Source organism: Triticum urartu, chromosome 1, assembly GCF_003073215.2.
Source record: "Triticum urartu cultivar G1812 chromosome 1, Tu2.1, whole genome shotgun sequence".
Taxonomy (NCBI): domain Eukaryota; kingdom Viridiplantae; phylum Streptophyta; class Magnoliopsida; order Poales; family Poaceae; genus Triticum; species Triticum urartu.
The window spans coordinates 336,495,190-336,783,547 of NC_053022.1; the positions used below are offsets into that span (position 1 = coordinate 336,495,190).

At 47.0% G+C, this 288,358-nt stretch overlaps 2 protein-coding genes across 2 annotated transcripts; both read left to right on the forward strand.

The window, feature by feature from the left end:
• Positions 1–5,013: 5,013 nt before the first annotated feature.
• On the forward strand, positions 5,014–6,306 carry LOC125533130 (heavy metal-associated isoprenylated plant protein 39-like). Its single transcript, XM_048696894.1, has 3 exons — positions 5,014–5,310; positions 5,486–5,561; positions 5,654–6,306. Exons 1-3 carry the CDS (start codon positions 5,302–5,304, stop codon positions 6,046–6,048), a joined length of 480 nt encoding a protein of 159 aa, XP_048552851.1. The 5' UTR covers positions 5,014–5,301; the 3' UTR covers positions 6,049–6,306.
• A 121,624-nt stretch (positions 6,307–127,930) lies between these two features.
• LOC125510690 (probable lysophospholipase BODYGUARD 3) lies at positions 127,931–131,551 on the forward strand. Its single transcript, XM_048675944.1, has 4 exons — positions 127,931–128,735; positions 128,871–129,205; positions 129,290–129,489; positions 130,901–131,551. Exons 1-4 carry the CDS (start codon positions 128,189–128,191, stop codon positions 131,220–131,222), a joined length of 1,404 nt encoding a protein of 467 aa, XP_048531901.1. The 5' UTR covers positions 127,931–128,188; the 3' UTR covers positions 131,223–131,551.
• The last annotated feature ends 156,807 nt before the right edge of the window (positions 131,552–288,358 follow it).

A 288,358-nucleotide genomic window follows, 5' to 3' on the forward strand; every position in this document is an offset into this window, starting at 1 on the left:
GGCGAGTAATCTGGTGTGAAAGGCTTCAGTTGTGACACATGGAAGACAGGATGGATACGACTGCCTTCTGGTAGCTGGAGCTTATAAGCCATGGTGCCAATGCGTTGCAGAATTGTGAAGGGGCCGAAAAACTTGTAGGCGAGCTTGGGGCAGGGGCGATTGGCCACCGTCGACTGCACGTAGGGTTGTAGCTTGAGAAGGACTTGATCCCCCTCGCTGAAGGAGCGCTCGGTCCGGTTCTTGTCTGCTTTCTGCTTGAACCTGTTCTGGGCGCGCGCTAGCTGCACGCGTAGTGCCTCGGTGTGTTGAGCCCAGTCCAGCTCCTCACCAGCTTCTGTTGGTAGGTTGGCAGTGAACGTCGGCAGACCTCCAAGGTTGGGCTCCTTCCCATACAATGCTTGGAAAGGGGAAGTGTTTAGCGAGGAGTGATACGTAGTGTTGTACCAGAATTCCACCGTCGGCAGCCACTTGCGCCATTTGGAGGGTGTGTCGTGGACGGCGCAGCGCAGGTACATCTCGAGGCACTGGTTCACGCGCTCGCTTTGCCCGTCCGTCTGCGGATGGTACGCCGTGGAGTAGCTCAGCTTGGTGCCAGCAGCTGCGAGGATGGCATGCTACATGTTACTGGTGAAGATGCTATCCCGGTCGGAGACGATGGAATGGGGAACTCCGTGCAGCTTGATGATGTTGTCCCAGAAAGCACGGACCACCGTTGCCGCCGTGAAGGGATGACGAAGGGGCACGAAGTGTGCGTACTTGGTGAATCGGTCGACGACGACCATGATGACTTCGTAGCCTTCGGACGTAGGTAAGCCTTCAATGAAATCCATGGTGAGGTCCTGCCAGGGCTCCGTGGGCACAGGAAGTGGTTGCAGGAGACCCGGCGTCTTGATGTGTTCATGCTTGGCGTGCTGGCAGATGGCGCACTGGTGCACGAACTCCTCGACCGCCTGTTTAAGGCCACGCTAGGCGAAATCTTTCTTGAGGCGCTGGTAAGTGGCGGTCACGCCGGAGTGGCCCCCCACTGCGCTTGCGTGGAAGGCGTGGATCAGCTTGGTTTGGAGGGCGGAGTTGGCCCCAATCCAAAGCCTGTCATGGAGGCGAATGACACCTTACCGGAGCTCGTAGCCTTGATCGTCAGGGCTGGAGATGGCTAGGCGTTGGAGAAGATCTTGGGCATCGGCATCTGTCTCGTAAGAGTTGGCCACCTCTTGTAGCCACTGAGGTTGGCATGTGGACAGGGCATTGATGGCGAAGTGGTGGCCGACACGCGAGAGGGCATCGGCAGCGCCGTTCTCGACGCCGCGCCTGTACTTGAAGGAGAACTGGAGACCAACTAGCTTGGACATAGCCTTGCGCTGGAGCTCCGTATCCAGCTGCTGCTCGCCCTGAGTACACAAGCTCTTGTGGTCGGTGACGATGACAAACGGAGCACGCTGGAGGTAGGAACGCCACTTGTCGACGGCCATGATCACGGCGAGGAACTCCTTCTCGTAGATGGAGAGACGCTGGTTCTGTACCCCCAAGGCCTTGCTAAGATAAGCCACGGGGTGGCCATCCTGTACCAGCACTGCTTCGACACCGGTATCGCACGCATCTGTCTCGATGGAGAAGAGGCGTGTGAAATCCGGCAATGCGAGGACTGGGGTGTTGACCATTGCGTCCTTGAGAGCATCGAATGCCATTTGAGCCGGCTCGGTCCAGGCAAATCCTTTCTTGGTGAGGAGCTGGTCAGTGGCTTGGCGATGATCCCGTAATGGGGCACGAACTTGCGATAATACCCTGTAAGTCCGAGGAAGCCGTGCAATTCTGTTGTATTTGTTGGTGTAGGCCAATCACGCATTGCGCTTGTCTTGCTTGGATCCGTGGCCACTCCTTGTTTGGAAATCACATGGCCCAGGTACTCGATTCAGGGCTGGGCGAACGAGCACTTTGACAGCTTTGCATATAGTCGGTGTTGCCAGAGAATGCCGAGGACTGTCTGAAGATGCTCCACATGCTCTTGTACAGAGCAACTAAAGACCAGGATGTCATCAAGAAATGAAATGACAAACTTACGGTTTGGCCCGGAGAGTACTGAGTTCATCACGCATTGAAACGTTGGTGGCCCGTTGGTAACGCCGAACGGCATGACTCGAAACTGAAAGTGCCCATGATGTGTTTTAAAGGCTGTTTTCTCTTCATCGCCTTCCCTCATGCGTATTTGGTGGTATCCAGCTCTCAGGTCAATCTTGGAAAAGAATGCCGCCCCCGCGAGTTCATCCAATATTTCATCGATGACCGGCAATGGAAACTTGTTTTTAATTGTGACTGTGTTGAGGCGGCAGTAATCGACGCAAAACCGCCATGTCCCATCTTTCTTCTTCACCAAGAGCACGGGAGCCGCGAATGGACTCATACTGTGAGTGATCAGCCCAGTGCGCAACATTTCAGCTACTTGCCGTTTGATCTCATCTTTTTGCAAGGGAGAGTAACGGTAAGGTCGACAGTTAACGGGAGCGGCTCCTGGTTCGAGGTTGATGGCATGATCATACTATCTGTGAGGAGGAAGTGTTGTTGGTTCCTCGAATACGTCACTGAAATCTGTCAGGATTTGCTTGATAACATGAGGAAGATGAGCTTCTGGATTGTGTGAGGGCAAGGTCTGTAAGTCCACAAGAGCAGCTCCCCAAATCTCATTTGCTTCCTGCACCTGCCACAACTGTGATGCATCCAAGGCTGTGATGGCTGGTGTCTCATCCGATCGGACGCCGGTGAGATGAACGGCTGCACCTTCGCTGACAAACTGCATTGTTTTCAGTTTCCAATCGCACTGCATCGGACTATGCTGGGCAAGCCAATCCACTCCCAAAACTGCGTCGTAGACCCCGAGTTGCAGGACTCTCATGTCTGTAGCGAACTTGTGACCTTGAACTGTCCAGTTCAGCTTCGGAACAAGTTTAGTGCATTGTAAGTTTTGCCCATTGGCTACTCTGACAGCAATTGTGGGTATCACCGTTGTCGTTGCAGCAATGCGTTGAGCAAAGGAGACATTAACAAAACTGTGTGTACTGCCAGAATCGACCAACAACAACATAGTTTGGTTCCCAACCGTGGCACGCAGGCGGATAGTTTCTGCAGCATCGGTGCCATCGACTGCATTTGCTGACAGTAAACAACACGACAGATTTGCTGCCGCCGGCTCGTCCAACAGCTCCAGAGCACGCACAACCTCATCAGATAGGACTTCACCGTGCTCTCCAACCTCGATGGTCAACAATTGGGCGGAGCGCTTGCACTGGTGCTCTCTGGAAAATTTCTCTCCACAGCGAAAACAGAGGCCATGTTGTCTTCTGTAATCCCGTAACTGTCACTCTCTGCCGAAGTCGTCTGCAGCTGGTTTGGCGGCTGCGATCAGTTTCGGTGGGTTCCCCGCTGGCAACACGGTTGTTGCTGGCGCTGGGCGTCCCTGTGTTGGTGCAGTGTAAGGCAGTGGAGGCGGTCGACCTGCCGGCAGTGGTCGAGACTTGGGGTGCAGATTCGCGAGCTCTTCTTGGATTTTTGCAAAAACGGTTGCCCGGGTGATGCTGTTTGGTGCTTGAAGGCGTACAGCCGCGCGAAGCTCATCCTTGAGCCCCAGAAGAAATTGTGTAACAAAGAATTTTGGACTCAAGGTTGCATCCAGGGCCAGTAAGTTGTACATGAGAACCTCAAACTGCTGTCTGTACTCTGTCACTCCCCCAGTCTGTCGCAATTGCAAGAGATTGTGCATCAGGGACTCAAATTCGTCCGGTCCAAACTCCTCCTCAATTGCTTGCCGGAACATATCCCAGCGAAGAATCGGATTCTGCTGTCGAAATGCCCGCAACCAGAGGGCGGTGTGCCCCTCCACATAGAGCGCTGCGGTGGTCACCCAATTGTGTTCCGGCACATGGTAGAGCTCAAAATACACCAGGCATCGATCCAGCCAGACGCGCGGGTATTCCCCTTCGAAGCGAGGGAAATTGTGCTTCGGTGGCTTGGAGAAATAATCCTCGCGTGATTGTTGGTGATAAGCATGCTCCGGTGGTGGCGGCTGTTCAGGTACTGGAAGCAGCAGCGGACCGTCGTTGGCCAGGCGTGCGCGCGGCTGACCGCCGGCTAGCGCCTGCGGATGTGGCAACGTGTTCGGAGGCGGAGCCACGCACGGCTCGATTGGCGGTGGCGGTGCCTGATGCTGCGGTCGCTCCTTGGGCAGCAGCGTCTGAAGCACGGCCGCAGCTGGATCGTCGACGTCGGATCTGGCGGAGAGGGCCGACGAGTGCGAAGAGGACGCCCCCTTATGAACGTCGTCGACCTCGGCTTGGGTGAGCCCGATCTGTTTCGAGAGACTCTTGAGCTCGTGGGAGACCTGGCTATTGAAGGCGGCCTGCACCTCGGCGCGCTTCCCCGCCTCCACCTTCTCCTCGTTGAAGCGCTCGAGCAGCTTCTCCATGAGGGCCGCGAGGTTGGAGGTCTGATTCTCCATCACGGCCATGAGTTGCCGCGTCTGCGCAGAAGGCTTGGACGGCGTCGTGGCTCCCGCTCCGAGTAAATCGAACCCTGCACAGGATTTTGCGCGAATTCACCGAAGCGAATCCGCACCTGATGCAGTGGATGTTACCGATCTACCAAGAGGATGTGGAGCGACGGTGCGGATCAGCAGCAGAGGGAAAAAAAATTGTGGCCTCTGATACCAATTGTGACGACCGATGAACCCTAGAAAAGGGATCGATCGCACGGGAAGAATAGAGGTAGGTGAGGAGAGCAGGGAGGGAGGTAGACGAAGGGGAACGAGAGAGAGACTTCCAGTGTTATCTCATTTCATACCCGATCCAGAATTACAGACTGGTTTATGTAGCACACCACACACTGGCCACATGCGGCCCAATAGCCCACCCAGGCCTCGGCCCAGCACTTGCACTTAGGCTGCTCTCCTCACCTTTTATGTGTCCACCGATACACTTGTAGAAGAGAGGCCAGAATCGTCACCCAAGTGGGAGGAGGAAGAGAACTATTTGGCCTTCACCAACTTCACTTTCCCCCGCCAATTCTCTGCCCCTTGCTGATACCGTGATACGTGACGCTCGCTCTCCCCAGCCGTCGCTACAACCTTTATTTACAGCCTCGCCTCGAGGCATCTCTCCACCATTGCTTTTTCTGCCATTTTAACCCCGCCCGCCTCCTCTTCACTCGTATCGTTATTCCCTCCTGTCCGTACCGTTCCGGCTGTACGCGTCCTCCCTGCCTGTGTGTACTGCGCCGCCGCCGGCCGGTCTGGCCCTCAGCTCGCATCTCGGGGACATGTCGAAGGTTCGTGCCAGGATTCTGGGCTGAATCCCCTTGGATCTTGCTTTAGAATCCAACACCTATTGCTTTTATCTGCACTGCCTTCCGATCTTTGCTCGACATCTGTACTCCCCTGCTTCAGCTCTGCTCAGCAGAACGCCATCTTGATGATCACGCTAGCTGTTTGGTTTTGCTGCAGAAAATTGTGGTGAAGCTGGAGGTGAACAGCGGCAAGGATAAGCAGAAGGCCATGAAGGCCGTCTCGGCGCTCGTCGGTACGAGCAGCAATATTTTGTTTTCTCGCATGGCATAAGAGCTAGCTGAAGCAAGCAAGGAACCGACGTTGTGATCTGTCTCGTGTGTGCAGGCATAGACGCGCTGTCCGTGGACATGGCCACCCGCAAGATGACGGTGGTCGGCATGGTGGACCCGGTGGACGTGGTGAGCAAGCTGCGCAAGGGGTGGTCGGCGTCCATCGACTCGGTCGGCCCGGCCAAGGAGCCCGAGAAGGAGGGCGAGAAGAAGGACGGCGCCGACGCCAAGAAGGAAGGGGAGGGGGAGAAGAAGGACGGCGACGGCAAGGACGGGGCCAAGAAGGGCGACGGCGAGGCGAAGCCGCCGCAGCCGACGGAGGAGCAGCTCATGGCCGAGTTCATGAACCAGTACAGGTCGGCTTATTCGGCCTACCACAACCCCTACATGAACAGCCACTACGTGGTGCAGAGCATGGAGGAGAACCCCAACTCCTGCACCATCTGCTAAGAACGCGACCGCTGCGTGATGTGATTGTGCCAGAGTACGTGTGGTACAAAGACGCTGCTTGCTCTCTTCTCGCGTGTATGCCGTTTCTGTGCAGAATGCAGTTATGGGCAGGGAGGCCATTCACGTGGAAAACTTTGCTGTATGGGACAATTATGACTGTAATGACCTGTGACGGCAATTTTCTTTAAATATGTACTCCCACCGTAAAAAAATATAAGAGCGTTTAGAATACATATTATGAAAATATGCGCCACCCATGTTTGAAGATCCACTGATTTGCGGTTTGCGGCTTCAAACTACAAAATGGATTAGTCTCACATTCTCTTTGCGAGGGATTAGTATCATGTTAACGATTATACTCCAACGGTGCATAAGTTGGACTCTCTCCATTCTAAACTATTTGAAGTTTATTTGCAAAAATAAATAAATTATTTGAAGTTTTAGTCTTTCCTTAAGTCAAATTTCTTTAAGTTCTTTTCTTCTTCTTTTCAAAAAGGAGGAATACCCCAGCCTCTTCATCAAGCAAAAAAAGAAGACTTCTTTAAGTTCATTCAAATTTAAAGGGAATTATATTAACATCTACGCACACTATCAAATTAGTTTCATTAGATTTGCCATAAGATGTTTTTTTTCATATTATATACTCCCTCCGTCCCAAAACAAGTCACTGATTTAGAACTAAATCAGTGACACTTATTTTGGAACGGACAGAGTATATTTGATGTTGTAAATATTAGCTTCTATAGATTTGGTCAAAACTAAAGAAGTTTGTCTTGGGAAAATTTTGGGACTTCGAGTAATTTGGAATGGTGGGACCAGTGGCGTAGTTTTGATGCCTCTTTTTTCTAATGCAAATCTGGCTAAGCCAGTCATGTTAGATTTTACAGTTTGATATTCAAGTCTTAATATAGCACATAATGCCAACCAAGAAAGAGTTCTAGCTGACCTCTCCATCTATGACATAAGAGCAAGAATGTATGTTGGTAATCAAGACAAAGAAACAAAACGAAGATATGTTAAGAAGAAGCGACTAGGAACAAACTACCAAGCCGACACTGTTGACACATCTCAGTCGTGGATAAGCATACCTAGCATTCTAGGTTTAATTAATGTTCAAAAACTACATCATTGCACAGGAGATGCTGATCAAATTGGACAGCATATGAGCAGCCAATACCTTTCGCCCAGGATTGGTCCAATAGAATTAACCACGTCCAAGTAGCACTAGACTACTATCAGTGACCGAATGTACCATTTGGCACACTCATTTGGACCCAAATTCACAGTGGTTAGTTACACACATGTACGCAATGACCTAACTTAAAATTACCCTTCGTAAGAGTACTACAAACCATAATACAAACAGCAAAAACCAGGGACCGCCAGCAATAAGCCAAGCCAGACTCAACTGCTGCTTTCCAATGGAAGCGACATAAACCCATGAGATCACCTATTCTGGAAGCATCGGGTCAGATACATTTTCTTTTTGAGCTAAGAACCGTGGAACAGTTGTTCTACGGAACTTTTCCTATGCATAAACCAGGTAAATGTTTACAAGTACAAAGCGTCGGAAAAGAAAACGTTTAGCCAATTCCAGCCCGAGGAAACATGGAGAAACAAGATGAGATGCTTAAATCAGGCCAGCAACATCACAGAATTGAAGGGGTTGTTCTTGAAACAGTCTGCATTCTTCTTTGCATCCAGACGTTCCAGCAGCCTGAAACAGAAACACCCGTCTCAATCTTGGGAGGTCACTTGTTGCATGCAAATGGAACTTCATCAAACACTGAGAGCCCCCTGGAATAAAAGCCATTTCTGCAGGGAACTAGGCATGGCATTCAGAAGTTGCAGGCCATAGGGAATAGCAAAAGCGATTTGTCCTACCGGAATAAAATGTTATGTGCTCCGTCGAGTCGGACGATCACGACGTTTGAGGCATGTGAGAGCTGGGAGCTCTGTACAATGGAGTGCAGTGCGCAGATAAACACTGATCAGCGAAATCCTCTGAAGAAAAATTCAGGAAGGATACTACAAATGCGCGACTGTTGTTGTTTACTAGGAGTAGATCCTAAGACTAGGAATAACAGGGTTCAGAATCCGGACACTAACCAACCTACCTGCGAATGATTAGCGCGCGCGACTGCTTGAGTGCCACTCAGATATGGTATCTTCTGTTGGGGCCGGTGTCTCATAATTTTATTTTATTTTTTTCGAAAAAACTTCTAATCTATATTCATCTTCAATCGTGCTAATACAATAAAAACCAGAAATAATAAAAATTATATCAGATTCATAGATAATCAGGAAATCGTAATGCTAAAACCTCATAGGACCAACAGATCAGAACATCAACCACCTCCGATAAAAAGTAACCTAGATTAGAAGGATCCAATTTAAAAACACATGAACATAGAGGAACAATTACCATATCCGAGTAGACCCACAAAAGACAAATTCACTGGTGACACGTCTCCACACACCCACAGACAATGCTAGACGCACCACCAGAATGGGGCTAGACGGGAAGAATCTTATTTCATCTTTAAGGAAACGTCGTCGTCTCTTCTTTCTGAGCAGGATACAAAATGTTAGAGTTGTGTCGAACATTGTGTACAAGTTAGGTTACAGTTGGACTCTGAGTTGTATTGTGTTTAGATAGGATATGGAGTCGTGTCCTAGTAGGACACTTGTATCCTAGGCCTCTCATATATAGCGGGGCTAGACACACGATGTAACCTATGCCAACATAATAGCACCGGAACGCAGGGGAAGCCGGCGGCATGTGCCGATGTCCAGGGCGACCGGGTGCGGTATTGTAGCGGTGTTATGGGGAGGAGCGCCCATAGTCAAGCCCCGGAATGTAGCCATATCGGTGAATCTCGTTAACAAATCTCGGTGTCGTTCTCGTGTGATTGCTTGGTCCTTGGATGATCGACGGTGTGCCTCGGATTTATTCTAACAAGTGGTATCATGAGCAAGGTTCGAGAAGGCCACAGATCATTGATCTAAAGAAAGAAATAGATGGATTCCTGGAATCAGTCGACCTCGGTCGCGGACAGCGACCGAACGGAAAAAACTGATGGCGCGGCGAGATGTTCTGTTCTGGTAAGCAATCGGAATCAGCCTGTGCTTGGAAACAGATCGGATCGATCTCGATTGATGGATAGCGTGGAGTGTCTGCGGCAGCAAGGAGCAGCGAAGGTACCGACCCAACGTGCAGAATCCGGCTGGTGGCGCGTGACCTAGGCGGGGCTGTAGCCGTGGCCCAGAGGCTAGCGGGAGCCGCGTCCCCAGGCAGTTTGGTCATCGGGGAGCACGAAGACGACATGTTCGCGTGGGAGCTCCGTCCATGACGTGTGCTATTGTGCGTTGCTGCTGCCTAGAGTAGAAGCCAAGAGGCAGGCACGTGGAATCATCATGCTAGTATTTGGGCTGTTGTAGACATCGTAAGGATTTGTTTGAGAAAAAGAATCGGCACAAAGACCAGTCAAGACCGGGATGCTATCAAGAAAGAAAAAGAGATAAGTCCAGTAGCTATATACGTGTGGTGTACATACGGGAAGGCTGTGAGGGATTTTGATTTGGTTTTCTTTGCTGGTACACTTCTGTGTATGGATGGCGTTGGTTACGGTGAAGGCTTGAGGAGTCTGGAGCATGTCGTTGCAGCCGGACAAGGGCGGCCGGGTCAGACTTGTCAGTCTGATGGATCGACGCAAGTCGATTGGTACAGAAGACGATGTGGGATCGGCGACGACGACATAAGAGCGTGGTGCTGATGGTGACCGTTTTCTGGGCATGGAAAACACGCGGCACGGGCCTGAGTGCTTGTGTGACTTCGACAAGACTATGGCGCGGGGTTGATTCAAGATGACGTACGCATGTGAGCTTGAAGTCAACGGGGCGCGAGGGTGGATTGATCATCTACCATGGAGTCATGTTGAAGGTGGAGCTGGATTGAGGGGCTACGATGTAAGTATCCAGAGAATCGAAGCCTATTCAGCAGGGGGGAAAGCGAGTGACATGCAGTTCGGACTGGAGCTCAGTGGTCTGATGGAAGCGTGAAACTTGTCACCGGTCAGCGATGATGGGTGGTACTCTGCAGTGGGGGTTGAGTGGTGTGGGTTCGCGACCCTTGAGACTCGACCGGGACAGCGGAGGCTCGACGCGGTAATAGCGGCGAGGCGTGCGGTATGCACGGGACATGGAGACGGGCCAGGGTTCTGGTGGTTATACATGTGATGAGACAACTGCAAATTTGACTCAGAATGACTACAAGCAACGGTGAAATTCCTTCAAGTTTCAGATAGGCGGTCAAGAAAGGAGCGGTGATGTTGAGTTCAGGTAATTCTTATGTGTGACGCCCAATATGTAAGTTGTTCACTTTCACGCAGATTAGTGATCAGTGTGTGATGGCGTTGGACGGATACTCTGGAAATTGAGAACACAAACTAGAGTAACAAGGAACTTAATTTTACTCGAGTGTTGACTGTTGTCAAAAAAGAAAGGACTACAAGTTGCAGGTGGAGTCATATGAAGTCTTTGGAATAGCAGCGGTGCTCATGGGATAAGCTCAAGTCCAATGTACATGGAAGTTTGACGCATTGACAAATTCAGAATGGTGGAGAATATTCGCCAAGGTGGAGTTTGTTAGAGTTGTGTCGAATATTGTGTACAAGTTAGGTTACAGTTGGATTCTGAGTTGTATTGTGTTTAGATAGGATATGGAGTCGTGTCCTAGTAGGACACTTGTATCCTAGGCCTCTCATATATAGCGGGGCTAGACACACGATGTAACCTATGCCAACATAATAGCACCGGAACGCAGGGGAAGCCGGCGGCATGTGCCGGTGTCCAGAGCGACCGAGTACGGTATTGTAGCGGTGTCATGGGTATTCTAACACAAAACCAATAAACCTCAAAGAAACATCTAAAACCGAAGTCCTCCCGTCGACAAGGGTCGGGATCCATCGCGCCCCTATGGCCTTAAGGCCACCAGAGACGAGACAGACTAACGGCGACGCCGGTGAAAGGTAGAGGAACACTAATTTTTTTTTATGGGATAGGAGACAACAGCTGCATGGCCCGTAATGCAAAGAGATATGGTGACGTCGGTGTGTCACAAAATTGACAGTGCCCTTGTAACAGTCACACTTATCTCACGCTTTATTGTAGGGTGTCATACATATGATATATACATAGCATATATTTTTAAAGAAAAAGATCTCCCGTCAGTGTCGAGCCCAATGGCACGGGCATTAGAGTCAAAATAATATAATCGATCTATATCATTATATTTTTTGGCAAATGGTAGATTTTGTTGTTTTAAAATGAAGCATCGAGAAGATACAGACCCGATGAGTTCACACCTAGCCTCTATATAGCTAAGATACACACATCCAACACTAACACATGCACATAGAAAACAAGCCGTCAAATAGCAAAGCTATATAAAAACAAAGTTATGCGTGGAGAAGTATAGAGAAAGTAGAAAAAAAACAAGCGATCAGATATGTACTCCCTCCGTTCCTAAGTATTTGTCTTTTTAAAGATTTCAAATAGACTACCATATACGGATGTATATAGATATATTTTAGAGTGTAGATTCACTCATTTTGCTCCGTATGTAGTCACTTGTTGAAATCTCTAGAAAGACAAATATTTAAGAACGGAGGGAGTAATCGGCAAACAACAACAATGACCATATCTGCACCAATCATATCATGACACCATATGGGTGACGAGATTCTTCAACATCAATGCCTTCACAAAGGAAGCGAGGCTCAAACTACGCTATCAAGATTAAACCACCTAAGCCCAAAATCAAAGTTTTCACCCAAAAGAAAAGGAATCCAAACATATCCGAGCAATGACTTCAACAAGGTAACGACATAAATACATCGTCGTTGCCAAGTATAATCAACTCGGATCAAACCTAGTCTTTCACTCCAAAGCTCGAGACCGGGTGCACGAGTGGCACCACCATCAACCTCATTTAGGTGTTGTGCCATCACTTTTCCGCTATCCTAGTAGCTACATGGGATGTGCGACTACCACCAGTGTAAAACCATTCGTTGAGGTCAAGTTGTCATCCATAGTTTGCATCTCACCATTGAAGTCAACCACCGGCCCTAGAGAGAGAACCCTCAAGAAGATGACAACAAAGATCTCATGGTAGATCACTTGTACTTTGTACTCCATCCCAAATCAATATAACACAAGCATGACGTAGGGTTTCATTTCTTAGGAGAGCCCAAACCTGGGTAAAACCTTTGTCCATGTTACCATCGTGTCAAGATTACTAGCTCTGGACCCCCTACCCAAAATCTGGTGGATTCAACTCCATCACATGTGAGAACCCACAATAAGAAGTTCCATAAGAACTTTGATGATTTGCAAGCTGAAAATTCCAACCCGAAGGAGCGGTATGAGATTTCATTGGTGGATCTCACCGGAAATGTTGTGGAGCTTGAGAAGGATCTCATGCAGTAGTTTAAGTCCGCCTCCAGCCGGTTTCTTGGTAAATTTTCCTAGCGACCTACATCCTTCTGGTCGTTGAACATTGTCTTGGAATAATTCTTGTTCTGTTTGTTGCTCAGATTAGGTGGAATCATCTCGCATGGTATCCAAACTATAGTCTGTGTCAACAGCCGACACAACTGCCGCCAATTCCTTCTGATCAATGGAAAGTGTTGCAGTTTTTATGTGGGGAAACCTTATGCTGATGTACTATCCGTATTTAGACTCATACAGACTTATGATAAAAACCTCAACAAGCATCCACAAATACTAAGATCTATTAACGTAAACCCAACCATATCATTAAGATCTATGGGTCCACTTTATCCCATATGCATCAACAACTATACGCAGTTACGGTAACATCTGCTGGCCACCCTATGCATAGTTATCTTCAACATATTACTAACCCTAAATTGTGATCCACATATGTGCACACTCTTATATTGGACACAAAAGGACATTACTATATCACAATAGATCACCAATGCCATATGAAAAACTTAAACTACCTAAACATAATAGAAGTGCAACAAATCATTGGATAATAATTCATCACATAAAACACCATGTTCAAGTAGGGGATTACGGAGGTTTATGGGTGTATGGACCACTGTATATATGGTGTATATAGGGTGGAAGTGGTGACGCAGATGGTGGTGAAGTCGATGGAGACGGTGGGGGTGATTTCGCACTACTACAGGATACTGCTAACGCGACACTATGATAAGAGACCCTTTGCCGAAACTGTGTGTGATGCAATAATCGCAAACGGTGGTGTAAAAAACTCGTTAAAAAAGGTTCAAAACGTTTGCGATGGAGGATGCATCAAACACGGTTCAGATTTTATTTGTGTGTGCGATGCAGGACACACGGTTAATCCATTCAAACTGTCTGCGATGAGGTAGAACAACAGAAACGGGCATCCATAACAATGTGTGTGCGATGCATGACACACGGTTAATCCGTTCGAACTGTTTGCGATGAGGTAGAACAACAGAAACGGGCAGCCATATCAATGTGTGTGCGATATACGGCATACGGTTAACTCGGACGAACTGTTTTCGATTAGGGAACACAATAGAAACAGTTCAACTTAATAAGATGTGTGTGATATGCGGCATATAGTTCACATGGATGAACTGTTTGTGATGAGCCAAAAGAACACAAACGGGTCGTGTAAACAAGATGTGTGTGATACGTGGCAAACAGCCGACTCGGATGAACTGTTTTTGCGATGAGAAATTACAACACACACGATCAATGCAGTTACTTCATGTGCGATTCTGTGTGTACAAAAAACTTTGAAAAATGCAAACTAGTTGCTTGCGATGGCGGAGTATCGCACACGATGCGTCTGCGAGTACTCGTGTACGATGATTAGTATGTTACACATACGTTTTCTTATGTTAACATGTGTGTGAATTTGCAATATGGGCAGGTAATCAGCAAATGCCTTCTGGTCATCGGGCACACGCTTAAACTAAATGAACTGTGTACGATACTAATACTTTCCATGAAAATTTATGAACTTGTGTAACAGCATTTGAGTAACATATATATAGTGGTTACACTATTCGACAAAAGGAGGATCTTCGTAACACGGTTTTGACAATCATATGGTCCATATCTACATACTTAACATAGTAACGACTATCACATTTTAAGAGGCTATGGGCCAACAACCATATGGTCCATCTCTACATACTTAACATATATAGTAACAGCTAGCACATTTTAAGAGGCTGAGGGCCAACAACCACAACTATCCACTGGAAACAGCTTGATCACGGCGACTCGACATCTCGTCAATGAAAAGGAAGAGCCCTCATGCACCTTGGTAGATCATGAGTAGAACAGTGTCTCCAATTTCCCAATATGGATGCATTACCACGAGAAGCGAGAACTTGTTAATTTGAATGGTTCCATTTTTGCGTGAAATGCAGTACCTTGCAATCACTTTGGCGTTATTAGCAGGCACAAGTGTAATTCGACCACGCCGGGAAATCGATCCAGGAACTGCTACAGGGGGCAATTTCTGTTGACATGTAGAATAAAAAACAATTGTAACATATCGTTGAAGATATATATATATAGTTTATGAGCATCAACATTAAAATAAGACTTTTTACCAGCGTTTTGTGCACACAATTGGTCTTGTTCAGTGTGTGCACCATAGGTCTAATTAATCCTATCCAAAATCCAGCGTTCATACGATGTGCCATCTCTGTCAGATTATCAAAAAAGTTTATGACATGCTTCAAGTCCTTCCGGTGAAATTTGGTACGCTTAGTAACATACAGATCGTTCACTATGCATCCAACATATCCTGCTTAATGGTGGAAAGGTATTATTTATTCAGAACATGGTAGAAGAATATATAGTGCGCATAAATTGGTAAATAGAATTTGTTACTGCCTAGGAACGGAGTCAGAATATGATATCACAATTGGTTGCTTAAATAGTGATCAATTGGTTGCTTAAATAGCAATATGACAGCAAGGAGAAAGTTTGAAGGACACTAACCTCGATCAGACTTTGATCGGCTGATGACGTTGGGGAAGTAAACATCCATGTTAATTAGATCAAGCTGTGGTGCACGCACTAGAATTTATTGCCGGCTTTCAGTTCATAACATTTAGACATTTTTCTCCAAAGATCCGCATTAAAATAGGAGTGACCATCTTTATCAAGTTTTACGCTAACTGTCATTGTAAATCCATGTTGCGTTGTCAATATGACATCCTGGGAGTCATCAGCAAAGTAAAGCCCAAGATTTCTTTCTACTCCTGTTCTTGCAAAGCAATGGATGTACTGCTTGAAATGAAAATTAAGATCGTAAATTAAATATATTGAAATAACAGAGCAGCATGCAAATATAGGAGTAACTGATTAAATAGATCCATATACAGAGGGAGAGATGAAAGCAAAGTACAAAAATATAGAATTAAAAATAGATAATGTAACAAAGATTTGATACAAATATATAGATAATGTAGCAACAGACGGTATATGTTCACAAATTTAGGCCATGCCGACCGTGGTAGGTTGAGATTGAACATACCGAGTGCTCCCTGAAGTCATCCAGAATGGTGAGATAGAACTTCATTTCCGACTGGCCATGACCACAGTTGTCCGATTTGTGCTCTCATTGTGGACACATGAATGAACACCCACAAATCAGTTAGAACAAAAATGATTCCACGGTGATTTCCGTCGGTTGATTAACAACGGCGAACGGACTGCGATAAGAGATGAGTGAATATTTTGCTAATTAAGTTGATTACCTTCTCCATGAGAAAAGTGCCCGGCCCAATCCCATAGAAAACCCTAGTCGACCAGAGTCTAGAATGTCAGTGCAGATAGGCGGCGGAAAGCGGTGGAGGCGAAATCCGGTGCCGTTTGGAGCGCGACCTACGCCCGCCGCCAACAACCATCGAGCTTAGGGTGCAGAGTTGCGGAGGAGTCCGCGGCGAGTGAGTGGGGACGAAGTGGGCGAGGGTTTTCTTTTCCTTTTTCATGTGTGAGTGAACACACACGGTTCGCAGAGGCGACGGAGATGAATCATGTGCGATAGTAAATCACCAAGATTGAATGGGAATCCAAATTTCCTTTGTCCTTCATCCATGAGTTTTTTTCTACGATGAACATAAACCCTGCTAATCACCGTGTTCAAATTTGACACTTTCCCGGGTTCATTTACAATATTTAGGGGATTATGTGCATTTTGTTGGCATTAATGCACGTAATTCAAATTCAAACAATCGGTGCATGAAAGGGTGCACAAGAACAGCCTGGAAAACCATGCTCGTGCTATTTAGTACATTCTCATGTCTTTTACAAGGAATGGGCAGATATTTTCAAGGAAATATGTGGCAATAGTCAACCATAAACGCGTCGTTTAGTGGGTTAACAACTATACAAAAATGAAATACATGCTTGAAAAACACATGACGCCTGGTGTGGTGCCATGGTATGACCTCACCGTGCCCTGGTAAAAATGTCATCATGCACGTCTTTTATAAAACGAACCATCACCGAGGAAGTTTCATGGTTTTGAGGGGGAAATCACCAAGATTGAAGGGTGATCCAAATTTCCTCTGTCCTTTGTCCATGAGTTTTTTTCCTATGATGAACATACAACCTGCAAATCACTGTGTTCAAATTTGGCACTTTTCCGGGTTCATTTGCCATATTTAGGGCATTATGTGAATTTCCTAGGCATTAATGCACATAATTCAAGTTCAAACAATCGGTGCATGAAAGGGTCCACAAGAACGGCCTGGAAAACCATGCTTGTGCCATTTAGTAAATTCGCATGCCTTTTAAAAGGAATAATGGATAGATATTTCGTTGAAATGTGTGGCAATAGTCAACCACAAATGTTTGTTTGTTGGGTTTTGAACTATAGAAAAAATGAAATAAATATTTAAAAACATGACGCCTAGCATGGTGCCACGGTACGACCTCACCATGCCCTGCTAAAAATTTGAGAAGGTTTGGCTTATGTCGTCATGCACACCCTTCATAAATCGAACAATCACCGAGGAAGTTCCATACTTTCGAGAGGGAAAATACCCAAGATTGAAGGGAATCCAAATTTCCGTCCTAGTTTGTCATTCAGTTTTTTTCCAACGATCAACATACCGCCTCAAATGCAACGTGTTCAAATTTGACATTTTCCCGAGCTCATTTACCATATTTTATTTAGGGGATTATGTGCATTTTCTAGGCATTATGGACATAATTCAAATTCGAACAATCGGTGCATGAAAAGATGCACAAGAATGGTCTGGAAAACCATGCTCGTGTTATTTCTTACATTCTCATGCCTTTTACAAGGAATGGACAGATGTTTCAAGGAAATGTGTGGCAATAGTCAACCATAAACGCGTTGTTTACTCGGTTAACAACTATACAAAAAATGAAACACATGGATGGAAAACATGACGCCTGCCGTGGTGCCATGGTATGGCCTCACCATGCCCTGGTAAAAAATGGAGAATGTTTCCCTTATGTCGTGATGCGCGCTTTTCATAAATCGAACCATCACCGAGGAAGTTTCATGGTTTCAAGGGGGAAATCACCAAGATTGAAGGGGGGATCCAAATTTCCTTTATCCTTTGTCCTTTGTCCACGAGTTTTTTTCTACGATGAACATACAACCTGCAAATCACCGTGTTCAAATTTGGCATTTTTTCGGGTTCATTTGCCATATTTAGGGGATTATGTGCATTTCCTAGGCATTAATGCGCATAATTCAAGTTCAAACAACCGATGCATGAAAGGGTCCACAAGAACAGCCTAGAAAACCATGCTCGTGCCATTTAGTAAATTCTCATGCCTTTTACAAGGAATGGACAGATTTTTCAATGAAATGTGTGGCAATAGTCAACCATAAATGTTTGTTTGTTGGGTTTTCAACTATAGAAAAAATGAAAAAAAAAATACTTAAAAACATGACACCTGGCATGGTGCCATGGTATGACGTCACCATGCCCTGGTAAAAATTTGAGAAGGTTTGGCTTATGTCGTCATGCACGCCCTTCATAAATCGAACCATCACCGAGGAAGTTCCATGCTTTCGAGAGGGAAATCCTCAAGATTGAAAGGGGATCCAAATTTTCTTCGTTCTTTGCCTTGGAGTTTTTTTCTATGATGAACATACACCCTGCAGATCACCGTGTTCAAATTTGGCATTTTTCCAGGCTCATTAACCATATTTAGGGATTATGTGCATTTTCTAGGCATTTAGCGCTTATAAATCCAATCCAACTACAGGTGCACGGGTGTGATGTGAGGGACGTGGATTGCCGTTCGATTGCGGCGCATCCAACGGTGCACACGCGCGATCCGCGTGTGTCGTGGAAGTTTCATGGCATATGTCCTCATGGAAGGACTTAGTTGTGGAGCCATTGCGACGAGGTTAGCTTAAAGGGGTTAAACGGGACAAGGGACACAGAGAATTTATACTGATTCGGCCCCTTGCGGTGAAGGTAAAGGCCTACTCCAGTTGAGGTGGTATTGCTAGGGTTTCGATTACCATGGAGCAAACACGCTTTGCCTGGCTCTCGATTTGATGTTTCCTGCCCTAAGCCGCTACCGGGTCGTCCCCTTATATACACGGGTTAATGCCCTGCGGCCTACAGAGTCCCGACCGGCTCATACAACGTGTCCGGTTCGGTGACGTATCTTACATGCCTTATATTACAAGTCTACTCATACATGGCGGTTTACACTTACGGGCCTTAAGCCGTCTCTGGGTTTGGGCCTCTTACCAGCCTATCTATGAACTGCCGTCTAGATACTCTCTTGGGCTTCTAGGATGAACCATCATTGTGGTTGACTCGGCCCCTCCTGGGCGGGTCATACCTGATAGTCATATCCCCAACATTAGGCCCAGGATGATTTGAACTTGTTCAGGTTAATCTTCAACACTTAGAAAAAATACCTCTTCCTCTGTTGTGAAGCATTGTAACCCGCCATGACGTCATCTCTGGAAATTTTGGAGACCCGCCACGACGTCATCTTTAACGGATCTTTTATCCTTAATGACCTTCCGAGAATCGTGGCATTCAATTAACTAGATTATCATCATTTGGCATCCTCGTTTTTCGCGCCTATCTGTTACTCTTTTCCTTATAAATGGGGCAAACCACCCTTTTCTCATTCTCCTCTCTTCTCCTTCTCGTCTTCTTCTTCCTCACGACGCACCAGCCCTCACGAGCTCCGCCACCGTCGACCTCCGTCCCCTTCATCAACTGCGACCGTTGCATCGCCCTGAACGGTCCAGAAACGCCACGGCACTCCTCCGCTGTCAAGTAGCATCAGTAAGTCTCCCCTTTTCCTTTTCATGGATCTGTTCTTTAGGGTTTCAGTGTTCGTCAGTGTTCATCACTGATAACCCACACGTATAGGGGATCGCAACAGTTTTCGAGGGTACAATATTCAACCCAAATTTATTGATTCAACACAAGGGGAGCCAAAGAATATTCTCAAGTATTAGTAGCTGAGTTGTCAATTCAATCGCACCTGGAAACTTAATATCTGCAAAAAGGTATTTAGTAGCAAAGTAATATGATAGTAGCGGTAACGGTAGCAAAAGTAATAATTTTGGTTTTATTGTGATTGTAACAGTAGCAACAGAAAAGTAAATAAGCGAAGATCAATATGTGCAAAGCTCGTAGGCATTGGATCAGTGATGGGTAATTATGTCGGATATGATCCCTCATGCAATAGTTATAACATAGGGTGACACAGAACTAGCTTCAGTTCATCAATGTAATGTAGGCATGTATTCTGAATATAGTCATACATGCTTATGGAAAAGAACTTGCATGACATCTTTTGTCCTACCCTCAGCGGGATCCTATTGGAAACTAAGGGATATTAAGGCCTCCTTTTATTAGAGTACCGAACCAAAGCATTAACACTTAGTGAATACATGAACTCCTCAAACTACGGTCATCACCGGTAAGTGTCCGGATTATTGTCACTTCGGGGTTAACGGATCATAACACATAATAGGTGACTATAGACTTGTAAGATAGGATCGAGAACTCACATATATTTATGAAAACATAATAGGTTTAGATCTGAAATCATGGCACTCGGGCCCTAGTGACAAGCATTAAGCATAGCAAAGTCATAGCAACATCAATCTCAGAACATAATGGATACTAGGGATCAAACCCTAACAAAACTAACTCGATTACATGATAAATCTCATCCAACCCATCACCGTCCAGCAATCCTATGATGGAATTACTCACGCACGGCGGTGAGCATCATGAAATTGGTGATGGAGGAAGGTTGATGATGACGATGGCGATGGATTCCCCTCTTCGAAGCCCCGAACGGACTCCAGATCAGCCCTCCCGGGAGAGATTAGGGCTTGGTGATGGCTCCGTATCGTAAAACGCGATGAATCCTTCTCCCTGATTTTTTTTCTCCCTGAACGTGAATATATGGAGTTGGAGTTGAGGTCGGTGGAGTGTCAGGGGGCCCACGAGGCAGGGGGCGCGCCCAGGGGGTAGGCGTGCCCCCACCCTTGTGGACAGGGTGTGGGCCCCCTAGCCTTGATTCTTTCGCCAGTATTTTTTATATATTCCAAAAATATTCTCTGTGAAGTTTTAGGTCATTCCAAGAACTTTTATTTCTGCACAAAAATAACACCATGGCAATTCTGCTGAAAACAGTGCCAGTCCGGGTTAGTTCCATTCAAATCATGCAAGTTAGAGTTCAAAACAAGGGCAAAAGTGTTTGGAAAAGTAGATACGTTGGAGACGTATCAATCACTGCTCCTCCTTCTTCTTGCTAGATCACGTAGTTTTGATCCGAAAATAATGTAGGTCATGTGCGGTATCAGTCTTAGCACCCGCCTTTTAGAACATATCCCCATTGCGATAGATCTCTTCTGGGGCACCTCCACTTTTCTGCTGCCACCTTGTAGATTTAGAATTTATTTCCCTTTTCTGAATAGCTGTAGATACGAATTTATAGCTTTAACCTGTAGAACATGTTCGTCCCCATACTTAGCAAATTTCGCTCTTGGTAGATCTTGAATATCTTTAGTCATGGCAGTTTACTTTGCCGGCTTATCGTTACTTCATATATCATTAGCCCTCGCTTAAACTGCCATTCTGATCATACACTGCAACTGTTAACTTGGGATTTCATCAACTAATTTGAGCCGGCAAATTATTCCCTTTCTTTAGGTTGTCCTTTCACCATGCTGCCAAAGACAGTTACTACATGTAACTGGGTCCCCTTTGATAACCCACAAGTATAGGGGATCGCAACAGCTTTCGAGGGTAGAGTATTCAACACAAATTTATTGATTCGACACAAGGGGAGCCAAAGAATATTCTCAAGTATTAGCAGCTGAGTTGTCAATTCAACCACACCTGGAAACTTAGTATCTGCAGCAAAGTGTTTAGTAGTAAAGTAATATGATAGTGATGGTAACGGTAACAAAAGAGTAATGAAAGCAAAGTAATGTTTTTGGTATTTTGTAGTGATTGTAACAATAGCAACGGGAAAGTAAATAAGCATAAACCAGTATATGGAAAGCTCATAGGCATTGGATCAATGATTGATAATTATGCCGGATGCGGTTCATCATGTAACAGTCATAACATAGGGTGACACAGAACTAGCTCCAATTCGTCAATGTAATGTAGGCATGTATTCCGAATATAGTCATACATGCTTATGGAAAAGAACTTGCATGACATCTTTTGTCCTACCCTCCCGTGGCAGCGGGGTCCTAATGGAAACTAAGGGATATTAAGGCCTCCTTTTAATAGAGAACCGGAACAAAGCATTAGCACATAGTGAATACATGAACTCCTCAAACTACGGTCATCACCGGTAAGTATCCCGATTATTGTCACTTCGGGGTTAACGGATCATAACACATAATAGGTGACTATAGACTTGCAAGATAGGATCAAGAACTCTCATATATTGATGAAAACATAATAGGTTCAGATCTGAAATCATGGCACTCGGGCCCTAGTGACAAGCATTAAGCATAGCAAAGTCATAGCAACATCAATCTCAGAACATAGTGGATACTAGGGATCAAACCCTAACAAAACTAACTCGATTACATGGTGAATCTTATCCAACCCATCACTGTCCAGCAAGCCTACGATGGAGTTACTCACGCACGGCAGTGAGCATCATGAAATTGGTGGTGGAGGATGGTTGATGATGACGACGGCGACGAATCCCCCTCTCCGGAGCCCCGAACGGACTCCAGATCAGCCCTCCCGAGAGGTTTTAGGGCTTGGCGGCGGCTCCGTATCGTAAAATGCGATGATTTTTCTCTCCTATTTTTTTCTCCCCGAAAGCAGTTATATAGAGTTGGAGTTGGAGTCGGGGGGTCTCCAGGGGGCCCACGAGGTAGGGGCGCACCCCCACCCTCGTGAGAAGGGTGTGGCCCCCCTGGTCTTCATCTTTGGCGAGGATTTTTTATTATTTATTGTAAGATATCCCGTGGAATTTCAGGTCATTCCGAGAACTTTTGTTTTCTGCACATAAAACAACATCATGGCAATTCTGCTGAAAACAGCGTCAGTCCGGGTTAGTTCCATTCAAATCATACAAGTTAGAGTCCAAAACAAGGGCAAAAGTGTTTGGAAAAGTAGATACATTGGAGACGTATAACCCTCCATCGTCACTGAGGGTACTTTAAAAGATTTTGTCACGGTTGGATATTTGCCAGAAAGTGTACCGTATGCTCATTACCATTAACATGAAAAGTGACATTGCCTTTAGTGCAATCAATAACAGCCCATGCAGTATTAATAAAGGGTCTTCCAAGAATAATAGACATTCTATTGTCCTCGGGAATATCAAGAATAACAAAGTCTGTTAAAATAGTAACGTTTGCAACTACAACAGGCACATCCTCACAAATACCGACAGGTATAGCAGTTGATTTATCAGCCATTTGCAAAGATATTTCAATAGGTGTCAACTTATTCAAATCAAGTCTGCGATATAAAGAAAGAGGCATAACACTAACACCGGCTCTAAGATCACATACAGCAGTTTTAACATAGTTTCTTTTAATGGAGCATGGTATAGTGGGTACTCCTGGATCTCCAAGTTTCTTTGGTATTCCACCCTTAAAAGTATAATTAGCAAGCATGGTGGAAATTTCAGCTTCCGGTATCTTTCTCTTATTTGTAATAATATCTTTCATATACTTAGCATAAGGATTGGTTTTGAGCATATCAGTTAATCGCATACGTAAAAAGATAGGTCTAATCATTTCAGCAAAGCGCTCAAAATCCTCATCATCCTTTTTCTTGGATGGTTTGGGAGGAAAATGCATGGGTTTCTGAACCCAAGGCTCTCTTTCTTTACCATGTTTCCTAGCAACAAAGTATTTCTTATCATAACGTTGATTCTTTGATTGTGGGTTATCAAGATCAACAGCAGGTTCAATTTCTACATCATTATCATTACTAGGTTGAGCATTATTATGAACATCATCATTAACATTTTCATTAGGTTCATGTTCATTACCATATTGTGTTTCAACATCAGACATAGAGATATCATTTGGTTTATCAGGTGGTTCAGCAATAGGTTCACTAGAAGTTTGCACAGTTCTATCATTTTTCTTTTTCTTCTTTTTAGAAGAACTAGGTGCATCAATTTTATTTCTCTGAGAATCTTGCTCAATTCTCTTAGGCTGGCCTTCAGGATACAAAGGTTCCTGAGTCATTCTACCAGTTCTAGTAGCCCCTTTAACAGCATAATCATTTTTCATACTATTCATCTAATTGAGCAATTCTTTTTGAGCGTTAAGTACTTGTTCTACTTGAGTGGTAACCATAGAAGCATGTTTGCTAACAAGTTTAAGTTCACCTCTAATATTAGCCATATAATCACCTAAATATTTAATCATATCAGCATCTTGTTTTAATTGTCTACCAAAATAAGCATTGAAGTCTTCTTGCTTAAACATAAAATTATCAAACTCATCCAAGCATTGACTAGCAATTTTAGTAGGAGGGATTTCAGCTTTATCATATCTATAGAGAGAATTTACGTTTACTACCTATGTCGGGTTATCGAGGTCTGGAGGTTCTTCAATAAATAAAGGATTAAGATCATATATTTCTTCATCAGGCGGTAAATTGAGACCATGTATTTCTTCAATAGGAGGTAAATTCTTAACATCTTCAGCTTTAATACCTTTTTCTTTCATAGATTTCTTTGCCTCTTGCATATCTTCAGGACAGAGAAATAGAACATCTCTCTTCTTCGGAGTTGGTTTAGGAATAGGATCATTAATTGGAGCAGGAGCTGGCTCAAGAGGTTTCCAATTATTTTCATTTGTCAACATATTATTCAATAAGATTTCAACTTCATCCGGTGTTCTTTCCCTGAAAAGAGAACCAACACAACTATCCAGGTAATCTCTGGAAGCATCGGTTAGTCCATTATAAAAGATATCAAGTATTTCATTTTTCTTAAGAGGATGATCAGGCAAAGCATTAAGTAACTTGAGAAGCCTCCCCCAAACTTGTGGGAGACTCTCTTCTTTAATTTGCACAAAGTTGTATATTTCCTTGAAAGCAGCTTGTTTCTTATGAGCAGGGAAATATTTAGCAGAGAAGTAGTAAATCATATCCTGGGGACTACGCACACAACCAGGATCAAGAGAATTAAACCATATCTTAGCATCACCCTTTAATGAGAACAGAAATATTTTAAGGATATAAAAGTAGCGAGATCTCTCATCATTAGTGAACAGGGTGGCTATATCATTTAATTTAGTAAGATGTGCTACAACAGTTTCAGATTCATAACCATGAAAAGGATCAGATTCAACCAAAGTAATTATATCAGGATCAACAGAGAATTCATAATCCTTATCAGCAACACATATAGGTGAAGTAGCAAAAGCAGGGTCAGGTCTCATCCTAGCATTTGGAGATTGCTTATTCCATTTAGCTAATAACCTTCTGAGTTTATATCTATCTTTGCAGGCTAAAATAGCTAAAGAGGCATCTTGATCAAATAAATAACCCTCAGGAATAACAAGTGATTCTTCATCATCACTTTCATCTTCATAATCAGATTCAATATTTTTGATCTCTCTAGCCCTAGCAAGTCGTTCCTCTAGAAAATCACTAAGTGGCATAGTAATATCAGGCATAGAGGTAGTTTCATCATAAGTATCATGCATAGCAGAAGTAGAATCATCAATAACATGCGACATATCAGAACGAATAGCAGAAGAAGGTTTAGGTGTCGCAAGCTTACTCATAACAGAAGGTGAATCAAGTGCAGAGCTAGATGGCAGTTCCTTACCTCCCCTCGTAGTTGAGGGATAGATCTTAGTTTTTGGATCTCTCAAGTTCTTCATAGTGTCCAGCAGATATAAATCCCAAGTGACTCAAAAAATAGAGCTATGCTCCCCGGCAACGGGGCAAGAAATTAGTCTTGATAACCCACAAGTATAGGGGATCGCAACAACTTTTGAGGGTAGAGTATTCAACCCAAATTTATTGATTCGACAAAAGGGGAGCCAAAGAATATTCTCAAGTATTAGCAGCTGAGTTGTCAATTCAACCACACCTGGAAACTTAGTATCTGCAGCAAAGTGTTTAGTAGCAAAGTAATATGATAGTGATGGTAACGGTAACAAAAGAGTAATGAAAGAAAAGTAATGTTTTTGGTATTTTGTAGTGATTGTAACAATAGCAATGGGAAAGTAAATAAGCGTAAACCAGTATATGGAAAGCTCGTAGGCATTGGATCAATGATGGATAATTATGCCGGATGTGGTTCATCATGTAACAGTCATAACATAGGGTGACACAGAACTAGCTCCAATTCGTCAATGTAATGTAGGCATGTATTCCGAATATAGTCATACGTGCTTATGGAAAAGAACTTGCATGACATCTTTTGTCCTACCCTCCCGTGGCAGCGGGGTCCTAATGGAAACTAAGGGATATTAAGGCCTCCTTTTGATAGAGTACCGGAACAAAGCATTAGCACATAGTGAATACATGAACTCCTCAAACTATGGTCATCACCGGTAAGTATCCCGATTATTGTCACTTCGGGGTTAACGGATCATAACACATAATAGGTGACTATAGACTTGCAAGATAGGATCAAGAACTCTCATATATTGATGAAAACATAATAGGTTCAGATCTGAAATCATGGCACTCGGGCCCTAGTAACAAGCATTAAGCATAGCAAAGTCATAGCAACATCAATCTCAGAACATAGTGGATACTAGGGATCAAACTCTAACAAAACTAACTCGATTACATGATAAATCTCATCCAACCCATCATCGTCCAGCAAGCCTACGATGGAATTACTCACGCACGGCGGTGAGCATCATGAAATTGGTGATGGAGGATGGTTGATGATGACGATGGCGACGGATTCCCCTCTCCGGAGCCCCAAACGGACTCCAGATCAGCCCTCCCGAGAGGTTTTAGGGCTTGGTGGCGGCTCCGTATCGTAAAACGCAAAGAATCCTTCTCTCTGATTTTTTTCTCCCCGAAAGCAAATATATAGAGTTGGAGTTGAGGTCGGAGGAGCTCCAGGGGGCCCACGAGGTAGGGGCGCGCCCCCACCCTCATGAGAAGGGTGTGGGCCCCCTGGTCTTCATCTTTGGTGAGGATTTTTTATTATTTATTGTAAGATATCCCGTGGAGTTTCAGGTCATTCCGAGAACTTTTGTTTTCTGCACATAAAACAACATCATGGCAATTCTGCTGAAAACAGCGTCAGTTCGGGTTAGTTCCATTCAAATCATACAAGTTAGAGTCCAAAACAAGGGCAAAAGTGTTTGGAAAATTAGATACGTTGGAGACGTATCACCCTCCATCGTCACAGAGGGTACTTTAAAAGATTTTTTTCGTGGTTGGATATTTGCCAGAGAAAAGCGTCATGCATTACCGCGCTCCTGACCCGGGCGAAGAGAGACCTCAACCAAAGGACGGTGAAGTCAGTGTATTCACTGATCATATGAACCGGGGCTTCTCGCTGCCCGGCTCTAAGTTCTTTAGGGATGTTCTGCACTTCTTCAAACTCCATCCGCAAGACATTGGACCCAAGTACGTGTCAAACATCTGTAACTTTCAAGTTTTTTGTGAAGTATACCTTCAAGAAGAGCCTAATGTTGAGCTTTTCAGGGAATACCTCTATCTGAACCGGCAAAATGAGTTCACAAACGGGCCCAGCTTGGAACTTGGTGGAATTTCAATTCAACGCAAAAGATACGCCATCTTCCCTTAAGCAGCTCTACCGAGTCACCCCAAAGACTGGAATCAAACATGGTTCTACTGCAAAGATATCTCGCCGTCTGATGAAAATCCATTGCCGGGTTATCGTGCTGAACGTCTTGACTCAAGTTATCAACTCCCTGAGAAACTTACCGCCGCCAAACGCAATAAACTCGTCCCTACAATCAGAAAAGTCCAAGCCTTGCTAGGAAACTATTTAACCGGAGTCGATCTAATCCACTGCTGGGTCGCATGGCGGATCATACCCTTAAGCTGCCAATCTGGCTTGATGTGTACTTATACCGGAGGAACAGACGATCCATTACACCATAGTTCTGGGTGTCTGACTGAAGAGGGCATTATTGAAATGGCAACAACATAGCAAATTCGAAGACTGCAGCAAAGTGGGTCTGAATCCTTTCTGCAAGCTTAACCCGCCGCCAGACGTAAGGCTCTTGATTTCCCTTACTTTAGTGCATCACCCAAACGTTACGTGAACTCAAATATGTTACTCTTCCGCAAGCTAAATCTGACTTCTGGAGGGCAAAATACGACCATGAGGCTGCCAAAAAGGCTAGGGCTGCCTCAAAAGCCGCCAAAAAGACCAGCAAGAGACCTGGGAAAAAATCAAGCGCCTCTGATCTGCTTAAGCTGGATGATACCTCTGAGTCGGAGGTAACCCTTGACTCTCTTGGCTTGTTTTTCAACCACCTTATTGGCACTGACTATTGCCAGGATGACACAGGAGCCAGCCAAGCAGTTGAAGAAGAGGTAACTATTATTTCCTCCGACTCAGAACATTTACCAAGGCAGAAACCTCGGCGAGTAACCCGGAAAGTAAGGTTTTCACACCCCTTGGCTTATTTAGATCCTCACTTTCTTTTGAAACAATAGCAACACGAGAGCCGCCGCCAGACTCGGGCCAGTGGAGGTGAAGATTTATCCTCCGGATTACCAAACACTCCTCGGAAACGCCAAAATGAGGTTCTTTTTGGCCTTAACTTTTTTTATTTACTGACGGGTTTCTTTTGTTAACTACTCAATTCCTTTGATTCAATTTTGCAGGAGATTTCCCGTTCTTCCTCTGGCAGACTCAGCTGTCGGCTTTCAAGACTGCCCCTGGGTCAGAATTAATTATCTTTCTTCTGTACCTTTATATCTTCACCATTATGTTGACTTGTCCAAATTCTTTTCAGCGGCCAAGCAAAACCCAACAAGAAGGCAAAGATGACAAAAATGGCTGAAGATCCTAAAGTTGTTGAACCGGATCAGCGAGCCTCTGCACCAGAAGATCCTGCTTCTAATACTCAAACTGAGATGCCTGAGTTGTCTGTTGATGAAACCAACATTGACCCGTCAACTACTGAACCGTCAAGCTCACTTAACCCGCCAGAGACTCATGGTGATGACATTCAGATCACTGGCATTGGCTTTACTGAACCAGGGAATCCAACTGTATTAGCTAGACATTCTGCCAAACAAGAGGTCATGGAGAGACGGAAAGTGAGGTTTGATGTCTCCCACAATACTCAATTGAGTAATCGTGAAGTATTATCTGGTTATCTCAATCAAGTACACTCCAGCCGTGACTTGGAAATTGAAATGGTTAAACAGATGCACCAGAAGTATGAGGTACGTCATCCGGCTTACATAAGTTATATATCCTTCCAGCCCCCAAGTCTTCTGATTATGATAAGATTGAATAATATGTAGACTTTAAAAACTTACAAGCTTCTGTCCTAGACTCCCTCCAAGTCCGGTTTAAAACTAAACCGGATGCTGATAATAGCATAATTTTGCATTTGTAGTCCCCAAGGGCCGGTTTAATCAGTATGAATGAGCCGGTCCTATTGATCACTGTGTAACAGAGCAGAACTTAACTGCATAGCCCCCATGAGTCAGTTGAGACTGTTGACAGCACACCCGGTTCATCCTTAGGAAGAGACAAGCAATATGCATTAGCCCCCAAGTGCCAAGTGTTGTTGCTTGCAAAGCGCTTGGGACTTTTAGTTATAAAAGTCGTTTCTATTGAAAAATTGCGTTGGTAGACATTAGCCCCCAAGTGCCAAGTGTAGTTGCTTGCAAAGGACTTGGCACTTATATTGTTGTAATCCGTCATGAAATATGTTTGACAAATTTGTGCTATATGCAAGCTACTACTGCTGAACAAGAGTCTCAACTGAACGATGCCAAGACCTGGCTGGCAGCTCAAGAAACTGAGACCCGGAAAGCTAAGTCAAAATTCCAGTTTAGTGTGTCTGAGTCGGAAAAATTGAAGACCAGTTTTACTGAGGATAAAAAGGCTTGGGCTGAAGAAAAGACTGCCTTGATACAGCGTGCTGAGAAGGCAGAAGCCGCTCTTCAGGAGCTGACCACTGAGCTCTCCGGTTTAAAACACCGTGTGTCTCAGATGATTTCTGCTATCTTCAGTGAGTCGCCATGTTACTTATCCAAAGTGAGTATTTGTCATCATAATGTAAACCGCCATTTAACCAATTTGTAACTTACTCAGGTCTCAGGAGCAGCAACCTTAGCCAAGACACACTGGTGAAGCTCAAGGTGGTTTATACTCTCATGGAGCAATAATATACTGGAGCTCAGCGGACTCTCGCTACTATCGCCCCATTGAATCAAGGACCAAACCTGTTAAGTGATGTTTTGAAGAAATTGTCCATCTAGCCCACCAGACTTCAAGAAATCAAACGGTCTTGTTCTAGAGCCGGAGCTGTAACAGCCTTGAGCCGTGCCAAAGCATGGGTACCAGAATTAGACCCGGCAGATGTAGCTAGTGGGTATCCTAGCTTAAAGGAAGATGGAACCTCCTTTGATCAGTAAGACTTTGTCGCCTGTGTCAAAGAGATTCGTCCTCATGCAACCGTCATCGCTGAAGAAACCAATCTTTCCAAATATCAGCCGGCTTACGATGAGGATAATCAGAAGATGCAGACGCCTGCATATAAAGTGATGGACTTAATTCCGCCGATTAGTAAGCACACTTTCGCCCCTGATATTGACCCGTCCAATCTGATTAATGATGAGGCTGAATTCTTCGCCTTGCGTGGCTTTGACTGGTCCAAACCAAACTTCCAAACAGTGGAGGAGGAGGAAGAACCGGCAAGGGATGAACCGGTGGCCTCTCGTCAGCAAGATCAAGAAGAGTGAACCGCTAGGTGGTTGAAAGACTTTAAGTTGTGACAAAACACTTGACCTTATGTTGGCTCATGGAGCTATGTAATAGAGTAGTTAAAACTTGAATCGGTCGTGCCATCGTGCATGTTTTCTATTTTCCGTAACATTGATGATCCACCGGTTTAAAGGACCACTCTCTGTATGATAATCTTTGACTTATGCAGATGTAAATTACTATGATCCTGCACACAAAGAAAAAACACAAAGGCCCTGGCGGCTTACCGCTGGGCGGGTCATGATACCCAATGAAAGCCGCTGGGGACAAATAGTCCATAACCAGGGTCGGTTTGATAACTGTGAAGAAAACAACATACCTGTGATATATATACTTAAACTGCCGGATTATCAACTTCGTGCAATTTAGAGGTGTTAGAGCTATAACTTCAACCATGGTATTCATTACACCTTGGCGATTTAGAGGTTGTCCTCCTGACAGGTTGTATAAACCCAAAGCTTGCTTCCAATGTGAGTCATAAACAGGGCAGCAGGGCCCGACTTAAAAAACCAGGAAGCAGCAAAAAAACTCAAACGTGAATAAGAAATCAAAAGAAATTCAGGGCTTTAGTAGACTGTCAAAGTAAAGTGTCATCTTCAATGAAACTAGCCGGAGCCACTGGATTGTTCGTGCTGCCGTGATCCTGAGTCACAGTGTGCCCAATCGACATTTGAACCCTAGATAAGTTTGTTCTTGCTCAAAGACTTATGAGGAGTACGCGGGGCCGGAGCAACAGTATCATGGATGATTTATCCAAGTTTCAAGGAAGGCGGCTTAAGAAGCCTGGATCCATCTGACTCTATAAACCATACTCTCGCATGACAAGCCGCCGTTTGAACCTTAATCGAGCTCAGATCTTGGTCGAATACGTTGTAAAGACTGATCATTAAGAGTTCGGTGGGTCAATCAGGATGACCTGATGGACTTAAAGTGTTGGTGTTACAGGTAGGACGACCCGGTCAGAGTTTGTTCTCTTCGGTCGAATACACCTATGTTTGAAAAAACCTAGTCAAGAGTGTAGTAACGCTATGTTCTCTTCGGTCAAAAATGCCTATGTTTGAATAGGAAGCCCCCAAGTGACATACTTACAAACGTGGCGTTGAGCCGATCAAGAGGGTACCGGCAGCTATGTTCTCTTTGGTGAATACACCTATGTTTGAACAGGAAGCCCCCAAGTGACCATATAACCTTTTGGCCTTGCGCCGATCACGTGGGTACTGACAACTATGCTCGATGAGCAGGAAGCCCCCAAGTGATCATATAAGTTTTGGCATTGCACCGGATCCAGAGGGTACTGACAGCTATGCTCGATGAGCAGGAAGCCCCCAAGTGATCATATAAGTTTTGGCATTGTGCCGGATCAAGACGGTACTGACAGCTATGCTCAATGAGTAGGAAGCCCTCAAGTGATCATCAGGGACCTATGTTTGAGCTGTGCTATGCATCCAACTCTCTTTGGTCCTGGAAGTTGTGGGCGTCATGCCTCTTAAATAATGATAAAGACTTAGCTTTGAATAAGTAAAATGATAGAGGCCCTGAATTGTCAGGGGTGCCGGCTTTATTATACTGCTTATAATATATACATCAGATAACTATGTACATCATGAGAGCCGGAGGCTCAAGTATAGTAGGGCCGAAGATGAGCAATGTTCCACGGCCGACGTGTCTCCTCCTCCGATGTGCGTGAGTCCTTGTTGTCTCAAACGCCGATAAGGTAGTATGACCCATTATGTAGATTCTTGCTGACCACAAAAGGTCCTTCCCAAGGTGGTGATAACTTGTGCATATCTGTCTGATCTTGGATGAGCCGGAGCACTAAGTTGCCTTCTTGAAAGTTTCTGGTTTTGACCTGGCGGCTGTTCTAACGCCGTAGGTCTTGCTGGTAAATCGCCGAACGAGCCGCCGCGAGGTCACGCTCCTCATCCAATAAGTCAAGTGCGTCTTGACGTGCCTTTTCATTGTCAGCCTCAACATAAGCCGCCACCCAGGGTGAATCGTGACGGATGTCACTAGGGAGAACCGCCTCTGCCCCATAAACCATGAAGAAGGGTGTGTAGCCCGTAGACCTGTTGGGGGTTGTGTTGATGCTCCATAACACTGAAGGTAACTCCTCCACCCAACAACCCGGCGTTCTCTGTAAAGGAACCATAAGCCGGGGCTTGATACCTCGCAGAATCTCCTGATTCGCTCGTTCTGCCTGCCCATTGGATTGAGGGTGAGCTACAGAGGAGAGATCAAGTCGGATATGCTCCCATTGACAAAATTCTTCCATAGCACCTTTAGAAAGATTAGTGCCATTATCCGTTATGATGTTGTGCGAAAAGCCAAAACGGAAGATCACCTTCTTCATGAATTGAACGGTCATTGCCGCATCACATTTACTAACCGGCTCTGCTTCAATCCACTTAGTAAACTTATCAACCGCCACCAAGAGGTGGGTCTTCTTATCCTTGGACCTTTTGAAAGGCCCAACCATATCAAGCCCCCAAGTTGCAAACGGCCAAGTAATTGGAATAATCCTCAATTCTTGAGCCGACACATGAGCTCGTCGTGCAAATTTCTGACAGATGTCACATCTACTTACCAAATCCTTAGCATCAGCATGAGCCGTTAGCCAATAAAACCCATGACGAGAAGCCTTGGCTACCAGAGATTTAGAGCCAGCGTGATGACCACAATCTCCTTTGTGGATTTCTCGTAAAATCTCACAACCTTCTTCAGGAGAGACGCAATGTTGAAACGCTCCTGAAACGCTGCGATGGTGCAACTCTCCATGAACAATCGTCATTGACTTAGACCGCCGGGTTATCTGTCTGGCCAAGACCTCATCCTCTGGCAACTCACCCCGGGTCATGTAAGCCAAATATGGAACCGTCCAATCAGGAATAGCATAGAGATCCGCCACAAACTGCGCTTCCGGGTCAGGAACTGCAAGGTCCTCCTCGGTAGGTACTTCCACAGATGGTTTAAGCAGAATATCCAAAAACGTATCGGGCGGGACCGGCTTACGCTGAGATCCTAGCCAGCTTAAGGTATCAGCCGCCTCGTTCTTCCGGCGATCAATATGTTCAACTTGTTAACCCTTGAAATGACCTGCAATGGCATCAACCTCTCGACGGTAAGCCCCATAAGAGGATCCTTGGAATCCCAAGTGCCAGAAACTTGCTGAGCCACCAGATCTGAATCACCAAAACACCTAACCCGGCTTAAGCTCATCTCCTTAGCCATCCGAAGACCATGGAGTAAGGCCTCATATTCTGCTGCATTGTTAGTACAAGGGAACATTAACCGGAGAACATAGGAAAACTTGTCACCTCATGGGGAAGTTAAAACGACTCCAGCCCCTGAGCCCTCCAGCTGTGTGGATCCATCAAAGTGGATAGTCCAATATGTGTTATCTGGCTTTTCCTCGGGCGCCTACAACTCTGTCCAATCATTGATGAAATCCACCAGTGCTTGGGACTTGATGGCCGTGCGTGGCACATACTTTAAACCATGAGGACCGAGCTCAATAGCCCATTTAGCAACCCGGCCTGTGGCTTCCCTGTTTTGAATGATATCTCCTAAAGGAGCAGAACTTACCATAGTGATAGGATGGCCTTGAAAATATTGCTTGAGCTTCCGGCTTGCCATAAAAACCCCATAAACAAGCTTCTGCCAGTGTGGGTACCTCTGTTTAAACTCAATAAGCACCTCACTGATATAATAAACCGGCCGTTGAACCGGATATTCCTTGCATGTCTCCTTCCTTTCCACCACAATGGCTACACTGACGGCCCGGCTATTAGCAGCCACATATAACAACAAAGGCTCTTTATCAACAGGGGCAGCAAGCACGGGTGGCTCAGCCAACTGTTTCTTCAGATCCTCAAACGCCTGATCAACAGCATCACTCCAAACAAAATGATCCGTCTTTTTCATCATCTGGTAAAGGGGGGTGGCCTTCTCACCCAGCCGGCTTATGACCCAACTCAAAGCTACAATTCGACCCGCTAGTCACTGAACATCATTGATACATGCCAGTTTAGCCAAAGATGTAATGGCTTTGATCTTCTCCGGGTTAGCTTCAATGCCTCTGTTAGAAACCAAAAATCCCAATAGCTTGCCTGCTGGCACACCAATGACACATTTGGCCGGGTTAAGCATCATCTTGTAGAACTGGAGCTTGTCAAATGTCTCTTTCAAATCGTCAATCAAGGTCTCTTTCTCTCTTGACTTCACCACAGTGTCATCTACATAAGCATGAACATTGCGCCCAATCTGATTATGAAGGCACTTTTGTACACACCGCTGATAAGTCGCTTGGGCGCTCTTGAGCCCAAAAGGCATGGACACGTAACAGAAGGCTCCGAGCGGAGTAATGAAAGCTGTCTTCTCCTGGTCCTTAACTGCCATTTTGATCTAATGATAACCAGAATAAGCATCCAAAAAACTCAAACGCTCACAACCCGGCGTAGCATTGATGATTTGATCAATATGAGGGAGAGCAAACAGATCAGCCGGACAAGCCTTGTTTAAGTCCGTGTAATCCACACACATTCGCCAAGTGCCGTTCTTTTTGAGTACCAACACCGGATTAGCCAACCACTCAGGATGAAAGACTTCAATGATAAACCTGGCTGCCAAAAGCCGGGCCACTTCCTCACCAATGGCCTTGCGCCTCTCCTCATTAAACCGGCGAAGAAATTGCTTGACCGGTTTAAACTTCGGATCAATATTAAGAGTGTGCTCGGCGAGTTCCCTCGGTACACCTGCCATGTCAGAAGGCTTCCATGCAAAGATGTCCCGGTTCTCACGGATGAACTCAATGAGCGCGCTTTCCTATTTTGGATCCAAATTAGCGCTGATGTTGAACTGTTTAGATGAGTCGCCAGGGACAAAATAAATCATCTTGGTATCGTCCGCCGATTTAAATTTTAACGAAGGATCATGCTTAGTGGTTGGTTTCTTCAAAGATGTCATGTCTGCCGGGTCAGCATTGTCTTTGTAAAATTTTAGCTCCTCCGTTGCACAAACTGATTTAGCATAAGCTGCATCTCCTTCCTCACATTCCAAGGCCACCTTGCGACTCCCATGCACTGTGATGGTTGTTGGTGTTCTGGGAACGGGGGTCCCCAGACTTGCCTGCCTGCGGCCTGCGGCGTGGCTCAAAGGGGGCCCAGCACGGCCCGGCTTCATCGACGCAGACCCGAGACCCTCGCGAGGGGCCAAGCCTCGCGGGGCGGATGACACGGAGCTTCCTCAGGCATGGCCACATCAGGCTGGCTCGCGAGGAGGCGGAGAGATCAAGGCGGGGTACCTCACGAGGTGCCCGTGACGCAAGCCATGACGACCAAGGGCACCAGGCGGGCGCCAGCCCGCGCAGTGTCCTCCTTTCCTTTTTGGTGCAAAGGGAGCAAGCGCAGGCGAGAGCATCAAGCAAAGGCACCCGTTTCGGTGCAACGAAACCAAGACCAGTCCAACGGCAGGGAGGAAGTCATTGTGGAGCCCAAGCCAGCGTCACCACCAGAGTCTTTGGCAGACAAGGACTAACTTTAGTCAGGATAAGTGTACCAGATGTTCCCCTTCAAAATGGCCAATTGTTGGCGCCCTTCCCGCTCAATATTTGGGAAGAGGCCCAGGGCCTTTGCCTATAAATAGGACTAGCCACCCCCGGGGTAGGGGGGATCCAGAATCGGCCAACCCTGAAACTAGCAAGGGAAAATCGGATCGAGTAGCATCACACAGAGAGAGAGAGAGAGAGAAGGGTGACCGAACTCCTCCTAGCAGTTCATCCCCACACCCAAGAGCAGACCCTCGCGAGGCTGTTCTTCCTTGTATTGCTCATCATCATCAGCCCAAGAGGCAATCCACCACACCACACACTGGAGTAGGGTGTTACACCACAACGGTGGCCCGAACCAGTATAAACCATGTGTCTCTTGTGCTGTTCTTTCCATAGCTTAGATCTCAGCGAGGCGGAGGGGTGCAGGTAGGTAGAAGGCGAAATCTCCGCGTGCACCCCAGTGTTCGAACCTCAAGGGTCTGCCGGAACCCGAAATCCAACATTTGGCGCGCTAGGTAGGGGTGCGCCGGAATCCACCTTCTACCACTTCGTGCCCCGCCGCGTTGTCATCACCATGTCCGGCGACCAGGCAGGCAACCCAGATCCATGGGCGGCGTGGCCCGCCCGCGCAGAGCCGCTCGCCTCGGGCGACCCCGTGCCCCAGGCAGCTCCCGGTCCGCAGGGTGCTGCGGGCCGCGGGCGACGCGGACAGGCTTCGACAGCTCTCACACCGCGGCAAGCGCGGTCGGCAGCAAGGGCCTCCAATCACGCTGCGACCACGACACTGTACACCCGCCGGGAGCAGGCGAACTCGAGGGCCGCGCTCACGGTGGCCCGAGAGCTACTGCAGTGCAGGCTGCTGGAGGGCGGCCGCGACGTGCTGCTGGAGCGGGTGGCAGAGCTCCTGGGCTTCGCCGCCTCGGGGCTCACCCCTTCTGCACCCAGCTCCCATCTCAAGCCCAGGGCGGCCCGTGCGGGGGCTCCGCGCGCGCCCGTGAGCTCCAAGGCTACTCCAACGCCAGCGAAGCTATCGGCACCGGACCGGCGGCGGTGCTACCCCCGCTCCCGGTCCGCGAAGAAGGACTCGACACGACCCACGGCCCCAGTGGACAGCCGCGCTACCACCCTACGGTGGGCGCGTCAAGCAGAGCTGCGTGGCACGCGGAGCACTGCGGCATGGCCTTCGGGATGACAGCGCCAGAAGAATACATGCCCCTCATGATGGACCAAGGACACCCTCACCAGGGCGAACAAGGCTTGCTCCTCAGCCCGAGCTGGGGGGACGAGGCGCCAGAAGCTGAGCCCTTCCAGGAGCCCCGGGACGGTCCCACTGGCCACGCTTGAGGCAACGATTATCGGGTACCGCTAATTCCTCAGGAGCAAGCATACACTAATCATGGATCACAGGAGGTGCAGGTCGCCACAGCGAGCTGCAGCCCCGCTCCCACAGTCGCCTGCCCCTCGGGAGGAGGGCGCAGGGGGCTGTAGGAGAGGGGCCGAGATCCGACATCACCACCGCGGCGTTCGGAGCAAGGTGTTCTCAGGAGGTAGGCCCTCTTCTGGGGAGGTGCCTTAGGGCCTGGCCCTGGCGGAGGACCCGTGGTCGTCGGGGGAACCGCTGGCGACCGCTCTACCCCATCGGCGGTGTCCTGGTTTCCGGTCGTCGTTGATGGCACTAGAGTGTGGCGCAAGGCGGGGCCCTCGTCTGGCGATATGAAGCAAGGCCGGTTCCTGTGAAGAAGGCCCAGTGCCTGTGAAGCTCGCCGCCCCGTGACACTCTCACGTAATAATGAGTGGGGCTGTACACACCCCGGAGTCTCAGGGGTGCCGGCCTCAGGCCCTGGGGCTCCCTCCCACGCCCAGTGGCAGCACTTAGCTCCGCGCTGGTGAGAAGACGTCCAAGGCTAGATTAGGTGCCGGACGCGGCCTTTTGTCTGCTCTCGTTGCTTTTCCCTTTGGTTGTCGCTTTCCCCCGCTGGATTTAAGTTGGATTCGAATTTGAGATTTGCGTGTGTTCGGGGAAGGGGTGCTTAGTCTTGTTTGAGCAATTTCTCGCATTTTGGTTACCACTTCGCCTCAGCTGCCTCCCCTCGTGAGCCCCTCGCGAGCCGGGTTAGGCCTAGCTTGCGTGCAACCCAGACTGCCGCCGCCGCGTCCTCTCAGGAGGGTTTTTTACTGCAGATCCTACGGATTCGATTAGAGAACACTCGGGACACCACAGCCTCCCACAGGCTACCTCAGGGCCCGCACGGGACAAAGGTAGACTAGCCGACCAACGCGTCGCTTAAGCCAACCACTTGGCGCGGGCGCATGGGCAATGTAACGTCTACTAATACGATGAACACAAGTTTTACATGAGGGGCTCCCCCTCCAAAATGCTCTCACAGCCATCAGGCCAAAACCTGAGTTCTATTCATGCAGGGTAAGGAAACAGGAACGATGCATGATCAGTCGGATAAATCCTCCAATGCGTCCTCAGGAGCACCACCCGAACCATTGCTGGCGTCGCTGAACTCGCCATCACTGTCTGCGTCGCCGCCAGCGGCGTCAGGGCCGTTCACCACACCGACCTCGTCAGCAGCCACGATCACGCCGTCGTTGTCTGAAGCGAAGGCCCTGACAAGAGCATCCACATTGTCTTCCACCCAGTGCGCCAGGTCGTCTCGGACGGCCTGGGGGACTGGGGCGATGGCAGCGTCGAAGTCGAAGTGGGGATCCATGTTCCGGAGATGGCTGAAGATGCGAGAAAAGGCACGCCCGAGCAGGGCGCGGCTCCTCTCCTCCACCAACCTGTCGGCCCTGACCGACCGCGGCTCTAGCTACGTCACCACGTCGGTGAAGAACTGAAGGTTGCCGGCGTAGTTGACTGTGTGCGGCTCGCCAACAGCCGCCTCGCAAAGGTTGCCCAAGGCTGTGTTGGCTCTCTCCCGGAGCGTGGTGAGCATGGGGCCGTGCTCATGCTCCAGCATCCGCTGCTGACGTATCTCATCCGCATTCTGGCGCGCGACGACCTCGGCCTCCTCCACCCGCTGGCGAAGAAGGAGCACCTCGGCCTGGGAGGTGGTTGACTCCCCTTGCGCTACCTCAAGGGCGGCCCGAAAAGCATTGGCCCGCCGCATCGCTTCCTCCAGCTTGGCCCTCAAGGAAGCAGTCCTACCTTCAGCCTCGGCCCGGATCAACTCCAGCCTCTCCTCGAACTCGTGCTCGAGGCTCAAGCGCGCCATTGCCACCCGACGTCCGACCTCCTCCAGGACGCAGGCTTCCCGTGCAGTGACATCATCCTCCGCCTGCGTCACCAAGTGCTCCCTCGTCTCCAGGCGCTCGTACTCGCGGGTACATTCGGCGGCTTCCAGCATCAGCGCCTCCTCGCGCTTCTGGAGCTCTGCTGAGTCGCCAGAGGCCATCGACGCGAGGGCTGCCTCGCGCAGCTCCACTTGCTCCTCCAGTGAGCGGCACCAGGCCAGGAGCTCCCGAGCCCGCTCCTCCGCCGCCTCTCGCCACCGATCGGCTTCCCGGGCCTCCTCAGCGGGCCGAGATCGGGCCTCCCGAGAGGCCACCAGCGACGCCTTGGCCTCTGCGTCGTCAAGATCGCGCTGACGGCGCGCAAGGGCGATGGCACCCTCCAGCTCGCACCTCTCTGTAGCCAGGCGCAGGCCCTCGGCCTCAAGGCGCGCGTCTTCATCAGCAAGCTCCTCACCAAGCAGGCTCACCGCGTCAGCCGCCCTTCGAAGGAATCCTTGGCGAAGAGCGCGACGCTCCCGGGCGCGCTCGAGCACGTCTTCCACACCATCATCTGCCCCGAGCAAGCGCCGGGGGCCACGAACCAACACTCCCCCTCCGGGCAGGGGGCTGGGGGCTGGCACCCTCGCGATGGCCGGGCACGTCACGCCAGAAGCCCGGCCTGGAGCCAGCCCGTCCCCAGATGAAGAGCGCAGGGAGCGCCTTAGCCAATCGCAGTCCACGATCAGGCGAGAAGCCCACGGCAGGCTGGCTATGCCACGAGAAGGCCCGCGAAGGAGGATCGTGAGGTGCACAGGGCCACGATGCGCCTCGGGACGGTTCGCCTCTCCGATCGCCCTCACCACAAGGGCTCTGCTGCTCGGAGCGCTTGAGGACGGTGGAGGGGGCGGAGCCAAGGGGGACGGCACCTCAGCCGTCTCCACGAGCTCGGCTGGAAGGGGCCTGTGGAGCAAGGATCAGTAAAAGCAACAGAAGGATCGAGAGCTAGGAAAGGAGAAGGCTTACTCATCAGTGGCGAAATACTTCCTACACTTCAGCAGGCGACAAGGGTAATCGTCACCCAGGGCCTCCCTTCTCTTCCGGAGGGCCTCAAAGTCCACGCGGAAGCGGCCCAAGAGTTGAGCGTAGGGATCAACCTGCGACGAAGATGGAGCGTCAAGGCAATCCACCTCAGGGGCGCCTGCCTGATGCGCGCAGCCGATCGCCTCGCCAAGAGAAGCGGTTGGAGCCTTAGGGGCCTCAGTCACAGGCACTGAGGGCAGCTGCTTGCCACCCTCAGCCTCAGCGGCACGGGCCCCAAGAGCTGCTCCCTCATGAGCATCGCCCAGCGCTGTCACCCCGCCGGGAGCCCCCTCGGCCTCTGGCGCCTCATGCCTCCCTGCTCCGCCACTTGAGGAAGAGCCGCCTTGGCCGACTGGAAGGGCAGTCACCATCACCGGGTTCTTGCGAGGCCCCTGGAGGCCGGCGGGGCGCGGCCCCCACTCATCAAAGATAGGCATCTAGTTCACAAAATCGCCCCTGTTCTAGCGGAGGTACAGCAAGGCCCCTCCCTGCTGGATGTTGCCGGGGTTGGGGTCTCCAGTCAGGATCAAGAGCACTGTCCTCAGCACTTCAGGCGTCAGGTCCCCTTCCTGGAGCCTCATACAATCATCACGCCCGCTGAAGGCCCACATCCGGCGGGAGTGGCGTTGGAGAGGAGCAATGCGGCGAAGCAGGAACTCCTTCACCACCTTGGGCGCTGTCACGCCAAGCGACCTCAAGAACGCGAAGCGGTGCCTGACGAAGACGAGCCGGGGGCTCTCGAGCGTCTCTTGGCCCCAGCCCGAATTGGGGACAGTAGGCAAAGTTGGCTCCGATAGCAGGGGGCTGGGTACCCCTGCATCCACATACAGCCACCACTCGCGGAACCCAGCCGCGGGCAGAGGGAGCCTGAAGTCAATCCCTGAGGCCGCTGTCTCAGATGCGGCAACGAAGCTCACGCATGCCCAGCATTGGGTAGGGTCGACAAGGCGCAGAGAGAAGAAGTGGCGCGGCAAGGCAAACGAAGGAAGGATGCCCATCATTGCCTCGCAAACAAAGGCGAAGACCGAAAGGAGGGTGATGGATTCAGGACCCAGATGCATCATGTGGATCTGATAGTGGGAAAGCACGACCTTTAAGAAATCGGAAAAGGGGGGAACCAGACCCGCCCACAGGGCGTTGGCAAAATACGGGACCTCGGTGGCTATCCTGTCGATTGAGAAGTGGGACGCGGGCTAGGCCATCGTCCTCCCGCATTCATTGAAGATAGTAGCCAGAACCAAGCTGACCTTGCCCAAGCCCTCGGCGGGGGCCACCAGCGGCGGCGAGCAAGGAGGAGGCATGGGTTTCTTCCCTCTTCCCTTCTTTGTCGGAGCCATGGCGAAAGGAGGGGGGAAGGTTCGAGATTGGGTTGAAGACGGAAGCTAGAGTTTGAGCGGAGGAAGAACAGAGGGCGCTCGAGCAACAGAAAGGGGAGCGGCTGTGTACGACTACGAGTCCGCCTAGCAAGGCGCAAAATAAGGGGGGCGTGGGGGAACAGTGTCGCCCACGCCCAATCAACCGCCACGCGGCGCCCAAGGCCGCAGGCTGTTAGGGCCCGCGGCGCATCGCCCTTGTCCTTTCACCTCCCTGCACGGCCAAGTCCGGGAACGCCTTGGGCCCGGGGGCTACTGTCGGCGTTCTGGGAACGGGGGTCCCCAGACTTGCCTGCCTGCGGCCTGCGGCGTGGCTCAAAGGGGGCCCAGCACAGCCCGGCTTCATCGACGCAGACCCAAGACCCTCGCGAGGGGCCAAGCCTCACGGGGCGGACGACACGAAGCTTCCTCAGGCACGGCCACATCAGGCTGGCTCGCGAGGAGGCGGAGAGATCAAGGCGGGGTACCTCACAAGGTGCCCGTGACGCAAGCCATGACGACCAAGGGCGCCAGGCGGGCGCCAGCCCGCGCAGTGTCCTCCTTTCCTCTTTGGTGCAAAGGGAGCAAGCGCAGGCGAGAGCATCAAGCAAAGGCACCCGTTTCGGTGCAAAGAGACCAAGACCAGTCCAACGGCAGGGAGGAAGTCATTGTGGAGCCCAAGCCAGCGTCACCACCAGAGTCTTTGGCAGGCGAGGACTAACTTTAGTCAGGATAAGTGTACCAGATGTTCCCCTTCAAAATGGCCAATTGTTGGCGCCCTTCCCGCTCAATATTTGGGAAGAGGCCCAGGGCCTTTGCCTATAAATAGGACTAGCCACCCCCGGGGTAGGGTTGATCCAGAATCGGCCAACCCTGAAACTAGCAAGGGAAAATCGGATCGAGTAGCATCACACACAGAGAGAGAGAAGGGTGACCGAACTCCTCCTAGCAGTTCATCCCCACAGCCAAGAGCAGATCCTCGCGAGGCTGTTCTTCCTTGTATTGCTCATCATCATCAGCCCAAGAGGCAATCCACCACACCACACACTGGAGTAGGGTGTTACACCACAACGGTGGCCCGAACCAGTATAAACCCTGTGTCTCTTGTGCCGTTCTTTCCATAGCTTAGATCTCAGCGAGGCGGAGGGGTGCAGGTAGGTAGAAGGCGAAATCTCCGTGCGCACCCCAGTGTTCGAACCTCAAGGTTCTGCTGGAACCAAAAATCCAACAATGGTGCCCTTATAACCCGGCATTTTAAGCTGCAAGTAGACATAACAGGGCCTCGCCATGAATTTAGCATAAGCCGGCCGCCCGAACAGAGCATGGTAAGGGCTTTTGATCTTGACCACTTCAAAGGTTAACGTCTCAGACCTAGAATCATGCTCATCTCCAAAGGAAACTTCCAACGATATCTTACCCACTGGGTAGGCTGATTTACCTGGCACGACACCGTGGAAGACAGTATTTGCCGGCTTAAGGTTCTTATCTGTCAGTCCCATGCGTCGGAAGATCTCATAATATAGGATGTTAATGCTGCTACCCCCATCCATGAGCACCTTAGTAAACTTATAACCCCCAACTTGAGGCGCCACCACCAAAGCCAGATGACCCGGATTGTCAACCCGGGGCGTTTGATCCTCTCGGCTCCATACGATAGGCTGCTTCGACCATCGTAGATAATGTGGGACCGCTGGCTCAACTGCGTTCACAGCTCTCTTGTGAAGCTTCTGATCCCGTTTACACAAACTGGTGGTGAAGACGTGGTACTGCCCACTATTTAATTATTTCGGATTGCTCTGATAACTAAACTGCTGCTGCTGTTGATTCCCCTGATTACTCTGTTGATTGTAACCACCCTGGTTACCGTGACCTTGAAAACCGGAACTTGAACCGCCGCCTCCATGACCCAGACCATGAGAACCGGACCCTGACCCGCCATTTGGGCCATGGTGGCGCTGGATGGATTCCCGAAAGCTTCTCATTATGCTGCAATCCTTCCATTAATGAGTAGCTGGCTTACGTTCCATTCCGTGTTTTGGACATGGTTGGTTTAACATTGCTTCAAGGTCGAATCCTGCCCTTGAAACCGGCGGCTCCTGCGGTCCCCTACGGCGCCGATTATCATTGTGTGCACCTGTGTTAGCCACGAATTCATCAGCCATGCGCTTACCGTTGCCACCCTGACCGGTGGAGTTGTACTGTTGTCCCTTCATGCCATTACTCTTCTTTCCCTTTCCCGATCTTTCATCCTCTGAGTCGGGGTCCTTGGTACCATCAGAGTCGGCATACTTAACTAGAGCCGCCATCAGCTCACCCATGTCGTTACAATGACGCTTGAGCCACCCAAGCTTCTGCTTGAGTGGAATGAACCGGCATTTTTTCTCCAAAATTAGAACCGCTGAGCCGACATTGATGTTATCTGAAGAATGTATGATGGTTGAGACCCGGCGCACCCAGCTGGTCGTAGACTCACCCTCGGCCTGAACGCAAGAAACCGGATCTACAATCGACATAGGATGCTTGCATGTGTCTTTGAAATTCTGGATAAACCGGGCCTTTAACTCCGCCCATGACCCGATGGAATTAGCCGGCAATCCCTTCAACCAGGTACGAGCTGTCCCCTCTAACATCATGGTGAAGTACTTGGCGTAAGCAGCTTCACTAACATCCAGCATCTCCATGGCCATCTCATAACTCTCCACCCACGCCTCAGGAGGTTGATCGGCTGTGTAATTTGGCACCTTACGAGGGCCTTTGAAGTCCTTAGGCAGACGCTCGTTTCATATAGCTGTCGTTAGACACGGCACACCGAAAGCCTTGGAAGTCACTCCTGCCTCAATTGAAGCTGTCGGGTAAACTGGCGCATGCTAACGAACCGCCAGTTGAGCCGCCAGCTCAGCCTCCCGACGTGCTCTGGCTTGGTCCACCAAATCTTGTGCGTTAGCTCCATTGCGTGCTGGTTCATGAGGTTGGTTATGACACCTTTCAATACTTGAGACCGCCAGCGAGTCAATGTGCCTGTTGTAGCTCCGGCTCGAACAAGGGGTCTCATGAATCTGATCGTGGCTATAAGAGTAAGCCTGCTGCTGCACCAGAACTGTTTGAAGAAGCTCCCTGGCCCTTCGGGTTTCAACCTCCGCTGGAGTTTCACCCTCATCGGGCAGAGCCGCCAATCGTGTAGCTTCCGCAATCATGTTGTCCAGAGGGGTGGAGTAATGACCCGGCGATGTCGTCACATGCTGAGGCGCAGTGTTGTTTATACATGGCTAGCCTGGCGGTTCAACTATCTGGTTCACCATCGACGTGTTACTGGCCCAGCTCCAGGGGTGTTGAAGAGGTTCCTTGACTCATAAACCAAGGGCAAACGACTCCGTTGCTTCCTCCTCAAGACTTCATGTGAAGTGTTATGATCCATCCTAAGCTGGTATGATTCTGCTTGAATCCGCTGTGCTTGGGCGTCCAAGACAGCTTGTTCTGCGGCCATCCTGGCATTCTCTGCCGCTAAGTCTGCCTTAGCTTGCGCTATTTCATCACGAATTTAGCCACTTCTGCCTTTTGTTGCTCCTGGTTTTCTGGGGTTACCTCAACCTCTATCAGAGTCGCCAGAGCATCCAACAGATCTGCTAAGACTTGAACGGGCGGGCGAGCTGAACCGCCAGCCCCAGCTACCGTGACCGCAGCTGCTCTAGAAGTTATAGCCGTAACAGCTGTCGAGCCAAGAACCGGCTGTGTGCCATCCATGAAGATCGCCACCCTGTTTGGCGGCTCACGGGGGTCCAGAATACTGTCGCCGTTGTAACAGCCCCCAAGCCTTCTGCCTTGTAGATGATACATTGAATCGGTCTCGCCCGTGGACTCATCATCTGAGCAGATCTCCGTCTCACCGCCAGAGACAGAGCCTTCCAATTCAGCCCCATGGGTAAACCCAACGAAGACGTGCCTTACGACTGGCTGAGCTGGGGCGGGTCGTGCATGCTGAGCCGTCTCGATGATGTCGGTGCAGATGTCCGGCTAAGGGCCCGGCTCGCCGATCTTGCCGATGAAGACATGGATTCCGCCGAAGGGGACCTGGTACCCGTACTCAATTGAGCCAGCCTCGGGTCCCTAACTTGCATCGTCGATGTAGAGCTTGCCGTGACAACTCTTGGTCATCCGGCCCACAGCGTATCCCTTGAGCCCCTCGAAGCTGCACTTTAAGAACTTGAAACCACCGTGTGCTCCCACGGCGGGCGCCAACTGTCGTGGAAGTGTCACGGCAGATGTCCTCATGGAAGGACTTAGTTGTGGAGCCATTGCGTCGAGGTTAGCTTAAAGGGGTTAAACGGGACAAGGGACATGGAGAGTTTATACTGGTTCGGCCCCTTGCGGTGAAGGTAAAGGCCTACTCTAGTTGTGGTGGTATTGCTAGGGTTTTGATTACCAGGGAGCAAACACGCTTTGCCTGGCTCTCAATTTGATGTTTCCTTCCCTAAGCCACTGTCGAGTCGTTCCCTTATATACACGGGTTGACGCCCTGCGGCCTACAGAGTCCCGGCCGGTTCATACAACGTGTCTGGCTCGGTGACGTATCTTACATGCCTTATATTACAAGTCTACTCATACATGGCGGTTTACACTTAAGGGCCTTAAGCCGTCTCTGGGTTTGGGCCTCTTATCGGCCTATCTATGAACCGTCGTCTGGTATACTCTTTTGGGCTTCTAGGATGAACCGTCATTGTGGTTGACCCGGCCCTGATACGTCTCCAACGTATCTATAATTTTTGATTGCTCCATGCTATATTATCTACTGTTTTGGACTATATTGGGCTTTATTTTCCACTTTTATATTATTTTTGGGACTAACCTATTAACCGGAGGCCCAGCCCAGAATTGCTGTTTTTTTGCCTATTTCAGTGTTTCGGAGAAACAGAATATCAAACGGAGTCCAAACGGAATAAAATATCCGGGAACGTGATTTTCTCACCGAACATGATCCAGGAGACTTGGACCCTACTCCAAGGAGTCAAAGAGGAGGTCACGAGGGTGGGGGGCGCCCCCTCCCTAGGGCGCGCCCCCTGCCTCGTGGGCCCCTCGGTGCTCCACCGACGTACTCCTTCCTCCTATATATACCTACATACCCCCAAACGATCAGAACAGGAGCCAAAAACCTAATTCCACCGCCGCAACTTTCTGTATCCACGAGATCCCATCTTGAGGCCTGTTCCGGAGCTCCCCCGGAAGAGGGCCGTCATCATAGAGGGCTTCTACATCATCCTAGCCCCTCCAATGAAGTGTGAGTAGTTTACCTCAGACCTTCGGGTCCATAGTTAGTAGCTAGATGGCTTCTTCTCTCTCTTTGAATCTCAATACAAAGTTCTCCCCCTCTCTTGTGGAGATCTATTCTATGTAATCTTCTTTTTGCGGTGTGTTTGTTGAGACCGATGAATTGTGGGTTTATGATCAAGTCTATCTATGAATAATATTTGAATCTTCTCTGAATTCTTTTATGTATGATTGGTTATCTTTGCAAGTCTCTTCGAATTATCCGTTTGGTTTGGCCAACTAGATTGGTAGTTCTTGCCATGGGAGAAGTGCTTAGCTTTGGGTTCGATCTTGCGGTGTCCTTACCCAGTGACAGAAGGGGCAGCAAGGCACGTATTGTATCGTTGCCATCAAGGATAACAAGATGGGGTTTATTTCATATTGCATGAACTTATCTCTCTACATCATGTCATCTTGCTTAAGGCGTTACTCTGTTTTTACCTTAATACTCTAGATGCATGCTGGATAGCGGTCGATGAGTGGAGTAATAGCAGTAGATGCAGAATCGTTTCGGTCTACTTGTCACGGATGTGATGCCTATATACATGATCATGCCTAGATATTCTCATAACTATGCTCAATTCTGTCAATTGCTCAACAGTAATTTGTTCACCCACCGTAGAATACTTATGCTCTTGAGAGAAGCCACTAGTGAAACCTATGGCCCCCAGGTCTATTCTCATCATATCAATCTCCATCACTTTAATCTTGCTTTGCTTTTTTACATTGCCTTTACTTATTACTTTGCATATTTATACCAAAAATACCAAAAATATTATATCTATCAGATCTCACTCTCGTAAGTGACCATGAAGGGATTGACAACCCCTAATCGCGTTGGTTGCGAGTAGCTATCGTTTTGTGTAGGTACGAGGGACTTGAGCATGGCCTCCTACTGGATTGATACCTTGGTTCTCAAAAACTGAGGGAAATACTTACGCTACTCTACTGCATCATCCCTTCCTCTTCGGGGAAAACCAACGCAAGCTCAAGACGTAGCAAGAAGGATTTCTGGCGCCATTGTCGGGGAGTCTACGCAAAAAGTCAACATACCAAGTACCCATCGCAATCCCTATCTCTCGCATTACATTATTTGCCATTTGCCTCTCGTTTTCCTCTCCCCCACTTCACCCTTGCCGTTTTATTCGCTCTCTCTCTCTCTATCCTCCCTCTCTATTTGCCTCTTTTGCCCGTTTGCTCTTGTTTGCTCGTGTGTTAGATTGCTTGTTTGTCGCGATGGCTCAACCGAGATTTGGTGATCTTCACCTTAAAAGGTTAGAGGAGATCGAAACCAACGTTAGGAAGTTTATGGTTTTGCAATTTGAGCATAATAATTTCTTTAGAAATGAGCTTAAGGAACAAAAAAGTTTTATGAGTTATATGAATAAAGAGCTTGATGATATGTCTAAAGAATTTGAGGGTATAAAATCCCAAACTGCTCGTCTAGAAAAGATGACTGCTGAAATTTCGGATATGCAAGCCACCTTAGTCAATAAGATGGCCGCTAAACCGAATTCCTATGAAAATCAAGATGAAGATCTAAAAGTTATTGATGTGTCCCCTATTAAATCTTTGTTTTGCAATATGAATCTTGATGAAACTGAATATGATCTTCCTTTACCTAGAAGGCGTTCTAAAAATTCGGAGTATTTAGATCTTAAGTGGGATTGAAAGAAATAAAAATCTAGATGTTGCTAAACCCACTATATTGGATTTCAAGGAAATTAATTATGAAAGTTGCTCTTTAATTGATTGTATTTCCTTGCTGCAATCCGTGCTAAATTCTCCACATGCTTATAGTCAAAATAAAGCCTTCACCGAACATATTGTTGATGCCTTGATGCAATCTTATGAAGAAAAACTTGAGTTGAAAGTTTCTATCCCTAGAAAACTCTATGATGAGTGGGAACCAACTATTAAAATTAAAATTAAAGATCATGAGTTTTATGCTTTGTGTGATTTGGGTGCTAGTGTCTCTACTATTCCCAAGACTTTGTGTGATTTACTAGATTTTCGTAATTTTGATGATTGCTCTCTAAACTTGCATCTTGCGGACTCCACTATTAAGAAACCTATGGGAAGAATTAATGATGTTCTTATTGTTGCAAATAGGAATTATGTTCCCGTAGATTTCATTGTTCTTGATATAGATTGCAACCCTTCTTGCCCTATTATTCTTGGTAGACCTTTCGTTAGAACGGTTGGTGCGATTATTGATATGAAGGAAGGGAATATTAGATTTCAATTTCCATTAAAAAATGGCATGGAACACTTTCCTAGAAAGAAAATAAAATTTCCATATGAAACTATCATGAGAGCCACTTATGGATTGCCTACCAAAGATGGCAATACTTAGATCTATCCTCGCTTTTATGCCTAGCTAGGGGCGTTAAACGATAGCGCTTGTTGGGAGGCAACCCAATTTTATTTTTATTCCTTGATTTTTTTCTCCTGTTTAGTACTAAATAAATTATCTATCCTTTGTTTTGGTTGTGTTTTTTGTGTTTAATTAGTGTTTGTGCCAAGTAGAACCGTTGGGAAGACTTGGGGAAAGTCTTGTTGAACTTGCTGTAAAAAACAGAAACTTTAGCGCTCACGAGAAATGCTGTCATTTTTATTTGGAGAGTGCTATTTAGTTAATTCTTTTTGCATATGATTAATAGATAAATTCCTCACGTCCATCAATTTATTTTAGAATTTTTGGGGTTACATATCTTGCGCTAGCTACAGATTACTACAGACTGTTCTGTTTTTGACAGATTCTGTTTTTCGTGTGTTGTTTGCTTATTTTGATGAATCTATGGTTAGTAAAATAGTTTATAATCCATAGAGAAGTTGGAATACAGTAGTTTTAACACCAATATAAATAAAGAATGAGTTCATTGCAGTACCTTGAAGTGGTATTTTATTTTCTTTCGCTAACGGAGCTCACGAGTTTTCTTCTTTAAGTTTTGTGTTGTGAAGTTTTCAAATTTTGGGTGAATTCTTGTGATGGATTATGGAACAAGGAGTGGCAAGAGCCTAATCTTTGGGATGCCCATGGCACTCCCAAGATAATCCAAGGACACCAAAAAGTCAAAGCTTGGGGATGCCCCGGAAGGCATCCCCTCTTTCGTCCACTTCTATTGGTAATTTACTTGGAGCTATATTTCTATTCACCAACATGATATGTGTTTTGCTTGGAGCGTCTTGTATTATTTGTGTCTTTGTGTCTTAGTATGCCACAATCATCCTTGCTGTACACACCTTTTGAGAGAGCCATTCATGAATTAAAATTTGATAGAATACTCTATGTGCTTCACTTATATCTTTTGAGCTAAGTAGTTTTGCTCTATGTGCTTCACTTATATCTTTTGAGCTAAGTAGTTTTCCTCTATGTGCTTCACTTATATCTTTTGAGCTAAGTAGTTTTGCTCTATGTGCTTCACTTATCTCTTTTGAGCGTTATAATTTTGCTCTATGTGCATCACTTAGATCTTTTAGAGCACGGTGGTGGATTTGTTTTAAAGAAACTATTGATCTCTCATGCTTCACTTAAATTATTTTGAGAGTCTCTTAATAGCATGGTAATTTGCTTAATAATAATATGCTTGGCATTCAAGATTTGTGAAACTTTCTTTTGAGTGTGTTGAATACTAAGAAAAGATTGAAGCATGATAATTGTTTTGAGATATGGAGGTGATAATATTAAAGTCATGCAAGTTGAGTAGTTGTGAATTTAAAGAATACTTGTGTTAAAGTTTGTGATTCCCGTAGCATGCACGTATGGTGAACCGTTATGTGATGAAGTCGGAGCATGATTTATTTATTGATTGTCTTCCTTATGAGTGGCGGTCGGGGACGAGTGATGGTCTTTTCCTACCAATCTATCCCCCTAGGAGAATGCACGTAATACTTTGCTTTGATAACTTCTAGATTTTTGCAATAAGTATATGAGTTCTTTATGACTAATGTTGAGTCCATGGATTATAAGCACTCTCACCCTTCCACCTTTGCTAGCCTCTCTAATACCGCGCACCTTTCGCCGGTATCATACACCTACCATATACCTTCCTCAAAACAGCCACCATACCTACCTATTATGGCATTTTCATAGCCATTCCGAGATATATTGCCATGCAACTTTCCACCATCTAGTTCATCATGACACATTCATCATTTTCATATTGCTTAGCGTGATCATGTAGTTGACATAGTATTTGTGGCAAAGCCACCGTTCATAATTTTTTCATACTTGTCACTCTTGATTCATTGCATATCCCGGTACACTGCCGGAGGCATTCATATAGAGTCATACTTTGTTCTAGTAATCGATTTGTAATCATTGAGTTGTAAATAAATAAAAGTGTGATGATCATCATTAATAGAGCATTGTCCCAAATATAAAAAAAGAAAGGCCAAAAAAAAAAAAAAGGCCAAATAAAAAAAGGGAGAAAGGCCAAAGAAAAAAAGAAGGCCCCAAAAAAGAAAATAAATAAAAAGGGGCAATGCTACTATCTTTTTTCCACACTTGTGCTTCAAAGTAGCACCATGTTCTTCATATAGAGAGTCTCATATGTTGTCACTTTCATATACTAGTGGGAATTTTACATTATAGAACTTGGCTTGTATATTCCAATGATGGGCTTCCTCAAAATTCCCCTAGGTCTTCGTGAGCAAGCAAGTTGGATGCACACCCACTTAGTTTCTTTTTGAGCTTTCATAAATTTATAGCTCTAGTGCATTCGTTGCATGGTAATCCCTACTCACTCACATTGATATCTATTGATGGGCATCTCCATAGCCCGTTGATACGCCTAGTTGATGTGAGACTATCTTCTCCTTTTTGTCTTCTCCACAACCACCATTCTATTCCACCTATAGTGCTATATCCATGGCTCACGCTCATGTATTGCATGAAGATTGAAAAAGTTTTGAAAAAGTTAGAGTACGAAACAATTGCTTGGCTTGTCATCAGGGTTGTGCATGATTTAAATACTTTGTGTGGTGAAGATAGAGCATAGTCAGACTATATGATTTTGTAGGGATAACTTTCTTTGGCCATGTTATTTTGAGAAGACATAATTGCTTTGTTAGTATGCTTGAAGTATTATTATTTTTATGTCAATATAAACTTTTGTCTTGAATCTTTCGAATCTGAATATTCATACCACAATTAAGAAGATTTGCATTGAAATTATTCCAAGTAGCACTCCGCATCAAAAATTCTCTTTTTATCATTTACCTACTCGAGGACGAGCATGAATTAAGCATCGGGATGCCTGATACGTCTCCAACGTATCTATAATTTTTGATTGCTCCATGCTATATTATCTACTATTTTGGACTATATTGGGCTTTATTTTCCACTTTTATATTATTTTTGGGACTAAACCGGAGGCCCAGCCCAGAATTGCTGTTTTTGCCTATTTCAGTGTTCCATAGAAACAGAATATCAAACGGAGTCCAAACGGAATAAAATCTTCGGGAACGTGACTTTCTCACCGAACGTGATCCAGGAGACTTGGACCCTACTCCAGGGAGTCAAAGAGGAGGTCACGAGGGTGGGGGCGCCTCCCCCCCTAGGGCGCGCCCCCTGCCTCATGGGCCCCTCGGTGCTCCACCGACGTACTCATTCCTCCTATATATACCTACGTACCCCAAACGATCAGAACAGGAGCCAAAAACCTAATTCCACCGCCGCAACTTTCTGTATCCACGAGATCCCATCTTGGGGCCTGTTCCGGAGCTCCCCCGGAAGAGGGCCGTCATCACGGAGGGCTTCTACATCATCCTAGCCCCTCCAATGAAGTGTGAGTAGTTTACCTCAGACATTCGGGTCCATAGTTAGTAGCTAGATGGCTTCTTCTCTCTCTTTGAATCTCAATACAAAGTTCTCCCCCTCTCTTATGGAGATCTATTCTATGTAATCTTCTTTTTGCGGTGTGTTTGTTTAGATCGATGAATTGTGGGTGTATGATCAAGTCTATCTATGAATAATATTTGAATCTTCTCTGAATTCTTTTATGTATGATTGGTTATCTTTGCAAGTCTCTTCGAATTATCCGTTTGGTTTGGTCAACTAGATTGGTAGTTCTTGCCATGGGAGAAGTGCTTAGCTTTGGGTTCGATCTTGTGGTGTCCTTACCCAGTGACAGAAGGGGCAGCAAGGCACGTATTGTATCGTTGCCATCGAGGATAACAAGATGGGATTTATTTCATATTGCATTAATTTATCTCTCTACATCATGTCATCTTGCTTAAGGCGTTACTCTATTTTTACTTTAATACTCTAGATGCATGCCGGATAGCGGTCGATGAGTGGAGTAATAGTAGTAGATGCAGAATCGTTTCGGTCTACTTGTCACGGACGTGATGCCTATATACATGATCATGCCTAGATATTCTCATAACTATGCTCAATTCTGTCAATTGCTCAATAGTAATTTGTTCACCCACCGTAGAATACTTATGCTCTTGAGAGAAGCCACTAGTGAAACCTATGGCCCCCGGGTCTATTCTCATCATATCAATCTCCATCACTTTAATCTTGCTTTGTTTTTTACTTTGACTTTACTTTTTACTTTGCATCTTTATACCAAAAATACCAAAAATATTATATCTATCAGATTTCACTCTCGTAAGTGACCATGAAGGGATTGACAACCCCTAATCGCGTTGGTTGCGAGTAGCTATCTTTTTGTGCAGGTACGAGGGACTTGAGCGTGGCCTCCTACTGGATTGATACCTTGGTTCTCAAAAACTGAGGAAAATACTTACGCTACTCTGCTGCATCATCCCTTCCTCTTCGGGGAAAACCAACGCAAGCTCAAGACGTAGCAGGCCCCTCCTGGGCGGGTCATACCTGATAGTCATATCCCCAACAGTGTGGCTGGGGTTCCGCCCAATCATAACACAACACACAATAGGCTCAGCGCACATTGTTTCCGGAAGCGACGGAGATGAACCGTGTGCGATAATGAACGAGCAAAATTGTAAGGGAAGTCAAATTTTCGTTGTCGTTGAGCTCTTGAATACCACTGCAATGTACGGCTGCTCGGCCCTCCGTCCTAGAGCTCTCTCCAGGCATCGCCCATGGCACCGCGGCACACAGTAACTGGTAAGGAAACGATGGCATCCCGTCGCGCCGCGTTCCTCGCCGCACGTGATCGTACACATGGTAAGGAAGCGATGGCATCTCGCCGCGCCGAGTTCATCGCCGCCGCCGGCCAGACAGTTACATGGGCAGACTTTGAGGCTGCCATGGCCAAATGGGTGGTGGATCTAGAGGCGGCCAAAGCCGCACAGAAGGAGCGGAAAAGGCAGAAAGCAGTCAAGAAAAGAGAGTCCCGCCGCAACAAGAAATAGAGGCCGCACGCCGTGGTGAGGAGAGCTTGAAGGAGATCGAAGCACGGTGGGCTGCCGCCAACAAGGCCGGGAAGGAGAACGCCGGCGTCTGGCCAGCATGCCCTGATGGCAGCATGTGAGAAGTAGTTTAAGTTTGTAGTATTAGAGCAAATTACCACTAGCACTTTAAGTTTGTAGTATTAACATACAATGTCGGTAAGAACATCCTTTGAGGGCTTTGAGCATTGATTAGCATGTGTTCCCGTGTGCGTTTTTTTGCTTTAATCATTAGAAGATCACAAAACACACGGTTTTTATGCCGTACCCGTCTGTATTTTTTTTTGCATTAACGACCCATAAGTCAGTTACCTGTGCGATATTTCCTAATAAACCAGGTGTACCATTGACCAAAAAAATCAAGTACACGTGTACATTTTTTTGGAGACGGGATCTGCCAACTTTATTTTTTCTCGCACACGAGTATTTTACGCGCTTCGTCTGCGTTGTGTGTTTCCCCCGACCAAGTTTCAAGTTTCACACCGAAATTTTCATTAGGCGTGCGATTTCAGAATTTATTCCTCCAACCACATCCCCTTCCCATCAATATCCCTCCTCCCTCGCCCCTTCCCCTACCGGCATCTCAAACCGCCGCCGCCACAACCACATCTACGTTCTGCTTGGATTCAGTCAGGTAACCCACCCGATCTCTATCACGTCCCTGGCCTGATTGCTTAAATGGCGCCTGCGAAACATCCTCATGCCTCCAAATCCCCCTCGCCAGGAGCTGATGGCGGTCCATGGCGCGGTGGCCGCTGTGCGTGTTGACTCGGAGGAACACCTCGCCTCTGCTGCCGCCACCGACATGGTGCAGGCTCTGGCCCAAATGAAGTCCCCCAGTGACTACCCCCCAGGACTTAATAGGTAAAATCTGACCAGCTAAATATTACCAATACCACTTGCAACGGCTATGATTTGTACGGTTGATGTATTAAGCATGTTCGTGCCTTGTTTATTCAAGTACTGCACATTGTGTGATGTTCAAATATTACCGTGTCCAGCTCAATTTCACCAATACCAGCAGCAAACTTACAATACATGACTCGGGATATTGCTAGAGATGCTGCCCATTTGCTATTTTTAGTGGATGCTAACCCTGTTGTACTTAACATGTCTGTCCATGTACTTACGCAGGGTCATAACGGTCGATGCTTTTGTTTGCCTTCGAGGTGAGTTGCATCCCATGTCTTACAGTATTTCACATAATTTATGCAATTTCAGTTTAAATTCTACCATTTACTGGTTGCCTGTAGGTACACATGTCAGTCGCACTGATCCACGCTTCGACCCGGAGGAACAGCTTGCCTCCGCCGTCGCTGACTTTGGGCAAGCTCTGGCCAAGATGAATTGCCCCAGCAACTACCTCTCAGGACTTACCAAGTATGTACTCACCAGTTCAATCTTACCAATACCAGTTGCAATTAATGGCTATGTTATGTACGGTCGATGTATTAAGCATGTTCTAGTAAACATGCCTAACACATTTTTGCTACTTTCCCTACCTTTTTATAGACATCTAGGCCATTCTCTACTCTGTTAGAACTTGCCTTGTGATGTTTAACTATGTCAATTGCATTTTTATCAGTACTGGTTTCAACGTCTATTAAGCCTATTGCAATTAGCAGTTGAATCCATTTTTAAACAGTTGTATTTCAATGGCTACAAACTTACAAAACATGACTTAGGATGTTGTTAAGCCTGTCGCAATTAACAGTTGTATCCATTTTTTAATTTGTTCATTTGCTACCATGCTACTCTCCGCAATGAAGATATACTAGAGATGCTGCCCCATTTGCTATTTTTGGTGGATGCTAACCCTGTTTTACTTAACATGCTTGTCCATGTACTTAGCAGGGTCATAATGGCCGATGCTGTTGTTTGCCGTCAAGGTTAGCTGCATCCCATGTCTTACAGTATTTCATATAATTTGTGCAATTGTAGTTTAACTTCTACCATTTACTGGTTACCTGTAGGTACATATGTCAGTGGCACTGATCCACGCTTCGACCCAGAGGAACAGCTCTCCTCCGCCGCCACTGACTTTGGGCGGGCTCTGGCCAAGATGAAGTGCCCCAGCAACTACCTCTCAGAACTTACCAAGTATGTACTCACCAGTTCAATCTTACCAATACCAGTTGCAATTAATGGCTATGTTTTGTACTGTCGGTGTATTAAGCATGTTGTAGTAAACATGCCTAACACGTTTGAGCTATTTTCGCTTCCTTTTTATAGACAATTGGGCCATTATCTGCTCTGGCAGCACCTGCCCTGTGATGTTTAACTCTGTCAATTGCATTTTTATCAGTACCGGTTTCAATGGCCATTAAGCCTGTTGCAATTAACAGTTGTATCCATTTTTAAAGAGTTGTATTTCAATGGCTACAAACTTACAAAACATGAATTAGGATGTTGTTAAGCCTATTGCAATTAACAGTTGTATCCATTTTTTAATCTGTCCCTTTGCTACCGTGCTACTCTTTCGAAATGAAGATATCACTACAGATGCTGCCGTTTTATTACCATTTGCTATTTTTGGTGGATGTTAACTCTGTTGTAGTTAACATTGGTTTTCATGTACTTACACAGGGCTACAATGGGCGATGTTGTTGTTTGCCGTTGAGGTTAGCTGCATCCTATGTCTTATACACCATCTATTCCTAAATAAAATTATTTTTAGAGATTCCAATATAGACTACATAAGGAGCAAAATGAGTGAATCTAGATTCTAATCTAAACTATATCTATAATTCTATATACATCCGTATGTAGTTCATATTGAAATCTAAAAAAAATACTTGTACTTAGGAACATAGGTAGTTGTATTTTACATCATTTATGCAATCTCAGTTTAGCTTCTAACATTTACTGGTTGCTTGTAGGTACATATTTGAGCGGTACTGATCCATGCTTCGATCCCTTTTACGTATGGGGCAATGAGATATTCATGAACAAGCGTCAAGTGAGGAAACTAAGAAAGATTGTTAGGCGAAAGAAACGGGTGATTGGAATTAAGCTCTTTATTTACACTTTGTCAAAGACAACAGTGAACTTTAGGATGGTAAGTAATGTGTTGCCTTTTCCCCCTGCCCACAATAAGTTACTCTATTAGACCTCAACATCTGATATTTTTCTCTTTTCAGTGGTTTGCGAAGCTATTTACTGATGATTACCTTGCAAACTACATGACCGGAGTGGAGGCAACTAAGGTTAAAGTATATAATCCATGCTACCATGATAATGCTCTAGAAGTCTTCCTGAAGGCGGTGAAGGATGGGCGGGCGATCATCACAAGGGGTTGGACAAAAGTGGTTTGTGCCTATGGCATGCAGGAAGGCACATTATGGGCATTCCGCTTCTTCAACACCGTCGGCAGTCAAAATGATTTACACTTGTCTCTTCACCTTTACCGCCTTCAAATACTATGGTTCATCATAGTTAATTGCTGCATAATCCTGTAATTACTGAACATATTGTACTGGCAACTTTATTTATGGATTCGTTGTTGAACCATTGTGCTGAGAATTTGAATTGCACATTCCGTATTTCAAAATTTTCAATTAGAATAATAAATTATAGGAAAAAATAAAAAGAGAACAGACGGTCATGTAACTTTGCAAACGGTTCTGGCAGTAAAAGCGCTTGTGATGGATAGTCCAATGCCACACAGCTTTCTACATCAAATCATGTGTGATGTAGTTAATGAAAGCAAACAGTTAACCAAGGCAGACCGCGTGTGATAGTTACACCTTTCACGCATGAGCGTATACATAAAACCGTGTGGGATGCACATCCAAACGGAAACATTTTCCCTGGATTGACTGTGTGGGATGTACGTAAGAACGGAAACGTATTCCTTGGATTGACTGTGTGTGATATACATACGAACGGAAATGATTTTCTGGGATTCACCGTGTGTGATATACATATGAATGGAAATGATTTTCTGGGATTCACCGTGTGGGATGTACATACCTACGGAAATGATTTTCTCGGATTACCGTGTGGGATGTACATACCTACGGAAATGATTGGGTTTCGATGCCTCTCCCGATCGCACACGGCCCCAGCCTGGGTCCCAAGAGGGCCTATCCCTGACGATTTCTGGGTAGTGTGGGAAAGGACACCCTATCGCACACACTCACTTGGCGATGGTTCCAAATGTCGTCGCGGAAAGGGGTTAAAACCGTTTGTTTAGGACCGACGCGCACCAGTGTCGGTACCGCCCGGCGACACTCTCTGGCGTCCGCGGAAGAGAGAGGGGAGAGGCTTCCGTCCTCCTCCTTCTTCCTTGATCTTCTCCTAGGTGGGAGAAGGTCCCCCTTGTTCCTTGGTGTTTATGGGCCCCGAAGGGCGAGAACCCCCTTCGAGATTGGATGTCTCCTCCACAGTATTTTTGTATGTTGAAATCAGAGTCATGTCACCATTTTATTCGCTATGGGAGTTACCTAAGTCCAAAATATATGAGAAATAGGGTGGTTCCAAAACTTTCTTACCAAGCATGAGGCAAAATACACAAAAACTAACGACCGAGTTGTCCACTTGGTGGCAACTACCGATGAAGGTAGGGGCCGTGAGAGGACGTTGGATGGTGATGAAACTTGTCGACATGATTTTATTTTTATTTTTTGGTTCCGAAAATATCATTTCTCTGCAATATACAAAAGCACTACAAAACAACAATTGGCCTTGTCACTTGATTAATACGTTACTCAATAAAAACAATGTAATGGTGCCAAAACCATTTATAAATGATTTGAATATAGTATGGGTAATTTATAAATTATAGTTAAATTAGAGACGTATCATTCCCCGAACGGCGTTCCGGCATCGTCAAAAGAGAGGAGGGGAGAGATCCCTGCTTATTCCTTGGCCTTCGCCCTAGGTTGGAGAAGAGTTTTCCTTTTGGTTTGTGGTGGCCATGGCTGTGCAGGATGAGCGCCTCCTCGTAGATTGGATTTGACTCTTAAGGGGCATGTTTCTAGATGCTGAAATATGAGTCCCGTTAGCGTTTTATCTTTTTTGGGTATCAGTAACTTAGAAAAATCTCAAAAAAATAAGGCGGTTGCAAAACTTTGGGGGCAAGTTTGCTGCCAAATTAAGAAAGGCTTCTGAAGGTTCCCAAAGTCTGTAGTTTCCCTCCTTAGGTGCCCCTGGGCTATGGGCACCTACAGGGAGTGGCTAGGCACCTTGCGGGCCCTCCTAGCCCAAGTTCAAGTCCCCTGGATGCTCCTTGATGCATAAATCATCATCTTATTTTTTTCACATTTTTTACATAGGTTTAAAATGCCTATTTTCACGAAAAAATGAACAATAGAAAACATAAGCTGGCACATGACACTTTATTAATAGGTTACTCCAAACAAACTTCAAAACTTTGTTGAAATGATGAAAATATGACATGAACAATGCAAAAAATTATAGATACATTGGTGACGTATTAGGCCAGAGTACCTATCTATGAAGAGTGAACCTTTTTGTGTGGGGTTTCTCTATTTCTAAATTTTAACACTGTCCTAGGGAGGCAAAAAAGCTGCACTTACTTTAGATTGTAACCTTAGCGAGGAAGGGACCAATACGCGCAAGAGCTATATCTCTCTTATTGCGAGATGGTAGGAGCTCTTGCTTGTGGGTATGTACAGTAACGGGCCAAACCATTTGTATTTAAAAGAAAATTGTGTAGAGAAAAGGAGAGCGAGGAGCAGGGATTAATCCTAGGACCTCCTGGTTGCAGCGTAGTTGGCTAGCCACTAAGCCAACGGCGCATTCATGTTAAGTATGTAGCGCGTGACCAAGTTAAAGGAAAAGAGGTTGTATTCCACTGGTTTTTGGGGTGTTTTTTTTTTCTTGTTTTTCACCGGTTTTTCTTCAGTTCTTTCAATGTTTTTATTCGGTATTTCTTTTATTTGCTTTTTCTTTGTTTTTTTTTGGTTTCATGTGCTTCTTTCTCATTTTTCACTGGCTTTTTTTCTCCTATTACCTTTCTCTACATTTTTCTAAGGTTTTGTTTGTTTCTTTTCTTGTTGTTTAGCTGTTTGTCATTTGTTTTCTCTCGGGTATTCACTGTTTTTATACACGTTTTTGGTACATATCTAATACATCTTTGTAATACATGTTTAATATTATTCAAATAGAAGATTAACATTTATTGAATACATTGTCAACATGTTTTTGATACACATTTAACATTTTTCAAATGCCTGATTATAATTTATCTGATACCAGATTAACATTTTTCGAATACATGGTCAACATTTTATCTATGCACATAAAATACATTTTCTAAATGCTTAATTTAAAATTTTGAGATACAAGATTTTTTAATACATGGTCATTTTTTTGTACACATTTAAGATTTTTCAAATGCTTGATTGAAAATTTTCTAATACTATTTTTTGAATCCATGGTCAACATTTTTCTATACCCATTTAACATTTTTTTGAAATGGCTAATTAACATTTTTCGAATACAAGATTAAAAAAATTGCGTCATGGTGAACATTTTTCTATACACATTTAATACTTTTTAAATGCTTGATTATCATTTTTATATAATTGCGTAATATTTAAAAAAAAGTTTGTATAAACATTTTTAAATACATGATAAACTTGGTTCATGCACATTGTTTATTTTTGGTATATATTTTTCGTATACATGAGAAACATTTTTTTCTATGCACATTTAACATTTTTATATGCTTGCCTTACATTTTCCTGAAATGTTTTTTGTACGAAATATATTTATTTATTTTATTTGGAAGTATAAACGAAAGTAAAAAAATAAGTAAAAATGTAAATAATAACAGTAAAAAAATTAAGCACAATACTAAAACAGAAAATGTGAAAAAAAACAGAAACAAATCAGGCCCTGGCCTCACGCGAGCTGGGCCGGCCCAGTATGGCGCTCTTCAGGCGAAGCTGGCATCCAACTCACATGAATTTTTCTCTCCCCTAAAAAAAACATGATTTTTTCTCAAACTAAAAATTTCAACTCACATGAATCCCCTCGAAAAAAAACTAACTCGCTTGTTTTAGGGAGCAAAATCCAACTCGCATGAAGCTACCATGAAGGCTTTCCCTCAAACCAAAAATACTGCAGACAGGAAATCGTACACCAAAGACTGTTGTATTAAATTTGCGGGATCTGTTGTACCAGCGATTTTTTGGGCCGATTTCTTTTAAAAATACTTTTGAATTTAAAAAATCATGAATTTAGAAAATGATTGTGAATTAAAAAAAAGAATTTGAGAAATGTTCGTAAAATTTTAAAACTATTCACCAAATAAAGAAATATTGACGAATTCAAAAATTCTTATCGCATTTCAAAACGTGTTCCCCAGCTTAAAAACTATTCACAAATCTGAAAAGTGTTCACAAATTTGAAAAATGTTCTCGAATTTTAAAAACCTTCCTGAATATCAGAAATTGGTTTTGGAGTTAACAAATGTTTATGAATTCAAAATTTACATGAACTTTGAAAAATAACTATGGAAAACGGGTCTAACGGCTAAAAGAAACACAGAAAACCAAAAAAATAACTCATTCAGAGAGGGTTCTAGAATCTTTCCAAATCCAGTGAGAACCAAAATACAGTAAGAGGATAATTGGTTCGATGCCAACATTTGGTATTGCCAATACTTAGCAAGCCAATAATTGACAATATCAAAAGTTGCCAACAATTGATAACTTTTTGTGAGGTTGGCAAATAATATGGTAGCCAACCAAGCACTAGCCAACATTTAGCATTTGCCGAATGTTGGCATGTTAATTTTTGGCATCAAACAAATTATGCTCTAAATGCCCGTAGATAGGTTGCCCCATATAAGTGGCCCGAGCGCTCGGGGGTGCGAGATTGGCCGCTCCCTATGCGTTACACATTGAGTGACCATAAGTATTGGCAAAAATTCTTGGCGAATACAAATTAAATGTTATTTGATGACTTGTAGTGAAAAAAGAGGTGTTGCGCTATTCTTCTATATATAAGAAGAAAAATGAGAGGACATGCATGAAAAAAAGTAAAAATGAGGCATGCATGACAAAAATAAAATAAGACAAGTTTGATAAGATATAAATAAATAGTTATGAAACAGAGACCAATACATATGACATGTATGGCAAGAAATAGTTATGAAATAGGGGTGCAAGTACTTGCGTCCACAGGAGACCATAGAAAAATGTTCTTTTCCAAACAAAAAAACTCTTTTTATGATTAAAAATCATGTATCTTTTTAACAACATTTTTAACAACTCTTCGTGTATTTAAGAAATAAGCATGTGAAAAAAAGTGTTCAAGAGTTACCCTAAGTTGGTGATTCTGAAACTGAAAACTGACATTGATGCACACATATCTCCGTAGTGTGCTAATGTGACATCATTTGTTTTTGTCGTATTTTTTACTCGCCCATGACATCATCCCATTCCAGACATTACTTGATAAATGCATGATTACGCCGAGCCTTAAACCTCCCACAAATCGTTCGGACTGCGTTGTCCAAACCGCGGAATCCATCCAATGCGGTCCTATATCAATCTGCGACGCAGTTCGGATGCGTTTTCTCCCACAAACCCAAGACAAACGTGGGGAAGATTTGCGATAGTCCGGACTGATCCCAAGCCCGCTTTTGACCGTCCTAGCCCACCCAAAGCTCTCCTCTTCCCGCGTGTTTTCGGTCTGTGCCGCTCCAGAGCGTCAGCGCTCGCTTCATGCCCGGCCAGACCGGACGCGACCACTCACTGGCGTCGGTTGAGAGTGCGCTGCCCGTGCTGCTTCCCGGTGCAGGCGACTGTTGCGCGTCCAAACAACACAGCGACTGCCCGTCCGTCTGTATGCCGCCCGCATTGATGGCACACGGTTGCCGAGGCATCTCCTCGGCGCCACCCGTCTATCCCTCTGCCGCCCACTAGTGCTATATAAACCGCTGCCCCGATACCCCGGCCATAGGCACAGTCATGCCTCTCTGCACCACTCCCGGCCATGGATCCCTCCGCCGCCAAAGCTTTCTAGGACGGGCTGATGTCGGAGCAGTAGAAGGCCATGGCCGCCATTGCTGCTGACCGGCAGGCGGAGGACGCCTCCAACGACGACGTGCAAATGGAGGACGCCTCTGACGACCAGCCAGCGCCACCCTCCTCTTCCTCCACGACAACCCTCCTCCTCCACTCCACCCTCGTCGGTGCATTGCATCATGACCATCGGCGAGGCCACATGGTGCGAGAGGAGCAGTTCCGGAAGGCGCAGGCCGACGCCAACTACAACCACAACCTCCTTCAGGAGGATCTGCAGGCGATGGAGCAGGTCACCGCCGGCAGGGCGGTCATGGACCTGGCGGAGCAGGGGGCGCTGCCCGAGTCCTACCACTCTGCCCGCGAGATCCGCCTCGCCCGCTGGCAGTACCCGGCAACGGGTGGTGGAGGTGGCGGTCGCCAGCTAGAAGTGTGACGACAACTTTGGCGAGGCAGTGTTCGGTGAGACCAGCGAGGAGGAGGGGGAGAATGCCGAGGCCACTGCCCACTGCCACCGCGAAGAAGCCGACGCGTCCGCGGGAGCTGCCGGCAGCGAGGAACAGTAGTGCATGATAGGTTGCCGTTGCGCTAGTCCCAGGAAGGCCACCGCTCCTCCCCTCTAGGCACCCCAGGCTTTACACTTTATGCTTCCGGCTCGTATGTTGTGTGGAATTGTGAGCGGATAACAATTTCACACAGGAAACAGCTATGACCATGATTACGCCAAGCTATTTAGGTGAGACTATAGAATACTCAAGCTTCAGTTCTCTTGGTTCATGGCCGAACACAGGGAACGGGCGCCGGCGACCATTTAGACCTAGCCGGATGAGCTCCACTTAGTTGATGTAAATGTAATGAAATATATCATTTTTAGATGAAATCCGTCTTGTTTAAATGAAATTCGACATGTTTGTTTATATGAAATTCGGTCATGTTTGATCGAATTTCATCCGGTTAGTTTGAGTTGTTATGAAGATGTATGCGGCTAGTGTTAGATGGCATCCTCCCACATCCGTGTCCGCAGACTGGTCCCCCCCTCCCTGTGCGCGAACGGATGCGGAAGAAAATTTGCGGGTTGTCATTGGAGATGCCCTTAGTAAGCCAATAAATGTTTCCCAAATAAAATTATTTATATTTATAGAATCACCTTAATATGGACAAGTAAATCATGGAGTAAGGCGAACCAACCTGTGGTTGGATGGTTAGAGCATCTCCAACATGCGCGCAACGCGCGACGCGCTAAAAATGATATACAACGCCGGGTGAGCTAGCTTTTGCGTGCGGCGGTGCACTGGCTCCATTGGCCGCCGCAAAATAAAGCGCGCCTAAGCCGCTCCAGCAGACGCGCTATATTTCTTCTTTTTTGTACTACGATTCGATACACATTTGGCTCCAATAGTACAAATAGACCTCCTCTTACGATACATAGATAGTGCATAGATAGTTCATAGCCTCCTCCTACGATAGATACATAAAACGAAAAGGTACTACTACTCGTCATCCTCCGACTCGTACTCTGCCTCGGTGATGTCCTCCTCCAACGTCTGAATGTAGGCGTCAAGGAACCGCTCGTCGTTGGAGTCCCAGGACGACGCATCTCTGATGAAGGGTGGAACCCTAGATGGCCGATATTTCACGAAAGGAGCGGATCCCGTGAAGAACACGAGGGGAAATCACAAAGGGGAACACAAGAGAAACACTCAAACCAACAAGTATGATCACACATGTGCTAGATCCATGAACACAAAGGGAGATACATGATCCACGATCAACAAGGGAGGATACACGGTAACCGGTTCTTCTCCAAAGGAGGTCTTGATGGGGCCACCCAAAAGAGGGTCTTGAATCCAAGGGGATCTTCTCCGAAGAGGGGTCGCAGTCTCTCTCGTGGAGTAGATCTGTAATGGATGAGCAAAGCTCTATCTCTAATGAGCTACTACTTTGCTAACCCTAACTAGGAGGAGGAGGGGGTCTATATATAGTGTTAGCCCACAAAGGGGTAACTGAGAGGGGGGATACATGGGCCCTTGGCCCGTTCACTGTGCACAGACAGGCACCGGATGTCCGGGGCTTCGCGACGGGCCGGATGTCCGGGCTGGCCTGGGTCTTCCAGTTGCATTCGATGATGAAGGGGCCGGATTTCCGGGGCAGGGGCTGGATGTCCGGGACTTCAGGAGGAGCCGGATGTCCGGGGTGATGTCTAGGCTGCACTGGCCCTTTCCGGTGTTCTCTGGATAGCCGATGCCAGATTTTCGGGGCAAGGGGCGGATGTCCGGGCTGGGGCCGGATGTCCGGCCGCTGTAGCGGCTGGCTCTTCTTCCTTCTCCTTCCTTTGCTTCCACGCACGCTTGGCCTTGGTCCTTGGGCTCTCCATGGTCTCCTCGGGTGTACCTGAGTATGCACAAGGTCCGCGCTTGAAGTAGCATCCATGTCTTACATGCGGAAAGGGAAGATTCGTAAAGGAGTGAGTTCACCTTAGGTCCAATGGTGTATGCTCGAGTGTACATGGGGATGATCATAGGATGCTCCGCATCATCTCGCCTCCCTTGGGGAAGATCCGACCTCGGATCGTGATCCTCATCACCATGGAAACGGTTGTTGTGGACGGACTTGTAGTTGGACAAAGTTGAATACATTGCGCAATCCAAGTACTCCAAGGTGTCGCCGGAGTGGTATACATGCAAGAAAAGCAAACACAAACAACACTTGAAAATACAATGGTTAGCGCACACAAAGTGTCCATCAACGAAGTATGAGTCCGTGCGGCAAGAATGTTCGTGACAAAACACATGAAGCTTAACAAGATGATATGGAATGAGATGTAAAGCATTCATGGGAGCAAAAGCATTCATTGTGCACACAAATGTATTGTGAATGTGATCAATGCAACCACGTGGTGCAAAATGATGTCATAGAGGGACGATTTATCAATAACATGAATATGGCAATGGATGCTCAATACGAGTATGTGATCATGCAATTGATGATGGGAAATATGATCATGATGTATAAATATGCTGTCAAGAAATATCACAACAAATTTGCTAAGAAAGTGCACAAGCTCATATATCATGGATGACATGGAAATACAAGATGCAACAAGGTAATCATGATGTGAGTCAATCCATGCATAAGATGCAAATTTGTCATGTGTATGATATGTTCATCGAGCATGACATGTGTGAGCACAATCAAAAAATATGGAGGTGTTGGAGTATCAATGCTCGATGTCGTGGCATGAGTGGAGGTTCGAAGGTGCATCCAATAAGTATGAGTGCTCCTCAATTTGAAGGTCCATAGATCCAATCTCCAATGTTGCTCCTCCATTCGCGAGATGTATCTTGTAGACAACAAGAAGGAGACAACAATGAAATGACCCATCCAATATGCGTATTTGAGGATGGCTCAAAGGGAAGGAGTTCACCTTTACGAGGATGTCGAGAATGTTGGTGTTGCACATCATATATGCCTTCACATAACCAATGTGTCTCGTGATGGAAATGCCTTGAGAATCCTTCAAAATGAAAGAACATGACAAACACTCGGAAAAACAAATGAGGTTAGCGGAAATGCAAAACCTATCATTCATGTGGTAAGATACCCAACAAGTGTATGCATCATGCTCATCATAAGAAAGGACAAAGGAGCATTTCATAGTATGGAGGCATATGATGTGAGAACAACCAAATACAATAGGCTCAATCAAACAAGTATGAATCACATGGAATATGTCCAAGTCTCCATGATCAATAAGCATAGCAAGTTGGCACTCAATACAAGGTGATATGAGGGATGCAACTAATGGAGAGAAGAGACAATGATCAAGACAAATCATGTGAGAGGCAAGAGCATATATGTCATCAACCCAAGAAAGCGAGTAATAGTGGAACATGGGTGATGCGACAAAGAAAGCAATCATAGTGATTAAGTCAAGCAAGCTAGTAGTGCGAAGACGCAACGTACTAGAAGGGATCATGGCAAGCATGTCATGGGTGCAAATAGTGTGCATGGATAATTCACATGACATATCACAAGCATGAAAGCAAGATATGAGCAAAATATCATCAATGTATTGGTGAGAGCCATATGTAAATAGCAATGGGACATCATGAATCTCCCAACACAACAAGCAACAATAGCATGAGGCACATGGTAAACATGGCAATAGCAACAAGGATCTCCAACAAGCATGCAAATACACATATGAGTAGTAAAATGGTGAATCATGGGTAGATGCAAGCAAGGGTCGCAATTGCATGGCAAAATCATGTAAAGAGGCATAACATGCAAAGTGAACACGATAGAATGGGCATAAGATGACAAGTGGTAAATAGCCCATAGCCATGTGAGAGCCAAGTAGAAAAGATGTGTGTAGTCCTTGCGCGAAGGGATTGGTGGTAAGGATAGTCCACATGATCCCAAATCGTCGTTGCTCTTAAGAGATCGTTTCGTCAACTCTTGGGATTGAGAGGTTGACGAGTATACGTGAGTACCTACACAAAACAAAGGCAAAGGGAAAATTGAGTGTGTGTGTGTGGTATATGTACACATCATCCATTATGATGCATATGTGCATGTGTTGATTAGCACAAAATAGCCAATGCTCAAAGAAATGAGATGCATGATATAGAAACATGTCATCCATCATGATAGGTTTGTTGTTATGTATAGCATAATGGATACTCAAGTTGTGTAATGCATCATGGGAAATATCTAGAGCATTGTTATGTGTGGAATGAATATGGTGCAAGCAATTATGAGAATCATGCAAGGTATGGAATGCGTCAAAATCTGCTAATATGTATGAGGAAACTATGGGGGTCTCCTCATGAGCATTAATGGAAACATCACATGGAGGATATTGACAACATCCAAAACAAAGCATAGTTGGTTCTATGTGATCATGGTATGGTATAGTAGATGAATTGCACAAATCATGTAAAGGAAGCATGGCAATATCATCACATGAAAAACAAAAGCCAATGACCATCATCTCGTCATCTATGCCATAAGTGCAAATATGATTTATTTTAATGGGGCATGCATAGTTACTATGTTGAGATTGAAATGATGCAATATGGGAGATCTCACTCATAGCATATGACAAGTTTAAAGGATTTTCAAACATGACTTGACCGATAGAATTTTCACAAGATATCCTGTGGAGCATACCATCACAACTAGGCAAATCAACATGCTCATCATCATATTCATCATAAATGGGTAAGTCATGACATGAGTAATTCGCACTAGCATGAAGCATGGGAATAGGTGGACCAACATCATGCAAACAATCATTGATGAGATAGTCCACTAGTGGGACAAGAGAAACACCATCACCTATGTTACCTTTGGAGCATCGCTCATGTGTTGTAGGTGAGGTGTCGAAGACCAAGTCGCGGTCATCTTAATCTTGATGGAACCATGTGGGGGTGCATCATCGTCCACCATGGCCATCATCGTCGTTGGAGGTATGGACTCGTCGAGGGTAGGCATGTCGTCTTGTAGGAGACCTAGCACCAAAGAAGAAAATACACTCGGAATAGAGGGTAAGTCGTTAGAAATCATAATGGCCTCACATGTCGTGTCAACCACCTCACTCACTAAGTGTTGTGGCTCACTCACTCCCTCTTCGATGCTCTCACTCGTATGGTGGGTGGAGTCACTCAAATGGCTCTCAACCTCACATAGGGTGTGTGGCATGCTCTCATGTGTGGGGCTAGTGGTGGTCACACTCATCCTCTCATAGGAAATGCACTCAATATCACATATGGTGGAGTCACTCATATCACTCATGGGGTGGTGGCTCTCCTTACATGGCAATTGGGACATCTCATCATATGTGGGTGTCGGAGAGATGTAGGTGCAAATGTCTCCATGCTCAATCATGTCATAGTCATAGCTGTGGATGAAGGCCGAAAATGACACATCGTCACTTTCCTCTAAGACCAAAGATAAGGTCTCATTTGTGGTCTCGTAGCATGACTCGGAGAATGAGTCCTTTTGGGCGCCGTCTTCATGTAGTTGAAGAGGTTCATGCTTGTCGCCGTGGTCGAAGGGGATGGCCCTTGCGCGACCTTCTTGTCATCGTCTTGTTGTTGGAGGCCCATATGATGTGGCACCTCGTAGCTCGTCTCCATGACCGATGGGAATTTCCCATGCTCGGCCATCTTCCTTGAGGGGCTTCCGAAGATGGAAGTGCCGCCCTCACTTGTAGGTGGTCGCCTCGTTGGTGAAGATGTCGATGTAGGCGAACTCATGGGAAGTAGGAGAATATGTCGTACATCCGAAGGCGAAGATGCCTTGAGAACACTTGGCGAAGATGCCGAAGTGGTTGGTGCAGCCGTAGCTCCATCTTGGTGGTGCTCGTCTCGCGATCTTCTCTTATGCTCATGAAGGTTGACCTTGGCGTGAAGTAGGGCTTGTTGGGACTTGTGCATTTGCGCTTGGCGAGCATCTTCATGATGATGGTGTCGTTGTCATGCTTGAGCTCGATGGCGTTCGTCGTCGTCGTGCACATGATGCTTGGAAGTGACTTTCCCTTCATGACGATGTGGATCACGAACGTGATGGTGGTCGCCATGGAGATGTTGACGTGGACGACTTGGGCTTGCATCATTTTTGCACTCCGAAGACTTGTGACTTGAACGTCGCCGCCTTGAGGATGATGAAGGGGAAGAACGGTTGATCAACAAGGTGCGAATCTCCTCCATCCTTGCATCTTGCTCCTCCTTTTGTGCGGAAAGCTTGTTGTAGATGTAGTCCCTTTTCCTTGCTTTGGAGTGACAAATGTCGATGGAGAGGTTCTCGATGCGCTCTCTCAATCTTGATTGTGCACCTTGCATTTGTCGTTGTAGATCGAAGATTGACGCTTTGCTGATGTAGTTGTTCACGTCATCGTTGTTGTGGAAGACCGGAGATGAAATGCCTTGCCTATCCATCACAATACTCGAGCAAATATGAGTGGAGAAAGGAGGAGAACTATACCAAATGTACCTTGACCGATGTTGAAGATGGATCAATGATCACTCAATGATGTAACAAGGAAATAGCACAATTGGTACCAATTCATGTCGGTTTCTCACACCTACACAAATAAGGCTTATGGTGGAGCTCGGTGAGAATAGTGGCACAAAAATTTGATGCAAAGTGTTAGCAAGAGTCAATAATGTTGAAAGAGATTCACAAATTCGCAAGTGAAACAAGTAGACCAAGAGCAATATGGGTGGCACACGGAAACTCACACACGGATAGATAAATGGGGTCATGCAACCAAGGATAAGCACAAAATGTGGAATCCACGGAAAACGCTCGTGTTGCACAACTCAAGAGAGACGCTAGCACGATTGCTCAATAGGCGGATACGACACTTGTGCACAACCTATAAGATGCAAAATGGATAAACTTCTATCCCAAGTATGATATGTATGTATGGTCCGGTGGTATGATCCAAGATGACCAGATATGACAATCTTATATGCAATGTGGTATGATGCTATGGCACTTGCTTACAAGCTTCTTTGCTCTTTCTCTTTTTCTTAAAAGCTTATTCTTTTTTTTATATATGGCCACAATGCGAAATGCACAAATCAAGATAGCAATTGTGTATATGCGAGAACAAACTTGAGGCACACGACATGATATGATACCAAAATGATATGGTATGTATGCAATGGGAGGTGTAGATCACTAATGTGCACAAGTAACGTTGCCGGCAATACTCAAATGGCTAGTCTCAATAGGCAAGTGACGCAAAATGGGCTATGGGTTGTCAATGCAATGGCAAGGGGATATACAATGGAGGGATGCCACGATACCAAGATGATATGGAGGTTACCATCCGCGGTGATGATGAGTGGCGGTGTTCTTGATGTAGATACCAAGGTGATGGAGACTCGTCCCTAAGTAGCCGAAACACCTTAGGAAACGGAAAAACCACGAACTCAAAATCTCAAATGTCGAATGTCAAATGGTGGTAGCGGGATGTGGTGGTGGTTTTATGGAAGCTGAATGGAATTGCGGAATGGCAATGATGGGTTGTGGAGTACGCAATGCGGAAATGGAGGGTAATGTGGTGGACTATACACAGTGTCAGAGTAGCCGAAACACCTTAGGAGGCACAACTCACAACACTAACAAAACTGGGTTAAATTGGGTTGGCGGAAGTGTATGGTGGGTAAGCCTATGCGGAAGTGGTGGTGGTGGTTGATGCAGAAGCAATCGTCCCTAAGTAGCTGAAACACCTTAGGATACTCAAATCGCAACTCAAACAACCTCAAATGCTATGGGGATCAATATCAGTTAGGTTGCGGAAGGCTATGGTGGTTTTGCGGAAGTTATGGTGGAAGCCCTAGGTAAAGATGCCAAAGTGCCAACATTTTGATGGAGTCAAATGGTGTTGGAAATATTTTGTGGGAAGGAGGATGTCAAGAGCTTCTCAACGAGCTAAAGTACGTCAAAATCGGACTCCGGATGAATTAGTTATGGTCAAAACGGTGAAACGGGACAGACTGGGTTGCCAGGGGCCGGACATCTGGGGTTGGGGGCCGGATATCCGGGGGCTGATGTCTAGAACCGTGCGGATTTTATGCTCCAGGAGCCGGATGTCCGTCTTGGGGCCCGGATGTCCGGCCCGACGATTCCAGATCTCATTTGGGGCGGAAATTGATGATTTTGGGGGCAAAATTTGACAGATTTTGTGGATGGAAGGTGGAGAAAAGTGGGGAGAAGCTAGATCTACTCAAGACCCAATGAATCCATGGATCAAAATCAACAAAACATCATCAAACAAACAAATCACAAAAAATTGGGGGGCTATTTTTGGTGGGGATTTTCGAATTTAGGACGAAATCAACAAAATTAGGCTAGAAAACAAAGAGGGAAGGCTGCAAAATCGTGATCAACGTGGCTCATGATACCAAGATGATGTAGGGTGGAACCCTAGATGGCCAATCTTTCACGAAAGAGGCGGATCCCGCGAAGAACACGAAGAACATGAGGGGAAACACGAGGGGAAATCACAAAGGGGAACACAAGACAAACATTCAAACCAACAAGTATGATCACACATGTGCTAGATCCATGAACACAAAGGGAAATACATGATCCACGATCAACAAGGAACGATACACGGTAACCGGTTCTTCTCCAAAGAAGGTCTTGATGGGGCCACCCAAAAGGGGGTCTTGAATCCAAGGGGATCTTCTCCGAAGAGGGGCCGCGGTCTCCCTCGTGGAGTAGATCCGTAATGGATGAGCAAAGCTCTATCTCTAATGAGCTACTACTTTGCTAACCCTAACTAGGAGGAGGAGGGGGTCTATATATAGTGTTAGCCCACGAAGGGGTAAGTGAGACGGGGGATACATGGGCCCTTGGCCCGTTCACTGTGCGCAGACAGGCGCCAGATGTCCGGGCTGAGGGGCGGATGTCCGGGGCTTCGCGATGGGCCGGATGTCCGGGCTGGCCTGGGTCTTCCAGTTGCATTCGGTGATGGAGGGGCCGGATTTCCGGGGCAGGGGCTGGATGCCCGAGACTTCGGGAGGAGCCGGATGTCCGGGGTGATGTCCAGATGTCCGGGCTGCGCTGGTCATTTCCGGTGTTCTCTGGATAGCCGATGCCGGATTTTCGGGGCAAGGGTCGGATGTCCGGCCGCTGTGGCAGCTGGCTCTTCTTCCTTCTTCTTCCTTCTCCTTCCTTCGCTTCCGCGCACGCATGGCCTTGGTCCTTGGGCTCTCCATGGTCTCCTCGGGTGTACCTGAGTATGCACAAGGTCCGCGCTTGAAGTAGCATCCATGTCTTACATGCGGAAAGGGAAGATTCGTAAAGGAGCGAGTTCACCTTAGGTCCAATGGCGTATGCTCGAGTGTACATGTGGATGATCGTAGGATGCTCCGCATCAATCTCCTAGTGCGATGTTGAATTTAGCGCCCGCCTTCCGCGTTCGCCTGTCCTCGCGATAGGCGGCTCGCTCCGCCCTCCTCTCCTCCCTATCTGCCCTCCTCTCGGCGAAAAACTGTTACTCGTTGATGACGTCTTGAGGGAAGCGTTGGCGCCACAGCGCCATGGCTTCCTCGTCCATCTCGGCCAGGCTGAGACGGCGCTCCCGCCTACGGTTCTCGCGACGATCCTCGTCGATGATAAGCCGTGGGGGAGACGCTAGCTCCTGCGCCCGCTCCCGCGTCGCCACGTCCGGGAAGTTTATGTCCCAACGGGACCGCCAGAGGCGCCACGCCGCAGCGTCGTACGCGCGGGCGCCCTCTTGGGCAGTGTCGAAGGTTCCGAGACAGAGGCGCACGTCGCCGGACCGAATCTCGGCGGAGTAGGTGCCGGACGAACACACGCGGACGCCGCGGTAGCCCGAAGCTCCCTGGCGGCGCGGCAACATGGTGGCGCGGTGGTGGCGTGTCGGCGGCGAGGAGAGAAAGAGGTAGAGGGAGCAAGGAGAGAGCAGCAGAAGGCGCTGCATTTTGTAGGCGCGCCGGACACGGTGTGCCAAATCTAGCACGCGCAATCGTTTCCCGCACGCACGAGTTTGCCGCCTCTGCTGGAGCACGCGAAACTGCCCCGCGCGAGCTAAAATCTCATTTTACCATGCGCGCGTTTTTTGCAACCACTGTTGAAGATGCTCTTAGTGAGATTGTGGTATCCCAACCCATCAGGGTTCAAGTCCTAGTGCTCGCATTTCTTCCTGAATTTATTTCAGGATTTCCGGCGATGCGCATTTAGTGGGAGGAGACGTTCACCTCGACGACGAGGTGCCTAGGGTGACTTCGTAAATTTTAAGATGATATACCGGCTCAGTTTTTCGGAGGTGCTCATAGAGGTAATGTGTGCGTGTGTGCGTTCATAGGATGAGTGTATGCGCGTGTATATGAACGCTTGCCTCTGTACGGTGTTCAAAAAAAAATCACGGAGTACCACATTAGAATATTTAGCACCCTCGCAAAGCATGGATAATTATGTAGTGACTCGGAAGAAACAGAAATGACGAATATGTGTGCACTGATCAGGCGATCAGCAGGAAAACAGCCATGATCGTCACTGTATGGCGTAGCATTGGCCAACGGCTTTCTTCAATTTCCTGTTTCTTCTTCTAGGGTCTCTTCACTGCGAGTATCACATTTTCCCTTGGGTGCTTTTCGTGTGTTGACTCAAACACCACTGCCCTGCGCGCAATGTCAACTGCCTAAACAACTACCACCATCGCATCTGCTTCCTTGCACGCAACACGTACACATGCTCCTCCACGCATGGATCACGTGCACAGTCTCCACTTTGATCCATCATCCATTCATTCTCCAAATCCTGCAACTTATCGGCCTACCACACCACCAAGCCTTGCCCACATATGGCAATTTAATTATCGTTGATCTCCTTGCACGGTCAGCTCACCGTCTCTTTCCACCGGGGACTAAAAAGTCCGGCGACAACTTCCGCATGCCGAAGAGGTTACGCTGCCACCTAAATCCAGGAAGAATTTGACTCCGGCTGGAGCTTTACACTGACGCTGTGACGCATATTCAGGTACACTCACAGGTGCAGGGTATACGACAACACAGGGGGCTCCGGATTCCGGCGCCTGCTCACCTACGCAATCTGCCCGTCTCAGCTTTCCTCCCGGGGCAGCTCACCTACACGACCAGATCCCGGGAGGGCTCGGGATCCGGTGCCGTACTAGCCGGTACTCTGCCCTCGATTCAGTTTACTTGTGAATTCGAGCAATCTTTATTTTCAGTAGTAGTTTCAGTCCCAAGACTTTTTATCCTTTGGTGAGCTAAATAATGTAGTGCTCCAACGGTGGCTAAGACGATCTCCGACCAGCTAATGGCTCTCTGAAGAGGAGTTTGTATTGTACGAGTTGCTGGATAATGCAGGGGCGTTGACTAGTGCTACGCTGCTACGAAGAATATGTCGGCTACGCGGCGTGCGGTTGTCTGTGGTCCTTTCCCAGCTCCAGTACATATAGACCCTATACATATGTAAACGATGCAAACGCAAATGCTGCTTTAATTGAACGAGCGTACAGTACTCCTATGTCTCATCATGTGCCTGTGCTGCATGTTAGAGCCTCTCCAATACATGATGCAATTTTTCTCTCGATATCATTTAAAGGTATAAAACTACGTGTTATATAATTTAGGTATAAAACTACATGTTATATAATTTAAAAATATAAAACTACGTGTTATGTAATTTACATCATCAAAAAGTGCATTTTACATCTTAAAAAAAAAGGCAACTCCACCAACAGATGATATATATTGATGATGTAAAAGTCTAACTCGAACAAATGATGTATTTGAAGATGTAAAACTAGTCTGCAAGAGAGCTAGTGGCCGAGCGATGAGAGCCGGTAGGAGCGCCGGCGGACCAAGCGGTGGCTGCAGGAGCACCAGCGGCCGAGCAACAAGAGCCGGGAGGTTGTATGCGGCGGCGGGAGCTCGAATGGCCGACGATGCGGCTGTGAATCGAGCGTCGGATTGGTGGTGGTGGGTCGGCGGCCGTGCGACACGAGAAGGTTGAGTCTGGCGGTAGAAAAGCGGCGATGACGTGGTGGTGGGTGTGCGGCTCTAATCCGGTAGCAACAGGAGCTCAAATCGGGCGGCGACGCGGCTGTGAATTGAGCGTCAGATTGGTGGCTGCGGGGCGGCAGCTTGGGGCACGAGAAGGTCGAGTCAGACGGCGGAAAAGCGGTGGCGGCGTGGTGGTGGGTTTGCAGCTCGAATCCGACGACAGCTATTCGGCGGCGAAAAAGTGGTTGTCGATCGATTTGGAGGCGGGCGGCGGCGGAGCAGCGGCAGAATCGACGGCGGGGGTGGTGGAGCGGCGGATTTGGCGGCAAGGCGACGGCGGAGTCACGTGGTGGGCCGATCAGAGAGGAGGCGGCACACGGCCGGGCGGGTGGAAACAAAATGAAGTAGCGTGTGGGCGGTTGGCGCGCTGCGCGGTTTTACATCACAAGATGCAAATTTGCATCTCCAAGTGTTGTTTTTTTACATCACTTGGAGGAGGTGATGCAATCTTCTTTGCTTCTATATTATCTGTTGGAGCAATGTTTTTGGGCCTTCATGATATAAAGGTTAGTTATTTTACATCTACATCTTCTATTGAAAATGCTCTTAATAGGGTGATTTGTTGACCGTGGTTCTGGATTTTTTTTGCAATTTATTTCAATGAGATCTGATCATACACAAAAAAATATTTTGATTAATAAAGAACTAAAACTGAAAATACATATGATCATTATTGTATGATTATAAAATACCTATTGAACATAATATAATAGCATTTTTTTGAAAAAGGGACACCCCGGCCTCTGCATCAGAACGATGCATACAACCACATATATAAATAAAAATGAGGTTCAACAAGGTCTTAATGTCTCAAAGCAAAAAAGAAAACGGCAAGCTCACACAGAGCCACAACGCCAAGAACAAAACTCCCAAGAGCCACAACCGGCTGGCATAACAAAAGATAGGAAAACTAATTGCCTATCCTATTACATAACCGTCATCCAAACCGGTTGAAGATATCCCGCGCTACCATCTCCCACCAGACAGATCCAGTAACCAAACGCTCTCTGGCCTCCGTCGGAGTGAGTAAGGACCACATATGGATCAGCGCAGTAGCTCGGAATAAAACCTGCAAAAAATGAATAGTTGTTGTTCTGTTAAAAGCCAAATCATTTCTACAGTTCCAAATTGCCCATAACAACGCGCATATTCCTACACGAATGTGTCTAGCTGTTTCGGACTCTATCCCAACAAGCCACGTTCCAAATAACGTACCGACCGAATTCGGAGGAGTAATGTTAAAGGCAATTTGCACGGTGCGCCATAAGACTCTCGCCAACGAGCAATCAAAAAAGAGGTGCTTGATATTCTCATCCCGATGACAGAAACTACACCTAGTAGATCCTGTCCAGTTGCGCTTAATGAAATTATTCTTTGTTAAAATTACTTGTTTATGCACAAACCACATAAACACTTTAATCTTCAAAGGGACTTCACTACAAAAAAAATACACTTCCGTGATGATACGTGTTTGTCACAGTAGGCCGCGTTTTTTATCATGCATGTACATTCATGACAAATTTATGACAGACTCAAGATAGTCATACCTGTGCTATCGTAGAAGTATTCCATGACATTACCAAAATTATCATCACGGAAGTGTCCACTTCCATGACGATAAATCGCGCGTCACAGAAGTGCTTTCGTCAAGGGTGACCGACACGTGGCATCCATCGTAACGGAACACCGTTAAGCTATCGGGTCGGGTTTTGGATCCGATAACCCGTTAACAGCCCCGACCAATGGAAATTTCCACATGTAAAATTCTTATTGGCTGGACGAAACACGTGTCAGCTCGTCAGTGGGTCAGATAGGCGCCTATGATATGTCGACACGTGCCACGACCCACCACTGGCCCATTTAGCTTACAAAGCTGGCCTGTTTGACTTGGTCAAAAGTTAACGGGCTGGCCCATGAAAAGCCTGTTAACGGTCTCTTCGCAAATAGCCCATTTTATGGCCCGTTAACTCACGGCCCGTTAGGCCCTAAAGGAAATCGGCCCAACAACGTCATGTGGGCCGCCGAATATAACACCAACCCATTTCACTTTCGGCCCATGTATGGCCCACGACGTCTTTCGGCCCATATGAGGCCTTCGTATATTTCGGCTCTTTACAGGCCCACAATGACTCTATCCCATAATGAACAGTAATTTTCTTTATACCCATTAACGGCCCGTGATTTACATGGGCCGTTTCTAGACCGTGTTAGCTTTCGGCCTATTGACGGCCCATACGTTCTTGGGCTCCTTTTCGGCTCTCGATTACTTCTGGCCCGTTACTGGCATGTTCCCCTAATGGGCCAAATTTGGCCCATGGCAAGAGTCGGCCCGTTACTGGCCTGTTCCCCTAATGGGCCAAATTCGGCCCATGGCAAGAGTCGGCCCGTTACTGGCCTGTTACCCTAATGGGCCAAATTCGGCCCATGGCAAGAGTCGGCCCGTTTTTGGCCTATTAACCCGTTGTGCCGTTTCCAGCCCGTCCTATATTCTGGCCCATTAACGACCTGTTATGCCTATGACAGAATTAAGCCTTTGCTGTCCTACGGCCTGTTAACAGCCTGTTACCGTGCTGGGCCGATACCAATTACGCCCGATTACGGCCCATGTAGACCCATTTATCCGATGGCCCGAGGCCACCGATTACAGGCCCATTTATCGACGGCCCGTAGGAGACCCATGGATCCTACGGACCGTATATGGCCCATGGTAGTTGCGGCCACTAGCAAACCAGGGAAAAAGAAGACTAGGAAATAAATAAGGCCGAAACTAACGCTAGGCTATTAAGGCGATTGCACAGATTACATCCACTCGGCATCAAAGATCGCCACCAGTGCAAATATAGGGAACACCCTACACTATACAAAAATGGCTTGCTGTTTTCTTCAGCCGGTGGCTGCACGTTAAGAATAAATTTTGTATCACACCAAAACAAATTACAACTATATAACAAAAGGAAGGTTGGCATAAAACTTAACAGTCTAGCAGATAAATGCACCACTAGAAGTTCAGAAGCTTAGTTCATTTGACCTGGCTGTTACGTTTTCATGCTGTATTGTCCGATGGAGCACCATAACCCTCGCCTTCATTTCCCCTAGGCTCCTGAACAACATAGCAAATGTCTGATAGTCTGGTTTCAAAACCATGCATATCTTGACGACATTGAGCAATGTTTCTCCTTGTTTTACAAAGGGTCTCTGTTAGGGAATGGACTTGTGTCTGGAGCGCAGATACAACATTGCTTTGAGCTTGCATATCTTGATCATGAGGCAGTTTGGACGATATTGCCTTAACAACCAACCCAGTATTACGCAGGAACGTTCTTTTAGCACTGTTAGTGGACAGGTACTGACCCACTGCAGCAAGAGCTGACATTGCGGTTATAGTTGCCTCGCCACCTTCAGAAGGTGGTGGTTCCACCATTTTTCCATAGCTCGCTAAAAAGTTGAGGTTTTACATTAGTAGTACTAGAACGGAAGATATTAAGGAGGCAGCAAAACCAAACAAAATAGTTTTGGTCTATATACAGAACTTATTCTGGTGAACCCATGTAAAATATTAGTTGTATTTCATTGAAAAGTACATAATAAAACCAGGTTTCAAACATATGACCATGTACCATCGCTAATGTATTGTCTATTTCTTCACATTGTATTGAGGGCTAAGGATAAAGAGACGAAGTTTATAATACGGTAAGCATAGTATGACATCATTCATATCACAAAACAACTGAGAACAGACAAACAGACAATTGTAACATTGTGTGGGCAAGTCCAGCACGGAACTAGATTACGGGTCAAGATCGAAGGAACATCACTCCTCTCTTATAAACCTTGTAAGGTGCAATGATACGCTAAGACAATTGTGTATAAAATTGAAAAGAGTAATAGACATTGGCTGCAAACCATGCAGTTCAAGGCACAAGTCAGAGTAAGTAGTAGTGAAAAGGCATGAGGATTAAGGACTTACAACAGCGGCTTTGACTGGTGTAGTCATGCCCTTCTTCTTGCTGGTGTGACAGTCCTTGAAGATTTCCACAGCATTTGGTTCAGGTACTTTTTGGTCCTTGCGGGCTTTCCTCTGCATTTCGAACAAGTCAATATAGATCTGATAATATGGTACATCGAAAAGAGTGAAACAACAGCTAATTACAAGAGCCTCGCAGTGTGCAGTATAGCTATGAGATCCTGTCGTATGTTGGAATTTCACTTTCGTACGGTTGGCCTTGTTCTTTGAACAGTTCACCTACAAGAAGATAGATTTGTGTGGCACATGCGTAAATAGGACTTCAACATGTGATCTGATCACATATATATATATATATATATATATATATATATATATAATGTACCTGATACTTCGGATCAAACCAGTGTTTAACAAGGCCCCTCTAGTCTTCATCCGATATATTTTCCACTGGAGATGTTTGGGAAAGTTCACTGTTAGCCTTGCCTTCAAAGTGAGTTTTCCTCAAGTTATACCGATACTGTCACAGATCTGACTTGAAAACATGGGTGCAAACTTGTCTGGTTGCATCATCTTGGCTATCTAACTTGAACCTCATCTGTTGAAAATTATGGGAGTCTCATTATCAGCAACCTAGAAAGTATGGGACAGAGCAAGATGATATTACTAGTTTCCATACATAACCATACTTACAGATAAATGGTCGAGGAAGGTGTTGAACTAGGTTTCGTCTTTGTCATTCCTGTATTGAATCCATGTTGGGAGGATACGTACATGACACCTAACGGCAACCACTGCCTCTGGTACTAACTTGGCTGACTCTGTAGCATCACGTGGCCTTTTTAAACCTGCCTCAAAACGGATCTCCATTCTTCCTCCTCTAGATTTAGTTAACCTATCGACCATTATCCCTGATGTTTGTTTCCTCTTGCACCTAGGTGCTAGTCCGACAACGAACATAGGAAGTGTTAGTGTACATCAAACTATGAGACTACATATAAAGAAGCATGCAATTGTAACTTGACTCCAGCAACTACCTTCTTGCTGTTGAAGCTCACAAGGTTCATATGATATTGCCAACTCGTCTTGTGTCAAGAGTGCTTGGGAAGTAGTGTCAGGTGGCAAGGGAGTTTGGGAATGTGCTGCTAGCTCAGTTGACGCACGAGTAAGTCGTGCAGCTGGTAGTACTGTGGTAGGTGTTGCAAGAACTAGGGTTGTCTCTGCTTGTTTGGTGGCAGCTATTTGTTTCTATTTGGCTTTTTTTGCAACTCGTGTAGCATGGGATGCCGTGTTTGTAGAATTTTCCGCTAGACTTTGACCTTCTGTTGCACCATCAGTACCAGCAGAATCTGCAGGATTCATCCGCTTCTCATTCCCTGCCATTCTGTGTTTCTTCCTCTTTCTCTGTGCCATGTTAAGTCAAGCCGACAAGAAAAACGAATAACAATTTAGTTCTTTAGAACAAATTGATGCGTGATGCAGACAAACTGAAATTTGATGTTAGACAACCACATGATAGGAGGATGTAATATGTATGAAAAGCAGGACGGAAGAGATAACCAGAACTATGATGTATAAACTAAGAAGAAGACATTTCACCAAATTAGAAGCAATGCAATGGAAGGTAGACACCATATGAAAGATGCTACAAATATCGCTCTGCCAAGTTAACAGTGTCTCATCATAAATGACGTTTAAACAAATGTGAAGCAGTACAAGAAGTAAATCATATGCAAGATGCAAACAACATCACACTACCATGTTAGAGGTCTCTCGTCATTAGTGTCATTGCATATTCACAACATTGCATATTCACGGCTTATGATGTGTAAACTAAGGAGAAGACATTTCAACAAATTAGAAGCAATGAAAGCTAGACACCATATAAAAGATGCAACGAATATCACTCTACCAAGTTAAAACTGTCTCGTCATAAGTGCCATTTCAACAAATTAGTAGTACAAGCTAGAAAAGAATGTGAGATGTAACCTATATCACACTCCAAAGTCAAACATGTCTTATGATAAGTGATTGTTGCATGTTACACAACAGTAGTAATTTGATGTAAGAACATGGTGTGATAACAGATATTGTATGTTCTAGAAACAGGAACACGTGTCTTATTCAAGTATAATGTGTAAAGTAAGCAGATGGAATTCAACAAAATTAGAAGCAATACAAGCTAGACATCACACATAACATGCAACCACATATAACAGTGCCAAGTTAGAGGGAGCACCAGTGATGCTGCACTAGGGGAGATGTGCTCATCATAAACACAGCTTTGTTGAGTGTCTATGCATGTGTTGTCTTGGAAATCATCTTGGGGGTGTGGAGGAGTAGAAACTATAGAGGCCCTCCGTTCGGAAGGAGCACCTTTATCCGCTGCCTTACTAACTTCCTTCCGCTTTATTGATTTTAATTTGTCAAGTAAAACCGACAAGAAAAAGCAATAAAATTCTCTCCAGAACTCATTCATGCATGATATTGACAATCACTACTTTGATGTAAGGCAAACACATGATAGCAGGATGGAATATGTACGAAAAACAGGACGGCATGGCATGTTCACAACTGTTTGTGTAAACTAAGCAGAAACCATTCCAGCAAATAAGAAGCAATGCAAGCTAGACACCACATGAAAGATGCAACCAATATGACTCTGCCAAGTTAAAAGTGTCCCATCATAAATGGAATTTCAACAAATTAGAAGCAGCGCATGCTATAAATCATATGAAAGATGCAACTAATATCGCACTGCATATACTAAAGGTGTCTCGTCATGTTGATTGATGCGGGATGCAAAAAAACAATAGTTTTATGTAAGGACATGCTTAATAGACAGATGTACTATGTACTAAATACAGGAAGACATGTCACATTAACAGGTATAATGTATAAGCTAAGCAGACTAGCACATGCAGTTTAACCAGATTGGAAGAATTACAATCTAGACACCATATGCAACATGCAACCACATATCACGCTGCCAAGTTAGAGCAAGCACCTGTGATGCTAGTGTAGGGGAAATGCTGTAATAAACTACAGAGCTACGTTCACTATCTTCATCTAGCATTTCTGTTTCTTGAGAATCATGTTGGGAGGCTGAGACTGCATTCTTTAAATGAGGAGTAGTCCCCTTGCCTGCCTGCCTCGTCATAAGTGATTGGTGAGGGATACACAAGAACATTAGTTTGATATAAGAACATGGTTAATACACAGATGTACTAGTATGTACCAAAAACAGAAAGTCATGTCATATTCAAAGGTATAATGTGTAAGCTAAGCAGATGCAATTTAACCAAATTGGAAGCAATACAAGCTAGACATCCGGCTGGAGTGGTGAGCATGATCATCTAGGACCTGAGAGCCTGGTGGGAGGCGGGCTGCTTCGCCACCATGGCAACTTTTTAGTTGGCTTCCAGGTGATGCCTATCTTTGCTGGGCTTGTCACTAGCTCGGCCAGTGCCCTGACTAGCTATTTGTCTTCTAGTGCTCACGGGATGGTGGTTCATGTAAAAAAATATCTTTCCTTATCTTACCGACTTCGGCCTTTCGAATACAAGCTAGACACCATATGGAACATGCAACCACATATGATACCGCGAAGTTAAAGCAAGTACCTGGGATGGTGGTTCATTGCGAGCGAGGTCATCAACTCCAGAGCTACGTTTACCATCTCCATCTGCTGACACTGCACCCTTTATAGCGCTGTAACGTGTCTTGCCTACCCGCATACGAAGCTGGAGCGACTTATCCCTTTTCTTTTTGGCTTCTCTCATGGCAGCAGAGTCTGAAATACCCTTGCATAAAAACACAATAGTGAGAGTAAGGGTGAAGTGTGTGCAGAACTAGTGCACTTTAAAAGTAGCAGATAGCAGGTGGCTAAAAAATAAATGACAGGAGACATATGATAGCTCTACAACATTGCATGGCAAACAAAATTAGATTCTACTCCGTATGATTTTGTAATATATGAGCACAGAAAATGCAGGTACTCCTCCAGCACACCACCACATGTGGTCATATCTAAGATAACAGTCGACTGAAAATAAATAGATCAGTCGAATTTTTTAATGAACCGTCCGATCTATAAGGAACATGCAGATGGCCTTCGTCTACCTCCCGCCAGTCACTGTTGATGATCTTCTCGAACCGCCAGCGACCACCAACCCAAACCCCTGCCTCCGCCGCCCCGCCCTCCCATCGACCTCACACCACCGCCGTGCTTGGCAGCGCCCCCAGGCCATCCCTTTAATCCCGGCCGACCTCCAGATCGGGCGCCAGTAGCTTTAGGCCGCACACGCCCCTAAGATAAACACCAAGGCGCTGCTTCCCCGGCGTAATAGGCGTACTAGCGCCTGTTACGCCGGGGAATGCTTTCGTTAATTGGGAATCAACTGGCCAGAAATTGAAATTCAGGGGGGCGACGGACCTCTAGCTAAGGTGAAATAGTATATGAGGAGAAACCTTGTGCATCGCGAGTTACTAGGAACATCTAGTATCAAGAAGAAGTGGTCAACTAGTGTCTTCTGTGGGATGAATACCGTGCAAGCAGAGACGTAAGATTTGCACGAATAAGGGAAGAGGAGTACCTTTTTCGGTTGCCGGTGTGGTCACCTCCACATGTCGCACCAATCTTCTTCTTTTTACTGGGGAAATTGATGTTCTGGAGGGTGCAGGCTTGGACGAACCCATGGCCAAATTGTTGACTGCGTTGCCGTGGCCGTATGTCAGCGGAGGGGAAGCCGATCCGAGGCGGCGAAGGACGGCGTAGTAGGAACAGCTCCGGTGCGGTGGAGGGTGGCGAAGTTGGAGTGGCAGCGGTGAGGCGCAGGACGGCGTGGTTGAACTGGCTCGGGTACGGACGGCACGGCCTCGGCTTCAACTACTAGCCATGGAGGGCGTTGCGGTTGAGGTTGCGGTGGACGACGGCGTCGGGGTATCGGCTCCAGCATGATGGAGGAGGGCGGCGGTTGATGGGTGGGATGGGGTGGCAGACGGAGGACGCCGGGGTTTCGCGGCTGGTGGAGAGGTAGTTTTGGCGCCCACGGAGTATGAATGGGGAATCGGACGGGTGGGGGGGACCATGTTTCGGTCTGGGACGCGCTTGTTTTTGGCTTTTTTGAACAGAAGATGGGACGTGCTTGTTTGAAATTTGGGGAAAGTACAAACTTTGCCCCCCTCTTAAATTTCGGACCTACTGCAGGTCGGGGGTAGGATGGTAATCCCAGGGGTCCCAAATAGTGGGCGGGAGCGATTTCGGCCGCGCGCATGTGTGCTTAGGCGGCCATTGTGTATGAATGTTTTTCGGATGCAGTTGCGTGGCGTCTAGATGAAGCTACAAACCTACCCCAGTTTAGACCTTTGGACGTCGGGCCGGTAGGTTTCACGGGTCGGAGTTATTAGAAAAGTAATTTCCTTGTACTACCAAACATTGGTCTCACGCGGTTTCGGGCGAGTAGAGGCTCTTTTGGCGCTTCGTTCGAAATTTTGAAATACAAGCATTCACGTTTAGAGTACTCTTGAACTATTAGGATTGATCTAAATAGACAACGTTATATTTAACCTTGTATGTTTGAAAACCTCATTAAATTATCCGCTTCTTATTGAAATTTTGACACTTGAAAATCCTATAACTATGATTATTTTGGAATGGAGGAGCTAAATTTGAATCTATTTTGTACACGACTACATATGCTATTATGTACAAAATCAGAGCAAAGATTGGTGCCCCCATAATTTACAAATGCCATGGTATCAAATTTAAATAATTGAATGGACTTCATGTTGAATTTGATTTTTTAAACCATCTTAAGTTGAATTCAAATGTATGCTAGTTCATAGGTAGCTATTTATAATGTCCATTGTGTAACTTTCGTATGTATAATGTGCTTTACACACACAACATGAACTATACTCACATTTATATTCGATTGCTAAAGCGATGCATTGTCTGGACTTCAAAATACTAACTATGTGGATCAATTGTGTCGAATAATAACATCGACATACTCGAATTCGATAGAATCTAGATGTCTGATGGATCAATGACCGCTCCTTACGCGAATTGCAAATATCATGATCCCATCCTAATATTTGGATACAATTTATATATTTAATCAATGTGTAGAGCAGTCTTTTACGTGTAGTTTCACTCTCCATCGGTGGTCTCTCACACATGCTCACACACTCTCTCCCGAGGTGTCTTTCTCGCACACATGCTCTAGATATAACCCTCCCTCCCTCTTGTAACCATTACAACTGTTTCCACTAACCTTTATCACAAGCACTCTTCCTCTCGCAAACATACACACGCACAATCCTCATCGACCTTTTCTATATACATGGACCTGCCTACGTGTCTTATGTACGCACATTATCTTTACGCCTGTCACTCACGCATTGTCTTACACCTCTCTTCCTAATCGATGAGTATGATTGTAGCAGAGAATTTTGTAGGATGCCCCTTAAAGTTAGGTTGGATGAATAGTAATATCAGAGATAAAGGGGTTACCTTAGTTCGAGAACCTAGGGTTACAAATCCTAGCTGACTTTGTCAGTGGATACATAGTCCTTCACAATTCTGCTATCTTTGTCTTGTATGACTAGTCATCCATGGGTCTTTCTAAATGCGTCACGGGCCGACCAATGTGGCGTAGGACGGAACCGAACGAAGGGCCTCACCTCGACCCACCGGACCTCACGCGGTGACACACCCTCTACCCCCACGTCTCATTATCTTCTCACACCCCCACATACCAACACAAACACCACACACAGAGAAAATTTCTCCTGGTGCCTCTATTCCCTCCCCCCTTGCATATACACACTCAAGGGAATGGAATCCTTGTCGTGACGTCATATTCGTCTCTCTAGACCACTCTCATTTCTCATGCTATCTCTCCCACGCCCCCCCGTCGGCCCCTCTATCCATGCCTCTCTCGAATACGTAATACACACACATACCTCTCTAGGCCCCGCCAAATGCATCAACTACACATTCACACATGTTACATCACGTACCCCATTGATCTAAAAAGCCCTCTCTTCACATTTATTTCGCATACAACATTCATTTTGAATAAAGTGTGGCCAAAAAATTATTTTAGAGTTTCTACATATATACAGCATTACAAAGTTATATGGAGGAGTACGGATGCTAATTTGCATTGCATGGTGCCCACAATGATATTTATTTCGCACTGTGAATTTGTATATTTTTATACTATATACAAAGTTAGTCATAGTAAAGAGAAACGAAGAGCATCTCTCTCTCCATCGCATACCCCCCCTGTACACCCCTTTCACGTATGTACACAAAACTATCTCCAGGTCCTCTAAAAGTAAGCCCCCAGAAAATTCACGCATGTTTCATCTTTCTCTCGCGATATATGCAATGATGATCATTATATTTGAAGCGAAAGCATGATACGTACATTGGACTTCAGAATCCACTCATTACGGTCACCATTTACGTTTAGTGGTTATTATACAGTCACAGGCTCACCATACAACTCTGTATTTGCTCATCACATGACTAGTTGACCAGTTAAACGCTTGGCATCTCTAGTGTTGCATCACATTATCTCACTACCATCGTGCCCTCATGTCGACTTGTATCTACTCTATATCTACAGTCTTATAAAATACATAAAATACACTCTTATAAAAACAAAGTTGGTGATGATGGTGTGCCTGCCATCCTGCAATATAGGCCGTCCGATTTATATCTGACGGATAGGAAAGAAACTATGGCAATTTTCCAAAAAGGTACCCACACACCTCTCCACATTTGCAAATAAGGCCTTCTCTCGTTCATCCTTTTCTCTCACAAGATAAACAAGTCGTACAAATTCATCTTGATGTTACGTGCAATGCACGGGCATCTTGCTAGTAAGAATGAAAACAAACGACAAAAAAATATTTGGACAGTGGTTCGAAGTCATGACCGCGGGCACAGCGAACAAGGTGGCCTTGTATTGGTATGTTGAGCCGTCTGTTTTAACACACAGGGGCTGGTGTGGTGATTATACACACACGCACGCATGCACACGAACTGCATCCACGCAACACATGCACCCACGCACGCACGCAACACTCACACGTACACACACAGCCACGCACGCACGCACGCATGCATGCACACACCAGTACACCACACGACCAACACACACTCTCACGCTCAAGTGCTCAACCTACACGTGCATGCGCACACATCATGCCCTAACAGACACATACACAACCAGGTGATTCCCGCGCACGGGTTGGAGCCTTGTCGCGCCTGTGTAATTTTGTGTTTATCTGACCTTTTGCCTATGCGAACTGATAGGTGGGACCCACAAGGAACATGGTCAATTTAACTAGTCAACATGGCGCCACACAGACTATTTGGCCGGTCAACAGAGTGCAATCCGATGCTGAACTGTGAGCAAGTGACCATATAATCACCGCAAAACGTATATAGTGACCGTAATCAGCTTATTCTGAAGTTCGGTGACCGTATTACGCTTTTCTCTCTGTAGGCCCTCCAAAACTACATCTCTACACGTTCTCGCATGTTACATCTAACAACTATGCAATACAGCACTATTACTACACTCTAACACAATAAATCATGTGTTTTTAGTTTTACTAGATATCATATTGTTACTTATAATTATTTAGTTTGCATACATTAAAATTGCCTTTGAAATGTATGTCCAGTATCATCTACCGCGCGGGGAAGATCCCGCCCTTTCCTGTTTAATCGGTTTTGTATCGATGGATCGTGCGAAACACCAAAACTATAGTACTATATAGTACAAGTGACAGTTCACTGGGCCGTCGTGTCGTCTACTCCTCCGTCGTAAGAGTGGAGCGCTCGCTTTCATAAATCTTCTAGTCCCTTTCGCCGACATGTGGGACATCAAGCTACCGGGTCCACGTGCCATACTGAAATACAGTGCAGAGCAGCCGGGGTGAAGCACCCCAGTCATGGCGCCGGCGTAGTAATGAGCAATGAGGCGTCAAATCACAAAGCTGCACCTTTCCCGCAGTTAAGTTGGAGGGACGAAGCAACCATCATTTCACTCGTTGCTGAATCCGCTTCTCCCTCATCTTCTTCAACTTAACCACGTGTTGCTTCTGCCGTTGTTCTGCCTCATGTGGGAAGCAGATCGGCTTGGTAAAGCACTGACATGTGGGACCGCATGTTAGCAAACCGCGAGGACAACGTCCTCCGAAAATAAGAAGAAGCCTAATCCTAGACTTACAAAGGGCTACGTAGCTGCCACGTATACTTTCCATCTAATCTATATATGCCCCCCCTGATTTTCAGGTGGGTGGGCCTAATCCTCTCCTTTAATCCAATCAAATAGTCCCACATCACATCAGTTTGTAACTTTACGTAAACCATTAAGTGGATGTAGCATTGCTCAAATAAGAAACCTCCCCCGCCATCCGCGCGGCAAAATCACCTCCTTTTTACTAATCTTGATTCTATAATTTTTTAGATCAATACAATTGAGATTTGTATAGATAGCACACAGGAGAAAAACCAAGTGGTACGGTTAAGGGCATCCACAATGTGTAGCCAAATGTGAAAATAACTTTTGGCATCGTGGGAACCATTGTGGACGGTGTTGCCAAAGCCAAAAAGATGGAACCGAAGCTCCTTGATTGATTGATTGAAGGAATAGAAAAATGCGACGTCTCTCCTCTTTCTCCCATGCTTGGACGCATGTAGTACAGTATAGAGCACAGAGTCTACTCCCCTGTCCCTTCTATCACAAATCACAAAGCAGTGAGGCGTCAAATCACAAAAGCACGGACGAAGCAACCATCATTTCACTCTTCGCTGACTCCGCTTCTCCATCGTCTTCTTTAAGAAACCATCTCATCGCACTAGTACTCCTAGTAGTACTCCCTCCGGCTTTTTTTGTCTGCGTCTAAGAATATTTCGTTTTCCCCGCAATGCTCTGCGCATTGGCATTTTTTCCCTGCTCTTTCCAACCGGGCCCTCCATCCCTTTCCATTGCATGCGTGCCTGCAGTAATCCCATCTCTCTTTCCCATGTGCTTCGCATCTTCCCAAGGCAGCGAGAGCTGCTTGCATGCAGAAACAGGAGAGAGAGAGAGAGCGAGAGGCGCATGCGTGCAGAGAGATGGACATGGGAGAGAGAGACGACATGCATGCATGCGGAAGTGAGAAGGTTGGTTTGCATGGCACTACATTAATCAAGCGATGAGGAGTGAGATGGTTAGCTCTTTGGTCTTTGGAGAAAAAAATACACATTAATTGACATGTGAAACGAGGATTTGTATCGATTAAATCCCGCGAAGGAAAACCCCGCCTTTCTTTTTTAACACTAGTACTCTTAGTACGTACGTACTTATCCTGTTTGGGTCTAGGCCTTGCATTGCCAAACTTCGCAACACATTTTTGCCAAGCTTGCCTAAAGTTTTCAAAATTAGAAGGAGGTACACTTGCGCACGGCTGTCACGGTCGCACCGCACCCTCATACGGTTGCTCCTGCACACCGCGGTCGCACCGCACCCTCACACAGTCGCTCCTGCACGCCGCAAACCCAACCAAGGGAACGCACCCTCACTAACACGTGTTGTCGCATGTGAACAAACCAAACTCATCCATCCTATCGCTGACACATAATTTTCGTTCATAGAGTATGTTTATCCAACCGCATGTTGGGGAGTATCCGTACAGCCCGTGCGGTGGTCTGTTGGGGAAGAAGAAGAGGTGAGGAAGAAGGAAAGAAGGGTTAGGAGACGTAGGATATTCATCCAACCGCCTGAAATGGTAGACTGACCCAAGTCAGGCAACTTGCATAACAAATATATGTTTTTACACAGCAAAAGATCCATAAAAACAACAACATAAAGAAAAACTATCACTGCTCGCGGAAAGAGACGGCCTCATCGTCTTTGGTTGCCGGCGCGAACTAGCCGTCGCTGCCGACATGTGTCTCCGCACCGTGGTTTTCCTCGGCCTCCAGCTACTCGTTCAAGCGGAGCGTGCGGGCGCTCTGCATGGACGAGAGTACAGCCCGGTTCAAGTCGACGACGTCCGGTTCCGCCTGCAGGAGGGCCTCGATGGCAGCGGCATCCGCGCGCTCCGCGTTGAGTCGAGCCTCCGCCGCCCGTTTCAAGTCCAGGACGTCCAGTTCCGCCTGCAGGAGGGCGTCGATGAGAGCGGCATTCGCGCGCTTTGCGTCGAGTCGAGCCTCTGCCGCCTGGTTCAAGTCCAGGACATCCGGTTCCTCCTGCAGGAGGGCCTCGATGGTAGTGGCATCCGCGCGCTCCGCCTCAAGTTGAGCCTTTGCCGCCCGGTTCACATCCACAACATCCGGTCCCGCCTGCAGGAGAGCCTCGATGGTAGTGGCATGCGCGCGCTCCGCGTGGAGTTGAGCCTCTGCCTCCCGGTCCTCCTCCAGGTCTGTGGCGCCGACCGCTGCCGTGATTTCTGCGCGGCGCTCTGGCGTCAGCATCTTGTAGTAAGTGATCTTGCGGTGCACCATGGCTTTCCGGCGAACTAGGGGACGCTTGATGCGGGCTAGGAGATCGAAAGGTGGGGGAATGGGCTGGAGATTTGGTGTGGTTTTAGGGCAGTGGCTGGCGTAGGCCGAGCAGCGAAGGTTCTGGTGTGAATAGTGGTTCCGGTGACGACCGGTCAATCGGGTTTGACTTTACATAGCTCTTGTCGCGTTCGCATTGAAGCCTGGCACGCTGGACCCTCCACGCCGCTCACCGAATGGAACGCGCTTCGTCTTGCATTTTCGCTCGCTTGTGGGACCGCAGTTGAGAGAAAACCGACGTCCCTCCCCCTCACCCGCCCGCGTCATTTATTATACCACCACTCCCTCCGTTTTATGCGGAGTAAATAAAAACAGAGGGAGTATACTACGGATGAGGATCCCCTGACGTGGCCGAACCCATTGAGTAACTGACATGCGGGGCCTAGCAAGCATGGGGTCTGCCAGTAAGTGACCGAAAGGGAGGGTAAGGCAGGGATACCTACGTCAGAGGATCCACTTCCACTATACTACTTTGACCAAATGTTAGAGTAATAATATATGACATGCAACTTACACAAATGTTAGAGTAATAATATATGACATGCAACTTACACAAAGCATACAGGGTCTAATGCGTTTTTCGAGGCTAACTTTGACCAAATGTTAGAGTAATAATATATGACATGCAAAGCATACGGTCAAATTCGTATGTGAAAGCAGTTTCCAATGATATAATTTTCACATTATACATCTCATGTACTATTAATCTTGTCAATAGTCAAATTGGAAACCATCTCAAGTACAAAATCTAGGAGTACGTACGAATCTAACAATATTGATTGGGCGTTGTTGAATGTTGATACCTTTTTGATCAAAGTAGAGATACTTTGACTACACATAAAACTTATATGTAAACTAGAAAGGATAGGAGGGAGTATATTGTACGTTCAAAAATGAAACGAACATTGAATACCCTTTATATATGATTTGCGGATGCTATGATCACCGGTTCAAAATTTTGAATCCTCCTTAGGTATCACGTCCCCCCACTTGTTCCCTCTCGATTTCATCTTGGGGTCCGGAGATCTATTGAAAGAGGACTAGGGAGGGTACATGCGAATGATACTCGGCGGAATGTTCAAATGAGGCATGCGGGAGGATGGACTCGACTGGAGAGCGACATGATCGATGAAGAAGAGGGTTGGAGAGGAATGAGAAATAAGCAAACACCACATGATTATACTTGAACGTGTTAGGACCCCGATTCCAAGTCACATCGATCTAGCCGGTAACAGCTCATATCACATTGCGGCCTCACGCACGGTATCCCCATGGGTGTCGCCTTACCGTGGCCCGGGACCGTTTGCGCCTTTTGGCTCACGTATATGATAGTGTCGCTAGCATCCATATGACAGAGAACCCGGGCCGACATGGCTAGTCGTGAACCCAAAGCGCCACAGACCTATGGAGACAGGCATACATGAATCACATCGAGCATGTCGGTCATCAGCGAGTGAATTCGGGCTGTAGCACTGGGCTAATAGGACTCCGGGGAACCCGGGCTGTAGCAGGCTAGGCAGGACTCCGGAAGTCACCGCGTGACATTTCCTCGAAGGGACAGACATAGGAACGAAGTGAAACACATGCCGGCCAGTCAAGTGTCCTGAGCAGTAGTGCTGGGCTAGCAGGACTCCGGTGAACTGGGCTGTAGCGGACTACTATGGCTCGAGGAGCACTAGACTACATTTCCCCATAAGAAAGGCTGCCAAGGATAAACAACTAGATTGTCGGATCCCGCACATACCAAGCATTTCAATCATACACACAATATGCTCGATATGTGCAAATACAACATGGCATCACAACAAAACTCTCCAACTCAAGTACTTTATTTAAAGGCTCCAGAGAGCCATACATAACATGTTCATACAGGTAGGGGTCACATGACCCGATACTCAAGTCATACAAGCATACAAGCACATGCGGAAGCAAATAGTCTGAGTACAAACACTAGAAAGAAAGAAGGCTTCTCGAAGCCTGTCTATCTACATAGGGCCCTCCATGGCCAGGATCACCACCTGGGTGGCAAGTCACTCATCGACGTCGAGATCTACATAAAACCCATCGGAGGGGGCGGTGTTGTCGTCTGAAAACAGTAATTAAGCAACATGAGTACAAAGGTACTCAGCAAGTCTTACATCAGAACCTACTATACATGCTCATTCTCAAGAAGGTGGTGGAGTTATTGCAGCAAGCCAGCTTTGACTCTTGGATAAGCTATCCTACAAGGCACCACTAGTAAAATAGTTTTCGCACTCGAGTCCATTAATCACCAACACAATACTCCACCGGGGATCCTCCCTCGTCATCCTATGAGAGGGCCATCCTCGGTACTCACACTTATCTTGAGTCTTTTAGTAGTAACCATTAACTTGTCTATGAACTGTATAGGCAACCAAGTAGTCCTTTACCGCGGACGTGGCTATTCGAATAGATGATATTAACCCTGCAGGGGTGTACTTCTTCATACACGCTCTCACCACTTACCGCCGTTTACACGACATGTACTCGGCAACCTTCACGCGGAAGCCCAGCGAGGGTGTCGGCCACGGCCTACCTAAACACTCAAGTCTCTAGTCCAGGTTTATCGCCTATCCAGGTTCCATCCGCAGGGAGTCCGACCAAGGTTTCCACATACGGCCCCGAACGATGTGAACAGGGTTCCCGAGACACCAAACAGGTGACTCGGTACACCGTGCCACGGTGTATCTACCGCATCATAGCCCACCCCTAGGGTCAGCGCTACGCACGACCGCCAACACATAACCTACAAACACTAGAAACTAATTGCAACTCCTGGACAGAGTACTAGGGTGATTAAGAAGCCGAGAGGGTCCATTGGTTTCGGGCCCAATGTATGGTAGTAGCTGATTCTTAAATCACACATACAGATCTCAGTTCTTAGGGACGGCCTCAATGAAACAACCCACCATGTACTCCTACATGGCCTCTCATCGATACCTTTACCAAATCATGTTCAACACATCCCTCACATTACCGACATAATCATTTCACTCTAGCCCATCACCCAGATGAACCAGACCTGACACAATTCTAAGCATCGCAGGCATAGCAAGGTAGGAAACACATACATGGCTCAATCAACTCCTACACATGCTAGTGGGTTTCATCTAGTTACTATGGCAATGACAGGTCATGCAGAGGATAAGGGTTCAACTACCGTAGCACACAGCAGTTTGAAATGTTGTTGTCTTAATGCAGTAAATGAGAGCAGAGGCGAGAACATGGGATTGTATCGATATGATCAATGGGGCTGCTTGCCTGATGGAGCGGTAGTAGGGTACTGCCCTTCTGTTGGATACTCGGAGATATCCTCAAAGGCAGAATCTACCACGAAAGACACCACAGAGTATAATCAACACATGGCAATATGCAACAATATGATGCATGCTATGACATGGCAAAATGATGTGTCCTGCCTAATGCAATGTGAAACAAGTTGAAATGGGTCCATTTGAATCAAAGATTCAAATGAAGGTTAAAGTTCTTATGCATAATGAGTGTGTTAGTTTGTTTCACCTAAACAGCAAAATTAAAGTGGTTTGTCATGCATGAAACCATTACAGATGGATAGATTGAATTTTTCTGATCATTTTTCATATATAATTTGTTTGATTTGGAGCTATGGTTGATTTTCTATGATTTTAGAAGTTTAGGCTATTTTCTGGAATTTCCTATATAAAAATAAATCAAGAAAATGAATAATTGCGTCAGCACTGCGTCACTGTGACGCCAGCGAGTCAAAGGCTCCAGCCCAGGTCAAACCTGACTGGTGGGCCCCGTCTGTCAGTGTCTCGGCTAACTAACAGAATTAAGTTAGTATTAACTAACTGTCAGTGGGGCCTGGGCCCACATGTCAGTGACCTAAGCTAACTAAAATTAGTTAGCACTAATCCTAAACTAATTAATAGGCCGGCCCCACCTGTCATAGGCTCAGGGGGGAAGTCAACCTGGCCCACCCAGTCAAGTCCACGGGTCAAACCCACCAGCGTTTAGCCGCCGGCGAGGCCAGACGCGGCGGAGGAGCTCGGGTTTGCGTCTCCGGCAACCAAATCGACGACAGAGAGCAACTACGTGACGCGGGGTGCGAGCCGCATTGAGTGGTGGCAGTGGGTGGAGCTAGGGTGGCCGGAAACATCACCGGCGACGACCTTGGCGGCCGCCGGAGTTCGGGCGAGGTCAAAACCGAGGCTGCGGGGCACGGCAAGGCGCGTGGAAAGGTGCTACAAGCTGCTTGGGTTGCGACGAATGCGATGGCGTGCTCGGAATCGAGCCAACGTGGCTGTGGCCACGACGGCGACATGCAGAGGCGGCGGCGCGTTCGGGCGAGCTCAGTGTGGTCGCTGTGGTGCACAAGAAGGCAAGCGGGGAGGATGGGGAGGTGCAGCAGCTCACGGCGGTGACGTAGGAGCAGACGACGCGGTCGGGGACGAGCTGATGCGGCGGCGACGATGATGGGGATCTGCGGCAGTGCTCGGTGGAGTCGAGCTCGAAGAAGACGAAGCAGGGTGCGCGAGCACTCGGGGCTTGGGCTGCTCGACAGAGAGGACGGTGGCAGAGCTCGTGGACACGACGGGGCGGTGCGAGGACGACGGTGGACGTGAGAACTACGGTGGCATGGCTGCGGCAGCGTCGGTGATGGCTTTGGGGGAGCGAGGGAGAGAGCAGGGGAAGGAATGAGGTGTCCAGGGGGTCGGGGCGGCGCCGCGGAGGCGTTTCGAGGCATCGCGCTGGCGCGGGCGACGGCAGGCAGGCAGAGAGGTGGCGTGGCGAGCTCCTGTGCTCGCCGTCGAGCACCTGCTCGCCTCGCTGGCTAGGCGAAGCAGCTGCGTGGAGCGGCTGCTGGGCCGGGCCAGCTAGGTGGGCCGGCTGGTGGGCTTCCAGGTAAGTCTCTGGTCCTTTTTGTTTTCTCTTTTATTTATTTCCTGCTCTGTGTATTGAAATAGGATAAATACTATTTCATTTCCAAAAACTCTGGAAATATTCAGAGGCACATTTGAGAATATTCTCAATTGCCTAAAAATGCTTTCAAGATTATTTGAGCACTTTAAAATATTTATAGCATTTAAAATGCTCAAATTCAAATACTTATGGCTTGTTCAAAAATCCAGAATGGCTCCATAAATTGCAAGACCATTTTTGGCAGAGGTTTTAGTCAAGACCAAAAATGGTGGGCTTTTATGAAGGGCATTTTGGGTTCATTGAAATTCCAATTGTTGGAAATTAGCATTTTCAAGGGGGGTGTTGGGGTTGATTAGGCCCCATTTCAAGTTTAAAAGAAATTTAAACATGATGCACATGTTCATCCAATCCTAATGCATGACTAAAAGAAGGGATGTGACAACTCACCCCCACTCAAAAGAATCGCGTCCCGAGATTCAGGATCTGTTGGGAAGAAGGTGGGGTACTCGAGTCGAAGACGATCCTCCCGTTCCCAAGTGGCTTCCTTTTCGGAATGGTGTGACCATTGAACCTTGAGAAACTTGATGTTATGGCATCGAGTGGTACGCTCGGCTTGATCAAGGATACGAACGGGATATTCCTGATATGAGAGGTTATCTTGTAGATCAAGCGTTTCGTGGTCCACTCCACGGATAGGATCCGCGAAGCAACGCCTGAGTTGAGAAACGTGGAAGACATCGTGAACTCTGGAAAGATGCGGAGGTAGTTCCAATTGGTAGGCAACTTCTCCTCATTTGGCAAGAATGCGAAAGGGTCCAATGTAACGAGGAGCCAATTTGCCTTTGATACCGAAGCGATGGGTTCCCTTTAATGGAGTAACCCGAAGGTAAGCCTTCTCGCCGACCTCGTAAGACATGAGCTTATGTTTACGATCATATTGGCTCTTTTGACGAGATTGGTCTATTTTCAATTTCTCACGAATAACGCGAACCTGCTCTTCTGCTTCCTGAATCATATCCGGGCCAAAGAGTTGTCTCTCCCCGGTTTCTGACCAGTTAAGAGGCGTTCGACATTTTCGTCCATAAAGAACTTCGAAAGGAGCTTTGCCCAAGCTATCTTGATAACTATTGTTATAAGCAAACTCCGCGAATGGAAGGCATTTCTCCCAACCCATTCCGAATGAGATGACAGAAGCTTGGAGCATATCTTCCAGAATTTGATTGACTCACTCTACTTGACCACTTGATTGAGGGTGGAAGGCGGTGCTAAAAGAGAGACGAGTTCCCATAGCATTTTGGAAACTTTAACAAAATCGAGAGGTGAAGAGACTCCCACGGTCTGAGTTAATTTCCAACGGAACACCATGAAGAGACACTATTCGGGAGATGTATAGGTCAGCTATCTGTCTAGCGGTGATACTCTCACGAACAGGTAGGAAATGGGCTACTTTGGAAAGACGGTCGATCACGACAAAGATAGCATCATTCCCTCTCTTGGTCCTGGGAAACCCAGTAATGAAATCCATACTGATTTTATCCCATTTCCACTCAGGAATAGCCAAAGGTTGAAGGGTGCCAGCAGGCCGTTGATGCTCTGCTTTAACACGACGATAGACGTCGCAACTAGCAATGTATTGAGCAATTTCTATCTTCATCCTAGTCCACCAAAACCTCTGGCGTAGGTCTTGATACATCTTAGTACTATCGGGATGAATGGTGAGAGGGGATTCATGAGCTTCCTTAAGGATCAGCCGCCTCAGGTTTCGTGCCTTGGGAACCACTAAGCGGTTTCCAAAGTATACGACACCTTGATCATCAACGGAGAAACAATTCGCGACTCCTTTCTTAATGTTTCTCTTAATACGGGAGATTCCCGGATCTACCTTCTGTGCCTTGATGATCTGATCCGTAAGGGTAGGTTTCGCCACCAGGGTGGATAGGAATCCTCGAGGAACAATGTGAAGATTAAGCTTACGAAATTCCTCATGGAGAAGTGGTTGACTATGTTGTAACATCAGGTTGTTACAATAGGATTTACGACTTAGTGCATCAGCCATGACATTGGCTTTGCCCAGGGTGTAAGTTATTCCTAAGTCGTAATCCGAGATCAACTCGACCTAACGTCTTTGCCTAAGATTCAAATCCGGTTGGGTGAAGATATATTTCAAACTTTGGTGATCGGTGAAGATCTTGCAACGATTACCGAGGAGGTAATGTCGCCAAGTTTTAAGTGCATGGACTACCGCTGCAAGCTCTAGATCATGTGTGGGATAATTTTCCTCATGTGGGTGTAATTGCCGTGAAGCATAGGCAATTACCTGATGATCTTGCAGAGTATGCAACCTAGTCCTTGTCGCGAGGCATCGCAATAGATGATAAAGTCCCTGGAGAAATCTGGTGGTACCAGTACGGGAGCAGATGTTAGGCGTCTTTTCAGTTCCTGAAAGCTGAACTCGCACTGTGGGGTCCACTCGAACTTTTTATCTTTCTTGAGGAGTTTAGTTAGAGGTTTAGCAACCTTGGAGAAATTCTCGACGAAGCGGCGGTAGTAGCTCGCTAAGCCAAGGAAGCTCCGAACTTGCTTGACCGTCTCAGGTGGAGTCCAATCAAGGACGGCTTGAACTCGCTCGGGATTGACAAAAATACCCTTACCAGAGATTACATGTCCTAGATAGGTCACTTCTGGCAACCAAAAGTCACACTTGGAGAATTTGGCATAAAGGCGATGCTCTCGAAGTTCCGTCAATACCAGCCTTAGATGTTCGGCATGTTCCTCTTCATTCTTGGAGTAGATGAGTATATCATCGAGGTATACTACGACGAATTTATCCAAATACTCCATGAAGACCGAGTTCATTAACCGGGAGAAGGTGGCCGGGGCATTGGTTAAACCGAAGGACATAACGGTGTACTCGTATTGGCCATAACGGGTAACAAAGGCCGTTTTGGGAATGTCCCCGTTTCTGATTTTGATTTGATGGTAGTCCAACCTCAAATCCATCTTGGAAAAGACTGAGGATCCAGCGAGCTGATCATACAGATCGTTGATCCTGGGAAGCGGATACTTGTTCTTGATAGTGACCAAGTTGACAGGTCGGTAATCTACAACCATCCGATCCGTTCCATCCTTCTTCTTAACGAAGAGGACGGGGCAAGCCCAAGGGGAGGAACTAGGACGGATCAAACCCTTTTTGAAGGACCCATCGAGTTGGTTCTTAAGCTCGGCAAGTTCTAAGGGTGCCATCTTATAGGGTCTTCTAGAAATTGGAACGGTTCCTGGAACAAGGTCTATCACAAACTCGACATCCCTGTTAGGTGGAACACCTGGCAGTTCTTCTGAAAAGACATCCGGGAAGTCTCGGACTACCGGAATATCTTCAAGGTCTGGAAGGGGGTTGGCATTTAGGGAGTAAAGCTGGCGCTTGGTCGCTTGAGTTAAGACATTGACTGTCTTGCCCGATGGGTGAGTAAGTTGAACGGTTCTAGTGGCACAACCAATCTTAGCATAATGAGCTGCATCCAGTCCATACCCAAGATGATGTTTATGTCTGAGGACTTGAGAGCTATTAAAGATGCAAGGAAGACAAGTCTATCGACAAGAATTTCATTCCCATGGCTTACTCTAGAAGTTTGCCATTTGGAACCCGGAGTTTGAATTACCATGGAAGTGGGCATGTCACAGAATGTCGTGTTATGCAATCCAGCATAGTTCTCAGATATGAATGAATAAGATGCTCCAGTATCGAAAATAACAGATGCCGGATGGCAATTAACAAGGAGCATACCAAGGACGGCATTAGGATCATCATGAGCCTCATCAGCTAAGACATAGTTGACATGGCCACGTGCAGTGGTGACCGGCTTGGCGTAGAATGTCTTTCCCGCTGGCTTACCACGGCCAACGGACTTCCCAGACTGATTGGGGTTGTTGTTCTGGGGACACTCTCGACTATAGTGACCCAGCTCTCCACACTTGAAACATGTCACAGCATTGGGGCATGGAGCAGCATTAGCAGCAGGGCCACCATAGGGCTTGGACGGTGCAAACTGCTGGTTGGGATGAGGCGCCTCAAAGGATGGCCTCGGAATGAACCTGGGTGGCAGTGCCGTGCTTGTAATCCACACCCGGCGTTTCTGAGATCCCGAGCCAGATGAAGAACCAAAATCACGAGAGTGCTTGCGTGAAGCATCATAGTCAGACTGGCCTATCTCAGCACTGATGGCTTTATTGACCAACTTCTGAAAGGAGGTGCACTCGTGCAGACGAAGATCGCGGCGAAGCTCAGGGCTAAGTCCCTTGCGGAACCTTGCCTGCTTCTTAGCGTCGGTGGATACCTCTTCAGGAGCATATCGTGCCAGATTCCCAAATTCACGACTATATGCATCCACAGTCAGTCTTCCTTGGGTGAAATTGCAGAACTCTTCCCTCTTGCAATCTATGAGACCTTCCGGGATGTGATGCTCATGGAAAGCCTCACTGAATTCAGCCCAAGTAGTGATTTGGCCGACCGGGCGCATAGCTTCAAAGTTTTCCCACCAAAGGCTAGCAGGGCCTTCGAGGTGATAGGCAGCATAGGTAACCTTATCAGCTTCGGCTACATTGGCAGAACGTAGCTTGTGTGTGATGCTGCGGAGCCAGTCATCCGCGTCGAGGGGCTCGACGGAATGATTGAACTTTGGTGGGTACAACTTGATGAAATCATTGATTGACACCAAGTCATTTCGCTGATGGCGTGCAGTGTTCTTCTCAATCCGCTCTAGCAGGCGGTTAGTCTCACGCTTGTTTCTTTCCGCCTCCAGCATAACTTCGGCCAGAGAAGGCGGGTGAGGCAGATTTTCACCCCTAGCTGCACTGGCTTCCCCCTGCTCCGGGGCAGCAGGGTTGCTGAGGGTGTTGACCATCCTAGGAGAAAACAAGACAACGGTTTAGATAAGGATGGCACAAACTTAGCAAGGAAGTGCAGGATGTAATGGATAACATGGAATGCTAAGACGTTCATTGCACGACATGGTAATATAGAAACTGTCATATATATACCATTGGTCATACACACCGTACATAGTTTAGTACAAGCCCATGCTAAAGTACAACTACGGTGAAAGACATTACATCTCATCGGAGGCATTCCTAGCTCCCATACATTATTTTTCTACACCTCCGGAGTGTGATACACACCAAGTCGTATCCCACGGTCACGCAGGACTGTGGATAATACAACTATTACAATACTAGTGAAACTACTACTAACTCAGACGGCTCCGTAGTAATCCTCATAGAAGTCGCCACCAAAGCCTGGAAGTGGAACATGATCATCTGGGAATAGACGGTCCTGCGGAGCCTGTGGACCATAGGGACTCGGATGTGGCCTTGGTCCCACAGGTGGTGGCAGACGGGGACCACGAGGAGGGGTGATGCCTTCTACATCACGCCACTCCATACAATCTGGCAATCCAGACCGTACAGGGTACAGGTCCCTCATGTCCATGTATCCTGCCTGCACCGCAGGTGCAAACCGAGTCAAAGTGGCCCAATGATCAGAACGAGTGTGGAAAAGCTCCATACGCAAGGCCCGATTTTCGCGGTCCTTATCCTCGAGCATCTCGGCAGTGGTGCGGAGTAGTGACTCCTCATGTGAAGAGTCATAGTACAAAGCCTGATAGTACCCCTGTGCTCCAGGAAGTGAGGCTGGCATGTAACGGAAATCGGTGTTCTGTAGCAAGGCAGTCCTGGCTCGAATGATAGTCATCATTGAATAGGCTGCATCCTGCACAGACATCTCAATAGTGACCCCAAGTCCATAGGAACGGTGAAGGGGCTCAGTGGCTCCAGGATAAGAGGGATATATCCTGACGGTACAGAGGTACTGGCTCTGGTTGAAGTCTCTGAACTACTCCTCGACAGTATATTCCAGATACCACCGATAGCCTGACTCGACCATCACTCGAACCAACATGGCCGTGTGGCCGGGCACATCGAGGCACCGGGTCAGACGAACCACTTGGTTCTGTGAATGGGTGGCCATCTGAAAGCACAAAATAATGCAAAGGCATTAGAATTTTCTAGGGAAAATCGGACAGCATAACGGTTGTAAATGCTCAGAAAAGATTTAAGACATCCACAACAGTTTGCAATACCACTCAACAACATCATATCAAGGTTCTGATTCAACTGGCAACATACTAAAAGTAGTAGAAACTGAACTGTGGCTGGTAACAACAATCCTATAAGCTACTACGGATTAGCAACACGTGAACCTGATAGAAGAAGAGAGCCTAGTCCTTAACCCACATTGAATGAGAAGAGAATAACTCAGATCAGAGGGCATAAGGTAAAGGAGTAAAAGAGCCTTACGTTCCCTCCCACAATCAATTCCCCTACATATAACTAAAGCATTTCTAGACTCAACATCGACCAGTTTGGCTCAACGAACCTATAGGCAGTCCGGCTCTAATGCCAACGCTGTCAGGACCCCGATTCCAAGTCACATCGATCTAGCCGGTAACACCTCATATCACATTGCGGCCTCACGCACGGGTATCCCCACGGGTGTCGCCTTACCATGGCCCGGGACCATTTGCGCCTTTTGGCTCACGTATATGATAGTGTCGCTAGCATCCATATGACAGAGAACCCGGGCCGACATGGCTAGTCGTGAACCCAAAGTGGCACAGACCTATGGAGACAGGCATACATGAATCACATCAAGCATGTCGGTCATCAGCGAGTGAATCCGGGCTGTAGCACTGGGCTAACAGGACTCCGGGGAACCCGGGCTGTAGCAGGCTAGGCAGGACTCCGGAAGTCACCGCGTGACATTTCCCCGAAGGGGCAGACATAGGAACAAAGTGAAACACATGCCGGCCAGTCAAGTGTCCTGAGCAGTAGTGTTGGGCTAGCAGGACTCCGGTGAACCGGGCTGTAGCGGACTACTATGGCTCGAGGAGCACTAGACTACATTTCCCCATAAGAAAGGCTGCCAAGGATAAACAACTAGATTGTCGGATCCCACACATACCAAGCATTTCAATCATACACACAATATGTTCGATATGTGCAATACAACGTGGCATCACAACAAAACTCTACAACTCAAGTACTTTATTTAAAGGCTCCAGAGAGCCATACATAACATGTTCATATAGGTAGGGGTCACATGACCCGACACTCAAGTCATACAAGCATACAAGCACATGCGGAAGCAAATAGTCTGAGTACAGACACTAGAAAGAAAGAAGTCTTCTCGAAGCCTGTCTATCTACATAGGGCCCTCCATGGCCAGGATCACCACCTGGGTGGCAAGTCACTCATCGATGTCGAGATCTACATAAAACCCATCGGAGGGGGCGGTGTTGTCGTCTGAAAACAGTAATTAAGCAAACATGAGTACAAAGGTACTCAGCAAGTCTTACATCAGAACCTACTATACATGCTCATTGTCAAGAAGGTGGTGGAGTTATTGCAGGAAGCCAGCTTTGACTCTTGGCTAAGCTATCCTACGAGGCACCACTAGTAAAATAGTTTTCGCACTCGAGTCCACTAATCACCAACACAATACTCCACCGGGGATCCTCCCTCGTCATCCTACGAGAGGGCCATCCTCGATACTCACACTTATCTTGAGTCTTTTAGTAGTAACCATTAACTTGTCTGTGAACTGTATAGGCAACCAAGTAGTCCTTTACCGCGGATGCGGCTATTCGAATAGATGATATTAACCCTGCAGGGGTGCACTTCTTCATACACTCTCTCACCACTTACCGCCGTTTACACGACATGTACTCGGCAACCTTCAAGCGGAAGCCCAACGAGGGTGTCGGCCACGGCCTACCTAAACACTCAAGTCTCTAGTCCAGGTTTATCGCCTATCCAGGTTCCATCTGCAGGGAGTCCGGCCGAGGTTTCCACATACGGCCCCGAACGATGTGAACAGGGTTCCCGAGACACCAAACGAGTGACTCGGTACACCGTGCCATGGTGTATCTACCGCATCATAGCCCACCCCTAGGATCAGCGCTACGCACGGCCGCCAACACATAACCTACAAACACCAGAAACTAATTGCAACTCCTGGACAGAGTACTAGGGTGATTAAGAAGCCGAGAGGGTCCATTGGTTTCGGGCCCAATGTATGGTAGTAGCTGATTCTTAAATCACACATACAGATCTCAGTTCTTAGGGATGGCCTCAATGAAACAACCCACCATGTACTCCTACGTGGCCTCTCATCGATACCTTTACCAAATCATGTTCAACACATCCCTCACATTACCGACATAATCATTTCACTCTAGCCCATCACCCAGATGAACCAGACCTGACACAATTCTAAGCATAGCAGGCATAGCAAGGTAGGAAACACATACATGTCTCAATCAACTCCTACACATGCTAGTGGGTTTCATCTAGTTACTGTGGCAATGACAGGTCATGCAGAGGATAAGGGTTCAACTACCGTAGCACACAGCAGTTTGAAATGTTGTTGTCTTAATGTAGTAAATGAGAGTAGAGGCGAGAACATGGGATTGTATCGATATGATCAATGGGGCTGCTTGCCTGATGGAGTGGTAGTAGGGTACTGCCCTTCTGTTGGATACTCGGAGATATCCTCGGAGGCAGAACCTACCACGAAAGACACCACAGAGTATAATCAACACATGGCAATATGCAACAATATGATGCATGCTATGACATGGCAAAATGATGTGTCCTGCCTAATGCAATGTGAAACAAGTTGAAATGGGTCCATTTGAATCAAAGATTCAAATGAAGGTTAAAGTTCTTATGCATAATGAGTGTGTTAGCTTCTTTCACCTAAACAGCAAAGTTAAAGTGGTTTGTCAAGCATGAAACCATTACCGATGGATAGATTGAATTTTTCTGATCATTTTTCATATATAATTTGTTTGATTTGGAGCTATGGTTGATTTTCTATGATTTTTAGAAGTTTAGGCTATTTTCTGGAATTTCCTATATAAAAATAAATCTAGAAAATGAATAATTGCGTCAGCACTGCGTCACTGTGACGTCAGCGAGTCAAAGGCGCCAGCCCAGGTCAAACCTGACTGGTGGGCCCCGTCTGTCAGTGTCTCAGCTAACTAACAGAATTAAGTTAGTATTAACTAACTATTAGTGGGGCCTGGGCCCACATGTTACTGGCCTAAACTAACTAAAATTAGTTAGCACTAATCCTAAACTAATTAACAGGCCGGCCCCACCTATCATAGGCTCAGGGGGGAAGTCAACCTATCCCACCCAGTCAAGTCCACGGGTCAAACCCGCCGGCGTTTAGCCACCGGCGAGGCCAGACGCGGCGGAGGGGCTCGGGTTTGCGTCTTCGGCGACCAAATCGACGACGGAGACCAGCTACGTGATGCGGGGAGCGAGCCGCATCGAGTGGTGGCAGTGGGTGGAGCTAGGGTGGCCGGAAACGTCGCCGGCGACGACCTTGGCGGCCGCCGGAGTTCGGGTGAGGTCGAAACCAAGGCTGCGGGGCACGGCGAGGCGCATGGAAAGGTGCTACGGGCTGCTTGGGCTGCGACGAATGCGATGGCGTGCTCAGAATCGAGCCAGCGTGGATGTGGCCATGACGACGACGTGCAGAGGCGGTAGCGTGTGCGGGCGAGCTCAGTGTGGTCGCTGTGGTGCACAAGAAGGCAAGCGAGGAGGATGGGGAGGTGCAGCAGCTCACGGCGGTGACGTAGGAGCAGACGACGCGGTCGGGGATGAGCTGATGCGGAGGCGACGACGATGGGGATCTGTGGCGGTGCTCGGTGGAGTCGAGCTCAAAGAAGACGAAGCAGGGTGCGCGAGCGCTCGGGGCTCGGGCTGCTCGACGGAGAGGACGGTGGCGGAGCTCGTGGACACGGCGGGGCGGTGCGAGGACGACGGTGGACGTGAGAACTACGGTGGCATGGCTGCGGCAGCGTTGGCCATGGCTTCGGGGGAGCGAGGGAGAGAGCAGGGGGAAGGAATGAGGTGTCCAGGGGGTCGGGGCGGCGCCGCGGAGGCATTTCGAGGCATCGCGCTGGCGCGGGCGACGGCAGGCAGGCAGAGAGGTGGCGTGGCGAGCTCCTGTGCTCGCCGTCGAGCACCTGCTCGCCTCACTGGCTAGGCGAAGCAGCTGCGTGGAGCGGCTGTTGGGCCGGGCCAACTAGGTGGGCCGGCTGGTGGGCTTCCAGGTAAGTCTCTGGTCCTTTTTGTTTTCTCTTTTATTTATTTCCTGCTCTGTGTATTGAAATAGGATAAATACTATTTCATTTCCAAAAACTCTGGAAATATTTAGAGGCACATTTGAGAATATTCTCAACTGCCTAAAAATGCTTCCAAGATTATTTGAGCACTTTAAAATATTTATAGCATTTAAAATGCCCAAATTCAAATACTTATGGCTTGTTCAAAAATCCAGAATGGCTCCATAAATTGCAAGACCATTTTTGGCAGAGGTTTTAGTCAAGACCAAAAATGGTGGGCTTTTATGAAGGGCATTTTGGGTTCATTGAAATTCCAATTGTTGGAAATTAGCATTTTCAGGGGGGTGTTGGGGTTGATTAGGCCCCATTTCAAGTTTAAAAGAAATTTAAACATGATGCACATGTTCATCCAATCCTAATGCATGACTAAAAGCAGGGATGTGACAGAACGGCTCAAATAAACAATAAGTTGTCTCGCTTGGCCTACATAGTGAAAGGCCTAATGCACAACGCGGAGCACTGACGCTCGAATATGGCCGGGAAAACAGGGAAACTGACATGTGGGGGCAGACTAGTCCAATGGAGGAGCTGGCCCACGACCTCCTTGCCACCGACAACCGTTCATGTGGGTCGTTGGGGCCAACAACGGGGCGCAGCTCCAGCACCGCCTCTGGACACGGCGACCGCGGTGAGCGACACGCTCATATCGTAGCTAGACACGGTCGGTTTCAGTGTGCCGAGGGTGGCGTTAGTGCTGTGGCACGACCAATGGTATGTTTGGTGTGTGCCCAAGGTTGCCCCATCAAAGCATTGGGTAGCCAAAATTTTGGTTGAGGTATTGGGTGCCCATGATTTGGCCGACATTGGCAAGAAAAATGAACTAGAGTTGGCTAGAGTTCATTGGCATGCCAAAGAAATGGCAACCATCCAAACAAAGACCAATCTTTGGGTCATTACCAAAATTTTGGTTGAGGTATTGGTTGCCCATGATTTGGCCGACATTGGCAAGAAAAATGAACTAGAGTTGGCTAGAGTTCATTGACATGCCAAAAAATGGCAACCATCCAAACAAAGACCAATCTTTGGGTCATGACCAAAATTTTGGTAAGGTGCACTTTGGCCACAATCCAAACACACCCCAACACCCGGCTCGTCAAGGATGCACGGGGTGTCGCGACGCGTCCGCGGAGTGGTGTAGCGCGGCGAACTGTATCCTTTGGACCTGAGACCATGCCGGGTCATCTTGCTTTTTCAATGACATGCGGGGATCGCATGTGAGCAAAGGGCATCTCCAACGTTGCCACGACCGCATCTGACTACCCTAGCACACCAAAACCCTCGTCCCTCGCGTCGTCGCGCGGTGCGTTCCCAGCCGGCGCCAGCTACCCGCATTCATGCCATCCGTTCGTATGTCGTCGTTAAGAGGATCGGTGCCCGAGGAACCAACTCCGGCGACTTAATGACGCACCCGGACTCTTGGCCTCATTGGAATGCGCTACTTAAAGCGGCAACACCCAGCTAACCTCCACACCATAGCGCATCGTCCTCCTACCTGGCACCACATCCGCCATGACCGCAAGTGCGGACGCTCTGCGGGAGAGCTTGTCTTTGGGTATGAAGGTCGAGGACGCCGCCCTCGCTCAAGTCGCCTCTCGCGACGCAATAGCGGCGTAGCCGGACGCGGACGCGACTGCACAAGTGGTGGCCACGCTGGCGGCCGACGACGGGAGCACCGTTAGCCACGCGTCCTACTTGCTGCCGTCCAATGTCCGGCACCACCGAGGTCAGGGACTCCTCCGAGGATGAGTATGGCATGGGAGGCGGCAGGGCATGGTGTGCCAACTGGCCGGTCCGTATCCCGTGTTCTACTCTTCCTCGCCGGAGACCGCACCTTCACTTCATGGGTCTTAAACCCCGCCCCCGTACATAAAGATCGCAGATGGAGGACGTCGGTCGCCACCGTAGAATAGGTTTAAGGTCGGGTTTCTTTTATTTTTCTGTCCAATAAAAGTTCGAAATGTAATGAAAATATGCCGTGTTTGCATTAATCTCGGCCGGTGTATATGAACTTTCACAATAATATACATATTGTAGGAGTACTAGCAAGATGCCCGTGCGTTACACGGAAGATCAAGATCTTGTGGGAGAAAAGGATGAACGAGGGAAAGCCCTATCTGCAAATGTGGAGAGGAGTGCGGGTAAATTGTCATAGTTTCCTTCCTATCCGTTAGATATAGATCAGACGGCCTATATTGCAGGATGACAGGCACACCATCATCACCAACTCTGCTTTTTATTGAACTGAGACAAATCTAACATGCGAAGTAAAATAAACACATAGGGTCTATACATACACAAATTATCTTAGGGACTCCCATAGTACGTCCACTACACATTCACGCATTTCATATCTTTCTACATCTATGGGAACCTATGAAAGGGTTACCGTAAATTGCCTCTCTCTCTCCTCCCCTGATTTTCATGGTGGTGGGCCCCTCCCTCCCCCCAATCTACAATCAACAGCTCACACGTTTCACATTACGTTAATTACGTAACTGGGATTACGTAGGTGTAGCATTACTCGTCCTAAAAACCCAACTAAGCCAACCTCCCAGCATATCGCACGGGAAAAGACCCGGCTGCGCTGTTTTAGTCGGGATTACCGGATTACTAGTAGTAGTATCGATGGATCGCGTGAAGCAAAAAAAATTTTGAGGGGGCGAAGCACCTAGTTTAAAAGGAAAAAAGGCGGTACACTCACAACACTCCTGTCGCGATCGCATTGCACCCCACACACGTTCGGTCCTGCACACGGCTCATGCAAACGGAACGCGCTTCGGCTTGCCTCTTCACTGACATGTGGGACTGCACTTGGAGAAACCGACCATGCGCCAAACTCCCCCCGCCCACCGCGCGAAAATCCTCCCCCCTCCACACCCAAAAATTCCCCCCAAATCCGATTCAACCGCCCTTCGGCCAACTAGCCAATAATATTCCCCAAACCCCCCTCCCCCTGTCCCCCTCCACTCCATTCGCTCCGCCAAAGCCGCCCTCCCCGCCGCGCCGATACATCAGCGCCACGGTTCGGCGATCCTCTCACTCCCACAGTACGCTCTCGTAGACTGCCGTCCTCTAGCCGCGCCGCCACCTCTGGCTACGTTCTTGTGGAGGCGCATAGTGGTCAGGGCTGCCACCGCTGGCGACGTTCGTGTGGAGACGCACGGCGGTCAGCTTCTCCCACGGTACGCGCATTCGACTGAGGCCCCGTTCATGTCGGTGTAGCGCTGAATCTTAGCTGATAGACGCTGTTAATCTCACTGTTTGCCGAAGTAGTTTACTGTCAATATGCTCTGCTTAAGAAGCTTCCTTGCCCTGTTCTGCACTCAATCTGCTTAGCTGATATGGCATGCCAAGGCCGATTAGTTGCTAAAATATCCTGCCATATATTTATTGTGACGTACATTGCCATGGTCTAGTAGCCAATCTGTTAGGTGAAATAGCTCTACACCATTTTATACTCGATCTTTGTTGCTGCGATGGCCTTCGATAGTTCGATGGCTGTGTGCTCGGCCTCATTGACTACCGAAACAGCCTGCCATAATTTGGCACTCAAATATGTTTGCTGAATTAGCTTTACATATATTTCGTTACTTAGATTTGCTCGTCCAAATATCTTGCCATAGCTTTAGACATCGACCTAGGTATTTTTTCTGGACTTCATAAAAAAGCATATATGTTTTTCCTGTAATATCTAGTAGAAGAACTAATTTTTATGTCTAACAGATGGACAGGACTTGGATAACTTCTGCTCGAAGATTCTCCGCTGCATATGTCGAGGGGGTTGAAAACTTCATGAACTTTATCAGAGCTGAGTACGGTGGTCCGAAACCAGATGTGCTCTACCCGTGTAGCAGTTGTATGAATTCAGTTACAAGACCCTAGTCAACTGTGCAAAATCATCTACACTTGTATGGGATGTCAGTCACATATACTAGGTGGGTTCATCATGGTGAAGCTGTGAACGTCAATGTTATTGACTACGTGGAAGCAGCAGATCACCATCTTGATCTGCCTGATGCTCAGGTGGAAGAGGAGGAGGAGGTGGTGGTGGTGGAGCTAGTGAGTTTGACCAACATTGAAACAATGCTATGAAATTCTCGTGCATTCCATGAACTTTCACCTGCAGAAGAAAAACGATGGGCCCGCATGTTGGAACAATGCAACGTTGCTGTCACCCCAGGAAATAAGCTGTCAGTATTCTCAGCTATGGTCACCTTTCTTCAGGTGAAGACATCTGAGAGGATGACCAACAAATCATTCAATGCGATGTTGGTTGCTTTCCGCAAATCTTTCCCAGATGCGTCTGAGCTGCCACACACCTACAGTAAAATGAAGAATTTCCCTCGTGCAGTTGGAATTGGATATGATATGATCCATGTTTGTAAGAATAATTGTGTTCTGTTCCGGAAGGATTATGCCAACTTAAGTGAATGCCTGAAATGCAAATCATCAAGATGGAAAGATGGCAATGCTATGAAGAGGATTCCTCATAATGTTCTGAGACATTTTCCAATTACACCAAGATTGCAGAGGTTGTTTCATGATGCTGAAACAAGAGAGGATGTACTGTGGCATTCTAGGAACCAGGAGTACAGAGATCAGAATGTAATGAGCCATCCATCTCATGGTAGTGAGTGGAAAAGCTTCACTGATAAACACAAAGAGTTTGCTGCTAACCCGAGAAACATTAGACTTGGCTTAGCTTCAGATGAATTTAACCCATTTGGCCACCAGAGCGCCACATATAGCATGTGGCCAGTGCTTGTTATCCCTTACAACATGCCTCCAAATGTCCGCACCAAAGAATAAAACTACATGATGGCCTTGCTCATCCCAGGTCCAAAAAGTCTTGGAAAGGATTTTGATTTGTTCATGGAGCCTCTTGTGGAGGAACTTCAACAGCTATGGAAGGGTGTTCTCACTCAAGACCTATATAGCAGCCCACCAGCTAATTTCTTTCTATGTGCTGTTATAATTTGGTGCATCCATGATTATCCGGCTTTGGACACTATGTCAGGGCGAACGACACAAGGTTACAATGCATGTGTTCGCTGTGACAGGAATCCGCTGTCATACACAATACTTAGCAAGATCTGTTACATTGGACACTGCTGTTTTCTTGCCAAGGACAAGTCGCATCCTAGAAAATACCGAAGACATGTGTTCAATGCAAAGCATGAAAATCGTGATGCGCCAAAGAGGCTCACCGCCGATGAGTTGCAAGTGGAATTAGAGAAGGTCAGGCATATTACACCAGAAAACCATCCTGGTAATGGTAGCAGGAAAAGGAAGTGTGGCAGGGTAGAAGAGAGATTATTGTTTACCCGCAGGTCCACTTTGTGGGACTTGGAGTATTGGAAAGATTTGGATCTGCGGCATAATCTTGATGTGATGCACATCGAGAAAAATATATGTGATAGCATTATCGGCACACTTCTTAATATTGAAGGCAAGACGAAAGATACCTTAAAATCTAGGATTGATTTGACACACCTGGGTATCAGAAAGGATTTGCAGGTGCAAGATGAAGGTAAACCACGGGATATGGCACCAGATGTGTACGTCTTGGACAAGGTAAAAAGAAAAGAATTCTGCGAGGTCCTGTCATGTGTGAGATTCCCACATGGATTTGCTTTCAACCCTGAAAGGAGAGTCAGTGCAGATGGAAACAAGGTACAAGGGTTGAAAACTCATGACTGCCACGTCCTACTTCAAAGGGTTTTACCTGTTATCCTTAGAGGATTGGGCCGCCCTGACTTATACAGAGCAGTTGCAGAGTTGGGACAATTCTTCAGGGAACTCTACAGTAGCAATATCAGGATAGATGCTTTGGAGCGTCTTAGAGACAAGATAACAACTATCCTATGCGACCTTGAGAAGATATATCCTCCAGCATTCTTTGATGTGATGGTGCATTTGGCTGTTCATCTACCTGATGAGGCACTAATTATTGGTCCAGTACAGTATGGCTGGATGTACCCTATTGAAAGGCGGCTAGGCACTTTCAAGGGCTATGTTAGGAACATAGCTAGACCTGAGGGTTCCATTGCAGAGGCCTACATTGCTACAGAAGCGTTGACATTCTTCTCAAAATACATTGAAACAACTGATCAGCTTAGCAAAGAGGTGGGTGAAGACAATCCCGGGCTCAATGTTTTCGATTATTCTGTTCGAGTTACAGGGAAGAGTCGACAAGAGGACAAACCTAAAGATATGAAAAAAATGGTTTGGTATGTGTTGAATAACTGTCCTGAGATACTACCTTATATCAAGTAAGTGCAGTACTGCAGCTTATACATCGTAATCTACTAAACTTGCAGCACATTCTTATATATTTAGATGTTTGACGCGATCACTATGTTGTGCAGCATCTACAAAGAGGAGTTACTGCCGCAAAATCCAAGAAACATTGACAAACTGGTTATGGCAGGATTTGCGAAATGGTTCAAGAACCATGTAAGCTTTTGAAGTGCACTGTCAGTTTTTTTTAATATATTGAGTACATAAGATGATCAACTTGTCTATTTTCTAACCATAGGTTAAGAAGATGCGGGAGGATGGGCAGGCAGTTGATGATGCCCTTTACTCACTAGCAATGGGTCCTGATACTCAGGTAAGACATTATGAATCTTGCGTTATTGGAGATGTGCGCTACAACACCCTTGCACGAGACGAAGGCAGGAAGACACAGAACAGTGCCATCATGAGCACGGATACGTATGACAAAGAGACAATTGAAATGTATGCTAACATAACAGACATTGTTCAGTTGCAGTATATCTCAAGTTTCGAGGATCATTGGTGTGTGGTTCTGTTGTGCTGTCGTTGGTATAACCTGTTTTCCAGGATCGCAAAACCCAGAGCTGATGATTATTTCAAATCCATCAATGTTAAGGCGGCGTACCAGACCAACGAGCCTTTTTATTTTGGCAAATCAAGCAACACAGATATTTTTCTTGGAAGACACATTTGCACGTAGCGATGACTGGAGAGTATTGCAAAGGTTTGAGCAGAGGAATTCGTTTAATGAAGTTGCACAACAAGATGATGCTTACACTGTTACTGATGTACAAGATAACACAAATGTTCCTAATATCTTTGAGAACCATCATGTCAATGACGCTGGCGAAATGATTATCTGTCGTGCTGTGGACATACAAGAGTTGATCAAGAAGAAGCCAACGTTCGAGGACGTTGAGGATGAAGAAGAAGATGACACCATGGGGAATTACGATCCAGAATGATACACATGGCGAAGATGTTGACGCTGCTGCTGCGGATGATGATTACATTGCTTTTGTCGTATTTGCCTGTCAGAAGACATTTTTTATCTACTATGTGAAATTGTGTTTGCTATGACAACTGAAACCTGATGAACATGTTGTTTAGTATTTTGTTGTGAGAACATCACTTGTTATGTATGCTGATTTGTGTTTGGTGATTGTATGACAACTAAAACATGATGACATTGTTGTTTAGTTGTACTCATATTTGGCTGTGAAACTTGAATTTGATGACATAGTTTGCTGTTGGACTGCAATTTGCTCGACGTCTTCGAATGAGAACAAAGCTGACCGGACAGGGCCTCTGCTATTTATTTATTTATATGAGCAAAAGGGGATACCCCCTGATTTTCGTTAATAGAAATCATTAGATGTTCACAACACTACGCCCAGCCTGCTACACAGGTTTCATTCATTACTAGTTTCAGCAAAGTGCTCATGTCGTAGCCACTGAATACATCACGAGTGCTACATACACTGCAAATAAAGATACAATCATCCTACAGAGCACATCGATTTTGCTCATTATCTTCACAAGCTCTTTCATCTCCTCATTGCTGTCAAGGCCGTTCAGCAGCTGTTGCTTGGCCATGATCAGAGGAACTGCATCTTTAACCTTCTGCTCTCCATCTTCCTCTTCTGCCGTTCCTTCAGTTACTTGTCCAACACCCCAACTTGCTGGTATTGGGATTCCTCGGCTAACCAAATAATCAGCGTAGTTGCATTCCCCCACATCAGCAACTTCCCAGAAATACAAATCACACGAATCTTCCCTTTTCTGCACGAATCAAATTGGAAGATCATCAACCAAATTATTAAAAAATCAGCAACTAAAAGCAGCAGAACAACACTTAAACATATTATTACCCCATGATTCAGGCATTTGTAGAAGACTAGGCCAGGGTTGCGGATTGTGGTTGAGACGCGACGGATGACTCTGCGTGATTTGCAGCAGTGGCACCACACCAACTGCAGCGGGTTGCGATGAGCAATCGGCTGCGGTGCGTGTGCCGGCGGGGGTGTGATGAGACCCATAGGCGATTGTACGGGTGGCGACTTGGCGCATATCTGGTTGTTGCCTACTGAAGAGCAGGTGGACGAGCAGCCAACGGACATGGTTGCTGCGGCCAGAGCTTCTGATGTTAGGCAGAGTAAGTAGAGAAGAGGAGAAGCGAACGTTGGATATGTCGGTTTCATTACTTGCAGAGTAGCATAGATAGTCATAGTCTAGGTTTGGATTCGAACCAGCTACAGGAGCACGTCTTTCTTTTTTCTAAAACTCGGCAACATCTCTTTACTGGTACACTAGCTTGTTCTATACACCTTCCCAAGTCTTTGATTTTCTTTCTATATAAAAAAGTATGCTACTTGGTGTCCGCTTAGTCAACAAACGATTATTCCCACCTTGGCCGTTGGATTGACATTCAACGTCTGTCGCGTTTCTTCAGTCTCTTCTTCCTCGAGCCGCCAAAGTCAAACCAGCGCCGGCGGGACCGCCTGCTCCCGCCTCCCACGGCTGGGTGTGATCTTCCCCGGCTCCTGTTCGTTCCCGTCCGAGCCCTCACCATCGTCCTCCGCCTTCGTTAGCTCGCCGCGGCGCCGCCCTCCGGTGTTGTCAACATGGTCAACAATCGAGAGGAATAAGGAGATAACTGTACATGGTGAGGATGACAGTAGGGACCCAGCAGCGCGCGCGGTAATTTTGTTTTTTCAGGACGGAGAAGGGTATCAACTGGGTTGTGCGGGACCCGTGGCCCGTCTAGCCCAGGCTTTTATTTCATATGTTTAGCGCATGACCAGCCCAGTTTGTTTTTTTCCTTTCTGAAAATGGCTAGCCAGCTATTTTGTTTTTTGCAGAATAACCAATGTAGGCCTACTTGCTTTTCTACGCCCTGCTGGGCCGGAAATCTTTCAAGACAAGGAGGGATGCATTTTACCTAGAAAATGGGCTATAAGTAATAAGAAATGGGCTATAAGTAATAATAAATGGGCTGTAAAATGAAAAAATACAGCAAACAGGCAATTAGTTCCAAAATACTGTTTTCTTTCGGATTTTGATATTTTAAATTTCATTCTTTTTGTGCGGGTAAAATTACATTGAATTTAAATTAAGGTATATTTAGATTTAAAATTAATTTGAATCTGGCTAGAAATTTCGGGATGTATGCTGTTTGGGACAGAATTGGAGGCTCACTTGTGGGTCTACTAGGTTGACGTGTACTTTGGCTTTGTCAACTTAGTCCACAAATGATTCTAGCAGCAGTGACCGTTGGAGGTTAATCCAACGGCCGTGCTGCTTCTTCAATATCTGATCTTCTTGCTCCAGCCGCCCAAACCAGTTCCGGTGGGACTGCCTGCTCCCGCCTCCCGTGGCCGGCTGTGCTGCCGCACAGGCCACACCGCCCCACCCTACCTCATTGTTGGTCAGGCCATTCCTCTACTCACCCACACCTCCTGTTATTTTCCGGCGACGACAGCCGGACCAGTAAACCCTCGTACTCCCCACCGCGTGGGTAACCATTGCCGAGTCTTCCCCGGCACCGTGTTGTTCTCTTCCTAGGCCTCGTCGTCGTCCATCGCCATGGTGCTCTCGGCGCGGCCTGGTCAACGTGGTCAACGAACGACATCCATCGGTCGTGGACTGTACGCGCAAAATAATGATTCCTCCACCTGGCAGCTGGGACCCACCGGAAGGGCCTCTGTATTTTGCGAAAAAAACGTTCCCCCCACTGACATGTCGGACCCACCAGCTATATCTTCGCACGGAAGGAAGTGCCTCCTTATTACGCACAAAAAATTAATACCCCCTGCTAGCTGGGACCCACCATTGTGGGAGGCTGACTTGTGGGCCTACTAAGTTGACGGGGACGGAGGGCTTCGTCAACTTAGTCAATATGAACGATTCTAGCTCCAGTGACCGTACGATGTCCATCCAACGGTCGTAGTGCTTCTTCAACCTCTGGTCTTCTTGCTCCAGCCGCCCAAAGCAGCGCCGGTCGTGCCGCATGCTCCTGCTTCCCGTGGCCGGCTGTGCTGCCGCGGAGGCCTCACCGCCCCCTACTATTCCCACCGCTGGCCAGGCCCTGCGGCGACGGCAGCCTCACACCGTAGCCGAACCAGTGAACCCTCGTACTCCTCTCCGCACGGGCTTTCACTGCCGCGTCTTCCCTGGCTCCGCGTCGTCCCCTTCCTAGGCCTCGCCGTCGTCCACCATCGTGGTGCTCTCCACGCGGCGTGGTCAACATGGTCAAGGAAGGACTTCCATCGGGAGAGTACTGTACGTGGAGAGGCTGACAGCTGGGTCCACGGCCACAACCCAGTTTTTTTGTGATTTGCCAAGTAAGTCGCTTTGTCAGGCCTGTTGGGTTGCAAATCTTTCAAGACGAGGAGAGCTTTCATTCGGCTGGCTGAGAAAATGGCCCATCAGTAATGAGAAATGGGCTGTACTTTTTTAAAACACATCAAACCGGCAATTAGTTTCAAATATCTTTTTTTTCATTTCGATATTTTAAGTTACATTAATTTTTATGTGTGGAGAATTTGTTGGATTTTATATTGATATACATTTATTTTTAAAATCAGTTTGCATGTGAGTCGAAATTTCGGATTAAAAACAGTTCGGACCGCACCGAAATATGCAAAATTTCGTATAATTTTTTAACCGTGGCCACAATATGGGCTGTAATGCTAACAAAAAGATTATAGGCTCCAAAAAAACCTTAAGAATTAGCAAATGGTTTGTATGCTGTTTTCCACAGATTTGAGGCTTTCCTAAAAAAAGGTTGACGCACAAGCAGTGACTGTTGGATGTCCATCGAACGGCTGTCGTGCTTCTTCAATCTCCGCTCTTCCTGCTCCAGCCGCTCAAACAAGCGCCGGCGGGAGGACTGCCTGCTCCCTCCTCCCCGCGGCCGGTTGTGCTGCCGCGCAGGCCTCACCGCCCCACCGTACTCCCATCGCTGGCCTAGCCATCCCTCTACTCACCCACACCTGATGTTATTCTCCGGCGACGGCAGACAAATCAGTAAACCCTCGTACAGTCATACTCCCCTCCGCGTGGGAAACAACTGCCGAGTCTTCCCTACCTCTGTGTCGTTCCCTTACTAGGCCTCGCCATCATCCACCGCCCTGGTGCTCTCGGCGTGGCCTGGTCAACGTGGTCAACGACCGACATGCATCTGAAGTGGATTGTACGTGGAGAGGCCGACAGCTGGGTCCACGGCCGCACGCAAGGAAATGCCTCCTTATTACGCGCAAAATAATGATTCCTCCACCTGACATCAGGGACCCACCGAAAGGGCCTCTGTATTTCGCGAAAAAAACGTTACCGCCGCTGACAGCTCGGACCCACCAGCTATATCTTCGCACGCAAGGAAGTGCCTCCTTATTACGCACAAAAAAATGAATACTCCCCCTGTTAGCTGGGACCCAGTATAGTGGCAGGCTGACTTGTGGGCCTACTAAGTTGACGGGGACGGAGGGCTTTGTCAACTTAGTCAATATATGCACGATTCTAGCTCCAGTGACTGTACGATGTCCATCCAACGGCCGTAGTGCTTCTTCAACCTCTGGTCTTCTTGCTCCAGCCGCCCAAACCAGCGCCGGTCGTGCCTCGTGCTCCTGCCTCCCGTGGCCGGCTGCGATGCGGCGGAGGCCTCGCCGCCCCCTACTACTCCCACCGCTGGCCAGGCCATCCCTCTATTCACCCACACCCCCTGTTATTCTGCGGTGACGGCAGCCTCACACCGCAGCGAACCAGTGAACCCTCGTACTCCTCTACGCGTGGGCATCCACTGCCGCGTCTTCCCCGGCTCCACGTCGTCCCCTTCCTAGGCCTCGCCGTCATCCACCGCCCTGGTGCTCTCGGCGCGGCGTGGTCAACGTGGTCAAGGAACGGCTTCCATCGGACGTGGACTGTACGTGGAGAGGCTGACAGCTGGGTCCACGGCCGCAGCAAGGAAGTGCCTCCTTATTACATGCAAAATAATTATTCCTCCACCTGACAGCGGGGACCCACCGGACGGGCCACCGTATTTCGTGAAAAAAACGTTTCCCCCCTAACAGCTGGGACCCACCAGCTACACCTTCGCACGCAAGGAAGTGCGTCCGGGCAAAAAAAACAAAACGATTTGCCCCCCTGACTGCCGGGACCCACCAGCTACATCTTCGCATGCAAGGAAGTGCCTGACAGTCGGGACCCACCTGGTCGAAGCATACGTAGCGTTGTCATTCTGGTCGCGAACATGTACGTACACATATACTGGTCGATGTAGAGGCGCGCACGTGTCATAGTAGAGGCGCGTACGTGTTGTAGTAGAGGCGCGCACGTAGCCTGTACACGTACGTACAGTGGCCAGGGTGCAAGAAAGAAAATACGGCCACGTACGTACATACGGGCAGGGTCTCGAACGCCTACTCGCGCATACGTACGGTCAGGGCTCATGTACATGGCTGGGTCGGAACGGAGAAACAGCGTCGTCGTTGTGTTCATGGGGAGGCAACAGAATGCGTCGTGTTCATGGGGAGGCAACGGAATGCGTCGTGTTCATGGGGAGGCAACGGAGTGCGTCGTGTTCATCGGGAGGGCAACGGAATGCGTGGGAGCCAACCGGCTGGGTCGGAACGGAATGCGTGGTCGTGTTCATCGGGAGGGCTTGGACGGAACAGGCGATGGAAACGAGGCCTGGCGTACCATAGAACGGAGGAAACAGACCTCCTACGGTCGAAACGGGGGTCCTGTTGATCGGGAGGGGTGTGGCGTACCGCAAAACGGAGGAAACAGACCTCCTACGGTCGAAATGGGGGTCCTGTTGGTCGGGAGGGGTGTGGCGTACCGCAAAACAGACGAAACGGACCTCCTACGGTCGGAACGGGGGTCATGTTCATCGGGAGGGGTGTGGCGTACCGCAAAACGGGACTCCACGGGATACTGTTCATCTCCACCGTCGACCTCCTCCAGCCTCCACGGGCTCCTATTCATCTAGCCTCCACCGCGCGCTACTCCACCGGCTACTATTCAACCACCCCTCCACCGTCTACTGTTCATCCAGCCCTCCACACCACGGAGTCCTGTTCAACCACCCCTCCATGGGCACCCCTCCACCGTCTATTGTTCATCCAGCCCTCCACCACACCACGGGGTCCTGTTCATCCAGAGGCAATGCCACCACTTACTGTTCATCCAAACCCCCCGCAACGCTCACTGTTCATCCCAGAGGCAGCATCAATCGGCTTCAGTTAGCAGCAGTAGCGAAGGAATCTCTCGATTAGGTTCAGTTAACAGCCATCCATCGATCGCTCGGGTTCAGTAACGCGTAGCCTGCAGTGCAATCGCTCGGGTTCAGTTAGAGCCCAACGCCTCGCTCGGGTTCAGTTAGAGCCAACGCCTCGCACAGACGCGCGTACGTGTACGAGAGAAACGCGCATCGCTCGTCCCTGACCTCCCACCGTAACCGGAAACTCCCCGAAATTTTCCTCCCCCTCGCTTCTACCACGGTTTTTTCCGTCATGGACGGCCCAAAGAATGTCATGCAGCTGCGTCTCCAGCCCACCCAGGACGAAAAGCCCATTTTATGTCATAAAAGTAGGAGCCCACCACATCTATGATGATACCGGGTTTTGTCACAATTATCGTCATACCAGTATGACAGAATTTTTTTTCGTTCGGCCCAAAAGGTCACGGATGTGTCTTTTTTTTGTAGTGCTTTGACTTTCCAAACATGTTTGGAACTGGGAATAACACTAGAGTTGATGACATCGATATACATCGACTTGACCGTGAAGTCTCCAAACCTAGTAAGCTTCCAACGCAACTGATCGGGCTGATGAGTTAGCTGAACCTCCATCAGTCTACTCACCAGATGAAGCCATGTTTCCCACCGGTCACCAACAAGCACCCTCCGAAATTTAATATTAAGAGGGATGGACTGCATAATCATTGCAACACGAGCATCACGATGCTGAACAATACGATACAGGGACGGATACTGGAGCGCCAACGACATTTCACCAAGCCACGTATCCTCCCAGAAGCGAGTGGTGTTGCCATCACCGACAATAAACTTTGTTCTATGAAAGAAGGCAGCTTTGACTCTCATAATCCCCTTCCAAAATGGCGAGTCAGTTGGTCTCACTGTCACCTGGGATAAAGTTTTGGACTGCAGATACTTACTACGGAGAATCTGCGCCCAAGTTGCCTCGGTTTCAACTGACAACTTAAAAAGCCACTTGCTAAGGAGACATCTGTTCTTGGCTTCAAGATTATCAATACCAATGCCCCCCTGGTCCTTTGGTCGACAGATGATATCCCACTTGGCGAGTCGGTATTTTCTCTTTATTTCATCACTCTGCCAGAAGAATCGGGATCGATAGAAGTCCAGCCTTTTCCTAACTCCGACTGGGACTTCAAAGAAGGATAAGAGAAACATTGGCATACTCGTGAGACTGAATTAATAAGAATCAATCGGCCTCCATATGACATAAGTTTTCCTTTCCAGCAACTTAGTTTCTTCTCAAACCGATCCTCGATGCACTTCCACTCACTGTTAGATAACTTACGATGGTGAATGGGTATTCCTAGGTACGTAAAAGGTAAAGCCCCCAATTCACACCTGAATAGTTGCCTATAAGCCTCTTGTTCATCCTTGGTTCTGCCAAAGCAGAACAACTCACTTTTATGAAAGTTAATCTTCAATCCTGTCAATTGCTCAAATAAGCATAGAACCAACTTCATATTTCTCGCTTTTGCCAGGTCATGCTCCATAAAGATGATTGTATCATCAACGTACTGCAGGATGGACACGCCACCATCAACTAGATGAGGCACCAAGCCACCCACCTGACCGGCCTCCTTTGCCCTACCTATCAGGATTGCCAACATATCAACCACAATGTTGAACAAGATAGGAGACATGGGGTCACCTTGTCTCAGGCCCTTGTGTGTATGGAAATAATGACCTATATCGTCATTCACTTTAATTCCAACACTCCCTTTTTGCGTGAAAGATTCTACCTGGCGTCGCTAAGTTTCATCAAAACCCTTCATGCGTAAGGCCTGTTGAAGGAACGGCCATTTGACCTTATCATACGCCTTCTCAAAATCCACCTTGAAAACAACTCCATCAAGTTTTTTCGTGTGGATCTCATGGAGCGTTTCATGAAGGACCACAACCCCTTCGAGGATGTTCCTATCCAGCATGAAAGTAGTTTGAGTAGGCTGCATCACAACATGCGTAATCTGTGTGAGCCTAATTGTCCCGACCTTCATAAAGATTTTGAAACTAACATTTAGAAGACAGATGGGCCTGAATTGCTCAATTCTCACAGCCTCTGTTTTCTTAGGAAGCAGGGTTATCGTCCCAAAATTGAGTTGAAAGAGCTAAAGTTGTCCCGAGAACAAATCATGGAACATCGGCAACAGGTCCCCTTTAATAATATGCCAGCACTTCTTATAAAACTCAGCCGGGAATCCATCTGGTCCGGGAGCTTTATTATTTTTCATCTGCGATATGGCCTCGAACACCTCCTTTCCAGAAAAAGGAGCCGCTAAAATCTCATTCTCAACAGTAGTAAGTTGAGGCACGTCCTCAATCCTAGACTCATCCAAAGACACAGTTAACCTCTGGGGGTCCAAACAACTGCTTGTATTACTCAGTGATGTAAAGTTTTAGGTTCTCCTGACCAATAATCGTTCCTTCATCTTGTTCAAGCTGAAAGATCCTCTTCTTCCTGTGTTTTCCATTGGCGATCATGTGGAAGAATTGAGTGTTCGCGTCCCCCTGGACCACTCTTCGGACTTTGGCCCGCAGAGGCCACTTTAATTCTTCTTCATGAAGAAGTTCTTTCAGCCTCATCTCAGCGTCAAGCTTGGCATGGAGCTCTGCGGCTGGCAGAATCGTGGTTTCTACTTTTACATCTAAGGAGTGAATAAGGTTGAGGAGCCGTTCCTTTTCAACCTTATAAACCCCGCTAAGATGCTTAGCCCACCCACGTAGAAAACTTCTCAGGTGTCTAATTTTATTCTGCCAGCGCGCAAGCGCAGTTCTACCTCCTGCATCCTTAGCCCACTCTCTGGCTACGAGAACAAGGAAGCCTTCTCTCTCAAACCAAGCCAGCTCAAACGAGAATAAGTTCTTGTTTCCCGGGTGGGAGGCCTCACCAGAATCCAGAAATAAAGGTGTGTGGTCAGAAATACCCCGAGAGAGAGCCTGAACTGTGACGAAGGGAAACTTCTGTTCCCATTCTACACTTGCCAGAACACGATCCAGCTTTTCAAATGTTCGAATCGGCATCGCGTTGGCCCAGGTAAATTTTCTGCCCAAAAGCTCCATCTCTCTCAGATCCAAGCTTTCAATGATGGTATTGAACATGAATGACCATCTGCCGTCAAAATTATCATTGTTCTTCTCCTCTCGCCTCCTTATAATGTTGAAATCACCTCCCACCAGGTTAGGCAGTTGCTCAGAGCCGCAAATCCTAACCAGATTTGCCAAGAACTTCGGTTTTTGTTCGGGCTATGCGGCACCATATACCGCCACCAAAGCCCAGTTAAACCCATCTTCCTTTGACCTCACCCTAAACTTAACCGCAAAATCTCCCATGACCACACTTCGGACTTCTAGGGACTCGCATCTAACCCCGAGTAAGATCCCACCTGATCTTCCTCGCAGTGGCAGACAGTGCCAGTAAAAATCAATATCGCCTGATAACGTATTCAGAAATTGTGGCGAAAAGTTATCTCTGCCAGTCTCCGACAATCCGATAAAGTCCAATCTATGCTCTAGAGATGTCTCCACAAGAAACCTTCTTTTAGCCAAGTCTTTTAGACCTCTGCTATTTCAAAAGATTCCTTTCATATCTCATCATGGAATTTTTTAGCCGTCCGGATCCAAGCACTCCTACGCACTGCAGAATCCGGGTATATCTTCCGCTTCCATTTGTGTTTAGGGTTGATCTTACTCTCCAGCTGGTCCTCACAACTAGGCTCAGAAGCACTAACCACAACATTCTCCACACCCTCATCCTCCTCCTCAGGCTCAGAGGAGGAGCAAGATCTGCACAAAAATTATCGAGCACCCTAACCCCCAAAGCATTAATATCAGAATCATTCATGGGTTTAACCGCCGCTAAGTTGCGAATCAGCTCTAAGGCCCGCTCTGCCTCTAAGTCCAGCATATCATTAACAGAAGTTGAAATTTCACTATCATTACTACCTAGTGAAATTCCTATCTGGTTTGCATTATTAATAATCTCATCATTAGAGAAATGCAAAATGAAATTTGAAACAATGACCGACATACCAGGAGTGACCTCAACGTCACGAAGCTTGGCCGCCCTCACGGCGCACCGCTGCTGAATGTCGTCCACCTCCGGATGATCCTGGAGACGGCTGCTGAGCCGTCGCCCCTCCGAGACCGGGTCCGGAATACCACCGAACGCAATCACCTCCCCTCGAGTGGCCCTGCTCGTTGTGAGGCCTCCTGCCTCACCCCGAACACGCATCCGGTCGTCCTCCATTGACGATCCAGCTGGACCACCAGAAAGCGAAGGGGCGCTCAACGGCACTGGCGAGATCTGTCGCGCCCCACCATAGAGAGACTACGCCAAACCGGGAGATGGCGGAGCCTGGGCCACCTGCCCGAGCTCCCCATCCACCCCAGTCCTCCGGCCATCAGGAGACACCGGCGCCCCAAGAAGGTTGTCCTCCCTAGGCGCCCCAAGAGGATGGGCCCCCGAGGCCACCTGCCCCGAGCCCCCTCCGGAAAGTTGAACCGCCGCCTGTATCGCCGGCCTGGCTATAGGAGAGGAAGGTGCCGAGGCCACCTGCCCCGGACCCCCTCCCAAAGAAGCAATCTCCACCACCGAGACCTCATCCATCACGCACTCTAACTGAGGATCATGAACGAGCATGTGGGAGGGGACCTCCTCCTCCTCACACTTGACCGGAAGTGGCAAAACCTCCAGAACTGGACTCACAGCATCCTCAAAAGCCAGAACAGGTAGTATGTGCTCAAACACCTCATCGGACTCCACCCGCTCACTCCAGAGCCTCGGAGGTGCAGAAGCAGGCTCGAAAGACCCGAATCTGAGAGTAGTCGTAGGCACCGAAGAGGGTGGTGCCGTCCCATCCCCTGACGTCTGAGAAACAACTCCCGGTGCAGTGGACGACTCTCGTCCAGTATCATCAACCGTAGCCTCCTTAAGCCCCGAGCTGTCATCTCCCTCGTGCATATCAGTATCAGTCCCGTTAGCCGCCTCGGCGAACAGACTCTCATCCTCAAACTCAATCGTGAGGTTATAGACCTGTCCTCGATATGCCCACTTAACCACCTCAGGCACGTACTCAATGTCCAGACGCTGACCAACAGTCAGGCTATCCCGTGAGCTCTGGTGAAATCCATATTCACTCGCTCCGGTCTCCCCACCAAAATACCCAAACTATCCACAACCCGAGCATCCTGCATGGGCTTCGAGGGGGGTCCAGAAAAACGCAGCCAAACCTGAGTCAGAGGCTTACCCTGAGGCTCGACTCTCTTCCACTCATGGAACTCAAGCACACCATCAGTACCCGGTACTTTGCACATCCCAAAACTCAGAAGTCTCTGAAGATCCTCCACTGAAGGGAACTCAACCCTAAACAATTTTTCCTCAAGATTAACAAGCTCCCACTGGAAGTCACCTGGAGCTAACTCCTTCAGCCTCTACACAATTTGTGTCTCAGAGACCTCTCATCTGGTAACTTTTACTATCCCAGTAGTCAAACTCAGGGTCTCGTCAGGAGCCTCTCTCTCAGTAGGAGACTCAAAGAACGTTAGTTCAGCACAATACACTCCATACATCATGAGGGACGGTGCCTGATCTCGCAGAAACGGACAATCCCCCATATCATGTGTCGGTTTGCCACAAGTGCCACAAAGCTCAGCCACACACTCAGCAATGAAATGACCCTTGCCTCCGCATCGGTAGCACAACATTTTCTCTTTCTTACGCGCCCATTTGGACGCCCTCTCCGAATTAGCCTTATCTGTTGCTTCCACTGACGCTGTCATCATGGTTTCACTCACGGGTATCTCAGCATTAGCTAACGCCGACACCACCTCCAAAGCTTGACCTGACAACACCGTCTCCTCCACAAACCCATCAACGGCCATCTGATCAACAACAGGCGGGGGAGGTTGTCGTGGTCGGTACCGGCCACCTTGACCGCCTCGACCACCACGATGACCGCGGAAACCTCCTCGCTGTCTATATCCCGGGCTAGAAGCCCCCTCAACAAACCCACCCTGGGGACCCAAGAACGGTCTCTCCGCCGAGCCACCGCTCTGCCAAGCGTAACCTCGACCACCGCCCGTCGACGACGAACCACGGTGCTGACCCACCCCATAGGCGTTGAATCCATCATCTCCCCATTGAACCCGGGGCGCGGCATTAGTCCCTCCAACGCCGGAAACTTGCAGATGAGGAGACACCTGCTTCTGCACAGCCCCAGTCGGAGGCTTGGCGACGAGGTGAGGCGGCGGTGCCGGTCTAGCCTGTTGACCAACCGACCCCGGCAACCCCGTCGCCGGCGGCCTGAGCGCCACGCTGCCCCGACCTGCGGCAACACTAGCCAATCCAGGCGTTGGCGGACGTGGTCCCGCACTCAGCCTGCCACGCCCGTCAACCTGCACCGAAGCCGATCCAGGTACTGGCGTGCGGGCGCCAGGCAGCAACGTGGCACCACGGCCCGCGGCCGCACCGGTCAGCGCGACACCCCGACCCGCAGCCGGTATCACCGTGGGCGCCACGCCACGGCCAGCCCCAGGGTTATGCTGCATCACGGCACCACGACCGGACCCAGAGGCCAGCGACGACACCACAACACGGCCACCCCTGTTCAAGAATTCATCCGATTAACCAGTTAACTTGCGGATTAATCCCTACTCATAGGGTCACCGAGTAGCCGATAAACCAAAAAATCGTTCGATTAATTAATTAAATGGCCGATTAACTTGCCGATTAGGCGATTAATCCTCTACTCGCTAGCCAACCGAGCAGCTACCAGTTAACGATTTCCTCAACAATGACGGCCACCACCAGTGCCCAACGGCGGCGCGACCCCGGCGCGACCAGTCACAGGAGGCGCGGCCGGCCTTTTCATTTAAGCCTTTTTTCATACATGGTTGCATATTGAGGTGGACTTTTTTCATACTCCCTCCGTTCCAAATTACTCGTCGCAGAAAATGAATGTATCTAGAACTAAAATACATCTAGATACATCCAAATTTGCGACAAGTAATTCAGAACGGAGGGAGTACCATGGTTGCATGTTTTGTTTTTTGCAAGAACATACATGGTTGCATGTTGAGATGGCATAGTTGCATGTTGAGATGGCATAGTTGCGTGTTGAAATAAATAGTTTAGTGGAGATCAACTGCTTAGTTCTATAGATTGTGTGTATAAATTTGCAAGACACACAACCTTCAGCGATGATCACGAACTAGACAGGAGCGTCCTGATTTGCAGTGTAATTTCTGTGGCTTGTAGCAGTGAAGCATACGGTACATGCAGTTGGGTATACCAATGCTTCTTCCGGAATCTTTTGCTGTGGAGGAGGGACACACGAATCAGCGAATGTTCGTTGCGCCTTTGTGACTATCGATCGCTCGGAGGAGCGTATACGGCCCAATCAATGGCGATGCAAGCGATGGTAGAGCCGTAGAGGAACAAGATAAATTCATTTACGTATAGTAAAAAGCGTTTCCTCTCACCATCATCTATTCTCACAACGACCAGTGGCGCTGTACATACGGAGTTTTCCCTACGGATACTGTACATGGGTGGAGTATCCTCCCGGTATGGACGTATGGTCCATGGCTTGAAAAGGTGCGGATGTCCTGCAAGTTTTCTTGGGCTGCCCGGTCGAATTTGAAAGCCCAGCCGCAGCCTGCGCGGTACCAGTTGGCTGGCCGGTATCAGTGGTGTTAGCCCTGATGGGTTCACCAACCGCCAACCCCTGCGCTTTAATGCGCGCATCAATTCACTCGTCACTCTCCCTCACGCGCCCCGCAGCCGCAGCTCAGCTGCCTCCCCCACTGCTCGCTTACCGCTCCTAGAAGAAAGCTTTTACCACCACCGCCCTCCGCTCCATTGCCCATTGCTCTTTCTCTCTCTCTCTCTCTCTCTCCTAGTCCTAGCTCCTGGCTCCATCTTGGCGCCGGCGAAGAGAGACATACTCGGATGGCGGCGGCGCGGTCGGCATTGGCGTCTGCCGGCCGTGCGGCGAACGAGGCCGTCAGCTTCGTGGTGTTCATGCTGCTGGACGCGCTGGAGCTGCTGCTCTGCCTTCTCTACAAGGTCGCCGACTACGTGGCCGAGGGCGCGTGGCGGCCGTGCTACTGCTCGTCCTCGGCCGTGGCCGCGCCGGGGAAGATCGTCGTGGCAGAGCGCGGCGGCTCCAAGGTGGTCAGCATGCTCTCCTCCACCAAGCTGCTCCTGGAGGACGTCTCCGACACGCTGTACACGCGCCCGTCCCTGCTCGCCGGCGCCGCCGGGTCGTCGTCGCCGCCGTCCTTCTCCCGGCGCCGGGAGAAGGCCAGGCCGTCGGCGTCGGCCACCACGCTCACCGTGCACTCGGCCATCGTGCAGATCCTGCGGGGCAAGGCCGCCGGCGCCGGCGACGACGAGCACAAGCCGTACCCCTCGCCGCGTTGGTCCGACTGCCACTGCGCCAACTGCAACCCCGCCGACGCCGACCGCCTCTTCGTCCACGTCGAGGGACCCCACGGTACGTGCCCGCCCATACATGCATCGATCGATCATATCCCAAGCTCCATTAATACGGCGGCAGGATTTGCTTCCCTCACCGTCACCCACACCGCTTATGCTCACGCGCGTATGGTGTCTGTCATGTCCATTAAAGACGGCGGCGACACGGAGGAGGACGTGCTGTTCATCCACGGGTTCATATCGTCGTCCGGGTTCTGGACGGAGACGGTGCTGCCGCACGTGAGCCGGGAGGCGCGGGCGCGGCGGCGGCTGTTCGCGGTGGACCTCCTCGGGTTCGGGCGCAGCCCCAAGCCGGCGGACTCGCTGTACACGCTCCGGGAGCACGTGGAGATGATCGAGCGCTCCGTCATCGAGCGGTACAAGGTCGGGGCGTTCCACATCGTCGCGCACTCGCTCGGCTCCATCCTCGCGCTCGCGCTCGCCGTCAAGTACCCCGCCGCCGTCAGGTCCATCACCCTCGTCGCGCCGGTACGCAACGCCTATCTCAGCGCGCGTACTTGACGTTTCTGCATGCGTCGCTAAGCTAACATCTTGGCTTGGCTTGGGTTGCAGCCGTACTTCCCGGTGCCCAAGGGGGAGATGGGGACGCAGTACGTGCTGCGGGCGGTGGCGCCCCGGCGGGTGTGGCCGGCGATAGCGTTCGGCGCGTCGGTGGCGTGCTGGTACGAGCACCTCGGCCGCACCGTCAGCATCGTGCTCTGCAAGCACCACCGCCTCTGGGAGCTCGCCTTCCGCGTCTTCACCTTGTACAGGTACTACCGTAAAAAAACATTTCTTCCGGATCGGGGCGGTGAGAATTTGCTCAACGACATTTCTTCTTCTTCCTCCTCCCATGGGGATTGGGTGGTTGCGTTGACCAATGGAGTTTAAGCAAGCTCGTCGAGGAATCCGCCATCAATGGGAGCTATAGCTCCCAATCGAGGCGATGCAGAGGTGGACGCGAGTGGGAGCATTTATGGGTGCCGGCGGTCGGGTCCGCCGGCTGCATCGTCGCTGCATCCTGATGTGACTGGCCGATGGGCGATGAGACGAGTTAATAGGGGACATATGAACTGAGTTTGACCCCGGTCAAATGTTACTTGGTGTGACGACATGCGAGGCCATCTACTGTTTCAATGCTGATTGCGCATAGGTGGACCACCTGCTCACCCGACTGGATTGGCCAATTTTTCAGTCATAACCAAAATTTGGTCTGGCTTGGGCAATTTTTTCTTGCACAGCATTTTTTGTGCGTGAATATTTTCTTGCACAACATTGCCAAAACATGGGCAACCAAAACCTTTGCCGATATTTCTTTGCCTAGCCAAATTTTGATAGGAATAGGATTGGTTTGGGAGATGGTAGTGTCCCTCGCCACAAAGTGGGCGGTGGGAGATGGTAGCAACAATGGAAAGCTGCGTGAGGCAAGGAAGGTGGCTTCTCGCTGGTGGTTGTCTAGACGAGGCGGTGTGTCGGTAATGCTAACAAATTGAGCACTTTCTCTGGATGGGAATATAATCAGGCATGGGATTTTAGGTTGTCAATTTAATGAGCAAAACACGTGTAATATGCCACAAGAAGATATATATAGACATGTTTCGCTAATTAGATTGAAGACCTAAAATCACGTGTTCAAATTATATTCCCGTCTGGAGGGAGTAAGGCAATAGCGGCGCAGAGATCTCCGACGTGATTGAGCGTAGTGCGCTGCAATAAGGGGTTTGGGGCGGGAGGGGTGACCGGCGAGTGTGGATTGAAGTCAGTGGATAGATAGCTAAAGAGTTACATATTTCTCATGCCTAAATATTTATGAGTTTTGCAACCAAGATTTATTTTGAAAATCTCAGTTGAAGAGACCAGAACATGAAAGAGATCTTAATTTATGTGTTGGTGTTGATTGTGTGCTTCCTAGTCGCGCAGAGACCGGGTGTACACTTATTATGTTTCGTTTTCACTTTATGGTACATTTTGAGATAATAAAAGAGTCATTTGCGGGGAAAATGAAAGAAATGAAAAACAAGAAAGAAAACAGTTATAGACCTGAAAAGCACGACCTGATCTGATCTAGTGAATATTTTCAGCCTACTCATGTCTCAATTTTCTCGTCTCAAAATATTAACAGAGTTATGTGCACGTTTTGGCAAACAACCATCATCACACTGACGCTTCAACTTGCTGCTGCAGGGTGAAGACTTACCTGATGGACGGCTTCTTCTGCCACACCCACATCGCCTCGTGGCACACCCTCCACAACATCATCTGCGGCAGCGCCGGCAAGATCGACAAGTGCCTCGAGGCCGTCCGGGACCAGCTCACCTGCGGCGTCACCATCTACCACGGCGGCGACGACGAGCTCCTCCCCGTGGGCTGCAGCTACGCGGTGCAGTCCAAGATCCCGCGCGCCAACGTCAAGGTGATCGACGGCAAGGACCACGTCACCATCGTCGTCCAGCGCCAGAGGGAGCTCGCCAGGGAGCTGGAGGAGATCTGGGACACCAAACGGTGAGCCTCAGGCCATGGACCGGTGCAATGCATAGGGTGAAGAACGGGAGCGGCCGGGGAAGAATTGGGGTGGCACCTCGGGTTTAGCAGAATGTATGTGTCTTCGAAGAAGAACAAGGGCTGCAGGTCTGCGGCGGGCAACCACATTTCTGGGTGCGGCGGGAGGCACAAGTGCCAGGCAATGTCTCGAGAGTAAAATGTGAAGAAGATTACCTTGATTAGTTTTTCTTTTCCTTCTCAAGCTTTCATATTGAAGGCTGGGAACGATTATTTGGCTGCTCCTGTGTATAGTTGTGATAAGTGCACGATGAATCTCATTTCGGTTGTAACCCAGTGGACAAAGTCACACAGCGTCACATGATCAGTTCGTGGACAGAGTCACGCACGTCGTCACAGCAACTCCAATAGGGCCACCCATTTCGTCCGCTGGCGTCTGTTTAGATCGACGCGGACAGAAAAAGCAGCCCAACGCGTCGACCCAAACGGACGTGCGTCCGCATGGCGATCCATTCCCGGCCTAATTTTGAGCCGGATTTGCGTCGGTGCGAACACGAGACAGACGCACGCGCGCGCCTACTCCTCTCACTGGACCCGCCGGTCGGTGGCAGCCACCACCATTTCCCCATTTCTCCCAAAAACCCTCCCGCCCGCGCGCTCCCACCTCACACCCGCCATGGACGACGCCATCGACCTCGACGCCATTGCCGGCCTCGCCTCCCTCGCCTCGTCCGGCGCAGCCGCCCCCTTCGGGAAAGGCAAGCCCCATGCCCCGCACAAGGCCGCCGCCATGGCCAAGCCAAAGAAGCCGTTGACGCCCGCACAACGAGGAAGGGAATCGGCCAAGAGTAAGGACCGGAGGTATGTCGCGGACGTGAGGGATGAGGCCATCGGGCAGGCCGCCGTCGCCGCCGCCGCCGCGCAGCAGGAGGTCACCAACACTCGCGTCGCGGCGACAACGAGGGAGGCGCTCTACATGCTAGGGTTAAACCCTGGCCAGCACGGCCTCGTCAACGCCGCCGTCACCGCGGCCAGCACCGGCTCATCGGCGTTTCCTCGGATGATGCTGCCCGACTCGCCCCGCGTGTCGGCTTGCAACCCGATGCTTGGCTTCCACGTGTACCCACAGGCCTCCCGCCTCTTCGGGGAGTGCTCGCCCGACGTGAGCGTGGTCGCGCCTTCCACGGCCGTGCCCGCGCCCATCGACCTCAGCGCCACCCCGGTGGCCGGTGGCTCGTCATCCGGCGGCGCGAGGAAACGCGCGTGGCAGACGCTGGCCGGCGTGCTCCCGGGCGCCTGCAACCTGTTCGAGGGAATGTCGTCCGCCGTCGACGAGGACTACATGCATAACCTCATCTTCGAGGGAGGTCCGTCGGCCGCTGGCTATAATCTCGACGAGACACAAAGCCAGGACGGCCGCGGGGCGTTCACGCCGGCCGCTGGCTATGATCCCGACCAGGCGGCCTTCATGCGTGATCAGGTCGGCATCGACCTGGACGGCTTCCCACTCAACCATGAGTTCCCGGATGGCTACGGGCTAGAGGAAGAGGACGAGTGCGACATCAAAGTGGAGCCTTTGTTCGAGGACGAGCTCGCCAACCAAGCCACCGGTCCTAAACCGAAGCGCAAGAGCAAGCGCACGAAGGCATACATGGCTGCCGAGGACAAGCTTCTTTGCGAGTGATGGCGAGACATTGGACAAGACCCCAAGATGGGCGCCGAACAAAAGCATCCTACCTTTTGGATTCGTGTCCACCGAGAGTTTCATGAGCGCAAGAAGTTTCCGCCTTACCAATTTGTGAGGACGCGCGGGTGGGTGTCCATTTCCAAGCGATGGAGGGTGATCCAATAAGAGTGCAATAAGTTTTGCGCCACTCTTGAGAGCGTCAAGGCCCACCCCGTGAGCGGCATCGACATGCAAGCCCTGGTATGCTAGCAAGCTGCCCTCTTTTGTGTCATCAAGTTCATGCTTGCGTGTTCATTTGCATATCATTTACCCATATGCTTGCATGGAAACATTTTGTAGGCATTTCAAGCTTTGGAGGCATTCAAGTTCAACACAATGGCAAGTGCTTCAACCTCTCCCATTGCTTTCGGGTCATCAAGGACGAGGAGAAGTTCAAGGCACAATTATAACACCCACGATGTGGTTATATCTCCCACGTGTCGGAGCACGACTTAGAGGCATAACCGCATAGTAGGCATGTCGCAAGAGGGGTAATCTTTACACATCCCATGTACTGAATAAGAAAGGGATAAAGAGTTGGCTTACAATCGCCACTTCACACAATACATGAATATATCATTACATCATCTAGAATACAATCAAGGTCCGACTACGGAACCAACATAAATAAAGACAACCCCAAATGCTAGATCCCCGATCGCCCCAACTGGGCTCCTCTACTCATCGTCTGGAAAGGAAACATAGTAACGTCCTGAATCCTCGTCGAACTCCCACTTGAGTTAGGTAGCGTCCCCTACACTGGCATCATCGGCACCTGCATCTGGTTTTTGAAGTAATCTGTGAGTCACAGGGACTCAGCAATCTCACACCCTCGCGATCAAGACTATTTAAGCTTAAGGGTAGGAAAGGGGTAGTGAGGTGGAGCTGCAGCAAGCACTAGCATATATGGCGGCTAACTTACGCAAATGAGAGCGAGAAGAGGAGCAAAGCACGGTCAAGAAGCTATAAAGATCAAGAAGTGACCCTAAAACTACTTACGTTCAAGCATAACACGAGACCGTGTTCTCTTCCCGGACTCCGCCGAGAAGAGACCATCACGGCTACACACGCGGTTGATTCATTTTAATTAAGTTAAGTGTCAGGTTTTCTACAATCGGATATTAACAAATTCCCATCTGCCCATAACCGCGGGCACGGCTTTCGAAAGTTCAAAACCCTGCAGGGGTGTCCCAACTTAGCCCATCACAAGCTCTCACGGTCAATGAAGGATATTCCTTCTCCCAGGAAGACCCGATCAGACTCGGAATCCCGGTTACAAGACATCTCGACAATGGTAAAACAAGTCCAGCAAAACCGCCCGATATGCCGACAAATCCCGATAGGAGTCGCACGTATCTCGTTCTCAGGGCACACCGGATAGGTCAAGCTACGAGTAAAACCAACCCTCAAGTTGCCTCGAGGTGGCCCCACAGGTTGCCCGTTTCAGACCAACACTCAGAGGAGCACTGCCCCCCCCCCCGGGGGGGGGGGGGGGGGAAAAAAAAAGTAAAATAAAGATGACCCTTGAGTCCGTGAAACCCAGGAAAAAAGGCTAGGTGGCAAATGGTAAAACCAAGGTTGGGCCTTGCTGGAGGAGTTTTATTCAAGGCGAACTGTCAAGGGGTTCCCATTATAACCCAACCGTGTAAGGAACAAAATCAAGGAACATAACACCGGTATGACGGAAACTAGGGCGGCAAGAGTGGAACAAAACACCAGGCATAAGGCCGAGCCTTCCACCCTTTACCAAGTATATAGGTGCATTAAAGTAAACAAGATATAATAATGATATCCCAACAATAATCATGTTCCAACAAGGAACAAACACCATCTTCACCTGCAACTAGCAACGCTATAAGGGGGGCTGAGCAAAGTGGTAACATAGCCAAACAACAGTTTGCTGGGAAAGGTGGGTTAGAGGCTACATGGCAATATGGGAGGCATGATATAACAAGTGGTAGGTACCGTGACATAGCAATAGAGCGAACAACTATCAAGCAAAGATAGAAGTGATTTCGAGGGTATGGTCATCTTGCCTGCAAAGTTCTTCGAGTTGGCAAAAGCTTGATCCTCGTAAGCGTACTCAACGGGTTCCTCGATCACGTAATCGTCTCCCGGCTCTACCCAAAGCAAGAACACAAGCAAAGGGAACAACCATCAACCACGGTGCAATGCGCAAGCAATATGATGCAAAACATGGCATGACATGCGGGATGTGATATGCAATGCTTATGCGAGCTCCAAAAGGAAAAGATTGAACCAGGCCTCAAATTGGCAAACCAAGTGTGCCGCTGGAAAGATGAGTTGATTTCGGTCGAAATCGATATAAAGATCACCGGAATCGGATGCACGGTTTGCAAATGGCAAGCAAAACAATAATGGCACAATTCTGCGATTAACAGCACGATGCCATCTAGAATGCAACAAGAAACTAAGCTACTGCAACCCAACATAGCAACAAAGCACATGGCAGTGATCTAATAAAGATGCTTGACAAAAGATGAACACTGAGATACGGCTAAATCACACAATAGCAGGTTCAAACAAGCATGGCAAAAGTGCAAAAGATATCAGCATCACAGACTTGGTGAAAATAACAACATGGCAGGAATTAACATCAGGAAGCAATGTTTAGAGCAAGCTAACAGCATGCTATAGGAACATATCATAGCAAAACAAGGCATGGCATGAATCTACTCAAAGCATAGAACAAAAGTCCCTTACTGACCATAAGCCAAAAGGGCACAGAAGATATGATGGCACCCATGTAGACATAGCAAGTTCCGTTAACATATTCAGACTTAGCAGAAAACTGGTCATGGCATAAACAGAATTATGAAGGCCTCTTTGCGAGCTCGATTCACTCACCACAAGGCATTGCATGACAATATAAGCATAGCAATAGTAAGAAGACATGTTCATAAAGCTAACCATGGCAAGAACAATCTCATAGCAAGCATGGATTAACTACAATGACCTTGGCAAAATTGATTAACATGTAAACAATCTGCCAGGAACATCTTATAGCAAAAGTAGAGCAAGATTGAGTCATGCTAGGGCACTCCATAAATTCAAACAGGGGCATGGATGGATAGAGAACAACCATATGTCCAAATCATCCTTACTGAACATACTCAAAAGAAGCATGGATCTCTCTGTAGCAACATGAATACATGGCATAAAAATAACCGTAGAGCAAAGACTTGGTGAAATTCTAAGTCTCTGAAATCAGCAATATTACGAGAGCTACTTTGCATGCTTGTGCTAGTCACCACATTGATCACAAAAATACATGGCATACACCCCTGTAAAGATGGCATGGCATAGCCCAAAACACATGTAGAGCTCATGCCCATATGCAGCACACAATAATTATGGCAAAAATGACAAATGCTCATGATCTGCTAAGAAACAGGAACTAACATTTTATAGCACTCTTGCATCAACAATTTATGCATCAAGATGGACTCAAACAAGCATGGCACAATGGGACAAAATGAAGAGCACATCTAGATGAACATTTAGATATATTGCATGCACAAAACAGAGCCAGGGTCACAGAATTATGGCATGATGAAAAGTGCATAAAAATATTGCAGACTTAGAGAAAACGAGGTCAACCCTAGGTTTGACTGGATCTGGATCTGGGCGGCGCAGTTCCCGAGGATCACCAGAGTTGCGGTCGGCCGGAGAGGAAGAAGGAGAGGCCGGGCGGAGGAGCTCGCCGGCGTCCGGGAGGCGAGGAGAAGGCGACAGTGAGGAAGCGGCGCCGGCGCGGGCCGGGGCAGTGGCCGGAACCGGCAAGCAGCGGCGGGGCCGGCGAGGTCGAACGACGGTGAGGCGGTGGCCGGCGGGCGCGGGCGCAAGGCCCGGCGAGGCGGCGAACGCCGGCATGGGCGGAGGGCGGCGACGCGGTGAGGAGCCGGGCGGCACTAGGGAAACGGGCGACGACGGAGGCGCTGGGCCGGCGGGGGCCGGGCGCGGGCCTGGCAGGCCGGCAGTGCGGTGAGGTGCCGGCGGGACACGTGGCAACAGCGGCTTGGTTCGGGCGGCGGCGCGGACACGTCCGGCCGTCTGCGGGGGGGTCCGGGGGGGGGGGGGGGGGGGGAGAGAAATCTAGGGTTTGGGACCCGAAAAATGAAGGAGGGGTGCACATATTTATACATAGAAGGAGGTGGGAGTGTCCAAATGGAGAGCGGTTTTCGGCCACGCGATTGTGATCGAACGACCGAGAGGATGGAGGGGTTTTGGATGGGTTATTAGGCCACTTTGGAGGGGTGTTGGGCTGCAACACACACGAGGCCTTTACGGTTCCCCGGTTAACCGTTGGAGTATCAAACGGACTCCAAATGGCACGAAACTTGACAGGCGGTCTACCGGTGGTGTACCAAGGCCTCTTGGAAAATCTCGGTCCATTCCGAGAAACATTAACAACCACACACGAAAAGAGGCAAAAGGGGGTGCCGGAGGGCGTAGGAATGTCAGAATGCAAAACGGACAACGGGGAAAATGCTCAGATGCATGAGACGAACACGTATGCAAATGAGATGCACATGATGACATGATATGAAATGCATGACATGAACAAAATGCAAAATGAAGGCAAAACCCAACCACGAAGGGAAACTCATAACTAGAGCCGAAAATGGCAAGAGTCGGAGTACAAATATGGCAAGTTACATCGGGGGTGTTACAACACTCCGCCACTGCGAAAGGATATCATCCCGAGATCTAGGACTGAAAGAACTCCATATATTCAGAACAAAGGTGGTCCTCGCGTTCCTAGGTGGCTTCTCGGTCGAAATGATGTGACCACTTCACTTTCAGGAATTTGATAGACTTGTTGCGAGTCTTGCGCTCGGTTTCTTCAAGAATAGCAATGGGATGCTCATGATAATACATGTCTTCTTGGAGATCAATCTCTTCGAAGTTGATGGTGCGCTCAGGCGTCTTGAAACACTTGCGAAGCTGAGACACATGAAACACGTCGTGCACATTTGCAAAGTTGGACGGAAGCTCAAGTTGATAGGTGAGGTCGCCTCTTTTGCCAATGATCTTGAAAGGACCCACGTATCTAGGGGCAAGCTTACCTTTGATACCGAAGCGACGAGTACCTTTTATTGGAGAGATGCGGAGGTAGACATGGTCTCCGATCTCGAAAGCCAAGTCACGATGTTTGCTATCATAATAACTCTTCTGCCGCGATTGCGCGGCTTTGAGATTTTCACGGATGACTTTGCACATTTCTTCAGCTTTTGAGATTAAGTCATTGCCAAGAAGTTGGCGTTCACCAGTCTCTGACCAATTAAGAGGAGTATGTCACTTTCTGCCATAGAGAATCTCGAATGGGGCCTTGCCCGAACTCGATTGGAAACTGTTGTTGTAGGAGAACTCGGCATATGGAAGACAATCTTCCCACTCCATGCCGAAAGAAATGACACAAGCCCTGAGCATATCTTTAAGGATTTGATTTACTAGCTCGACTTGTCCACTGGTTTGAGGATGGAAGGCTGTGCTGAAGCGAATGTTGGTGCCCATGGCCTTCTGAAAGGAATCCCAGAATTTAGAAGTAAAAATGCTTCCACGATCTGAAGATATCAATTGTGGAATGCTGTGCAAAGAGACAATCCTGGAGGTATATAGCTCTGCCAACTGAGCTGCTGTGATAGATTCTTTGATAGGAAGAAAACGAGCCACTTTTGTAAGCTTGTCGATGACAACAAAGATAACATCATTTCCACGCTTGGACTTGGGAAATCCAGTCACGAAGTCGATCTCAATATGGTCAAACTTCCATTCTGGAATAGCAAGAGGTTGGAGGAGACCAGCTGGCCGTTGGTGTTCTGCTTTCACTCTTCTGCAGACATCACATTCATTCACGAACTGAGCAATTTCTCGCTTCATTCGAGTCCACCAATACGACTGCTTGAGGTCATGGTACATCTTTGTTCTTCCAGGATGAATAGACATGAGTGAATTGTGAGCCTCGTTCATAACGATTTTTCGTAGATCACCCTTAGGAACCACAATTCGATCCTCGAAGAATAGAGTATCTTTGTCATCAAGGCGATAGCACTTGTACTTGGGTTGGCTCTTGGCAATCCCATTTTTCACCTTCTTCACCATTGCATCAAGAAGTTGTGCCTCACGAATTTGATCTTCCAAAGTAGGAGAGACTTGGAGGTTGGCAAGAAATCCTTGAGGAACAACTTGGAGATTAAGTTTGCGGAAAGCTTCACAAATGTCCAGTTGGAAGGGCTTGAGAATTAAACTGTTGCAGTAAGCCTTCTTGCTCAAAGAATCTGCAATGACATTGGCCTTGCCTGGAGTATATTGAATACTCGGATTATGCTCTTGAATCATTTCGACCCAACGAGTCTGCCTGAGGTTGAGTGAGGGAGTCCTGGATTAGGGGGTGTCCGGATGGCCGGACTATACCTTCAGCCGGACTCCTGGACTATGAAGATACAAGATTGAAGACTTCGTCCCGTGTCCGGAAGGGACTTTCCTTGGCGTGGAAGGCAAGCTTGGCAATACGGATATACAGATCTCCTACCATTGTAACCGACTTTGTGTAACCCTAACCCTCTCTGGTGTCTATATAAACCGGAGGGTTTTAGTCCGTAGGACAACAGATACAACAACAATCATACCATAGGCTAGCTTCTAGGGTTTAGCCTCTCCGATCTCGTGGTAGATCTACTCTTGTACTACCCATATCATCAATATTAATCAAGCAGGACGTAGGGTTTTACCTCCATCGAGAGGGCCCGAACCTGGGTAAAACTTCGTGTCCCTTGCCTCCTGTTACCATCCGGCCTAGACGCACAGTTCGGTACCCCCTACCCAAGATCCGCCGGTTTTGACACCGACATTGGTGCTTTCATTGAGAGTTCCTCTGTGTCGTCGCCGTCAGGCTTGATGGCTCCTACGATCATCAATGACGATGCAGTCCAGGGTGAGACCTTCCTCCCCGGACAGATCTTCGTCTTCGGCGGCTTCGCACTGCGGGCCAATTCACTTGGCCATCTAGAGCAGATCAAAAGCTACGCCCCTGGCCGTCAGGTCAGATTTGGAAGTTTAAACTACACGGCTGACATCCGCGGGGACTTGATCTTCGACGGATTCGAGCCACTGCCGAGCGCGCCGCACTGTCACGACGAGCATGATCTAGCTCTGCCGCCGAACAGTGCCCTGGAGGCCGCACCCGCATCGGCTTCGACCCTTAACTCGGAGCCAACTGCGCCGATCGAGGATGGGTGGTTGGACGCCGCCTCGGGGGCTGCGATCCCAACGGCGATTGAGCCGAACACCAGCCCCGCACTCTGCGAGACTCGTGATTCCAAGGAGCCGGACTCCTCTTCGGACTCCGAACCCTCCGCGCCCCTGCCGATCGAATCCGATTGGGCGCCGACCATGGAGTTTACTGCCACGGACATCTTTCAGCACTCGCCTTTCGGCAATATTCTGAAGACACTGAAGTCTCTCTCTTTATCAGGAGAGCCCTGGCCGGACTACGGTCAGCAAGGTTGGGATTTAGACGATGAAGAAATTCAAAGCCCACCCACCACCCACTTTGTAGCCACTGTCGACGACTTAACCGACATGCTCGACTTCGACTCCGAAGACATCGACGGTATGGATGCCGATTAAGGAGACGATGATGAACCAGCGCCTATCAGGCCCTGGAAAGCCACCTCGTCATATGACATATACATGATGGATACCCCAAAAGAAGGAGATGGCGATGGAACAACGGAGGATGACCCCTCCAAGAAACAGCCTAAGCGCCGGCGTCAGCGGCGCCGATCAAAATCCCGCCAAAACAAATACGGCGATTCCAGCACGGGAGATAATAATACTCCGGAGAGTGCCGAAGAAAACCCCCTCCAGCAAGATTTAGCACAGGAGGATGGAGAAACTAGCCCTCATGAGAGAGCGGCAGACAGAGAGGTCGAGGACGATAATTATATGCCTCCCTCCGAAGACGAGGCAAGCCTCGACGACGACGAATTCGTCATGCCAGAGGATCCCGTCGAGCAAGAGCGTTTTCAATGCAGGCTTATGGCCACGGCAAGAAGCCTCAAGAAAAAACAGCAACAGCTTAGAGCTGATCAAGATTTGCTAGTTGACAGATGGACTGAAGTCCTTGCGGCCAAAGAGCATAAACTCGAACGCCCCTCCAAGAGCTACCCAAAGCGCATGTTGCAACCCCGATTAGAGGAGGAAGCACTTGATGCGGCCGACCGGCCACCTCGTGGCCGCGACAGAGAGGCCTCTCGGCCCTCCACTCAAAGCCGCACCCCGTACCAAGGCACGGGAATATGGGCCGGACTTACGAGATATGTTGGAGGACAAGGCAAGGCAAACAAGATTGATCTACGGATCGCGTGGGCGCCCCACGACTCGAGACGGTAACCGTCACGCCGGCCACAAATTCGGCGGGGCCAAACACAGTAGACAAAGCTCATTGGAGCTACGTCGTGATATAGCCCAGTACAGAGGCGCCGCACACCCACTATGCTTCACAGACGAAATAATGGATCATCAAATCCCCGAGGGTTTCAAACCCGTAAATATCGAATCATATGATGGCACAACAGATCCTGCGGTATGGATCAAGGATTATCTCCTTCATATCCACATGGCCCGCGGCGATGATTTCCACGCCATCAAATACCTCCCACTCAAGCTTAAAGGACCAGCTCGGCATTGGCTTAACATCTTGCCAACAGGATCAATCAGTTGTTGGGAGGACCTGGAAGCCGCATTCCTCGACAATTTCCAGGGCACTTATGTGCGACCCCCAGACGCCGATGACCTAAGTCACGTAATTCAGCAGCCAGAGGAATCGGCCAGGCAATTCTGGACACGGTTCCTAACAAAGAAAAATCAAATAGTCGACTGTCCGGATGCTGAGGCCCTAGCAGCCTTCAAGCACAATATCCGTGACGAGTGGCTTGCCCGGCACCTGGGACAGGAAAAGCCGAAGTCTATGGCAACACTCACGACACTCATGACCCGCTTTTGCGCGGGAGAAGACAGCTAGCTTGCTCGTAGCAACAATATGACCAAGAACCCTGGTAATTCGGATACCAGGGACAGTAGTGGCAGGTCGCGTTGCAACAAGCAGAAGCGCCACATTAACGGCGACAATGCTGAGGATACGACAATTAATGCTAGATTCAGTGGCTCTAAATCCGGTCAGCGGAAAAAGCCATTCAAAAGGAATCCTAGGGCCTGCCCAGTTTGGACCGTATACTCGACCTCTTGTGCCAGATACATGGCATCCCCGACAAGCCGGCCAATCACACCAACCGGGATTGTTGGGTGTTCAAGCAGGCAGGCAAGTTAAACGCCAAAAATGAAGACAAGGGGATGCATAGCGATGACGACGAGGAGCCCCGACCGCCGAACAACAGTGGACAGAAGGGTTTTCCTCCACAAGTGCGGACGATGAACATGATATACGCAACCCACGTCCCCAAAAGGGAGCGGAAGCGCGTGTTAGGACGTATATGCGGTAGAGCCAGTCGCCCCAAAGTTCAACCCATGGTCCTTGAGGGAGTCCTGGATTAAGGGGTGTTCGGGTAGCCGGACTATACCTTCGGCCGGACTCCTGGACTATGAAGACACAAGATTGAAGACTTCGTCCCGTGTCCGGATGGGACTTTCCTTGGCGTGGAAGGCAAGCTTGGCGATGCGGATATTCAAGATCTCCTACCATTGTAACCGACTCTGTGTAACCCTAACCCTATCCGGTGTCTATATAAACCGGAGGGTTGTAGTCCGTAGGCAATCAACTCCATACACAACAATCATACCATAGGCTAGCTTCTAGGGTTTAGCCTCCTTGATCTCGTGGTAGATCTACTCTTGTACTACCCATATCATCAATATTAATCAAGCAGGAGTAGGGTATTACCTCCATCGAGAGGGCCCGAACCTGGGTAAAACAAAGTGTCCCCTGTCTCCTGTTACCATCCGGCCTAGATGCACAGTTCGGGACCCCCTACCCGAGATCCGCCGGTTTTAACACCGACATTGGTGCTTTCATTGAGAGTTCCTCTGTGTCGTCGCTTTTAGGCCCGATGGCTCCTTCGATCATCAACAACAATGTAGTCCAGGGAGAGACTTTTCTCCCCGGACAGATCTTCGTCTTCGGCGGCTTCGCACTGCGGGCCAATCCGCTTTGCCACCTTGAGCAGATCGAAAGCTACGCCCCTGGCCATCAGGTCAGGTTTGGAAGCCTAAACTACATGGCTGACATCCGCGGGGACTTGATCTTCGATGGATTCGAGCCACAGCCAAGCGCGCTGCACTGTCTCGATGGGCATGATATAGCTCTGCCACCGAACAGCGCCTTGGAGGCCGCACACGCATCGGTTCCGACCATTGATTCGGAGCCTACTACACCGATCGAGGATCAGCGGTTAGACGCTGCCTCAGGGGCTGCGATCTCAGAGGCGATTGAGCCGAACTCCAGCCCCGCACTCCGCATGGCCCGTGACTCCGAGGATCTGGATTCCTCTCCGAGCTCCGAGCCCCCCGCGCCCCTGCCGATCGAATCCGATTGGGCGCCGATCATGGAGTTCACCGCCGCGTACATCTTTCAGCACTCGCCCTTCGGCGACATCCTGAATTCTCTAAAGTCTCTCTCTTTATCAGGAGAGCCCTGGCCGGACTATGGTCAGCAAGGTTGGGATACGGACGACGAAAAAATTCAAAGCCCACCCACCACCCACTTCGTAGCCACTGTCGACGACTTAACCGACACGCTTGACTTCGATTCTGAAGACATCGACGGCATGGACGACGATGCAGGAGACGAACAAGAACCAGCACCTGTAGGGCGCTGGAAGGCCACCTCGTCATATGACATATATATGGTGGATACTCCAAAAGATGGAGATGGCGATGGAACAGTGGGGGATGACGCCCCCAAGAAACAACAAAAGCGCCGGCGTCAGCGGCGCCGCTCTAAATCCCGCCAAAGCAAAAATGGTGATTCCGGCACGGGAGATAATACTACCCCGGATAGCGCCGAAGAACACCCACCTCAGCAAAATTCGACATAGGAAGATGGAGAAACCAGCCCTCATGAAAGAGTGGCAGACCGAGAGGTCAAGGATGATAACTATACGCCTCCCTCCGAAGACGAGGCTAGCCTCGATGACGACGAATTCGTCATACCATCAGACCCCGCCGAACAAGAGCGTTTTAAACGCAGGCTTTTAGCTACGGCAAGCAGCCTCAAGAAAAAGCAGCAACAGCTTAGAGCTTCCCAAGAATTGCTAGCCGACAGATGGACTGAAGACCTTGCAGCCGAAGAGTACGAACTCGAACGCCCCTCCAAGAGTTACTCGAAGTGCAGGCCGCTACCCCGATCAGAGGAGGAAGCACCTACATCACCAGCGCATGACATGGCAGACCGGCCACCTCGCGACCGCGACAGAGAGGCCTGTCGGCCCTCCACCCAAGCCATGCCCCGACGCCACTCAACTAAGGCATGGGAAAATGCGCCCGACCTGCGAGACATACTGGAGGATAAGGCGAGACAAACAAGATCGATCTACGGATCGCGCAGGCGCCCTACGGCATGTGACAATGATCTTCACTCCGGATACAACAAATCCGGCCGGGCCGAACACAACAGACATAGCTTTTCTGAGCTGCGTCGTGATATAGCCCAGTACAGAGGCGCCGCACACCTGCTATGCTTCACGAATGAAGTAATGGATCATAAAATCCCAGAGGGTTTCAAACCCGTAAACATCGAATCATACGATGGCACAACAGACCCGGCGGTATGGATAGAGGATTATCTCCTTCACATCCACATGGCACGCGGCGATGATCTACACGCCATCAAAGACCTCCTGCTCAAACTTAAAGGACCAGCCCGACATTGGCTCAACAGCCTGCCAGCAGACTCAATCGGTTCTTGGGAGGACCTGGAAGCCGCATTCCTCGACAACTTCCAGGGCACTTACGTGTGACCGCCGAATGCCGACGACTTAAGCCACATAATTCAGCAGCCAGAAGAATCGGCCAGACAATTCTGGACACGGTTCCTAACAAAGAAAAACCAGATAGTCGACTGTCCGGACGCAGAGGCCCTAGCAGCCTTCAAACATAACATCCGCGACGAGTGGCTTGCCCGGCACCTGGGACAGGAAAAGCCGAGGCCTGTGGTGAAAGAACTGCGACGAACTGTGATGAACTAGGAAGACCACGCAGAAGCCTGGAAACCCTAATGCAGATCTAAGAAACGGAAGTAAGAACACTTACAGTCACAGGTCTTCTGCGGAGGTCGCCACCGTTTCTCTGGATCGATTCGGGTTGATGCAGCAGCCAAGGTTGACGGAGACGAAGGAGAAGCGCGATGGCGGTGAGGCTCAAGCAGCAGGAGGGTTGCGAGAGGAAGAAGACGGAGAAAGGGAGAAGAATGATAAAGGCCGAGGCGTGCCTATTTATAAGGAAAAACGTGAACAGACGGGCGCGAAAATCGAGGGAGAGCCGAATAATGGTTATCCAACTACACAGACGCCTCGATTCTCAGGAGACATTAAAGATGAAGATCCGTTGGGAGATGACGTCATGAAAGTTATTGCGTTTTCAAGAGATGACGTCACGGCGAGTTACAAAAACTTCTATGAGGATAAGAAGATGGATTTTGTCTAAGTGTTGAAGATTGACAAAGAACAAAGTTCAAAGTCAAACTGGGGCCTAATGTTGGGGATATAGCTATCAGTTATGACCCGCCCAGGAGGGGCCGGGTCAGCCCCAATGGCGGGTTACACAAGAAGCCCAGTAAACATTCAAGACGATAGTTTATTAAACCTTATAGAAGGCCCAAAGGCCTGGTGGCGGCTTAAAGCCCGATGTTGTGAACTGCCGTATGCAAGGAAAGACTTGTAAAGAAAGGCATGTACAAGAAGTCACCGAGCCGGACACGATTATGAGCCGTCCGGGACTCTATGGGCCACCGGGCGTCAACCCGTGTATATAAGGGGATGACCCGGTGGCGGCTTAGGGCAAGAAAACAAGAGATCGATAACCAAGCCGGCGAGTTAAGCCTCTTGGTGATCGAAACCCCAGCAATACCAACTCAACTAGATGTAGGCTTTTACCTTCATCGTAAGGGGCCGAACTAGTATAAAACCTCTCGTGTCCTTTGTCCCAATTAACCCCTTTAAGCTTCCTAGTTGCGATGGCCCTATGACTAAGTCCTTTCGCTAGGACATCTGCCGTGATAATTCCACGACAGACATGAACAAATAATTGGTAAGGATTACGCAATCACAAACCAAATATCTGCGGAAAGAAATACTAGAGCTACATGAATTTCCACCTATAAAACTCCCGAAACATTCTGGTTGTGCAATCAGGTATTGGGGATACAGGGGAAGCATAATATCTCACCCAAAACTAGCAAATCCTACATCCAGCTGTATCCATCCTTCAACACATAACCAAGAAACCTTCGGAAATCATTTACCTCAGCCTTCGAAAAGCATCCCTTATATGAGTTATGGCAATACTCACGAACTCCCGCCCCAGTACTAGGTGGCGTCGAGGTTATCTCACCAACAACTGCATAAAGGAGATTTTCGATGTCGGTGAACTCAGGTATTCCAGAATTGCAACGATAAAATTGTGACGACAACACCTTGGAGCTCAACTCCCCGGGACACTTCCACAACCCCTAAATGTCAGGAGGCACCAAGAACAATGTTCTAGTCATAAAACCATCGGAACGATTCCAAGATACCCGCGTTATCCTAATTTTTTTTCGTGAAATTTGAGAAGAGAAGAGTCAAAACTCTACGTCAGGAGGCCTCACCAGAGCGACGAAGGGACTGAGGAGTAAAAAGAATCCTACTCTCTGATATATATAATCCTATAAGACTCAAAACATTTTTCTAGACTCAACAACGTCAGCGATTCGATCAAGCAGGGGGCTCCTAAGTCGGGGAAGGCTCTGATTACCAACTTATAACACCCATGATGCGGCTATATCTCCCACGTGTCGGAGCACGACTTAGAGGCATAACCACATAGTAGGCATGTCGCAAGAGGGGTAATCTTTACACATCCCATGTACTGAATAAGAAAGGGATAAAGAGTTGGCTTACAATCGCCACTTCACAAAATACATAAATATAGCATTACATCATCCAGAATACAATCAAGGTCCGACTACGGAACCAACATAAATGAAGACAACCCGGAATGCTAGATCCCCGATCGCCCCAACTGGGCTCCTCTACTGATCGTCTGGAAAGGAAACATAGTAACGTCCTGAATCCTCGTCGAACTCCCACTTGAGTTCGGTAGCGTCCCCTGCACTGGCATCATCGGCACCTGCATCTGCTTTTTGAAGTAATATGTGAGTCACGGGGACTCAGCAATCTCACACCCTCGCGATCAAGACTATTTAAGCTTAAGGGTAGGAAACGGGTAGTGAGGTGGAGCTGCAGCAAGCACTAGCATATATGGTGGCTAACTTACGCAAATGAGAGCGAGAAGAGGAGCAAAGCATGGTCGAGAAGCTATAAAGATCAAGAAGTGACCCTGAAACTACTTATGTTCAAGCATAACTCGAGACCGCGTTCTCTTCCCGGACTCCGCTGAAAAGAGACCATCACGGCTTTATACAACCGGATATTAACAAATTCCCATCTGCCCATAACCGCGGGCACGGCTTTCGAAAGTTCGAAACCCTGCAGGGGTGTCCCAACTTAGACCATCACAAGCTCTCATAGTCAATGAAGGATATTCCTTCTCCCAGGAAGACCCGATCAGACTCGAAATCCCGGTTACAAGACATCTCGACAATGGTAAAACAGGTCCAGCAAAACCGCCCGAAATGCTGACAAATCCCGATAGGAGTCGCATGTATCTCATTCTCAGGGCACACCGCATAGGTCAAGCTACGAGTAAAAACCAACCCTCAAGTTGCCTTGAGGTGGCCCCGCAGGTTGCCCGTTTCGGACCAACACTCAAAGGAGCACTGCCCCTTGAGTCCGCGGAACCCAAGGGAAAAAGGCTTAGGTGGCAAATGCTAAACCCAGGTTGGGCCTTGCTGTAGGAGTTTTATTCAAGGCGAACTGTCAAGGGGTTCCCATTATAACCCAACCGCGTAAGGAACGCAAAATCAAGGAACATAACACCAGTATGATGGAAACTAGGGCGGCAAGAGTGGAACAAAACACCAGGCATAAGATCGAGCCTTCCACCCTTTACCAAGTATATAGGTGCATTAAAGTAAACAAGATATAATAATAATATCCCAACAATAATCATGTTCCAACAAGGAACAAACACCATCTTCACCTGCAACTAGCAACGCTATAAGAGGGGCTGAGCAAAGCGGTAACAGAGCCAAACAACAGTTTGCTGGGAAAGGTGGGTTAGAGGCTACATGGCAATATGGGAGGCATGATATAGCAAGTGGTAGGTACCGCAACATAGCAATAGAGCGAACAACTAGCAATCAAAGATAGAAGTGATTTTGAGGGTATGGTCATCTTGCCTGCAAAGTTCTCCGAGTTGGCGAAAGCTTGATCCTCGTAAGCGTACTCAACGGGTTCCTCGATCACATAATCGTCTCCCGGCTCTACCCAAAGCAATAACACAAGCAAAGGGAACAACCATCAACCACGGTGCAATGCACAAGCAACATGATGCAAAGCATGGCATGGCATGCGGGATGTGATATGCAATGCTTATGCGAGCTCCGGAAGGAAAAGATTGAACCAGGCCTCAACTTGGCAAACCAAGTGTGCCACTAGAAATATGAGTTGATTTAGGTCGAAATCGATATAAAGATCACCAGAATCGGATGCACGGTTTGCAAATGGCAAGCAAAACAATAATGGCACAATTCTGCGATTAACAGCACGATGCCATCTAGAATGCAACAAGAAACTAAGCTACTGCAACCCAACATAGCAATAAAGCACATGGCAGTGATCTACTCAAGATGCTTGACAAAAGATGAACACTGAGATACGGCTAAATCACACAATAGCAGGTTCAAACAAGCATGTCAAAACTGCAAAAGATATCAGCATCACAGACTTCACGGGATCACCGATCACATAGAGTGGGTTACCACTATGGACAACTTATGCGGAGGGTCTCAGACCCATCTCCATCGATGCATTATCTATCACATTACGTGATAGACACTTTGTTAAGAGATCTGCCAAGTTTTTCGATGTTTGGATATAATCCAATGTAATAACTCCGGGGTTCCTCAGTTTTCTGACAGATTTTAGTCTCCTCTTCACATGCCTTGAGGACTTCATATTGTCCTTAGAACTGTTTATCTTGACGATCACGGTTTGATTATCACAGTTCATCAGGATAGGGGGTATTGGTTTTTCAACCATAGGTAAGTCCATCAAAAGCTCACGAAGCCACTCTGCTTCAACAGTGGCAGTGTCTAATGCTGTGAGTTCTACTTCCATAGTTGACCTTGTTAAGATGGTATGCTTGCAATACTTCTAGGAAACAGCGCCACTGCCAAGTGTAAAAACATAACTACTTGTGGCCTTAATCTCACCGGCATCAGATATCCAGTTTGAGTCACTATAACCCTCCAGCACCCTTGGATACCCGGTGTAGTGAATCCCATAGCTCGCAATGCCTTTCAAGTAGCGCATAACTCTCTCAAGTGCACGTCAATGATCATCTCCCGGTTTTGACACAAACCGACTCAGCTTGCTCATAGCAAAAGAGATGTCAGACCTCGTGGCACTCGCCAGATACATAAGCGAGCCAATAATCTGAGAATACCTCAGTTGATCTCTAGCAATCCGTCGATTCTTCCGAAGCAACACACTAGCATCATATGGAGTTGGAGAAGGCGTGCAGTCGCTATACCCAAAATGACTCAAGATCTTTTCCACATAGTGAGACTAATGTAGTGTGATCCCACCATTCTCATCCCCCAACATCTTGATGTTTAAGATAATATCAGCTACTTCTAGATCATTCGTCTCAAAGCAACGAGATAAGAAATCCTTAACCTCCTTGATTACATCAAGTTTGGTTCCAAAGATCAGTATGTCGTCGACATATAGACAAAGAATAACTCCTTCGCCCCCACCATAGCGATAGTACACACACTTGTCACCATCATTTACTACAAAGCCGGTGGCAGTTAATGTTCTTTCGAACTTCTCATGCGACTCCTTGGGAGCTTGTTTAAGGCCATATAAAGACTTTAATAACTTGCACACCTTTCCTTCCTGACCAGGTACTACAAAACCATCTGGCTGATCCATGTAAAATTCCTCCTTCAACTCTCCGTTGAGAAAAGCCGTCTTAACATCCATTTGATGAACGAGAAGACCATGTGAGGCAGCCAGTGATAGTAACACCCGAATTGTGGTCAGTCTAGCCACGGGTGAGTAAGTATCAAAGAAGTCTTCACCTTCTTTCTGGGTATAACCCTTAGCCACAAGTCGTGCCTTGTACTTTTCAGTTGTACCATCAAGTCTAAGCTTCTTCCTGAACACCCACTTACATCCTACAGGTTTGCACCCATAAGGACGGTCAGTGATCTCCCAGGTTCCGTTAGCTAAGATGGAATCCATCTCACTACGAACAGCTTCCTTCCAGTAGTCAGCATCGGGAGATGCGTAAACTTCTGAAATAGTCCTGGGTGTGTCATCCACGAGGTACACAATGAAATCATCACCAAAGGACTTTGCAGTCCTCTGTCTCTTACTCCTCATAGGAGTTCCATTGTTACCCTCAATAGGATTCTCAAAGTGTTCCATCACAATGATGGGTTCAGGAATTACAGCGAATTCCTCACTAGATGGAGTAGGTATCTTCTGATTTGATGAACTCGACATATCCTTCATAGGAAATATGTCCTCAAAGAAAGTTGCATCATTCGACTCCATAATCGTACCAACATGCATGTCGGATACCTAGATTTTATTATCAAAAATCTATGGCCAATGCTATGAAAAGCATAGCCCAGAAGAACACAATCCATGGTTTTTGGTCCAAGCTTGCGCTTCTTGGGAATTGGTATATTGACTTTCGCCAAACAACCCCAAGTACATAGGTAAGAGAGTTTCAATCTTTTCCTTTCCCATTCCTCAAATGGAGTCATGGTCTTATGCTTTGTGGGAACTCGGTTTAGGACATGACACGCAGTCATTAGCGCCTCCCCCCACCATTCCTTGGAGAGACCCGATGTGTCTAACATGGTGTTAACCATATCAGTTAGAGTTCGGTTCTTTCTTTCGGCTACCCCATTTGACTGAGGTGAGTAGGGAGGCGTCCTATCATGGATTATACCATGCTCCGCACAAAACAGATCAAATTCATTAAAAAAATACTGTCCACCACGATCGGACCTAAGCCGTTTAATTTTTCGATCAAGTTGGTTCTCTGCATCAGCTTTATAGTTTTTAAAGAAAGTTAAAGCCTCATCTTTTGATTTCAGAAGATACACGTAATAATATCTAGTGGAGTCATCAATCAACGTCACCAAGTATCTCTTTCCACCTTTTGTCAACACGCCATTCATCTCACAAAGATCAGAATGTATAAGCTCTAGTGGCGCCAAGTCTCTTGCCTCTGCAGTCTTATGGGACTCGCGAGGTTGTTTAGCTTGCACACATACTTGGCACTTAGAGCCTTTGACAGTAGAGATTTTTGGAATTAAATTCATATTAACTAGCCGCGTCATGCAACCAAAGTTAATGTGACAAAGTCGTGAATGCCAAATATCAGACTCATTATTGTGGCAAACATTATTAATAACATTAGTGCAAATATCTGACAAACACAGGCAGAACAAGCCTCCGCTCTCATACCCTTTTCCAACAAATTGTCCATACTTAGAAATTACAACTTTATTGGATTCGAAAACCAACTTAAAACCATCTTGACATAAACGGGAACCACTAACGAGATTTTTATTGATGGACGGCACATGATGAACGTTCTTCAGACGCACGGTCTTCCCCAAAGTAAACTTCAGATCGACCGTACCAACACCTCGAACGATGACATGTGACCCGTTCCCCATCAGCACGGGAGAAGTCCCTGTGACCTTGTAAGAAGAAAACATGGAGGCGTCAGCACAAACATGTACATTGGCACCGGAGTCAATTAACCAATCAGGAGATTGAAATACTGAAAGGATGGTAGGAAGAATACCGTACCCAGATTCCTTCATATCAGTATCACCGATGACAACATTAGCGGACTTGCCGCTCTTCTCATGTTCGCGCTCCTCAAAGCGGTTAGGACACTTCGGAGCCTAGTGATTAGGATCACCGTAGACATGGCAAAGTCCCTTCCCCTTCTTATGAGAATTCTTCTTGGAGTTGGTAGAATGTGACGGCTTGTTCTTTGTATCAAACTTGCCTTTGCCCTGAGTTTTGTTCTTGTTATTTTTGAACTTGTTGGGCTGGAAGTTCTTCTTTTGTACCATGTGGGCACTAGAAGCTCCCTCGGCAACTCGAGCACGTGTGTATTTTGCTCTCGCCTTCTCTTCAACATCAAGAGTACCAATGAGATCCGCAACGGAAAACTCCTGTCTCTTGTGTTTCAGGGAAGTAGCAAAATTGTTCCACGAAGGTGGAAGCTTGGCAATAATGCCTCCGGCAACAAATTTGTCCGGCAACACACACTTGAAGTACTTGAGTTCCTTTGCGAGCGACTGTATTTCATGAGCCTGCTGTACAACAGAGCGCTCATCAGTCATCTTGTAGTCATTGAATTGCTCCATGACGTACAACTCGCTGCCGGCGTCCGAGGCACCAAACTTGGCCTCGAGCGCAGCCCACATGTCCTTGCCGTTGTCAAACGACATATACGAATCCATAATGGAATCATCAAGAACACTCAGAAGACACTACAAAAAAATACACTTCCGTGATGATACGTGTTTGTCATAGTAGGTCACATTTTCTGTCATGCATGTACATCCATGACAATGACAGAATCAAGATAGTCATACCTGTGCTGTCGTAGAAGTGTTCCATGACACTACCAAAATTATCATCACGGAAGTGTCCACTTCCATGACGATAAATCGCGCGTCACAGAAGTGCTTTCGTCAAGGGTGACCGACACGTGGCAACCACCGTAACGGAACGCCGTTAAGCTATCGGGTCGGGTTTTGGATCCGATAACCCATTAACAGCCCCGACCAATGGGGATTTTCCACGTGTAAAATCATCATTGGCTGGAGGAAACACATGTCGGCTCATCTTTGGGACAGATGTCAACCACTCATTGGACGGAAGGCGCCTATGATACGTCGACACGTGGCACAGCCCAACAGAGGCCCATTCCTGTGAAAAGGCCGGCCCGTTTGACTTGGTCAAAAGCTGGTGAGCCGGCCCATGGAAAGCCTGTTAACGGCCTGTTCGAATATAGCCCATTTACAGCCCGCTAACCCAAGGCCCGTTATGCCCTATCCGAATTAGGCCTAGTAGCGTCATCTGGGCCATCCAATATGATTCCAGCCCGTTTTCACTTCTGGCCCATGTATGGCCCATGACGTCTTTCGGCCCATATGAGGCCCTATGTAACTCTTGGCCTACTAACGGTCCGTGGTGAAACTGGCCCGTAATGAATAGTGTATCACTTTACACCGATTAATGGCCCGTGGTGAAACTGGCCCGTAATGAACAGTGTATCACTTTATACCCATTAACGGCCCGTTATTCCGTTGGGCTGTTTCCAGACCATGTTATCTTTCGGCCTTCTCAGAGCCCACTTATTCTTGGGCTCATTTCCAGCATTCGTTTACTTACGGCCCGTTACTATCATTTTCTGCTTGTGGGCCAAATTCAGCCCATGGTTACAATCGGCCCGTTTGTGGTCCGTTAATACGTTGGGCCGATTTCATAGCGTCATCAAATACAGCCTATTAATGATGGCCCGTTATGGTTGGCCCATGAACGGACGATTCCAACTCTAGCCCATTTACGGCCATAATGCGATCTGTTTGGCCCATGTTTGGCCAATCGACTATACGGCCCGTATAAGGCCCATTGATAATATGGCCCGTATAAGGCCCATTGTTTCTACGGCCTGTAGAAGGCCCATTGTTTCTATGGCCCGTAGAAGGCCCACTGTTTCTACGGCCAGTAGGAGGCCCAGTGTCACTACAATAAATATTAGCCCATGGTTATTGTGGCCTAGTTTTAAAAAATAGGTTATTGCAACCACTGACTAACCGTGGAAAAAGAACTGCAATGACTACAAGCAAACAAATAAACAAGACAACAAGGAAATAAATAAGCAAGCAACTAACGATAGGCTATCAAGGCTATTACACATATTACATCCACCGGGCATCAAAGTTCGCCACCAGTGCAAATATAGGGAACAAAGCAGCATATCATATACACTGGTTGTCAAAGTTGGCGACCATCGCAAATAAACGCTGCAGCAAAACAAATCCAGAACTGAAACCACTTCAGAAGATCTCAAGAAACAATATCCTAGGTACCCATAATGCTGGCAAGATGCTTAGCAAGCTTATTAACTTTCTCTTATTTGGGGCTTAAATCCTCCAGCGCTTGCTGTTGCACCAGAAAATATGCATCTGAATTCTGTAGGGACTTCCTCAGTCCTTCAGCTTCCTATCACAGCACATCTGATCGATGTCTTTCAACTTGAAGTTGAGACTCAAGAAGACGAACTGATTCAGGCAGCGAGTTCGAAGAGCTTGTGCCAGCAGTAGTGGCCAGTAACTCGAACACTACATCAAGACAGGACTTTTGGGTTCCCTCACTATCGTCAAGATGTTTTTTATCAGCTTTCTTGGAGACCAATAGGGATGTCTCACTATCTTGAACCTTATCTGCATTACTTCCTTTACCATTGGATAACGCGGTACTGTTCTCCAATATTTTGTCCGCATTCTAAAAGAGAAACAAGCAGACACATCACATGTTTACCATGTTGTATATGAAACTCATTTTGGTAAATGAGTTCAGTAGTAAAGTGGACAGGATAACAGTATGAAACAAACATATATCTATGTACCATGGTCACTTTATGGTCTATATCATTCTAGTTTTTGTTGCAAAATCAAGATAGAGACACAGTTCAAATAATATTTGTTCAAGACAAAGCAGAATAGACAGAATATAAGTGTGGTTAACTATAGAGCAACAACAACACTTGTAATGTGCATGACATGAGAACATAACTGTTTATTCAATTGAAACTGAAATCAACATAGAGCAGGTTACAACAACAAACCAGTTAAAGAAACAGGTTTAAAACATACATGTTGCGCCATTGGAGTTTCAACTCTATCCTTCAAATTTGAAAATAGTTGGTATGAGTAAAAACAGTCATGCAAGAGCAAAGGAGTATGAACCATAGCTACAGAACCTGACCTGAGAACAAATCTTCTTCTCCTTTAAGCGTTGAGTTGGGATTCGGAGTGGTGGTCCTCGTGCTTTGGGCACTGCAGTTCCCTTACTAACTGCTCGTGTTTGGGTGCTCTATGGTGGAGATGGTGTTGTGTCAACTGGAACTGGGTTACTATCTGCTGGGGTTGGGGTTAGAAGGGGTGTAGCTGGTTCTCTGTCCAACTAGGTAGGGGTACAATCTGCTAGAGTCTGGGTTATGTGTGCTGGATCTGGTCCTTGGGCAAGTACAACCGTGGTTCTATCTGCATCAATTGGTAGCACTATCTTTTCTGAAGACCATGTTGTTACTCCCTTAGATACTGCCATCACGCTCTCCAATTCAAATGGCTGATAAACAAGAAAAGTAATTGAAAGTATATACATTGTATGATAGACAGGTGCAATGGATAGTGGGGAATAAAAGAGGGCATGAAATAATTCATATTTATGTTGTCTAACCAAACATGATAGCATGACAAAATTTCACATATATGATGGCCAACTAAACAGGATAGCATGACACAATTTCATATTATGATGGCTAACTAAAAAAGATGGAAAGGCATAGTTCAAAATATGAGACTATGTAAACAGGATGACATGAGTAACTATATAATGTGTTTATTAAATAGGTTGGCATGCCATAATTCATATACATTCACGGATAGAATGCCATAATTCAAAATATGATGAGTGTAAACACTAAATAGGATGAGATGATATAACTATATGATGTCTTTATTAAATGGGTTGCCATGCCATAATTCAGATAGATGATGTGTATGTACTATGTAAACATGATGGCATGATATAATTCAAATATATGATTTATATAGTAAGCAAGTAAGCAGATGGCAATCCATATATGATGTAAAAACTAAGCAATGCAAGACAACATGCATGACATGGGTAATATAACCCTGCCAAGTTTGAGCATAGACCTCAGGGGGAAAATAGGACTGGTCATCAGTCTCTGAATCCTCCTCTAAGGAGCTCTCTGTAACCAGCAAGATGTATGCTTCAGCAGGTATTATTGTCTGCTCTGAATACCTTGTTTTCACTCCAGATACTTCCATCACCGCTTCAAATGGCTGATGCACAGGAAGAGTAGTTGAATATACAAACGTTGTCGACAAATGGAACACGTAATGCAAAAAAATGATAGCATGATATAATTCACATACATGATGATTGGCTAAACAGCATGGCATTGCATAATTCACATATATAATGCCTTCGCAACAAGATAGCATTGTATAATTCACATATATAATGTCTTGCAACAAGATGGCAATGCATAATTCACATATATGGTAATTAGACACTGAACAGGTGGCATTCACACAAAGAATGTCTAAACTAATCAAATAACATAGCAATGCGAGACACCATACGCACGATATGAGAAACATAACCCTGCCAAGTTAGAGCATACACCTCGGGGGGGGGGGGGATAGGACTGGTCATCTGTCTCTGAATCCTCCTCTGAGGAGCTATCCGTAACCAGCGAGATATGCGCTTCGTCAGATAGCATAGTCTGCTCTGAAGACCTAGTTTTCACTCCAAAATTTGCCATCACCGTGTCAAATAGCTGATGCACACGAAGAGCAGTTGAATGTAATAACACTGTTGACAAATGTAATATGTAACGAAAAAAGGGGGATTCAGAAATGCCACGCCATCCTTTTTTGAAATGTAATAACACTGTCTACAATCTGAAATGCGTGGAGGGGGGCTGCCTTTGCGCCTACCATGAAGCGACGTCTGCATGAAATTTTATTGCCACGCAAGGCTCGTCTCTTTTGCTCTACATGTTCAGTTCCATTGTTTACAATAACTGTCATGCATAGGAATAAAACATAGTGAGATTATGTAAGGAGTGCATGCAGAAATCCAGAGTGATGGTAGCAACATGTGGATAGACCCAAAACCAATAATACCAGGCAGATAATGGCTTCAGTTAAAAATATAGATAATGGCTTCTTTACTGTTTGTTTCCCAACCAACATGAAACTCATAGTAGACACCGGAGATTAACCAGATAGTAGATAGATACTATTGATAGCGGCCCCGATATGTACCCCACAACCATTTAAAAACTCAAGTTTGACCATTAGTTTGAAGCTGACTCAGAGTCTAATCGGTGAACAGGACGATAAAGTAGCATGTAATATTAAGCGATGCATAACGTAAGCAGACACGAAAGAGTGCGACCTCTCTTGCGGACCCGTGTAGTCCTCGAGGTCATCTGCTCGGTTGATGATGGTAGTGCTGTTTTCATGGCTACCAGCAGCGGGGAAGAAGATCTGAGGCGGCGAAAGACAGTCTGGAGGCCGGATCCCTGCTGTGCTAGACCCTTCTGTCGTTGGAGCAGCTGAGCTGGGGTGGACGACGGCGCAGCAGGAGCGGGACAAACCACACAAGGTTTTCTTTGACAACTATCTGTAAGAGAAGTAATTCCGTAAGGGCTCGTTTGAATTGGAGGATTCCAACAATGCAAGGATAGGAAATAGACAGGAATAGGATAGGAATGCACGTGCAAAACAGATAATTTAAAAACACAGGATTTCTGCCAATCTAGCTGTTTGATTCACAACAATTGGAGGATCACACGATGCAAAGAAGCATGGTGAGATTAAGTCAAACCACAAGAAAATGTATGGTTATATGCTATTATGCTACTATATCTTAGTCTTGTGCTTCATGAATAGGAATTTGAAAAGGAGGACAAGTGAAAGTTAAAATTCCTACGTTTTTTCTTTCAAGGAGACACTAAAGGAACAAATCCGTGTGCTTAGAGGACAATATATATAACATGTAGAGTAAAAAAGAGATGCAACAAGTGTACAACCTCTTTGGCGAAGCCATGTCGATCTCAGCGTGATTGGGTTGGCCGGTGAGGATGCTCCGGCTGACTTGGCTGTCAGAGGAGGGGAAGAAGATCTTAGGCGTCTGGAGATGGAGCCCGAGGTACTGCTCCGCTGTGATGGATGGTTTCGTCATTGGAGCAGCTCCGGTGAGTTGTACGACGCCGAGGCTGAAGCAGGACAAGAGAGATAACGAACAACGTTAACCTGAGTGGAATTCTAATAGCATCTCCAATACATGACGTAAAATACATAAACACAAAGTGCTAGATGTAAAATACATCAGCCGCTCATCTCTGAACTTAACTGCCGGAACTGAATTTAACCGTCAAAACTGAACTTAATTGTTGAAACTGAACTTAGCTGTCGAAACTGAATTTTGCTGTCGAAACTGAATTTTGCTGTCGAAACTGATCGCACTAGCAAGGTGAGGCTACACGTCCGTCGGCTGACTTTTTCATCTCTGGTTAGTCGATTTTGCAGCCGTTGGATACGAAATCAAGGGCCTGCGGTTCATCTTCAACCTCCACCCCCCTGAGCCAGCCAAACAGCAGCCCCCCGCCGCCCGCGGCCGGCGGTGCGCCGCCCCATCCACCCCGAAATTACTCCCCACCGCCGGTCCACCGCCGCCCTGGCCATCCCTCTAGGCCCCCCTGTGCCGAGCTTTTTCTCCGGAAATTCCCACGCCACCGCCCCGCCACCGCCGGCAACCACCGCCCCATCCTGAACCCTAAGATAGATAGTGGGGTACCTCTTCGGCGAGCCCCCCTCCCCACTGCGGCTGGTTCTTCCTTCACCCCGGTGGCATCAGAGTGAAGTGTAGCTAAATCGGAGCAGCATCGCAAGCAAGAGCAAGAGCGAGAGCAGCAGCGCGAGCAAGAGCAATAGCAAGAGCAGACTAGGCAGGGGACCGAGAGCAAGAGCAGAGCAGCAGCGCGAGCGAGAGCTAAAGCAGCGGCAGGTCCTACTGATGTGGACGTCACCGCCGAGGGAGCGACGCCATGGAGGAAGTGGCTGGCGATGCCGCCGTGGATGGAGTCACGCCGTGTCGGCTCGGGACCGAGCACCGACAGCACCATGAGATCAAATCAAGAAGAAAATGCGGCGATTAGTGTACAACCTCTTTGGTGGCGCCGATTAGGCCGCAGCTTCATCCGAGGAAACGGTGATGATGATGCTCTTCCGGTGGTGCAGGTGAAGACGGCGGTGTGGGAATGAAGGTAGCGCGAAAGACGAGGGGAACGTCGGGGCAGCTCCTTGGAGGTGGAGGACGGGGTGGCTGAACCGGCGGGACGATGAGATCAACGATGGATCCTCATCCAATACGGTGGATGAGGGATGTCAAGGTGTTGCTGTGGACGACATCGTCGGGGAAGAGGCTCCGGCTAGGTGGCGGACGGAGCAGGGTGTGGGGTTTCGTCGCGGGTTTTCGCGGCCTCGGTATACGAATGGGTGGGTGGATGGGATGGCAGTGGGGAACCATGGCTTAGAGACGCGCTTGTCCGAAATGTGGGGTAAGTTACGAAAGTACCCCCACCGATTTGAGGCGGTTCTTTCGGTTCAGGGGTACCACGGGCATTTTGCGTGTCGGGATTTCACAGGAGGTGGGAGTTTTCGCGCGCGTTGTAATTTCAGAATAGCAAGGTGCGGGTTGAGATGGAGGGAGTTGTCGGAGCACAACGAGACAAAGATATATCTTAAATATTTTGGGCTAACAAGGCGCGGGTTGAAATTTCCGGACAAGCCTAACATGTACTGTACCAAATCAATGCGCCCTACAAATGTCATTCAAAACTTTGAATTCATGTTATGTTCAATTAAAATATTTCGCTATGTGTATAATGCATGCAACCTACTACTCAAATGAACGTTTTAGTGCAATCCAAACGTATATACTACCGCTTCAATATGAACTAAATTTGAATTCGTTTCTCTATTTGAATAAGATCTACAGTAATGATTGTTGTGAAGTCAAAGCATTTGAATTTGTTTCTCTGTTTTAATAAGATCTACAATCATCATTATTGTCAAGTTAAACCATCGTTTGTGTATTATCTTCACAGCACACCACATGATTAGTCTCGAGTTACATATGAACTATGTGTACTATATGAACTCGAACTAGATTTTTGAATCCACTTTATTTTGATTTCAAATCACATTACATTTCTAGCTCTATCTAGATCTTCATAATCTAAACCATGTCTCATATGTATAATGTGTTTACCACATTATGTATGGTGCCCCGCCCCCTACGCCTACAAGTATTTAGATGTGAGTTGCAAACACCACACATTACCACAAATTCAAATAAAATGTGAGAATATTTGATATATAGTATTGTTTAGATTGTTCAATATTTAGTTGTAAGCTGCAAACGCCACACATTATCACAAATTCAAATAAAATGTGAGATTGTTTGATGTATAGTATGGTTTAGATTGTTCGGCATTTAGCTGTGAGTTGCAAATGCCATGCATTATCACATTATGGTATAACATGTGCACATCACATGTATCACCGCTATATTCATGCATGCAATGTTTAAAACACCATGATCTCCTATTCAAATATATGAATCCGCTTTCATATCAAATTATGATCTTTGTTAGTCCCTTACACCCACACAATCCTCTAACCTTTGTAGCTACCACTAAATTTCTCTCGTGCATGCAAACGCCCTCCTCGCCCTCCCGCTCCCTTGGCATTCTATCCACCGGGCACATTCATTTTTTTCTTTAGGTCGTTCTCCCAGAGTCTCCACAACTCCTTTCCGACACACACCGATCGATAAACCTCTCCAGCGATGCCTGCCTACAACATACAAACACACCTTCAATCTCCTCCTTTATGTGTCCTTACCTCGTGTCTCTCATACGGTCAGACACACGTGTAAACTCTCGCCCCTCTTTTCATGGCTCTCACAACCGCACACTCATCCCCCTATCTAGCTAGTAGTTGGGCCTCTCGCACCACCTCCTAGCTCCATTCTCTCTGTCTATCCGTCTCGCTGGGCGTTATTTGCCTCTAACAAATGGACGTACACCGACCGATCTCTTGCTATACATATAGCTAGCTAGGTCCTTATAACTCGTTTTTACCCACACGTTAATCGATCTACCTCATTAGTTGTGTCTCTCCCTTCCTCTGACAAACAACAATTGATCTACTGATCTAGTTAGGTTTGCTTACCAAACACATGGTTCCCCTTCATCATCCATGGATGCGTCCCGACAGATCTATCATGCACAGGCACACAGAGAAACACATCCCCACTCTTATTGATAACATTGCAGTTCCACCCTCAGTTTGTCTAGTAGGCCTCTCCCACCATTTTTGAGAAGCAACTCCATCACCCATCCAGCACTCTACCCCTCTCCCTCCCTCTCCCTCCCTCTCTCTCTCCTCTCTCTCTCCCATCATATTTCCCGTCCTTCAGTTATTTATGGATGTCGACCGATCTCCCTCAAGACATAGCTGGGTCTCTCCTTCTCAACACATATACGAGTCGTTCTACCTCTATAGTAGGGCCTCTACCTACCCCTCCCACCACCCCCTCCCCCCACAAACACTGATACATCGAGCGCTCTAGTCATGTCTCCCTGCCACACACAAACTTGACGTGTGCCATCTAACGTTCCGGTAGGCCAGTCGCCCTATATCTTTGACTTGTACACACACACAATTTTGATGGCTCTCTTCATCGATCTCGCATCCACCCACTTGATCCTCTCTTTGACTCTATCAATAGCTATGACCCCTCCCTCTCTTCTTGTGGATTTCCCGACCCTCTATGTATGATATGGATAGGCCTCCATTTCACACACATTGCATGCAAAATTTTGTTTGAGATGTCATCGACACATATTCCCACAAATAATTCACGAAATCAACCCCCACCCCACCCCCACCCCAAAACAAAAAACACTCATGAACGCGGTTTGTATCTCTCACACGCACCCACGTAGGTGGGGGACGTGCACGAAGAGAAGATGTGCATGCACGGCGGACATACTCCCGTCTCTTTCCCAACCACACCCGCGTGGGTACACGGTGGAGCTCATTTCTGTACGAAAAAGGTAGCCCACGTGGTAATTTGGCACGTGTACTGGTTGTCCACTTGGTGGAGGGAGGATCGTCTACCACGGGTGAACAAAAAAATTGTGACTTGATGTGTTATGTTAAAAAAAGAGGCAAACCATGTGGGGCCTACCTTAGAGGCAATGCTCTATACACTAGAGTACTTTTGATGTGTCCCGTCAACTCACAGAACGAGGAGAAGCTTGCTTAGTACGCCGTCTCCCCCGCCCACGGGCGCGGTGGCTCGCAGGATGAGGTAAAGCTTGCTTACTACGCCTTACGCCCGCTCCCTCGCCCATGTGCGCGGTGGCTCGCAGGACGAGGAGAAAAATTTACTACTCCCTCCGTTTACTCCTCGTCCCTACTACCTTGGTTATAGAGATTATATCATATTGTTTGGAATATATATGTCGTTTAGTAGATTTCAATATGAACTACTAGTACATACTCCAAAAACTAATGTATATAGACGTATTTTAGAGTGTAGATTCACTCATTTTGCTCCGTATGTAGCACTCCCCCTCGCCCCTCGACCCTCGCCCACATGGTGGACGTGCAACAATTTATTCGGTCTCATATAGCCAGAACGATATATACTGCACTACCATTATTGCTCAACTTCCCGAAGAGGCGAAGAGCCAATCACAAGGTTAATATTTTGGAGATGCTAAGCGCAAGGTTATAGGAGAACAAGTAGTAGGTGCCGCGTCATTTATAAATAAAGTTTTTTTCTTCAATGGCACGTACGCAATATGATAGGTTCATATGGAGAGAAAAGGAAACCGCTCCACTATATACATAGTCAGGACGGGCCAGCCTACACGGTTGCTTGCTGGGGTTGCTCTCTTCACACTCTCTCGCACAAAACGACTGTGGCCACATCTCTAACATCCCGGTGAATCACGTCCGCTTGGGGAAGGGGTGGATGCTTAGTGTAGATGTGGTGGCTGTCGCCGACGGCGAAAACCCACTGTCGGCATGTCCCGATCAGGGGTCCCCGCCGTTCTCTCTCACAAAGCCGGTGAGGTTTCCTTCGTCCCTTGCTCACTGCCGTGACATGGGAAGTTGCCGCCTCCCGCCGCCCTCCTCAAGGTTGAGCTATGTCCCTCTGGTACAACTCCCTTTACAGCCGGCTTACACCACTACTCTAGCTGCCCACATCACTCCCTGTGGATATTTGTCTACTTCTTTGCCCCGCACATACCTCTACTGGCTTCTACGTACTGTATTTGTGATGAGTTTATGTCTCATCAACTAGTCCCAGTAATCTTATTCTAATCACGCTTGTTCAATTTCTTTGCCACAGGGATGCTCATCTTGATTTTGGTGAAACTGCACAAAATGATCCGATGGTCAAAAGGTTGCAAACTTCATTTATTACGAAGCTCGAACGTTGCCAGCAAATTGAACCCTGGTCAGGGTTCACGGTTCAAGGGCTAGGGACTGCATGGATCATTTTTTTTTCTTTAGCTGCCTCTGTTCCAAAATAAGTGTCAACTTGAGTAGTAGTACAACTTTTTACTAAAGTTTGCACAAAGTTGAGAAACTTATTTTGGAACGGAGGGAGTACATATTTGCTATGATCTGTCAATCATTGAGATGCAATAGCATGCATGTTAGTCTCCTTTGTATTTGATGAAATGTTGCAACGGGCAACCTTGGACGCAAGATACATGTAACAGAAGCTGGAAGCTTCATAGCATTGTACAAATTTATCTCGCTGATAAATTACAGTACGTACTATACTAGTACTTCCTTCGTTCCTAAATATAAGTCTGTAGAGATTTCACCATGAACCATATGCGGATGTATATAGATGCATTTTAAGTGTAGATTCATTCATTTTGTTTCGTATGTAGTGGAATCTCTACAAAGACTTATATCTACTAGTAATAGCTAGCCCCCACTACTAGGAATTCTCTATCCTCTCCTTGAGCCACGTCATCAAAATTGATGTAGCCGTTAGATGAAGTAAATCAGTCCATAATAGCCGTTTGATCTCGACGTTAGAGGCTCCGCACTAAGCCACATGCAAGCATGCAGAAATACCGTGCCACATGCATGTGAGTGGGTTTTAAATCACATCAACATGTCTGCATGCAAGCATGCACCGGTAGCATGCATGTAAGTGAGCTTTTAAGTCCCATTAACATGTCAAAAAGAAAAATATAATCCCATTATGCAGTAGGAGTTGGCTGATCTTTTTTCCTTACGTGGGATGATCTAAATGATGATGGGAGTTTATTTAGTTTGGCTACCACATTTGTCATGCGGTTATAGAGTTTTTTTTGTTCTATGAAATCGATAATTTTGCGCAGAGAGATATACCGCTGTTTCGCGCCAACGCGCGGGGACTCATCTAGTAATATTTAGGAACGGAGGGAGTACTATGTAAAGAGTTAGGTGTAGCACGGTGATAGTGTGAGGTGGGCCATGTAATCACTGAGCCTGCGTGTTTTCACTGCTCTTGCACGCCTCCGCTGTAAGAATGGAGAAAATTGTAATCTAGTACTAGTAGTATACCTCCTTTCGCCGAAAGCGTGGGACATCCAGCAGTCCTACCACCTCAGTAATAAAGACCAATGAGCCGTCAAATCACATAGACCCAGCAGTAAGTTGGACGGATGAAGCAACCACCACTCTTGCGCCAGTGAGAGTTCGCGTCCGCTCTGCCCGGGCATGAATGTGGCACCGATTCTTTGGAGCAGCGCTGACCGTTTCGGGCGGGAAGCGCGCGCGGGCGATGGAGGGGCTTTGGGTGGGCCAGGCTGGTCAGGAGCGGGTGTGGCAGCTATCCGCATGTCCCTACCGGATACGCCCGGAAACGAGAGGATGCACCAACTGTCGCGGCTAAAATTGTACACTACACAACATCTCTCTGTAGGAGTAGGTCGATCTATCGCTCTCTCTAACACACACATGGTGTTAAACACACACACACACACACACGCACGCACGCACACACCTTGGTCCCGTTGCACCTTCTAACGTGACTTATTACACCTAGATGGAGGGAGTAGTAAGTATACGACATACGGTGGCACACTGACTTAAGTCGAATACAAGTGCCCAAAATTTGTGTGCATGTTATAATAAGGATTCACTTAAAATAGTACGTGAGCGAACAGAGGGATCAATTGGACAGTGTTCCCGAGCAGTAGCGAGATGTGTGAGGTAAGATACACCGCTGGCGCTTTTAATTTTTCTTATTAATTTGTTTGTTTCACCCTCTGACTGGTGGGACCCAACGTACTACGTGGAGAGAGGTAAGGTGACTAAGGCTGCATTATTTCTGCACCACTGTGGATAGTCTTACCACCAAAGCCAGATGACACGATTATGATTGAAATCCCAATGACTCCCACACACACACAAAACACGGCATGCTTGTCACACGAATGCAGGAATGTATAAAAGGTTATTTCCCTCTCGTTGAACATAACGGGAGGGTTGTGTAGCTGGTTTGCCTGTTCGCTCATCAAACTTGAGGTCTCGGGTTCGATAACTACACTTGAGCATAATTTGTGCCAGGAGGATTCTTTGACTGGTCAAAATGTTTTCTAGGGTTTGCACGCTTCACACTCTCTCTCAAGTATATATATACACGCTGGAGCCTCAGCGCTTGTAGTTGCTCTCTTCACACTATCTCGCCCTCTCCCACTAGAGCCTCAGCGCTTGTAGTTGCTCTCTTCACACTCTCTCGCGCTCTCCAGATCTAAACAAGACTTCGTTGGCCTCTCTCTCCCCTCACTACTGCTCAAAAGAGCTAGCAGGATCCGTCCACCGGGAAGGGAAGGAGGCTTAACGCTGTCGCCGTCGGCGAGGGACTACCGGCGCAGCTGTTCACTTTCCACCCAGCGGCGGCGCGGGAGGGCCTCCGACCCCTTCTTCTTCGCCGCCGTCCCGTCGCCCACTGAACCACGCCCCAAGAACCTTAAGGTATAATTTACTTACTCCACATGCATTGCTCTAGCTGCATGTATACCATGAATCTAGGACGTGGTTCAAAGAGGAAAGGAGTGGGGGAAAGTAGTGGGAAAAGTTATATATAGCATGAATCTAGGACGTGGTTCAAAGAGGAAATGAAGGGGGAAAGTTGTATAGCATTAATCTAGGACGTGGTTCAAAGAGGAAAGGAATGGGGGAAAGTAGTGGGGAAAGTTGTATCGCATAAATCTAGAACATGGTTCAAAGAGGAAAGGAAGGGGCGAAAGTACTAGTTCAAAAAGGAAAGGAAGGGACAAGGCTATAGAGTTTGAGCAGGACTAGATTTGCTGTGCTCACATAGGGAAAGGCATCTAAAGATAACAAAACTGGGACCAGTAGATGCACATGGTGCTGGTGCGTCCACTATCCGGTGCAACTCATTAGCTGTTGTTAATCTAAGGCCCTATTTGGTTAAAAACTCCCTAGTCCCTACCTGCTGGGTTCCAGAGACTAAACATGGACTAGAGGTTATTAAATGACATGCTAAAAGACCATGTTACCCCTAGTAATGAACTAATAGAGACAAGGTGCGATGCGTGGCAGGGGCAACTGTTGGAAAAAGTCCCAAAAAGACTCCATCGGGGTCTTCTTTCTTTAGTCCCAAATGCCCACTTTTAGTCCCTAAAAGTCCCTCCTCTTTGGTTTAGATGGGACTGACACGGAGTTTTTTTAGTCCCTGCACCAAAATGTCCCTGTAAACAAACACCCTCTAATAATGCCACTGGAAAATTGATGCAATGCCACAGTTAAAAGCAAATTACATGTTTCATGAATTTTATTGTTAATATAATCTCTATGTTAATATTAATCAATGCCACCGTTTGAGAAATGCTACTGTCTTGCTTTCTTTCCCATTTAGATAAGGTAGATGCTTCTTTTTGTTGGCTTATGTGTCATCCACCGTTATTGACCACTAATTGTTTCCTTTGCACCTCTGTGTAAACAGGGTTATCTGCTTCACCTCGTTGCCATTGTGACCTTTTGTTGCACTTCATAAAACACTTTTGTTTCAAAAGTGTTTTGTGCAGTTCAACCAAAATGTCACACCGACAATGTTGCTTGATTGCTTGATCTTAGTGGAACTGCACAAGAGGAGATCTTACTTCCTATCCGTTAAGGCGAATTTGGTTCAGATCTTCTTCTTGTGAGTTGTTTGGATTCCGCATCATGAGAGGTCAGTACTAGCCTTCTTTCACATGATTATGCAGTGTGCATTCATATGTTGTGCTACTTGTACGATAATGTTGCCTGATTTTAGTGAACTGCAAAAATGGAGACAAGACTTCCAATCTGTATGTGCACCGTAATATCCCATTGAGGTAAGATAAGGATATTTCACAACTGCTGGCCTGTATTTTTCCACTTTCATCAGAAAATTAAGTTTAGTACTACACTTGTGCTCCCTAATTGACATGTCAAATCTTACATTGAAGGCGAAGCTAGTTTGTAATTGAACCAAGTGATGAAGGGGAAGAACAAGGGGAAGAAAAACAAAAATCAACTCCCGGTGCTGTAGTGAAGCACGGGAAATGTGATGACACAAGTAATGATATAGTTTTGCATCTTAATTTATTGCTATGGCTGGAACGAGCAATTGTTTTTCCACTGATTTGATGCCACTCTTAATGTAATATGTAATTATCTCTACTAGTGCAAATAGGGATCTTCTTTGAAGATACCATATATTTTAGTGGAACTGCACAAGAAGATGTTGGAAACATTAAACTAATCGAGGAGTATATAGTAAGCATGGCCACCACCGTAGATAGCAACAGATAGTTCCTAAGAATTGCTTCATCTGTATGCTCTACACAATAAGCCTCCTGACAAAGGTTGGTACTCGCCCACTGATTTCATCCATATGATTGAGCTTTGTCATCTCTATTGGTGTTGTGCTACTGTTTAGATACTGTCACGAAAAAGTGGTATTGTCCTTGAGAAGTGCTTCGTATGTGCTGTTTTAAATATTTCCTTTCCTTTTTTTGAGCAAACAGTGATGCTAGCTTTTAGTAGTCCTCTTGTCTTTGCACAACAGGATCATCTTCCTCTGAAGAAGAATATGGAGTACATGAAGTGACTAGTTCCGATTATGCCAGGATGAAGAAGCCCTATCTATCTTATCATCAGAAGGAGCAATTGAAGGATGGTTACATTACTCCCCACAAGACCAAACTAACTTCAGCTCAGAAGGACTGACAAAATCTCCATTTTTTTGCTCTGATGCGCGAGTACAATGTTGTTCTAGGATTCTTTCTGGTGAGTTCCATTTTTCTAAAAGTGTGCTCTACATGGACCATGTATGTGCCTGTTGAAACTGTCAATTCATAGTACAGTTTGCTCTATACTAATCACTTTTTTGTATTTGTGCAAACAGGGGTGCTCAGCTTGATTTCAATGGGAACTGCACAGAATGTTCATGAATACATCGAATCATTCATTTCCACCACAAGAAAGGAGGTGCCGATAAGTTCAAGGCGTTGCAACATATAAGGGCGAAATCATACAAGCTACGCGTGAATTTGGTTGATTTTGGTGGAATTGCACAAAAAGAACAACTGGTTTATTTAGCACGAGGTGCCATGTCAATGTACGAACTGATGGCAAACCCTGCCCATTCCACAATCGTAGGCATTTGATATTTTGGAATGGGACAACCTTGTAAAATTTTGCTCATTGATTTTAGCAAGACATGCGTTTGATATTTTCGAATGGGACGCCCTTTGCTGTCAGCAGCGTCGATCAATTTTTTTCTTTATTCTTTAGTTGTGAAGTAAATATTGCCTCTGACATGTGAGTCACTGAGATGCATAATCATCGATTGTTTTGAGTGTTCTCTATGAATTGCCAGGCCTGTGTGTTTGATTGCAATGTACAGAAACGCTAAAAAGCTGCTCAAACTCTTTGTACTCCTTATGTTCCTTTTTACTTCGCACGTTGTGAAAGTGCATACTTTTTTGTATAAGATTGGTCAAAGTAGAGATACTTTGACTGCAGACAAAACTTGTATGCAGACTAGAAAGGACCGGAGGGAGTACATGTGAAACTGCTGCAAACGAGGTGATCACCCTGGGAATAATGCTAGTACGTATTGTTTTGCATGTTCATCCAATGCCAGTGATACAGGAATTCGAACTAATCGAAATAAATTCATTCATACACGGTCGGATTTCATATAAACATGCCAGATTTCATTACATTTCATACATTCTTCAACTAAAAAGGGGTGCGCTGGAGGTATAATTAATTAACCGAAGCTACCCAACTGTGTCCCGCTGAGCCGAACAGAAGCTTCAGTGAATTAACTGCAGGTGTAGTTGTGGAACTGACATGTGGCCTGTTGGGCCCACGTGTCAGTCAGCCAACTGCACCAGTAGTTAAGTATAAGCAACGTTATTCTCCAGCAGAACTCCCCGACTCCACGTCGCCGCCAAGAAGCTAACCGGCCATCAATGGTCAACCTGCCTAGCTTGGCTTCAAAAGGAGGGTAGCAGCGGTGGCCTTACTTGGACGCGAGCGGCGGCGACCTACCGTGTTCTACTCTTCCTCATTTTTTGTGTGGCGCGGCCTTGTTGGCAGCGGGGCGGGGCCTCGGTGGAGCCAGCGATGTCCTCTGTCTCGTTGCCGGCGGGCGGCGCCTCAGCGGAGCAGTGGAAATCCTCCCCCGCGTTGCCGGCAGGGTGGGGCCTCGGCTGAGCTGGCGATCTCCTCTGCCTCGTTGTTGGCAGGGCGAGGCCTCGGCGGAGCCGACGGTGTCCTCTGCCTCGTTGTTGGCGCCGCAGGGCCTCGGCGGAGCAGGGCCTCGTCGACGCCAGCGGAGCGGGGACTCGTCGGATCTGGCATTATCCTCTGCCTCGTCCTCGGTCTCGCCAAACAGCGCCTCGCCCGCTTTATCGCCCTCTTTGCTAGCCTCTTTGTAGGCGGCCGCAGCCTCCGCCACCTGTATGCGGTACCGCCAGCGCTCGAGGCGGCCCTTGCGGGTGGAGCGGTACGAGTCGAGAAGTGCCTCCTGCTCCGCCCGCTCCGCGGCGATCTGCTCCTCCGCCTGTAGGTGCTCCTGGAGGAGATGGTGGTTGTAGGCGGCGTCAGCCTGCGCCTCCCGGAACTGCTCCCGACGCATCTGCCTCACACTGTCCATATATTGGGCACGGGCCTCGCCGATGGTCATGGTGCAATGCACCGGCGAGGATGGCACGAAGGAGGGGGTTGGCGCCGGATCGTTGACTACCATGTTCTCCATTGGGACGTCGTCGTCCTCTGGCTGCCTGCTGGCCAGCCGGTCGGCAGCAATGGCTGCCATCTCCTTGTGGTCCACCGTCCGCCCGTCCCGAAGAGTGCTGGAGCGCGAGGAAGCCATGGTGGGCAGTAGTGGTGTGGACAGGAGAAAGGGAACGGATGCGGATGACTGCGGCTATGCCGGCGCAGCAGTTTATATAGCAATGGTGGGCGGGCGGAGGGACGGGCGTGTGGCGCCGGAGGAGCCGCCTCGGCAACCACGTATCATTAATGTGGGCGGCAGATGGATGGACGGACGACACTTGTGTCGTTTGATGGCGGAGCAATCGCTTGCACCGAGAAGCGGGGCGGGCGGCGCTGACTGTTTCGGGCGGAAAGCGCGCGCGGGCAAGGAGATGACTTTACTTGGAGAGGATGACAATGGGGACCCACCAGGTCCATAGCCTCACATACGCAAGTGCCTCATTATATATATATATGTATAAAACTATACTCCCTCCGTCTAGGTGAATAAGTCGTATTAGAAGGTGCATCACGACCTAGGTGCAAGCAAATTGGTGGAAAAGAAGAACATTTCTCTCTTCTAAACACAACATTTAATCACAGCAGTTAAGAGGATGCCTTATTAGCTACCCATGCAGGCCATCGTAATTCATAGCATGCAAAGTGCTTTTATTTCTTGCCTAATAACGCATGGACGTGCTGCATGCATTGGTCCTTGCCCAAGCAAAAAAGGGAGGAAAGGGGTTTCCACGGGAGACAACGAGGCAGAGGTGGAAGCGCTCACTGGAGTAATTTATTTTGCTTCCCCCTGGTTTCCTGACATCATGGTCCCACACCATTGTCAACCTATGTAGTAGTCAATAAACGGGAGAATTGCATAAGAAGCGGCCGACAGCTGGGACCAAGCAGCTCGAGCGGTATTTGTGTTTTTGAGGTGTGAGCACTGCAGAGTTTTTCGATGTTTAGCCAGATATTAATTTTTCTCGTCTGAACAACAATGAAAACATCGCTGCAGGTATTAACTAGGCGGGCTGTGGCCCGTCTAGCCCAGGCCAGATATTAATTTTTTTCAAGCTGAAAATGGCTAGCCCAGCTATACTTTTTTTAGGAATACCCAGGCAAGGTCAAGTTGTTATTCTGCGCCCCGCTGGGCTGCAAATCTTTCCTAGGAGGGATGCATTAGGCTTAACAAGAAAATGGGCTTTAAGAAATAATAAATGGGATGTAATTACAAAAACTGGGCAGTAACTATAAAAAATGCACCAAACACGTGATTACTTTATAAAATATTATTTTTGGATATTGAAAATTTTAATTTCATTAGTAGTTGCAAGCGCAATGTTTCATTGGATTTTTACGTAATATAAATTTATATTGAAATTGTATTTAATCTGACTAGAAATTTCGGGATAAAAATATTTCGGATCCCATCAAAATGTGGGAAATTTTATTGAATTCTGTTTTGAACGGTTGGTTGAAATGGGCTGTACTTTTAACAAACTGTAAATGGGCTATAGTAAATTCCATTATAATTCAAAAATGGGCTACACATTCTTACAAATCTCAAATGGGCTATAAGTTCTCTCCCACACACTTCTGGCCTTACTAAGTTGACGCGTCCCTAAAAAACAGAGTTGACGCATATGCAATGCTTCGTCAACTTATAGTCAACACACGGTTCTAGAAGCACCGTCCGTTGGATGTCCATCCAACGGATGCCGTGCTTCTTCTTCAATCTTGGATATTCTAGCTTCACCCGCCCAAAAAATGATTCCTTCCCCTGACATCTGGGGCGCACCATTTTGGAAGCTGACCTGTGGGCCTACTAAGTTGACGTACCAAGGGCTTTGTCAACTTAGTCAATATAAACGATTCTAGCTGCAGTGACCGTATGATGTCCATCCAACGGCCGTAATGCTTCTTCAACCTCTGGTCTTCTTGCTCCAGCCGCCCAAAGCAGCGTCGGTCGTGTCGCCTGCTCCTGCCTCCCGTGGCCGGCTGTGCTGCCGCGGAGGCCTCACCGCCCCCTACTATTCCCACCGCTGGCCAGGCCCTGCGGCGACGACAGCCTCACACCGCAGCCGAACAAGTGAACCCTCATACTCCTTTCTGCGTGGGCATCCACTGCCGCATCTTCACCGGCTCCGCATCATCCCCTTCCTAGGCCTCGCTGTCGTCCACCGCCCTGGTGCTCTCAGAGCGGCGTGGTCAACGTGGTCAAGGAACGACTTCCATCGGACGTGGACTGTACGTGGAGAGGCTGACAGCTGGGTCCACGGCGGCAGCAAGGAAGTGCCTCCTTATTACACGGAAAATAATGATTCCTCCACCTGACAGCAGGGACCCACCAGACGGGCCACCAGTATTTTGCGAAAAAAATCGTTTCCCCCTAACTGCTGGGATCCACCGGACGGGCCACCGTATTTCGTGAAAAAAAACGTTCCCCCCGCTGTCAGCTCGGACCCACCGGAAGTGCCTCCTTATTACGCACAAAAAAATGAATACTCCCCCGGCTAGCTGGGACCCACCTTGCTGGGAGGCTGACTTGTGGGCCTACTAAGTTGACGGGGACAAAAGGCTTTGTCAACTTAGTCGATATGAACGATTCTAGCTCTAGTGACCGTACGATGTCCATCCAACGGTCGTAGTGCTTCTTCAACCTCTGGTCTTCTTGCTCCAGTCGCCCAAAGAAGCGCGGGTCGTGCTACATGCTCCTGCCTCCCGTGGCCGGCTGTGCTACCGCAGAGGCCTCACCGCCCCCTACTATTCCCACCGCTGGCCAGGCCCTACGGCGACGGCAACCTCACACCGCAGCCGAACCAGTGAACCCTTGTAGTCCTCTCCGCGCGGGTTTCCACTGCTGTGTCGTCCCCTTCCTATGCCTCGCCGTCGTCCAGCCCCATGGTGCTCTCCATGCGGCATGGTCAACATGGTCAGGAACGATTTCCATCGGAAGAGTACTGTATATGGAGAGGCTGACAGCTGTGTCCACGGCCACAGCCCAGTTTTTTTTTGTGATTTGCCAAGTCGCTTTGTCAGGCCTGTTGGGCTGCAAATCTTTCAAGACGAGGAGAGCTTTCATTCGGCTGTCCGAGAAAATGGCCCATCAGTAATGAGAAATGGGCTGTACATTTTTAAAACACATCAAACCAGCAATTAGTTTCAAATATCTTTTTTTTATTCCAAGATTTTAAATTACATTAATTTTTATGCGTGGAGAATTTGTTGGATTTTATATTGATATACATTTATTTTTAAAATCAGTTTGAATGTGAGTCGAAATTTCGGGATTAAAAACAGTTCGGACCGCATCGAAATATGCAAAATTTCGTATAATTTTTTAACCGTTGCCACAATATGGGCTGTAATGCTAACAAAAAGAATATGGGCTCCAAAAAAAACCTTAAGAATTAGCAAATGGGTTGTAAATTATTAGAAATAATGGCAGATGGGCTGTATGCTGTTTTCCACAGATTTGAGGCTTTCCTAAAAAAGGTTGACGCACAAGCACTGAATGTTGGATGTCCATCCAACGACAGTCGTGCTTCTTCAATCTCTGCTCTTCCTGCTCCAGCCGCTCAAACAAGCGCCGACGGGACTGCCTGCTCCCTCCTCCTCGCGGCCGGTTGTGCTGCCGTGCAGGCCTCACCGCCCGACCGTACTCCCATCGCTGGCCTAGCCATCCCTCTACTCACCCACACCTGCTGTTATTCTCCGGCGACGGTAGACGAACCAGTAAACCCTCGAACAGTCGTACTCCCCTCCGCGTGGGAAACAACTGCTGAGTTTTCCCTGCCTCCGTGTCATCCCCTTCCTAGGCCTCGCTGTCGTCCACCGCCCTGGTGCTCTCGGCGCGGCGTGGTCAACGTGGTCAAGGAACGACTTCCATCAGACGTGGACTGTACGTGGAGAGGCTGACAGCTGGGTCCACGGCCGCAGCAAGGAAGTGCCTTCTTATTACACAGAAAATACTGATTCCTCCACCTGACAGCTGGGACCCACCGGACGGGCCACTATATTTCGCGAAAAAAACGTTTCCCCTTGACTGCTGGGACCCACCAGCTACATCTTCGCACGCAAGGAAGTGCGTCCGAAAAAAAACGATTCGCCCCCTGACTGATGGGACCCACTAGCTAAATCTTCGCAGGCAAGGAAGTGCCTGACAGTCGGGACCCACCTGGTCAAAGCGTATGTAGCGTTGTCATTCTGGTCGCGAACGTGTACAAACATACTGGTCGATGTAGAGGCGCGCACGTGTCGTAGTAGAGGCGCGCACGTAGCATGTACACGTACGTACAACAGCCAGGGTGCAAGAAAGAAAATATCTCCACGTATGTGTACATACGGGCAGGGTCTTGAACGCCTACTCGCGCATACGTACGGCCAGGGCTCGTGTACATGGTTGGGTCAGAACGGAGAAACAGCTCCGTCGTTGTGTTCATGGGGAGGCAACGGAATGCGTCGTGTTCATGGCGAGGCAACGGAATGCGTTGTGTTCATGGGGAGGCAACGGAACGTGTGGGAGCCAACCGGCTGGGTCGGAATGGAATGCGTGGTCGTGTTCATCGGGAGGGCTTGGACGGAACAGGCGATGGAAACGAGGCCTGGCGTACCGCACAACGGAGGAAACAGACCTCCTACATTCGGAACGGGGTCCTGTTGATCGGGAGGGGTCTGGCGTACCGCAAAACGGAGGAAATGGACCTCCTACGGTCGAAACGGCGGTCCTGTTGATCGGGAGGGGTGTGGCGTACCACAAAATAGACGAAACGGACTTGTGTTGGAGCGCTACGGTCAAAATGGGGGTCCTATTCATCAGGAGGGGTGTGGCGTACCGCAAAACAGGACTCCATGGGATACTGTTCATCTCCACTGTCGATCCCCTCCAGCCTCCACGAGCTATTGTTCATCCACCGTCGACCTCCTCCAGCCTCCACCCACAACTGTTTATCCACGGGCTCCTGTTCATCCAGCCTCCACCGCGCGCTACTCCACTGGCTACTATTCAACCAGCCCTCTCCATGGGCTCTTGTTCAACCACCCCTCCACGGGCTACTGTTCATCCTGCCCTCCACCGTCTACTGTTCATCCTGCCCTCCACGGGGTTGTTCTGTTCATCCAGCCCTCCACGGGGTCCTGTTCATCCAGCCCCAACCGGCTCGATCGATCGGGGTCCTGTTCATCCAGAGGCAACACCGCGGGGTCCTGTTCATCCACCCCGACCGGGAACTGTTCATCCCCCCCCCCCCCCGCAACGCTCACTGTTCATCCAGAGGCAGCATCGATCGGCTTCAGTTAGCAGCAGTAGCGAAGGAATCGCTCGATCGGGTTCAGTTAAAAGCCATCGATCGATCGCTCAGGTTCAGTAACGTGTAGTGTCGGTGTCAAAACCGGCGGATCTCGGGTAGGGGGTCCCGAACTGTGCGTCTAAGGCAGATGGTAACAGGAGGCAGGGGACACAATGTTTTACCCAGGTTCGGGCCCTCATGATGGAGGTAAAACCCTACGTCCTGCTTGATTAATATTGATGATATGGGTAGTACAAGAGTAGATCTACCACAAGATCGGAGAGGCTAAACCCTCGAAGCTAGCCTATGGTATGATTGTATGTATATATCTATCGACTAGCCTGGCCTCGGTTTATATAATGCACCAGAGGCCTAGGATAACAAGAGTCCTAGCCGAATACGCCGGTGGGGAGGAGTCCTTGTCTTGATCACCAAGTCTTGTGGAATCTTCCATGTATGCGGCAGATGTCCGAACTGGCCCATGAGTATACGGCCATGGGGGTCCTCGGCCCAATCTAACAGATCGGGAGATGACGTGGTGAGTACCCCCTAGTCCAGGACACCGTCAGTAGCCCCCTGAACCGGTCTTCAAGTTAGGGACGCTCCTCGATTCTTCCGAACTATTCTTCATCTTCGGTTGTCGGTCTTGAAAACTGGTTCAACAAATCTTCTCATCTTCGATCTTGAGGATCGCCAAAATGCATTCGGCGAGTTTACACGTCGGGTATCCGAGGAGCCCCTTTAAGTTTCCGGCCTTTATCAATGCCTTGTTATTTTTATGCCACACCTCGGTTTTGAAGTTGTTCCCGGGCGGCAGCGCCCTCTTGCGTCCGAGCTCCAACGCCGGACTGCATTCGAGGTATCTTTTGCAGCCGAGCACCAACGCTGGACCGCTTTTCGAGCTCCAACACCGGAATGTATCCGAGCTCCAACGCCGGACTATGTCCAAGCTCCAACGCCGGACTATGTCCAAGCTCCAATGCCGGACTATCATAAATCACCTTGGTTCAAAAAGGTTGAAGGAGTTTAGTCGAGCTTAATGCCGGAAATGCCCTCTATGGATCCAGCCGCTAGCGCCCGAGCTTTATGCCGGACTGCTTCCGAGGTGGTGCACCACCCCGACTGTGGGCCGATTTTTTGTCAATATTTTTTTGTTGGTGCAATTTATTCTCTGCCGAGATATATAGCCAGTAGCCCTCAAGGTGTGTATCGGTTTAAAACCCGAGATGCACCTGAAGGATGACGTAAGACCGCTGATCCCAGTAGCCGCTGAGACTCAGGTTGATTTGTAAAATCGGCCTGAGGATCAAGTCCTAGCTCGGCAGGATACTTCGGGACACAAAAAGCGGCATGCTCAGTCCTCGAGACTCAGGTTGGGTGCGGCCGACCAACCTGAGGATCAAAATCTCCTCGGAAACTGTATTGCACTTAAAATTTTCTGCATTGGATAGGCAATGCAGTAGCCCCCAAGACACTGGTCGGGTGGCAACACTAGATCAGGGGATCGATGTGCCCCTTTAATGTTTTTAAATAATAAGTCCGAAGCCCAGTAGCCCCCGAACCTTAATGCGGGCACGGGTGGACTAATTAAGGATCAATATCCATAGTAAAATCACAAATTATGTGTAATGACTCTATGTATCCAAGTACTTTACGTCATTAATGCTCGGATCCGCATTGTACAAAACTTTGTTGACCGACCATCGGCTTCCACCTCCTCAGCCAGTAGCCGAGGAGTGTTTGTCCTACTTTATAAAGCCTTTATGAGGGCAAAGATTTACGACAAACAAAGCAATCTGGCCATACGGTTTTATAAACAAAGGTACGCAGAGAGATATGTTATATTACTATTTAACATAAGAAATGTCTTCCAAAGAAAATAATCCCGCTATCGGTTCCTTTCTTTGGGTTGTCATGCTAAGCATGATCATGATACCTCAGCTCTAATGTAAGAGCAAAATATCGAGGATTTTGTTTGGGAGGCCACTTAATAGCCCCCGGTAGTGTTCGGCGACAGTCGAGGTCAACCCGTAAACACTTCGGCCATTGTTATGAGTGGCCCGTCATTTTAACACAGTCATCGGATCGCTGACCAGTTTACGCTTATTGTGACAGTCAGTTTTTGGCTTTCTCCACTAAGGTGCTTAACCGTGTGAGCTGGAAGCACAATCACGGTGGTTCTCCCTTTGCACGCCTAGCCGAACAAAGGGGAACGTAGGAAGCAAGTGCAGGAGCCGGGCAACCCAACTATTGACCGAAGACACAATTTGAAACCGATGCATATATAGCAATATCCGAGAATATTTTTGCCGAATCTATAAAGGTGTCCGGCATTGCACTGCGAGACTTGTGCTGAAAACACACAAATAGTTTAAAAGTGCCATGAGCTTGGAAAACCAAAAAATGTCAGTAAAAACTTGACGTCTGAACAAGATCAAGTGTTCGGTGCCAATCCAAAAATTGGCCTTAGAAAAAAAGAGTCTTCTATCGTGCTTTAACAGTACACATCCGATCTCAAGACTTCAAGCGGGTTAGCCTACGGCTGCAGCCTCCTATCCCGAAGGCGGAGTGCTTCTCGTTAGACCAGTTTAGCGAACTAAACTCGAGCGGTCACTAGAGAGAAAATGGGTTATCTGGCTATTGACCACACACTCACGTCAAAAAAGGAGCGATAGAAAAAGACTTTGCAATGACCAAGAAGAAAACACATTTACTATAAAATAGCTCATATAAATTTTAAGAGCCCCCAAGTGACTTGGGTAAAAGATTTTATGTATAATGATTGTATGTACCGAAGTAATTATATCATATCTTTGTTCAACCGAACTTTAAACGCGTCTTAACCGACCGTCGGCTTCTCCCTCTTCGGTCAAGGACCGAAAAGTGTTATGTACTCCACCTGTCGAGAATATCGATAGTGTTTCCGATAACCAGGCAACCGGGCCATAAGTCTGTAACAGACAAAGCGCGCTCAGGAAACTTATGCTATATTACAGACGAAGTCTAAGAAGCATCTTCGAAGAAAATAGTACCCCCACCGATACCTTTCTTCGGTGCTCATTATTACGATGAGACTTGTGCAATAGACTTTTTATACTCATGAGTTCCGTTGTGTGCCGACCATGATTGAAAACAATAAGAGCGCTAGCTTTCGGCTTCACCCAGTCTGAGGTCAGAGCTCGGAGGACCCGGTCGTGACAATCGCAGAGGTGCTCCCTTTACTCCCTAGCCGAACAATCGGGAACGTAGGGGTAAGCACGGGAGCCAGGCAACCCAGCTTGCAAATCGCTTAAGTCAATATGGTGCATATTGTGGCATAATACACGAACAAGGAACGAAGCCGTACAAGTATAATCATATGCCAGAGGAAAAACTTCATAAAGGAAGCCCCCAAATAAATGGGGTATTTGAATATGTGTGTCACAAACAAAGTTTGGACAAGGAAATTTTTTACAAGCAACTTTTTTCCAAAAAAGTATAATGCTTGGTCGAACCGAACACAAGTTAAAAATTAAAACTTTGAGCATGAAAGCGACTTAGCTGGTTAATGTGCTCGACATTGATGACGCGGTCCGAGCTTGATGCAGGACAAGGTTCCATCCCCCAAGCCAGTCCCGAGGTGGCGGAGAGCTCGAGACGCCGAAGTGGTGACATAGCAAGGTCAATGCAGACCGGCAGAGTGATGCCGAAGTCCCCAGATCATTTTCCTGTGCACAAAAAAAAGTGCAAACCGGAGATAATAGTAATAATCATAATTAAAAAAAATCGTTGCATAATAAATAATTTATGCAGAGTGAGTAATAAAAGAAATATGGCCTGGCGCCGAAGTCAATGTCGATGCAGGGCGTCAGCGTGATGCGGTAAAGGCGTGGCAAAGCCTGAATTCATAGGTCGGTCCGAGTTTCGGATGCGGCTTTCTCCGGACTATGTACGGAAACTGACCGAACCACCACGCGACCGTCGTTAATGCGGCCATCATTTGATAGACCTGTGTACAGATGATGGACAAACCAGAGTAATAATTCCTTGGGAAAAATAAACCCAAACAAGAAAAAAATACTAGGATTAATAGCACGTGGTTTATTTGTTGTAGCAATCCGAAGAAAGGTGATTCCAAAAATTGGGACTCGATCCGCACACCCATTGCCTGATGGGCGATAAAGCGACGGTATGGCAATGCTGGCAAAGGTTGGCTTGCCGAGGCAAAGCCCTTGGTACAGCTATCATGACGGAGCTGGTCGGCTAGTGACGCCGAAGTCTTCGGAGTATAGGTTGATGAAGATATGGCGAAGCCCCCGGTCCAGCCGAGATGTCGAAGCCTCGATGTCAGCCGATGAGTCGAAGTAGGTCGGCGTGATGGACACCGGCTTGAAGAAGCAACAGTGCGGCGTGATGCAGGTCGGCGTGATGCAGGTCGTGACGTGGTCGATGCCGGCTTGATGAAGTGACCGTGCGGCGATGTCGGTATGCCCGCTCCGTGTAATCCATGGGGCGGCGATGTTGGTGATGATTTATCCTTCGCGATGCCGGACTCTTGTTTGGCTTGCCTAGATGATGATCCGAAGAAGTTGAGATCGGCTCAACAAAGTGACGACGCGTCTAGCACAGGTCGGCAGCAGTGGAGCAATATTGCCAAACTGGCTTGACACCAGCATGATGTTGAAGATTATGTTCAAAAGATTTTAAAGTTAGTGGGATGTGTTCGGGAACAAAACACAACACCCCATACAAAACTTCCTTCAAAAAGGATGTCCGAAATCCCGTTCATAAAAAAGATAAACTCAGGACGGATTCGTTTTCGCGTAGAAAACAGATCCGAAAAGTGATGCACTAATCGGAAGGTTCCCGGAGTTTGGACAGTCGGCTCGAGCTGAAATTTGGAGGGGTGGTAGATATGGGAATTCCGCAGTAGATGAACGGTTGGATCTTCCAAAGGACCTCCGAGCTAGGCTCTGGAGACCACGCCCTAAGCTCATCCAGATTCCCGTCCAGATTTGACAGGGCTCCGGTATATCGTAGATTGCCAGAGAGTCCTCCATCGGAACTCGACGAAATTTTGCATGGTTGTTGTAGACTCAATTACGCACAATTCCACTAAAGGGATCGTCAAAGCGATGCTCTAAGAGGTGGTGGAAGCGGATACAAGTTTTCTGTTCGGAAAAACAGCACGGTCGCCCGAGGGCAATGTTGACGTTGAGCCCCCGAGCTCCATGGATGATTCCTCCATGATCTTGATAGAGATCGGAGTTGATGTTGATGAAGGCCCTCATCCGAACATGACGATCAGAGATGGAGCACGGTCCTCGGTCGAGCCAAGGTGACCAGTCGAGCCGGCGACGAAGATGTTGGCATTGCAGTTGACCTGCAGACGAGCCATCGATCCTTTTGCCGATCACACAGCGGAACTCTCAATGAAAGCACCAATGTCGGTGTCAAAACCGGCGGATCTCGGGTAGGGGGTCCTGAACTGTGCGTCTAAGGCGGATGGTAACAAGAGGCAGGGGACACAATGTTTTACCCAGGTTCAGGCCCTCTTGATGGAGGTAAAACCCTACGTCCTGCTTGATTAATATTGATGATATGGGTAGTACAAGAGTAGATCTACCACGAGATCGGAGAGGCTAAACCTTCGAAGCTAGCCTATAGTATGATTGTATGTATATATCTATCGACTAGCCTAGCCTCGGTTTATATAATGCACTAGAGACTTAGGATAACAAGAGTCCTAGCCGAATACGCCGGTGGGGAGGAGTCCTTGTCTTGATCACCAAGTCCTGTGGAATCTTCCATGTATGCGGCAGCTGTCTGAACTGGCCCATGAGTATACGACCATGGGGGTCCTCAGCCCAATCTAACAGATCGGGAGATGACGTGGTGAGTACCCCCTAGTCCAGGACACCGTCACGTAGCCTGCAGTGCAATCGCTCGGGTTCAGTTAGAGTTAACGCCTCGCACACACGCGCGTATGTGTATGAGAGAAACGTGCATCGCTCGGCCCCCGACCTCCCACCGTAACCGGGAACTCCCCGAAATTTTCCTCGCCCTCGCTTCTACCACGGTTTTTTCCGTCATGGACGGCCCAAAGAATGTCATGCAGCTGCGTCTCCGGCCCGTCCAGGACGAAAAGCCCATTTTCTGCCATGATTTTTTGTCATAGAAGTAGGAGCCCACCACATCTATGATGATACCGGGTTTTGTCACAATTATCGTCATAGAAGTGTCATATGTATGACAGAAAAAAATTTCGTTCGGCCCAAAATGTCACGGATGTGTCTTTATTTTGTAGTGAGAGGGCCTTAAAGAGAGTATCGATCTTCTCAAAAGCTTCCAGCTGTGCTGGATTAAGATCGCCCTCAGGCTTGCCCTTGGTGGCGTCATATCAGCCCATGGTCTGAAATCAGTAGACTGCTCTTGTGCGCCACCTCTTATATTACGACCCCTTAAAGGCAGACGGCTTCAGATGCGCAGCAAAACCACTCTGAGTAAATTGCCTATAATCAGGTTTTTGGATTGTTGAAAATATGAGCAAATTACAACGAGATTTAATCCGAATAATCAGAAGATAAATCATGACGACAATAGCAGAGATTAAACTAATCATGCGAACTAGCATAGTACATGAACATATCACATCTAGGGCACATACTAGAAACATGAATTCTACCATGATCTTGAACAGGAAGGATAGAATCACATACGGTGCAGCAGGAACAACACCGCCGGCGTTGACGTTGTTGCCCATGTCGTCGAGGATGAGGTTGCTGAGGTCAGGGAAGAAGTTGTCGTTCGCGAAGTCATCAGTCACGCGAGTGCGCTCCCCAAAAACCCGATTGCCCCTCTCCCGTACAGGATCACGAGAGGCGGGGTTCCGGAGGCCTGCTGTCCCTTCTCCTAGTGCACGCCGAAAGGAGGGATGGAGAAGACTTGCTTGGCGGGGCAATGATCTGGAACGGTGCTGCGAAACCATACAAAGCGACGGCGGCTAGGGTAGACGTCTGCCTAACTATATAGTGCGGGCCGGGTAGGTCGTGGGAGTAAACCCCACGCCCGAGTCACGATCCAAAAGAATCGGAAATGATTCAGTAATTAATGCGTCCATTAATTATTAATTAATGACTCATTAATGTTTTCCGAGCAACAAAAATATAGACAACATGCATAGCTTTGTCCTCGGCTCGGCTCAACCCGCAGCGTGGCAAGGCAAGCGAGGAGGAGGAGCGGGCGTGTAGGGCTCATCTTCTCATGCTCATACAAGTGGTAGAAGAGCTCACCATATAAAGAGGTGCAAGTCTCTCTTAACTTCCGTGGTGGGACTAAACTCTAGTCTCACTCACTCCACTCACATGTGTGCATGAATAGGCCAAGAGAATTTCAGAATTTTAGTTGGGTTTTGGGCCAAAGGCCTACTAGCAAAATTCCAACACAATATGCCGCCCTCAAGGCACAATATGCTAGAGATCGAGGCCGCCAATGCCAAGACAAATGCGAAAGAAGTGGATCTTGCAAGCATGATGACCGGGGTGGAGATCATGAAGGTGGATCTCAACACCGTGTCGCCAAGGAAGAGGTCGTGGTTCGAGAAGATGCAGGCCGGCATGCTCAAGTTCGACGACGAGTGATCTATGGCGGCGATCGTCATCTTTTTTTATGCCGGCAGGTGTGCTGGCATGACCACGGGGGCCGCGATGGCATGGTCAAACTCAACTCCCACCCTTTTTTTGTGTGCTGACATGTGTGCCGGCCGGTTGGCGAGTGCGCCAGCATGAACTTAGGTGATACTTTTTGAAGCCGACATTGTATGTCGGCGCTGACATGGTGCCGACATGAGACATGGCCGCTGGCATGATCGACCGCGGGCCTTTTTTTTAAAGAATTTGAGTACTAACATGAAATGGGTCGGCGCGTTGGGTGCACTGTGGACCCAAATGCAAAACTGGGCAGACGCCGGGTGGGTGGCCAACCCAAACGGACAAATGCGCCGTCCATTTGGGTCGGCTCGTTGGAGTTGCCCTCGTGGCATAAAACCATAACCAGTGGACGTCCATATGTGGTCAAAGACTTGTATGGGGCCACACGTGCATAAAACCATAACCAGTGCCCGTCTGTTTTTTAACATAGTACAATCAAAGTCGTTCACATACACAATCATATAGTGTCTGTCTTTCTAGTACCTATCATTCAACTATTTTATAAATTCTTCGATGCAATGAAGGATTTATCCCGAGCTAGCTGGATTATGCATTTGACTGAAGAACAGAGCGAAACAAACCTTCGAGCACTGGTAGTTACCCACTAAATCACTAATGTTCTTTTGTGTTTATGTACTAACACGTAATAAACAACTTCTTAAAAATCAAGAGATTTTTGGAGATAGATGGACACGGTGCAGTTACCATATCACAAGATTTCAAGTTCACATTCTATATATAAAGAAAGTTTAGTTGCAATAATCTTAACATACCTAATCCATAACCAAGTTGCATGATTTGTTTGTTTTCATTTCTCGAGCATGGTTGATTATTTATTTATTTTACTCAAAAGTAGGTGTTCCACCCAGTTCATTAAGTTAGCAAAAGTAAAAGGAGATACAGAGAACATTTATAGGAAAAAAAGAGAGGAGAAAATACAGCACCGACATCAACCTGAACAAACCACTACCTCCAACCATGTTTTTTACCGAGATTGATTGTGAGTGGGATCTTCCGAAATGTCTCAATCCAAGGAAGAAAACAACACCCGTGGCTGTTGTTGTCACCGGCGTCGACCCCCAGTAATGACATAGTCCCCCCCAACCCACGCACGACAACCCAACCAAACCATGTGTCGGATTTCGGGTTCCGGCAGACCCTTGAGGTTCGAACACTGGGGTGCGCGCGGAGATTTCACCTCCTACCTACCTGCACCCCTCCGCCTCGCTAAGATCTAAGCTATGGAAAGAACAACGCAAGAGACACAGGGTTTATACTGGTTTGGGCCACCGTTGTGGTGTAATACCCTACTCCAGTGTGTGGTGTGGTGGATTGCCTCTTGGGCTGATGGTGATGAACAATACAAGGAAGAACAGCCTCGCGAGGGTCTGTTCTTGGCTGGGGGGATGAACTGCTGGGAGGAGTCCAGTCACCCTCTTCTCTGTCTCTCCTCGATTGATGATGCCTCTCTCCAAACCTCCTCCCCGATCCTGTGGGTGGCTGGTCCTATTTATAGAGGCCCTGGTCCTCTTCCCAAATATCGAGCGGGAAGGGAGCCAACAATGGCGGGCTAATTTGACGGGGGACAGCTAGTACCAGCTATCTTGACAAAAGTGGTCTTCGCCTGCACAAAGCTCTGGTGGTGACGCCGTCTTGGGCTCCACGATGACCACCATCTTGTAGTCCTCCTGGTCTTGGTCTTGTTGCACCGAAATGGCAACCTTTGCCTGATGCCTCGGTACTCCGCGGCTGCGCTTGCCCCCTTTGCACCAAAGGGGAAAGGAGGACACTGCGCGGGCTGGCACCCGCCTGGCGCCCTGGGTCGTTATGGCTTGCGTCACGGGCACCTCGTGAGGTACCCCGCCTTGATCTCTCCGCCTCCTCGCGAGCCAGCCTGATGAGGCCGTGCCTGAGGAAGCTCCGTGTCGTCCGCCCCGCGAGGCTTGGCGCCTCGCAAGGGTCTTGGGTCTCTGTTGATGAAGATGGGACATGCTGGGCCCCCTTTGAGCCACGCCGCAGGCCGCAGGCAGGCAAGTCTGGGGACCCCCGTTCCCAGAACGCCGATAGTAGCCCCCGGGCCCAAGGCGCGCCCGGGCTTGGCCGTGCAGGGAGGCGAAAGGGGAAGAGCGAAGCGCCGCGAGCCCTGACAGCCTGCGGTCTTGGGCGCCGCGTGGCGATTGATTGGACGTGGGCGTCTCCACTTCCCCATGGCGCCTCGGCAACTGCATGGATTGGACAAGTCCCTGCATGCGAAGCGGGTCATAATTACCTGCGATCGTGGGGGCCGTCGGTTGGCTCTCACCAGCTATAAGTACGGATCAGCGCGCGCCCTTCCAGTTCATCCCCCCTTGCTTCTCCTTCTTCTTCATGTCCCCGTCGAGGAGGTTCTCGGCCGCAGAGAAGGGGAAGGCTCGCCAGGTTGAGCCTGCCTCTGCCCCGCCCAAGCGCGGCCGAGGGCGTCCTCGCAAACATGCTGTGGCCACCACGACAGCTCCCCGCGGCCATGGAGACGATTTCCAGTACGGCGACGGGCGGATTGCTGCGGCCGGGGGGCGCGCTCCGGTCGCGCGTCCCCCTAGGCCGCGCTTCCGCGCTGTAGAGGTGCTGCCGGAGTTCGTCGTGTGGTCGGCGGAGCCGACTAGCACCCGGCTTCCACTTCCTCGCTTTCTCCTCGGCGAGCTCCCAGCCGGCGCCTCGGGCGGCCTCTGGCTTCAGGCCGATGGCTGCTGCAGCCGGGCCTCATGGGCTTCACTGGAGGTCTCCGCAGCCGGGAGCCTGGCCCTGGCCCGCGGTTGGCAGACGTTTGCCCGCGCGCGTGGCCTGAGCCGTTGGTGCACCCTGCACTTCAAGTTTGACGGCGATGCCACCCTCTACGTGAGGGTGTTTGGGGAAGATGGTCGCCGCGCAGGGTGCTGCCCCGAGGACGACGACCGCGGACGGGAACCCAGCTCCAGCGATGATGGAGAGGACAGCGCTCGCGTGACTGGCGGCGCTCAGGGTTCCCCAAGCTCCTCCGGTTCTTCTTTAGGCGGCGACTCTTCTAGCGGTGGTCGTGGTCAGCCTCCACGCCGTCGTATCTGCTTGGGAGGTGGTAGCATGTCCGCCCGCCGTCGCGCCCTGGTGAAGCGCGAGAAGGAGTCTTCCTGAGCCCCGGAGGCAGCTCGAGTCTTCCCTGCAGGCCGGTGTGAGGCGAGCTACGCCTGATTTGTTCTTTCCTTTCCTTTTTCCTGCATAAAAAGACAGTAGTGTGGAGCCCCGCGGGGGCGTGTTTGGGTTATTGCTGTTAATCATCGTTTTGCTTCCGTTATCGTGCCTTCCGGCTGCGTGCCCGCTCGTGATAGTTCCCGGCCCCAGCCGTGGGGGGGCGACTGACCCAGGCCCTGTGTTCACGTCGCGGTGCCCGTGGGACACGGACTGGAGGGGTGCTCCTGTAATGGACCCAGGTCGCGAACCCTTTGAACGACTAGGACAGGAACACTCGTGAGGGCGCTCAGCTGTCCCCCCCCCCTCGCGAGGCCTTGCATAAGAGAAATCGGGGCAGGAGAGTGAAAAGTCGAAGAACCACAAGCCAAAGATGGCAACAACTTCAATAAAACTTCGAACAAGAAGGAACAAGCCAACTGCGGAAAGCAAATGAAAAGCCACGTCCAGCACCTAATCTAGTCTTCGACGTCTTCTCACCAGCGCGGAGCTAAGTGCTGCCACTGGGCGTGGGAGGGAGCCCCAGGGCCTGAGGCCGGCGCTCTTGAGACTCCGGGGCGTGTACAGCCCCAACTCATTATTACGGCCTTTTCCAAAACGCGACAGCTTCACAGGCATTCGCCTTCTTCACAGGCTCTGGGCCTTTTCCAAAACGCGACAGCTTCACAGGCATTCGCCTTCTTCACAGGCTCTGGGCCTTTTCCAAAATGCGACAGCTTCACAGGCATTCGCCTTCTTCACAGGCTCTGGGCCTTTTCCAAAACGCGACAGCTTCACAGGCATTCGCCTTCTTCACAGGCTCTGGGCCTTTTTAGGGGTAGCACCTCCGAAGGTGCTGGATGTTCCATGCGTTCTGGACCGGCACCCCCTCCTGAGTCTCCAAGCATGTGGAGCCGGGCCTGGAAACATGAACAACTTTGAACGGGCCCTCCCACATGGGAGAGAGCTTGTGCAGCCCTTCCCTGGAGAGAACCCGCCTGAGCACGAGGTCTCCTACCTCGAGAGTTCTGGGGCGGATGTTGCGGCAGTGGTATCGCCGCAGTGCTTGTTGGTACCTCGCCGCTCACAGCGCGGCTTCTCGGCGATGTTCCTCCCCCAGCACGAGGTCCATCCCCCGCATGGCGTCCTGCTACGCCTCGTCGAACGCCAGGACCCGCGCGGAGCGACGTCTGACCTCGTGAGGGAGGACCGCTTCGGCTCCGTAGACCAGGAAGAACGGGGTCTCTCCAGTCGGCTTGGTCGCGGTTGTGCGGATGGACCACAACACGGACTGAAGCTCGTCGTACCAACCTCTGCCGCAGGCCTCCAGCTTCTTCTTGAACGTCCTGGTCTTGAGGCCCCTCAGGACCTCTGCGTTGGCTCGCTCGGCCTGGCCGCTGCTTCGGGGGTGCGCCACCGAAGCGTAGCATATCTGTGTTCCACGGTTAGCACAGTATGTTTTGAAGAGGTTACTGGTGAACTGCGAACCGTTGTTCGTGATGATGCGGTTCGGCACCCCGAACCGGCTCACGATGCCCTTGATGAACTTGACTGCGGAACCCGCGGGAATGGTGCGGACAGCCTCTACTTCAGCCCACTTGGTGAACTTGTCCACGGCGACGTAGAGGTAGCGGTAGCCCCCTGGCACCCGAGGAAACGGGCCCAAGATGTCCAGCCCCCAGACTGCTAATGGCCACGAGAGGGGTATAGTCTGCAGGCCTCCTGCTGGCTGATGGATTTGCTTGGCGTGGAACTGGCAGGCCTCACAAGCTTTCACTAGTTCGACGGCGTCATTGAGTGCGGTGGGCCAATAAAACCCACTGCGGAACGCCTTGTCGACGAGGGTCCGTGATGATGAATGATGTCCACAGTCTCCGCCGTGTATATCTTCTAGCAGTTCCTTCCCTTGCTCCCTGGAGATGCAGCGCAGGGATACTTCGTTTGGTCGCTTCCGGTAGAGCTCTCCATCCTTGTTGCAGTATGCCGTGGCCTGGCGTGCCACTCGCTCAGCTTCCTCCTCCTTCTTCGACAGGGTCCCTTGTGTTAAGTAACTCCAGAGCTCCGTGATCCAGCATCCCTCCTGAGGTTCCATCGTCAGGAGCAGGCGTGCTCCTGAGGCCGGGCCACAGGCCGGAGCTCCTGAGGCAGGTGGCTGGGGGAGCTCCTCCCGAGGCTGAGCCATGTTCAATAATGATGGCAGGGCTGAGGGCTTGAAGAGCCGCTCCTCGAAAACGCCCGGCTCCTGAGGTAACCGCCTGGACGCCCATTTGGCGATGTCGTCGGCCTCCTGATTGGTGCCACGGGGCACATGCTACAACTCCAACCCCCAGAAGTGCTTCTCCATCCTGCGGACGTCCGCAAGGTAGGCTTCCATGTGCTCATCTTTCGGCTCGTACAACTTGTGGAGAAATTGACAAGGAGCTACGAATCGCCCTTGATGGTGAGGCGTTTCACCCCCAGGGCAGCTGCGGCCTTCAAGCCCGCTATTAAACCTTCATACTCCGCTATGTTGTTGGAGACCTTTTCACCTTGCTGGAAACAGAGCCGCACATCGTAGTAGAGCTTGTCCTGAGTGGGCGATATAAGCACCGCCCCGGCCCCAGTGCCATGCCTGGAGAACGCCCCATCGAAGTACATGACCCAGCCTTCTGGAGCCTCGCTTCCCGGGGAGAGGGACCGATCCTCGTCGGCCTTGAGGCCTGGTGCCTCTGTCCATTCTGCCACAAAATCCGCCAATGCTGCTCCTTGATGACTCTAGTCGTGCTGAATTCAAGCTGAAACGCTTGCAGTTCTATGTTCCACTCAGCGACCCTTCCAGCTGAGTTAGGTCTCCTGAGCACTCTCTCCACGGGGTATGACGAGACGACCTTGATGGGGTGACCCTGAAAATAGTGACGCAGCTTGCGCGAGGCCACCAGTAGCGCGAGGAGGAGTTTCTGAGGCATGGGGTACCGTGCCCTCGCATCCCGCAATACCGTGCTGACGAAGTACACTGGGTGCTCAATGAGGTTGGGTGCGTCAGTGCTGGCGGCTCCCTTCGGAGACCATGGCGCCCCTTGAGGCGATGAGGCCTCCTGAGACTGGCCATCTGGGAGAGGGGCCTCTCCCGCCTCCGGTGCACTCCTCTGCGGCGGCTGATCCTCCTCAGCCGCTGTGGCGGTCTCTGTGGGCCTTCCTTGTTCCTGTTCTGCCTTGTCCCGGGCTGCTGCCGCGGTTTTGATTCAACGCTCCTCTCTAACCGCCACCAGGGCTGCGCTGGCGGAGTAGGGAGTGGCAGCGAGGTAAAGCACCAGGGGCTCTTGAGGGCGCGGAGCCACCATGACCGGTGGGCTGGTCAGGTATCTCTTGAGATCCTGGAATGCCTTGTCGGCCTCTTCAGTCCACTCAAAGGCCCCCTTTTTCTTCATTAGCTGGAAGAAGGGCAGCGCTCATTCCCCCAACTTGGATATGAAGCGCCCTAGCGCTGTCACGCGCCTAGTGAGCTTCTGCATTTCTCTGAGGGTCTTTGGCGGGCTCATGTCTTCCACCGCCTTGACCTTTTCCGGTTTAGCCTCGATGCCTCGGTGGGACATGAGGAAACCCAAGATCTTGCCCGAGGGGACTCCGAACACACACTTCTCTGGGTTGAGCCGTAGGTTCACTGCGTTGAGGCTCGCGAAGGTTTCCTCCAGGTCTTGTATCAGGGTCCTGGCCTCCCGAGACTTTACCACAATGTCATCGACGTAAGCTTCAACATTCTTCCCGAGCTGCGGGCCCAAGGTGATGTGCATCAGCCGCTGAAAGGTCGCCCCTGCGTTAAGCAGCCCGAATGGCATGCAGGTGTAGCAGTACACCCCACACGTGGTTAGGAAGGCTGTCTTTTCGACGTCTTCTACCGCCATCTTGATCTGGTGGTACCCAGAGAAGGCATCCAAGAAGCATAGCATGTCGCATTCCGCGGTGGAATCGACGATCTGGTCGATGCGGGGGAGCGGGAACAGATCTTGCGGGCATGCTTTGTTGAGGTTGGTGAAGTCGACACACATGCGCTCCTTCCCTCCCTTCTTTGGCACAACGACGGGGTTGGCCAACCAATCCGGGTATCGGACCTCGTGAATGACCCCAGTGGCTTCTAATTTGCGGGTCTCTTGGACGATGAAGGCCTGCTTTTCTATGGACTGCCGCCTGGCCTTCTTCTTGTTTGCGCGCAGGAACCCGACCAGGGCCTCCTCCTGCTCGGGTTCGAGGTTGGCGCCTATGGTGAAAGTGGCGTTGGTGGACCCGTCCTCGTCGACGGGTATCTGCTTGGTTTCTGCCTTGTCTTGGGTGAACAACGGTTTCTTCTTGGCGGGTGCAGCCCCCTTGGGCTCGGGGGTCTCCAAGTCAGCAGGCTGTGCCGACGCCGCCGTCTTGAAGGCGAGCTTGAGCACCCGTAGCGCGTCTCCAATGTCCCCATGCACGGTGAGGACACCGCTGCTCCCGGGCATCTTCATGAGGTTGTACGCCAGGTGCGTCGCGACCATGAACTAGGCCAGCGCTGGGTAGCCGAGGATGGCATTGTAGGGGAGGCCGATGGGGGCGATGTCGAAGTCGACCAGCTCCGTGTGGAAGTTGTTGTTGGTGCCGAAGGTTACTGGGAGCTGGATCTGTCCCAAGGAGCTGGATGACCCGCCCCCGACGCCTGAGAAGGGCCGGCTGGGTTGCAGCCGTTCCAGGGGTATGCAGAGGAGGTTGAAGACCTTGACCGCGCACCGCCATCGATGAGAGTTCTGGTGACGGCCACCTAGCAGATGTAGGGGTGCACAGCATGGGGAGCGCACCTGAGCAGGCCGAGTTGGAGGGGTGGTCCTCCGAGTTGAAGGTCAGGCCGGCCTTGGGCGCCGCCCGGTCCGAGAGAGCCCCCTGCCGCGTGGAAGCGGCGCTGACCCGGCGGATGAACGGCTTGACGTGGTGACTTGTAGGCGGCGCCTGCGAGCCGCCCAGGAGGGCCGCGACGACCGGGGGTGTTGGTGTAGCGCGATGGATGGGGAAGAGGCTGCGGGGCTCTTCCTAGGAGGCCACGGAGGCTGCCGGCAGGTGGAGCAGCCATGTGCGCGGAGCGCCGGTGAGGGCCATGGGGAGCCAGTTGGCCATGACCCTATCGTCACCTCCGGCTTCGAGGAGGGCCTCCTCGCTTGCCAGCAAGAAGGCCAGTGGATCTGTCGCGCCACCGTAGCGCGGCGGCGTCGTTGGCTTGAACATGTCCGGCCACCGTACCCGTTGCAGGGCTGGGGCCAGGGCTTGGAGCCCCCTGGCCCCCGTGCTGGCGCCGGCGGCCGGAGCGGGCGACGCGCTACTCATCGCGAGGCAGGCCATGGCAGTGGCGGAAGAGAAAACTCCGATGCACCCCTACCTGGCACGCCAAATGTCGGATTTCGGGTTCCAGCAGACCCTTGAGGTTCGAACACTGGGGTGCGCGCGGAGATTTCGCCTCCTACCTACCTGCACCCCTCCGCCTCGCTAAGATCTAAGCTATGGAAAGAACAACACAAGAGACACAGGGTTTATACTGGTTCGGGCCACCGTTGTGGTGTAATACCCTACTCCAGTGTGTGGTGTGGTGGATTGCCTCTTGGGCTGATGGTGATGAACAATACAAGGAAGAACAGCCTCGCGAGGGTCTGTTCTTGGCTGGGGGGATGAACTGCTGGGAGGAGTCCAGTCACCCTCTTCTCTGTCTCTCCTCGATTGATGATGCCTCTCTCCAAACCTCCTCCCCGATCCTGTGGGTGGCTAGTTCTATTTATAGAGGCCCTGGTCCTCTTCCCAAATATCGAGCGGGAAGGGAGCCAACAATGGCGGGCTAATTTGAAGGGGGACAGCTAGTACCAGCTATCCTGACGAAAGTGGTCTTCGCCTGCACAAAGCTCTATTGGTGACGCCGTCTTGGGCTCCACGATGACCTCCGTCTTGCAGTCCTCCTGGTCTTGGTCTTGTTGCACCGAAATGGCAACCTTTGCCTGATGCCTCGGTACTCCGCAGCTGCGCTTGCCCCTTTGCACCAAAGGGGAAAGGAGGACACTGCGCGGGCTGGCACCCGCCTGGCGCCCTGGGTCGTCATGGCTTGCGTCACGGGCACCTCGTGAGGTACCCCGCCTTGATCTCCCCGCCTCCTCGCGAGCCAGTCTGATGAGGCCGTGCCTGAGGAAGCTTCGTGTCGTCCGCCCCGCGAGGCTTGGCCCCTCGCGAGGGTCTTGGGTCTGTGTTGATGAAGATGGGCCGTGCTGGGCCCCCCTTTGAGCCATGCCGCAGGCCGCAGGCAGGCAAGTCTGGGGACCCCCATTCCCAGAACGCCGACACCATGGGAGTGACCTGACATGCCAATATCCTCCACCGCCGCTCTTGCTCTGAAAGAAGACAACTCAATGTGGAGGAAATTCTCTTCGGCGATGCCTCTAAGGAAGAGAATGCGTCCACAATGTTTGGTATTTTCTCCTCTATGAATCTTGATGACTCCCCACCTCTACGAACCCTGAAGAGGGATTCCAAGCGCTACAAACCTAAGAAACTGACCCACAACTCCGTTAGCACCTGCAAAATGGCGAACCGACCAACTCGATCTGAAGGACACCGTGATACGTCTTCAACGTATCTATAATTTTTGATTGTTCCATGTTGTTATATTATCATTCTTGGATGTTTTACAATCATTTTATAGCAACTTTATATCATTTTTTGGGATTAACCTATTAACATAGTGCCCAGTGCTAGTTGCTGTTTTTTGCTTGTTTTTTACTTCGCAAAAATCAATACCAAACAGAGTCCAAACGCAGCGAAACTTTTTGGAGATTTTTTCTGGACCAGAAGACACCTGTTGGGCCAAAGAAGTACCAGAGGGGGGCTCTAAGGGGAGCACAACCCACCAGGACGCGCCTGGGGGCCCAGGCGCACCCAGGTGGGTTGTGCCCACCTCGGTGGCCTCCCGCACCGCCCCTTTGCTCTATAAATACCCCAATATTCCAGAAACCCTAGGGGAGTCGATGAAAATCAATTCCAGCCGCCGCAGGTTCCAGAACCACCAGATCCAATCTAGACACCATCACGGAGGGGTTCATCATCCTCATTGGTGCCTCTCCGATGATGCATGAGTAGTTCATTGTAGACCTACTGGTCCGTAGTTAGTAGCTAGATGGCTACCCCTCTCTCTCTCTCTCTCTTGATTCTCAATACAATGGTCTCTTGGAAATCTATTTGATGTAACTCCTTTTGCGGTGTGTTTGTTGGGATGTGATGAACTTTGAGTTTATGACCAGATCTATGTTGTTATCCATGAAAGTTATTTGAGTCTTTTGATCTCTTATATGCATGATTACTTATAGCATCGTATTTCTTCTTCGAATATTTGGTTTAGTTAGGCCAACTAGATTTATTTTTCTTGCCATGGGAAGAGCTGCTTTGTGATGGGTTCGATCTTACGGTGCTTGATCCCAGTGACAGAAGGGAAACGACACGTATGTACCATTGCTATTAAGGATAACAAGATGGGGTATATTTCTACATAAATAGATCTTGTCTACATCATGTCATCGTTCTTATTGCATTACTCCATTTCTCCATGAACTTAATACACTAGATGCATGCTGGATAGCGGTCGATGTGTGGAGTAATAGTAGTAGATGCAAGCAGGAGTTCGTCTACTAATCTTGGACGTGATGCCTATATAATGATTATTGCCTGGATATCATCATGATTATTTGAATTTCTATCAATTTCCCAACAGTAATTTGTTTACCCACCGTATGCTATTTTTCTCGAGAGAAGCCACTAGTGAAATCTACGGCCAACGGGTCTCTTCTTTATTATATTTTCCTGCGCGATCTATTTTTATTTGCTTTTATTTTCAGATCTATTAATCTAAAAATACAAAAATACCTTGCTGCAATTTATTATTATTTATTCTATCTCGTGTTCCCGCGAGATCTATTTATCCAATCTACTACAATTTTACCTATCTTTTTACCCATGAGGGATTGACAACCCCTCTCTTACGTTGGGTTGCAAGTATTTGTTCTTTGTGTGCAGGAGTTGTTTATGTGGTGTTGCGTGGTTGTCCTACTGGTTCGATAATCTTTGTCTCATCACTGAGGGAATTACCTACCGTAGTTGTTCTGCATCATCCCTTCCTCTTTGGGGAAATACCGACGTAGTTCAAGCCGCATCAAAAGGAATTTCTGGCGCCGTTGTCGGGGAGACGTCATCAAAATCTACCAGGTTCCTAATCACAAATCTCACTCCTTGCAATTTACATTATTTTTCATTTGGCCTTTCATTTCCTCTCCCCCACTTCACAAAAAATTTGCCATTTTATTCGCCCTCTTTTTCGTTCATCGTTTTTCTTGTCAAATCTATTTTGTGTGTGCAATCTTGTTGACCACCTTTTGTTGTTATGGATAGTTCTTCCTCTATTGCGTGCACTCCCGAGAACGAGGTTCTTAACTTTAAAAAAGGGTAGGGGAGAATTTAAAAGATACTTGGTATAGGATTTGCAATGCTCATAATAGATCTATCCGTAAGCAATCTACCGTTGTTTTTCTTCGCTGTTTTTATGTGGGATCAGCACTTGGTATAGATTTGTCCTTGATATGATTACCGGTGGAAATTTCTTGATGTGTCCCTCTCTTAATTCCTTTAATGCTATGGGAAATTTAGTGGGTTCACCACCGCGTATGATTAATGAAACAACTTTGACTCTCAAGTATGTTATGGAAAGACTAGATGCTATTGAAAAGAAAATGCTTACCGAAGAACATTTTGAAAACTTGGATAAAAAAAAGCATAATTTTGCTACTAAATTTGGGTCAAAAGCGGGAGAAGTTTTTAAGTTGTTAAAAGAAAAGGGGACCGTAACTCATGAAAGAATTGAAGAACGCCCGTCTCAGATTGATAAATTGGAAGAAATATTTGGTAATCTAAGTACAGCTTTTGCTTCCGCCAAAATTATGGAAAAAACTCCCTTAAAAATTGGCAGGATTACTCAAGCCACCAAAAACAAGGGTGCAACTTTCAATAGCAACAGAGAAGATCTTAAGATGATTAGTGTTCACCCAGATTTTGTTGAACTTATAAGAGATCCTTTGTGCAAGAATGAGTTCCTTAAACTTGTTCCTAGGAGTATTGTCATTGAAAATTTGTATGCTAAATCCTTGAAGAATTCCAAGTGTTTGATTGAAGAGTTGGAAAATAAAGATGACAATACTTAGATCCTCGTATTATGCCTAGCTAGGGGTGTAAAACGATAGCGCTTATTGGGAGGCAACCCAATGAATAAAATGTATTTTTTTCTTTCTCTTTCTGTTCTTGAGTGTTTGCACAATTATGATACTATTATGATTGTGTTTTTTGTGTTTTAATTAGTGTTTCTGCCAAGAAAAGTCTTTGGGATCATGTTGGGTGATATTTGATTTGATCTTGCTGAAAAATAAAAACTTTTGTACTAACGAAAATAATTTTCATTTTTAACAGATGCACGATAAAATACTGATGCTTTTTGCAGAAGATTAATCTACAAATTTCCCACGTTGTCCTAATTGTTCAGAATTTTTTGGAGTTACGAAAGTATTCGAAATATTCAGATTGCTACAGACTGTTCTGATTTTGACAGATTCTGTTTTCTTTGCGTTGTGTGCTTATTTCGATGAATCTATGGACTCTTTTGGGGGGTTGAGCCATAGAGAAGTTGGAATACAGTAGATATAATGCGAAAATAAAATATGAATGGATTTGCAACAGTACTTATAGTAGTGATTTTCTTTCCTATACTAACGGATCTCACGAAGGTTTTGTTGAGTTTTGTGTGATTGAAGTTTTCAAGTTTTGGGTGATATTACGATGGATGAAGGAATAAGGAGTAAGAGGAGCCTAAGATTGGGCCCATGGAATCCCAAGCTATTATCTGAAGAGAAGCAAGCAACTAAGCTTGGGGATGCCCGAGTGGCATCCCCTCTTTCTTCTAACGACCATCGGTATTTTACTTGGAGCTATATTTTTATTCATCACATATCATGAGTTTTGTTTGGAGTGTCTTGTATGATATGAGTCTTTGGTTGTTTTGATTTTGATTTTTAGTCATGAATCTTTGCTGGACACACCTATTTGAGAGAGCCAAAATTATGCTATGACTTGTTAGAATTGCTCTCTATGCTTCACTTAAATCTTTATGAGCTATGGAATTGCTCTAGTGCTTCACGTATATCTTTTTTAGCATGGTGTGCTTTATTATTTTTGAAGAAATTATCTCATGCTTCACTAAGATTTATTTGAGGGTTAGTAAATTTTTAAGAAATTCTCTCTTGCTTCACTTAAATTATTTTGAGAGAAGAAAACTTTTATGCTCATGTTCTTCACTTATATTTCTTTGAGCTATCAAAAGCAACATATGAAATTAGTTCCAAAGTCATAGATACTCAAGAGGGATATAATAATAAAACAATTGTGAAGATAATTGGAAAAAATTCCTTGTAATAGTTTTGTGATATGATGATATAATATGTGAGTCATGTTGATGAGCAATTATGCTTTAGTAAGAATATTGGTGTTAAGGTTTGTGATTCCCTATGCAAGCACGAAAGTCAATAGTTATGCAATGAAATTACATCCTACTTGTGGTGCATTATTCGGTGTTAGTTATTCTTAATGCTCTCTTATGATATTTTTCATTTCTTGGTTGGATACTTCTCAATCTTTTTCTAGCCTTCATTTGCACTAAGTATGATCACTACTTGTGCATCCAAAATCCTTTAAACCGGTTTTGTCATATGAGTCCACTATTCCTACCTATATGCGGTATTCTTTTGTCATTCTAAGAAAATTTGTATGTGCCATCTCTAATTTTCAAAATAAAATTCTCTTTTGTGTGCTCGTACCGCTCATGAAACGGTAGGGGGTGGCTGATATATTTCCATGCTAGATGTGTTATTCTCAAGATGAATGTTTATTCACTTGTCATTGCATGAGAGTACGGCAAAGGTATTAGGGATGCCCAGTCACGAAATGAAAAATGAATTTACTTTATTTTGTTAAATAATAAATTCCTTGGAGAGTTTTGGTATGGAAGGCACCCGTGGATACGGTTAGCCATGGAAAGTGAAACTATGGTGGAAAAAGGAATAAACTTTATTTTCTGTTTGGGAACTGCCTATGATATATCTAGCATGGAAAGTATTGGGAACTACTCGATAATTTTCATGGACATGAAGAGCATGCCACCCAAAATGTTTTATCTCTATCTTTTTCGCTTTGAGATCTAGAACCTCTACGAATCCCTACTTCCTTCTATGAAGGGCCTTTCTATTTACTTTATGCAATTTTTATTTTTACTTGAGTCTCCATCATCTCTTATAAAGCACCAACTAAGGGGCACTATGATCGTACTTGAGCATTGGGTGTAGCTAATATGCGGATGTATTTCATGAATGGATCAATGATTGAGCATAATGGGCTAGGGATAACTTACTTTAGTGTTGATATTTTGAAAGACATGGTTGATTGTTGATATGCTTGAGTATTGAAATGTTCATGTCAAAACTAGACTATTGCTTTGAATCATATGAAAGTCCAAATGTCCATGCTATAAAGAAAAGAATATGTGATGAACATGTTAAGCAACATTCCACATCAAAAATTCTGTTTTTATCATTTACCTACTCAAGGATGAGCAGGAATTAAGCTTGGGGATGCTGATACGTCTCTAATGTATGTATAATATTTTATTGTTCCATGATGTTATATTATCATTCTTGGATGTTTTACAATCATTTTATAGCAAATTTATATCATTTTTTGTGACTAACCTATTGACATAGTGCCCACTATCAGTCGCTGTTTTTTGCTTGTTTTTTACTTCACAGAAAATCAATACCAAATGGTGTCCAAACGAAGTGAAACTTTTTGGATATTTTTTCTGGACCAGAAGACACCTGTTGGGCTAAAGAAGTATCAGAGGGTGGCTCCGAAGGGAGCACAACCCACTAGGGCATGTGAGGGAGTCCTGGATTAGGGGGTCTCCGGACAGCCGGACTATATCCTTTGGCCGGACTGTTGGACTATGAAGATACAAGATTGAAGACTTCGTCTCGTGTTCGGATGGAACTCTACTTGGCGTAGAAGGCAAGCTAGGCAATACGGATATGTATATCTCCTCCTTTGTAACCGACCTTGTGTAACGCTAGCCCTCTCCGGTGTCTATATAAACCGGAGGATTTTAGTCCGTAGGACAACATACAATCATACCATAGGCTAGCTTCTAGGGTTTAGCCTCTCTGATCTCGTGGTAGATCTACTCTTGTACTACCCATATCATCAGTATTAATCAAGCAGGACGTAGGGTTTTACCTCCATCAAGAGGGCCCGAACCTGGGTAAAACATCATGTCCCCTACCTCCTGTTACCATCCGGCCTAGACGCATAGTTCGGGACCCCCTACCCGAGATCCGCCGGTTTTGACACCGACATTGGTGCTTTCATTGAGACTTCCTCGATGCCGTCGCCAGAAGGAAGGATGTCTCATCTCGTCTTTAAAGACGGTACTACTGTCGAGGGAGCTTTGGCTGTCGGCCAAACTCTCCGGCTAGGTGGTTTTCTTATGACCGCATGTTCGGTCGCTGCGCCGACGATGACTTCTCGGGTCATCAAAAGCAATCTTCACGTCAACTCGGAACTCGCCGAGCAGTTAGATCCAATGGAGCTCTCTTTCCTAAACAAGCTCTTGGATCGCATCGCCACCCTGGGAGTCGCTACAGACTACGATCAGATTGGGCCTAAACCCGATCTGAGAGAGATCAACTCTCCCCAGGTCACCCATCACGTTGCAGTGGTGGAGGAACAATGCAGCGACCCTTCACCTATCTTAAGGACTAGCTATGTCTGGATTCCCGATCCCTCCAAGCCGGATACCCGCGGAGGGGAGGACGTCACTCAGGACCTGAACCTAGAGTCAGGCAGCGGGCTAGATTCAGTGGAAAACATCCAAGAATCCAAACTTCCGAGTTCGGAAACTCCTTGGCCCCCGAGTCTCAGATTGGGTGAGCTTTCGGATTTAATTCCACCCACCCACACAAACATAAGCGATCTATCCCAAATTAGGCAAGAGCCCGAAGAAACAGTACACCATTACTGGGCCAGATTCCTCCTGGTCATGAATAGGATAAAGGACTGCCGCGAGGAAGACGCAATTTCATTCTTCTCCAATAATTGCACGGACAAGGGAATCCTCAACGCCATAAGTCATCGTGAAATTACACACTTTCCCGACTTGGCATCCATAGTATGAAAGTACTGTGCGATGGAAAGCGCCTGGAAAACTGAAATAAAATTTTGGGACAATCCGGCCCTGAATACAAACCCAGTCCAAAATAAAAGGGTGCATTATCGCCAGACACCCGGGTTAAACACCAAAAAGCAAAAACCCTCTACAGGGCATGGAACCGTACTGGAGGGATGGCTCAATGGACCCTGCAAAATTCATAGTACAGCGGATGCAATACCAACGCACAGCCTTAGAGCATGTTGGATACTCCGGCAGGTGGCCAAAAGTGGTGAGGATCTACTCCTCCCAAATACCACAGAGCACCATCCCATGGACAACAATACGGTGTTAACGGTCTTTGAGACCTTCGCGTAAAATAATAGAAGCAAGCGAACACTCTGCAGCATGGCCGAAATCTGCCACGTAGCAGCATTAAATCCGTGGAGTGACACGGCTATTACCTTCAATGTCAGTGACAAACCTAAATTCCGAACAACCCGAGCACCAGCCGCACTGGTCCTCAGTCCAATCGTGGATGGCTTTCGACTCACCAAGGTACTCATGGACGGCGGCAGCGGATTAAACCTCATCTATGAGGAAGCTCTTCAAAAGATGGAAATAGACTGGAGCCGCATTGAGCAAAGTAGCACAAACTTTAGAGGAATCATCCCCAGTCGGGAAGCACGTTATGCTGGGAAAATCACACTAGATGTGGTATTCGGCATGCCGGATAATTACAGGTCTGAAGAAATTACATTCCAAGTGGCCCCATTCAGCAGTGGTTATCACGCTCTTTTAGGACAGGAGGCATTCACAATCTTCCATGCCATACCACATTATGGGTACATGAAGCTCAAAATGCCCAGGCCCAATGGAATCATCACTCTCGCCAGTGATCCGGACACAGCACTCCGCGCCGAAAACAAAACAGCCGCATTGGCCCTCGAGGCATTATCCGAAGCCCTCTCGGCCGAGGAATTAACTACGCTATGCTCCATAGTGGACAGAGACGACGTGATACTCGACAAGAGATCCAAGTCCACCTCTTTTAAACCAGTGGATGAAATAGTCAAATTCCAAGTCCACCCAACGGACCCTACAAAAACAGCCTCCATCGGGGCACAGCTAAGCCCCACTGTGGACGCCGCACTACGAGAGTTCCTGCGCGAGAACTGGGACATATTCGCCTGGCATCCCTCAGACATGCCAGGAATCCCACGCAGGCTGGCCGAGCATAGCCTCAATATCCTAAAGGGATTCAAGCCGGTCAAGCAAGCTCTTCGGCGTTTCTCTGAACCTAAGAGACAGGCCATGGGAGAGGAACTAGCCAAGTTATTGGAGGCCGGATTCATCAAAGAAATAAAACACCCGGACTGGCTAGCAAACCTGGTGATGGTACCAAAGAAGGACAAATCCTGGCGCTCTTGTGTCGACTTCAAATACCTCAATAAAGCTTGCCCAAAGGATCCCTTCCCCCTTCCACGCATCAATCAAATCATTGATGCTACCGCAGGACACGAGTCATTGTGTTTCCTCGACGCATAATCCGGTTACCACCAAATCAAGATGGCGGGGTCCGACCAAGCCGCAACGGCATTCATCACGCCATACGGTCCCTTTTGTTTTAACACAATGCCTTTTGGGCTCAAAAACGCCGGCGCAACATATCAGCGCATGATTCAGACATGTCTGGAGAAACAAATCGGCAAAACAGTAGAGGCATACGTAGACGATGTGGTCGTCAAAACCAAACATGTCGACTCTTTGATAGACAACTTGAGGCTCACATTCGATAACCTCCGAATATATGACATCAAGCTCAATCTGGAAAAATGCGTTTTCGGCGTACCAGCCAGAAAGCTCCTGTGATTCATTGTCTCCAGTAGAGGTATTGGAGCTAATCCGTCCAAAATCCGAGTGTTGTCATAGTTGGCTACCCCAACAGACCACAAACAAATCCAGAAGCTAACTGGATGCGTGGCGGCTCTAAGCCTCTTTATCTCCCGCTTGGGAGAAAAGGCTTTACCCCTTTATCGCCTCCTTCGGCGCACCGAACACTTCGAGTGGACGGACGCGGCCACAACCGGATTGGAAGAAATAAAGGCCATTCTGGCAACCAACCCGATCCTGGCCGCACCAAACATCGGCGAACCAATGATGTTGTATATTGCGCCAACTCATCAAGTTGTAAGCGCGGTGCTTGTTGTCGAATGGGAAGCGGACGGACACAAATTCCCTCTTCAAAAGTCAGTATACTATGTATCCACTGTCCTCACTCCATGCAAATCACAGTACCCGCATTACCAAAAAATAGCATATGCGGTATTCATGGCGTCACGGGAACTGTGACACTACTTTCAAGAGTGTTCGATTACAATAGCCTCGGAAGTGCCACTTAATGATATTATCAACAACCGCGACGCTACGGGCCGGATTGCCAAATGGGCCATTGAGCTCCTCCCATTCGACATAACATACAAACCTCGCCGAGCCATTAAATCGCAAGTACTGGCCGACTTCATCACCGAATGGACGGAGGCCGAAATCCCTAAAGAGTACGGCGCATACTTCAATCGGATCATGCACTTCGACGGTTCTAAAATGCTGGCCGGTCTAGGGGCTGGCGTCGTCCTGACGTCCCCAACCAGAGATATCGTTCGGTCCATACTGCAAATATTGTATACAGATTCCAACAATGCAGCCGAATACGAAGCTCTGTTGCATGGTCTTCGGATGGCAGTCTCCATGGACATTCAACGCCTGGAGGTGCGTGGGGATTCAAACCTCACAATATCCCAAATAAATGGAGATTTTTATGCCAAGGATCCGAAAATGGCGGCCTATTGAAATGTCGTCCTCAAAATGTCAGCTTGGTTCGAGGGAATCGAATTTCACCATGTGGCTCGGGAAAACAACCAGGCGGCGGATATCCTCGCCCGCATCAGCGCAAAACGCAACGCGGTCCCTCCCAACATCTTTCTGGAAAGGCTCTTCAAGCCATCCGTAGCATGGGAAGGGGACACCAGTAACAACAGTCCGGACCCGGCCAAAATACCCGATACCGAACTCTCTGATACAATCGGAGGCTCCGCCACCGAAATAACACCTTCAGCCCACGAAATAATGGCCATTATTGCCCCATGGATAGAACCATTACTGGCCTACCTAACTAGACAGGAACTTCCGGAGGACCAAAATGAGGCACGCTGCATAGTGCGGCGATCCAAGGCCTACAGGGTCCATGAGGGAGAATTGTACAAGAAAAGCACTACCGGAGTCCTTCAAAGGTGCATCTCCGAAGAGGAAGGGCGGAATCTTTTGGCAGAAATTCACGCCGGACTCGGCGGTCATCACGCCGTAGCCCGGGCTCTTGTAAGCAAGGCCTTCCGTACAGGATTCTATTGGCCAACGGCCCGGACAGATGCACAGGACTTGGTCCAACGTTGCACCGGTTGCCAGCTCTTTGCAAATCAAAGCCACATGCCACCCACCGCCCTCCAAACAATCCCCATTACATGGCCCTTCGCGGTCTGGGGGCTTGACATGGTTAGACCCCTTAAAGGGGGAACCCACAAGAAAAAATACTTATTGGTCATGGTGGATAAATTCACCAAATGGATAGAGGCTAAACCGGTTAAAACAGCCTAATCCGGACCGGTGATAGATTTCATATCCGGGGTTGTACATTGTTACGGCGTCCCCCACAGCATCATCACTGATAACGGCACGAACTTCACGACCGACGAGGTAAAACTCTGGTGCAGCAAAATGGGCATCAAGCTCGATTATGCTTCAGTCTATCACACACAAACCAACGCTCAAGTCGAACGAGCAAACGGTCTTATAATGAGTGGCATTAAACCCAGATTAGTGCGTTCCTTAACGGGGTCTGACACACACTGGGTAGAGGAGCTCGACTCCGTACTCTGGGGGCTGCGGACCTCGCCGAATCATAGTATCGGATATACACCGTTTTTTATGGTGTACGACGCAGAGGCAGTCTTGCCCTGTGACATAATTCATGACTCACCTCGAGTGCGCATGTACGAAGAAAGAGAAGCCGAGCTCGGTCGGCAGGACAGTCTGGACACCTTGGAGGAAGAGCGCGACGTAGCCAAAGCCCGTTTCGCATTTTACCAGCAACAGGCTCGCAGATACCAAAGCAGAGAAGTACGGGCCAAAACTTATAACGTTGGCGAACTAGTTCTACGCCTACCGGATAAGAAAAAGAACAAGCTCGAGCCCAAATGGGAAGGTCCCTTCGTTATTGACCAAGTTCTGATCGGTGGAGCGTACCGACTGCCGGATGCATCGACTAGTCGACTCGAGCCGAACCCATGGAACGCGGCCAGGCACCGAAGATTCTACGCCTAGCACCGGACTCTATGTTAGTCACCTCCCTTTGTCCATTTTCTGCATATGCATCATCTGTCTTGTTTCCCTTTCTTTCTTTCTCTTATCATTTCACTAGGCCTTCCAGGGTCACCTTGCGCCTCACTTGTACATTACAGATGCGCTAGCCGCACTATCCAAACCTGGGGGCTTCTTTCACATAAGCTTAAATTATTTACCTGGGCCTCACGCCCAACACATGTGTTACACTTCCGCATGTACCTTTTCTCACCTTTATATGCATCGATATGACTTAAGTTTTGGCCAAGCTGGGTTGCCTGGCTCTTGTATTTATGCCCTACGTTCCCGTTAATTCGGCTAGGGCATAAGGGGAGCACCTCTGCGATTGTTACTGCCGGGTCAGCCAGATGTGTACCTCAGACTGGGTGAAGCCGAAAGCTAGCGTTCTTAAGGGAATATTCGGTCGGTGAACAAAAGATGACTTTTATTTATTATCCATATCTGCCCCCATATGTTTTTTCTGCGTTTCTTATCGCAGTCTAGACATGCACTTTAGGGCATGCTTACCCAGGGAAAGGAACCCTTAACGGAACTATTCTCCCTGGAAGATGTTTCTTACTACCCATGTAATATAACATAACTAGTTGGGCACTTGTCTGATAAAGCACTAATGACCCCTACGCCTGGTCTCCACGCATACCCCAGTTCTTATATAACCGAGCGGGTATTCGGATTCACTCCGGACTATCGGGCCCGGAGGTTGAAGCGAAAAGGTCCGCAACGACAAATGATCTACAATCCGGCTAGAAGGCATTATACATGTCACTTTAATTACATAGTCATGCAGACTGACTTAACTCCTCTTCTATACCATCCAACAGGCGGTCTAGCTTACAATCCTGTTGGGAATACTTTGCGGCTAATTCTACTTGCCCATAAACTAAGCTAACGGGGATCTCTTTTCCGTCGGACCGCACAGGTCCGACCTCGGCCATGTGATTTGGGTCTGCCTTGGTATACCGAGTCTTCACCATGGCCCAGGCCTCTCTGGCACCCTGTCGGTAGGCCGATATCTTCCATAATCGGAGGCGCCGCCGTGCTCCCTTGAGCTTCTCCGTAAGCTCTGCAACGCCCTCTGGCAAGGAGACAGATGGCCACAAACCTGGGCAACACCTTGCATCACCTGCCGAACTTGTTCGTGCAGATGTGATAGCTCGGACAGAAGATCACCCGTAGACCTGGGCATTTCCTCCGCAGGACGACCCGTCAGCATACCTACAGACATAACGTTGTTAGTCGACTTCTTCGCCGAACTCCTTTAGTAGGATTCGTTCACGCACTTACTAAAAATGTCGCGCCGAAGCCGCTTATTCTCCTTCTCGGAGTCTGCAAGCTGGCCCCGAACGTCTTTTAGTTCAACACTCAGCTTAACATTGGCATCTTGGAGATTGTTTTTCTCCCGCCTAACCTCAGTCAACACGCGTTTGCCAGCTTCTAGCTGTCGTATGACATGCTGGTCCTCCGGATTCTCCTCGGATTCATCTGCAACATCTGTTGTTAGAACTGCAGCTATGCCGCACACTATATGGTAACCATCACTCTTTAAAGTAAATGTTACTAGCGGGAGGCTTTTTCTGTTCTTGCAATGCGGCAAGAGCGGCCCGCAGTTGGGTCTTGCATTCCTCCAGCTCCTGGGACAGACTAGTATTCTTCTCTATAAGAACCTGCACATTATAGATGACCCTTAAATCAGTTCTGCTAACTGTTTTAAGTCTCAGGGGCTACTGATACATATAAATCGTCAGATTTACTCACCCGTACATCCTTTACATACTGATCTGTGGCTCTGGCTAGACCATCTTGAGCAGCACGGAGGTACGCCTCTCCAGAATTGAAGGCGTCGAACGCCTCTGGTGAGAAAAAAGCATCGCGGAGTACGGCCCGGCGGCGCCTATGATTCATGGCGCTTTCCACTTCTGAGTTTGTGGCGGACAATCTATCCGCATCCTCTGTCGGGGGTTATCCGGCGCCTGCCCCATATCGCTTTCCGCCTCTATGTCCGGTCCTGGCACCCGACTGGTGGAAGCTTGATTGGCAGCATCGCCGGACATATTCCGGCGAGCGTTATTTCCGTTAAAGAAACACGGGCGTCATTACATTTCGAGAAAAACGACAACCACGGAGCAGGGTTTTTCCTATACCTTTGCGCCGTCGTCTCCGTCCTGACCGCCTTCCTTTTTGGCCTACCCGGCCTCGGCACCTCTTGTTGACGAGTTGTCGCGGGTTCGGCAGGGCGTCCCGAATGCCTTCCCTGTAAAATATGCCATGTATATATGGTGGGTGAAGAGCCTAAAAGGGGATCCTAGTTTTGGAGTTGGGATGTTTTGATTTTTCTTACCTGCGATGCAGGAAGCAGTCCGGGATAGTCGGTCGTAATGGTCACCGGGGCATCGTCACAGCTTAATTGATAGAACTGCCGATCTATCAGTTCCACGGAGATAACCGAATCTTCTTTGAGTCCAGAGTCGATGGCCCGGTCTGGGTCCTCTGGTTGTGGAGAAGGGCTGCTGACCTCCTTTATGGCTTTTCGCAGTTCCTACCGCAAGGTGGCAAGGTGAATACTTACGACTAAGAATGCGGGAAAAATGGGAGCAGGGAAATATAACTTACCCAGCTTGGGGGATTGTACATAGAGAATCCATCCCGTGGCTTGATACGGGTGAACTCCTCTTCCTCGCCCTTGAACAGTTCGGACAGAATCTTCGCTAGAGCGGCAGCATTGTCTGGACCCTTACACCCGCAGCGGGTGGCGTCATCCGCCCCGTTATAACACCACAAGGGGTGCCCACGATATTGGAGTGGCTGCACTCCCCGCATTATGCAAATCGACATAACTTCGATTATTGTCAATCCGGATCGAGCTAGTTCTTTGATCCGGTTCATCAGATAGAGGACTTCTCCGTTGTCTTCCGCCTGGGGGCTCCGTGGGCGCCAACTTCGGCGCTTCTTCAGAGGAGCATTGTTGAACTCGGGCAGACCCCACCAAACAGGGTCCGGAAGGGGGACGTCCTCCATATAAAACCATTCTGAAGGCCAGTCTTCGGACGGCTTCTTCGGGGTACCGGACAAATATCCGGTATCGGCGATGCGCCATACTTCAGCTCCGCCCACTTGATAAAGTGATTCCCTCTGTGTGCGAGGGACAAGGCAAAATAGCCTTTTCCATAGCTCGGAGTGAGCCTCGCAGCCCAGGAACAACTCGCGGAGAGCAACATAGCCGGCGATGTGTAGGATGGAGGCAGGGGTGAGATTGTGTAGTTGGAGGCCGTAGAACTCCAGGAGCCCGCGGAGGAATGGATGAATTGGAAATCCGAGTCCCCTTAGTAAGTAAGGAACAAGGCAAACCTGTTCCCCCATGGAGGGACAGGGAAAGTTCTCCGCTTGCTCCCCGCCATTGTAGGTGGCGAGCCCGGCTCGAACGGGCACCATGTACACCGGAGGGGAAAATCCCTTAGTCTACAGCTCGACTAATCGACTGTGCGGGACTGAACACCTCTCCCAATCACCGGGCTTAGGGCTACAGGGGCGGGAGGAGGATCTGCGGAGGTCGGCCATGCTGGAATGGATCTTTCCAAAGCACGCTCTGATGAATTCTCGCTGGGGGAGGATGATATGGATTGGATCTAAGAATCCCCATCCCTTTAATAGACAATTCATTTATCTAGCTAGGGGGGCGAATGTAAAAACACCCTGGCGCCTCGTATTCATTCGACGCGTGGGAGATAGCCCTTATTGGGCACAGAAGCCAAGAGGTTCAACATTTATGGAGCCAGACACTGCTTATCAACACTTGAAAGTTGGAGAAGAACCCACCCTGCAATGCCGAAGACAACACTGCGCGCCGGACTCATCGTCATTGAAGCCTGGTTCGGGGGCTACTGAGGGAGTCCTGGATTAGGGGGTCTCCGGAAAGCCGGGCTATATCGTTTGGCCGGACTGCTGGACTATGAAGATACAAGATTGAAGACTTCATCTCGTGTCCGGATGGGACTCTACGTGGCGTAGAAGGCAAGCTAGGCAACACGGATATGTATATCTCCTCCTTTGTAACCGACCTTGTGTAACCCTAGTCCTCTCCGGTGTCTATATAAACCGGAGGGTTTTAGTCCGTAGGACAACATACAATCATACCATAGGCTAGCTTCTAGGGTTTAGCCTCTCTGATCTCGTGGTAGATCTACTCTTGTACTACCCATATCATCAATATTAATCAAGCAGGATGTAGGGTTTTACCTCCATCAAGAGGGCCCGAACCTGGGTAAAACATCTTGTCCCTTGCCTCCTGTTACCATCCGGCCTAGACGCACAGTTCGGGACCCCCTACCCGAGATCCACCGGTTTTGACACCGACAGCGTGCCTGGGGCCCAGGCAAGCCCAGGTGGGTTGTGCCCACCTCGGTGGCCTCCCGCCCCGCTTCTTTGCTCTATGAATACCGCAATATTCCAGAAACCCTAGGGGAGTCAATGAAAATCAATTCCAGCCGCCGCAAGTTCTAGAACCACCAGATCCAATCTAGACACCACCACCGAGGGGTTTGATACGTCTCCAACAGATCTACTTATTCTAACGCTTTTCCTCTTGTTTTGGACTCTAATTTGCATGATTTGAATGAAACTAACCCCGGACTGACGTTGTTTTCAGCAGAACTACCATGGTGTTGTTTTTGTGTAGAAATAAAAGTTCTTGGAATGGAACGAAACTTTGCGAGGACTTTTTATATCAATAATAAGAATTTCTAGAGCCAAGACCCACCAGAGGGGGGCACCTGGGTGAGCACAACCCACCAGGACGCGCCTGAAGGAAATTTTTTCCCTAGAGACAATAATAATGTTATTATTTTATTTCCTTATATCATGATAAATATTTATTATTCATGCTAGAATTGTATTATCCGGAAACATAATACTTGTGTGAATACATAGACAAACTAAACGTCACTAGTATGTCTCTACTTGACTAGCTCATTAATCAAAGATGGTTATGTTTCCTAACCATAGACATGTGTTGTCATTTGATTAACGGGATCACATTATTAGGAGAATGATGTGATTGACATGACCCATTCCATTAGCTTAGCACCCGATCGTTTAGTGTGTTGCTATTGCTTTCTTCATGACTTATACATGTTCCTATGACTATGAGATTATACAACTCTCGTTTGCCAGAGGAACACTTTGTGTGCTACCAAACGTCACAACGTAACTGGGTGATTATAAAGGAGCTCTACAGGTGTCTCCAAAGGTAAATGTTGGGTTGGCGTATTTCGAGATTAGGATTTGTCACTCCGATTGTCGGAGAGGTATCTCTGGGCCCTCTCGGTAATGCACATCACATAAGCCTTGCAAGCATTGCAACTAATGAGTTAGTTGCGAGATGATGTATTACGAAACGAGTAAAGAGACTTGCCGGTAACGAGATTGAACTAGGTATTGAGATACCGACGATCGAATCTCGGGCAAGTAACATACCGATGACAAAGGGAACAACGTATGTTGTTATGCGGTCTGACCGATAAAGATCTTCGTAGAATATGTAGGAGCCAATATGAGCATCCTGGTTCTGCTATTGGTTATTGACCGGAGACATGTCTCGGTCATGTCTACATTGTTCTCGAACCCGTAGGGTCCGCACGCTTAAGGTTTCGATGACAGTTATATTATGAGTTTATGAGTTTTGATGTACCGAAGTTAGTTCGGAGTCCCGGATGTGATCACGGACATAACGAGGAGTCTCGAAATGGTCGAGACATAAAGATTGATATATTGGACGGCTATATTCAGACACCGGAAGTGTTCCGAGTGATTTCGGAGAAAATCAGAGAGCCGGAGGGTTACCAGAACCCTACAGGGAGAAGTAATGGGCCATATGGGCTTTAGTGGAGAGAGAGAAGGGCAGCCAGGGTGGGCCGCACGCCTCCTCCCCCCTGGTCCGAATTGGACTAGGAGAGGGGGGCGGCGCCCCCCTTTCCTTCTCCCTCCCCACTTCCTTCCCCCTCCTAGTAGGAGTCCTACTCCTACTAGGAGGAGGACTCCTCCTTGGCGCGCCATAGGGCCGGCCGGCCTCCTCCCCTTGCTCCTTTATATACGGGGGCAGGGGGCACCCCTAGACACACAGGTTGATCCATGTGATCGTATTCTTAGCCGTGTGCGGTTTCCCCTTCCACCATAATCCTCGATAATATTGTAGCGGTGCTTAGGCGAAGCCCTGTGACGGTAGTACATCAAGATCGTCACCACGCCGTTGTGCTGATGGAACTCTTCCCCGACACTTTGCTGGATCGGAGTCCGGGGATCGTCATCGATCTGAACATGTGCTAAAACTCGGAGGTGCCGTAGTTTCGGTGCTTGATCGGTCGGGCCGTGAAGACGTACGACTACATCAACCGCATTGTGCTAATGCTTCCGCTATCGGTCTACAAGGGTACGTAGATCGCACTCTCCGCTCTCATTGCTATGCGTCACCATGATCTTGTGTGTGCATAGGAAAATTTTGAAATTACTACGTTCCCCAACAGTGGCATCCGAGCCTAGGTTTTATGTGTTAATGTTATATGCACGAGTAGAACACAAGTGAGTTGTGGGCGATATAAGTCATACTGCTTACCAGCATGTCATACTTTGGTTCGGCGGTATTGTTGGACGAAGCGGCCCGGACCGACATTACGCGTACGCTTACGCGAGACCGGTTCTCCCAACGTGCTTTGCACAAAGGTGGCTAGCGGGTGACAGTTTCTCCAACTTTAGTTGAACCGAGTGTGGCTACGCCCGGTCCTTGCGAAGGTTAAAACAACACCAACTTGACAAACTATCGTTGTGGTTTTGATGCGTGGGTAAGATTGGTTCTTGCTTAAGCCTGTAGCAGCCATGTAAAACTTGCAACAACAAAGTAGAGGACGTCTAACTTGTTTTTGCAGGGCATGTTGTGATGTGATATGGTCAAGACATGATGCTAAAATTTTATTGTATGAGATGATCATGTTTTGTAACCAAGTTATCGGCAACTGACAGGAGCCATATGGTTGTCGCTTTATTGTATGCAATGCAATTGCGCTGTAATGCTTTACTTTATCACTAAGCGGTAGCGATAGTCGTGGAAGCATAAGATTGGCGAGACGACAATGATGCTATGATGATGATCAAGGTGTCGCGCCGGTGACGATGGTGATCACGACGGTGCTTCGAAGATGGAGACCACAAGCACAAGATGATGATGGCCATATCATATCACTTATATTGATTGCATGTGATGTTTATCTTTTATGCATCTTATCTTGCTTTGATTGACGGTAGCATTTTAAGATGATCTCTCACTAATTATCAAGAAGTGTTCTCCCTGAGTATGCACCGTTGTGAAAGTTCTTCGTGCTGAGACACCACGTGATGATCGGGTGTGATAGGCTCTACGTTCAAATACAACGGGTGCAAAACAGTTGCACACACGGAATACTCAGGTTATACTTGACGAGCCAAGCATATACAGATATGGCCTCGGAACACGGAGACCAAAAGGTCGAGCGTGAATCATATAGTAGATATTATCAACATAGTGATGTTCACCAATGAAACTACTCAATCTCACATGATGATCGGACATGGTTTAGTTGATTTGGATCACGTAATCACTTAGAGGATTAGAGGGATGTCTATCTAAGTGGGAGTTCTTTAGTAATATGATTAATTGAACCTAAATTTATCATGAACTTAGTACCTGATAGTATCTTGCTTGTTTATGTTTGATTGTAGATAGATGGCCCGTGCTGTTGTTCCGTTGAATTTTAATGCGTTCCTTGAGAAAGCAAAGTTGAAAGATGATGGTAGCAATTACACGGACTAGGTCCGTAACTTGAGGATTATCCTCATTGTTGCACAGAAGAATTACGTCCTGGAAGCACCGCTGGGTGCTAGGCCTGCTGCTGGAGCAACACCAAATGTTATGAACGTTTGGCAGAGCAAAGTTGATGACTACTCGATAGTTCAGTGTGCCATGCTTTACGGCTTAGAATCGAGACTTCAACAACATTTTGAACGTCATGGAGCATATGAGATGTTCCAGGAGTTGAAGTTAATATTTCAAGCAAATGCCCGGATTGAGAGATATGAAGTCTCCAGTAAGTTCTATAGCTGCAAGATGGAGGAGAACAGTTCTGTCAGTGAGCATATACTCAAAATGTCTGGGTATAATAATCACTTGATTCAATTGGGAGTTAATCTTCTAGATGATTGCGTCATTGACAGAATTCTCCAATCACTGCCACCAAGCTACAAGAGCTTCGTGATGAACTATAATATGCAAGGGATGAATAAGACTATTCCTGAGCTCTTCGCAATGCTAAAAGCTGCAGAGGTAGAAATCAAGAAGGAGCATCAAGTGTTGATGGTCAACAAGACCACTAGTTTCAAGAAAAAGGGCAAAGGGAAGAAGAAGAAGGGGAACTTCAAAAAGAACAGCAAGCAAGTTGCTACTCAAGAGAAGAAACCCAAACCTGGACCTAAGCCTGAAACTGAGTGCTTCTACTGCAAGCAGACTGGTCACTGGAAGCGGAACTGCCCCAAGTATTTGGCGGATAAGAAGGATGGCAAGGTGAACAAAGGTATATGTGATATACATGTTATTGATGTGTACCTTACTAATGCTCGCAGTAGCACCTGGGTATTTGATACTGGTTCCGTTGCTAACATTTGCAACTCGAAACAGGGTGTACGGATTATGCAAAGATTAGCTAAGGACGAGGTGACGATGCGCGTGGGAAATGGTTCCAAAGTCGATGTGATCGCGGTCGGCACACTACCTCTACATCTAACTTCGGGATTAGTATTAGACCTAAATAATTGTTATTTGGTGCCAGCGTTAAGCATGAAAATTATATCTGGATCTTGTTTGATGCGAGATGGTTATTCATTTAAATCAGAGAATAATGGTTGTTCTATTTATATGAGTAATATCTTTTATGGTCATGCACCCTTAAAGAGTGGTCTATTCTTATTAAATCTCGATAGTAGTGATACACATATTCATAATGTTGAAGCCAAAAGATGCAGAGTTGATAATGATAGTGCAACTTATTTGTGGCACTGCCGTTTGGGTCATATCGGTGTAAAGCGCATGAAGAAACTCCATACTGATGGACTTTTGGAACCACTTGATTATGAATCGCTTGGTACTTGCGAACCATGCCTTATGGGTAAGATGACAAAAACACCGTTATTCGGTACTATGGAGAGAGCAACAGATTTGTTGGAAATCATACATACAGATGTATGTGGTCCAATGAATGTTGAGGCTCGTGGCAGATATCGTTATTTTCTCACCTTCACACATGACTTAAGCAGATATGGGTATATCTACTTAATGAAACATAAGTCTGAAACGTTTGAAAAGTTCAAAGAATTTCAGAGTGAAGTGGAAAATCATCGTAACAAGAAAATAAAATTCCTACGATCTGATTGTGGAGGAGAATATTTGAGTTACGAGTTTGGTGTACATTTGAAACAATGCGGAATAGTTTCGCAACTCACGCCACCTGGAACACCACAGCGTAATGGTGTGTCCGAACGTCGTAATCGTACTTTACTTGATATGGTGCGATCTATGATGTCTCTTACTGATTTACCGCTATCATTTTGGGGTTATGCTCTAGAGACGGCCGCATTCACGTTAGGGCACCATCAAAATCCGTTGAGACGACGCCTTATGAACTATGGTTTGGCAAGAAACCAAAGTTGTCGTTTCTGAAAGTTTGGGGTTGCGATGCTTATGTGAAAAAGCTTCAACCTGATAAGCTCGAACCCAAATCGGAGAAATGTGTCTTCATAGGACATCCAAAGGAAACTATTGGATACACCTCCTATCACAGATCCGAAGGCAAAACTTTTGTTGCTAAATTCAGAAACTTTCTAGAGAAGGAGTTTCTCTCGAAAGAAGTGCGTGGGAGGAAAGTAGAACTTGATGAGGTAACTGTACCTGCTCCCTTATTGGAAAGTAGTACATCACAGAAACCAGTTTCTGTGACACCTACACCAATTAGTGAGGAAGCTAATGATGATGATCATGAAGCTTCAGAACAAGATACTACTGAACCTCGTTGATCAACCAGAGTAAGATCCGCACCAGAGTGGTACGGTAATCCTGTTCTGGAAGTCATGCTACTAGATCATGATGAACCTACGAACTATGGAGAAGCAATGGTGAGCCCAGATTCCGCAAAATGGCTTGAAGCCATGAAATCTGAGATGGGATCCATGTATGAGAACAAAGTATGGACTTTGGTTGACTTGCCCAATGATCGGCAAGCAATTGAGAATAAATGGATCTTCAAGAAGAAGACTGACGCTGACGGTAATGTTACTGTCTACAAAGCTCGACTTGTCGCAAAAGGTTTTCGACAAATTCAAGGGATTGACTACGATGAGACCTTCTCACCCGTAGCGATGCTTAAGTCTGTCCGAATCATGTTAGCAATTTACCGCATTTTATGATTATGAAATTTGGCAGATGGATGTCAAAACTGCATTCCTGAATGGATTTTTGAAAGAAGAGTTGTATATGATGCAGCCGGAAGGTTTTGTTGATCCAAAGGGAGCTGACAAAGTGTGCAAGCTCCAGCAATCCATTTATGGACTGGTGCAAGCCTGTCGGAGTTGGAATAAATGCTTTGATAGTGTAATCAAAGCATTTGGTTTTATACAGACTTTTGGAGAAGCCTGTATTTACAAGAAAGTGAGTGGGAGCTCTGTAGCATTTCTGATATTATATGTAGATGACATATTACTAATCGGAAATGATATAGAATTTCTGGATAGCATAAAGGGATACTTGAATAAGAGTTTTTCAATGAAAGACCTCGGTGAACCTGCTTACATATTGGGCATAGTTTTGAAAAAGTTCAAAATGGATCAAGCAAAGAAAGGATTCTTGCCTGTGTTACAAGGTGTGAAATTGAGTAAGACTTAATGCCCGACCAATGCAGAAGATAGAGAGAAAATGAAAGATGTTCCCTATGCTTCAGCCATAGGCTCTATCATGTATGCAATGCTGTGTACCAGACCTGATGTGTGTCTTGCTATAAGTCTAGCAGGAAGGTACCAAAGTAATCCAGGAGTGGATCACTGGACAGCGGTCAAGAACATCCTGAAATACCTGAAAAGGACTAAGGATATGTTTCTCATATATGGAGGTGACAAAGAGCTCATCGTAAATGGTTACGTTGATGCAAGCTTTGACACTGATCCGGACGATTCTAAATCGGAAACCGGATACGTGTTTACATTAAACGGTGGAGCTGTCAATTGGTGCAGTTCTAAACAAAGCGTTGTGGCGGGATCTACATGTGAAGCGGAGTACATAGCTGCTTCGGAAGCAGTAAACGAAGGAGTCTGGATGAAGGAGTTCATATCCGATCTAGGTGTCATACCTAGTGCATCGGGTCCAATGAAAATCTTTTGTGACAATACTGGTGCAATTGCCTTGGCAAAGGAATCCAGATTTCACAAGAGAACCAAGCACATCAAGAGATGCTTCAATTCCATCCGGGATCTAGTCCAGGTGGGAGACATAGAGATTTGCAAGATACATACGGATCTGAATGTTGCAGACCCGTTGACTAAGCCTCTTCCACGAGCAAAACATGATCAGCACCAAAGCTCCATGGGTGTTAGAATCATTACTGTGTAATCTAGATTATTGACTCTAGTGCAAGTGGGAGACTGAAGGAAATATTCCCTAGAGACAATAATAATGTTATTATTTTATTTCCTTATATCATGATAAATGCTTATTATTCATGCTAGAATTGTATTATCCAGAAACATAATACTTGTGTGAATACATAGACAAACTAAACGTCACTAGTATGTCTCTACTTGACTAGCTCGTTAATCAAAGATGGTTATGTTTCCTAACCATAGACATGTGTTGTCATTTGATTAACGGGATCACATTATTAGGAGAATGATGTGATTGACATGACCCATTCCATTAGCTTAGCAACCGATCGTTTAGTGTGTTGCTATTGCTTTCTTCATGACTTATACATGTTCCTATGACTATGAGATTATGCAACTCCCATTTGCCAGAGGAACACTTTGTGTGCTACCAAACGTCACAATGTAACTGGGTGATTATAAAGGAGCTCTACAGGTGTCTCTAAAGGAAAATGTTGGGTTGGCGTATTTCGAGATTAGGATTTGTCACTCCGATTATCGGAGAGGTATCTCTGGGCCCTCTCGGTAATGCACATCACATAAGCCTTGCAAGCATTGCAACTAATGAGTTAGTTGCGAGATGATGTATTACGAAACAAGTAAAGAGACTTGCCGGTAACGAGATTGAACTAGGTATTGAGATACCGACGATCGAATCTCGGGCAAGTAACATACCGATGACAAAGGGAACAACGTATGTTGTTATGCAGTCTGACCGATAAATATCTTCGTAGAATATGTAGGAGCCAATATGAGCATCCATGTTCCGCTATTGGTTATTAACCAGAGACGTGTCTCGGTCATGTCTACATTGTTCTCGAACCCGTAGGGTCCGCACGCTTAAGGTTTCGATGACAGTTATATTATGAGTTTATGAGTTTTGATGTACCGAAGTTAGTTCGGAGTCCCGGATGTGATCACGGACATAACGAGGAGTCTCGAAATGGTCGAGACATAAAGATTGATATATTGGATGGCTATATTCGGACATCGGAAGTGTTCCGGGGATTTCGGAGAAAACTGGAGAGCCGGAGGGTTACCGGAACCCTACAGGGAGAAGTAATGGGCCATATGGGCCTTAGTGGAGAGAGAGAAGGGCAGCCAGGGTGGGCCGCGCGCCTCCTCCCCCTGGTCCGAATTGGACTAGGAGAGGGGGGCGGCGCCCCCGTTTCCTTCTGCCTCCCCACTTCCTTCCCCCTCCTAGTAGGAGTCCTACTCCTACTAGGAGGAGGACTCCTCCTTGGCGCGCCATAGGGCCGGACGGCCTCCTCCCCTTGCTCCTTTATATACGGGGGCAGGGGCACCCCTAGACACACAAGTTGATCCACGTGATCGTATTCTTAGCCGTGTGCGGTGCTCCCTTCCACCATAATCCTCGATAATATTGTAGCGGTGCTTAGGCGAAGCCCTGTGATGGTAGTACATCAAGATCGTCACCACGCCGTCGTGCTGACGGAACTCATCCCCGACACTTGTGCTAAAACTCGGAGGTGCCGTAGTTTCGGTGCTTGATCGGTCGGGCCGTGAAGATGTACGACTACATCAACCGCGTTGTGCTAACGCTTCCGCTGTCGGTCTACAAGGGTACGTAGATCGCACTCTCCCCTCTCATTGCTATGCATCACCATGATCTTGGGTGTGCGTAGGAAAATTTTGAAATTACTACGTTCCCCAACAGCGCCCCCTCTCCTGACGCGCCCAGGTGGGTTGTGCCCACCTGGGGGCCCTATAGACCCTGAAACCGACGCTATAAAATCCTATTTTTCCAGAAAATGAGGAAAAAGAATTATCGCGATCCACAAGACGGAGCCGCCGCCACCTCCTATTCTTCACAAGGAGGCCACATCCGGAGTCCGTTTGGGGCTCTGGAATGGGGGATCTTCGTTCTTCGTCATCACCAACCCTTCTCCATCGCCAATTCCATGATGCTCCCCTTCGGGAGTGAGTAATTCCTTCGTAGGCTCGCTGGTCAGTGAGGAGTGGGATGAGATTCATCATGTAATCGACTTAGTTTTGTTAGGGCTTGATCCCTAGTATCCACTATGTTCTTAGATTGATATTGCTATGACTTTGCCATGCTTAATGCTTGTCACTTTGGGCCCGGGTGCCATGATTTCAGATCTGAACCATTTATGTTATCACCATTATATCCATGTTCTAATTCCGATCTTGCAAGTTATAGTCACCTTCTACGTTTTATGATCCGGCAACCCCGGAGTGACAATAGCCGGGACCACTCCCGGTGATGACCGTAGTTTGAGGAGTTCATGTATTCACTATATGTTAATGCTTTGTTCTAGTTCTCAATTAAAAGGAGGCCTTAATATCCCTTAGTTTCCAATATGGACCCCGCTGCCACGGGAGGGTAGGACAAAATATGTCATCCAAGTTCTTTCCATAATCACGTATGACTTTTACGGAATACATGCCTACATTATATCGACGAACTGGAGCTAGTGCCGTATCGCCCTAGGTTATAACTGTCTCATGATGAATATCATCCAACAAGTCACCGATCCAATGCCTATGAATTTATCTTATATTGTTCTTGCTAAGTTACTACTGCTATCATCACTGTTACACTTGCTACAAAACAATTGCTATCGCTGTTACCGTTATCGTAACTGTTGCTACTATTATCAAAACTATCATACTATTGGGGAACGCGGTAATTTCAAAATTTTCCTACGCACACGCAAGATCATGTTGATGCATAGCAACAAGAGGGGAGAGTGTTGTCCACATACCCTCGTAGATCGTAAGCGGAAGCGTTATGACAGCGCGGTTGACGTAGTCGTACGTCTTCACGAACGACCGATCCTAGTATCGAAAGTACGACACCTCCGCGATCTGCACATGTTCGGCTCGGTGACGTCCCACGAACTCACGATCCAGCAGAGTGTCGAGGGAGAGCTTCGTCAGCACGACAGCGTGATGACGTTGATGATGATGCTACCAGAACAGGGCTTCGCCTAAGCACCACTACGATATGACCAAGGTGGATTATGATGGAGGGGGCACCACACACGGCTAAGAGATCAATGATCAACTTGTGTGTCTATGGGGTGCCCCCTGGCCACGTATATAAAGGATGGAGGGAGGAGGAGGCCGGCCCTCATAGGGCGTGCCCAAATTATGAAGTCCTACTAGGACTCCCTAGTCCTAGTAGCATTCCACCTCCCACATGGAATAGGAAAAAGGGACGGGAGAAGGAGAAGGAAGGAAGGGGGCGGCCCCTTTCGCAAGTCCAATTCGGACCAGTCCATGGGGAAGGGGCGCGGCCACCCTTGAGGCCTTTCTCTCCTTTCCCGTATGGCACATTAAGGCCCAATACGAAATCCCGTAACTCTCCGGTACTCCGAAAAATACCCGAATCACTCGGAAACTTTCCGATGTCCGAATATAGCCTTCCAATATATCAATCTTTATGTCTCGACCATTTCAAGACTCCTCGTCATGTCTCCGATCTCATCCGGGACTCCGAAAAAACTTCGGTCATCAAATCACATGGCTCATCATACAAATCGTCACAGAACGTTAAGCGTGCGAACCCTACGGGTTTGAAAACTATGTAGACATGACCGAGACTCATCTCTCGTCAAATACCAATAGTGGAACCTGAATGCTCATATTGGTTCCTACATATTCTATGAAGATCTTTATCGGTCAAACCGCATAACAACATACGTTGTTCCCTTTGTCATCGGTATGTTACTTGTCCGAGATTCGATCATCGGTATCTCAATACCTAGTTCAATCTCGTTACCGGCAAGTCTCTTTACTCATTCTGTAATGCATCATTGATACGTCTCCAACGTATCTATAATTTTTGATTGCTCCATGCTATATTATCTACTGTTTTGGACATTAATGGGCTTTATTATCCACTTTTATATTATTTTTGGGACTAACCTATTAACCGGAGGCCCAGCCCAGAATTGCTTTTTTTGCCTATTTCAGAGTTTCACAGAAAAGGAATATGAAACGGAGTCCAAACGGAATGAAACCTTCGAGAACGTGATTTTCGGAACGAACATGATCCAGGAGACTTGGACCCTACGTCAAGAAATAAAGGAGGAAGCCACGAGGTAGGGGGCGCGCCTACCCCCCCCCCCCCCCCAGGCGCGCCCTCCACCCTCGTGGGCCCCCTGTTGCTCCACTGACGTACTCCTTCCTCCTATATATAACTACGTACCCCCAAACGATCAGATACGGAGCCAAAAAACTAATTCCACCGCCGCAACCTTCTGTATCCACGAGATCCCATCTTGGGGCCTGTTTCGGAGCTCCACCGGAGGGGGCATCGATCACGGAGGGCTTCTACATCAACACCATAGCCTCTTCGATGAAGTGTTAGTAGTTTACCTCAGACCTTCGGGTCCATAGTTATTAGCTATATGGCTTCTTCTCTCTTTTTGGATCTCAATACAATGTTCTCCCCCTCTCTTGTGGAGATCTATTCGATGTAATCTTCTTTTTGCGATGTGTTTGTTGAGACCGATGAATTGTGGGTTTATGATCAAGATTATCTATGAACAATATTTGAAATTTCTCTGGATTCTTTTATGTGTGATTGGTTATCTTTGCAAGTCTCTTCGAATTATCAGTTTAGTTTGGCCTACTAGATTGATCTTTCTTGCAATGTGAGAAGTGCTTAGCTTTGGGTTCAATCTTGTAGTGTCCTTTCCCAGTGACAGTAGGGGCAGCAAGGCACGTATTGTATTGTTGCCATCGAGGATAACAAGATGGGGTTTTTATCATATTGCATGAATTTATCCCTCTACATCATGTCATCTTGCTTAAGGCGTTACTCTGTTTTCTTGAACTTAATACTCTAGATGCATGCTGGATAGCGGTCGATGAGTGGAGTAATAGTAGTAGATGCAGGCAGGAGTCGGTCTACTTATCTCGGATGTGATGCCTATATACATGATCATACCTAGATATTCTCATAACTATGCTCAATTCTGTCAATTGCTCAACAGTAATTCGTTCACCCACCGTAAAATACTTATGCTCTTGAGAGAAGCCACTAGTGAAACCTATGGCCCCCGGGTCTATCTTCATCATATTAATCTTCCAATACTTAGTTATTTCCTTTGCTTTTTTACTTTGCTTTTATTTTACTTTGCATCTTTATCACAAAAATACAAAAAAATATTATCCTATCATATCTATCAGATCTCACTCTCGTAAGTGACCGTGAAGGGATTGACAACCCCTTATCGCATTGGTTGCGAGGAGTTATTTGTTTTGTGCAGGTACGAGGTACTCGCGTGTAGCCTCCTACTGGATTGATACCTTGGTTCTCAAAAACTGAGGGAAGTACTTACACTACTTTGTTGCATCATCCTTTCCTCTTCAAGGAAGTCCAACGCAGTGCTCAAGAGGTAGCAAGAAGTTTTCTGGCGCCGTTGCCGGGGAGGTTCGCGCAAGTCAAGATTTGACTCCCGACAACGAGCCATTTCTGGAGCTGTTGCCGGGGAGTCTACGCAAAAGTCAACATACCAAGTACCCATCACAACCCTTATCTCCCGCATTACATTATTTGCCATTAGCCTCTCGTTTTCCTCTCCCCCACTTCACCCTTGCCGTTTTATTCGCCCTCTCTCTCTATCCTCCCTCTCTTTCTCTACTTGCCTCTTTTTTCCCGCTTGCTTTTTGTTTGCTTGTGTGTTGGATTGCTTGCTTGTCACGATGGCTCAAGATAACACTAAATTGTGTGACTTTACCAATACCAACAACAATGATTTTATTAGCACTCCAATTGCTCCTCTTACCGATGCTGAATCTTGTGAAATTAATGCTGCTTTGCTGAATCTTGTCATAAAAGATCCGTTTTCCGGCCTTCCTAGTGAAGATGTTGCTGCCCATCGAAATAGCTTCGTTGATTTGTGTGATATGCAAAACAAGAAAGATGTGGACAACGATATTTTTAAGTTGAAGCTATTTCCTTTTTCGCTTAGGGATCGTGCTAAAGCTTGGTTTTCGTCTTTGCTTAAAAATAGTATTGATTCTTGGAACAAGTGCAAAGATGCTTTTATCTCTAAGTATTTTCCTCCCGCTAAGATCATCTCCCTTAGAAACGATATTATGAATTTTAAGCAACTTGATCATGAACATGTTGCACAAGCTTTGGAGAGGATGAAATTAATGATACGTAATTGCCCTACTCATGGTTTGAATTTGTGGATGATTATACAAAAAATTTATGCGGGTTGAATTTTGCTTCTAGAAATATTTTAGATTCGGCCGCGGAAGGCACTTTTATGGAAATCACTTTTGGAGAATCTACTAAAGTCCTAGATAATATTATGGTTAATTATTCTCAATAGCATACTGAAAGATCTACTAATAAAAAGGTGCATGCGATAGAAGAAATTAATGTTTTGAGTGGAAAGATGGATGAACTTATGAAATTATTTGCTAGTAAGAGTGTTTCTTCTGATCCTAATGATATGCCCTTGTCTACTTTGATTGAGAACAATAATGAATCTATGGATGTGAATTTTGTTGGTAGGAATAATTTTGGTAACAACGCGTATAGAGGAAACTTTAATCCTAGGCCTTATCCTAGTAATCCCTCTAATAATTATGGAAATTCCTACAACAACTCTTATGGAAATTTCAATAAGATGCCCTCTGAATTTGAGAATAGTGTTAAGGAATTTATGAATTCGTAAAATAATTTCAATGCTTGGCTTGAAGAGAAATTGCTTAAAGTTGATGATTTGGCTAGGAACATTGATAGAATTTCTCTTGATGTTGATTCTTTAAAGCTTAGATCTATTCCTCCTAAGCATGATATCAATGAGTCTCTCAAAGCCATGAGAATTTCCATTGATGAGTGCGAAGAAAGAAACGCTAGGATGCGTGCTAAGAAAGATTCCTTTATAAGAGCGTGTTCTTCTAGTTCCTATGAAAATAAATATGAAGATCTAAAAGTTATTGATGTGTCCCCTATTAAATCTTTGTTTTGCAATATGAATCTTTATAATGATGGGACTGAATATGATCCACCTTTACCTAGAAGGCGTTCCAAAAATTCGGAGTTTTTAGATCTTGTTGCTAAATTTGATAAAAGTGGGATTGAAGAGATCAAAACTCTAGATGTTAATGAACCTACTATTTTGGATTTCAAGGAATATAATTATGATAATTGCTCTTTGATAGATTGTATTTCCTTGTTGCAATCCGTGCTAAATTCTCCTCATGCTTATAGTCAAAATAAAGCTTTTACCAAACATATCGTTGATGCTTTGATGCAATCTTATTAAGAAAAACTTGAGTTGGAAGTTTCTATCCCTAGAAAACTTTATGATGAGTGGGAACCAACTATTAAAATTAAAATTAAATATCATGAATGATATGCTTTGTGTGATTTGGGTGCTAGTGTTGCCACGTTTCCAAAAACTTTGTGTGATTTGTTAGGTTTCCGTGATTTTGATGATTGCTCTCTAAACTTGCACCTTGAGGATTCAACTATTAAGAAACCTATGGGAAGAATTAATGATGTTCTTATTGTTGCAAACAGTAATTATGTGCCAGTAGATTTTATTGTTTTTGACATAGATTGCAATCCTTCATGCCCTATTATTCTTGGTAGACCTTTCCTTAGAACGATTGGTGCAATTATTGATATGAAGGAAGGAAATATTAGATTCCAATTTCCATTAAGGAAAGGCATGGAACACTTTCCTAGAAAGAAAATTAAATTACCTTATGAATCTATTATGAGATCCACTTATGGATTGCCTACCAAAGATGGCAATACCTAGATCTATCCTTGCTTTTTATGCCTAGCTAGGGGCGTTAAACGATAGCGCTTGTTAGGCATCCCAATTTTATTTTTATTCCTTGCTTTTTTCTCCTGTTTAGTAATAAATAATTTACCTAGACTCTGTTTTGGTTGTGTTTTTTGTGTTTAATTAGTGTTTGTGCCAAGTAGAACCGTTGGGAAGACTTGGGGAAAGTCTTGTTATGTTGCTGTAAAAAACAGAAACTTTAGCGCTCACAAGAACTGCTGCCATTTTTATTTCGAAAGTGCTATTTAGTTAATTATTTTTGAAGATGATTAATAGATAAATTCCTCACGTCCAGAAATTTATTTTATAATTTTTGGGGTTTCAGAACTTGTGCTAGTTACAGATTACTACAGACTGATCTGTTTTTGACAGATTCTGTTTTTCGTGTGTTGTTTGCTTATTTTGATGAATCTATGGCTAGTAAAATAGTTTATAAACCATAGAGAAGTTGGAATACAGTAGGTTTAACACCAATATAAATAAATAATGAGTTCATTACAGTACCTTGAAGTGGTCTTTTGTTTTCTTTCGCTAACGGAGCTCACGAGATTTTCTACTTTAAGTTTTGTGTTGTGAAGTTTTCAAGTTTTGGGTAAAGATTTGATAGATTATGGAACAAGGAGGGGAAAGAACCTAAGCTTGGGGATGCCCATGGCACCCCCAAGATAATCTAAGGACACCTAAAAGCCAAAGCTTGGGGATGCCCCAGAAGGCATCCCCTCTTTCGTCTACTTCCATCGGTAACTTTACTTGGAGCTATATTTTTATTCACCACATGATATGTGTTTTGCTTGGAGCATATTGTATGATTTGAGTATTTGCTTTTTTAGTTCACCACAATCATCCTTTCTGTACACACCTTTTGAGAGAGCCATACATGATTTGGAATTTGTTAGAATACTATATGTACTTCCCTTATATCTTTTGAGTTATATAGTTTTTCTCTAGTACTTCACTTATATCTTTTGGAGCACGGTGGTGGATTTGTTTTATAGAAACTATTGATCTCTCATGCTTCACTTAGATTATTTTGAGAGTCTTAAATAGCATGGTAATATGCTTAAATAATCCTAATATGCTAGGTATTCAAGATTAGTAAAAAAATTCTTATGAGTGGTTTGAATACTAAGAGAAGTTTGATGCTTGATGATTTTTTTGAATATGGAGGTAATAATATCAAAGTCGTGCTAGTTGAGTAGTTGTGAATTTGAGAAATGCTTGTGTTGAAGTTTGCAAGTCCCGTAGCATGCAAGTATGGTAAACGTTATGTAACAAATTTGAAACATGAGGTGTTCTTTGATTGTCCTCCTTATGAGTGGCGGTCAGGGACGAGCGATGGTCTTTTCCTACCTATCTATCCCCTCGGAGCATGCACGTAGTGCTTGGTTTTTGATGACTTGTAGATTTTTTCAATAAGTATGTGAGTTCTTTATGACTAATGTTGAGTCCATGGATTATACGCGCTCTCACCCTTCCATCATTGCTAGCCTCTTCGGTACCGTGCATTGCCCTTTCTCACATTGAGAGTTGGTGCAAACTTCGCCGGTGCATCCAAACCCCGTGATATGATACACTCTTTCATACATAAACCTCCTTATATCTTCCTCAAAACAGCCACCATACCTACCTATTATGGCATTTCCATAGCCATTCCGAGATATATTGCCATGCAACTTTCCACCATTCCGTTTATCATGACACATTCATCATTGTCATATTGCTTAGCATGATGATGTAGTTGACATAGTATTTGTGGCAAAGCCACCGTTCATAATTCTTTCATACATGTCACTCTTGGTTCATTGCATATCCTGGTACACCGCCGGAGACATTCATATAGAGTCATCTTTTGTTCTAGCATCGAGTTGTAATCATTGAGTTGTAAATAAATAGAAGTGTGATGATCATCATTTTCTAGAGCATTGTCCCAAGTGAGGAATTAAAAAAGGGGGAGAGAAAGGCCATAAAAAAAGAGAAGGCCAAAAAAGAGAGAGAGAGAAAGAGAGAAGGGACAATGCTTCTATCCTTTGCCACACTTGTGCTTCAAAGTGGCACCATAATCTTCATGGTAGAGAGTCTTTTGTTTTGTCACTTTCATATACTAGTGGGAATTTTTCATTATAGAACTTGGATTGTATATTCCAACAATGTGCCTCCTCAAGTGCCCTGGGTCTTCGTGAGCAAGCAAGTTGGATGCACACCCACTTAGTTTCTTTTGTTGAGCTTTCATACATTTATAGCTCTAGTGCATCTGTTGCATGGCAATCCCTACTCCTTGCATTAACATCAATCGATGGGCATCTCCATAGCCCATTGATTAGCCTCGTTGATGTGAGACTTTCTCCTTTTTTGTCTTCTCCACATAACCCCCATCATCATATTCTATTCCACCCATAGTGCTATGTCCATGGCTCGTGCTCATATATTGCGTGAAAGTTTACAGGTTTGAGATTACTAAAGTATGAAACAATTACTTGGCTTGTCATAGGGGTTGTGCATGATGAGAGCATTCTTGTGTGACGAAAATGGAGCATGACTAAACTATATGATTTTGTAAGGATGAACTTTCTTTGGCCATGTTATTTTGAGAAGACATAACTGCTTAGTTAGTATGCTTGAAGTATTATTATTTTTATGTCAATATGAACTTTTATCTTGAATCTTTCGGATCTGAATGTTCATACCACAATTAAGAAGAATTGCACTAAAATTATGCCAGGTAGCACTCCGCATCAAAATTATCTTTTTTTATCATTTACCTACTCGAGGACGAGCAGGAATTAAGCTTGGGGATGCTTGATACGTCTCCAACGTATCTATAATTTTTGATTGCTCCATGCTATATTATCTACAGTTTTAGACATTATTGGGCTTTATTATCCACTTTTATATTATTTTTGGGACTAACCTATTAACCGGAGGCCCAACCCAGAATTGCTGTTTTTTGCCTATTTCAGAGTTTCGCAGAAAAGGTATATCAAACGGAGTCCAAACGGAATGAAACCTTCGGGAATGTGATTTTTGGAACAAACATGATCCAGGAGACTTGGACCCTACGTCAAGAAATAAAGGAGGAAGCCACGAGGTAGGGGGCGTGCCTACCCCCCCCCCCCAGGCGCGCCCTCCACCCTCGTGGGCCCCCTGTTGCTCCACCGATGCACTCCTTCTTCCTATATATACCTACGTACCCCCAAACGATCAGATACGGAACCAAAAACCTAATTCCACCGCCGCAACCTTATGTATCCACGAGATCCCATCTTGGGGCCTGTTCTGGAGCTCCGCCGGAGGGGGCATCCATCACGGAGGGCTTCCACATCAACACCATAGCCTCTCCGATGAAGTGTGAGTAGTTTACCTCAGACCTTCCAGTCCATAGTTATTAGCTAGATGGCTTCTTATCTCTTTTTGGATCTCAATACAATGTTCTCCCCCTCTCTTGTGGAGATCTATTCGATGTAATCTTCTTTTTGCGGTGTATTTGTTGAGACCGATGAATTGTGGGTTTATGATCAAGATTATCTATGAACAATATTTGAATCTTCTCTGGATTCTTTTATGTATGATTGGTTATCTTTGCAAGTCTCTTCGAATTATCAGTTTGGTTTGGCCTACTAGATTGATCTTTCTTGCAATGGGAGAAGTGCTTAGCTTTGGGTTCAATCTTGCAGTGCCCTTTCCCGGTGATAGTAAGGGCAGCAAGGCACATATTGTATTGTTGCCATCGAGGATAACAAGATGGGGTTTTCTTCATATTGCATGAGTCTATCCCTCTACATCATGTCATCTTACTTAAGGCGTTACTCTGTTTTTAACTTAATACTCTAGATGCATGCTGGATAGCGGTCGATGAGTGGAGTAATAGTAGTAGATGCAGGCAGGAGTCGGTCTACTTGTCTCGGGCGTGATGCCTATATACATGATCATACCTAGATATTCTCATAACTCTGCCCAATTCTGTCAATTGCTCAACAGTAATTCGTTCACCCACCGTAGAATACTTATGCTCTTGAGAGAAGCCACTAGTGAAACCTATGGCCCCCGGGTCTATCTTCATCATATTAATCTTCCAATACTTAGTTATTTCCTTTGCTTATTTCCTTTGCTTTTATTTTACTTTGCATCTTTATCACAAAAATACAAAAAATATTATCCTATCATATCTATCAGATCTCAAAAACTGAGGGACTCGCGTGTAGCCTCCTACTGGATTGATACCTTGGTTCTCAAAAACTGAGGGAAATACTTACGCTACTTTGCTGCACCATCCTTTCCTCTTCAAGGAAATCCAACGCAGTGCTCAAGAGGTAGCAATCATCCTGCAACTAACTCATTAGTCACATTGCTTGCAAGGCTTATAGTGATGTGCATTACCGAGAGGGCCCATAGATACCTCTCCGATAGACGGAGTGACAAATCCTAGTCTCGATCTATGCCAACTCAACAAACACCATTGGAGACACCTGTAGAGCATCTTTATAATCACCCAGTTACGTTGTGACGTTTGATAGCACACAAGGTGTTCCTCCGGTATTCGGGAGGTGCATAATCTCATAGTCAGAGGAACATGTATAAGTCATGAAGGAAGCTGTAGCAATAAAATTGAACGATCATTATGCTAACCTAACGGATGGGTCTTCTCCATCACTTCATTCTCTAACGATGTGATCCCGTTCATCAAATGACAACACATGTCCATGGCTCGGAAACTTAACCTTCTTTGATTAACGAGCTAGTCAAGTAGAGGCATACTAGGGACACTCTGTTTGTCTATGTATTCACACATGTACTAAGTTTTCGGATAATACAATTCTAGCATGAATAATAAACATTTATCATGATATAGGGAAATATAATTAACAACTTTATTATTGCCTCTAGGGCATATTGCCTTCAGTATCCCACTTGCACTAGAGTCAATAATCTAGTTCACATCGTCATTTTATTTAACACCAATAGTTCACATCTTTATGTGATTAGTTCATATCTCCATGTGACTAACACCCAAAGGGTTTACTAGAGTCAATAATCTAGTTCACATCGCTATGTGATTAACACCCAAAGAGTGATCATGTTTTGCTTGTTAGAGAAATTTAGTCAACGGGTCTGCCACATTCAGAGCCGTATGTATTTTGCAAATTTTCTATGTCTACAATGCTTTGCATGGAGCTACTCTAGCTAATTGCTCACACTTTCAATATGTATCTAGATCGAGACATAGAGTCCTCCAGATCAGTGTCAAAGCTTGCATCGACGTAACTCTTTATGATGAACTCTTTGTCGCCTCCATAACCGAGAAACATTTCCTTATTCCACTAAGGATATTTTTGACCGTTGTCCAGTGATCCACTCCTGGATCACTATTGTACCCTCTTGCCAAACTTATGGTGAGGTACACAATAGGTCTGGTACACAACATAGCATACTTTGTAGAACCTATGACTGAGGCATAGGGAATGACTTTCATTCTCTTTCTATTTTCTGCTGTGGTCGGGTTTTGAGTCTTTACTCAACTTCACACCTTGCAACATAGGCAAGAACTTCTTCTTTGACTATTCCATTTTGAACTATTTCAAAATCTTGTCAAGGTATGTACTCATTGAAAATATATCAAGCGTCTTGATCTATCTCTATAGATCTTGATGCTCAATATGTAAGTAGCTTCACCGAGGTCTTTCTTTGAAAAACTCCTTTCAAACATTCCTTTATGCTTTCCAGAAAATTCTACATTATTTCCGATCAACAATATGTCATTCACATATACTTATCAAAAATGGTGTAGTGCTCCCACTCACTTTCTTGTAAATACAGGCTTCATCGCAAGTCTGTATAAAACCATATGCTTTCATCACTTTATCAAAGCATATATTCCTACTCTCAGATGCTTGCACCAGTCCATAGATGGATCGTTGGAGCTTGCTCACTCTGTTAGCACCTTTAGTATCGACAAAACCTTTTGGTTGAATCATATACAACTCTTCTTTAAGAAATCCATTAAGGAATGCAGTTTTGACATCCATTTGCCAGATTTCATAAAATGCGGCAACTTCTAGCATGATTCGGACAGACTTTTAAGCATCGATACGAGTAAGAAAATCTCATCATAGTCAATACCTTGAAATTGTCGAAAATATTTTGTGACAATTCGAGCTTTGTAGATAGTAACACTACTATCAGCGTCCGTCTTCCTCTTGAAGGTCCATTTATTCTCATTGACTCACTGATCATCGGGCAAGTCAATCAAAGTCCATACTTTGTTCTCGTACATGGATCCCATCTCAGATTTCATGGCCTCAAGCCATTTTGCGGAGTCTGGCCTTATCATCGCTTCTTCATAGTTCGTAGGTTCGTCATGGTCTAGTAACATGACTTCCAGAACAGGATTACCGTACCACTCTAGTGCGGACCATACTCTGGTTGACCTATGAGGTTCGGTAGTAACTTGATCTAAAGTTTCATGATCATCATCATTAGCTTCCTCACTAATTGGTGTAGGAATCACTGGAACTGATTTCTGTGATGAACTACTTTCCAATTCGGGAGATGGTACAATTACCTCATCAAGTTCTACTTTCCTCCCACTCACTTCTTTCAAGAGAAACTCCTTCTCTAGAAAGGATCCACTCTTAGCAACAAAGATCTTGCCTTCGGATCTATGATAGAAGGTGTACCCAACAGTTTCTTTTGGGTATCCTATGAAGACGCACTTCTCCGATTTGGGTTTGAGCTTATCAGGCTGAAATTTTTTCACATAAGCATCACAGCCCCAAACTTTAAGAAATGACAACTTAGGTTTCTTGCTAAACCAAATTTCATATGGTGTCATCTCAACGGATTTAGATGGTGCCCTATTTAATGTGAATGCAACTGTCTCTAATGCATAACCCCAAAACGATAGTGATAAATCGGTAAGAAACATCATAAATCACACCATATCTAATAAAGTACGGTTATGACATTCGGACACACCATTACGCTGTGGTGTTCCAGGCGGCGTGAGTTGCGAAACTATTCCACATTGTTTCAAATGAAAACCAAACTCATAACTCAAATATTCGTCTCTGTGATTAGATCGTAGAAACTGTACTTTCTTGTTACGATGATTTTCCACTTCACTCTGAAATTCTTTGAACTTTTCAAATGTTTTAGACTTATGTTTCATCAAGTAGATATACCCATATCTGCTCAAATCATCTGTGAAGGTCAGAAAATAACGATACCCGCCACGAGCATCAACACTCATCGGACCGCATACATTAGTATGTATAATTTCCAATAAGTATGTTGCTCGTTCCATTATTCCGGAGAACGGAGTTTTAGTCATCTTGTCCATGGGGCATGGTTCGCAAGCATCAAGTGATTCATAATCAAGTGATTCCAAAAGCCCATCGGCATGGAGTTTCTTCATGCGCTTTACACCAATATGACCTAAGCGACAGTGCCACAAATAAGTTGCACTATCATTATTAATTTTGCATCTTTTGGCTTCAATATTATGAATATGTGTATCATTACAATCGAGATTCAATAAACCATTTATATTGAGTGTATGACCATAGAAGGTTTTATTCATGTAAATAGAACAACAATTGTTCTTTGACTTAAATGAATAATTGTATTGCAATAAACATGATCCAATCATATCCATGCTTAATGCAAACACGAAATAACTTTTATTTTAGGTTCAACACTAATCCAAAAGGTAAAGGGAGTGTGCGATGGTGATCTTATCAACCTTGGAATCACTTCCAACTCACATCATCACCTCGCCCTTAACTAGTCTCTGTTTATTTTGCAACTCCCGTTTCGAGTTACTACTCTTAGCAACTGAACCAGTATAAAACACTGATGGGTTGCTATATACACTAGTAAAGTACACATAAATAACATGTATATCAAATATACCTTTGTTCACTCTGCCATCCTTCTTATCCACCAAGTATCTAAGGCAGTTCCACTTCCAGTGACCATTTCCTTTGCAGTAGAAGCACTCAATTTCAGGCTTGGGTCTAGCTTTGGGCTTCATCATGGGAGTGGCAACTTGCTTGCCATTCTTCTTGAAGTTCCCTTTCTTTCCCTTGCCCTTTTACTTGAAACTAGTGGTCTTGTCAACCATCAACATGTGATGTTTTTTCTTGATTTGTACCTTCACCAATTTTAGCATCGCGAAAAGCTTGGGAATCGTTTCCGTTATCCCTTGCATATTATTGTTCATCACGAAGTTCTAGTAACTTGGTGATAGTGACTAGAGAACTCTGCCAATCACTATCTTATCTAGAAGATTAAGTCCTGATACGTCTCCAACATATCTATAATTTTTGATTGCTCCATGCTATATTATCTACTGTTTTGGACATTATTGGGCTTTATTATCCACTTTTATATTATTTTTGGGACTAACCTATTAACCGGAGGCCTAGCCCAGAATTGCTGTTTTTTGCATGTTTTAGGGTTTCAAAGAAAAGGAATATCAAACGAAGTCCAAAAGGAATGAAACCTTCGGGAACGTGATTTTCTCAACAAACAAGACCCGGGAGACTTGGACCCTACGTCAAGAAAGAAAAGAGGAGGCCATGAGGTAGGGGGCGCGCCTGCCTACCCTAGGCGCGCCCTCCACCCTCGTGGGCCCCCTGTTGCTCCATCGACGTACTCCTTCCTCCTATATATACCCACATACCCCCAAACGATCAGAGACGGAGCCAAAAACCTAATTCCACCGCCGCAACTTTCTGTATCCACGAGATCCCATCTTGGGGCCTGTTCCGGAGCTCTGCCGGAGGGGGCATCGATCACGGAGGGCTTCTACATCAACACCATAGACTCTCCGATGAAGTGTGAGTAGTTTAGTTCAGACCTACAGGTCCATAGTTAGTAGCTTGATGGCTTCTTCTCTCTTTTTGGATCTCAATACAAAGTTCTCCCCCTCTCTTGTGGAGATCTATTCGATGTAATCTTCTTTTTGTGGTGTGTTTGTTGAGACCGATGAATTGTGGGTTTTGATCAAGTCTATCTATGAACAATATTTGAATCTTCTCTGAATTCTTTTATGTATGATTGGTTATCTTTGCAAGTATCTTCGAATTATCAGTTTGGTTTGGCCTACTAGATTGATCTTTCTTGCACTGGGAGAAGTGCTTAGCTTTGGGTTCAATCTTGCGGTGTCCTTTCCCGGTGACAGTAAGGGCAGCAAGGCACGTATTGTATTGTTGCCATCGAGGATAACAAGATGGGGTTTTCTTCATATTGCATGAGTCTATCCCTCTACATCATGTCATCTTGCTTAAGGCGTTAATCTGTTTTTAACTTAATACTCTAGATGCATGCTGGATAGTGGTCGATGCATGGAGTAGTAGTAGATGCAGGCAGGAGTCGGTCTACTTGTCTCGGACGTGATGCCTATATACATGATCATACCTAGATATTCTCATAACTATGCTCAATTCTGTCAATTGCTCAACAGTAATTTGTTCACCCGCTGTAGAATACTTATGCTCTTGAGAGAAGCCACTAGTGAAACCTATGGCCCCCGGGTCTATCTCTATCATATTAATCTCCTACTACTTAGTTATTTACTTTGCCTTTATTTTACATTGCATCTTTATCATAAAAATACCAAAAATATTATCTTATGATATCTATCAGATCTCACTCTCGTAAGTGGCCTTATAGGGATTGACAACCCCTATTTGCGTTGGTTGCGAGGATTTATTTGTTTTGTGCAGGTACAAGGGACTTGCGCGTAGCCTCCTACTGGATTGATACCTTGGTTCTCAAAAACTGAGGGAAATACTTACGCTACTTTACTGCATTATCCCTTCCTCTTCGGGGAAAACCAATGCAGTGCTAAAAGAGGTAGCAAGAAGGATTTCCGGCACCGTTGCCGGGGAGGTCTACGCAAAAGTCAACATACCAAGTACCCATCACATACCCTTATCTCTCGCATTACATTATTTGCCATTTGCCTCTTGTTTTCCTCTCCCCTCAATTCACCCTTGCCGTTTTATTCACCCTCTCTCTCTATCCTCCCTCTCTATTTGCCCCTATTTGCCCGTTTGCTTTTTGTTTGCTTGTGTGTCGTGATGGCTCAAGACAATACTAAATTGTGTGACTTCACCAATACCAACAACAATGATTTTATTAGCACTCCGATTGCTCCTCTTACCGATGCTGAATCTTGTGAAATTAATGTTGCTTTGCTGAATCTTGTCATGAAAGATCCGTTTTCCGGCTATCGGTGTCAAAACAGGCGGATCTCGGGTAGGGGGTCCCGAACTGTGCGTCTAGGCTGGATGGTAACAGGAGGCAAGGGACACAAAGTTTTACCCAGGTTCGGGACCTCTTGATGGAGGTAAAAACCCTACGTCCTGCTTGATTAATATTGATGATATGGGTAGTACAAGAGTAGATCTACCACGAGATCGGAGAGGCTAAACCCTAGAAGCTAGCCTATGGTATGATTGTTGTTCTGTATGTTGTCCTACGGACTAAAACCCTCCAGTTTATATAGACACCGGAGAGGGTTAGGGTTACACAAAGTCGGTTACAATGGTAGGAGATCTACATATCCGTATCGCCAAGCTTGCCTTCCACGCCAAGGAAAGTCCCTTCCGGACACGGGACGAAGTCTTCAATATTGTATCTTCATAGTCCAGGAGTCCGGCTGAAAGTATAGTCCGGCCATCCGGACACCCCCTAATCCAGGACTCCCTCAGTAGCCCCTGAACCAGGCTTCAATGACGACGAGTCCGGCGCGCAGATTGTCTTCGGCATTGCAAGGTGGGTTCCTCCTCCAAGTACTTCATAGAAGATTTTTAAGACAAAGATAGTGTCCGGCTCTGCAAAATAAGTTTCCACATATTGCCTTAGAGAGAATAATATTTTCACAAATCTAATCTGCTGACGTATTCCGTAGTGTGACGCACCACGACCAAGCCTTTATTCGAATCGTTTTATTATCCCACCTCAGCGCGTCATGCGAGGCGGTTTCCTTGGCACGTCTTGTCGAAGCATAGATCGTGTCCCCTTATTCCGAGATTCTCATCAATACGGGCGAGGGTAACCCAACCACGCCATTGATAACGGCGCTTGGGGATAAGCGAGTTTTACCAGGCTAGTGGGGACACATAGTTGTGTCCACCCATATAAGGGGATAAGGATCCACCTTTTTACCTACGCCTTCTTCCTCCTTTGCCCATCCATTCCACTCGAGCTCCAGCGCCCAAGTCCGCACTCCCCACCTCAACCTTCTCCAGCCATGTCCGGAGCGGGAGGCAAGTGGATGGTCTCCTCCATTAAGGAGGGACACATCAAAAAACTAAGGAAGGCCGGATACTTATCTAACGACATTGCGCACCGGCTTCCCGAAGAGGGGCAGCTCATCCCCACCCCTAGGCCCCATCAGAGGGTGGTGTTCCTCCCCCATTTCCTCCGTGGACTGGGCTTCCCTCTCCACCCATTTGTCTGGGGCACATGTTCTACTACGGCCTAGATTTCCATGATCTGGCCCCGAATTTCATCCTCAACATCTCGGCGTTTATCGTCGTGTGCGAGGCTTTCCTCCACATCCGCCCCCATTTCGGCCTATGGCTCAAGACTTTCAATGTCAAGCCGAAGGTGGTGCGCGGCAACCAGGCGGAGTGCGGAGGCGCCATGGTGGGCAAGATGCCCAACGTCTTATGGCTCGAGGGCTCCTTTCTGGAGACCCTGAAGGGGTGGCAATCGGGGTGGTTTTACATCACCGAGCCGCGCGACCCTGAATGGGTCGCAGCTCCCGAGTTCTGATCTGGATCCCCTATGCGGCTCACCTCCTAGAAAGAGACGGGCCTGTCGTGGGGTAAAAAAGGAGAGCTGACCGGACTCCAAACATGCGTCCAAACCCTGGTGGACAAGAAGCTCAAACTTGTCAACGTAGTCCAGGTTATGCTCATCCGCCGGATCCTCCCGTGTCAACAACGGGCTTTCAGCCTGTGGGAGTTCGACCCAGTGCGGCACTGAAATCGGAGCAGGCTCTTCGACACGACGTACGAAGATGCCTGGAAGGTGCTTTTCAAGGGCGCTGAGGCCCCCGCATCCGCTACCGAGGATCGCGGATTCAGTGCGCAGCGTCACGCTCACGCGGTTAGCTGTTTTTACCTTTTACAGGGTATTAGTTTTTCATAGTTTCACTCCATGCGGGATCTAAGCTCCCTTACCTTTGACAGGATTGGCAGGAGACGTCCGGACAGATCAACTATCCGGCTCCTTTGCCCGAAGGCCCAGCGGACGCTCGTTTGGCGAAGCTGCTAGTTCTGGCACCCTATGTGGTGCCGGATAAGAAGGCCACAGGGACTCGAAAGAATGCCCGGTGCCTGGAGGTGTCGGATCCATCATCCGACGACTCCAAGACGCACTCCTCCCATGAAGACGAGGAGGAGGAAGAACAGACCTCTCCCCCTCCAGCGGGGGAAGGGAAGAAAAGGAAGGCCACCCCAACTGGGGAGGCCGAAGGGTCCAAGAAGGGGAAAACCCTTCCTCCGGACTACTCCACCGACGCCGACGACGGCGGAGAGGAGTGGCCGCTCAGGGCCAAGCCCCTGGCTAAATCATAAGTATCCGGATACCAGAGTAATTTGTAGTATTCCTTTATTGCACAGCTTTCCCTTATGTCGAATATGTTTATGCAGCCCACCCAAAGACCGGCTCGACGCGTTGTCGAGCGGTTCACTGGACTCGTCGGATGTGAATTCGCTTCCGACGGCTTCCTCCCCCCGCCCTACGGACGACACCGAAGTGTTGTCCCAACATGTTCCAAGCCAGGAGGAGGTGGTCCTGGAGGCGCCGCAAGGCGACCACCCGGACCCCAGGAGTGAAGGGGATAAAACCCCCCAGGGCTCCAAGTCCGGCTCTGGGCCGGACACTGCTCCGGAACCTTCAAAGGTTCCAGAGTGCGGCGGGTGATCTCCTTCCAAGAGGAGCAAGCCCACCGTGCCGGTGACCCCCGTCCAACTGGAGGCGCCGAACAATCTGTTGGAGGTGCTCAAAGGCGCCTCCATCGACGAGGAGCATCGCACCATTATGAGTGCGGTGGTCCAGAAGGTTCAGTCCACGAAGAGTGGACTGACTGAAGCTTGTACTAGCCTTTTAACAGGCTTTGAGGTAAGTAAAAAATGTGTAAATAATATTACCGCATAGACAGTAGCCCCTGATGCTCTGTTTGGCATTCGGGAAGAAAAGTCGAATAGAGGATCAAATAAAATTCGCAGGAGTCTAACAAAAAGGAGTCTATATGCGTATGTTGGCTTCTCTGCTAGCGTCCGCCGCACTGACTGCGGAAGTGGACACGCTAAAGCAGAACCTCGAGCAGTCCGAGCAAGAGCTCAAGCGTGCCAAGAAGCAGCTCGAGGAGAAGGAAGGTAAGAAATACCTTGTTTTAAATATATATATATAAGGTGCAATTGCAAAAAATGACAGGATTATCGTGGCTATTGTAGGGGCCACGTCCGAGGTGGCGACCCTTAAGCAAGCGCTGCTCGAGGCTGAGAAGAGGGCGGCCACGGAGTGCACCGAGCGGGAGAAGTATGAGGCCGAGGTTGCAAAGGTGCGGCAAGAGCTCCAGGCTCTCATGGAAAAACATGAGAGTTTGGAGCTTGACTCAAAGACTCGAGCGTCCGAGCTCGCGGTGGCTATTGAAAATGCCAAGTCTGCCAAGGCCAAATCCCAGAAGACCCTCCAGGAGTTGGATGAGGTGAAAAAGATAGTGGCGGGTAAGGCATTCTTTATGGAAAGCAAACACATAAACGTGAGTTACTTGTTACTTACCCGAATCCGGAGCTCTCCAGGAGCATTCGCAGATCTTCCCCGTAGCGTGTCCGATGCCGCCGCATTCTATCGAGCCGAGGAGGGAAGCTCGACAAAGAAGGTGTTCTGGTCTCAATATGCTGAGGCCGGACACCCCGTGCCCCTGAGCGACCAGCTGAAGCAACTGCTCGAGCTCCACAAGGCGGCCGAACAGGCCATGAAGGGCCTCATAGTTCGGGTGCGGCCTGGGGAGGCTCTGCCTGGGAGCTATTTCGGGCTGGTGCGACGGCTGGTGGGGGCCTGTACAAGGCTCGAAGTCATCAAGCGCTCAGTCTGCATTGAAGGTGCCCGTAGGGCCCTTGCCCGTGCTAAGGTGCACTAGGGCAAGCTGGATGCATAGAAGCTTGTGAAGGACGGGCCACCGCCGGGGAAAGAGCATCGCAAGCCCAAGAATTATTATAAGGATGTTCTGAAGAGTGCCTGCCTTATGGCGGATGAATGTTCCAGGGATGTAATTTTTGAGTAAAACTCGCTCGTTTTGTCCTGTGCGCTGAAAACTTGTTCATATGCGCTAAGCAATGCTGTTGGAATTTAAAATATTACCTTCTATGCGGCTGTTTATCAATTCAGAGAGATGGCGAGTCGTCGGCTTCTGCCCCCGTGCCGCTAGTGTTGGGGTGTTCGGGGATAAACCTGAGCGCTCTTTTCCCCATGTTTGGGTCCTTCGAGGGAGGCGCTCAGCCCAATGAACAAGGCAATCGGACTATAATGCATGTACACTCTCACTTAGCCATAGAATTCTATAATTTTAAATTTCGGCAAAGCCCCTGGTATTCGGAAGACCGATTTCGGGGCGCTATCCACGCCTTGGCCGGTCAGAGCCGACTCCTCGCTCTAAGCGGCATAAGTCTTTAGGGACTCGAAAAACCTCTCGAACAGCGACCAGCTCTCGCTTCATCATGACAATCAGTTTTAGCTTTCTCTACTGAGGTGCTCGACCCAGCTCAACTGGGGCACAATCGTAGTAGTTCTCCTAGTGCTACCTTAGCCGATATAGCGGAACGTAAGGCACCAAAACATAGGAGCCGGGCAAACCCAACTATTGACCCAAGACATGATTCGGAGCCGATGCATATAATGCTATAAGTTTGGGGTGCCGCACTTGTTAAAGTGTTCGGACTTCTCACACCATATTGAGGGGTACTAAAGCCCCTGGCGTATTTTGGCCGTACCAAAGTGTACGGGTGCAACATGTCGTTAAGGAACATATATTTGTAAAAAAAAGATTAATGCAAAAATAGATAAAGCTATGCATTGTTTATTAAAAAGGGGTGCGATCAAAGCAGAACGATACAAATAATGCGATAAGCAAAAGGTTGGACTATTTAACATGTCTGTTCCAGGGGCAGGCTGCGGAATGGTATGCGAAACAGGTATACTGCTCATGATAGAGACCACCTGGGAGTTCCGTAATGCGGCATGGCTTGTCTGCTTCCCTGGTTCTTGCATCATTTGTGCGGCAATTGAACTGCCGAACAGGCCTTCCGAAGAGTGGAGTCCTGAAAGTAAGAGAAGATTAAAAAAGCGGTAGCCCCTGGTGCGGTTTAAGCCGTGTTTTGGGCATGCCGTGATGGTGCCCCTCCCCCTGTACCCATGGTATCTCTAGAGCGTAGTTATGTACGCGAAGTACTGGTGTCGCATTTTTGCGAGGGCTGGGGTTGGGGCCGCATTGCTACGCCTGCTCGGAACGTGCCAGGCGGTCTTGTTGTAGGTTACTCTAGGCGCGCTTGACGGTGTCCGGACGTTTAATGGCCGGACTGGAGAACTGCCTTGAGAGGCTGCTTTGTACTTCCGCTGCAAGGGCCACCGTGTGCTCCTCTGTTCGGAGGGAGCGTTTGGTTATTCCATTGACCGTAATTACTCCTCGAGGGCCTGGCATCTTGAGCTTAAGGTATGCGTACTGCGGTACCGCATTGAACTTGGCGAATGCGGTTCGTCCGAGCAGTGCGTGATAGCCACTGCGGAATGGGACTATGTCGAAGATTAACTCCTCGCTTCGGAAATTATCCGGAGATCCGAAGACCACTTCAAGTGTGACTGAGCCTGTACAGTTGGCCTCTACACCTGGTATTACGCCTTTAAAGGTCGTTTTGGTGGGCTTAATCCTCGAGGGATCTATGCCCATTTTCCGCATTGTATCCTGGTAAAACAGGTTCAGGCTACTGCCGCCGTCCATAAGGACTCTAGTGAGATGAAATCCGTCAATAATTGGGTCTAGAACCAATGCGGCGAATCTGCCATGACGGGTGCTAGTGGTATGTCCCTTCAATCAAAGGTGATCGGGCAGGAGGACCATGGGTTGAACTTTGGGCGACTGGCTCTATCACGTATACGTCCCTTAACGTGCGCTTCCGCTCCCTCTTGGGGATGTTGGTTGCGTATATCATGTTCACCGTCCGCACTTGTGGGGAAAAACCCTTCTGTCCACTGTTGTTCGGCAGCCGGGGCTCTTCGTCATCATCGCTATGCAGCCCCTTGTCTATATTTTCGGCATGTAACTTGCCTGCCTGCTTGAACACCCAACATTCCCTGTTGGTGTGATTGGCCGGCTTTTCGGGGGTGCCATGTATCTGGCACAAGCGGTCGAGTATTCGGTCCAAACTGGATGGGCCCCTAGGATTTCTTTTGAATGGCTTTTCCTGCTGACCGGATTTATAGCCTCTGAATCCGGCATTAACTACCGTATCCTCAGCATTGTCGCCGTTAGTGCGGCGCTTCTGCTTGTTGCGATGCGACCTGCCACTACTGTCCCTGGTATCCGAATTACCAGGGTACTTGGTCATATTGTTGCTACGAGCAAGCCAGCTGTCTTCTCCCACGCAAAAGCGGGTCATGAGTCTCGTGAGTGCTGCCATAGATTTCGGCTTTTCCTGGACAAGGTGCCGGGCAAGCCACTCGTCACGGATATTGTGCTTGAAGGCTGCTAGGGCCTCAGCGTCCGAACAGTCGACTATTTGATTTTTCTTTTTTAGGAACCGTGTCCAGAATTGCCTGGCCGATTCCTCTGGCTGCTGAATTACATGGCTTAGGTCATCGGCGTCTGGTGGTCGCACATAAGTGCCCTGGAAATTGTCGAGGAATGTGGCTTCCAGGTCCTCCCAACAACCGATTGATCCCGCGGGCCATGTGGATATGAAGGAGATAATCCTCGATCCATACCGCAGGATCTGTTGTGCCATCATATGATTCGATGTTTACGGGTTTGAAACCCTCAAGGATTTGATGATCCATTACTTCGTCTGTGAAGCATAGTGGGTGTGCGGCGCCTCTGTACTGGGCTATATCACGACGTAGCTCCAATGAGCTTTGTCTACTGTGTTCGGCCTTACCGGATTTGTGTCCGGCGTGACGGTTACTGTCTCGAGTCATGGGGCGCCCACGCGATCCGTAGATCGATCTTGTTTGCCTTGCCTTGTCCTCCAACATATCTCGCAGGTCTGGCGCATTTTCCTGTGCCTTGGTACGGGTTGCGGCTTGAGTGGAGGGCCGAGAGGCCTCTCTGTCGCAGCCACGAGGTGGCCGGTCGGCCGTATCAAGTGCTGGTGATGTAGGTTTAAGTGCTTCCTCCTCTAATCGGGGTAGCAACCTGCGCTTTGGGTAGCTCTTGGAGGGGCATTCGAGTTTATGCTCTTCAGCCGCAAGGACTTCAGTCCATCTGTCGACTAGCAAATCTTGATCAGCTCTAAGCTGTTGCTGTTTTTTCTTGAGGCTTCTTGCCGTGGCCATAAGCCTGCGTTGAAAACGCTCTTGCTCGACGGGATCCTCTGGCATGACGAACTCGTCGTCGTCGAGGCTTGCCTCGTCTTCGGAGGGAGGCATACAATTATCGTCCTCGACCTCTCTGTCTGCCGCTCTCTCATGAGGGTTGGCTTCTTCATCCTCCTTTGCTGAATCTTGCTGGAGGTGGTTTTCTTCGGCACTCTCCGGAGTATTATTATCTCCCATGCTGGAATCACCGTATTTGCTTTGGCGGGATTTTGAGCGGCGCCGCTGACGCCGGCGCTTAGGCTGTTTCTTGGAGGGGTCATCCTCCGCTGTTCCATCGCCATCTCCTTCTTTTGGGGTGTCCACCATGTATATGTCACACGACAAGGTGGCTTTCCAGGTCCCAATAGGCACTGGTTCTTCATCGTCTCCTGCATCGGCATCCATACCGTCGATGTCTTCGAAGTCGAAGTCGAGCATGTCGGTTAAATCGTCGACAGTGGCTACAAAGTGGGTGCTGGGTGGGTTTTGAATTTCTTCATCGTCCGTATCCCAACCTTGCTGACCGTAGTCCGGCCAGGGCTCTCCTGATAAGGAGAGAGACTTTAGTGTCTTCAGAATATCGCCGAAAGGCGAGTGCTGAAAGATGTCCGCGGCAGTAAACTCCATGATCGGTGCCCAATCGGATTCGATCGGCAGGGGCCCGGAGGGTTCGGAGTCCGGAGAGGAGTCCGGCTCCTTGGAGTCATGAGTCTCGTGGAGTGAGGGCCTGGTGTTCGGCTCGATCGCCGTTGGGATCGCAGCCCCCGAGGCGGCGTCCAACCGCCCATCCTTGATCGGCGTACTTGGCTTCGAATTAAGGGTCGAAGCCGATGCGGGTGCGGCCTCCAGGGCACTGTTCGGTGGCAGAGCTAGATCATGCTCGTCGTGCCAGTGCGGCACGCTCAGTAGTGGCTCGAATCTGTCGAGGATCAAGTCCCCGCGGATGTCAGCCGTGTAGTTTAAACTTCCAAATCTGACCTGACGGCCAGGCGCATAGCTTTCGATCTGCTCGAGATGGCCAAGTGAATTGGCCGCAGTGCGAAGCCGCCGAAGACGAAGATATGTCCGGGGAGGAAGGTCTCACCCTGGACTGCATCGCTATTGATGATTGTAGGAGCCATCAAGCCTAACGGCAACGACACAGAGGAACTCTCAATGAAAGCACCAATGTCGGTGTCAAAACCGGCGGATCTCGGGTAGGGGATCCCGAACTGTGTGTCTAGGCCGGATGGTAACAGGAGGCAAGGGACACAAAGTTTTACCCAGGTTCGGGCCCTCTTGATGGAGGTAAAACCCTACGTCATGCTTGATTAATATTGATGATATGGGTAGTACAAGAGTAGATCTACCACGAGATCGGAGAGGCTAAACCCTAGAAGCTAGCCTATGGTATGATTGTTGTTCTGTATGTTGCCCTACGGACTAAAACTCTCCGGTTTATATAGACACCGGAGAGGGTTAGGGTTACACAAAGTCAGTTACAATGGTAGGAGATCTACATATCCGTATCGCCAAGATTGCCTTCCATGCCAAGGAAAGTCCCTTCCGGACACGGGACAAAGTCTTCAATCTTGTATCTTCATAGTCCAGGAGTCTGGCTGAAGGTATAGTCCGGCCATCCGGACACCCCCTAATCCAGGACTCCCTCACCGGCCTTCCTAGTGAAGATGCCGCTACCCATTTAAATAGCTTCGTTGATTTGTGCGACATGCAAAAGAAGAAAGATGTGGATAACGATATTGTTAAATTGAAGCTATTTCCTTTTTCGCTTAGAGATCGTGCTAAAGCTTGGTTTTCGTCTTTGCCTAAAAATAGTATTGATTCATGGAACAAGTGCAAAGATGCTTTTATATCTAAGTATTTTCCTCCCGCTAAGATCATCTCTCTTAGAAACGATATTATGAACTTTAAGCAACTTGATCATGAACATGTTGCACAACCTTGGGAGAGAATGAAATTAATGATACGTAATTGCCCTACTCATGGTTTAAATTTATGGATGATTATTCAGAATTTTTATGCCGGATTGACTTTTGCTTCTAGAAATCTTTTGATTCGGCCTCGGGAGGCACTTTTATGGAAATCACTTTAGGAGAAGCTACTAAACTCCTAAATAATATTATGGTTAATTATTCTCAATGGCATACTGAAAGATCTACTAATAAAAAGGCGCATGCGATAGAAGAAATTAATGTTTTGAGTGGAAAGATGGATGAACTTATGAAATTATTTGCTAATAAGAGTGTTTCTTCTGATCCTAATCATATGCCCTTGTCTACTTTGATTGAGAATAATAATGAATCTATGGATGTGAATTTTGTTGGTAGGAACAATTTTGGTAACAACGCGTATAGAGGAAATTTCAATCCTATGCCTTATCCTAGTAATCCCTCTAATAATTATGGTAATTCCTACAACAATTCTTATGGAAATTATAATAAGATGCCCTCTGATTTTGATTCTAATATTAAAGAATTTATTACTTCGCAAAAGAATTTTAATGCTATGATTGAAGAAAAATTGCTTAAGATCGATGATTTGGCAAGGAACGTTGATAGAATTGCTCTTGATGTTGATTCTTTGAAACTTAGATCTATTCCACCTAAGCATGATATCAATGAGTCTCTCAAATCCATGAGAATTTCCATTGATGAGTGCAAAGAAAGAACTGCTAGGATGCGTGCTAAGAAAGATGCCTTTATAAGAGCGTGTTCTTCTAGTTCCTATGAAAATAAAGATGAAGATCTAAAAGTTATTGATGTGTCCCCTATTAAATCTTTGTTTTGCAATATGAATCTTGAATATGATGGGACTGAATATGATCCACCTTTACCTAGAAGGCGTTCCAAGAATTCGGAATTTTTTGATCTTGATGCTAAATTTGATAAAAGTGGGATTGAAGAAATTAAAACCCTAGATGTTGCTAAACCCACTATTATGGTTTTCAAGGAATTTAACTATGAAAATTGCTCTTTGATTGATTGTATTTCCTTGTTGCAATCCATGCTAAATTCTCCTCACGCTTATAGTCAAAGATATAGTTGATGCCTTGATGCAATCTTATGAAGAAAATTTGAATTGGAAGTTTCTATCCCTAGAAAACTTTATGGTTAATGGGAACCAACTATTAAAATTAAAATTAAAGATCATGAATGCTATGCTTTATGTGATTTGGGTGCTAGCGTTTCCACGATTCCAAAGACTTTGTGTGATTTGTTAGGTTTCTGTGATTTTGATGATTGCTCTCTAAACTTGCACCTTGCGGATTCCACTATTAAGAAACCTATGGCAAGAATTAATAATGTTCTGATTGTTGCAAATAGGAATTATGTGCTCGTAGATTTTATTGTTCTTGACATAGATTGCAATCCTTCATGTCCTATTATTCTTGGTAGACCTTTCCTTAGAACGATTGGTACAATTATTGATATGAAGGAAGGAAATATTAGATTCCAATTTCCTTTAAGGAAAGGCATGGAACACTTTCCTAGAAATAAAATTAAATTACCTTATGAATCTATTATGAAAGCCAATTATGGATTTCCTACCAAAGATGGCAATACCTAGTTCTATTCTTGCTTGTTATGCCTAGCTAGGGGCGTTAAACGATAGGGCTTGTTGGGAGGGAACCCAATTTTATTTTTATTCTTACTTTTTGCTCCTGTTTAGTAATAAATAAATTATTTATGCTCTGTTTTGTTTGTGTTTTTTGTGTTTAATTAGTGTTTGTGCCAAGTAGAACAGTTGGGAATACTTGGGGAAAGTCTTGTTGAACTTGCTGTAAAAAACAGAAACTTTAGCGCTCATGAGAACTGCTGTCATTTTTATTTGGAGAGTGATATTTAGTTAATTATTTTTGCATATTATTAATAGAGAAATTCCTCACGTCCAGCAATTTATTTTAGAATTTTTGGGGTTCCAGATCTTGCTCTAGCTACAGATTACTATAGACTGTTCTTTTTTTGACAGATTCTGTTTTTCGTGTGTTGTTTGCTTATTTTGATGAATCTATGGCTAGTAAATTAGTTTATAAACCATAGATAAGTTGGAATACAGTAGGTATAACACCAATATAAATAAGTAATTAGTTCATTACAGTACCTTGAAGTGATCTTTTATTTTCTTTCGCTAACGGAGCTCACGAGATTTTCTACTTTAAGTTTTGTGTTGTGAAGTTTTCAAGTTTTGGGTAAAGATTTGATGGATTATGGAACAAGGAGTGCCAAGAGCCTAAGATTGGGGATGCCAATGGCACCCACAAGATAATCTAAGGACACCTAAAAGCCAAAGCTTGGGGATGCCCCGGAAGGCATCCCCTCTTTCGTCTACTTCTATCGGTAACTTTACTTGGAGCTATATTTTTATTCGCCACATGATATGTGTTTTGCTTGGAGCGTCTTGTATGATTTGAGTCTTTGCTTGTTAGTTTACCACAATGATCCTTTCTGTATAGACTTTTTGAGAGAGCCATACATGATTTGGAACTTGTTAGAATATTCTATGTGCTTCACTTATATGTTTTGAGTTATATAGTTTTGCTCTAGTACTTCACTTATATCTTTTGGAGCACGGGGGTGGATTTGTTTTATAGAAACTATTGATCTCTCATGCTTCACTTATATTATTTTGAGAGTCTTAATCGCATGGTAATTTGCTTAAAATCCTAATATGCTTGGTATGCAAGATTAATAATAAAACTTTCTTATGAGTGTGTTGAATACTAAGAGAAGTTTGATGCTTGATGATTGTTTTGAGATATGGAGGTAATAATATCAAAGTTGTGCTATTTGAGTAGTTGTGAAATTGAGAAGTACTTGTGTTGAGGTTTGCAATTCCTGTAGCATGCACGTATGGTAAACGTTATGCAACAAATTTGAAACGTGAGGTGTTATTTGATTGTCTTTCTTATGAGTGGCGGTCGGGGACGAGCGATGGTCTTTTCCTACCAATCTATCCCCCTAGGAGCATGCGCGTAGTACCGAAGTTTTTGATGACTTGTAGATTTTTGCAATAAGTATGTGAGTGACTAATGTTGAGTCCATGGATTATACGCACTCTCACCCTTCCATCCTTGGTAGCCTCTTCGGTACCGTGCATTGCCCTTTCTCACATTGAGAGTTGGCGCAAACTTCGCCGGTGAATCCAAACCCCGTGATATGATACGCTCTTTCACACATAAACCTCCTTATATCTTCCTCAAAATAGCCACCATACCTACCTATTATGGCATTTCCATAGCCATTCCGAGATATATTGCCATGCAACTTTCCACCATTCCGTTCATCATGACACATTCATCATTGTCATATTGCTTAGCATGATCATGTAGTTGACATCGTATATGTGGCAAAGCCACCGTTCATAATTCTTTCATACTTGTCACTCTTGGTCAATTGCCTATCCCGGTACACCGCCGGAGGCATTCATATAGAGTCATCTTTTGTTCTAGTATCGAGTTGTAATCATTGAGTTGTAAATAAATAGAAGTATGATGATCATCATTTTCTAGAGCATTGTCCCAAGTGAGGAATAAAAAAAAGAGAAAGGCCATAAAAAAAGGGGCCCAAAAAATGAGAGAAAAAGAGAGAAGGGACAATGTTACTATCATTTTACCACACTTGTGCTTCAAAGTAGCACCATGATCTTCCTAGTAGAGAGTCTCTCATGTTACCACATTCATATACTAGTGGGAATTTTTCATTATAGAACTTGGATTGTATATTCCAACAATGTGCCTCCTCAAGTGCCCTAGGTCTTCGTGAGCAAGCAAGTTGGATGCACACCCACTAGTTTCTTTTGTTGAGCTTTCATACATTTATAGCTCTAGTGCATCCGTTGCATGGCAATCCCTACTCCTTGCATTAACATCAATCGGTGGGCATCTCCATAGCCCATTGATTAGCCTCGTTGATGTGAGACTTTCTCCTTTTTTGTCTTCTCCACACAACCCCCATCATTATATTCTATTCCACCCATAGTGCTATGTCCATGGCTCGCGCTCATATATTGCGTGAAAGTTTATAGGTGTGAGATTACTAGAGTATGAAACAATTGCTTGGCTTGTCATCGGGGTTGTGCATGATGGGAGCATTCTTGTGTGACGAAAATGAAACATGACTAAACTATATGATTTTGTAGGGATGAACTTTCTTTGGCCATGTTATTTTGAGAAGACATAATTGCTTAGTTAGTATGCTTGAAGTATTATCATTTTTATGTCAATCCCTACTCCTTGCATTAACATCAATCGGTGGGCATCTCCATAGCCCATTGATTAGCCTCGTTGATGTGAGACTTTCTCCTTTTTTGTCTTCTCCACACAACCCCCATCATTATATTCTATTCCACCCATAGTGCTATGTCCATGGCTCGCGCTCATATATTGCATGAAAGTTTATAGGTTTGAGATTACTAGAGTATGAAACAATTGCTTGGCTTGTCATCGGGGTTGTGCATGATGGGAGCATTCTTGTGTGACGAAAATGAAACATGACTAAACTATATGATTTTGTAGGGATGAACTTTCTTTGGCCATGTTATTTTGAGAAGACATAATTGCTTAGTTAGTATGCTTGAAGTATTATCATTTTTATGTCAATATGAACTTTTGTCTTGAATCTTTCGGATCTGAATATTCATACCACAATTAAGAAGAATTACATTAAAATTATGCCAAGTAGCACTCCGCATCAAAAATTCTGTTTTTATCATTTACCTACTCGAGGACAAGTATGAATTAAGCTTGGGGATGCTTGATACGTCTCCAACGTATCTATAATTTTTGATTGCTACATGCTATATTATCTACTGTTTTGGACATTATTGGGCTTTATTACCCACTTTTATATTATTTTTGGGACTAACCTATTAACCGAAGGCCCAGCCCAGAATTGCTGTTTTTTGCCTATTTTAGGGTTTCGAAGAAAAGGAATATCAAACGGAGTCCAAACGGAATGAAACCTTCGGGAACGTGATTTTCTCAACGAACAAGACCCGGGAGACTTGGACCCTACGTCAAGAAAGAAAAGAGGAGGCCACGAGGTAGGGGGCGCGCCTGCCTACCCTAGGCGCACCCTCCACCCTCGTGGGCCCCTTGTTGCTCCACCGACGTACTCCTTCCTCCTATATATACCCACGTACCCCCAAACGATCAGAGATGGATCCAAAACCTAATTCCACCGCCGCAACTTTCTGTATCCACGAGATCCCATCTTGGGGCCTGTTCTGGAGCTCCGCCGGAGGGGGCATCGATCACGGAGGGCTTCTACATCAACACCATAGCCTCTCCGATGAAATGTGAGTAGTTTACTTCAGACCTACGGGTCCATAGTTAGTAGCTTGATGGCTTCTTCTCTCTTTTTGGATCTCAATACAAAGTTCCCCCCCTCTCTTGTGGAGATCTATTCGATGTAATCTTCTTTTTGCGGTGTGTTTGTTGAGATCGATGAATTGTGGGTTTATGATCAAGTCTATCTATGAACAATATTTGAATCTCTCTGAATTCTTTTATGTATGATTTGTTATCTTTGCAAGTCTCTTCGAATTATCAGTTTGGTTTGGCCTACTAGATTGATCTTTCTTGCAATGGGAGAAGTACTTAGCTTTGGGTTCAATCTTGGAGTGTCCTTTCCCGGTGACATTAAGGGCAGCAAGGCACGTATTGTATTGTTGCCATCGAGGATAACAAGATGGGGTTTATTCATATTGCATGAGTCTATCCCTCTACATCATGTCATCTTGCTTAAGGCGTTACTATGTTTTTAACTTAATACTCTAGATGCATGCTGGATAGCGGTCGATGAGTGGAGTAATAGTAGTAGATGCAGGCAGGAGTCGGTCTACTTGTCTCGGGCGTGATGCCTATATACATGATCATACCTAGATATTCTCATAACTCTGCTCAATTCTGTCAATTGCTCAACAGTAATTTGTTCACCCACCGTAGAATACTTATGCTCTTGAGAGAAGCCACTAGTGAAATCTATGGCCCCCGGGTCTATCTCTATCATATTAATCTCCTACTACTTAGTTATTTACTTTGCCTTTATTTTACTTTGCATCTTTATCATAAAAATACCAAAAATATTATCTTATGATATCTATCAGACCTCACTCTCGTAAGTGGCCTTATAGGGATTGACAACCCCTATGCGTTGGTTGCGAGGATTTATTTGTTTTGTGTAGGTACAAGGGACTCACGCGTAGCCAACTACTGGATTGATACCTTGGTTCTCAAAAACTGAGGGAAATACTTACGCTACTTTACTGCATCATCCCTTCCTCTTCAGGGAAAACCAATGCAGTGCTAAAAGAGGTAGCAACTCCCACTTGATTCAAGTGATTGTAGTACTCAAACATTCTGAGCACATGCTCACTAGCTGAGCTATTCTCCTCCATCTTGTAGGCAAAGTACTTGTCAGAGGTCTCATAACTCTTAACATGGGCATGAGTCTGAAATACCAATTTCAGCTCTTGGAACATCTCATATGCTCCGTGGCGTTCAAAACGTTTTTGAAGTCCCGGTTCTAAGCCGTAAAGAATGGTGCACTAAACTATCAAGTAGTTATCGTACCAAGCTTGTCAAACTTTCATAACGTCTGCATCTGCTCCTGCAAAAGGTCTGTCACCTAGCGGTGCATCAAGGACATAATTATTCTGTGCAGCAATGAGGATAATCCTCAGATCACGGAGCTAGTCCGCATCATTGCTACTAACATCTTTCAACATAGTTTTCTCTAGGAACATATCATAAATAAAACGGGGAAGCTATACGCGAGCAATTGATCTAGAACATAGATATGCAAATACTATCAGGACTAAGTTCATGATAAATTTAAGTTTAATTAATGATATTACTTAAGAACTCCCACTTAGATAGACATCCCTCTAATGATCTAAGTGATCACATGATCCATATCAACTAAACCATGTCCGATCATCACGTGAGATGGAGTAGTTTTCAATGGTGAACATCTCTATGTTGATCATATCTACTATATGATTCACGCTCGACCTTTCGGTCTCAGTGTTCCGAGGCCATATCTGCATATGCTAGGATCGTCAAGTTTAACCCGAGTATTCTGCTTGTGCAAAACTGGCTTGCACCCGTTGTATGTGAACGTAGAGCTTATCACACCCGATCATCACGTGGTGTCTTAGCACGAAGAACTGTAGCAACGGTGCATACTCAGGGAGAACACTTGCACCTTGAAATTTAGTGAGAGATCATCTTATAATGCTACCATTGAACTAAGCAAAATAAGATGCATAAAGATAAACATCACATGCAATCAAAATATGTGACATGATATGGCCATCATCATCTTATGCCTTTGATCTCCATCTCCAAAGCACCGTCATGATCTCTATCGTCACCGGCATGACACCATGATCTCCATCATCTTGATGTCTATCAAGGTGTCATCACATGGTCGTCTCGCCAACTATTGCTCTTGCAACTATTGCTATCGCATAGCGATAAAGTAAACCAATTATTTGGCGCTTGCATCTTATGCAATAAAGAGACAACCATAAGGCTTCTGCCAGTTGCCGATAACTTCAACAAAAACATGATCATCTCATACATGAACTTATATCCCATCACGTCTTGACCATATCACATCAGAACAAGCCCTACAAAAACAAGTTAGATGTCCTCTACTTTGTTGTTGCAAGTTTTACATCGCTGCTACGGGCTGAGCAAGAACTGCTCTTACCTACGCATCAAAAACCACAATGCGGTATAGTGATTGCTTTTTGATCTTCAGAAAGAACCCTGTTCATTGAATCCGATTTAACTGAAGTTGGAGAAACAGACACCCACTAGCCACATGTGTGCGAAGCATGTCGGTAGAACCAGTCTCGCGTAAGCGTACGCGTAATGTCGGTCCGAGCCGCTTCATCCAACAATATCGCTCAATCAAGAATCAACTAGTGACGGCAAGCAATATGTATATACCCACGCCCACAACTCATTTGTGTTCTACTCGTGCATATAACATCTACACATAGACCTGGCTCGGATGCCACTATTGGGGAACGCAGTAATTTTAAATTTTCCCTACACACACGCAAGATCATGGTGATGCATAGCAACGAGAGGGGAGAGTGTTGTCCACGTATCCTCGTAGACCATAAGCGGAAGCGTTATTACAACGCGGTTGATGTAGTCGTACGTCTTCGCGATCGACCGATCCTAGTACCGGAAGTACGACACCTCCACGATCTGCACACGTTCGGCTTAGTGACGTCCCACGAATTCAGGATCCAGCAGAGTGTCGAGGGAGAGCTTCATCAGCACGACAGCATGATAACGTTGATGATGATGCTACCGGAACAGGGCTTCGCCTAAACACCGCTATGATATGACAATTATGGTGGAGGGGGGCACCGCACACGGCTAAGAGATCAAAGATCAACTTGTGTGTCTATGGGGTGCCCCTGGCCACGTTTATAAAGGATGGAAGGAGGAGGAGGCCGGCCCTCATAGGGCGCGCCCAAATTATGGAGTCCTACTAGGACTCCCTAGTCCTAGTAGGATTCCACCTCCCACATGGAATAGGAAAAAGGGATGGGAGAAGGAGAAGGAAGGAAGGGGGCGCCCCCTTTCCCAAGTCCAATTCGGACCAGTCCATGGGGAAGGGGTGCGGCCACCCTTGAGGCCTTTCTCTCCTTTCCCGTATGGCCCATTAAGGCTCAATACGAAATCTCGTAACTCTCTGGTACTCCGAAAAATACTCGAATCACTCGGAACCTTTCCGATGTACGAATATAGCCTTCCAATATATCGATCTTTACGTCTCGGCCATTTCGAGACTCCTCGTCTTGTCCCCGATCTCATCCGGGACTCCGAACAGACTTCGGTCATCAAATCACGTAACTCATAATACAAATCATCACAGAACATTAAGCGTGCGGACCCTACGGGTTCAAAAACTATGTAGACATGACCGAGACTCATCTCCGGTCAATAACCAATAGCGGAACCTGGATGCTCATATTGGTTCCTACATATTCTATGAAGATCTTTATCGGTCAAACCGCATAACAACATACGTTGTTCCTTTTGTCATCGATATGTTACTTGTCCGAGATTTGATCGTTGGTACCTCAATACCTAGTTCAATCTCGTTACCGGCAAGTCTCTTTACTCATTTCGTAATGCATCATCCTGCAACTAACTCATTATTCACATTGCTTGCAAGGCTTATAGTGATGTGCATTACCGAGAGGGCCTAGAGATACCTCTCCGATTGACGCAGTGACAAATCCTAATCTCGATCTATGCCAACTCAACGAACACTATTGGAGACACATGTAGAGCATCTTTATAATCACCCAATTATGTTGTGACGTTTGATAGCACACAAGGTGTTCCTCCGGTATTCAGGAGTTGCATAATCTCATAGTCAGAGGAACATGTATAAGTCATGAAGAAAGCAGTAGCAATAAAAGTGAACGATCATTATGCTAAGCTAATGGATGGGTCTTGTACATCACTTCATTCTCTAACGATGTGATCTTGCTCATCAAATGACAACACATGTCCATGGCTAGGAAACTTAACCATCTTTGATTAATGAGCTAGTCAAGTAGAGGCATACTAGGAACACTCTGTTTGTCTATGTATTCACACTTGTACTAAGTTTCCGGTTAATACAATTCTAGCATGAATAATAAAAATTTATCATGATATAAGGAAATATAAATAACGACTTTATTATTGCCTCTAGGGCATATTTCCTTCACATACTACTTTGCTACCGATCACTTTGTTGCACATAATTAATCTCCAGGTGTGGATTAATTGACAACTCATCTGCTAATACCTTCAAATATTCTTTGGCTCCTCTTGTGTCGAATCTATAAATTTGGGTTGAATACTCTACCCTCGAAAACTGTTGCAATCCCCTATACTTGTGGGTTATCAATACCTTTTTCTGGCTCCATTGCTGGAGAGCATAGCTATATTTGTTGAGTCACTTGGGATTATTATCATATTATCACTATGAAGAATCTGAAGGATGCTAAGACTAAGATATTTCCCTCAAAGACGAGGGGAGGTAAGGAACTACCATCCAGTTCTGCTTTAGATTCACCTTCTGTTATAAGTAAACTTGCAACACCACCACATGCTATTAATTCTGATATGTCGAAAGTTATTGATGATGCTATTTCTGCAATAGGTAATGCTTATGATGATGTTAGTACCTTGCTTAATGATGATGTGCCACTTGGTGATTTTCTTGATAAAGAAATTGCTAGAGTAATACAACATAATGTTGTTGAATCTAATGATGAGCTTGGAACTGAATCTCCTGAAACACCTACTAGAACTAGCCCTCCTAGATATGAATTGCCTAAGGTACTGGAAGTTTATGTTATGAGTGAAGAAACAACTAGAGATATTCTTTCTTGCAGAGATAGAGATGATCTAGAGAAATTATTATGCAAGTATAAAGAAAAATCTCTGAATGCTAGAATGAAATGTGATCCTATGTTTGCTACTTCACCTATCTTTATTGATCATAAGGATTATGAATTCTTTGTCGACCCAGAGTTAATTACTTTGGTTAAATCTGATCCTTTCCATGGTTATGAAACTGAAACTGTTGTGGCACATCTTACTAAGTTGAATGACATAGCCACCCTTTTTACTCATGATGAGAAAACTCGCTATTACTTTATTCTCAAATTATTCCCTTTCTCATTAAAGGGTGATGCTAAAGCTTGGTACAAAACTCTTGCTCCTGGTTGTGTGTGTAGTCCCCAGGATATGATTTATTACTTCTCTGAAAAATATTTTTCTACTCATAAGAAACAAGCTGCCTTACAGGAAATATTTAACTTTGTGCAAATTAATGAAGAGAGTCTCCCACAAGCTTGGGGAAGGCTTTGCCAATTACTTAATGCTTTGTCTGATCATCCTCTGAAGAAAAATGAAATACTTGATATCTTCTATAATGGACTAATTGATGCTTCTAGGGACTTTCTAGATAGTTGTGCTGGTTGCGTTTTCAGGGAACGAACTGTTGGGCAAGCTGAAGAATTATTGAATAACATATTGAAAAATTATGATGATTGGACTCTTCCCGAACCACCGGCTAAACCCACTCCAAAGAAGAGGGGAATATTATATCTCAGTCCTGAGTATATGCAAGAGGCAAAGAAATCTATGAAGGAAAAAGGTATTAAAGTTGAGGATATTAAAATTTTACCTGCTATTGAAGAAATACATGGGCTTAATACACCATCACTGCCTAAGGTGGTAGAGGTAAATTCTCTTATGAAATTCAATGATAATGACAATCCTCACAATATGCATCCTAGTCAATGCCTTTATGAGTTTGAAAACTACATTAGAAAACAAGATCACTTCAATGCAAATGTTATGAAACAATTGAAATACAATTCTGATATGATTGCTCGCTTGAGGGACTTGTTATTTAGAATATCAAGTGATGTTAGAGGTGTTGGAAATCATGTTTCTATGGTTCAAACTCAGTTAGAACAAGTTGCTAAATCTCAAAGAGAATTGCTCGATGAAATGAATAATAATATACATGACTTTGCTGTTAGAGTTGCAACTAGAGGAGGTACAATGACCGAGGAACAACTTTATCCTGAGGGACACCCAAAAATAATTGAACACGATTCACAAAGAGCTAACACTAGTGCACCTAGTCCTTCTAGAAAGAAAAATAAAAAGAAAAATGATAGGACTATGCATGCTCCTAGTGAACCTGAAATAGAGAAACCTCCTGATAATGATAATGAAGTTTCTATCTCTGATGCAAACTCAGTCTGGTAATGAACACTCACCTAGTGATAATGAAAAAGATATTGTTGATGTTCATTAAAATACTCAACCAAATAATAAAGAACCAGACAATGATGTTGAGATAGAACCACCTGTTGATCTTGATAACCCACAACCTAAGAATAAAAGGTATGATAAAAGAGACATCATTGCTAGAAAAGACAGTAAAGAAAGAGAACTGTGGGTTCAAAAACCAATTCCTTTTCCAGCTAAGTCAACTAAAAAGAATGATGATGAAGAATTTGAGCGCTTTGCTGAAATGGTGATGCCAGTCTTTTTGCGTACTCGCTTGACTGATATCTTGAAAATGCCTCCTTATGCGAAGTATATGAAAGACATCATCAAAAATAAGAGAAAAATACCAGAAGCTGAAATCTCCACTATGCTTGCTAATTATACTTTTAAGGATGGAGTACCTAAAAAACTTGGATATCCGGGAATACCAACTATACCTTGCTCTATCAAAAACAATTATGTGAAAACTGTGTGTGATTTTGGAGCTGGTGTTAGTGTTATGCCTTTCTTTTTATATAAAAGACTTAATTTGAATAAACTCAGACCTACTGAAATATCTTTGCAAATGGCTGAAAAATCAACTGCCATACCTATTGTATCTGTGAGGATGTGCCCGTTGTTGTTGCTAATGTTACTATCTTGACTGACTTTGTTATACTTGAGATGACCGAGGACGACAACATGTCAATTATCCTTGGTAGGCCCTTCTTGAATACTACAGGGGTTGTTATTGATTGCAATAAAAGCAAGGTCACTTTTCATATCAATGGTAATGAGCATACGGTGCACTTTCCGAAGAAACAATTCCAAGTGAATGGTATTAATGTTATTGAAAAATCTCCGACAATCACTATTGGAAGTTTTCAAATACCTCTACCTACTGTCAAAAAGAAATATGAAATGCTTATTGTTGGGGAAATGCATATCCCCATTGAGGTAACTTAGTGATTTACGAAAGTTCTTCGGTTTCATGCTAATCGAAAGTGGTTGTTAATAAGACCTGATCAACCTTATTAATGGATCATTTTTGAGCGATATGAAGTTGAGGAATTTAGTAAGCACTACCTTCTGTCCCTACTTTTTCTTTTATGTTTTTATTAGTTAAATAAAATAAAATGCCATGTTTTGTCTTTTTTCTGATTTTTCTCGTGCAATAAAAAATGACCCAAAAATAAAAGTTCTCAGAATGCCCTAAAAATTTAATACGATTTTTTCTGAATATTTAAGAATTTTTGGTGCAAATAACATCAGAGGGAGGTGCATCAGGTGGGCACAACCACCTGGGTGCGCCAGGACCCGCAGGCACGCCCTGGTAGGTGGTGGTCCCCACGTGGCCCCCCTCACTTATCTCTTCATACCACATCATCACTTACCTCCAGAAAAAAATATCCATTGCTCTCTCTCTCTCGTGTTCTTGCTCTCAAACCCGCGGATTTCGATCTCTTTTCTCGAAGCTCCATTTCCGAAACTGTTTCGGGGGATTGTTTCTTGGCAAACCATGAATATCTTTAGGAAGTTTGGCTCTAAGAAGAACTCCAAGGGTGTTATTGGGGAGTCATCTGATAGTGATCTCCATCCTCGGAGACTGGCGGAGGTACGAACGTGTGAATGGCCGCACACCCCGTTCCTGGAAGAGGCTGGAATCCTTTAGGAGTTCATGCAATATCTTGCTAATGCCAGCCTCACCGACTTCATCGTAGATGAGTGTGAACAGCACCAAATCATCACAAACATCTTTGTTCAGAGCTTTACTTTCCTGCCTAAGAATAATCCTCCTGAAGTGAGCTTTGATTTATATGCTGAATGTTGGGGAACGCAGTAATTTCAACAATTTTCCTACGCACATGCAAGATCATGGTGATGAATAGCAACAAGAGGGGAGAGTGTTGTCCACATACCCTCGTAGACCGTAAGTGGAAGCATTATGACAACGCGGTTGATGTAGTCGTACGTCTTCACGATCGACCGATCCTAGTACCGAAAGTACGACACTGCTACCTCTTGAGCACTGCGTTGGTTTTCCCTTGAAGAGGAAAGGGTAATGTAGCAAAGTAGCGTAAGCATTTCCCTCAGTTATTGAGAACCAAGGTATCAATCCAGTAGGAGGCCACACGTAAGTCCCTCGTACCTACACAAACAAATAAGAACCTCGCAACCAACGCGATAAAGGGGCTGTCAATTGAGGAAGTCCTAGATTAGGGGGTGTCCGGATGGCCGGACTATACCTTCAGCCGAACTCCAGGACTATGAAGATACAAGATTGAAGACTTCGTCCCGTGTCCGGAAGGGACTTTCCTTGGCGTGGAAGGCAAGCTTGGCGATACGGATATACAGATCTCCTACCATTGTAACCGACTCTATGTAACCCTAACCCTATTCGGTGTCTATATAAACCGGAGGGTTTTAGTCTGTAGGACAACATACACATCAACAATCATACCATAGGCTAGCTTCTAGGGCTTAGCCTCTCTGATCTCGTGGTAGATCAACTCTTGTAATACCCATACCGTCAATATTAATCAAGAAGGACGTAGGGTTTTACCTCCATCGAGAGGCCCGAACCTGGGTAAAACTTCGTGTCCCCTGCCTCCTGTTACCATCCGGCCTAGACGCACAGTTCGGGACCCCCTACCCAAGATCCACCGGTTTTGACACCAACATTGGTGCTTTCATTGAGAGTTCCTCTGTGCCATCACCGTCAGGCCCGATGGCTCCTACGATCTTCAACAGCGATGCAGTCCAGGGTGAGACCTTCCTCCCCGGACAGATCTTCGTCTTCGGTGGCTTCGCACTGCGGGCCAATTCACTTGGCCATCTGGAGCATATCGAAAGCTACGCCCCTGGCCGTTAGGTCAGATTCGGAAGTTTTAACTACACGGCTGACATCCGCGGGGACTTGATCTTCGACGGATTCGAGCCACTGCCGAGCGCGCCGCACTGTCCCGACGAGCATGATCTAGCTCTGCCGCCGAACAGTGCCCTGGAGGCCGCACCCGCATCGGCTCTGGTCCCTAATTCGGAGCCAACTGCGCCGATCGAGGATGGGCGGTTGGATGCCACCTCGGGGGCTGCGATCCCAACAGCGATTGAGCCGAACACCAGCCCCGCACTCCGCGAGAATCATGACTCCAAGGAGCCGGACTCCTTTCCAGACTCTGAACCCTCCGCGCCCGGCCTATCGAATCCGATTGGGCGCCGATCATGAAGTTCACTGCCGCGGACATCTTTCAGTACTCGCCTTTCGGCGATATTCTAAACTCACTGAAGTCTCTCTCTTTATCAGGAGAGCCCTGGCCGGACTGCGGCCAGCGAGGTTGGGATTCGGACGATGAAGAAATTCAAAGCCCACCCACCACCCACTCTGTAGCCACTATCGACGACTTAACCGACATGCTCGACTTTGACTACGAAGACATCGACAGTATGGACGCCGATGAAGGAGATAATGAAGAACCAGCGCCTACTAGGCCCTGGAAAGCCACCTCGTCGTATGACATATACATGGTGGACACCCCAAATGAGGGATATGGCGATGGAACAGCGGAGGATGACCCCTCCAAGAAACAGCAAAAGCGCCGGCGTCAGCGGCGCCGCTCAAAATCCCACCAACACAAAAACGGCGATTCCAGCACGGGAGATAATAATACCCCGGAAAGCGCCGAAGAACATCCCCCCAAGCAAGATTTAGCACAGGAGGATGGAGAAACCAGCCCTCATGAGAGAGCGGCCGACAGAGAGGTCGAGGACGATAATTGTATGCCTCCCTCCGAAGACGAGGCAAGCATCAACGACGACGAATTCGCCGTGCCGGAGGATCCCGTTGAACAAGAGCGTTTTCAACGCAGGCTTATGGCCACGGCAAGAAGCCTCAAGAAAAAACAACAGCAGCTTAAAGCTGATCAAGATCGGCTAGTCGATAAATGGACTGAAGTCCTTGCGGTCGAAGAGCATAAACTCGAACGCCCTTTCAAGAGCTACCCAAAGCGCAGGTTGCTACCCCAATTAGAGGAGGAAGCACTCGATGCGGCCGACCGGCCACCTCGTGGCCGCGACAGAGAGGCCTCTCGGCCCTCCACTCAAGCCGCACCCCGTACCAAGGCACGTGACTATGCGCCGGACTTACGAGATATGTTGGAGGACAAGGCTAAACAAACAAGATCGATCTACGGATCGCGTGGGCGCCCCATGGCTCGAGACGGCATTCGTCACGCCGGCCACAAATTCGGGAGGGCCGAACACAGTAGACAAGGCTCACTGGAGCTACGTCATGATATAGCCCAGTACAGAGGCGCCGCACACCCACTCTGCTTCACACACGAAATAATGGATCATCAAATCCCCGAGGGTTTCAAACCCGTAAACATCGAATCATATGATGGCACAACAGATCCTGCGGTATGGATTGAGGATTATCTCCTTCATATCCATATGGCCCGCGGCGACGATTTCCACGCCATCAAATACCTCCCACTCAAGCTTAAAGGACCAGCTCGGCATTGGCTTAACAGCTTGCCAACAGGATCAATCAGTTGTTGGGAGGACCTGGAAGCCGCATTCCTCGACAATTTCCAGGGCACTTATGTGCGACCCCCAGACGCCGATGACCTAAGCCACGTAATTCAGCAGCCAGATGAATCGGCCAGGCAATTCTGGACACGGTTCTTAACAAAGAAAAATCAAATAGTCGACTGTCCGGACGCTGAGGCCCTAGCAGCCTTCAAGCACAATATCCGCGACGAGTGGCTAGCCCGGCACCTTGGACAGGAAAAGCCGAAATCTATGGCAGCACTCATGACACTCATGACCCGCTTTTGCGCGGGATAAGACAGCTGGCTTGCTCGTAGCAACAATATAACCAAAAACCCTGGTAATTCGGACACCAGGGACAGTGGTGGCAGGTCGCATCGAACCAAGCAGAAGCGCCGCATTAACGGCGACAATGCTGAGGATACGGCAGTTAATGCCGGATTCAGAGGCTCTAAATCCGGTCAGCGGAAGAAGCCATTCAAAAGGAATCCTAGGGGCCCGTCCAGTTTGGACCGAATACTCGACCGCTTATGCCAGATACATGGCACCCCCGAAAAGCCAGCCAATCACACCAACAGGGATTGTTGGGTGTTCAAGCAGGCAGGCAAGCTAAACGCCGAAAACGAAGACAAGGGGCTGCATAGCGATGACGATGAGGAGCCCCGGCCGCCGAACAACAGGGGACAGAAGGGTTTTCCCCCACAAGTGCGGACGGTGAACATGATATACGCAACCCACATCCCCAAGAGGGAGCGGAAGCGCGTGTTAAGGGACGTATACGCGATAGAGCCAGTCGCCCCAAAGTTCAACCCATGGTCCTCCTGCCCGATCACCTTTGATCGAAGGGACCACCCCACTAGCACCCGTCACGGCGGCTTCGCCGCATTGGTTCTAGACCCAATTATTGACGGATTTCATCTCACTAGAGTCCTTATGGACGGCGGCAGCAGCCTGAACCTGCTTTACCAGGATACAGTGCGGAAAATGGGCATAGATCCCTCGAGGATTAAGCCCACCAAAATGACCTTTAAAGGCGTAATACCAGGTGTAGAGGCCAACTGTACAGGCTCAGTCACACTTGAAGTGGTCTTCAGATCCCCGGATAATTTCCGAAGCAAGGAGTTAATCTTCAACATAGTCTCGTTTCGCAGTGGTTATCACGCACTGCTCGGGCGAACCGCATTCGCTAAGTTCAATGCGGTACCGCATTACGCATACCTTAAGCTCAAGATGCCAGGCCCTCGAGGAGTAATTACGGTCAATGGAAACACTGAACGCTCCCTTCGAACGGAGGAGCACACGGCGGCCCTTGCGGCGGAAGTTCAAAGCAGCCTCTTTAGGCAGTTCTCCAGTCCGGCCACTAAACGATCGGACATCGTCAAGCGCGCCCGGAGTAACCTACAACAAGACCGCCTGGCACGATCCAGTACTTCGCCAGTACATAACTACGCTCTAGAGATACCATGGGCATAGGGGGAGGGGCACCATCACGGCACGCCCAAAACACGGCTTCAACCGTACCAGGGGCTGCCAATCTTTTAATTTTCCCTTACTTTCAGGACTCCATTCTTCGGACGGCCTGTTCGGCAGTTCAATTGCCGCACAAACGATGCAAGAACCAGGGAAGCAGACAAGCCACGCCGCATTACGGAACTCCTAGGTGGTCTCTATCACGAGCAGTATACCTGTTTCGCACATTATTCCGCAGCTTGCCCCTGGAGCGGACATGTTACATAGTCCAACCTTTTTCTTATCGCTTTATTTGTATCGTTCTGCTTTGATCGCAGCTCTTTTTAATAAACAATGCATAGCTTTTGTCTATTTTTGCATTACTCTTTTATATATATATATATGTTCCTTAATGACATGTCGCACCCGTACACTTTGGTACGGCCAAAATACGCCAGGGGCTTCAGTACCCCTCAACATGGTGTGAGAAGTCCGAACACTTCAACAAGTACGGCACCCCGAACTTATAGCATTATATGCATCGGCTCCGAATCATGTCTTTGGTCAATAGTTGGGTTTGCCCGGCTCCTATGTTTTGGTGCCTTACGTTCCGCTATATCGGCTAAGGTAGCACTAGGAGAACCACTGCGATTGTGCCCCAGTTGAGCTGGGCCGAGCACCTCAGTGGAGAAAGCTAAAACTGACTGTCATGATGAAGCGAGAGTTGGTCGCTGTTCGAGAGGTTTTTTCGAGTCCCTAAAGACTTATGCCGCTTCGAGCGAGGAGTCGGCTCTGTCCGGCCAAGGCATGGATAGCGCCCTGAAATCGGTTTTCCGAATACTAGGGGCTTCGCCGAAATTTAAAATTATAGAATTCTATGGCTAAGTGAGAGTGTACACGCATTATAGTCCGATTGCCTCGTTCGTTGGGCTGAGCGCCTCCCTTGAAGGACCCAAATATGGGAAAAAGAGCGCCCAGGTTTATCCCCGAACACCCCAGCACTAGCGGCATGGGGGCAGAAGCCGACGACTCGCCATCTCTCAGTATTGATAAACAGCCGCACAGAAGGTAATATTTTAAATTCAAGCAGCATTGCTTAAGCGCATATGAACAAGTTTTCAGCGCACAGGATAAAACAAGCGAGTTTTACTCAAAAATTACATCCATCGAACATTCCTCCGCCACAAGGCGGGCACCCTTCAAAACATCCTTATAATAATTTTCAGGCTTGCGATGCTCTTTCCCCGGTGGTGGCCCGTCCTTCACAAGCTTCTCAGCATCCAGCTTGCCCAGTGCACCTTTGCACGGGCACCTTCAATGCAGACGGAGCGCTTGATGACTTTGAGCCTTGGACAGGCCTCCACCAGCCGCCGCACCACCCCGAAATAGCTCCCAGGCTGAGCCTCTCCAGGCCACAGCCGAACTAGGAGGCCCTTCATGGCCTGTTCGGCCGCCTTGTGGAGCTCGACCAGTTGCTTCAACTGGTCGCTCAGGGGCACGGGATGTCCAGCCTCAGCGTACTGAGACCAGAACACCTTCTCCGTCGAGCTGCCCTCCTCGGCTTGATAGAATGCGACGGCATCAGATACACTCCGGGGAAGATCTGCGAACGCGCCTGGAGAACTTTGGATTCGGGTAAGTAACAAGTAACTCATGCTTATGTGTTTACTTTGCATAAAGAATGCCTTACCTGCCGCTATCTTCTTCACCTCATCCAACTCCTGGAGGGTCTTCTGGGATTCGGCCTTGGCAGACTTGGCACTTCCAGTAGCCGCCGCGAGCTCGGATGCTCGTGCCCTCGAGTCACGCTCCAAACCCTCATGTTTTTCCATGAGAGCTTGGAGGTCTTGCCGCACCTTGCCAACCTCGGCCTCATACTTTTCTCGCTCAGTGCGCTCCGCGGCTGATCTCTTCTCGGCCTCGAGCAGCGCTTGCTTCAGGGTCGCCACCTCAGACGTGGCCCCTACAATAGCCACGATAATCCTGTCATTTTTTGCAATTGCACCTTTTTATATATACATATATTTTATTTGAATAAGGTATTTCTTACCTTCGTTGTCCTCAAGATGCTTCTTGGCACGTCCGAGCTCTTGCTCGGACCGCTCAAGGTTCTGCTAGCATGTCCACTTCCGCAGTCAGTGCGGCGGACGCCAGCAGGGAAGCCTGCACACGCATATTGACTCTTTTTAGACTCCTGCGATTTTTTATTTAATCCTCTATTCGGCTTTTCTTTCCGAACGCCAAACAGTCTATGCGATAATGTTATTTACACATTCTTTACTTACCTCAAAGCCTGTTAAAAGGCTTGTACAAGCTTCAGTCAGTCCGCTCTTGGCGGACTGAACCTTTTGGATCACCGCACTCATAATAGTGCGGTGCCCCTCGTCGATGGAGGCGCCTTGGAGCGCCTCCAACATATTGTCCGGCGCCTCCGGTTGGACGGAGGTCGCCGCCGCGGTGGGCTTGCTCCTCTGGGAAGGAGGTTCCCCGCCGGACTCTGGAACCTTTGAAGGTTCCGGAGCGGTGTCCGGCCCGCCCTGGGGGGTTTCGTCCCCTTTACTCCTAGGGTCCGGGTGGTCACCTTGCGGCGCCTCCAGGACCACCTCCTCCCGGATTGGACCTTGTTGGGACAACACTTCGGTGTCGTCCGTAGGGTGGCGGGAGGAAGCCGTCGGCAGCGAGTTCACGTCCAACGAGTCCAGAGAGCCGCTCGATGACGCGTCGAGCCGGTCTTTGGGTGGGCTGCATAAACATATTCGACGTAAGGCAAAGCTGTGCAATAAACGAATACTATGAAATCACTCCGGTATCCGGATACTTACGATTTCGCCAGGGGCTTGGCCCTGGGTGGCCACTCCTCTTCACCGTCGTCAGCGTTGGTGGGGTAGTCCAGAGGAGGGATTCTCCCCTTCTTGGACCCTTCGGCCTCCCCAGTTGGGGCGGCCCTCCTTTTCTTCCCTTCCCCCGCTGGAGGGGGAGGGGTCTCTTCTTCCTCCTCATCATCTTCGTGGGAGGAGTGCGCCTCGAAACCGTCGGATGATGGATCCGATGCCTCTTGGCGCCGGGCACTCTTTCGAGTCTCTGTGGCCTTTTTCGCGGCCTTCTTCTCCGGCACCACATAGGGTGCCAGAACCAACAGCTTCGCCAATTGAGCATCCGCTGGGCCTTCGGGCAGAGGAGCCGGACAGTTGATCTGCCCAGACTTCGCCTGCTAATCCTGTCAAAGGTAAGGGAGCTTAGATCCCGCACATAGTTGAACTATGAAAAACTAGTGCCCTGTAAAAGGTATAAAAAACTTACCGCGCTAGCGTGACGCTGCGCGCCGTATCCGTGATCCTCGGCGGCAGATGCGGGAGCCTTGACGCCTTTGAAGAGCACCTTCTAGGCATCTTCGTACGTCGTGTCGAAGAGCCTGCTCAGAGTTTGGTGCCGCACCGGATCAAACTCCCACAGGTTAAAAGCCCGTTGTTGGCACGGGAGGATCAAGCAGATGAGCATAACCTCGACTACATTGACAAGCCTGAGCTACTTGTTCACCAGGGATTGGATGCATGTTTGTAGTTCGGTCACCTCCTTTTTGCTACCCCATGACAGGCCCGTCTCTTTCCAGGACGTGAGCCGCGTTGGGGGTCCGGACTGGAACTCAGGGGGTGCGACCCATTCGGCGTCGCGCGGCTCGGTGATGTAGAACCACCCCGATTGCTACCCCTTCAGGGTCTCCACAAAGGAGCCCTCGAGCCATAGGACGTTGGCTATCTTGCCAACCATGGCGCCTCCGCACTCTGCCTGGTTGCCGCGCACCACCTTTGGCTTGACGTTGAAGGTCTTGAGCCATAGGCCGAAATGGGGGCGGATGTGGAGAAAAGCCTCGCACAAAACGATAAACGCCGAGATGTTGAGGACAAAATTCGGGGCCAGATCGTGGAAATCCAGGCCGTAGTAGAACATGAGCCCCCGGACAAATGGGTGGAGAGGGAAGCCTAGTCCGCGAAGGAAATGGGGGAGGAACACCACCCGCTCATGGGGCCTAGGGGTGGGGATGAGCTACCCCTTTTCGGGGAGCCGGTACGCGATGTCGTTAGACAGGTATCCAGCCTTCCTCAGATTTTTGATATGTCCCTCCGTGACGGAGGAGACCATCCACTTGCCTCCCGCTCCGGACATGGCTGGAGAAGGTTGAGGTGAGGAGTGCGGACTAGGGCGCTGGAGCTCGAGTGCGCAAGAATGGATAGGCGAAGGAGGAAGAGGGCGTAGGTGAAAAGGTGGATCCTTATCCCCTTATATGGGTGGACGCAACTACATGTCCCCACCAGCCTGGTAAAACTCGCTTATCTCCCAAGAGCCATAATCAAAGGCGCGGTTGGGTTACCACGCCCGTATTGATGAGAATCCCGGAATAAGGGGACACGATCTCTGCTTTGACAAGACGTGCCAAGGAAACCGCCTCGCATAACGCGCTAAGATGGGACAGTAAAACGGTTCGAATAAAAGCTTGGCCGTGGTGTGATGTCACACTACGGAGTGCGTCAGCAGATTAGATTTGTGTAAATATTATTCTCTCTATGGCAATATGTGGAAACTTATTTTGCAGAGCCGGACACTACCTTTGTGTTCAAAATCTTCTATGAAGTACTTGGAGGAGGAACCCGCCTTGCAATGCCGAAGACAATTTGCGCGCCGGACTTGTCGTCATTGAAGCCTGGTTCAGGAGCTACTGAGGGAGTCCTGGATTAGGGGGTGTCCGGATGGCCGGACTATACCTTCATCTGGACTCCCGGACTATGAAGATACAAGATTGAAGACTTCGTCCCGTGTCCGGAAGGGACTTTCCTTGGCGTGGAAGGCAAGCTTGGCGATACGGATATACAGATCTCCTACCATTGTAACCGACTCTATGTAACCCTAACCCTATTCGGTGTCTATATAAACCGGAGGGTTTTAGTCCGTAGAACAACATACACATCAACAGTCATACCATAGGCTAGCTTCTAGCTTCTAGGGTTTAGCCTCTCTGATCTCGTGGTAGATCAACTCTTGTAATACCCATACCATCAATATTAATCAAGCAGGACGTAGGGTTTTATCTCCATCGAGAGGGCCCGAACCTGGGTAAAACTTCGTGTCCCCTGCCTCCTATTACCATCCGGCCTAGACGCACAGTTCGGGACCCCCTACCCGAGATCCGCCGGTTTTGACACCGACATCAATCCCTTCACAGTCACTTACGAGAGTGAGATCTGATAGAGATGATAAGATAATATTTTTGGTATTTTTATGATAAAGATTAAAAGTAAAGATTGCAAAATAAAAGGTAATAGAAATAGCTTGTTGATGGAAGATTAATATAATGGAGAATAGACCCGGGGGCCATAGGTTTCACTAGTGGCTTCTCTCAAGATAGCATAAGTATTACGGTGGGTGAACAAATTACTGTCAAGCAATTGATAGAAAAGTGAATAATTATGAGAATATCTAGGCATGATCATGTATATAGGCATCACGTCCGTGACAAGTAGACCGACTCCTACCTGCATCTACTACTATTACTCCACACATCGACCGCTATCCAGCATGCATCTAGAGTATTAAGTTCATAAGAACAGAGTAACGCATTAGGTAAGATGACATGATGTAGAGGGATAAACTCAAGCAATATGATATAAACCCCATCTTTTTATCCTCGATGGCAACAATACAATATGTGGCGTTTCCCTTTCTGTCACTGGGATCGAGCACCACAAGATTGAACCCAAAGCTAAGCACTTCTCCCATCGCAAGAAAGATCAATCTAGTAGGCCAAACCAAACTGATAATACAAAGAGACTTGCAAAGATAACCGATCATACATAAAAGATTTCAGAGAAGAATCAAATATTGTTCATTGATAGACTTGACCATAAACCCACAATTCATCGGATCTCGACAAACACACCGCAAAAAGAGTTACATCGAATAGATCTCCAAGAAGATCGAGGAGAACTTTGTAGTGAGATCCAAAGAGAGAGAAGAAGCCATCTAGCTAATAACTATGGACCCGAAGGTCTGAAGTAAACTACTCACACATCATCGGAGGGCCCATGGAGTTGATGTAGAGGCACTCCGTGATCGATGCCCCCTCCGACGGAGCTCCGGAAAAGGCCCCAAGATGGGATCTCTTGGGTACAGAAGGTTGCGGCGGTGGAAATAGGGTTTCATGGTGCTCCTGGATGTTTCCAGGGTATATGAGTATATATAGGAGGAAGAAGTAGGTCGGTTGAGCCACAAGGGGGGAGGGCGCGCCCCTGCCTCATGGCCTCCTCGGTTGTTTCTTGACATCCACTCGAAGTCCTCTGGATCACGTTTGTTCCAAAAATCATGTTCTTGAAGGTTTCATTCCGTTTGGACTCCGTTTGATATTCTTTTTATGTGAAACACTGAAATAGGCAAAAAAACCAGCAATTTGCACTCGGCCTTGGGTTAATAAGTTAGTCCCAAAAATAATATAAAAGTGTATAATAAAGCCCATTAAACATCCAAAACAGAATATATAATAGCATGGAACAATAAAAAATTATAGATACGTTGGAGACGTATCAGACACCTCCGCGATCTGCACACGTTCGGCTCGGTGACATCCCACGAACTCACATCCAGCAGAGTGTCGAGGGAGAGCTTCGTCAGCACGACGGCGTGATGATGGCGATGATGATGCTACCGGAACAGGGCTTCGCCTAAGCACCGCTATGATATGACTGAGGTGGATTATGGTGGAGGGGGCACCTCACACGGCTAAGAGATCAATGATCAACTTGTGTGCCTATGGGGTCCTCCCATCCCCCGTATATAAAGGAGTGGAGGAGGGGGAGGGCCGTTGTAGCGACCAGACCTCAAACAGTCTGATCTCTGTGCTCCGGTGTCATCCCTGGATCAGTAATGCTGACACCACACACTACTCGGAGGATTTATAGCAGAGTAGCAATCACACACTTATTACATCGAGGGTCTCATAAGAGAACTTATTACAATAAATATGGCTTAAGGCCATCTAATAACGATAACAGCGGAAGGCTTGGAAGATAAGTGAGTCCATCAACTCCAACGGCATCACTGAGTATAGAACCACGACCTAAAAACTCCTTAATCATCGTCTGAAAAGTCTGCAACATTAACGTTGCAGCCCGAAAACGGGCCAGCACATGGAATATGCTGGCAAGGTAACACATAGAGAGTAATGGAATGAAACAGCTATACTATATGCATATTTGGCTGGTGGAAAGCTCTATGATTACAGTTTTGCGTAAAGCCAATTTTTCCCTACTTCAAAGGAATAAATTTATTTAACTATCATGGTAGTGGTTAAACATTGAGAATGGTTGACAGCATTCTCAATCCCAATTAAGCATCATCATTAAACAAAACCCAACAAAATTAATTTAGAGTAACATGTTGAGATTCACATAATAATCCAGGTACTAGATACTCAAGATGTCCATAACCGGGGACACGGCTAATCATGATTAGTTTATTACACTCTGCAGAGGATTGCGCACTTTTCCCCACAAGACTCGATCGCCTCCGTTTGGTTTCTCGCACTACAAGGTGTTTGAGAAGACGGATGACCGAGACATAGTCTTTCAGAAGCGCTAGCACCTTATGATCGGGTAGACCGTACCACCTACATCCCCTACATCTACTAGTCTACCACTGTAAGAGTTCGCACAACTTAGTCAACTATGCTAGAGCCCATAATAGCTTGTGGCTGCACACGGACGTTTCTAGTATGAATAGTCTCATGATCCCTTTGAGCCTGGGTGGCGGTCCAAAAGAAAATAGGCAAGTCCTGGAATACCCAGGTGCCTCAATCCACCCAGATGTGTGTTTAAGTTCCCACCTTAGATAAACCATTAATTAACCAAACTCACATCTGTCATGGATATCACTCACCCAATCCACGTCTACTAGCATAGCATGGCATAATAAGCAAACATAGAAGTAACTCCCAAAGGTTTGATAATAAACAGTTAATAGGTACTACCTCAACTACTTCCCATCCCACAATTCAATTAGATCCTAATCATGCAATGTGTGAGGATTGATCTAATGCAATAAAACTGGGTAGTAGGAAAGTATGATCAAACTGTTACTTGCCTTGCTAATGATCCGGGAAACCTAGCGATTCGAAGTAACAAGCGGCGCACTCCGGGTATTCTATCGCAGACAACCAAACAAGCATACAATAAGTACTCATCTAATGCACAGGTAAAACTCAAATAAGAGATCTAACCAGAAGGTTCAACTTAAGAACTCCGATGGCAAAAGAATCAAATCGAATGAAGCAATGAAAGTCAAATGGCGAAAGAAAACAACTTCGTTCTACTAATCTGGATCTAGGGCAAATTTTAGAGTAGCAAAATCTTGTTTAAGTTGGTTAAACGGATAGAGGGTTTCGAGACGAAACTCCGGGCGCTTGAATCGCCGGATTCCGATAAACGAGCGAAAAGTTATACTAAAACGAAAATCGGATCACGAATCGCGATCAGAAAAATCACGGATTTAATCCGAGAAAAATAAAAACGACGAACGCTGGCTAAATTAAATAAACCGAAAAAACCGATCTATTTAAAAAAACCAAAACTAGAAAAAAACAGCGGAAAAACCGAACGATTTTTAAAAAAAAACTGATGGCGCGGATTACGAGGTGAGGTGAACCTCGGGCGGCGTGCGGGCGAGGCAGCGGCTTTGGCGACGGCATGCGGCGGCGGCGGGCGGTGGCGGCGGCGCGCGGGTGCGGGGCTGAGGCGGCGGCGGGCTAGGGTTTGCCCCGGGAGGGCTGCCCCGGCTTATAAAGCCCTGGCGGGCCGGAGTCCTAGTCGGACACGGCCCATAGGTCGGTTCGTTTTTTTTTTAATATTACGCGCAGAAGAAAAATAAAAAAGAAATACTAAATGGACTCCAAAAATTCCGAAACAAATTTTCACGGGCTTCTAAAATCAAGCCGCACAAGGTGAACATTTATTTGGGACCTAAATGCAATTTTGAAAAACGCACACTTTTCCTAAATTCAAATAAAATAACGAAAAACTCCGAAATAAAATCTTATTTGATTTTATTATTGAATCCTCAATATTTCTTTATTTTGGGAAAGTCATTTTATTCCCTCTCTCATATTTTTGTAATAGAAATAATTGATGATAAAATAAATAAAATCAAATGATCCTATTCTCAAAATTTGAGAAAACTCAAATATGAAAATAACGAAATCCCCAACTCTCTCCGTGGGTCATTGAGTTGCGTAGAATTTCTAGGATCAACCAAAATGCAAAAATAAAATATGATAAGCATTAATGATCTAATGTATAACATTCCAAATTGAAAATTTGGGATGTTACAAACCTACCCCCCTTAAGATGAATCTCGCCGTTGAGATTCGGGTTGGCTAGAAAATAGGTGAGGGTGGTCCTTGAGCAAATCTTCCTCTCGTTCGCAGGTGGCTTCATCCTCTGTGTGGTGGCTCCACTGAACTTTGCAAAACTTGATAACCTTGCTACGGGTAACTTGGCTAGCAAACTCGAGGATCTTAATTGGTTTCTCCTCGTAGGTCAAATCATTATCCAACTAAATAGTTTCCAATGGCACTGTGTCTCTCAAAGGTATGCCAGCCATCTCCGCGTGGCACTTCTTTAACTAAGAAACATGGAACACATCATGAACTCCTGACAATCCTTCGGGCAATTCCAACTTGTAGGCCACTTCTCCCATACGCTCCAACACTCGATATGGTCCTACAAATCGTGGCGCTAACTTCCCTTTAACTCCAAAATGCTTTGTTCCTCGAAGTGGAGATACTCGAAGATAAGCTCTATCTCCGACTTCGTAAACTGTCTCCTTGCGTTTAGAATCTGCATAACTTTTCTGCCTGGACTGGGCTATCTTGAGCCTATCGCGAATCAACTTCACCTTCTGTTCAGACTCTTTAATCAAGTCAGGTCCAAACAACTGGCAGTCTCCAACTTTGTCCCACGACAACGGTGTCCTGCACCTCCTTCCGTACAAGGCTTTGAAAGGGGCCATCTTTAAACTGGTTTGGTAACTGTTGTTGTAAGAGAACTCTGCATATGGCAAATTATCGTCCCAACTAGATCTGTAATCTAGCGCACAAGCTCTCAGCATATCCTCCAAAATCTGATTAACTCTCTTGGTCTATCCATCTTTCTGTGGATGAAAAGTTGTACTGAATTCTAGCTTGGTACCCAAAGTTTCGTGCAACTGCTTCCAGAACTTTGAGGTAAACTGGGTTCCTCTATCTGATACGATACTCCTTGGAACTCCTTGCAAACATACGATCCTGGTCATGTTTATCTTTGCCAACTTAGCACTGGTGTAAGTGGTCTATACTGGGATGAAATGAGCTACTTTCGTCAATCGACAACTACAACCCAAATCGAGTCATAGCCTGAACGAGTCCTGGGTAATCCCATGATAAAATCCATGCCTAGCTTATCCCACTTCCATTCGGGTATCGGCAATGGTTGTAACAATCCTGCTGGCTTCTGATGCTCTGCCTTTACTCTATGACATACATCACAAACTGCTACATACTCCGCAATATCCTTCTTCATTCCGGTCCACCAGAAAATATCCTTCAAATCCAAGTACATCTTGGTATTTCCTGGGTGAATTGAATACGGTGAGTCGTGTGCCTCTTGCAGTATCAACTTCCTGATCTCCGGGTCATTGGGCACATAAACGCGGTCTTCAAACCATAGGGTATCATGCTCATCCTCACGAAATCCCTTAGCTTTTCCTTTGCTAAGTTTCTCCTCTATAGCGGCAATCTCTTTGTCGGTCTTCTGAGCTTCCCTGATTCTATCCATCAAGGTCGACTGAATCTCCAATGGTGCTACATAGCCTCTCGGAACTATTTCCAAACATAGTTCACGAAGATTTACTGCTAACTCACTTGGTATTTCTCCCATCATTAACGTATTGACATGGCTCTTACGGCTTAGTGCGTCAGCTACTACATTAGCCTTTCCGGGGTGATAATGCAATCTCATATCATAATCCTTGATGAGCTCCAACCATCTCCTTCGTCTGAGATTCAACTCCTTCTGTGTGAAAATGTACTTCAAACTCTTATGATCCGTGTACACCTCACAATGATTTCCAATGAGGAAATGCCTCCATGTTTTCAAAGCATGCAATACGGCTGCTAACTCCAAATCATGCGTGGCATAATTCAACTCGTGAGGTTTCAGTTGTCTTGAGGCATATGAAATAACTTTCCCTTCCTGCATAAGCACTGCTCCAAGTCCTCGACGTGAAGCGTCGCAATACACCTCATAATCTTTGGTCTGGTCTGGCAAAATCAACACTGGTGAGGTAACCAAACGTTTCTTCAACTCCTGGAAACTAGCATCACATTCCTCCATCCATATGAACTTGGTATCTTTCTTTAACAACTCAGTCATAGGCTTCGCAATCTTTGAGAAATTCTCAATAAATCTCATGTAGTATCCTGCGAGTCCAAGAAAACTCCGGATCTCTCCAACTGTTGTTGGGGCTTCCCACTTGGTCACGGTATCAACTTTAGTGGGATCAACTGCTATACCTTCTCCAGATATAACGTGTCCGAGGAATCCTACTTCCTTCAACCAAAACTAACATTTGCTGAACTTGGCATATAATTGATGTTCTCTGAGCTTTCCAAGTACCAAACGCAAATGCTCCTTATGCTCCTCTTCATTCTTCGAATAAACCAGGATATCATCATGTTCATAAAATAGGCAGGTGCGTTAGTTAGACCAAATGACATAACGGTATACTCGTACAGCCCATACCTGGTGGTAAAAGCTATCTTAGGTATATGCTGTTCTCGAATCTTCAACTGGTGGTATCCTAATCGCAGATCGATCTTGGAAAATACCTTAGCTCCTTGCAATCGATCAAACAGATCATTGATCATTGGTAGTGGGTACTTGTTCTTGATTGTTACTTCATTCAATCCTCGATGATCAACAACCATCCTTAACGATCCATCCTTCTTCTCCACTAGAAGTACTGGCGATCCCCAAGGCGAAGAACTTGGGCGAATATATCCTTTATACAGTAACTCCTTAATCTGCTTCTTAATTTCCACCAAATCCTTTGCTGGCATCCTATATGGTCTCTTTGATATTGGCCCTGTGCCTGGCAATAGCTCAATCAAAAACTCAATATCTTTGGAAATACTTCAAGGAAATCCCGTACCAGTGGTACTTCCTCGTGCACAACTCCTGTTAGGCAATTTACTTGAGTCCTCTTCGGCACATGTCGGGATACATACTTGATCCTTCTCCCTTCTGGGGTGGTAAGCAAAATTGACTTACTAGCGCATTCAATATTCCCTTCATACTTTGATAACCAATCCATGCCTAATATCACATCCAATCCTTGAGATTCCAATACTATTAGGTCTGAGGGAAAAACATAGTTACCAATCCTTAATGGTAACCGATCACACCATCGACTAGCCATATACTCTGCTCTAGGCGAGGTTACTAACATGGGTGACCTAAGGGCTTGGGTTGACAGGTTGTACTTATCCACAAATCCCCTTAAGATGTATGAATGCGATGCACCAGTATCAAAAAGAACGAGTGCAGTAAATGACTTATCCAAAAACTTACCTATTACTGCATCGGGCTGAGCTTCAACCTCCTCCACGCTAACATGGTTCACCTGTCCCCTGTTGAAAGGGTTCGGCTTCTTCCCACAACTTCCATTGCCATTTTGGCCTTCAGGACATTCATTGGCATAATGTCCGGTCTTCTGACACTTAAAGCAAGTGACTTGGCTCAGGTCCTTCTTGGCTGGGGTTGATGGGTTGGTGCGATTCTGGCCGTTGCTTCCTCCATTGCCATTTCCATTCTTGGTGCCATTGTGATTGTGCGAGCTTCCTCCTCCATGGGTATGCTGAAAATGTCCTCCCGGTCTAGGGGTAAAACGTGGCTTCTGCTGAGCTCCTGAATTGTACTTCCCTTGTCCATACTTCCTCTTGCGATTCTCAATTTGCTGCTGCTTCCCTTCAATCATAAGAGCACGATCTACCAACTCCTGATAGTTTTTGAAGGTGGCTACCATCAACTGCATGCTCAACTCATCATTCAGTCCTTCTAGAAACTTCTCCTGCTTCGCTGCATCCGCAGCGACGTCATCTGGGGCATAACGTGCTAACTTACTTAAGTCCTCCACATACTGGCCAACTGTCCGTCCTCCTTGGCGCAAGTTGGGAAACTCACGCTTCTTCATGGCCATAGCTCCTACTGAAACATGTGCAGTACGAAAAGCCTGCTGAAATTGGTCCCATGTGATAGTGTCCACAAGGAAAGTGGCTGTGAAATTCTCCCACCATGATGCTGCGGGTCCTTCAAGTTGATGTGCGGCAAACTTCACCTTCTCCGCATCTGTGCATCCTGCTGTGGTCAACTCCCTAGCTGTCTTGCGGAGCCAATCATCTGCTACTATCGGCTCGGTGCTACTGGAAAACACCGGCGGATTCAGCCTAAGAAAACGGGCTAAGTGATCAAGAGGTGGTGGTGGTGGTGGGTTGTTGTTGTTCCCCTGATTCTGATTCTGGACTAGCAACTGCATCAATGTGTTCTACTGCTGGATCAACTGGGTGAGCTCCGGTGGAAAGGCAAATCCGGGGTCACGTATCGGAGGCATCTGAGGGTTTAGAAAAGATGAGATGTAAGAATAGAGGGGGTCTAAAGAGAAAACACTACCCATATGCACATGAGGCAAAAACAAAAAATTCACTCCATTCAATCAAACAAGGGCATACAATCGATCTAACTATCGTAAAAGTGCTCGGACTACTATATTTACATGGTGGACTACTACTACTGATGAGGTGGTATACTAGAAATATTCTTCGGTTGCAGACTCCATGGTATCTACTCCAGCTTCATCAACATAGTCATCATCGCAACTATCTGGATCCGAGTCGGTGCCGTCGATGACGATGTAGTCTTCCGGGCTAATCTCCTTGGGTTCTTCGTCTTCATCTACTCACGTAGGGCCTCCCATAAATATTCCAATCTTCTTGATCAGGTCGTCATTCTTCTCCTCCAATACTTCAATTTCCTCTTCATAATCTTCACGTGTAGCCTTGAGTTCTTCCTCCAGTTCCTTGATTCTAGTCTTAGCCTTCTTCAGATCTATCATGTCGGCGCACATCTGGTTCTCCTGTCGTCAAATGTGCTGGTTTAACTCCTGGATAAAAGTTGCGATTGATCTATCCTTCCTGGTGCTGATCATCTCCCAGTGCTCATCTCGGTGCCCACAAATCTGGTAGATAGTATCCTTGAGATCATTGCGGTAGATTTCTCCAATGTGTCCCATGGCGATGTGAGCTGCCATGCTCTTTCCTAGACTCCAAGTTGGTGCATCAAAAGAAAACTCTATGGGCTCAGTGACTGGCATGAACGTCCTTCCTAGAACTTGAACTTGAATCATCCAGCGCTCTTCTTCAGGTAAAGTGGCGTTGTAGGTTCCGGTGAAGCTTGGTACTCCTATGTTTAGGTATCTAGTGACTTCCTTCAAGTGACGTCCAAAGGGTGTATCTTCATCCGGTTGCCTGAACTTGTTCCTTGCATCCGCCATCCTAAAGAGTAGAAAATATGAGAGGTCAGAAGAGAAGAGAGTGAATAGTGATCTAGGTCTCTTAGCTTAGTGGTCGTGTCCTACAGTCAGCGTGTGCTCTGATACCATCTCTGTAGCGACCAGACCTCAAACAGTCTGGTCTCTGTGCTCCGGTGTCATCCCTGGATCAGTAATGCTGACACCACACGGTACTCGGAGGATTTATAGCAGAGTAGCAATCACACACTTATTACATCGAGGGTCTCATAAGAGAACTTATTACAATAAATATGGCTTAAGGCCATTTAATAACGATAACAGCGGAAGGCTTGGAAGATAAGTGAGTCCATCAACTCCAACGGCATCACTGAGTATAGAACCACGACCTAAAAACTCCTTAATCGTCGTCTCAAAAGTCTGCAACATTAACGTTGCAGCCCGAAACCGGGTCAGCACATGGAATATGCTGGCAAGGTAACACATAGAGAGTAATGAATGAAATAGCTACACTATATGCATATTTGGCTGGTGGAAAGCTCTATGGTTAAAGTTTTGCGTAAAGCCAATTTTTCCCTACTTCAAAGGAATAAATTTATTTAACTATCATGGTAGTGGTTAAACATTGAGAATGGTTGACAGGATTCTCAATCCCAATTAAGCATCATCATTAAACAAAACCCAACAAAATTAATTTAGAGTAACATGTTGAGATTCACATGATAATCCAGGTACTAGATACTCAAGATGTCCATAACCGGGGACCCGGCTAATCATGATTAGTTTATTACACTCTGCAGAGGTTTGCACACTTTTCCCCACAAGACTCGATCGCCTCCATTTGGTTTCTCGCACTACAAGGTGTTTGAGAAGACGGATGACCGAGACATAGTCTTTCAGAAGCACTAGCACCTTACGATCAGGTAGACCGTACCACCTACATCCCCTACATCTGCTAGTCTACCACTGCAAGAGTTCGCACAACTTAGTCAACTATGTTAGAGCCCATAATAGCTTGTGGCTGCACACGGAAGTTTCTAGTATGAATAGTCTCATGATCCCTTTGAGCCTGGGTGGCGGTCCAAAAGAAAACAGGCAAGTCCTGGAATACCCAGGTGCCTCAATCCACCCATATGTGTGTTTAAGTTGCCACCTTAGATAAACCATTAATTAACCAAACTCACATCTGTCATGGATATCACTCACCCAATCCACATCTACTAGCATAGCATGGCATAATAAGCAAACGTAGAAGTAACTCCCAAAGGTTTGATAATAAACAGGTAATAGGTACTACCTCAACTACTTCCCATCCCACAATTCAATTAGATCCTAATCATGCAATGTGTGAGGATTGATCTAATGCAATAAAACTGGGTAGTAGGAAAGTATGATCAAAGTGTTACTTGCCTTGCTGATGATCCGGGAAACCTAGCGATTCGAAGTAACAAGCGGCGCACTCCGGGTATTCTATCGCAGACAAACAAACAAGCATACAATAAGTACTCATCTAATGCACAGGTAAAACTCAAATAAGAGATCTAACCAGAAGGTTCAACTTAAGAACTCCGGTTGGCAAAAGAATCAAATCGAACGAAGCAACGAAAGTCAAACGGCGAAAGAAAAAAACTTCGTTCTACTAATCTGGATCTAGGGAAAATTTTACTGTAGAAAAATCTTGTTTAAGTTGGTTAAACGGATAGAGGGTTTCGAGACGAAACTCCAGGCGCTTGAATCGCCGGATTCCGATAAACGAGCAAAAAGTTATACTAAAACGAAAATCGGATCAGGAATCGCGATCAGAAAAATCGTGGATTTAATCCAAGAAAAAGAAAAACGACGAACGCTCGCTAAATTAAATAAACCGGAAAAACCGATCTATTTTAAAAAAACCGAAACTAGAAAAAAAAGGTGGAAAAACCGACGGAAAAACCGAACGATTTTTTTTAGAAAAAAAACTGACGGCGCGGATTACAAGGTGAGGCGAACCTCGGGCGGCGTGCGGGCGAGGCGGCGGCGGCTCCGGCGATGGCGGGCGGCGTCGGCGGCGGCGGCACGCGGGTGCGGGGCTGAGGCGGCGGCGGGCTAGGGTTTGCCCCGAGTGGGCTGCCCCGGCTTATAAAGCCCTGGCGGGCTGGAGTCCTAGTCGGACATGGCCCGTAGGTCGGTTCGTTTTTTTTAATATTACGCGTAGAAGAAAAATAAAAAGAAATACTAAACGTACTCCAAAAATCAAGCCGCACAAGGTGAACATTTATTTGGGACCTAAATGCAATTTTGAAAAACGCACACTATTCCTAAATTCAAATAAAATAACGAAAAACTCCGAAATAAAATCTTATTTGAGTTTATTATTAAATCCTCAATATTTCTTTATTTTGGGAAAGTCATTTTATTCCCTCTCTCATATTTTTGTAATAGAAATAATTGATGATAAAATAAATAAAATCAAATGATCCTATTCTCAAAATTTGAGAAAACTCAAATATGAAAATAACGAAATCCCCAACTCTCTCCGTGGGTCATTGAGTTGCGTAGAATTTCTAGGATCAACCAAAATGCAAAAAAAAATATGATATGCATTAATGATCTAATGTATAACATATCAAATTGAAAATTTGGGATGTTACAAACCTACCCCCCCTTAAGATGAATCTCGCCCTCGAGATTCGGGTTGGCTAGAAAATAGGTGAGGGTGGTCCTTGAGAAAATCTTCCTCTCGTTCCCAGGTGGCTTCATCCTCTGTGTGGTGGCTCCACTGAACTTTGCAAAACTTGATAACCTAGTTGTGGGTAACTCGGCTGGCAAACTCGAGGATCTTAATTGGTTTCTCCTCGTAGGTCAAATCGTTATCCAACTGAATAGTTTCCAATGGCACTGTGTCTCTCAAAGGTATGTCAGCCATCTCCGCGTGGCACTTCTTTAACTGAGAAACGTGGAACACATCATGAACTCCTGACAATCCTTCGGGCAATTCCAACTTGTAGGCCACTTCTCCCATATGCTCCAAAACTCGATATGGTCCTACAAATCGTGGCGCTAACTTCCCTTTAACTCCAAAACGCTTTGTTCCCCGAAGTGGAGATACTCGAAGATAAGCTCTATCTTCGACTTCGTAAACTGTCTCCTTGCGTTTAGAATATGCATAACTTTTCTGCCTGGACTGGGCTATCTTGAGCCTATCGTGAATCAACTTCACCTTCTGTTCAGACTCTTTAATCAAGTCAGGTCCAAACAACTGGCGTTCTCCAACTTCGTCCAACGACAACGGTGTCCTGCACCTCCTTCCGTACAAGGCTTCGAAAGGGGCCATCTTTAAACTGGGTTGGTAACTGTTGTTGTAAGAGAACTCTGCATATGGCAAATTATCGTCCCAACTAGATCTGTAATCTAGCGCACAAGCTCTCAGCATATCCTCCAAAATCTGATTAACTCTCTTGGTCTGTCCATCTGTCTGTGGATGAAAAGCTGTACTGAATTCTAGCCTGGTACCCAAAGTTTCGTGCAACTGCTTCCAGAACTTTGAGGTAAACTGGGTTCCTCTATCTGATACGATACTCCTTGGAACTCCATGCAAACATACGATCCTGGTCATGTATATCTTTGCCAACTTAGCACTGGTGTAAGTGGTCTTTACTGGGATGAAATGAGCTACTTTCGTCAATCGATTAACTACAACCCAAATCGAGTCATAGCCTGAACAAGTACTGGGTAATCCCGTGATAAAATCCATGCCTAGCTTATCCCACTTCCATTCGGGTATCGGCAATGGTTGTAACAATCCTGCTGGCTTCTGATGCTCTGCCTTTACTCTCTGACATACATCACAAACTGCTACATACTCTGCAATATCCTTCTTCATTCCAGTCCACCAGAAAATATCCTTCAGATCCAAGTACATCTTGGTATTTCCTGGGTGAATTGAATACGGTGAGTCATGTGCCTCTTGCAGTATCAACTTCCTGATCTCCGGGTCATTGGGCACGTAAACGCGGTCTTCAAACCATAGGGTATCGTGCTCATCCTCATGAAATCCCTTAGCTTTTCCTTTGCTAAGTTTCTCCTTTATAGTGGCAATCTCTTTGTCGGTCTTCTGAGCTTCCCTGATTCTATCCATCAAGGTCGAATGAATCTCCAATGCTGCTACATAGCCTCTCGGAACTATTTCCAAACATAGTTCACGAAGATTTACTGCTAACTCACTTGGTATTTATCCCATCATTAACGTATTGACATGGCTCTTACGGCTTAATGCGTCAGCTACTACATTAGCCTTTCCGGGGTGATAATGCAATCTTATATCATAATCCTTGATGAGCTCCAACCATCTCCTTTGTCTAAGATTCAACTCCTTCTGTGTGAAAATGTACTTCAAACTCTTATGATCCGTGTACACCTCACAATGATTTCCAATGAGGAAATGCCTCCATGTTTTCAAAGCATGCACTACGGTTGCTAAATCCAAATCATGCGTGGCATAATTCAACTCATGAGGTTTCAGTTGTCTTGAGGCATATGAAACAACTTTCCCTTCCTGCATAAGCACTGCTCCAAGTCCTCAACGTGAAGCGTCGCAATACACCTCATAATCTTTGGTCTGGTCTGGAAAAATCAACACTGGTGAGGTAACCAAATGTTTCTTCAACTCCTGGAAACTAGCATCACATTCCTCCATCCATATGAACTTGGTATCTTTCTTTAACAACTCAGTCATAGGCTTCGCAATCTTTGAGAAATTCTCAATAAATCTCTGGTAGTATCCTGCGAGTCCAAGAAAACTCCGGATCTCTCCAACTGTTGTTGGGGATTCCCACTTGGTCACGGTATCAACTTTAGTGGGATCAACTGCTATACCTTCTCCAGATATAACGTGTCCGAGGAATCCTACTTCCTTCAACCAAAACTCACATTTGCTGAACTTGGCATATAATTGATGTTCTCTGAGCTTTCCAAGTACCAAACGCAAATGCTCCTTATGCTCCTCTTCATTCTTCGAATAAACCAGGATATCATCAATGAACACTACGACGAACTTATCCAAAAATTCCATAAACACTTTGTTCATCATGTTCATAAAATAGGCAGGTGCGTTAGTTAGACCAAATGACATAACGGTATACTCGTACAGCCCATACCTGGTGGTAAAAGCTGTCTTAGGTATATGCTGTTCTCGAATCTTCAACTGGTGGTATCCTAATCGCAGATCGATCTTGGAAAATACCTTAGCTCCTTGCAATCGATCAAACAGATCATTGATCATTGGTAGTGGTTACTTGTTCTTGATTGTTACTTCATTCAATCCTCGATGATCAACAACCATCCTTAACGATCCATCCTTCTTCTCCACTAGAAGTACTGGCAATCCCCAAGGCGAAGAACTTGGGCGAATATATCCTTTATACAGTAACTCCTTAATCTGCTTCTTAATTTCCACCAAATCCTTTGCTGGCATCCTATATGGTCTCTTTGATATTGGCCCTGTGCCTAGCAATAGCTCAATCAAAAACTCAATATCTCTATCTGGTGGCATGCCTGGCAACTCCTCTGGAAATACTTCAGGGAAATCCCGTACCACTTGTACTTCCTCCTGCACAACTCCTGTTAGGCAATTTACTTGAGTCCTCTTCGGCACATGTCGGGATACATACTTGATCCTTCTCCCTTCTGGGGTGGTAAGCAAAATTGACTTACTAGCGCATTCAATATTCCCTTCATACTTTGATAACCAATCCATGCCTAATATCACATCCAATCCTTGAGATTCCAATACTATTAGGTCTGAGGGAAAAACATAGTTACCAATCCTTAATGGTAACCGATCACACCATCGACTAGCCATATACTCTGCTCCAGGCGAGGTTACTAACATGGGTGACCTAAGGGCTTGGGTTGACAGGTTGCACTTATCCACAAATCCCCTTGAGATGTATGAATGTGATGCACCAGTATCAAAAAGAACGAGTGCAGTAAATGACTTAACCAAAAACTTACCTATTACTGCATCGGGCTGAGCTTCAACCTCCTCCACGCTAACGTGGTTCACCTGTCCCCTATTGAATGGGTTCGGCTTCTTCCCACAACTTCCATTTCCATTTTGGCCTTCAGGACATTCATTGGCATAATGTCCGGTCTTCTGACACTTAAAGCAAGTGACTTGGCTCAGGTCCTTCTTGGCTGGGGTTGATGGGTTGGTGCGATTCTGGCCGTTGCTTCCTCCATTGCCATTTCCATTCTTGGTGCCATTGTGATTGTGCGAGCTACCTCCTCCATGGGTATGCTGAAAATGTCCTCCCGGTCTAGGGGTAAAACGTGGCTTCTGCTGAGCTCCTGAATTGTACTTCCCTTGTCCATACTTCCTCTTGCGATTCTCAATTTGCTGCTGCTTCCCTTCAATCATAAGAGCACGATCTACCAACTCCTGATAGTTGTTGAAGGTGGCTACCATCAACTGCATGCTCAACTCATCATTCAGTCCTTCTAGAAACTTCTCCTGCTTCGCTGCATCCGTAGCGACGTCATCTGGGGCATAACGTGCTAACTTACTAAAGTCCTCCACATAGTGGCCAACTGTCCGTCCTCCTTGGCGCAAGTTGCGAAAATCATGCTTCTTCATGGCCATAGCTCCTGCTGAAACATGTGCAGTATGAAAAGCCTGCTGAAACTGGTCCCATGTGACGGTGTCGACAGGGAAAGTGGCTGTGAAATTCTCCCACCATGATGCTGCGGGTCCTTCAAGTTTATGTGCGGCAAACTTCGCCTTCTTCGCATCTATGCATCCTACTGTGGTCAACTCCCTAGCTGTCTTGCGGAGCCAATCATCTGCTACTATCGGCTCGGTGCTGCTGGAAAACACCGGCGGATTCAGCCTAAGAAAATGGGCTAAGTGATCAACAGGTGGTGGTGGTGGCGGTGGGTTGTTGTTGTTCCCCTGATTCTGATTCTGGACTAGCAACTCCATCAATGTGTTCTGCTGCTGGATCACTAGGTGAGCTCCAATGGAAAGGCAAATCCGGGGTCACGTCTCGGAGGCATCTGAGGGTTTAGAAAAGATGAGATGTAAGAATAGAGGGGGTCTAAAGAGAAAACACTACCCATATGCACATGAGGCAAAAACAAAAAATTCACTCCATTCAATCAAACAAGGGCATACAATCGATCTAACTATCATAAAAGTGCTCGGACTACTATATTTACATGGTGGACTACTACTATTGATGAGGTGGTATACTAGAAATATTCTTCGGTTGCAGACTCCATGATATCTGCTCCAGCTTCATCAATATAGTCATCATTGCTACTATCTGGATCCGAGTCGGTGCCGTCGATGATGATGTAGTCTTCGGGGCTAATCTCCTTGGGTTCTTCGTCTTCATCTACTCGCGTAGGGCCTCCCATAAATATTCCAATCTTCTTGATCAGGTCGTCATTCTTCTCCACCAATACTTCAATTTCCTCTTCATAATCTTCACGTGTAGCCTTGAGTTCTTCCTCCAGTTCCTTGATTCTAGTCTTAGCCTTCTTCAGATCTATCATGTCGGTGGACATCTGGTTCTCCTGTCGTCGAATGTGCTGGTTTAACTCCTGGATAAAAGCTGCGATTGATCTATCCTTCCTAGTGCTGATCATCTTCCAGTTCTCATCTCGGCACCCACAAATCTGGTAGATAGTATCTGAGATCATTGCGGTAGATTTCTCCAATGCGTCCCATGGCGATGTGAGCTGCCATGCTCTTTCCTAGACTCCAAGTTGGTGCATCAAAAGAAAACTCTATGGGCTCAGTGACTGGCATGAACGTCCTTCCTGAAACTTGAACTTGAATCATCCAGCGCTCTTCTTCAGGTAAAGTGGCGTTGTAGGTTCCGGTGAAGCTTGGTACTCCTATGTTCAGGTATCTAGTGACTTCCTTCAAGTGATGTCCAAAGGGTGTATCTTCATCTGGTTGCGTGAACTTGTTCCTTGCATCCGCCATCCTAAAGAGTAGAAAAGATGAGAGGTCAGAAGAGAAGAGAGTGAATAGTGATCTAGGTCTCTTAGCGTAGTGGTCGTGTCCTACAGTCAGCATGTGCTCTGATACCATCTATGTAGCGACCAGACCTCAAACAGTCTGATCTCTGTGCTCCGGTGTCATCCCTGGATCAGTAATGCTGAGACCACACACTACTCGGAGGATTTATAGCAGAGTAGCAATCACACACTTATTACATCGAGGGTCTCATAAGAGAACTTATTACAATAAATATGGCTTAAGGCCATCTAATAACGATAACAGCGGAAGGCTTGGAAGATAAGTGAGTCCATCAACTCCAACGGCATCACTGAGTATAGAACCACGACCTAAAAACTCCGTAATCATCGTTTGAAAATTCTGCAACATTAACGTTGCAGCCCGAAAACGGGTCAGCGCATGGAATATGCTGGCAAGGTAACACATAGAGAGTAATGGAATGAAACAGCTATACTATATGCATATTAGGCTGGTGGAAAGCTCTATGGTTACAGTTTTGCGTAAAGCCAATTTTTCCCTACTTCAAAGGAATAAATTTATTTAACTATCATGGTAATGGTTAAACATTGAGAATGGTTGACAGCATTCTCAATCCCAATTAAGCATCATCATTAAACAAAACCCAACAAAATTAATTTAGAGTAACATGTTGAGATTCCATGATAATCCGGGTACTAGATACTCAAGATGTCTATAACCGGGGACACGACTAATCATGATTAGTTTATTACACTCTGCAGAGGTTTGCGCACTTTTCCCCACAAGACTCGATCGCCTCCGTTTGGTTTCTCGCACTACAAGGTGTTTGAGAAGACGGGTGACCGAGACATAGTCTTTCAGAAGCGCTAGCACCTTACGATCGGGTAGACCGTACCACCTACATCCCCTACATCTTCTAGTCTACCACTATAAGAGTTCGCACAACTTAGTCAACTATGCTAGAGCCCATAATAGCTTGTGGCTGCACACGGAAGTTTCTAGTATGAATAGTCTCATGATCCCTTTGAGCCTGGGTGGCGGTCCAAAAGAAAACAGGCAAGTCCTGGAATACCCAGGTGCCTCAATCCACCCAGATGTGTGTTTAAGTTGCCACCTTAGATAAACCATTAATTAGCCAAACTCACATCTGTCATGGATATCACTCACCCAATCCACGTCTACTAGCATTGCATGGCATAATAAGCAAACGTAGAAGTAACTCCCAAAGGTTTGATAATAAACAGGTAATAGGTACTACCTCAACTACTTCCCATCCCACAATTCAATTAGATCCTAATCATGCAATGTGTGAGGATTGATCTAATGCAATAAAACTGGGTAGTAGGAAAGTATGATCAAAGTGTTACTTGCCTTGCTGATGATCTGGGAAACCTAGCGATTCGAAGTAACAAGCGGCGCACTCCGGGTATTCTATCACAGACAAACAAACAAGCATACAATAAGTACTCATCTAATGCACAGGTAAAACTCAAATAAGAGATCTAACCAAAAGTTTCAACTTAAGAACTCTGTTTGGCAAAAGAATCAAATCGAACGAAGCAACGAAAGTCAAACGGCGAAAGAAAACAACTTCGTTCTACTAATCTGGATCTAGGGCAAATTTTACAGTAGCAAAATCTTGTTTAAGTTGGTTAAACGGATAGAGGGTTTCGAGACGAAATTCCAGGCGCTTGAATCGCCGGATTCCGATAAACGAGCGAAAAGTTATACTAAAACGAAAATCGGATCAAGAATCGCGATCAGAAAAATCGCGGATTTACTCCGAGAAAAAGAAAAACGACGAACGCTCGCTAAATTAAATAAACCGGAAAAACCGATCTATTTAAAAAAACCGAAACCAGAAAAAAAAATGGCGGAAAAACCGACGGAAAAACCGGACGATTTTTTAAAAAAAACTGACGGTGCGGATTACGAGGTGAGGCGAACCTCGGGCGGCGTGCGGGCGAGACGGCGGCGCAGCGGCGGGAGGCGGCAGCGGCGGCGGCGTCGGGCGGCGGCGCGCGGGTGCGGGGCTGAGGTGGCGGCGGGCTAGGGTTTGCCCCGGGTGGGCTGCCCCGGCTTATAAAGCCCTGGCGGGCCGGAGTCCTAGTCGGACACGGCCCGTAGGTCGGTTCATTTTTTTTAAAATATTACGCGTAGAAGAAAACTAAAAAGAAATACTAAGCGGACTCTAAAAATTCCAAAATAAATTTTTACGGGCTTCTAAAATAAAGCCGCACAAGGTGAACATTTATTTGGGACCTAAATGCAATATTGAAAAATGCACACTTTTCCTAAATTCAAATAAAATAACGAAAAACTCTGAAATAAAATCTTATTTGATTTTATTATTAAATCCTCAATATTTCTTTATTTTGGGAAAGTCATTTTATTCCCTCTCTCATATTTTTGTAATAGAAATAATTGATGATAAAATAAATAAAATCAAATGATCCTATTCTCAAAATTTGAGAAAACTCAAATATGAAAATAATGAAATCCCCAACTCTCTCCGTGGGTCATTGAGTTGCGTACAATTTCTAGGATCAACCAAAATGTAAAAATAAAATACGATATGCATTAATATATAATGTATAACATTCCAAATTGAAAATTTGGGATGTTACAGCCGTCCCTCTACTACGGCGTGCCCTGGGGAGTCCTACTCCCACCGGGAGTAGGATTCCCCCCTTCCATGTCGTAGGAGTAGGAGAGAAGGAAAGGGAAGAGAGAAGAGAAGGAAGGAGGGGGCGCCGCCCCTTCCCCGTAGTCCAATTCGGACTAGGTCTTGGGGGCGCACGGCCTGCCCTAGGAAGCCCCTCCCTCTCTCCCCTAAAGCCCATTAGGGCCCATATACTCCCCGGGTGGGTTCCGGTAACCCCCGGTACTCCGGTTAATGCCCGAACTCACCCGAAACCATTCCGATGTACAAACATACTCATCCAATATATCGATCTTTATGTCTCGACCATTTCGAGACTCCTTCATGTCCGTGATCATATCCGGGACTCCGAACAACCTTCGGTACATCATAGCATATAAACTCATAATACCGATCGTCACCGAACGTTAAGCGTGCGGACCCTACGGGTTCGAGAACTATGTAGACATGACCGAGACACGTCTTTGGTCAATAACCAATAGCAGAACCTGGATGTTCATATTGGCTCCCACATATTCTACGAAGATCTTTATATGTCAAACCGCATAACGATATACATTGTTCCCTTTGTCATCGGTATGTTACTTGCCCGAGATTTGATCGTCGGTATCCCAGTACCTAGTTCAATCTCGTTACTAGCAAGTCTCTTTACTCGTTTGATAATGCTACATCCTGTAACTAACTCATAGCTACATTGCTTGCAAGGCTTATAGTGATGTACATTACCGAGAGGCCCAGAGATACCTCTCTGACAATCGGAGTGACAAATCCTAATCTCGATCTATGCCAACTCAACAAACACCATCGGAGACACCTGTAGAGCACCTTTATAATCACCAGGTTATGTTGTGATGTTTGGTAGCACACAAAGTGTTCCTCGGGTATTCAGGAGTTGCATGATCTCATAGTCATAGGAACATGTATAAGTTATGGAGAAAGCATTAGCAACAAACTAAATGATCATCGTGCTAAGCTAACGGATGGTTCAAGTCAATCACATCATTCTCTAATGATGTGATCCTGTTAATCAAATGACAACTCATGTCTATGGTCAGGGAACATAACCATCATTGATTCAACGAGCTAGTCAAGTAGAGGCATACTAGTGACACTCTGTTTGTCTATGTATTCACACATGTACTAAGTTTCTGGTTAATACAATTCTAGCATGAATAATAAACATTTATCATGATATAAGGAAATATAAATAACAACTTTATTATTGCCTCTAGGGCATATTTCCTTCAGTCTCCCACTTGCACTAGATTCAATAATCTAGATTACATTGTAATGATTCTAATACCCATGGAGTCTTGGTGTTGATCATGTTTTGCTCGTGAGAGAGACTTAGTCAATGGGTATGCAACATTCAGATCCGTATGTATCTTGCAAATCTCTATGTCTCCCTCCTTGACTTGATCCCGGATGGAATTGAAGCATCTCTTGATGTGCTTGGTTCTCTTGTGAAATCTGGATTCCTTTGCCAAGGCAATTGCACCAGTATTGTCACAAAAGATTTTCATTGGACCCGATGCACTAGGTATGCCACCTAGATCAGATATGAACTCCTTCATCCAGACTCCTTCATTCGCTGCTTCCAAAGCAGCTATGTACTCCGCTTCACATGTAGATCCCGCTACGACGCTCTGCTTAGAACTGCACCAACTGACAGCTCCACCATTTAATAAAAACACGTATCCGTTTTGTGACTTAGAGTGATCCGGATCAGTGTCAAAGCTTGCATCGACGTAACCATTTACGACGAGCTCTTTGCCACCTCCATATACGAGAAACATATCCTTAGTCCTTTTTAGGTATTTTAGGATGTTCTTGACAGTTGTCCAGTGATCCACTCCT

Coding starts and splice junctions, on each gene's coding strand:
- LOC125533130 (XM_048696894.1), top strand. Junction 5,562..5,653: donor GGCCGTCTCGGCGCTCGTCG/GTACGAGCAGCA, acceptor TCGTGTGTGCAG/GCATAGACGCGCTGTCCGTG.
- LOC125510690 (XM_048675944.1), top strand. CDS start 128,189: ATGGCGGCGGCGCGGTCGGCATTGGCGTCTGCCGGCCGTGCGGCGAAC. Junction 128,736..128,870: donor CCACGTCGAGGGACCCCACG/GTACGTGCCCGC, acceptor TGTCCATTAAAG/ACGGCGGCGACACGGAGGAG. Junction 129,206..129,289: donor CCATCACCCTCGTCGCGCCG/GTACGCAACGCC, acceptor CTTGGGTTGCAG/CCGTACTTCCCGGTGCCCAA.